Genomic DNA, 224,684 nt, shown 5'->3' on the forward strand with positions numbered 1-224,684 from the left:
AATTAGTAATTTAAAATGACCTTGGGTGTCACCTGGATGAAGTTTCAGAGTGCTAAGGCATTTGTATTCCATAAAAGAAATTTTGAGATATCACGTTCCCTGACAGGCAGCTTTTGCTGAGATCTGCTGGAATGAGGTAGCCTGACCTTTAGCAATTCTTTCTAGGCTTGGCGTGAAAATATGAGTTTAAGGTTGTAACTAAAGAATGATGCAAATGTACTGTCATTCAATGTGAACTACAGGATGTAAAAATTGATGAATCCTTAGAGGGCCAATCCCATGATGTAAAAATTAAGGTAGATGAGGCCTGGAGAAGTGAGATGACTTAGCCATGTGGCAGTCCAAGCATGAATTATCCAGTATATTCTAGGTAATCAATTTAATAGCTATAGGAAAATAATGTTTTTATTAAACTTGATTCTGAATTTTCTCTTGAAATGTCACTTCTTTTGAGCTATAACCTGGTGATGTGCTTTTTCACTTATTTTAATCCTCTTAGGTCATCGCAGATCAGTCTGTTTGGTACAGTCCATAGTTAAGCCTGCCTTCTTGCTGATAGGTGCACATGGTGTCCAGAGGGATGGACGGCTTCAATATAGAGTACAATTCCAAAAAAGTGGTTTATGGCCATTCTAACATTTTGGGACTCTTGATTCTTACTGGAGGCAAGAAAAACTATAGCCCATGTAAAAGCTAATTTCTCTACCTCAGTAACTCATCAAGAAAAGGAAGAATCAATGTGATTGATAGAAACAAGCAGGTGCTTTGGAATTATGTCTGTGTTCACCTTCTGGTTCCACTCTTATTACATGAGTGACTTTGCAGAAGTTATTTAATCTGTTTCTCATCAATACAAGGAGGTTAACAGATCTATTGTTTGAGTCTATTATGAGGTTTAAAGGTAATATGTGTAAAGCACATGTCTTTCACAGAGTAGGTGCTTAGTAAATGCTAACTAAAGTTACGAGGGATGCACTGTCAAAGCTTACTGGCTTTTAGGTATCTTTTAAGAGGTTGGTTGCTTATCCTGAAGCCCTCATAATTTGACTCTTTACTATATGACTTCCTTTGCTGTTTATCATCACTTAAATTAGTTCTGAGTGACCTTAGGTTATAAGCATTTGATAAGGGCATTTGATAAGGGCCCATCTGACTATTCAGCATTCAACAAATATTTATTCTTCCAAGTACAATTCTGATACTAGGAATATGGCAATAAACAAAACAGGCAAAAGTATATGTCATCATGGGGTTTATAATCTAGTGAGGAGATGCAGACAATAAAAAGTAGTAAGCATAATAAAATAAGTATATTATACATTCGAATGTTTTCACTTATGAACAAAAAAGGATATGGTGACTGGGAATGTGGAGTCCAGGGGAAGTGAAATTTAAATGGGATGGTCAGAAGCCTGCCTCATAGAGATGACATTAATAGACTTGGAAGAGGTGGGGGAACAAGACATGCATAAATCTGGGAGAAGACTATGTCAAGTCACAGGGAACAGCCAGTGAAAAGCCCAGAGGCAGGAGGAGCATACTTGGTATGTGAGGAAGAGTGACGCTGCTTGTATCTGGAGAAGAATAAATGTGGGCAGAATAGAAGGAGATGCCATCAGAGGTTTGACAGAGCTCACTTAAGGCTTTAAAAGCCCTTGTAATGACTTTGACTTCTTAGTGGCAGAGTAACCAGTGACAAGATCTGATTTACATTTTAACAGGAGCACTCTGGCTGCCCTGTTGAGAATAAAATAGTGGGAACAGGGAGGCTTACCCAATAGAAAATGGCTTGGACCAGGGTGATAGCAGTGAAGGTGCTAAGAAGAGGTCAGGGCCTAGGTATGTTTGAAAGACAGCCAATATGCTGATAGACTGTGAGGTGTAAGAAAAACAGAATTGTTAAAGATGACTTCAACGTTTTTGCCAGAGCAACTGGAAGGATAAATTTACCATTAACTGAGGTGGGGAACATACGACTGAAGCAGGCTTGGACACACTAAGTTCAATAAATATATTAGACATCTTAAGAGATGTCAAGGAGGCAGTTGAAGATGTTAGTCTGGAGTTTGGGAGAATAGGCTAAAGATAGTAAATTGGGAGTCACTTTCATAAAGATATTAAAGCTAGCAGACTGGATAAAATCACAAAGGAACTGCGTATAGACTAGAAAAAGAAGAGCTCTAAGCAAAGGAGAGCCCTGGGGGATTCTAATGTTAAAAGAAGGGGGACAAGCCAGGCCTGGTAGCACCAGCTACTCTGGAGGCTGAGGCGAAAGGATCACTTGAGCCCAGGAGTTCGAGGTTACAGTGAGCTATGATCGTGCCTGTGAGTAGCCACTGCACTCCAGCCTGGGCAACACAGAGATCCTATCTCTAAAATAAAAAAATTAAAAAAAGAAAAAAGAAGAAAAAAAGGTGGGGAGTGGAGATGGGGAATCAGCAAGGAGACCAAGAAGAAACTCCCAGCGAAGAAAAACGAAAACCAGGAGTATGTTGTGTCTTTGAGGCCTAGTTAAGATGGGAGGACGTGATCAGCCTGTCAAATGCTACTTGATAGAGTAAGATGACTGAGAAGGGACCTTTTGTTTGACAATGTGGAAGTCATTGGTGATCTTGACACAAGCAGTTCAGTGGTGTGGGCAAAAGCCTGGGCCCTAGTTTGATCAAGAGTGGCAAGAGAGGAACTGGAGAAGTTTCCTCTTTGAAGTTTTATGAAAGGGAAGCAGAAAACTGGGGCATAGCTAGAACCGTCAAGAGAGGATTTCTTTTGCTTTAAAGATGGGAGAAATAAGAACATGTTTGTATGCTGAAGGGTTTGTCCCAGTTGAAAAGAAAAATGTGATAATGAGGAGAAGAGAAAGAAGCACAGATGGTATCTACCAACAGTCCTTTACAGTAGATCCTATTAATATCTTCAGATAGATAGGCTTACATACATGAGACGAAATCCAACACATTCAGTTTTCTTGGTAAGAAGAGCATTTACTGCTACTAATTCAGGGAATGAGGCAAGAAGGAATAAAAATCTCTGTTTTGTAGATAAGGAACAAGTTTAGATGACATTAAAGATTATGTATATACTAAGCTCTTGGAAAACAACAGATTTTAAAGTTACTTGGTTTGGGAATAAAAGTTGTGATTATTTTGAACATCTGACAGTCTCCCACGAAGATACTTTTAGCATTGCCTAAATTCATCCCTTTATGTTCTATATTTAAAACTCAGCTGTAGTGTTACACATCAATTTCTATTTTATGCCCTTAAAATATATAGGTCTCCATCAGTTTTCTCAACCTTCTTTTAACCCATATCCCTATTTGAAAAACTGTACCTCTCCCTTCCTTTCCTCCCAACCCATCCCCACCAGCTGAGACTCACTGGCCCACAGACTATAAAAAGCAGGCTGCTCAGATGCTGATAATGCTGCCCTCATACCTCCAAATGAACCTTCAGGATAAGAGAATCCCAGCCTTACCAAAAGCATTATTTTTCTAGGCTCAGGCAGAAAGTTATCAATGGTGATGTTTCAAGAAAAAGTTTAATCTGAAAACTAGACCTAATTTTATGATACAACTTGATGCAGAAAAATCTGTCATTTTTCTAAGTGCATGCAATTGGTTATCTGGAATATACAGTCAATTTTACCAATTTATAGAGTAATGATGTGCATACGTATATTCTTAAATCAGAATCTTACTGTGTGTGATAGTAAAGGTCACAGATAATTACGACTACAAAAATACTCACTGGGCGTCAACGAACAATTTGTTTTCTGTATCTCAATGAGTTCTTTATTCTGTTTTAAAATCCAATCTATGAATAGAATCTAAGTGCTGAAACTTACATACTAGATCGTACTATTTATTGGTCTAATAGGTGGTATCTCTAAAATTTCAGTGGGAAAATGACTCGCAGGACTGCATTAAAATGCAGATTCCTCTGGGAAACTACCTATCAGGTCCTATGCTTATTACCTAGGTGACAAAAATAATCTGTAAACCAAACCCCCATGACATACAATTTACCATATAACAACCCTGCACATGTACCCCAAACCTAAAAGTTTAAAAATGCAGAATCCGGGACCCCACCTCCAGATATTCTAACACAGTGGGACTGCGGTGGTGCCCAGGAATCTGCATTTTCTGCAAGTGCCCTCATGGAGGTGATGTATTAGTTAAGACTTAAAGGCAGTGAGGAAATGAGACATGAGGTGCTATAGAAAACACTGCTCAAAGAGTTTCTCTAGTTTCAGGTCCCAGATAAACTATTTCTTATGGGATGAAACAGCCCACTGGGGAGAACCCTAGAGTATTGGTCCACAAATCCTTGGTTCTCAAAGGCTCCAATTCTGTAGTCAGAGAAGGACAGTCCTTGCTTGGGCCTATATATACTGACCTCGCAAGGCTGTAGAAAAGGCCTATTGCAGCTCCTAGCCTGTACAAAATACCTACTTCATCTTTTGGTAGAGTGCTTCTTTCTGATTATCAATCCAAATACTTCTCAAAGACATCTGTGGTCCTATGTAAAGTGCACTTCTCCAGAGGGCTGGAGGTCACAGATGTAGTCATTGTCAAGTTCTTTTCCACACTGCTCCATCCATGCATTATTTAATGTAATGCAACATAACATTACAGGCCTGGTGGCCCACACCTGTAATCCCAGCCCTTTGGGAGGCTGAAGAGGGAGGATGGCTGGAGCCCAGGAGTTTGAGACCAGCCTGGGCAACATAGTGAGACCTTGTCTCTACAAAATTTTTAAATCAGCCAGGTGTGGTGGTGCACACCCATAGTCCTAGCTACTCAGGAGGCTGAGGCAGGAGGATTGCTTGAGGAGTTTGAGGCTGCAGTGAGCTATGACCTTTCTTTTTTTAATTGGAGAGATGTTTTCTAATGCTAGATGCTGTGAAAGTGGCAGTGGTGCCTTTAACTGCTTCTGAAGGCAACTATATTTCCTTCGTGACTGATATTTTTTCTTAAAAAAAAAAAGGCAGGGAGGTAGAGTGTTAACTGAATTCTCTGTCAAATTAAGAGTAAAAATTATTTTCTGTAGCTACTTATTAAAGCACCACCATTAATGTTGGCATCGGCTACTTATTGAGCACCTACTATGTAGTCTTCTAGAGGTGGAAAGGAATTTAAAAATATATGGCATAGTTCCTGCCCTTGAGGGGACTCACATTCTTACTGGGAATATATGACAAACACATAAAAAGATAATAAACAAGTTACACCACAAGAAGTCACAAAAAGATGAAGAGACTTAAACTGGGTCTTAAGATTGGCAGAGACAAAGGAACTATAGAAAGGGCAAGAAGCAAGAGTGAGGCTGGGCAAGGTGCATGGCTGACTGGGAAACGGTAAAAACCCAGTTTACTTGAGGTAAGTCAGTTCACCTAGGACTCTGAAAAATATGAGATGGTAGCCAGAAAGAAAGAGCCTACTGAAGAGAGCAAGCCTTGGATGTCAAATCAAGAAGTTTGGAATTTCACTGTAGACAAGTTAAAACAGAAGAGTTTCACATAAAGCAATATTTGGGAATACTGTGTTAGAGACATGCAGGATAGATGGGAGCAAAGAGTACTTGGAGGCAGTTAGAAAGCTACCGGAAAACTCCAGGTATCAAGTGATGGGGACTCACCTGGAGAGTAAGTAGCAGCGTCAATTATTACTAGTTTCATAAGCTAGTTTCATAAAATATAACTCAATTATTTCGGAGTTATGCTACAGATGTAGCATCAAGATTTTTCAGAGGATGCTACCAAAATAAAATTGGTGAGGTGTGTGATAGTTTTTAAACCTGTCTAGTAACTGATCAATTTTAGTGATAAACTGAAGATGAAAGGAATTTTATTGTGTTGACGTTTTATTTAATAGGTTGTGACTTCTGTAGTATTTCACTTTCCATGTCCAGTCGATCTGGCATTGTGCTTTCAAGCACTGCCATTCTGGTAGTAAGAGAAAAATCTAATTTCAAATGTATTCATTAACTTCAGGGAAATGAAAATCTTAGCTTAAACTTAAATACTGGCAACTCAAAAAACTTGGCAGTGATCCTTTATGTGTTCCAGACAACTACTGTTCAAAATGCAGTAGGTGAGTTCCTAATTTGTCATCAGACAAGAAGAAAACTTGTTAACACTTAGAAGTGAACCTTTGCCTACTTTATCAACAAACGCTTCAATAGAGGAACAGCTTCTGAAGACACCAGTTTGAGTACCAAGACTGTGAATGAACAGAAACCAAATACCCCTAATTTACTATAGGGAACTGCCTGAGAATAAAGACAAATTGTTTAAACCCAATTTTTTTTCTATTATAAATCTGATGTTTGGGGCATATCAAGGATGCTGACCATCTTAGACATATCCATGTGGAAACACAGCACATTTGATCACCCCATAGCCAGGCAGGCCTCGTTGCAATTTGATTCCTCTATCTGAGCCGTTAAGAGCTTGGTTTCTTTACCAAATAGGAAAACAGTCAAGTAATGCAATCCTGAATTTTCACTTTGACCTGCTGTTTGTAGCAACTGCTGTGTGTGAGCCATTGAAGTTTGGTGCTGTTGCCACCTTCTTTTCAGGCTGCAGAAAGTCTTTTTAAGAGGATGTAGCTAAATCACTGCTTTTTTCCTAGTCCATCTGGTCATGAGTGTGTGTGACACTTAAGATCACTAGCAGATGTTGAATACCGAGTACTCAATAAACACAGACCGGACTGTTTCCATCCTCAGCTCAACCCACACAAGGGAAAATGTTTCTTTGCCTTCCTCTCTCCCCAGTTTCTACAGAAATCCTTGTTCCCTTTACTGATTTCCATAACCACAGAACAAGTTTGGAGATCAATGTGTTTTTAAGCTTTGAACCTTCTGAATCATGGTTTAAGCACAAATTCTCCATAACTCAGATTTGCAACATATAAAATACAGTTCTGTTAATTAATCCTTTGACTTAAGGGATGTTAGATATTGCCTTGGGGTTTTTGGAAGACACGAAGCAAGACAGAACTGGCCCCTAACAGTGTAATTAGTCTAAGAACACTGGATGAGTTAATAAGTTAAATGCCTAGGAAGCATAAAATTCACATCCATGTTAAATATGAACATGCTCAATATTATACTCGGGGAATGACTTCAAGGTGGAAGTTTTCATTCTTACAAACGTTTATTTTCCTCCAAATTTATTGTGTTTTTCTGTAATGATGTGAAAAGTCTTCTTTTCCCTTTTCCCCAGTGTTGAGGTTCAAAAAGCCAGATCTTAACCAGAAACTAATCTTCATCTCTTCAATGTCTTGTATGTTGATTTAGTTTCATATGTAAGTATTTATATTAGTTTTCCTCAGGGATTTATACATCGATATATATATATATATATATATATTCCTACACAGATATATACAAGCTTTTTATCCTCATCTTACCACTTGACAATACAACTTTAAGTATGTTTTACACAGCTGTTCCTTGGTCAAGGTCATTTGCAAGAGCAAGTCGGTTTCTGAAGAAATCTTGTTTGGTGGGTGAAGGATCCATTGAGGGATTCTCATTAGTTTTTTCCCTGTATTCTGATCCACTGGACCTAAAATCTCAGCACACAGATAAAGTACAGGTTGATTTGGTTTTAATTGTTTTCAAATATTTTATCTATCCCAATTGTTTTGCATTTGTAAAACAGTTGCTTCCTAGAACTGGAATACTTTTTACTCCCCTGAATTTCATGACTCAGGACATGTGTATCTAAGATTTGCATTGAACATAAAGAGAATATCTTTCTAATGCTTTATGGGGACAATTGTGACAACTGTATATGTCAGTGTAAGATATTGTGTAATTACATCATAATAGGGGAACAAAAGCTCAGAAAATTCAAGAAATCCTGTTTTTGATTCAATGAAGTAACAACTCCACAAATTACCAAGGACCTTAAATTAAAATGGATGGAAATCATGGTTCTCAACCAAGGTTATCAAGGACCTTCACTGAATTTGGCATTACATTACAAACTCTTGCTTTTGTTTGTTTTCATTTGTAAATGAAAGATTTATTGAAGCCAACCACACATATATGCTACATTTGGTAGAATGCAGAAATTCATACAGTAATCAGATTGCAGAGATACTATAATCTCAACCACCACAAAAGAGACCAAAGCCAATCAATAGTCAACAACTCAAATCAGTCCATTTGAGTCCCCAGTCGAGGGTGCATTCTTCCTTTATCTTGGTTAAGCCACTTGGGTAATCCATTCCAGCTCTGCACCTTCTCCAGTTTTCTCATGTCAGAAGTCCCTGGAGGGAGGAGGCTTTCTGGAAATAACCTCTGAGAAGCTAGACTGGGGTCCTTTGCCTAGCTTAAACTCTGACCTAGAATGGGTAAAACTAGTCCAGACACTAAGAACCAATATCAAAAAACCTCATGCAGGGTGTATGAAAGTGATGTTAGACATGAAGTTGCTTGTCCAAAGCTCCTATACAACTGACCAAGTTCTCCATATGCTGAGGCTGTCAGGGATGCTTCTACTATCCACCAAAGAAGGATCCATGGCCTGCGAGTCCTTGCACTATCATTGGTTTGCTACTGTTGAGTCCTCACTCTTGTTATTAGATAAGGTAATCATGACTCTCATTTACTGAATTAATGGGCAGAATTCAAACATCTCTTTACATTATTCAAGGAAAGAAGTTGGATCCACAAAGACTAAAAACCCTAACATCTGAAAACCTGATGACTGACTAGATATTTTCACTTTGTCCCCTGATATTCAATATCACAGATGAAGCCATAGCCGCCCACCATGCTTTCTACTTCTGGTTGGTAAGGAACACCTTTCCACTATATCCCAGTGCAGAGAGGAAAAACTATTCTGTCTCTCAACTCCAGTAAATCTGGGTACTCATCAAGCAAGATATCTGGGTGGGATGAGGTTCTCTTCCTTTTCAGGAACGCCCCTGAGTTCTCCCTTGAAAGAGCCTCCACATGGCCCACCCTAAAACTCCAGGCCTTCTCTCATCTTTCACAGATCCCCCTACCTCCAGTTCAAATCATCCCTGATTAGTGCAGTTGTGCCCCAAATTTAGGAAGATATATTTTTGACCATCTCATTCTTTCTCTATGTCTTCCATTATTCAGAAGGCTAGGAATGCCTATTATGTTTCAGGGGCAGGAAGTTGGGGGCAGGATTTGAATTGGGCTGCTATTTCTTCTTGTTCCCCCACAGGACAGTTACTCATCAGAAAGTCATTAGTCAAAACTTGAAATCTTTGCCTCGTATTTCCCCTCTTAGCTACATCTGGTCTATCCAAAACCCAACATGTCACACTTTGATGGTTCCAACATGCAACTGTTTAGTGTTTACCTGAAAATAGGAAAGCTTTGATGTCACCACCAGCCCCAAGGACCACAGAAATCTTCACCAGTTGCGTTCCCATTTCTGAAACAAATGCCAAAATCGCCCTGTCTAGTTTTCAAAGTCCACAAACTCAGCTTAAATTTTTTTAACTGCTCTTCTCACAAATTGTACCTTCCCTATGTCTCCAGTATCTAAATTTCTCTGCATTTCTTGATATTAATTAAACTAACAGCTAAATTGCTCATCCTTTTCGAAATCCAGCATTCTACTATAGCCATGACTAAAAGCTCATTTTCATCCTTGTAAAAATCATTTTATAACTGACCTCTTTATAATGCTTACATGTATATGGCCACCTGAACTCTTCCAAAGGTGTGGCCATTAGGCTCTTAAGTAGTGCATACCTAAATTACTAGGAAATAACCTGCAGGATCAAGGAGAAAAGGCCAGCAGATTTGCTTTTATTCCCTTTCTCTATAAAACAGAAATGGCTTTTGAGCTCCTGGAGCCCTGTGGCTGATTGCAGGGCATATCTGAGCAGACATTATAGGGACAGGCACACTCGCTGGGGAAGGGTACAATGGCTGCCAGGACACACTGACACATAACCATCCAAGTATTTGATGGAAAGAGGAAAAGACAACAGACCTGTTGCTAACTTTTCCTTTCATTCAAGTGACAAAGAAAATAGCACATTGAGTAGGTCATACTAAGTCTAGATTTGCTATAAATAAACCTTGAAAGCTTGTTTGGAGCTGGGGATGGGGGTAGTTGAATCCAGTGCTGCAAAAACCTCTGACTTAAGAAGGTTTGGTTCTCTGATTGGAAAAACTATCCTCCTTGAAAGCTTTAGGAGACATGCATCTGTCTCAAGAAATAAAGGGGCAAGGAAACACCCATCCTGTCGGCCAGTCAGTCAGCCCTGGTAATCAAAGCAACAGCCCTGTGCGACTCCACCTTTACTTCCACTCAGACAACACTTCAGATTTTAAATACAAAGGACAGCACCAGTATCGTGGAGGCAATCTGATTGATGGAGGAGGGACTGATATATGAGAAAGGACAAGAGGACTAAAGGAATCCACTGGCCCTTTACCTAAGGAGAATCCCAAACAGCTGCAAGAGGACTGACAGCAATTAACCAACATGAGTTTGGAGAGCCCAAAGCAAATGAGCATTCATTTAATAAATATTTGTTGAGTGCCTACTATGTGCTACATACTATATCTTGTATTAATAGTTAGGTTACCCTTAAATTGATCTGTAAGCTCCTAATGGGCAGGAACTATTTCTCTTAAATCTTTTGTGCTGGACAGAACCTAGTATATTGAAGACCCTTAACTGAATGGTTGATTTCGAATGGCTTATTGAGAAACATTTGTAATTAAGGTTAAGTAATCTAAAATGTTTACCCCTTCAACTATCCCCTTTAATGTTAAAGTTACATAGGAAATGAAATGGAAAAGGAGAGAGAACTCCAAAGTGGGTAAGAGTGGGAGAGGGACTTGAAATGAGCTTTTAAGGAGACAGAGAATAGGCGAGATAAAGTTATCAATGGATTCTTTAGCAGCCCTGCTTTCTATTACATGGTCTGTTCAACAGCTGAGGCTGGGCATGTACAAAAACTGCTGGGAAGACACCAAAAGAAGACGATTCACTGAGATAAAATGATTACATACGGGGCCCTGTAGAAGTACCCCCTCTGTGTGTGATTGAGAAAATAGACAGTGATGGGATTGATGGAGGGTGATGACAAGAAGGGAGACACTCTGATGCATGTAAATTTTAAAGTGCTAAAGAGGAAGAGAATGAGCGAGGAAGTAGAATTAATCATTTGGAAGCCGTATTCTTTATCTTCCACTATCCCGAAATTTGAGGATAAAAAGAGACAGAGTACCATCTACATTCCCTACACCTAAGCTATCTCACGTGATCCTCTTCCCCACTGTCACATCTGCCATCAAGAATACACGTTGACGTAAGTGTTGCAAGATGTATATATTGAGATGAAGTATCATTTGCCTCAGACTTCACAATAATCTAGGCTTAAGTCTTTGACAGCCTCTGTATAGATCCTTCTAGAATGGGACAGTTTGCCTTCCATCCTGTTCAAAGGCAGGGGAATAAGTATCAGTCTAGCTAACATCAGCCTACCACAGTTAAGTCTGTTCCCTCTAAGAATCCTCATTTAAAATGTTTAAAATCACTTAACATTTCCAAACTTTAAGATATGTAGCCTTTATTCTGATCAATTCTGGGTACCTTTCAGGGACATGTGACCTTGTATCTGCCCAGGACAAATGTGCCTGAGATGGAAACAATCAGAAGGTCATTCTTTTCCCCAAATATTGTGGGTATTTTTCAGGATTTTTTTAATGATGTCAACTTGACTCTCCCTTTTGAATCCTTGTGGGCATGAGCCTTCGGCCCTCCCAGCCTCAGAGGGAAGAGAACCCTTTCTCAGGTTTTCTGTTGCATCTGGCTCCATGCCTAGCTTCATCCCGAAGCAGCATTCTGGGTGTGTGGGGCCACCAGCCAAACAAGCCCCTATGGAACAAAAAGTGTGTCAGTGTAGACAGGAATGAGCCTCCAGAGGGCTGTGGGGGAGGAAGGCAGCGAGCCCCAGACACGACACAAGTGGCTTTGCTGGCACTGGCCCATTTGGACCTGTGAGACCAGGCTCTACAATGGCTCCCGTACTCAGGATTGGCCACTTCTTAAAGTCCCAGGGCTTGCTGCCAGCCTGACCTCCTGACATGCAGGAGGAAAATGGGCTGAATGTCTCTCCTGGTTCCTTCCTATAACTGTCCACAGGCCTGACTTCAGAGTGCAAGTTCCTGTGTAACGGCTGGGACTATGTCGCTCATGATTCCTATACAAGTGTCTTGCATAGTGCATGCATATAAGATTGAATGCTTAATTGATGAGAAGAATGGTGTGTTCTCATCTGAGTTAAAAGCCACTGCCCTTCCTGTGCTACACTGGGGCCTCCCTGACCTTCCTCTCTACCTTATAATGGAGCAAATTTTCCATGGTCCTCATATGAAAACACTCAGAAAACGCTACTTAAGCTGCCTCTTCAACCCATGCAAAGTCTCCGAAGTGCCCACTGCAGCACCCTAAGCACCTGATGGTACTGACTGCCCTAGGCCAGATCTAAAAAGCCAGGAAAGCCTGCCAGACTGACAGTCATCTGTGTGGCTCCACCTTTACTTCCACTCAGACAACACTTCGGATTTTAAATACAAAGGACAGCACCAGTATTGGTGGCGGCAACGTGATTGATGCAGGAGGGACTGATCTATGAGAAAGGACAAGAGGACTAAGGGAATCTACTGGCTCTTTATCTAAGGAGAATCCTGAACAGCCACAAGAAGACTGACAGCAATTAATCAACATGAACTTGGAGAGCCCATAGCAAGTCCTCTACATTATACCAAGGTCGGTGGGGAGCTACAGAAAGCTAAAGCCTGGTCTTCTACATGCTAGGGCTTTAAAATTATAGGTCCGAAGGCTTCATTAATTTCTTGTTTCAGGTGATAAAAAGATGTGATTACTCAGATCAAGCTACAACAAAGTCAAACTACAGATAAAGCAAATATCCACACTAGAAAGGACTCTGGTGATTTCTTCAACAATCTCCCACTAGATGCAGGGACCACTTTCATAGCATCCCTGACCAGAAGCATCTCATGAATCCATTCCCTCAGGCCGTAGCCAGCTCCAGTTCCATGTAGCTGCATTTTTAAGAAATTCTTCCCCTTAGCCACTGCTCCCAGTTCTGCCCTCTGAGTCCAGAGAGGACAAATCCACTCCCTCTGCCTCATGTCACTGGTAAAACATTTTCTTACATCTCTCTGATAAATAGGAATTTGGTGAATCTATTGCTCATTGCTTTCCAACGGACAGCACCCAGTCATTATAAATGACAGTGGGCAAAAAATGGCTGTTTTGGGAATACTGTGGTTAAAAAAAAAAAAAAAAAGGCTAGGCTCAAGCTGTGCCCTTAGGATTGTGCAGTCCTTAGAAGGATTCAGGAGTCTGGCCGGCCATGGTGGCTCACGCCTATAATCCCAACACTTTGGGAGGCCAAGGCAGGTGGATCACTTGAGGTCAGGAGTTCAAGACCATCCTGGCCAACATGGTGAAACCCCATCTCTACAAAAAAAAAAAAAAAAAAAAACAGCCGGGGGGTGGTGGCAGGCACCTGTAATCCCAGCTACTTGGGAGGCAGGGGCAGGAGAATAGCCTGAACCTGGGAGGTGGAGGCTGCAGTGAGCCGAGATTGCGCCATTGCACTCCAGCCTAGGCAGCAGAGCCAGACTCCATCTCAAGAAAGATTCAGGAGTCTAAATCCCAAGGGTGGGATGGAGAAGTGTCTGTTTCCAGGTTCTCCCACCCCTGTCAATTTGATAGATGTTGGCACTGGGTCAAGAAAGATGTAAGTCTATGATCCTAGAAAGAGGAATACAATTCTCAATTCTTTAAACCCTGAATAAGGTGGGTTGAGGATCCTGCAACAGCATGCAAGCATGCACTGGGTTCCTTAGCAAAACTGAGAGAGAATGCAGGGCTATGGCTAAGTGCAGAGCTGTTGCTCTTCCTTCCTATTCCCCCTTCTCCAGTAACAACAGGCAGAGACCAACAGTCAGAGGCCCACCAATCTCAGTACCACCCTCCCCACAGGAGGATAATTACAATGAGACAAACCAGCAAAAACAAAGTCCTCACTGCAGGGCTGCCCCCAATTCCTCCATCAGGACCATAGTCTAAATCAGCCAGTGACCTCGACCTTCAAGGAAAAGGTGATTTCCCTGTGCTTCCTCACTTATCGGCAACTCTCCAAAGGCAGCAATAATGCCTCTGTTTAACTTTTCCATCTACTAAAATATGAAGACTTGTTATTTAAAACTGACTGCAAGAACATCCTCCACCAAGAGGAACTAAGCAGCAGGAGAAATCTAAGGGAGAGAGAGGTAGGCTGAGCCAGTGGAGATTGAAACAGCAGTCTCTCAGGCAGGCAGTGGCTGGACTGGTAAATCCCTCTACGGTCAAATGCTAATGCTCACCTCTCTCTTCCTTATATTTTATGCTGGGGCGTGGCCACTGCCTCCTAGACTGTAAGACAGTGCTGACCAAAATGTCTGGTGGATGATGTTTAAACAACAACGACCTAGAAGCTCAGAAGGCCCACAGGAGGAAAATGTCTTGTTTTTGCCTCCTATGGAATACAGAAACTCCATTAAAGTGATTTCTAACTAGGGCCAAGGCAAATCCACTCATTCAGGGAAAGCACTAACAGAAGTCCCAATAAACATGAATTAGCACCCAGGATGACAACAGGCCCCCAAATGCAGACGTACTGAGATCCCTTAGACAACTTTCCACAGATGGGGAGATGTGATGGAGCACCCAGGACACCCAACCCCAATAGCGGATCCCACTCCTCCCAGTCTAAAGGGGCTTTGATTGTCACCAGCTCATTTCTCAAGGGAACCACCTCTGCCCACTCCTCTTGGGACATATGACTTTGGGAACAAGGAAGAAGGGACAGAAGACAGAAGAGGCAGGGCAGACAGCTGAGTTTGCTTCTACTCTGGGAGATCACAATGAGAAACATCTTCACCCCGCCAGAATTGTGGCTACTGGGTGCAGGCACTGTGCCTGAAGCGGTTGTGTGAGACCAGGGTACTTGATACTTATTATTGTTAAAACCTCAAGATTGAGCCCAAAGGGAAATGAGTTACAAGGCTGTCTTGTCTAAGGGCTACTCACTTCTTTTTAAAGAGCTTGCGGAAGGAGCTGCGAAAGCCCCCTTTCTGGTCTTGCCTGGGATTTTGATCGCTGAAAGACGTTTGTTCACTTTCTCTTTCTTCTTTGGGACAGAATCTGGTAGTATCTTCTAAATGCATCTCCTGGAAACAAAAAAGAGGGATTTTTTTCTTTACTCCTTTCCAACGTTATTATGGATCCTGACTATGGGACAATTTTGTGGTGTTGTGACTTTCCTCTCCCATGCCAAAAGATTACCAGTGGGCACCCAATCCCAACTAAAGCAAACCTAGGCTAATGAAGAAACCAGTAGGTGAAAAGAGGATAATTTCCTGCCGAGTGTAGTATTTTCTATGTATCAAGGCAAATAGTCTAGTGTAATATATAACAATAATTAAAGATAAGGAAATAAAATTAGCTAATGTTTAAAAAGAAGACTGCAAGAACATCCTCCACGAGTGAATAAATTCTTATTTTGACACCAACCCTGTCGTGCTAGAAAACCCTCATATCTCCAGGTGTTTCTCTTTCTACAAAATAAGGATGCTCCTCACTTGTAATGCTAGTTTTAAACTCATATTCCTCACTCTCCATTTTAAGCATAAACGAGGGAAGGCATTTTTGAGAAGTCAGACCTGTTTAGAAGAAAATGTCAACTAATACTTTCAACCTGAAAATGTGCCTGTAATACAGTTTTTACAATTCTTAACCTATGCTATTTGGAGTATAAAGTAAAATAAGTTAAAAATAAGGCTGCATCTTTTGTGACTTCTCTAGTTTTTTAAGTGTGAGATGTGCTAAATAGAAGTGCATGTATATTTATATGCATACAAGCCAGATATGCACTTATATATGTTTATATTCCATATGAACAAAGTATTCACCTTGAGGTGACTATAATTTAAAAGCAACTTTAAAAACAGCTGCTGAATTTTGAATAACCTTTAGAGAACCCCAAGTAGTCAAAGCAAAAACCATACCAATGATGCCCTAGAAGTCTCATGAATTAGATGGGTGACTGCTTGCTGACAGAGAAGCAAAGTGTGAGGATGGATTTTTTTTTTCCCCCAGAAAACATATGGGTCTGACTTTGAGAACTGGGGGTTGCAGATATAGAAATTCTCTGAGATTCTACTAAGATTCATAACTAGACCATGGAGACAGACATGCAGTGTTTCTTAAAGTGTGGTCCCGCCACTACAGGATCAGGTTGGGCCTTTATTTAAAAGGTAGCTTCTTGCGCCCCATCCGACTTTCTGAATCAGAATCTCTGCAGTGAGGCCTAGGTAATCCTTACGCACACTTAGATTTGAAAACGAATGATTTAAGAGAGGGGTCCCCAACTCCCAGTACTGGTCTGTGACCTGTGAGGAACTGGGCCGCACAGCAGAAGGTGAGCAGTGGGGGGGGTGAGCAAGCAAAGCTTCATCTCTATTTATAGCCGTTCCCCATTGCCTGCATTACTTCATGAGCTCCACCTTCTGTCAGATCGGCAGTGGCATTAGATTTTCACAGGTGCACAAACCCTACTGTGAAATGCACATAAAAGGGATTTGGGTGCCCACTCCTTGTGGGAATCTAATGCCTGATGATCTGAGGTGGAGCTGAGACAGTGATGCTAATGCTGGGGAGTGGCTGAAAATACAGATTAACATTAGCAGAGAGGTTTGACCGCACAGAGACCATAATTAATCAATTGCTTGCCGACTCATATCAAAACCCTATCAGTAAGTGGCAAGTGACAATTAAGCTGCATCTGGTGGCAGGCTTTATAGTGGCAAGTGAGTTGATGAATTTCAATGGTACAGCTGCATCTGGTGGCCTTAAAAGTAGGTTTGAGACAATTTCAAATCTCCATACGTTCTGGATTAAAGTCAAGGCAGAACATCATGAGATTGCCACAAAGCACTGAAAAGCCCGCTTCCATTTTCAGCATCCGATGTTTGTGAAGCCGGCTTTTCTGCAGCCACAGCAACCAAAATGAGATTACAGAGTCAACTGGACATAAGCGACACACTTTGGGTGTCACTCTCACCCATCACCCCCAGATAGGACCGTCTAGTTGCTGGAAAACAAGCTCAGGGCTCCCACTGATCCTAGATTATGGTGAGTCGTATAATTATTTCATTATATATTACAATGTAATAATAATAGAAATAAAGTACCCAATAAATGTAATGCACTTGAATCATCCCGAAACCACCTCCCGCTCCGCAGCCTGTGGAAAAACTGCCTTTCCCAAAACTGGTCCCTGGTACCAAAAAGGTCGGGGACCACTGACTTAAGGCATGCTTCTGCCCACCTACACTTAATGTTTATATCAATCACCTGGGAATGATCCTAAATTCTGATTCAGTAGGTCTGGGGTGTAAATTCTGCATTTATAACAAGTTCCCAGGCAATGCATTTGCTACTGCCCCCAAGGACCATATTTTGAGAAATGCGCTTTTAGAGACTATTTAGTGACTAAATCTAGTAATGGTTTAAGGAAAATCTTTCTATGGAACCATGATCTCAATAGCATTTCATACTTTATAAAGCCTACTCAAAAACTGTATCTTCTTTGGCCTGATCCTCCCAACAACCCTGTGAGACAGGTTGTCTTATTTTGAGATAACTGGAGGCACAGAGAAGCCAAGTGATTTGTCCAAAAGCACCCAGCTACTGGGCAGCAGAGCCAGGACTAGAACCTAGATCTCCTCACAGTCATGTGTTCTCACTAGAGCATACCATCTTCTTTCTTGACTCTAAAAGAGACAGAACACTAAAGACTAGGCCTCAGCTGGCTCTGCTGGGCTGGCTGAAAGATACACAAAGGGATGAAACACTAGGAGTTTTGCACATCTCAAAAGCAAAGAGTTGATACCTTTAAGGATAGAGTTTTTGAGGAATTTATCTTTTGCAACTAAAACCCCATCCCACCACCACCTCCAACACACATAAACATGCACATATATACTCAGACATGCAGACATGCACATACATGCTCATGCACATATGTATGCCCACATGGTCTCTGCCCACCTGCACTCTGCATGCAACCTCTCTCTAGGACTCCTAACAACCAGGCCATTTTAAGTTTTTAGATAGAAAAATTGTGTCCAGAAACAGAAATTAGTAACGGGAACTTTGCATGCTTGAAAATGTTAATGCTATTGCTAGAGAAAATGCCTCTCTTAACTGACTTCCATCTGACATTTCCTTGGTATCTCATTTTGAACTGACTTGACACATGCCTGACACTGTTAGGAGATGAAACTTGCTGTCCAGTATGTGCAATTAACAGTTCCTGACACAGTTTATTGTTATTTGGTATGTCTGGTAAACAGCCACAAATATATTACTCATTGTTTGCTTCTCAGATATATTGTTATTTCTGATTAATGGTTTTTGCCTTGCAATTGTTGAACCCCAAATTTTTCACAGATCAACTACAAAAGGACATTGCTATCACATATGAAATAAAAGTTCTTTACAGTACAGACTATACTAGTTAGAAGGTTTTGTATGTAAACCTCTGCTCATCCTAAGTCACACTGAATTGGCACTATAATTTCCATTTACTTCCCTTTTCAATAAACTTCTAAACTCTGACACATGCCTAAGATTGATTTCTCCAAAAAGTTCTGCCTAATCAAATTTTACGAAGCTTGGAGTTGAAAATCAGAGCTACAGGAAAATCTGAGAACCCCAGGGAACCTCAGCAGCTTTGGCTGAGCACACTACCACCTTTTTGTCCTCTGCAGGGACCAGACACAGACTTTGCTGGAGTGCAGGTGGGCAGCAAGCTCCAAGGCTCTTCATGATCCCACCCCTTCCTGTTCCTCTGGCCTAATTTCCACCACTCTGACCTGGCACAGTATGCCAGAGAAAAGGCATCACCCAGTTTTTCTCATGCTTCCCTACCTCACTCTTCCCCTAGCCAACTTCTAGGCAGCTTTTACAATCTAATTCATTCAACTTATCTAGGAGGCCTTCTCTGACCACCATGACCCCAAAGGTTTTAAATATCCCTCCCATGTGCTCCCACAGTTTATTACATAATCCTGTGTTCCTGTGTCTCCTTCCTGTACTAAGCCAGGGGCCCCGGAGGATAGAGACTGGTTTATTTCTGAATGTTCAGTAATTAGCACAGAGCCTGGTACAAGACAAGCACTCAGTGTTTGCTGAAAAATGAATGAATGAAAAAAGTCAGTGATCATCACTGTTTCCATTCGAAAATGAGAATAGTTGGACCGGAAGGGTGGTCGCACAGGTCAGAGCTATCATGTTACTTATGCTCTGCTTAATCAGATCAGAGCAATTATTTGCTCAGAAACTATTAGCACTTCCTGGATAAGTATTTAAAGACCTCTTTAAATGCCCTCCAGGCTTGCAGACACCACAATTAGATATCAAAATATCAAACACCGGCAGACCTGCAGACACAGATGTTGGCCATCAAAATACCTCAACATTCACTGAGGCCAAAGAAGGTGTTTCTATTTTGGGATGTCCCTGTCCCAAAGAAGTTTTCAAATTAATAGGACACTTTTTTTCCAGTCAAAAGCAAAGCAAGCAGAAATAAAGCTGGCTTTGCAGCAAACTGCGCAGCGAGTCTACCTTGAGCTAGGGCAACTTGCCTCCTCCCTAGCTACAAGCAAGAATGCTGCCCGGAGGAAGTGGGGTACGCTGGGGCGCCGTGTTCCATATTCTCCACATAGAAACGACACCTCACAGGGAGAAGAAACACACTGGCCGGGACCTGCGTGGCGTGCAGTGCTCCGAAAAAAGCGCAACTCTTAACATAAGCAGGAAGAGATTCCCCATAACTCCCTAAATGTGTGTGTGATAAATCAGGTCTAAAGAGTCACGGGCTTCTCTGCTACCTCTGCCGTCCCTCGTGTACCTTATGAGGAATGCTCTTTGGGTCCTGGTACTGGAGAACAGACGCTGCCACTTCCCTTCCAGGGCCCAGCAGTCTACAGCTTGTAGGGCGCGAGGGCTGCCCCTGCTCTCCCTCGGCCTCCGCCTACGCCCGCCGACGGCTCGCGCAGCCGCCCCCCGAGCGCGCTCCCGAGCCCCTAGCCTCGCCCGGCCCCGCTCCCCTCCACGCTAGGAGAACTCGGGATGCTTCCTGCAGATCTAGACTTGGGGTCGTCGACGCTGTGGGTTTCGATTCGGTTTTACTTTACCCTCCTTACTTCCAAATAGGTCTGTTTTTCGCTTTGGGACCTCTGTTGGGGGAAGAAGGTCCGGGGCGCGCCGCGAGCGGCTACAGCGGCAGCAGCCGGGCCGTGCGGCTGCGCGGCGCGCTCCGCCTTGATGGGCGCGCGGCCGCCGCTGCTGCTGCGCGTGCTGTAGAGGCGCGGGGCCACGCCGTCGGCGGGCGGTGCACGCGGAAACTCCTTGAGAGAGCGGCTCAGCGGCTTGGCCTTGCCATGCGCCTGCGCCTGCGCCGCCGCCTCCAGCTTGTAGGCGCTGCTGCTGCCCGCCGGCGACGTGGCGCTCTTGGGCAGAGGCTGCAGCGGGTGCTCCGGCCGCTCGGCCTCCATGGCGAAGCTGACGGGCCGCAGGAAGCAGATGTCCAGGCTGGACTCGGAGGAGGCGGGCGAGCAGTTCTCGAAGAGGGCCGGAGCCTGGAACGGCTCCTCGTCGTAGGGCGCGGGCAGCGCGAAGATCTCGCCGCCGTACTCGAACTCTTCGTAGGCCGCGGGCACGAAGCCGCGGGCATCGGGCAGGAGCTCGGCCGGGGCGCGCAGGGAGCGCTCTACGTTGCCCAGCGGCTCGGCCGGAGAGGGCTCGAAGTCCATCTCCGGGATGGCCTGCAGGGGCCCGGCCAGCGCCTTCACGTCCTGCTCGGCCGCGCAGAACTGCGTCGGTGCCAGAAGGCTCTCGGGACGCTCGTGCTTCCTGCCCTCCAGCTCCCAGTCACTGGGCTTCCCGGGCTGCATGCTCTCCATCAGGCTTTGCTGCTGTTGACTTTTCTTCACTGGGGGCATCAGATGGCTTTAGGGGGGAAACAGAGTACAAAAGAGGTGTGCTGACGGCGGGTTAGTGCAGGCCTCTCGCCTGCCCGCGGCCCTCCTGGCCGCCCTCCCAGGCGCCTGCGCATGCCACGTCCCAAGCTCCACAAACTTCCACTAAGGCGCTCCCACGAACCCCCGTCCCCAGGCGGAGAGTGGACAAGGCAGTCCGTCGAGCGGAGACCCGAAGGTATTGTCTGAGCTTCTGGGAAATGGCCTGCGGGCCAGGGACGGGCATCACCCCGCGTGGAAGCCCTGACCCTCCTCACCACCCGCGGTGCTCCAAGGCACACCTTCAACTCTCTTCTCTCCCTTGCTTGCCCTAGCAGAGTCATCCAAAATAATGGAAACTCAACTTTTGTTCGACTTGTGGATCTTCACACTCAGAAACAAATTACGTTCCTAGATAAAGTAAACGTGGCATGATCTTGATAACTTCTGAATGAGGGCATATGGAGTTCACTGTACTCTTCTACGTAAATTTGAAATTTTCATAATAAAATTTTTAAAATATTCGTTGTCACTGTAAAGCATGCTATATAATTCATCTCAAACTTCCACCCACAAAGAATTACCAAAATGTAAAAAAAAGCTGTCACTCGATATGCCCAATTTCATGGAGGGTTTTTGGTTTTGGAGTCATGGGTAATGGATAATTTACACAGTTTACAAACTAGGATAGGGTACCAGCAGATGGGATGTCCAGTTGTGCTGGACTTACATTGACAGATGTAAACGGACACTGACCAGAAGTGGTTATTCTGCTAGTTTATGTATTCATATTTTAATTCTACCACAAAAATGCACAAAGACTTTGGGAGGCCGAGGCAGACGGATCACCTGAGGTCAGCAGTTCGAGACCAGCCTGGCCAATATGGTAAAACCCCGTCTCTACTAAAACTACAAAAATTAGCCGGGCATGGTGGCACGTGCCTGTAATCCCAGCTAGTCGGTAGGCTGAGGCAGGAGAATCCCTTGAACCTGGAAGGTGGAGGTTGCAGTGAGCTGAGATCATGCCATTGTACTTCAGTACCAAAAAAAAAAAAAAAAAAATTCAAATATAAATGCTAAAACCAATATTTTACTCTAGTGGTCTTAAAATGAAAATTAGGTCTCACGTTAACATGTGCAAGAGTGAGACAAAATATTGACCTCATTTGAATTCTCTTTTAACTTGGAAGAAAGATTGGGGGTTTTATTTTCCATACGCAGGGTGCAGTGGCAGCCATATTGTTCAATCTGGGTATAATCTCCAGGGGTTTCATATTTTGACTCTATTTGTTACATTTCAAAGATGAAGTTTCATAACTGCCTCAAGAGTTGAAGTGATCCATGAAATAAATATCTACTTTCTGCCTCTCTTCCCACTTTCTACACCTGTCCCTTAACATTAGTGCCTTCCTCTGGGACCCAAGCATTGGCTTGTCTGCTTGGCTGGCACATATAGGCCTGATAGGGAAAGGGGACGGTGGAATCTAGGCTGCCCTGCTAACCCACACGGACTGGCTGGGTCCCAAAGGCATTGACCTTAACCTTCCCACAGCAACAGGTGCTTACGTGACAGCAGGGCCAGAACTGGGAGCAGAAGGGTAGGGTTGCAGCATCTCTTCTGAGTGGATCCCGGTGTCACGGACAACCTCAGGACCTGCAGTGGGGGAAGCATCTTGCCCGGCATTGGCACACTGGGAAGCCAGTCCTCTGTACAGCTTCGCCATGGATGACCTAACAGAATGGAAGTAACGGTTCTCAGGTTGTACAGTGGCAAACTGGCTCTCTGAACACAGATTATGCCAAAAAACATGGAGAGATGTCTCAGATAAAGTTTGCTGTGAAGGTCTCTATCTCCAGGGGCCTTTGCAAACTAAGTTGCTTTGCTTAATAGGGTGCAAGCTGGCAAGAGTAGGGAAGCTGATTCACTGGCTGAAAAGAACTCGGGGGAAGGGTTGGGGGTATGGAGAGACATCTTCCATCACAGGAGCCCTGGCTTGGGAGACAGCATCTTCTTCTGGTCTGAAGCTTCCACAGAAATGATTCTGTTTTCCTCCACAGGAGTTGGGATGAAATTGAAGGAAATCCAGGTCATTAGGAAGCTGTGCTGTGGGCTGCTTCTGTTCCCTCCGAAGCTCAGATTCTCCCTAATAAACCCTTCCTATTTCTCCCTAATATAAAACCTATTCGAAATTCCTCTCCCTTATTTGCTTTATTTTTGTCCATATCACATATCACCATCTTATTTATTTGTTCACTGTCCAACTCTAAAAAGGAAGCGCCACATGGCAAAGATTTGGTTGGGGCCGTTTTGTTCCTTTCAGTATACTCAGTGCATGGAACAGTGCCTGACACACAATAGGTGCTCAATAAATACTTGTTGAACTGATAAAGAAAACTATGTTGTGGCCTTTTAACTGCAATTTTGAACCAGGCAAGTTTAGAGTCGTTGAACTATTTTTGAGGTGGTTAGCAACATGGGATGAGAGTGGGTCTATGTAAGCAGTAGAGTGAAGTGTTACTCTGCTAAAATAATTTCCACCGGGTAGTCAGTGACTTGCTCCTGTAGCCAGTCTGACTAGCTCTTTCTCTCCCCTTCTCTCTTCCCTTCTACCTCCCACCACTGCATTTCAGCTACTTAACACACAACGTGGTTACTTGTGAAAGACACCCAGAGTAACTGGTCTTTGACCCTCTAGACCGCACCATCAGAACCTTACTTCTTGAGCTTTTTCCGTTTCTGAATAAGCAAATCTTCATTGCACTGAAACAGCAGGGTGTAGTGTGAGATAAATACTCGGAGGCGCTGGACACACACCAGTAGTAGATAATAGTCAGGGTGCTCCTGCTCTGTGAACTTCAGGACGTTCTGGATGGAGGGGAAAAGGAAGCAGCATTGCATAATTAGCAAGAAAATTTGTTTTGTCTCTTCTGCACCTTACCTTGATCTATTGTGGGAGATTGATAGCCATTTAATCAAAACAACGAACAATACACATGGCCCACCTAATTATACGCTGAAAGTATGACCATACACTGGCTGCTTTCTATCATACCAAGGGAAAATAAGTTACTATCGGACCTGTTTGAGTTGAATGTGAGCATAAAATAATTTCATCTGAAAAGTCAGAAGCATCTCCTAATTAGACCTCTGAAGTAATAGCGGCATTCTAACAATTACTGTCTATAAGCAGTGCCTTAACTCAAAAGAGCCAGACCAATGTTGACAACGTCAGGCATCAAGGCAGGCGAGGGAGGGGGATGTTTATGATCAAGCCTGGTGGCCCCTCCTGTTACATTCCCCGCTGTACATTCCCCGCTGTGCTGTAGTGGAACATGCATGTGACTGGTATTTGGGAAAGCTAAAATGTATCTAGTACTTCCTATCGCCAGGTAGTAAGCCCTTTACGTATACTATCTCATTTAATTTTTACCTCAACCTGCTTAAATAGGTACTATTATAAACTCCATTTAACAAATAAGGAAATTGAGGTATAAAGAAGGTAAATGATCTTCATCAGGTTACACATCTAGTAAATAATGGAGGCAAGGTTTGAACTCAAGTCAGAGAGTAGAACCAGGTCTTGTTTGCCATATTCTACTATTTGCAAAACCTGGGTTTCAGTCCTAGTTTTTTTTACCTACTAGGTGTGTTAACTTGGGTAAATTGTTAACTTTTTTGGCCCTGCATTTTCTCATATAAAATGTGACAACAATAATACCTAATTCATGGGATTGTTGAAAAGATTAAATAAGATCATTATTGTGAGAAAATGCTTTTAGGATCTAAAGCTATATACAATTGAAAGTCTTTTCAGGGCACGGGTGGTGGCTCACACCTGTAATCCCAGCACTTTGGGAGACCAAGGTGGGCAGATCACGAGGTCAGGAGATCGAGGCCATCCTGGCTAACACGGTGAAACCCCGTCCCCACTAAAAATATAAAATTAGCCAGGTGTGGTGGTGGGTGCCTGTAGTCCCAGCTACTTGGGAGGCTGAGGCAGGGAAATGGCGTGAACCTGGGAGGCGGAGCTTGCAGTGAGCCAAGATTGCACCACTGCACTCCAGCCTGGGCAACAGAGTGAGACTCCGTCTCAAAGAAAAAAAAAAATACAAAAGTAAGTCAGGCATAATGGCAAGTGCCTATAGTCTCAGCTACTCAGGAGGCCGAGGTGGGAGCATTGCTTGAGCCTGGGAAGTTGAGGATGCAGTGAGCCAAGATCAAGCCAAGATCACACCACTGCACTCCAACCTGGGCAACAGAGCCAGACCCTGTCTCAAAAAAAAAAAAAAAAAAAAAGTCTTTTCAATTTCGATACTTTGATACTGGACTACTGGACTACTGGACTACTTCTACCTGAGATTAGTCCCAAGCATTTCTAAGATGCTTTCATTACTTAAGAAGATCAGTCAGCAATTAAACCAGAACAGGTGGGTGGTGGGAAGAAGAGGATCTGGTGGGGGTTAGTGAGCCTCTCTTTCAATTCTTCTTCCTCCAGGATATCACAAGCCCTGCAGGAAAATGGTGTGAAGACATCAGCTCATCATCTTCATGCCTTTTCTGTGACATAAAGCTTAAACATGGCATGGTAGAACCTTGGACCCATGCCAAAAGAAAGTAGTCAGGATAGCAGTTAAGTGAGCAGATTAGATGGATATTTAGATGTCAGGTGGTGGCATTTAGATAGCTGTAAAACCAAAATGGAAAGAACTGAATGAAGTGCTTAGAATCTAGCAGGAGTGGTTATAGAAAGGTCCTGGATCAGCTGAGGTGGAAGTTGCTGGTAAGTAAAGACAGAACTTCAGAGGTAAGCATAATGAGCTGAACATTTTTAGAAATAAAGATTTTAGGCTGGGTGCAGTGGCTCACACCTGTAATCCCACCACTTTGGGAGGCTGAGGCGAGTGAATCACTTGAGGTCAGGAGTTCAAGACCAGCATGGCCAACATGGTGAAACCCCATCTCTACTAAAAATACAAAAATTAGCTGGGCATGGTGGCACATGCCTGTAGTCCCAGCTACTCAGGAGGCTGAAGCAGAAGAGTTGCTTGAGCCCAGGAGGCAGAGGTTGCAGTGAGCCAAGATCGCACCACTGTACTCCAGCCTGGGTAACACAGCAAGACTCTGTCTCAAAAGAAAAAAAAAAAAAAAGAGAGAGAGAGATTTTAGCTCATACCACAGGGTATCATGGGTTATGGGGTAATCATAGCAATCGAAGTAAACGCTTCTTAGAAATATTAATGATTCTTGAGGCTTTACAGTATTTCTCAGTTGGGAGCCAAAACCAATAATTATTTAGCATGCAAATCAGTTTGGTGGCTTTCCCACCCATGCCTACCTGCAGATGTATCAGATATTCAGGGATGCGCTGGACTATGTGAAAAAACAACGTGTAGATGTCAGATTTAATCTCTTCATCACCCTGAATGAAAAAAAGGTCAGGTCACTCTTCAGTGTTCCTCCATCTGTGGCAGCAGAACCTGAGTCGGTCCCACCAGAGTAGGAAGGGTTTCCTCCCGGAGCATTTTCTTCCCGGAGATTGTCACAGAGCATTGACCTCTCATGGGAGAGGCCACATGTTCAGGGACATGCCCTAGGAGACAGCTCTTCTCCCATAGGGAGCATATCATATATTTCTTTTGAATCCACCCAAATTTCCAAACTACCCTCTCCTTCCACTCAGCGCAGTTGCAGACAGAAGCCGGCACTCAATAACCTCTATTTGAGTTGAATTAATTCATTAAGACTCTCCAGCAAGTAATCATGACAATGGTGTAGTAATAGGCTCTAAGGGAGACTTGGTGTCTCAGAAGAGTGGAAAAGGGAGTGTCATTAGAAACTAGTCAGCTAGCTGCAGAAAACATGCTGTACTTTCTCTGTGTCCCTTCCTTTTCTCTCTCTTCTGTTTCCCAGGTATTTGCTGAAAGCTAACATGGTAGGCATTATACTGGGTTGGGAGTAGTGGGGGGTTGAAGTAGAAACTTAATAAGACAGAGCCTCTCATCTCTTGTGAAATTTGATTAACTCTTAGTGTTGGGGCTTCTGATACTGTTTGTTCCTATTGATCTGAAATAACTAAGCTGTTATACATGTATATGTGCTTACTGAGCACCTAATGCATCATTGCAGTAGCAATACTTCAAGCAACATGACTAGAGCCACCTTATGATCTTATAAACCGACAAAGGATGACTGAAGTTTAATATTCGGATTCACCTCTTCTGAGACTGAAAAAAACCCGCCACATACAGCAGGTGAGCTGCAGCCTGGAGATCTCTGCATAGAACGCCCATTATAGAACTATAGTTTGTCTATAGTTCCAACGGAATGGAACAGAGGGTCAGTAAGGCAGGGAGAGGACCAACACAATGGCACTGATCCACAAGTGAGTTCCTTTAACGCCAGGTAGCAGTATTAGTGGCTGTGTTCGGGCCATTCCCCAGCCTAGAAAGCAGAGTGCATGTGCTGTATTGACTGCATGGATGAGCAACATCATATGATACCACGTGCAGATGAAGGATAGCATATACATGGTGTTAACTCACCTCTTTCAGGACTACAACATGAACCAATGAGATGCACTCAGGCAGGTCCCTTAGGTAGGCAACATAATAATCCAAGAAATTATTCTTTAAAACAAACATAAAAAATGCATGGTAAGAACCTGAAAACAGGATCTATAATATTTTCATAGAGTCATATATGTAAAAGAAGAGTACTTTGCAGAGATTATCTTATTCATTTAATATGTTCTTTATTTTATATATTTTGAGGCTTTAAAAAATTTATCTTAGACCAGGTACAGTGGCTCACTCCTGTAATCCTAGCACTTTCGGAGGCCAAGGCAGGTGGATTGCCTGAGCTCAGGAGTTTGAGACCAGCCTGAGCAACATGGTGAAACCCCGTCTCTGCTAAAATACAAAAAATTAGCCGAGCATGATGGCGGGTGCCTGTAATCTCAGCTACTTGGGAGGCTGAGGCAGGAGAATTGCTAGAACCGGGGAGGCAGACCTTGCAGTGAGCCGAGATTGCGCCACTGCACTCCAGCCTGGGGGACAGAGCGAGACTCTGCCTTAAAAAAAAAAAAAAAAAAAAATGTATCTTAAAAAAAAATTTTGGTTTTAAGGTAAACATCCCTACTGTTTTGGAATCAAAACTCAGCATCTCCTCCCTAATGAGAGAAAGTGAAATAATAAACCAAGGGAGGAGGGAGGTTCATGTAAGTTGAAAATGTATTTTTTTAGTCATTTAACAATAAAAACATATATTTTATTTTTGTAATTAATTTCATTTCAGTCAATCATCTACATCCAGATGAGGGACTCTGCCCATCCCGCTTCATATCATCCAGATCAGTAGTTCACAACATTTTCTAGTAATTGCATATTTCCACTAATTGCATATTTATCTATGCATTATCCCCTTAGGAAAATCATTCTCAGCTTATAAAGTTATAATAATTCTCAGCAAAAGGAAGAATACTGGACACAAGTAAGTAAAAGTGATATTAGAGGATATTAGTACATTATATCCACTCTAGTCTATAGAAGAAAATAATTTGTAAACTTTGTATTGTTACCCACAGATGAGAATAACTGATACACAAAAATTGATTTCAGGCAAAGTCTGGCTTGCAGACCAATTTTAATTAGCCCACACAATCTTTTAAAAATAAGAAAATTTCCCACAAAACTCTGGATTTCCAGCTTTTCTTAAAATATCAGAAGCTCTGGCAACTCTAGTCCTTTTTTCCTGCATAATGATTGGACAAAGCTAAGTAGCTATTCCTTGTAAAACAACATAGCTGTTCCACTGCAGCTCACACTTCACACCAGTCCATACTGTGTTCACTTCACTCATTGATGCCACTGTCTGGCCCTGTAGGCATTTGAGTTTGCAGCCTCTGGCTTGGATCATGTTTCCTTTGTAGGATATTATAGAGATTGCAAAATTCAAGATAATAGCCACCCATCACATTTAAAAAAAAAATCCCCAAGGAATGAAAATTGTGTGTGAAAATACACATGTATAAACAAACTCTCATATGTATATATATGCATGTGTGTGTATATATTTCATGTGTATATATGTACGTATATGTGTATATATATATATACACATGCATATATATACATGTTTTAATGTACATATACATTTTTTCTTTTTTTAATTTAATAGAGACAGGGTCTTGCTGTATTGCTCAGGCTAGTTTTGAAGTCCTGGGTTCAAACAATTCCCCTGCCTCAGCCTCCCAAAGTGTTGGGATTACAGGCATGAGCCACTACACCCAGCCCACAAATATATATACATACATTTATATAAACACAAACACATACACAATACATACACACATCCACATGCATACTCGACGGAGGCAGTTATAGTACAGTGGAAAGTTATGAACTAGAAGTCAGAAGACCTAACCTAGGGTTCTGAAAGTCACTCATCTCCAACTACCTAGCTAGCGGGGTGATTTCAGCAAGGCTTTTATATCTCTCTGAATCATTCCATGATCTGTATGTAGAATGAGAAAGTTAGACTAGATCTCAGTGTTTCTTCTAGCTCTGAAATTCATTGCTTCTAGATTCTCTATTAAGAGAAGTAGACAAATGAGACACAAATCCATATAAGTAAAATGTATGAAGGGGTGGAAAAAACCTTACCTCATCATTTGTTAACTTAAGGAATAAATCTCCAAGAACGCCTTGGCGTGGCCACTTCAGGACCCTTTCCTGCAGTGCGTGAAGCAGATCCAGGTGCTGCTGGACGAGATACCGTAAAGAGCCAGGGAAGAGGCTTGAAACAGAATAGAGACGGAATCACACAAACCAGGTGTGGAGAAGAAAGGACCCTACAAAAATACATGCAGCAGGGCCCATTCTCCCGGCCATCCAACATACTCTGAGTCACAGGCCTGCATTTAGGATTTTTAAAAGTTTTTCATTGCACACCTAATAGCAGATATCCTGACTACAAAAAAACAAAACAAAACAAAACAAAAAAACCCTTTACTAATGGCTTCTATACAAATGTGTATTGAACTAATAAAGAGGCCTGGCATGCCACACCTGTAATCCCAGCACTTTGGGAGTTGGGCAGATCACCTGAGGTCAGGAGTTTGAGACCAGCCTGGCCAACATGGCAAAACCTGTCTCTACTAAAAATACAAAAATTAGCTGGGCATGGTGGCATGCACCTGTAATTCCAGTTACTTGGGAGGCTAAGGCAGGAGAATCACTTGAATCCGGGAGGTACAGGTTGCAGTGAGCTGAGATCACGCCACTTCACCCCAGCCTGGGTGACAAAGCGAGACTCTGTCTCAAAATAAATAAATAAATAAATAAATAAATAAATAAAATACAAATAAATAAAGAGCACATCACTTGAAAGACCTTTTTACATGCTCATTTAAATGACACTCAGTGGAAATTCTAATGGATACCTTTTTCCATGTTTTAGAGCTATTCCTATTTGATGTGCAAAATAGTCTATTCTAATTAGTGTTGTAGATGCAGCACTCAGGTGGCATCTATGTGACTATTCTCAGTTACCAGTAGGAGACTGCTATTTAGGTAAGTAGGAAAATTTGTTTAAAGTTGGCAACTAAAAAGCTCAGGGAGTTGTAGGGTACGAGAGGGTTTCTTTTTTCCTTTTCTTCAATTTCTAAGAGGAATACGGGGCCAGGACAGAGTCTTGTCTGAGTAGGCTATTAATACAGTTTCGATGTGTGTCCCCGCCCAACTCTCATACTGAAATGTAATCCCCAGTGTTGGAAGTGGGGCTTGGTGAGAGGTGATTGTATCATGAGGGAGAATTTCTCATGAATGGTTTAGCACCATCCCTTTTGGTACTGTCCTACCAAGTGATAGTGATAGTGAGTTCTCATGAAATCTGGCTGTTTAAAAGTGTTTTAGTGCCTCCCGTCTCTCTGTCTTGCTCCTGCTCTGGCCATGTGACATGCCTGCTTCCCCTTCACTTTCCACCATGATTGTAAGTTTCCTGAGGCCTCCCCAGAGGCTGAGCAGATGCCAGCATCATGCTTCCTGTACAGCCTGCAGAACCATGATCCAATTAAACCTCTTTACTTTATAAATTACCCAGTCTCAGGTATTCTTTATAGCAATGTGAAAACAGCCTAACACAGCTACTGACCAGGCCTGGCCTGCTACTCCCTGAATTTTACAAAGCACCTTTCCTATCTTTCCATCCCTCTCTCCTCCATCTTGCAATGTACCTCCTTTTTTTTTCTTTTTTTTTTTTTCAGAAGTGATGAAGGGAAGAAGGGAGATGTCAGAGAAGGGTGGGGTGGAGAGGAGAGATAGAGAATCATGGGAGGAAGAGGAAGGGGGACTAGCTGGGTAAGAGTGAGGTGATTAGAGGCCTATAGGAAAGAGGAAGAAAAAAACAAAAAGAAGCAGAGTTTTTCTGGGTTACAGCAAGGATTGGAGCTCTAACTTGGTGATTTAAGGTAGGTTCCTTTATGCTTTCAGCACCGCAAGTTTAACAAACAGGAAAGAGATGGTCTGGTTGTTCTGAACTTACTTGAATATTTCCCAATGGTCAAATGAGAGTAAACTGCTGGACAACTGGGGTGCTTTCCCAAGAAGCAAACCTTTGTTGGAACAATAGGAAGGATGCCAGATTGAAAGGTTTTTTCCAACTCATTTCCAAGCCAAGCAAAGTGACCCCTGTGACTGTAGCTCAGAGGAGACACACAAACATGAGAATAGGGTACCTAGACCCCAGTGAATGCATACGAGGAAGCCTTCCACTCCCATCTTCCACTCCCTCCACCTCCTGTGCCTGGAGCCCCCACATGTGCAAAGGAGGAGAGGCCTCCTGACCTGAGCACTTACAATGGAACAGTGGGCTTAGGAGATCAAAGAAATCCCTGTCCAGATCAGAGAGGAATTTGGAGGGGTGGCTAGGAGATATACTGACTGGGAGAAGACCATAAACCTGATGGAGAAAAGCACAACTGATTGTACTGAAAGAGTAAAATGCTGCACCAGCCAAAGATCTAGGTGCAAAAGATTTCTTCCTACCCAGTGGTTGTAAATGACTTTGTGTAATAGTCCTGGTGTGACCCTGGAAGATATTAGGGCACCATGGGAAGATCTGACTTTGTGATGAATTGTCCATATATGTAGATAATATGTCTTGGATTATTGATTTCCTTTTTCTTTCCTTCATTCACCTCCCTCCCTTTCTTCATCCCTTCTTCTCTCCTTCCCTCCCTCTCTGCTTCCCTTTCTTCCTTCCTTCTCCCTTTCTTTCTAGAGAGCTGCATTCTGCTACACTGTGGTCAGTGTACTTGGAGAATGGCAGAGCTGGTACCAATCTCCTCCTGGACTGCCCACCGGGATGATCGTTTGAGATTTCAGGGTGGGGTCGGAGAATGCTAAGGCCCCCATCAAGTACGGTGGAAGCACATAAAATTACATGAAAAACAATGACCTATAGTGGGTTCTGTATGAAATATTGAAAACGGGCTTTAAACCTTTTAAACAAATTTAAAAAGGGTATTATTTGAAATTAGGGAGGAGTGTGAAATCAGAAGACAGAGAGCAAAGGGAGAAAGATGGCAAGAAGTCCAGCCACACTTCACCTGTTTCACTCTTTTGCCTGGCGCCAGACCTGACGCCCAGAAGCAACTTTTTCATGAAGACAAAGTATTCAAGGCTCAGCTTTTTTTTTTTTTCTTTCTATTCCTTACTGGGGATGAAATTATGGCAACATGAGTAGTTTATCATTTCTAAAGTCTTTAAAGTTTTTATCTCCTAACAACATAGTACTTAATCAATGAGGGAAATACACTAAAAGCAAGAAAGAAAAATCCAGTTACAGTTTCAGGTTAATAACTTAGCTTTTGCCAGCCCAGAATGAGGCCAAAATAACTCCTGAGCTTGGCAGTAGCAGGTTCCCACCACCTTAGAGGGGCATGGTCATTAAACGTGTGCCACCTTGTGGTGATCTGTAGCACGAAGCTTGTTGTGCTCTTGGTGGACATAGCACTGGAGTTTAGTTTACAAGGCTAATCGACAATCCTGCTGAGCTGATCACTGCCCCTTCCATAAGTGTTCAGACAGAACTGTGATCCTGAGGCTGTGACTCTAACTAGGTGAGTCAGAGTCAAAAAAGCCCAGAGCTCCAACTTCTGTGATCCTTCGACAAATGACAGCCTGGGCAACAGAGTGAGACACCGTCTTTATAATAAACTGAAAAATTAGCTGGGCATGGTGGCTCATGCCTGTAATCCCAGCTGGGGATGCTGAGGCAGGAGGATCACTTGAGCCCAGAGGTTTGAGGCTGCAGTGAGCTGTGATTGGGCCGCTGCACCCTTCTCCAGCCTGGGCGACAGACAGAGACCCTGTCTCTAAACAAAACAAACAAATGAACCATAGCCCTCAAGTTCTGCCCAGGTTTTAGCCAGCAGCATGTGCCCCTGCAACTTCCAGCGCTTTCAGCCAGGGGCAGGGCTGGCTTCAAACAGGCTGAGGAAGCTCTTGAGTGACTCACTTTGTTTTAGGAAAAACCTAAGGTTTTATTTAATAGGTTGGAGAAGATGTGGCCACCTCAGGCTTGAGTGTCAAGTTGTACTTGCAGTGGGGGTTATTTGCATCCCAGGTTACTTTCCAATTGGGGTAAAATGCTGAAGGCTTGTGGCTTGTGATGGGAAAATTAGTAAATGTTAATATACTTCTTTTCATCTTTGCATGGAGAAAAATGCCAGTAGAGAAAAGGAACAATCTCATTCTGCTTTGCATTTCCTTCAGCTGGTTTATTTAAAGTACACACAGAGGCTAGGCACAGTGGCTCACACCTGTAATCCCAGCACTTTGAGAGGCTGAGGTGGACAGATCACTTGAGGTCAGGAGTTTGAGACCAGCCTGACCAAAATGGCGAAACCTCGTCTCTACTAAAAATATAAAAATGACCTGGGCATGGTGGTGTGTGCCTGTAATCTCAGCTACTCAGGAGGCTGAGGCAGGAGAATCACTTGAACCCGGAAAGAGGAGGTTACAGTGAGCCGAGTTCACACCACTGTACTCCAGCCTGGGCAACAGAGTGAGATCCTGTCTCAAAAAAATAAAGAAAGAAAGAAAGTACACACAAAGGTTTCAGAAAAGCTTTTAAAAAAGAAGAAAGATAATGAGTGGAGGAGAATAATGAAAATCTAACCCTAAAATAGAAAAACGGCAGCACCACCAAGCTCAGAACCAGAGACTTCATATTCAGTACTAACAAAGAGTGTGGGGTTGAAGCTTTTCTCTGCTTGGTCCATGCAAAGAAAAAAGAGGGTTAGCCTAGCAAATAACTACCATGAATAGCATTATTGCAGGTGTCTTGAAGTAACTACGATCTCACTTTCATAGAGGATTGTATGATAGCTTTAATTTTTTAATCTTGTAGGATTTGAGGGAGAGATCTACTCTTTCCTCCCAGTGATGGGTCATAAGAGAACATCTTAGAAAAATAGGAAGTGACAGCAAGTCAACAAGGGCCCTCTCTTTTATCTACCCATATCTTCTGCAGGGTCTGGTCTCTCCCCTACGACCTCCCGCCTGCTGGAGGCTTGCAACAAGGGCTAGACAAACATATCTAGCAGTCCTACTTAACAAATCAACTGAGATCTGAAGTGAACACTTCCAGGCTGTGCAAGAGGGAGGACTGAGTTTTGAAATAGGAAGAGACAACTGTATGCTTCTGGCTCTCTGAGAAACTTTATATACTGCTGTTAAGGCGGTGGCCTTGGGGAAGTGGTATGATGTATAAGAGCACACAATACAGGTCCGGCAGGCCTGCGTTTGAATCCCGGCACTCATTGGCTCCGCAGCTTTAAGCTTCTCTGGGCTTTAGTTCCTTCATCTGTAAGGTAGGGGTCACGGGGTTCTGCTGAACATTTCGGGAAGTTATAAATCAAGTGCCTAGCAGAGCAGCTGCTTACTACTCCCTTCCACAGTAAACAGTTCTTTCTCTTTTCCCCGCCTGACCCCGCCTCCCCAGATTTTCAGACTAAGAAAAGATGCTGCTGGCTTAGAATCTTCTATGTGGAAGCAAAGCCACACCAAAGGGTACACCGCCTTTAGATTTCATTACCGTAAACTGAGTAGGTCTTTGGCAACATCAAGACAGCTGGAGCCTATAGAGACTGCCAGAGGCCTGCAGCGCAGCTAGGAGGATCAAGGAGGGGGAATTGGAAGGGCCAGATGGGGAAGGAAGGACTGCTGAGAATCTGGGCAGCGTCTTAGAGGTGAGGCCCAGTCCAGATGGTCACAGCTTTAGCTGGGTCACCTTAGCCTTTCTGTTCTTGTTGCTCTGTATTTTGTTTACCTCGGTTTTGTAGTAAAATAATTCTTGAAAATAGTCAAGCCACTTGTGGGTTTGTCAGGGAGTAGTGGCTCACTCGGTCATTTAGGTAGGAGGGGCAGCAGTGTGTTTTGAGTGTATTGTTGGCAGCCACCAAGTCAAATAGATTTGGGAGGATGGTAAGGAGCAGGAAAATATAATTAAGGGCTTCCCTGGGTAGATTCAGAATTTATGAACCACCAGTGTATATTACCCGATGGAATATTTAAAGTAATAATGCCACATATGTCCATAGTAGTCCATAATCCAGACTTTCCATTCTTTTGGATTGGCCTTTTCCTCAATTTTTCTGGATTATTATATATTCATTACATTCATCTTTTTCACCAAGTCTTACTTTCCTCCTTCCTGCTTTCTCCCAATAGAGAGGGAAACAGAAAAAAGTCTAAAGACTATGAACAGATATAGGTGGAGTGTTGTGACACTGGGAAAGCGTGCTGTTACAACAGGTGGCAGATCCTATGAGCACACACACACACACACACACACACACCCCCATGCCTTACCCAGTACTGCAAGATCACCCACACGAATGATAAGGCCCAGGTCCAGAGTTACGTCAGCCCTGTGTCATTTCTCTAATGGCCACTGAGTGCTTCGGTTTGCCATTCACTCTCTTGTGCTTCTAAGAGACCTGTGACCCATGGGGACTCCATGCAGATGGCAACAGAGACCAATGCCTCCCTCAGTGTAGCATTTGTTCCCCCTTTAAGTTTTTAAAAGACATGTTACAGACACTGAAGGCCCAGGAGACTATAATCATTTTCTTACCTTGATGAAAATCTAAGTTTAAGACTTGCCAGGGATTCCCTGTTGCGATGACCTAAATGTGTCCCCCAAAATCCATGTGCTGGAAACAACCCCCAATGCAACAGTCCTGGGAGGTGGGGCCTGTGGTAGGTGTTTGGGTCGTGAGAGCTCTGCCCCGTGAATGGATTACGTTTAGGTCGTGAGAGCTCCGCCCCGTGAATGGATTACGTTGAGGTCGTGAGAGCTCCGCCCCGTGAATGGATTACGTTGAGGTCGTGAGAGCTCCGCCCCGTGAATGGATTACGTTGAGGTCGTGAGAGCTCCGCCCCGTGAATGGATTACGTTGAGGTCGTGAGAGCTCCGCCCCGTGAATGGATTACGTTTAGGTCGTGAAAGCTCCGCCCTGTGAATGGATTATTGCCACTACAAAAGGGGCCTGAGGGAGTGGGTTCTCCTGCTCTCTCCTGCTCTTCTGCCATGTGAGGCTGCAATGTTCCTCCTCTCTGGAGGACACAACAACAAAGTGCCATCTTGGAACCAGAGATTGAATCTGCCAGCGCCTCGATCTTAGACTTCCCAGTCTACAGAACTGTGAGAGAAGAAATTTCGGTTCATTATAACTTATCCAGTCTATGATATTCTCTCATAGCAGCACAAAGTGAACCGAGACACCTGCCATCACTGCCTCTTGTCTTTTCAAAGACTGTTTCTGGAACTCTTTATAGGCCCCAGAAATCCCAAAGTGGAAACAATAAACCACTTACCTTAAATCCTAATCAATTTGAAAAGCAAAGGCAATGAGTGCATGGATACCTTCTCTCTTTGGAATTCCTCTTTCCATCTGACCCCTGGAATGTGGCTTTTATCTTCAAGATCAGAGAGATGTTAATGACATATTTTCTTTCAGATTCAAGCAGTTCCAGGGCCACAGTCTGTCTTTTAGCTTTAGAAACAAACCAAAGAAGGACTTGATATTAACCATTTCTTCCTAAAATCCCATTAAATGCAAGCAATAAAAGCGATAAAAGGATATTGAAAACAATTAAAAAAAACCATCTGCAAGTTTTTGAAAGGTAGAAAGCAGAATGGAGGCACCATAATTCATTCAGCAGAGCAAAGGGCACAAAGTCTTGGTGTCCCCATCTGCAGCTGGAAAATCTGCTGAGAAGCATCTGGAAAGCTCAAGGATTGGAGACACCAGGGGCAATAGAGATAGTGCAAATAAGTGGCAATGCTGAAAGCAGGAGCAAACATTGAAAGTCTACATATGGGGCAATTGAACCTCCAGATCCTCACCCCCATACCAGATGGCTTCCTCACTTCCTCTCCACGGCAAACAAGAAAAAGGAAACTAGACAAGCCCTGGTTTCTGGGATCTGGGCTAAAGACTTATGACATAGTAGAGTTCAGATGCTAAAATGAAAACAAAGGGACTCAGGGAAGGCTTCATACTGAACAGCGAGACTTCCCTCAGCCTCCTTCCCCTGTAGATCCCAGAGTGCCAGCAGCAGCCAGGTTTAAACTCTTCAGGCAGGAGATTGGAGGGTCTTCCACTTGAGAAACTGAACTGCCCAAGGAAAAAAGATCCACAGACACTGATATAAAGAGGTCAGCTATCAGCCAGGCACGGTGGCTCACCCGTGTAATCCTAGCACTTTGGGAGGCCGAGGCGGGTAGATCACCTGAGGTCAGGAGTTCGAGACCAGCCTGGCTAACATGGTGAAACCCCATCTCTACTAAAAATACAAAAATTAACTGGACGTGGTGGCACATGCCTGTAATCCCAACTACTCAGGAGGTTGAGACGGGAGGACTGCTTGAACCCAGGAGGTGGAGGTTGCAGTGAGCTGAGATCGCGCCCTTGCACTCCAGCCTGGGCTACAGAGCAAGACTCTGTCTCAAAAAAGAAAAAGAGGTCAACTATCAAAAGTTAATTTGCCATCTGATTAGCCTATCCATAATGAAGCCCACTGATTGACAAGCTTGGCCAATACAAAATTTCCAGAGTTTTTCTAAGAGCTCTTTCTTACATATATTTAGCTAAGAATGCTCACACTTTTGAATAAAGCTTATACCATAAAAGAATGAGAAGAAAAAAGCATATACACACATATTTTTTTATAAGGAGGGAGGACCCTGAAGAAACAGAGACAATGCAGGATACAAAAGAATAAAAATTTTTAATCTTACAATTCATATTCTCAAAGGAATATAAGAAATATATTCCAGTCATTTAACAATTGCAGGATACTATTTTTAAAAAGAGAGGCTAATTTTTAAAAAGGAGAAACTTTTAAACATTGCTTAAAAGATAGAAAAAATTAAAAGGGTAGAAGATGAAGTAAAATAAATCTCCCTTTCTTAAAAAATAAAAATGATAAGAGGGGCCAGGAGCGGCGACTCACGCCTATAATCCCAGCACTTTGGGAGGCCGAGATGAGTGGATCACAAGGTCAAGAGATCGAGACTTGCCAACATGGTGAAACCCCGTCTTTACTAAAAACACAAAAATTAGCTGGGCGTAGTGGCGTGTGCCTGTTGTCCAGCTACTCAGGGGGCTGAGGCAGGAGAATAGTTTGAACCTGGGAGGCAGAGGTGGCAGTGAGTTGAGATCGTGCCACTACAGTCCTTCTGGGCGTGACAGAGCAAGACTCCGTCTCAAAAAAGAAAAGAAAAGAAAAAAAAAGATAAGAGAGGTGTATTGAAGAAAAAGAGAAGAGCAAAAGATGGCAGTTGAGAAATCAATCCAAGAGGTCCAACATCAAATTAGTAGAAGTTTCAGAGAAAAGAAAGAAAATGGATGAGAAGATATTATCAAATTAATAACAGGAAAAAAAAAATTCCCAGGACATGTATTTCCAGAGAAAAGGACCCTTGTGCCCAGCAAAATTAATGAAAAAGACTCACATCATTATAAGGCATATTACATCACTGTGAAACTTTAGCACACCACGAACAAAAAGAAGATCCTAAAAGTTACCAGATAGAAAAATCAGGTAACGGGCTGGGCATGGTAGCTCACGCCTGTAATCCCAGCACTTTGGGAGGCCGAGGCGGGTGGATCACGAGGTCAGGAGTTCAAGACCAGCCTGCCCAACATGGTGAAACCCCGTCTCTACTAAAACTACAAAAATTAGCCAGGTGTGGTGGTGGGCGGCTGTAGTCCCAGCTACTCAGGAGGCTGAGGCAAGCGAATCACTTGAACCTGGCAGCCAGATGTTGCAATGAGCTGAGATCACTGCACTCTAGCCTGGGTGACAGTGGGAAACTCCATCTCAGAAAAAAAAAAAAAAAAAGAAAAAGAAAAAGAAAAATTAGGTAACATACAAAAAACTGAGTATCAGAATGGTACTGGACTTCCTAATAGCAAAATTAGAAGGTAGAGGACAGTGGAACAATTGCTTCAAAATCATGAGGAAAAAAGATGTCATATTTGGCCAAATTATTAATCAACTATGTAAAAACATTTTTGCAAAATTATGACAGCAAGAGAAATCTGACATAGCTGGCTCCATCTTGCTTCTAACTTCAAGCTGCCCTTGTACATTCCTGAGCATAGGCTGAGATTTTGGGAGCAATTTAGTTCATAATTCAACTTAAAGCAAGGATGCTAATAGCCCTTCCCAAAACTAACCCCATGCCCTCCAATTTGGTACCCAAACTAGCTTTGAAAAACTAATGAAAGGTCAGAAGGTTAAGATTATGAATTATAAATTCATATTATGAATTACACTAAGATGTAAGCATAGTTAAATGATAATCAGCCATTGTTCTGGAGGTCACAAGATTTGTAACTTCCCTAGTTATTCCTATAGATAACATCACTACTGTAGAACCTAAGATTGGTCTTTTGAGACATTTTTCCAGACTTTTCCATTTCTGGAAGCTGACTGATTCCACCTGGACCCACAACCCATGACTCAACCAGTCCTGTGGCCCTCACCCAGAGGCTGACTCAGCATATGAGGACCACATCCCTGTGATTTCATCTGCAATCAATCAACAGCACCCATTCCATAACCCCCTGCCCAGCGAATTATCCTTAAAAAAACTCCAGTCTCTGAATTTTCAGGGAGATTGATTTGAATAATAAACTCCAGTCTGCTGCGTAGCTTGCTGTATGTTTATTCAACTCTTTCTCAATTGCAATACAGCAGTTGCAGTAAGTCAGCTCCACCTGCACAGCAAGCTGGTAAGAAGGACCTGCCAAGTGATTACATATGCAGAAGCTACTGGATGATGTGTTCCACCAAAACCGGAAGTAAACCAAGAAACCAAGGATACAGAAGATGAAAAAAATCAATAACAGCAACACAGAAACAGAAATCGAACAGAGGAGAAATATAAAGGGAATTCTTAAGAAGACTGGAAAGTCCCAGGATGATGGCAGTACATTGGGCCAAAGCAGAATAGGATGACGGAGGCAAATGCTCTTTAAAAAAAAAAAAAAGATGGCTGGGCATAGTGACTTGTGCCTGTAGTGCCAGCTACTTGGGAGGCTGAGGCAGGTGGATCACTTGAGCCCAGGATGTTGAGGCCAGCTTGGGCAACAAAGGGAAACCCCCACCTCTTAAAAACTAAATGGATAAAAATAAATTAAAAACTAAAAACACTGATGATGTTAAATAGTAAAGTTTCTGTTATATTGCTAAGAAAAATTCAAGATCTATATAAATGAAGAGATATACCATGTTCTTCAAATGGAAGACTCAATACTGTCAATATGTCAATTACCTGATAATTGGAATTTTTAAAAAGAGAGTCTAAAATTAGATACCCATATAAGACCACTTGACTTTCTGCATGCAACAATGGGAAACAGAAGGTATTTTCAATTAATGGTGCTGAAACAACTGGATAGCCATCTGGAAAAAAAAAATGAACCTGGAGCCCTTTCTCACACTGTACATCAAAATTTATTCATGATAAGTCATAGATCTAAATGTGAAAGCTAAAACTATAAAGATTTTAGAAGAAAGCATACCAGAGTATCTTCACAACTGTGAAATAGCAAATATTTCCTAGAAAGACAAGAAAGTCACAAGCTATTTTAAGAGTTTAAAATTGACAGCTGGGTGCAGTGGTGCACACCTGTAGTCCTGGCTACTTGGGAGGCTGAGAAGGAAGAATCACGTGAGCCCAGGAGATCAAGGCTGAAGTGACCTGTGATCGTGCCACTGCACTCCAGCCTGGGCAACAGAGCAAGACCCTGCCTCAAAAAAAGTTGGGCAATGGACTTACTTAGGCACTTTATAGAAGAAGATATATGAATAGCCAATAAGCATACAAAAACATACTTAATACCAGTAATCACCAGGGAAATGCAAATTAAAACTACAGTGTGATACCAGTACACCTCCCTGAGAATGGCTAACATGGAAAGGACTAAACATCCTTCCCGAGTATTGGAAAGTATGTGAAGCAACTGGGCTCTCATACATTGCTAGTGGGAGTATTAGCCAACTGTTTTAGAAAACTGCTTGGCATTTTCTTTTAAAGGTAAGCATAATCATAACCTACAACCCAAAGATTTCACTCCTAGTTATACACCCAAGAGAAATGAGGGCATATATCCCCCTGCTAAAAAAAAAAAAATTTGTACAAGAATATTCATAGCTAGCTAGGCATGGTGGCTTACGCCTGTAATCCCAGCACTTTGGGAGGCCGAGGCAGGCAGATCACTTGATATCAGGATTTCGAGACTAGCCTGGCCAACACAGTGAAACCCTGTCTCTACTAAAAATATAAAAATTAGCCAGATGCGCTGGTGCATGTCTGTAATCCCAGCTACTCAGGAGGCTGAAGCAGGAGAAACACTTGAGCCCAGGAGGCAGAGGTTGCAGGGAGCTGAGATCACAATATGGCACTCCAGCCTCAGTGAAAGAGCAAGACTCTGTCTCAAAAAAAACTGTCCATCAACAGGAGAATGGATTTTTTAAAATGTGATAAATTCATTCAATGTGATTAATAAAAAGGAATGAATTGTGTGTAAAAATATGCATAAATCTTTTTTTAAAAACATTATGTTGGGAGAAAGAGGCCAGACACAAAAGAGTACACACCGTATTATTCCATTTACATGAAGTTTAAGAACAGAAAAAACTAATTTGTGGTACTAGAAGTCACAATAGTGGTTCTTTGGGTGGATATTGACCAGCAAAGTGCATGAAATAACTTTTTCAGATTCTTTCATGCACAGAAATATGCATATCTTGATCTGGGTGGTGATCACAGGGGATAGACACATGTAAAATGTCTATTAGCTTAAATGTAAGCTCTGTGAATTTTACTGTATGTAAATTCACCTTCAATAAAGTATTAGTAAAAAAAAATAGTGTCAAACTGTTTTTCTTTTTTTTTGAGATAGGGTCTTGTTCTGTTGCCTAGGCTGGAGTGCAATGGTGCTATCATAGCTCAATGCAGCCTCGACCTCCTGAGCTCAAGTGATCCTCCTACCTTGGACTCCCACGTAGCGGGCACCATAGGCACATGCCAGGAGGCCCAGCTAATTTGTTTTTTTATTTTTTGTAGAGACAGGGGTCTCACTATGTTGCCCAGGCTGGCTCCAACTCCTGAGCCCAACAGATCCTCCCACCCTGTCCTCCCAAAGTGCTGGGATTACAGGTGTGAACCCCCATGCCTGGCTAAACATATTTTAAAAACATAGAAGCACAGGAGGACTGCGTACCTAGCCTGAGCCTGCCATTCTCCCTCCCCCATGTCCCCCAAAAGAAAACATGGAAGCAAGTACCAGAAAAAACTGTCAAAAGAGTTTAACATTGTTGGCGCTCTTCTTCATAACAAACCTTTTAATGCTATTTGACTTTTCATGTATTTGATTTTAAAAATTCAAAATAATTTTTAAAAATTACCTCCCCCAAAATAGCCAGGGGGAAATGCCATTGTCTGACACAGTAAGTGTTCAGCAATGATTTGTGATATGAAGGGAAGGAAGGAGGGAAAAAGGAGGGAGGACAGGTTCTCTTGCAGTGTGTGATATTTTGGTGGTAGACTGTTGATGAAAGGCTTGCTTCTAGAAGATTCTACATCACTGGCTAAATAGTTCTGCCTTCTTCTCCACCAACCTTATGCCTTTTTCCCCCCCATAGCACTCCATTACTAAGTGTCTTGAACACGCAGAATCAAAGTGGTAGTCACTGGCCCTGTGACCTCTAATGAGTCCCTTTACCTCTATAGGCTTTAGTTCATCTGAAAAGGAAACCAGGAATTAGGTGGCCTCATGTGTCCACTGAATCTGAACTGCAAGGATTCTCACCTTTGAGTTCAAAGATCTGGTACATCCCGTTCTTTAAACTATCAGCCTGCATTCCCCCTTGGAACTTACCAGCTAAGGAGGTTTCACATAAAACGGTTTCCAAGGAGCTGTGTCTACCCTGGCCAGCCTCCTTGAGTTTATCTGGGTGGTCTTTCGTGACGTATTCTTCACCCCATTCTTTACCATCCTTAGGCTGCCTCCACATGCCAGATGGGAGATGGCCCTTGGACTGGATATCAGCCGAGAGGCAAGACTTGAGGTTTTCTTCTGCTTCTGGAGTTGTTGGGTTCACTCCTGATGGGGTGGGGGTGGGGGCAGGGAAACAAACAACAGTGCTATCAAAATCTTTTTTAAAAATATGTTTGTTACCACTTTGGGAGGCCGAGGCGGGCGGATCACGAAGTCAGGAGATCGAGACCATCCTGGCTAACATGGTGAAACCCTGTCTCTACTAAAACTACAAAAAAGTAGCTGGGCATGGTAGCGGGTGCCTGTAATCCCAGCTACTCAGGCTGAGGCAGGAGAATGGCTTGAACTTGGGAGGCAGAGGATGCAGTGAGCCGAGATTGTGCCACTGCACTCCAGCCTGGGTGACAGAGTGGGACTCTGTCTCAAAAAAAAAAAAAAAAAAAAAAAAAGTTACTCTTTTTTTTTTCTTTTTTGAGATGTTGTTTCACTTTTGTTGCCCAGGCTGGAGTGCAATTGGGCCATCTCGGCTCACTGCAACATCTGCCTTCCAGGTTCAAGTGAATTTTCCTGCCTCAGCCTCACAAATAGCTGGGATTACAGGTGTGTGCCACCACACCCAGCTAATTTTTGTATTTTTAGTAGAGCCAAGGTTTCACCATGTTGGCCAGGCTGGTCTTGAACTCCTGACCTCAAGTGATCCACCTGCCTCGGCCTCTCAAAGTGCTGGGATTACAGGCATGAGCCACTGCACCCGGCCTTGTTACTAACTTTTAATGAATCTGCCTTTGTTTGGGTACAACTATCCCTTGAGGATTAAATATACCAATTAAGGATTAAAAGTGTACACAGCTGCATGGGGTCCCCTCTGTTTCTGGTCTATACATCCTCTATGCTTTATACATAGTCTTTACTAAATAAGGAGTTTTTAAAAATGAATTTATCAAATAGTATAGCTAATTTATAGTATGTATTGACTCCTTATATCTGCTTCCTTTCAGGTGAGCACACAGATGCTGGAGCACTCCTGAGAAGAGAACACAGAAAGAGGAGGAGGAAGGGTGCCAAAAACAATGTCTTCTTTGGGCATTTTCCCCTTGATCCTAATGCTAGAAAGGAAGGAGAGAGGGAAGATTAAATAATTTATAAAATTCTGATGAATTGTCAATTAAGTAAATTCTTTTTAAAATTTTGTTGTCTTTTATCTTCTTTTGTTTTCCATTATTTAGTCCTTTCTTTATTACCTGCACTACACAGATGTAAAAGTAAATAACTTTTGAATTAAACTATACAGTGTGTGATCCATGGAAAACTTACGTCATGCTACATTAACCTGCAAGTTTTTGGCAAATGTGAATTCATTAGTCATTGAAATAAGCCAGAAAGGATAAAACATACTGGTTTTGTCTTAACCTTCCCTAGCCCTTCTCTCTCCTTGGGTTCAAATGAGTCACTGACCTGCTCTAGTACACATCTTGGAATCTTTGTAACTTCGTAACTTTATCTTTTGTGAGTTCTTTCATGCCTGGTTTGAAACTGAGGAAGTGGACGCAGGGAAGATAGAAGAGGAAAAGAATGGAATTGCTGGAAGAAAAGAAAACTAAGAGAAGAGCCACTTACCAGGACCCATCATTCCCTTCACATTACTGTCTCCTACATGAACAGATCTGGACTCTTGGGCTGCAGAGAAAGGAAAGCATTCATTCAGCATTTGTTCCACTAACATGGACTAAGCACCTTCCGCGAGCCAGGCACTGGGGGCAGACTCAGAGATTCTACAGTTTCATGGGGGAGGCAGCGCAGTAAAAAAAAAGAAATTACAGTATCGTGTAGCAAGTGCTATTTTCTCAGCTGTAAAAAGATGCAATAGTGGTACTTACCTCAAGGATTACAACAAAAATAAATAAGTTAGTATTTGTAAACTGCTTGAAGTTCTACCTGGCATATTGTAAGAGTTAAATAGTTGTTTAACTATAATGGTGGTGGCAGTGGTATGATGGTAATAATAAAAAAAGGCAGAATGGTACTGTTAAAATGTAAGCCAGCCTGGGCAGCATGACAAAACTCCGTCTCTACCCGCCCCCTGCTCCCCACCCCCCAAAAAATAAAAGAGAAATTAGCTGGGCATGGTGGTATGTGCTGTGGTCCCAGCTACTTGAGAGACTAAAATAGGAGGATCGCTTGAGCCCAGGAGGTTGGGGCTGCAGTGAGCCAAGATTGTGACACTGCACTCCAGCCTGGATGACAGAACAGGACCCTGTCTCAAAAAAAAGAGTAAACCAGACCCTATCACTTCTCTGCGTAGCCCTCCAATGGCTCCCATTTCAGTGTAAAAGCCAAAGCCCTTATAATGATCATACAGCCCTGGAATATCTGCTCCCAACTCATGCCTGCTGTTTCTTTCTTTTTTTTTTTAACTGCACCTCCTGTTTTCTCCCTGGTTCACTCTGCTTTACTCCCGCTGGTCTTCTTGGTATTCCTTGAACACATCAGTCATATTCTCACAGGACCCTGGCACTGGCTGTTCCTTCTCTTCCCCTCAGTAGCCATAAGCGAACTTTCTCATTTCCTTCAGGTCTTTGCCTGGCACCCTATTTAAAATGACAATTCCTCTTTACTTATTTTTTTTTTACTTAACTTATCACTCTCTAACATACTACATATCTTACTCATCTTGTCTATTGTCTGCTTGCCTCAGAGAAATGGCTCCATGAAGGCTGGAATTTTTGTTGTTTTGTTTATTCCTATATCTTAACACCTAAAACAGTGCCTTGGATGGAGGGAGGGAGAGGAGGGGGGAGGGAGGGAGAGGAGGGGGGAGGGAGGGAGAGGAGGGGGGAGGGAGGGAGAGGAGGGGGGAGGGAGGGAGAGGAGGGGGGAGGGAGGGAGAGGAGGGGGGAGGGAGGGAGAGGAGGGGGGAGGGAGGGAGAGGAGGGGGGAGGGAGGGAGAGGAGGGGGGAGGGAGGGAGGGAAAATGTCAGGGGGGCTTGAATGCAGAGAGAGAAGTCAAGGGTAACAAAATATAAGTCTGAAGAGAAAAGCAGAGGCAAGTTAAAACATGGCCATGTACTGTGTTAAGGAACTTGGACTTTATTCTGATGGTGATGAGGAATCAAAGAGAATCTAAAAAGGAGCATCCAGAAAGTGGGTGGAAAATCAAAGAAGCAGAGTGTCAGCTAAAAGAAGAGAATGTTTCAAGAAGGTGGGTATCAAGGGTACCAAAAACTATCAGGAGAGGTAAGGAAACCATTTTAGTGAAGTGGTAAGGATGAAAGCCAATATTGAACAGGTAGAATAAATAGGAGGTAAGAAAGAAGAGATGGATAATAAAAGCATATCTTTCAACAAAATTAGTTTTCAATTTTCTCAAGCAAGAATATATCAGGAGTAGGGAGGCTAAACATCTTGAGAGTTTCTTGGGTGGGGAAAGGAACCTAAAGGAAAGGTATACTTGGGCCTGTAAAATGACGTTTTCAAACTGACAAGTTCTATAATTATCAGGCACATAAATGAAGTTGTTGCATCAGGGTTCACATAAATTGGCTGCCTTCTCAGACGGGGGCCGTCAGCCATTTGTGGTAAGCAGCTCCAGATGGCTCCAATTATCCCCACGCTTAGCATTCACGCCCTTATGTTATCCTTCCCCTAAGGTAAAGGCTGGATTTACTGATTAGCCTCTAATTAATAGAATATGGCAGAAAAGACAGAATACCACTTCTAAGATTAGGTTCTAAAAAGACTGTGGGTCGGGCATGGTGCCTCACACCTGTAATCCCAGCACTTTGGGAGGCCAAGGTGGGCAGACCACTTGAGGTCAGGAATTTGAGACCAGAGACATGGCAAAACCCCGTCTCTACTAAAAATACAAAAATTAGCAGGGCATGGTGGCAGGTGCCTGTAATCCCAGCTACTCAGGATGCTGAGGCTGGAGAATTGCTTGAACCCAGGAGGTGGAGGTTGCTGTGAGCTGAGATCGTGCCATTGCACTCCAGCCTGGGCGGCAAAAGCAAAACTCTGTTTCAAAAAAGGAAAAAAACAAACAAAAAAAAAACCCACTGTGGCTTCTGTATTGAGCATTCTTTTAGATCACTTGCCCTGGGAGAAGCTAGCTGCCAAATTGTAAGGCAGCAACTTGCAGAGGCCCATGTTACAAGAACTGGAGCCTGCCAATAACCAAGTGAGTAAGCTTGGTGTAGATCACCCGTGAGTAGAGCCTTCACGTGAGATGAGAGCCATGGCCAGCACCTTGATTACAGCCTTAATGAGACACCTTGAGCCAGAGGCACTCAGCTAAGCTGTGCACAGATTCCTGACTCAGAGAAACTGTGAACCATGAATGTTTGCTATTTTAAGCTACTGAATTTTGGGACAATAGATAACAGTTGTACCATTTTATCGTTAACAGTGGATAAGCCAAGACTTTCTGAGTTTTTGGTTCTTGACCCCTGAGTTTTAACACAATCTGCCACCAAGTATGTGCAGAATGTCTTATCATGGCACATTATTCTTAAATTTCTGCAGCAACTCAGGAGAATAAACTATGACCATGTCTATACAGGAGGAAAGGAAGGAGGAATTGCCACTAAATAGTTCACTGAAATCCATGTGGGCACTAAAATCATCTGGATCAGCTGTTTTCAGTGGATTCAACACATTCTGTGATTATTCATGTCCCTGGGGGCTGTTACACATTGTCTAAACATGCACAAATTTACTTTGTAAAGATAATTTTTAACCTTTTATCTTATGAACATGTTTAGCTGCTCCAGACTGGCATTGAACTGACTTTTACATTCTAAGCCTATCCTATACTATACTCTTTCCCAGATAGGATCATCCTTTTATGTAGAGCTGTTCATGTCCTAGAGGAAAGAAAATAGAGCCACCTGCAATGAACCCAGTCCCCAGATGGATCAAGTGAGTTTTCCTAGGCTGCGCCTATCAGTCTCTCAATGAATTACTCAAACAGGTAAAAAAATAAAAATAAAAAGACAGGCCAGGCACGGTGGCTCACGCCTGTAATCCCAGCACTTTGGGAGGCCGAGGTGGGTGGATGACTTGAAATCAGCAGTTCGAGACGAGCCTGGCCAACATGGTGAAACCCCTGTCTCTACTAAAAATACAAAAAATTAGCGAGGCGTGGTGATGCCTGTAGTCCCAGCTGCTTGGGAGGTGGAGGCAGAGGCGGGAGAATCACTTGAACCTGGGAGGCAGAGCTTGCAGTGAGCTGAGATCTCGCCACTGCACTCCAGCCTGGGCAACAGAGCGAGACTCTATCTCAAAAAAAAAAAAAAAAAAAAATTAAAAAGGCAAATCTGTACTTCGAAGTATAACAATTAAAAGCCACTTGATTTAGATTTTTAGATTCAGTTATTCAGAATACACATTGTCTATGAGTATACAAACCAAATTGTTCCATTAGTCTTAAGGATAGAAAACCACCAACCCTGCCTTTGACACACTGACAGTTGGTTGAGAAATCATTGAGTCTTTGTCTTGAGGACTTTCTACGTGAGACCATAAATAAGAGGAAATGTCATCTAAACAATGTTAATATCTACATTTATTTTTCTATCTACAGGTGCTTTGGTAGACATGGTTGAGGATACAAAGACGTGGCAAATTTTTTTGTTTGTTTGTTTTTTACTTTTCCTGAGTTGAACATAAGTTAATAACCAAAACTCAGACCTCCACTGGAAAGCCAGTTTCTTCGGTACCATTTTTTAATATCTGTTCTAACATCCCAAAGGTCAGGAATAAGAGTGGTGACTGTTTCAGCCCATAGGCAGCATCAGCTCTGGTTTTCCAGAGAAAGACAGGTGCTGAGTTAGACTGCCAATAAAATAACTTATTAGAGTAAGTGATATTTTTTCTAACATTTCTCTCTTATGGGTTAGCACAGTATTGACTGTACAATGAATTATTTTTAATTCAGTTGAAATTTAGAAGTATCCAGATTAGTATTCTACCCCCCCCAAAAAAAATATTTAAAATTGGGCAGACTCTTGTGGTCTCTTAGATCCTCTGGATTCTTCTAAATTTCAGTTACAAGCAGAAAAATTCTACGCAATACACCATTTTCTTTTAACAAAGATGGAGGGTTTAAGCCCATTCTTAAGCCCTAGGAATCAGGGAAAAAATACTTGATTAATTCAGTATGATTTGTGAACTGTACCTTTTTCATAGGCCTGAGAAGGCAAAAGGTTGGTAAAGTCTTCGCTTGGAAGAACAGGCTCAGGGATATTGATTGAACGAAAAGGACTTCCTTGTGCTTGGGCAGGCCCGGCCTGGGAGCTGTGCTCTTCTTTTTGAGTTTTCCTAGGAAAGAGAAACAAAGACAAGGCTATTCTGGTTCTTAGTATCTGATAGGTTACGAGGAGATTCAGTTCAGAACAACTCAAGAAAATGTCTAAATTATTAGGTTGAACTATATAAATTGCTATTTTTGAAAATTAAAAGTGGTCAAATACTAGTAATTCATATGGTTCAACTTAATTCATCACCTCAGCTGGAGAAAAAACTTCAAATATTTACAAATCACCCTTCTAATTATAATATCCACATTCTTATTTTTTTGTTACTGGCTTCCTTCTCATCGGGATCTTTAGAGTTTGCAGTGGTGACAATTTGCTTGAAATGATTTATATTTGCTTAGCAATGCAATTCAAAAGTACCAGGAAGCAGCAAATCCTTTCCTGAAAACAACCTATTTTCCAAGGTCACACACATATTATTCCTACATTTCTATTTTCAATTTGATAATATTAAAAACACGTAAGTTAGCCGGGCGCGGTGGCTCAAGCCTGTAATCCCAGCACTTTGGGAGGCTGAGACGGGCAGATCACAAGGTCAGGAGATCGAGACCATCCTGGCTAACACGGTGAAACCCCGTCTCTACTAAAAAATACAAAAAACTAGCCGGGCGAGGTGGCGGGCGCCTGTGGTCCCAGCTACTCCGGAGGCTGAGGCAGGAGAATGGCGTAAACCCGGGAGGCGGAGCTTGCAGTGAGCTGAGATCCGGCCACTGCACTCCAGCCTGGGCGACAGAGCCAGACTCAGTCTCAAAAAAAAAAAAAACAAAAAAACAAAAAAACAAAAAAAAAAACACGTAAGTTGAGCACTGTGGCTCATGCCTGTAATCCCAACACTTTGGGAGGCCAAGGCAGGAGGATCATTTGGGCCCAGGAGTTCAAGACCAGCCTGGGAAAACATAAGGAAACCCCATTTCTACAATTTTTTTTTTTAATTAGCTAGCATGGGGGCCACACCTATAGTCCCAGCTACTCAGGAGACTGAGGTGGGAGAATCATTTGAGCCCAGGAGTACAAGACTGAAGTGAGCTGTGATCATACCACTACTCTAGCGTGGGCAACAGGGCAAGATTCTGTCTCCAAAAAAAAAAAAGAAAGAAAAAAGGAAAAACGAAACCACAATCACATAAGTGACAATAAAGATTATATATGTTTAATGGTGAAACTTTACTTGATTCAACCTGGTCCAGACATCATTTAACATAAATTTATTTTCAACCCTAGAATTAAAATAATAATCGCATTAGAGATATTTTACAAAATTAATTAAAAAAGAAAATCACTGATGGTGCCACTATCTTAACACAACTCTCATTATTTTTAAGTGTTTCTTTCTAGTTGTTATTTTACATGTTTTTATACTTGTAATCAAAGCATTCATGCCATTTTATGTCACTTTCATTTTACATATCATATTAAATGGATTTTTCTATGTAATAGGTACCATCTGTCTTTGGTATTAACCCATTTTATAATTCTATAACCTCCGTTGCATGCCGAGCTGTGGAGCACAGTGGCCAGCAGGCTGTATACTGAGAGTGGGGAAGGTGTTCCGGGTGCCTCTGCAGAAGCCATTGCTTATGGGTTTGCCTTTGGTACATTTTTAAAAGACACTCACTTGGCTTTAACTTTTCGAGATTCTCTTCGCTTCTCCTGTTGAAGCTGTTCGATTTTCTGTTGCATTTCTTCTTGTTTGGAGGTAATGGCTTGGATCATCGACATGGCATTGCTCAGTTCTTCCTAAAAAAATAAGAATTGCTATGTTTTAATGTGGTACATGGGTTAGCACAGATATTTTTCCGTGATAACTATGAATGGCCCAGAGGAAAAACTCTTATATTTTTCTTTTTTTTTTTTTGAGACAGATTCTTGCTCTGTTGCCCAGGCTGGAGTGCAGTGGCATGATCTCAGCTCAATGCAACCTCCACTTCCTGGTTCAAGTGATTCTCCTGCCTCAGCCTCCCAAGTAGCTGGAACTACAGGCGCCCACCACCACACCCAGCTAATTTTTGTATTTTTAGTAGAGACAGCGTTTCACCATATTGGCCAGGGTGGTCTTGAACTCCTGACCTTGTGATCCGCTGGCCTTGGTCTCCCAAAGTGCTGGGATTACAGGTGTGAGCCACCATGCCCAGCCAGAAAAAGGCAAGTTTTCTACTCCTGTTACCGAGACCAAAATTCTCTTGTCAGCAGGGAAATTAAAGAGGGGCCTACCTTGAAATAGTTTAATGAATTCTTCATCTCAGTAACTTTTTCTTCCATGGAACATCTGCAGCTCTTAACCTTTTCTTCCAAAGCATATTCTCCATGTTGAATTCTTGACAGTTCTTGCATTGCTTCTGTGAAGCCAGTTTTGAGTTCGGAGGCCAGTGCCTGCAACTAAATAACGCATGAAAAGTTAATTCAATTTTCTGGAAATTATTATAAGTGGCACCATTGGCCCTTGAATTTTTCTTTTGTTTGAGAAATGAGGCTCCTGAAAATCTACAGACCTCATTTACTAGTGTACTTCAGTTTGGACAACTTAAGACAACCTTGGCCCCGTTTATCTAAGAAAAAGAGTGTCTTCTTTATATACAGCACATGCTGAAGCTTGATAAATGACAAGAAAACAAGCTGTTAATTAAGTTTACGAGTGCTTCTACAAGCTTCTATTTATTCTAACACCTTTGATTAAAATGAGATTTGCTTGAAAAGAAACATGTATGTGAATCTTGATCCAATAACTCTTTGAATTCTGTGAAAGAAGAAAATGGGTCATATTCTCTCTGGTTATTATGAGAGGCAAGGAAATTCAGTTCTTGTTTTCTTAAGAAATTAAAGAATAAACAGAAACAACTAAGCATAACTGAGAATTTATTTGAAAGGAAAGAAGGTTTTTTTTTTTTAAAAAAAATACTCTTAGATGATATCATGGGAAAGGAGGTAACAGTATTTTCAATGACAGTGGGCTTTAACTCATAAGGAAGGCACAGAAATATCTGGTAGGGTATGGTAGGAGCTCAGAATGTTGTTGATGGTGATATGAATCATCTTCAGCAGTCAGTCCTGGTCATGTAGGTCAACTTTGACATGAAGAAAGAGGTGTTTGGGATCAGGTAGGGTACAAATCCTAGTTCTACCCTAAAATACTAAGACCTTAGAAATGTTGGTTAACTTTTTTGTAGCAGTTTTCTCATCCATAAAATAGCTATAATAATATCTATTTCACAGGGCTACCTTGAGAATTAAATGAGTAAACGTAGGTAAGCGGCCTACCATAGCACATACTTGGTATACAGATGTTCAAGAAATGTTCATTCTTCTCCCCCTTTAGGTGGTAAATCAAAAAGTTAAGCACAAACAGAAATGTGGAGAAAATGGAGCACTTCTAAAGTTCAGTTTTGTTTATTGAACAAATGAAAAAAGCATTTTCAACAGACAGTAAGTTAATAATAACAATAAGATAATAACATTACTTTCTTGACATTTACGATCTTACACTGTTAAGTAGAGGAACTCTTAGCTCCACGTGTCTCTTTAAAACAGAACCATTTAGAAGATTTATTCTATAATCAAGTTTTGTTGTTGTTGTTGTTGTTGTTGTTGTTGTTGTTTTGTCTTGTTTTGAGACAGGGTCTTGCTCTGTCACCCAGGCTGGAGTGCAGTGGCATAATCTCAGCTCACTGCAACCTCTGCCTCCCGGGTTCAAGTGATTCTCCTGTCTCAGCCTCCCAAGTAGCTAGGATTACAGGCATGTGCCACCACACCTGGCTAATTTTTGTGTTTTTAGTAGAGACGGAGTTTCACCATATTGGTTGGGCTGCTCTTGAACTCCTGATCTCAGGTGATCCAACTGCCTTGGCCTCCCAAAGTGCTGGAATTACAGGCATGAGCCACTGCGCCCGGCCTCAACTATTTTTACTTTAAAGGAATGAAAACTAAAGTCCAGATACCTTAACAAATTTCTTTGAATGTGTATTTCTGAAAATTTTCAGAATCAGGCCATCCACATGATTCCCACCTGCAATGGCACCTCCCACTCACTATACAGTGACTTTGTCTCCTATATCACATTTTAAAAATATAGGATTTTGTGGTTCATTGTGCCTTACAAAGGATTGCTGGGAATAGAGAGAAATAAGAGGAACCAGAGAGATCATTTTGAGGAAAAAAGCAGGGCTTGTCAAGTATTTGGGGCTAGAAGGCTGGGAAACATCATGAGCAATCTATTTTTCATTTCAATCATTTTTAATTATAATGAATCTTTGCAATTGATTTTGGCTTACATCCTAACTCAGTCATCATGGTGGATTAAATCACCAGATCAACCACTTTCTGATCTGGTAATTTTTCACTATGTAAATGTATCTTCTGTAAGCAAAATAAACAAAAGTGATGGCTATATAACATCAAATCAAAAATGTATGCAAGTTTTAAAATTGGAAGAAGGAAAGCTGACATTCTTCTTAGTAACATTCACTTAGGTTTCCTGCTTGGGAAAAAAAAAAAAAAGGGAACCACTACCCAACAGAAATAGGTTTCATTATCCTTGCTTCCTTAGGCAGAGTTTTCTGCAGAGACCAAAAGGCAGCAGCAGACTCCTAGGAAAAGGACCTTCCTGCCTGCAGAACCCCAGCTCTCAAAAACTTATTAAAATTTCCCCTAACAGCCAGGTGACATAGGAACTCTGGGAATTCTGAAGCTATTTTTGAGTTGTGTGCCCATTTCCTACCAACATATTACTCTGAGCTCCATGGGTACCTGCCACTGAAGTGTTGCTACTGCTTTGTAAACAGCTTCACAGCCCTGACCAGCCAGGGAGGGGAAGCCGTCAGGAGGACACACACCTGATACAACACGTCACTTTTAAGATGCTGAGGGATCTTAGTATCTTTAGCCCCTACAGAGTGCTTTTCAACTATCAACCTGACCACTCCCTTATAAACAATAAATACTGTGAAGACACGGTCTTAACATCTTTTCTCTGCTCTCTCTTCAGCTTTCTTTTTTGACAGCCCACAGCCCACCCCAAGGATTAGAAACGGGTGTCTACCTTGTTCTCCAGCGAGTTGAACACGTTCCTCATCTCGTTGATTTTTTCATGAAGCTGCTCTAGAGAGGTTATGATCCCTCCATCCTGCCGCTGGAGGCGGGCTCCCACTGGAGGTAGGTTCAGGGAAGACTTGTACTTCGAAGCCTACGGTACCACAGAGGGCATCTTAGGCTCAAAGAAATAGGGGAGAGGAGTCCGAATTCTTCCTATTTCCTGCCCTTAATTTCTGATTCTCAATTTTCTTTCTTTTCTTGGCTTCTTAACTCTTCTTAAGATGAATTTTAGTCAGTGTCTTCCAATTTTTTTTTTCATGAAAGATCCCTCAGGCCTCAAACTTAATTTTCACAAATTTCAACGTGTGTTTTACGGGCATTTCTTCCTTTTTGCCACATTACCCAGGCCAGGAGGCTACCAAGAGGTAAATTAGGGGGACTGGACCTGTGGCTTGGGAACCTTGCAAAGTCATAAATGTCAAGGTTTGGGAAACCTCCCAATTCCTACAATTCTATAAAAGCAAAAGCCAGGTGTTTCGCAGTGGCACATACACGATGGCAAGGAGGCCAAGGTAATTGCTTTGGATTCCCCCCTAAACCAGGGTCACTGCAGAAGCAACATGAGTTTTCTGCCAACTTCCATCTTCCAATTGTAGGGCTCTTTATTGATCCCCAGAGGTGCAATGATTTAAAATAGAAAGTGAGGAGCAAGTAATCTGAATGTCGAGAGTAAACTTCCCATATCTACTCCTCTACATTCCCTGCAGAGGCTGACCCTTCAAGTCATTCTTGCAGGGCCTTATTGAGACTGACATGCAGCCTGGTGTGCTGGAACTTTATCTTATTGATCCCCAGATACACCACAGGCCTAGAAGAGTTAACTTCTCTAGTATCAGAAGAATATTCCTCAATGGCAAAAAGAGACTGAGTCTCAATCAGGATTTACAAATCCTAGAAAACTTTCAACGGCAGTTTTGATGATGAAACCTATTACTGTAGGACTGGTTCCCATAGTGTTTCAGTTAGAGGTCCTTTTGGAACATCACTTATTTTCTTAAATTATTTTCATTACGGAGAAAAATAAAGAAGAAAAAAGAGAATTGCCAAATAGAATCATCCCAAATTTCATTATTTCAGTACAACCATTAACACTCACATTTCCTTCTATTTTGTTCTATGCATATAAATGCAGATGTTTATATGGTTGAAATCACACTGCAGATATATTTTGATTCTACCTCTCTTTTTTCCCTCCTGATATTCTAATAAGGCATTTACGATAACCTTCAAAATTTTTCTAAATGTCTACGTTTGATGGCTACATGATATTCCATCCTATGAATTTGCCAGAGTTTACCTACCCATTCACTTTTGTTGGAAATTTATGTTGCTTGTAATTTTTCAATGTTATAACTAATGCTGTCATACTATGTTTTTGTTTTAAATTTTTGTATATATTTCAGATTATTTCCTTAGAATAAATTCCTAAATATGAAATGCCTGTGGGTCAAAGATGTCAGGTAGTGTTTGACCCAAAGGGAAAGCTACTATATCACAGGGAGGCAATATATTCAACTAATTAATAACTATGCAAATTATATTTGACCAGCGGATTTGAAAAGTTATAGCAATATGGCTGTATATTCTTGGAAACATTATATGTGATATGTAATGTCCTAAATTCATGGATTTAGAAAAACATACCTTGAATAATAAAATATATAAAACAATAGAAATAGAAGAAGCCATTGTGTTTACATTCCTAAGACTACAAGTGAGCTTAAAACACAGTTGGAGTTGAAATCATTAGTGTGAGTGTTGGGCTAGCATTAAATTGTGCAGTTACTATGTCTGTTGCCTTAATTATGGGATCCCCTCTCATGTTAATGAGATCATAATTTTAATAATCCATATGCAAAATGAAGTAATCTAGGGTGAAATGATACCATCTGACTCGGGAAAAGAGATCTGATTCAACGACTTTGAGAGGGGTATGTGCAGTGGACAAAGGATAAGAGAAAAAGGAAATACGGAATAGACTTTTCTAAAAGTTTCTAACAATTATACACACTCACCAGAACTAAATATTATTAATTATTATTTGCTAATTAGTCAAAATATAATACTCTTTATTTTAATCATTGCTTCTTTGAGCTTCAACTTTTTCTTCGCTATCTATAATTTTACTTTGGTAAATTGTCTGTGTTATTTGCTAATTTTCTATTAGGGTTTTAGAAGTTTCCATTTTTATTGACCTTCATGAACTACTTATTTATAATTAAACCTTGAAATATTTGTTGTGTCTTTCTGATTTTGTTATTTGCCTCTGAATTTGTTTAACTTTTTTTTTATGGAAATAGTTTAAATTGTAATGTGGATGAATTCTCAAATCTCTTTCTTTGTGATTTCTTCCATTGCTTTTTAACTTAGATATTTCACATTTGGAGACAAAATAAATACTCACTTATTTTAAAATTTTATGGTTTGAATTTTTTATATTTAAGCCTTTAATCCACTTTGGCATTTGTTTTGATTGGGGTATGAAGTGAGGATCTCTTCTTTTTTTCCAAAGAACCAGACAAAAATCTTTCCAACACTGTTTGGCACAAGACTGAATGACTGCATGAGACCTCTTGGCTCAAAGCAATACAGACATCTTGTAATATAGTCATCCATTCATTCATTCAACTCATATTTATTGAATATGTATTATATGCCAGGCATTGTACTTTACACTGAGAATACAACAGAGAGCAAAATGGACTAAATTCCTGCCCTTAGAGCTTACATTCTAGATGAGAAGACAGAAAATTAAAAAACAAACAAGGTGATACATACGATAATGTCAGGTAGGGATAGGATCTATCCAGAAAATAAAATGAGGTAGAGAACTACAAAAATATTATATTTTGCTTCAGGTGCCCTCCCTTCTATTATAGATTTTATTCTATTATGGTTAACTCCTCCCCAGCTCCCTCCTTTCTCCTTCTCTTCTTCTTTCTTTACTTCTCCTCTTTCTTCTTCTTCTTTTGGTTAAATGTTGCTTGGAGTAAACAGACTGGGGCTTAGGAAGTGTTCTTTTAAAACAAGGATGTGTTATAATAGCATCACAGAGGTCATATAGACCAACTTCATTTCCATTGCTTTGTGTGTTCCACTGCGAACAGATGTACTAGGATTTGTAGTGCAATAAGATAATGAGGCCACCCCCACTGCAGCTATATTTAGCCAACATTCAGGGAGTGACCTACATAAAATCTATAATAGACTTTAAATCATACCTGACTTTAAAGAGGTACTCACACTCATTCAAATGTCATACACAGGTCAGATGAGAACAGAGGGGAGGTGGACAGGGAAAGCATCTGGAGGACTTGGACCAGTGAGGCATCAAAGCAGCACTGAGTGAAGACCCATTTTTTTTGCTTCTAGGCCTTTGTTCAAGCTAGTCTCCCTGCCCAAAACAACCTTACCTATACCTACTTGTCAAATGATCAACTTGTCCTTAAGTACCTACATCAAATCCTCCAGTCAATACTAAATCATCCCTTCCCCACAGAATTTTATCAACGCCTCTATCACAATCCTTTCAACAGCCTACCTTGTAAGAACTATTATTCTATGTGTTTTTCAGGTTGTGGACACAGAAAAATCAATGAGAATGTCTGTTTCATCTGTTTAATCTGCCATGAGGCCAAGCAGTAGACTTTGCACATAGTAACTGCCCAATAAATGTGTATTCAGTTGAAATGATGCTGTTTCCCCCATTCATCCTATAGCTGGCCTGAGTCTAGGGGCAATATGGTTAAATCATGTTTCCATAATCTTGTGTTGATTTGCTCCAGTTTGGTCTACAGCAAAGATCTTTTACATGATAATTCTGGGAACTAGTTGTCATTTTCACTTCACCGTCACTTAAACTAGACAAATCTAAATAACGTTTCCCCTAAACTATCTACTCTTCTGGACTCCTGTATTTCTGCTTGAGAGAGTACTCTTTTTCCTAGTGACCAGGGCTTAAAACCTTAGATCAACTTTGAAAGCATCCTTTCTCCCAACCCCCACCAAGCTCTGTCAATGTTTTCTTCCTTTTCACGTATTCCAGGAAGCACTGCCTGAAGTCTGGAGAGGAGCATGGGTTTCCCTAGCCCAAGCTGCTTTTATATTACAAATTATGTCAGAATAAAGTTTCATGATTTTTAAGAACAGAGATGTACTTTAAATTTACAGTTGGGAGACAGAAGCCAAGTGAATACCACTTAGAGGACCAAGGCAATCTCATATGACTCTTACTGCAAAGATGTTCTGCAGAACTTTCATCTTCCTTGTAAAGCAAATTGTTCCCATTGTTTAAAAAGAGCTTGAAAGTTTTTCCTGAACAGATATTTGAACATTTGCAATGTTAACCCCCTTTTCATTCTCAATTCTCCCTGCTAAAATAGAAAAGTAAGAAAAACAGATCTTGCCCTCTCCTCTCTGATGGAAATGTTATCTTGCAGTGTAATGGCCATGGCGATGGGGGCAGCAAGCAAGAGAAGCAGAGTTGAGGTGGGGGTGATAGTGCTGCATTTCATAAACGGGATAACTTGTCTTTCAATAATGAGTTCTCAGCCAGGCACAGTGGTGCTCACATATAGTCTTAGCTACTCAGGAACCTGAGCTTGAGCCCAGGAGTTAAAGACCAGACTGGGCAACACAGCAAGACCCTGTCTCAAAAAAAAAAAAATCAGTTATCTCCAAAGTACACTGTGAGTGGCGAGACCCACTGAGGTGCCTGTCTCACAGCCCTGTTAAGAGAGTAAGTGCAACGATATATGTGGAAGCACTTGTGAGTGCTAAAAACATCTACACGTAAAGAATAGTCAGTCATCACTGTTATACATGGGAGCATTCGAAACAATCGATTTGTCTTTACCTGGTAAATCTGCGTGGAAGGATTATTCACCGGCATATGTTCATTCTCTCCTGCAGGGAGAAAAAGCTTTGTTCAATCAACAATACTCATTCTGTCCCTATCCTCTCCAGATACATGCAGGGAATAAGGAAACTTATAGGATCCTACATTTGTGCCTGCATGACAAGAAACCGATGATTCCAGAGGAACAAAGAATGAGCTGAAGTAGGTGGTGTCCATATTCACACATCCTAATCACTAAACCGTTATCTACCTGATATTCTCTTGCAATAGAAAACCACGTTTTACCACAGTAGGGAAGTTTCTCAACCAAACTGAATGATGTGTGATTACTAAATAGCCAGAAAGGAATTTGCAGGAAGTGTCTCCCTTATGTTCTTGAGGCTAACTGAAATTGACCTGCGGGAACAGTTCTACAGTCAGGAAGGCGGCTCTTCACCAGGCACTTACTGATCTCAGCAAGCCTGCATAAAATATCCTCTACTTCCCCCACCTCTGATCTTTGCCAGACTTCTGAACTCTGCCCTGCTGTCACTGCCAAGTTCAGCTAAGGGAATCTTGCTGTCCTCCTGGGCAAGAGGCTGATAGAAGGAATTGTCAACGGAAAGGTTCTGGGAAAGATGCAGGCAGAAGAAAACAGTAATGTATAATACTAGACTTCAGGAAGCACAGGGCACACACAGAGAAAGTAGTAGGTTGTAGAAAACCATTCACAGGCCAGGCGCGGTGGCTCACGCCTCTAATCCCAGCACTTTGGGAGGCCAAGGTGGGTGGATCACCTGAGGTCAGGAGCTCAAGACCAGCTTGGCCAACATGGTAAAACCCTGTCTCTACTAAAAACACAAAAATTAGCTGGGTGTGGTGGCAGGCACCTGTAATCCCAGCTAGTCGGGAGGCTGAAGCAGGAGAATCGCTTGAACCCGGGAGGCGGGATTACAGTGAGCCAAGATTGTGCCATTGCTTTCCAGCCTGGGCAACAAGAGTGAAACTCCGTCAAAAAAAAAAAAAGAAAAAGAAAAAGAAAGAAAAAAAGAAAAGAAAGAAAAGCAAAGAGAAAGGAAAAGAAAACCATTCACAACCTAGGGAGAAAAAGAGGTTGGCCTAGAATGCACTTTCAGAACCACATTGGTTGGCCATAAAGATGAGGCAATCCATGTAAAACATTCAGCTAGTTGCTTATCCATTTAGCTTCTTCTCCAGTGTGTCACGTTATATGCATCAAGCAGTTTATAGAGGAAGCCCCTGGTTGCAAACATTTGGTTGTGTGGTTGTGTATATTGTTCTCCTAAGGCATGCTGGTACAGGAAACCCCTCCAGCCTCAGTATTTAAGTCCATAAATAATATATAACCTTAGCCCAGAATTTATACACACAGCAGGCTGTCCCTATAAAATCCATATGATTTGAGGTTACCCAAACTTCCTGCATAGGCTTGAGTAAAGATTATTTAGACAATTTCATACTATGTCCCAACAGCCTGGTATAATAGCAAGAATCAGGGCTTGGGAGGAAAGATCCAGATCCCAGACCTAACTTTGATACTTTGTAGTTGTCACCTGACTTCCCTATGACTGTTTCCTCTTCCGTAAATTGGAGATGATAACAGAATCTACTTCTATATAGTTGTTTCTATATGGTAAAGATTAAAAGAGAAAGCACTTATGCTTCTAGGCTAGTCTAGAAGATGATAGATGTCTAGTAGTTGAATCTGTGTCTTGGCCTTACCCAGCAAGTTGTTCTGAGGCAGTCCTAAAGTTATTGCTAAGAACAATAAAATAACAACACAGACCAAATTCTAATAGCATTTCCTATTTTTTCAGCACCCAGTCTATATTCTTCATAGTCATTATATGATGATAGGAAAATGAAAATAGTTAACATACTGTCATGTCTCGAGACAGTGGTAAGACAAAGCAAAAACCTGCATTCCTTGAATCCTAAGTCCTAAAACAAGACATGGGAAAAATCTGACCTTGCTTTGTTTTGGTTTTTTCCATAGTGCCGGTTACTTCTCTTCTCCAGCTTATTCTTCAACATTGCATCCTCATCGTCCTGCCTCAGGCCACCTCCTCTTCCCTGCACCTGTCAATTCAAATCAAGAGTAAAGGATAACAGGTAAAATTGTCAGAGAAACTGGATTTACTTCATATGTTAACTTAAAAAAATTGAAATGAACACAGCTTGAGATACATGCAATTTCAGAAGAGGAAAAATACTGAGTTAACATTTAGCATAAAGGTACATACATTTTGTGAATACATATGAAATTCATTATTCAAATTTAGGGTAGTTTTTCAATATGCTACATTCTTTTTTGGATCAAATCAATTAATTAAGACATATTGGTTTTACTAGCAAGTTATAGTTTAAGGAAATTTTCTTTTTTTCTTTTTTTTCACACAGGGTCTTGCTCTGTCACCCAGGATAGAGTGCAGTGATGCAATCATGGCTCACTGCTGCCTTGACCTCCTGGGCTCAAGAGGTCCTCCCACCTCAGCCTCCCAAATAGTTGGGACCACAGGCATATGCTATCACACCTGGAATTTTTTTTTTTTTTTTTTTGTAGAGATGGGGTCTCCCTATGTTACCCAGGTTGGTCTCAAACTCCTAGGCTCAAGTGATCCTCCAACCTTGGCCTCCCAAAGTGCTGAATTACAGGTGTGAGCCACCACACCCAGCCCCAGGGAAATTAAGGAGAAAAAATTGAGCAGATATGAAGGCAAATACATCTGTTTCTATTCCATTAAATAGTATGTTCCTTGATAGCCTTGTCCCCACTTTCGGCACCTGGTAGACTCCTTTGCACCCAGGAAATGCTTAGCAAACAGGCCATGTCTGATGTGACCATTGGACATGAAGCTGCAAAGTCAGAATGCAGTCTAGCACACAGTCAGTGTTGTGGATACTGGCCCTCTTTTCAGCCATCCAGCATTTTAACCCTTTCCTAAGTTTGAAGAATTCCCCTGCCTTATGAGACTTGATCAAATGCCTCCCACTATAGAGGCTGAAAGCACCAGGTTCTTCTAGCCTTCTTTGCAGCTAAGGCATGACAGATATATGCCTAGGACATACCACTCAGATGCACCTACCCCAATTAACACTGGCAGTTGCAAAAAGAATTCCTAAGGCAGATACTCGATATTCTTTCTACCTTCTAAGACAGCAGTGGCAGCGAGGGTGGTGGTGGTGACCATTATCCGTTACAAACATATTAGGAAATTCCAGGTGCTAGTTTCGGTGCTTTCCTCACTAGAACAGTTGTATTATGTGATTTAGGCACTGCTGCTGGCCATAGAATCCCAAACTCGATTCTCCAGCCTCCCAGCAATTCCGTAAGCTGTCCCTCTCCTTTCAACAAATTCCTCTGCTGCTTAAATCAGCCAGAGATTGTTTTCTGTTGCTTACAACTAAGAAACCTGACTGAAACAATACAAATATATGAACACTATCCAAGATTAAGAAAACACAAGTTTAAACTTTGTTCATCACTTAGAATAGACAAATCTAATCTATAGTGACAAAATGCAGATCAACAGTTGCCTAGAGCAGGAGGTGGAGGGATAACTGGGAAGAGGCATGGGGAACTTTTTTTTTTTTTTTGAGACGAGGTCTCACTCTTGCCCAGGCTGCAGTGCAGTGGCCTTAGGATGGCTCACTGGAGCCTTGAACTCCTGGGCTCAAGTGGTCCTCCCATCTCAGCCTCCTGAGTAGGTAGGACTACAGGTGGAGGTCAGTATGCTTGGCTAATTTTTTTATTTTCATAGAGACAGGAGTCTCACTATGTTACTGAGGCTGGTCACGAACTCCTGGGCTCAAGTGACTCTCCTTCCTCGGTAGCTCAAAGTGCTGAGATTACAGTCATGAGCCACTATGCCTGGCCGCACAGGAAACTTTGTTGGATGATAGAAATGTTCTACTGCTTAATTGTGTCAGTGGTATACGGGTGCACAAATTTGCCAAAACTCATTGAATGTATGTTTTAATTGGGTGCATTTTATCTTACATAAATTATATCTGAAGAAAGCTGATTTAAGACTTCATTATGGGCTGGATGTGGTGGCTCTTGCCTGTAATCCCAGCACTTTGGGAGGCTGAGATGGGCGGATCACTTGAGGTCAGTAGTTCGAGACCAGTCTGGCCAACGTGGTGAAACCCCGTCTCTACTAAAAATACAAAAATCAGTCTGGCATGGTGGCAGGTGCCTGTAATCCCAGCTACTCCAGAGGCTGAGGCAGGAGAATCACTTGAACCTGAGAAGCAGAGGCTGCAGTGAGCCGAGATCAACCACTGCACTCCAGCCTGGGTGATGTAGCAAGACTCTGTCTCAAAAGAAAAGGCCAGGCGCGGTGGCTCACGCCTGTAATCCCAGCACTTTGGCAGGCCAAGGTGGGCGGATCACCTGAGGTCAGGAGCTCCAAACCAGCCTGACCAACATGGAGAAACCCTGTCTCTACTGAAAATACAAAATTAACCGGGCGTGGTGGCGCATGCCTGTAATCCCAGCTACTCAGGAGGCTGAGGCAGGAGAATCACTTGAACCCGGGAGGCAGAGGTTGCAGTGAGCTGAGATCGTCCCATTGTACTCCAGCCTGGGCAACAAGAGCAAAACTCTGTCTCAAAAAAAAAAAGACTTTATTATAAAATATGGAGTGTATCCAAACCAAAACAAAAATACTTTTAATCGCATACTGAGGTTTATAAAGCAAAATAATACGTTGGCAGGGTGGGAGGATACACACAGGTAAAAAGCCATTGGAAAATAGCTACATGGTTATAAATGACGAATATAAAGAAAGGCCCAAAGTCAAAGCCATATGCTGTTTAAACTCTTGCACATTTTTCACGTAAGCATGAAAGTTATGGCAAGCTGGGGCATCTTCCCTAACTATCTTTAATCTTTTTTCATAGCTGATACAAACATTTCTAAGATGAAAACTTTCTTCTCCTTAGCAATTGTTAATTTACTTGACATCTAATCCATTCTAGGATGAATATAATGAAATCACAGAATATTACCGTCAAAGAGGCTCTAAGAACATTATTCTATCCAAGTTCTTCATTTATAAAAGAAGCAAACGAGACCTAAGGAGGGGAAGAGAAGTGGCCTGCCCAAAGCCACCAGCTTTAAAAATGGTCTTTAGAAGCGATTTCCGTTACTATTTGGGGGAAGAAAATCTTTAAATATGCAAAGCCATACCTTTGTGGGATTTTTGTGGGTGATTTTTCCTGGAGATTTAGTCATTAATCTACAACTAATTGAAAACAAAAAAACAAAAAACCCATATATCATAGGTAAAATGAAAACTTACACATTTTCTGAGCTAGAATATCCTCATGCTCACATGCTCACATATGTACATGTGACCACTTATTTCAAGACATAAGACTTTCTTTTATTTTATTTTTTGTAGAGCCAGAGTCTTGCTTTCCCCAGGCTGGAGTGCAACGGCATGATCATAGCTCAATGTAACCTTGAATTCTTTGGCTTAAGGGACCCACCTGCCTCAGCCTCCCAAATAGCTTGGACTACAGGCATGTCCACCATGCATGGCTAACTTTCCACTTTTTGTAGAGACAGCGTCTCCCCATATTGCCCAGACTGTTCTTGACCTCCTGGCCTCAAGCAATTCTTCCACTTTGTCCTCCCAAAGTGTTGGGATTACAGGTATGAACCACCATGAGACATAATAAACATGTGTGATGGACAGTGAGTTAGAAATTTTATGTAGTAAATTACAAAAGCAACAAAACTACATTAGAGGTCAGGCTATGGTGGCTCACGCTTGTAATCCCAGCACTTTGGGAGGCCGAGGCAGGTGGATACCTTGAGGCCAGGAGTTCAAGACCAGCCTGGCCAACATGGTGAAACTGCACTCTACTAAAAATTTAAAAATTAGCCAGGCATGGTGGCACACACTTGTCATCCCAGCTACTCAGGAGAATCGCTTGAACCCGGGAGGCAGAGATTGCAGTGAGCCGAGATGGCATCACTGCACTCCAGCCTGAGGGACAGAGCGAAACTCTGTCTCAAAAAAAAAAAAAAAAAACCAAAAACCTACATTAGAGAAAATTTGGAAAGTATATAGGGGACTAAGCAACTATAATGTCTCTACTTAAACAGCTATCATGATCACTTGTTTGTATTGCCTGTTAATATTTTTTTCTCTAGAATATTTTACATAATTATTAATGAAGCCTACCTAAAATTTTGTAACTACCTTTCCCACCTATATTATAGCACAAACATTTTATTTTCTTTTAAAAATTGGACCATGGCTGGGTGCAGTGGCTCATGCTTGTAATCCCAACACTTTGGGTGGCCAAGGATGGAGGATTGCTTGAGTCCAGGAGTTCAAGATCAGCCTAGGCATAGCAAGATCCCATCTCTTAAAGGAAAAAATAAAATAAACATGGGATCATTATTGTTGTACAGATAAAATAAGTGAAGAAAAACTTTAAAAAAAAATTTTTTTAAACTGGACCATTATTATTTATACTGTTTTTATTGTGGCTCTTTGAGCAGAGGTAAAAGTGTTCCTCCCCAATCCCAACTGATGTTAATAATCTTTGGTATTCTTTCATTCTTTTATCCATCCTCATATAATCGCATACAGTCATATACAGAATATACGTATATGGAGTGGGGTTGTCATTGTAGGTTTACATATTGTACTTCTCTGCATCTTACTCTCACGTAATACACTGTGGCAATCTCTCCAAGTTAATTGTTACAGATCTAAGAAATTACTTTTTTTTTTTTGAGATGGAGTCTCACTGTTGCCCAGGCTGGAGTGCAGTGGTGAGATCTCGGCTCACTGCAACCTCCGCCTCCCAGTTTCAAGCTGGGATTACAGATGTGCGCCACCATGCCTGGCTAATTTTTGTATTTTTAGTAGGGACGGGTTTCACCATGTTGGTCAGGCTGGTCTTGAACTTGTGACTTCACATGATTCGCTTGGCTCAGCATCCCAAAGTGCTGGGATTACAGGTGTGAGCCACTATGCTTGGCCCTAAGAAATTACTTGTAATGACTGCATAATATTCCATGGTACAAATGAATGTGTTAACCATTTCTCCACTGATGAACATTCCCTTTATGTCCATTATTTTGCCACTGCAAACAATGCCACAACGAACATCTTGGTACATACAGCTTTACATATTGGTGCTTTTATTTATGTAGAGTTTCCATAGATGTGGCTAGGCTGCTTTCCAAAAAGGCTATAACTATCCTCATTTCCCCCAGGAATATTTATTGCCTAAATACCTTTCTCCTGCATTCCAGCCAATAGTGGATGTTAACACTTTTTAGTTCTTGTCAGTCAGATAGGTGACAAGTGATAGTTTATAGCTACTTTTGCTGATTGCTGGTGCTATTGAGCATCTCTATGTCATATACTTACTATACATTAAGATTCGCTCATCTGTCAGTTATCTAGTCCTCTGATTTGCCTAATTTTCTTTTAGGTTATCGGTCTTTTTTTTTTGTAGCAAGTAGTGAGAGTTTGTAAATAACATGTATTAACTGCTTATTTGTTATACGCAATGTTTTTTCCCATTTATCTTTTTGTCTTTTGACTTTGTGGTCACTTTTGCTATTAAAATTTTTTTTTTTTTCTGAGACAGAGTCTTACTCTGTCCCCCAGTGCAGTGGCACGATCTTGGCTCACTGTAACCTCCACCTCCTGGGTTCAAGCGATTCTCGTGCCTCGGCCTCCTGAGTAGCTGGGATTACAGGCATGAGCCACCACACCCAGCTCATTTTTTGTATTTTTAGTATAGACGGGTTTTTGCCATGTTGGCCAGGCTGGTCTCAAACTCCTGGCCTCAAGTGACCCACCCACTTTGGTCTGTCACAAAGTGGTGGGATTACAGGCATGAGCCACCTCACCCAGCTGGTAGATTGTTTTTGGTTTTTATTCTATTTTATTTTGTCATTAAGCTTATGTTAGCCATAATGAATTGGAAGTTTTTCATCTTTTTCTATAACCTATAAAAACTTCAATTACATTGGAATTATCAGTTCTTTAAAAGATAATAGAGCATAGCTATGAAACCATTTGATCTTGGTACCCTTTTTAAAAAGTAGTCAGATCTTCAAGCCCTTTTCTGTTTCTTCAAAAGAAATTTATCTAGGCAGCTTTTCAACTAGTTAGTCATTTATATTTTCCTAGGAAACTATGTATTTCCTTAAGTTTGTCAAATTTGTTGACAGAGCCTATAGTCTCAGCTACTTGGGAGGCTGTGGTGGAAGGATAATTTGAGCCCAGTAGTTCAAGGCTGCAGTGAGCTAGGCTCGCACTACTGCACTCCAGCCTGAGTGACAGAGCAAGATCCTGTCTCAAAAAAAAAAAAAAAAAGAAAATTTTGTTGACAGAGCATAAGCATTTTCCCATATGCTATGTAAGGAATGGTGGAGAGAGAAGGAACATTTGTTGAACAGCTGCTATGTGCCAAACATGATGCTTCATATTTTATTTCTATTGTCTCATTTAATTAAATCTCATATTGATTCTGTTGAGGATGTATCATTATCCCCATTTTCCAGATGAGAATACTGAGGCTTGGGAAAATGAGGTAATAATATGCCCAGGATCATGGCAAAGGGAGCCAGAATTGTAATTTAGGTACATCCATATGATTTCAGAACTGGTTCTTTCATTTATTACACCTGGCTTTCTCCAAATAGTTTCACAATCATTACATTTATTGACTAAGAAATAGTTGCTTGAGAAAATGTGTCATTGTTTTCTTTCCCTCCCCCAATTATTAGGGTATTTTTCTGTTTTTTACGATAATAAGTGGATATAAAAAGGAATAGAGTCCTTTTTCTTCATATTTAGGACATCTTTTCTTAAGCTAAGTTTCCAGAACAGAATTTCTAGGTTGACGAGAATGATTGTGATAATGAATATGTATTAAAGGGTACAGTTTAAAAGGGAGCTTAATAACAGGATTACACAGACAGGTAATATGACTTATTCTGGAAAAAGCCTTGCTATGATTATGAAAGTCCCTTTGAGATCTCACTTGCAGTCTGCTCTTCATTTTGTACTGGGAATCCCTCACTCTGAGCCTAGTAATTCTTCACTCTGTTCTTGATAGCCCTTGAATCACTGCCTGCCTTTGAATAAATAACCATCAGATGCTGCCACATGCCTCTCAACAAGTTAATGTGGCTCCTATTCCTCCCTGACCTTCCTCCTTTCTTTCCATCTCTACGGTTGCAGTGCTAACCTCTAAAAACACCCATTCAGGCCTTGGTAAACTCTCGGGAAAATAATGTTAAATTTCTGGAAAGAGCCTGTTGGTCTTTATATCATGCCTGATCATGATACAAAGCAATGGTTTTCAGTTTATATTTTTTGAAGCCCTCAAGCTTTCTTGAGTCTGTCTTGAGTGGAGAGAGGAAGCCACCAAGCTGGTGGGGTTCTGGGTTCCCCTTCTTACCCCCTTCAACCAGAGTCTCTCTGTTCTTGTCTGATTCACATACTACAGCTTTCGGGGAAGCATTTCCTTTTTTTATTTTTTATTTATTTATTTTTTTTTGAGACAGGGTCTCACTCTGTCACCCAGGCTGAAGTACAGTGGCAGGATCATGGCTCACTGCAGCCTCAACCTCCTGGGCTCAAGCAATCTTCCTGCCTCAGCCTCTCAAAGTGCTGAATTACAGGCATGAGCCATAGTGACTGGCGGGGAAGAATTTCCTTTGAAAATCAGTTTCTGCTGTTTAAAAACAAAGGTTCTAAAATCACTGATATAGAGAAATAAGAATGTTGAAACAATAAGAAGTTATAGCCATATTTTTGTAAAATTAATTCAGAAAAAAATTTTAAAATAATAAGTTAACAGAAACCTAAAGAATACTGAAAAGTCTCCTGACCCTCCCCCAGACTGACCTAGAATGTGTATCCTCCTCCTGACATACACACATAAGACCACAAAAACTGAGGATTGTCTATTATTTTCCAATTACTGCTGTGACAGAAAAGGAAAGTTTGGCACTTTGGGGAATTGAAATTAATTGAAAGCAGACTTGAGTTAATTTCCATTTCAGTGTCCTTTATTGAATGGGTCTTTAGTGCACATTTCTAATTTAGTAGAATGAGAACTTTTTTATGCTGGGGGGAGGGTGATGAGGAAATACTTTCCCCTGAAACTAAAGTAATTCATCAGGACAAATCCTGCAGCCTTTTTCAAGAAGAGGGTCTATATGATCTTTGTGGTGTAGAAAAAATGCTTTAAACATTATGAAAAGGGCTATTTCCTTTTTTTTTTTCTATAGCGCCTAAAAGCAACATTATTTTGTGACAGTAACACCCTGTTTGTTCATGCTTCGTAGTTTTCAAAGCACTCTCATGTACGTTATCTCACTTGATCACTACAGCAATGCTGTGCGCTGGGCCAGCACATGTTCCATTCATTTTATACCCACGGAAGCCATAGCTTGTACAAATTATTTGCCCAAAGTTACACTGGAAGTTGCTTCAAGTAAGACCAGTAGTCTTTCTGTGATTCTCTATCTTTAAATAAACTGCTTCATGTCACAGTATTCCAAAGTACTGTAATTTAAGGTACTACTTTAAGGTACCATTGTCATTAAAAAAAGGTATCAATTCCTGTGTGGGCTCTGATAGTCATCTGAGTAAACAGGTTGAATGGACTGATACAAGGAAAAAAGTTTTGGCGGGTTTGATGAGAGAGATTGAGAGAAAGAGAAATAATACAAAGTAGGACTACAAAAAGGGATGTAACCAGCAATTCAGAGAATATGAAATATTACTTGTAAAATTCAATATGCAATATTTGTTGCCAATTCCTTCCTTCCTTCCTTCCTTCCTTCCTTCCTTCTTTCCTTCCTCCCTCCTTCCCTTCCTCTCTCCCTTTCTTTTTTTTTCTCTCTCTCTTTCTCTCTTTCTTTCTTTCTTTCTTTGACGGAGTCTTGCTCTGTCGCCCAGGCTGGAATGCAATGGCACAATCTCTGCCCACTGCAATCTCTGCCTCCCAGGTTCAGGCAATTTTGCCTCAGCCTCCCAAGCAGCTGGGGCTACAGGCACAAGCTGCCATGCCCAGCTAATTTATTTTGTATTTGAGTAGAGACACGGTTTCACCCGTGTTGCCCAGGCTGATCTCGAACTCCTGAGCTCAGGCAATCCACCTGCCTCAGCCTCACAAAGTGCTAGGATTACAGGCATGAGTCACCACACTCGGCCGCCAATAATTTCTAAAAGCTAGATGAAATGGATAATTTTTGAGGAAAACATACATTATTGAAATTTGTTTTAAAAACAGTAGAAATGTTTTTATCCAGAACAACCATCTGCAGAAAATATTAAAAGGGAAGGTCAAATATCTACTCCCCAATAAGAAATGATTCAGCATCATATCACAGGAAGGTCCTATAAATAACAGTGTCTGTGTTATTTAATCTATGCTATAGAATAGGATGTATGTAAATAGCTAATTTATTCTATGAGGTTCTGAGACCAACTCTAGGATAGCCTAAATAAATAAATAAACATATTCTAAATAAAATGTCAGAAAACAAAAATATAACACTATGATCAGCAAAGCTTGTTCTAGAAAATAAAAATTAATTAATCAATGTAACACAAGAAAACAAAGAGTACAGTGTGACCCTTAGAAGCAAAATGGTAAGGAGATAAGACAATTCTCACAATATGTAGATACACAAGTGTTTAAAACTAGGATACCTCAATGAAAATGTAGCTTTTTATGCCCACCAAACAACAACAACAACAAATCCTTGAATACATAGCAATTTAAAGTGGCAAAGGCAATAAATTAAAGAATTAAAATTAAAATTAAGAATTAAAATTAAAATAAAATTAAATTAAAATACAGGCACAGTGACTCGTGCCTGTAATCTCAGCACTTTTGGAGGCCAAGGCAGGCAGTTAGCTTCAGCCCAGAAGTCTGAGACCATCCTGGGCAAAAGGCAAAACCCTGTCTCTACAAAAAATAAAAATAAATAAAAAAATAAAAAAGAAATTAGCCAGTCATGGTGGTGCACTCCTGTAATTCCAGCCACTTGGAAGACTGAGGTGGGAGAATCACCTGAGCCCAGGAAGTCAAAGCTGCAGTGAGTCATGATAGAGCCACTGCACTCCAGCCCGGGCAGCAGAGTGAGACCTGGTCTCAAAAAAAATTTTTTTTAATTAAAAAATGAAATAAATAAAAGAATTAAAATAGGACTCGGTCACCAGACATCTCAAACAATAAGTGGCCTTATTTTGAGAATGGTCCCTGGTGCTCAAGTCAGCCCCTTACGTGACCCTTTCTCAAATATGGGTGCTGCTAGAAACAGGGTGGCTCCTGCCACTGAACCAGGTAACAAGGCCATCACCCCTCCTTAGTTAACTGCCCGCATGGCTGTCCCCTCCCCAGACTGTGAGCAATTAAGGAGTACACAGGGAGTTTTATTCATCTTTCTGTCTCCAGCTCCTGGCACCATTCTCAACATACTCTCAACAAATATTTGTGGAAGTGACCTGAATTCTCATGCAATAGACCACCAGAGAAACATGCTTTTTACTACAACTTGTTTCACATCAACAATAAAGACTTAGTGGTAAATACAGGGAGTTTGGCTTGAAGATAATTTTTATTAGGAAAAAAGCCCTATTTTATTTTAACAAGCAAAGTTCCACTGGCAGAAATATATCCCCTTGTTCCCACTCCCTGGCTTGAAAAACCAAGAGAGAGTAGGCTCTCCTAGAGAACGGTCCCACACCAAAACTAACTGTAGTGATGTTCATCACGGCCAGCAGCCCCAAAGTGCCCAGAGCCAGTGAGAACAGGAGCAAAGCATGCAGAGTAGGTAATTCCATAGCTCAGGAGCACAGAAGGCTCAGAAATGAAATAACAAAGATCCTTCCATCCTCACTCCAACGCATGTTAATTTTTGTCATTGTTCACCTAAGATCAGTCAGGATAGAGTCAATTGGTAGAGTTAATATGTGTCTACATCAATCAGGAAAAAAAGAACATCAGCATGCTATCACACACACAAAACCAACCGCTGGCCAGAGATTATTTTAAGTTTAAAAACGCCTCATTGAAGACATGAAAACTTCTCAAAAGTTTCAGATCAGGGCTGAAAGGCACTTCCAGGGGCTCTTCTGACTCATTTTAATGCTTGGCATACTTAAATGTGTCAGAACCAGATTTTGTGAGCCTGAATGTCTCATGGTCTCTGTGTCTGGTCAGGGAAGATATGCTTCATCTCTTTTCTTATCCTGATTTGACTCTCTTTAATCTCAATCTTTCAAACAGATTCTCTCCCTGGATTCATCTGAGTGGAAGTTAAAAACCTCCTGGAGGCCAGGCACAGTGGCTCAAGCCTATAAATTTCAGCACTTTGAGAGGCTGAGGCAAGAGGGTCACTTGAGCCCAGGAGTTCAAGACCAGTCTGGGCAACACAGTGAGACCCTGTCTTTACAAAAAGTTTGGGTTTTTTTTTTTTTTTTTTAATTAGCCGGGCATGTTGGCATGCACCGGTAGTCCCAGCAACTTGGGAGGCTGAGGTGGGAGGATCGCTTGAGCCCGGTAGGTCAAGGCTGCAGTGTGTCATGATTGTGCCACTGCACTCCAGCTTGGATGACAGAGTGAGCCCCTGTCTAAAAAAAACCAAAAAGCCTCCCAGAGACACTGTGCAAGAGGCAGAGAGCCCCAGTACAATGTAAATATCTACTTCAAAAGACAATAAAGTGACCGTCGCGATACTTTCACTAAGTAAGTCCCGATTGATAGGAAGGAAAGACAAAGAAGGACAAGAGCGCTGTCCTGGGAAACGCTGGAGGGAAAGAACCCTGAGGTCCACAGACAACTCCCTCCAGTCCTAGAGATGGCCCCGATCTGCAGAGGAGTACATTAACATGGAAAAACTTCAGTCCTCAGGAAACGTTCCTTCTGCTAAAGCAGAGGCAGTTGCAGGACTCCCAAGATCTGAACCAGGTGGCTGAGTTAGTAGTACCTTGTGAAATGGATCATCAGTCACCAAAGCTTAATTTAGGTGAGAGGGGAAACCAGGTTACTGCTGCCCCTCCTGGGAGAATTTTTTCATAGTTCAGATGAAATGACATCCAATTTGGAACTGCCTTTGGCACTTTCAGAACAGCTAGAAAGGAGAAAAAGAGTACAATCCAATTTTCAGAATGACTATAATTTCCCACTACTGCCCAGTGAACAAAGACTCCCAGTGAGCAAAGCCTTCAAAAGTTGGAAATCATAGTTAAACCTTGAAAATCGATGAGTTCAGTTAGAAAAATAACCCACAGCCTGTGCATACTTGACAGGGGTCAGCGATGGTCCCTGGGTACTAAAACCACAGCACTTTCCCCTACAGAACTAGTCCACTCACAGGCCTTATGCATTCCTACCTAGGGATCTCGGTCCTACAACCCTCTGCTCTCTGTCAACCAAGTCTTGCTCAACCCTCGAAGGGCAACTCATGTCTCATACCGTCTCATACCCTTCATGAAGCCTGCTTTGGCCATTCTCCTCAACTGTCATCTGTCATCTCTCCTCAGCTAAACCAAGGATCATCTTGTTTTTGAGACAGGGGGTCTCACTCTGTCACCCAGGCAGTGGTGCAATCATGGCTCACTGCAGCCTTGACCTCCCAGGCTCAAGCGATCTTGCCACCTCAGCTGCCTGAGTAGCTGAGACTACAGGCATGCACTACCAGACTCAGCCCTTTGTGTGTGTGTGTGTGTGTGTGTGTGTGTGTGTAGATAGAGACAGGGTTTCACCATATTGCCCAGGCTGGTCTCGAGCTCCTGCACTTGAGCAATCCTCCTGCCTTGGCCTCCCAAAGTCTCGGGATTATTACAGGCATGAGCCACTGCACCCAGCCAAGTCTCATCTTATAACCAATTATTATCGCAAAGTCCAGCAGCAGAAGCCTAGATATGGGAAAGAGTCAACATTTTTGTTGATCAATGAAAAGCGTAAATTCATCATTAGTTTGATTATTTCTTTTATAATTTCAGCTTATCTCATACATGCCCTCCCTAGAGATAAGGCATACTGAACCCCACCAATTAGTACATTTTTACCACATCTGAAAAGTTTGGAACAATGAGAAAAGGGCTAGAGACTTGCCATAAGGAGGCCAGAACACGCTGGGGCTGGTTTTGCTAAGAAGGGCTGGTTTTGCTAAGAAGCTATTTTTTGATTCCTCAATCCATTATTGCATTATTTCAATGTCCTTGTTTGGAACAAGTTGGGACAGGAATAAGTTAATAAAAAATAGGGCCGGGCGCGGTGGCTCAAGCCTGTAATCCCAGCACTTTGGGAGGCCGAGACAGGCAGATCACGAGGTCAGGAGATCGAGACCATCCTGGCTAACACAGTGAAACCCCGTCTCTACTAACAATACAAAAATTAGCCGGGCACGGTGGCGGGCGCCTGTAGTCCCAGCTACATGGGAGGCTGAGGCAGGAGAATGGCGTGAACCCGAGAGGCGGAGCTTGCAATGAGTGGAGATCGCGCCACTACCCTCCAGCCTGAGTGACACGGCAAGACTCGGTCTCAAAAAAAAAAAAAAAAATAGAAGAGAAGTGTTCCATCCCCCTGCCTTCAAACTGAATTACATACTTCTCCTTTGTTCCAGGTAGTTAGATAGCAATCCTGTTCTTCAAAATTTTTTTTTTTTTTTGAGACAGAGTCTTGCTCTGTCACCCAGGCTGGAGTGCAGTGGCACAATCTTGGCTCACTGTAACCTCCACCTCCTAGGTATTTTTTTGTAGACATGGAGTTTCACCATGTTTCCCAGGTCATGTTATCCTGATTTCCAACTCCTGGGTGAAAGTGATTTGCCCACCTGGGCCTCCCAAAGTGCTGGGATTACAGGCATGAACCACCACACCTGGCTTCTTCAGCATTTTTTAAAGTATGTGAGGAAAGACACTGAACAACCTCACTTGAAGTCTATTCTGGGACTGCTTAAGCATATGCTGTAAGGCAGTCAGTCCCTGTGCAGATTATGCTCTTTTCATCTTGTTCCGATGCCACTGGAAAATGATTCCTTTACCTGAAGACAAGTTGATCTAACAGGGTACACACACGCTGCCCCACACCATTTCCTGCCTTTAATGCTCTTCAGAGGGTCTTCCATTTTGATTTTTGATAATGCAATCTATGAACATTTCCATCAGGCTTCCCGCTGTAGAACTAAATAAAAGCGTTCCTCAAAGAGTCAGGAAGGCAGGGCACCTGCTGGCCCATGCAGTCTGGGAATAGAAGAATACTAGACTGAGATCTAACCCTGACTTCTTACTGTGGGGCCTTAGGAAAGCCAGGCCCCCTCTCTGGGCTTCCATTTCCTCATCTGTAGTATGAGGAGGCTTTCAAAGTCCTGGTAGCTCTAAAATGCTGAGGCTAAAATTTAACAGGATAATTCCAAATATCACTCAGCAGTGTGGTAACACGGTGATATCACCACCAATGGCCTCCCTTCCCCAGCCCTCCAGCCCCCAAAGCCTTCTGTTACTGTTCTTTTGTTTAATCCAAAGAAATCATCACCTCACCCTAAGCTGAAATTATGCTAAACAGTTCATCATTTCTCAATTCCTAGTATTTTCACTATGTAGTTTTACCTATGTTTTAGTATTCAGGTCTTTAAGGAAAGGAAACAAAACTGAGTTTTTCTCTTTCTTTCTTTCTTTTTCTGGGTAAGTGAATGTCCCTGGTCATGCTTATATTTCTTCCCAATGAATACTGTCACTGCGCTGTTCCATGGTCACCTGAAACTCAGTCTGTTGAAATCCCATTGGTATCTTTAACCTCTCTAGACTCCCCCTTCAGGTTCCCCTAGCTCTGCCACCGGCACCACCACTGACCCACGCTCAAGACCCCGAATGATTACCTCTCATCCTAAAATCCACCAGTTGTGAAATCCTTACAAGTCTTCCTTGGTAAGGTTTCTTTCATTTTCTCCTTTGTTTTTCATTGTCGCCTCTTTGGTTCAGCCCTGACTGCTTCCCCATGCCTAAACATCTCTAGGAGCATCCTAGTTAGTTTATCCATCCTCTTCACTGCTACTACATTGTTTTCCTTTAAATGTCACTTAGATGATCTTTTGCTCCTGCTCAAAAACTGCAATAGGCGTTTCCTTTTTTCTTTTTTCTTTTTCTGATACAGAGTCTCGCTCTGTCTCCCAGGCTGGAGTGCAGTGGTGCGATCTCGGCTCACTGCCCACCTCTGCCTCTCAGGTTCAAGCAATTCTCCCTGCCTCAGCCTCCCAAGTAGCTGGGATTACAGGCACCCACCACCATGCCTGGTCAATTTTTGTATTTTTAGTAGAGATGGGATTTTGCCATACTGGCCAGGCTGATCTCAAACTCCTGACTTCAGGTGATCTGCCTGCCTCGGCCACCCAAAGTGCTGGAGTTAAAGGAGTGAGCCACTGCACCTGGCCTGTTTTTTTGTCTTCATAAAATAAAATCGAGATCTCAAGGTCCTCCATAATGTCCCTGGCCCGCCCCTCCAGCCTCATTTCTGATGTGTAGGAAGTCTGCCAGCCGCCTCAGCCTTGTTCGCCACTTGCATTCCTACTTTGTCTCTCCCTCTCCCTGCTGCCTGGTCTGCCCCGCTCACCCCACTCCAATGGACAAATCCTTACTCATTCTCCAAAGTCTAATGCAGGCCCATTCCCTCTCTAGAACTTTCCCCCTTCAATCCAATAGGAAATTATCTTTCCTTTCGTGGAATAACTATAAAACTCAATAGGAATCAAAACAAATTTTTCTACTGTTATTCATTTTATGTAAATAATCTCATTTTCGAAGTTCATTGTAAACTTCTTTGAGAAAAGAGGCTATTTTTTCCACCTCTTATTATCCCTGGTACATAGGATATATTCTAACATAGAGTAGAAGTTCAATAAAGGCTTGTTGACAAAGACACTACACTGTCCTAAACACTGGCAGTGGTAACTATCTAGCAAATAATCCCCCTCAACTAATGAATTATTGATAATTAATTGATAAGGTGTTCTCGCATCTAAAAATCATGGATGTAGAGATTAAGGGAGAAATAATTGGTAGAAGAAAATCCGGACTGGGAGAGTAGAACAAAGGGATTTAGTGTTCTATCTAGGCCCTAAAGGACATTAGCAGAGTTGCAGGGTCATAAAATAGGATGATCTGCAATAGCTTAGCCCTTGTTATATATATTAGATTCTAGTGTTTTAAATTTAGAAGCAAACTCAATCCTTTTCTTCCTTCACCCACTTGAGAATGCACCTTAGAATCCTCACTGCCTGGTGTTTGTCCACTTCTTTCCTCTTAACACCTGGAGGGCTTGCCTTTGGCCCCTAGTGTCTGCCATCCATCTGTTCCTGGATGCTCCTGTCTCCAAAACAAATTATGTGATGGGCTTTGAATAAGCCAGTAGATGCAGAATAAATCTAAAAAAAAAAAAAAAAAAAAAATCCATCCCTTGAAAATAGTATTTCCAGCCTAGTCCTTGCATCTTTAACTCTTTCCTATACATTTTTTAGCTTAGGTACTTCCTTTAGCGTGTGGTATAAATCTGGATGTAAAATTCACATGCAAAACAGATCCCTGCTTCTTAAAATCCTGTAAATTCAGTTATGATAGTTTAGTTTTAATGTACTGTTAATTGTCCATTGGTAAAAATTAAATAAATAAGTAGATGCAATACATTTGAGAAGTCATTAAAATGTTTAAAAGACTGGAGCCGGGCGCGGTGGCTCACGCCTGTAATCCCAGCACTTTGGGAGGCCGAGGCGGGTGGATCACAAGGTCAGGAGATCGAGACCACGGTGAAACCCCGTCTCTACTAAAAATACAAAAAACTAGCCGGGCGCGGTGGCGGGCGCCTGTAGTCCCAGCTACTCAGGAGGCTGAGGCAGGAGAATGGCGGGAACCCGGGAGGCGGAGCTTGCAGTGAGCCGAGATCGCGCCACTGCACTCCAGCCAGGGGGACAGAGCGAGACTCCGTCTCAAAAAAAAAAAAAAAAAAAAAAAAGACTGTTTGGAATCATAGAAGCCCAGAGAAGCTCATTTGTGGAAATCCTGGGCTATAAGGGATGTGAGGAAGAAGAGCTAGGTTGAACCTCAAGCTATGATTTATCTCCACTAAGGCCTATTTCTTTCCTATCTCTTGGCAACTTCAGAGCCTTCTCAAATTGACAATATCCTCCTACCCGACATCAAGGATAAAAAAGATCTAAGGTCTCTGCTTAAATGTCACTTTATTAGAAAGGCCTTCTTTGACCCATACATATAAGAGAGGAGTCCTGGCCTCTATGCCCTATCTCCCTTTCACTGCTTTATTTTTCTCCACAACATTTACCAATCAAATGATAATGTTATATATTTCTTTGCTCATTGACCATCTTGGCTTATCAGCGCCACCGCATGAGGGCTTGGACATTTTTGTTCGCTGTGTATTCCCCAAGACCTAAACCAGTGTCTAGCACAGAATAGGCCTTGAATAAATAGGTGCTGAATAAATGAATAAACCAATCTCACAGTTCGGAAGGATCAAACGAAACAAACTGCACCCACCACAACTACTTGCAATATGGGCTAAGGAATCAGTGTAGAGTGGTAAAGAAAATCAAACGGAAAGATTATACAGAGATCAGCCAGCCAAGCCCTGTCACTTTACAAATACAGAAAATGAGGTCCAGAGAGGAAAAGTGACTTGGCTACATCATAAGCTCCTGTTTTGACAGAAAAAATAAAATGATTCACTACAGAGTCCCAATTTCTTATATACATATGATGATTATGGAATCGGATAACACGTCTTTCATCTCAGTGAGGCAGGCCTCAGAAGTAAGTGGTATAAAATGGCCGTCAGGTCAGATGCCTTGCCCAAATATATCAACTTCACTGCCTGTCATCAACATTATGACTCTATTCCTTTGAATCCTGAGAGATTTTTAAAAACACACTTTAATCTGTTCTCAGCTAATACTTCAGCCAGTTGAGAGCAACACCGAGAGCCATGCTAGTTGTTAATAGGGAGTAGAAATGGAGAATTTGAGTCTGAAGTCTGGAAGATGTGAATTAAAATCCCAAGTCCATGGTTTAAATAGCTGGTTGACCTTGGGAAAATTACTTATCCTCTCTGAGTCTGCTAGCTCAGTCTCTGGAATGACCGTAAGTCTCTAGTGGTGATTATTGCTATGTTTTGCAGTTTGGTCCTAGTACAAAGCTGCAAGTTCAGCTCTAGCCTGAGATCAGTAGAGATAAGAGAACAAGCAAATGCAGAAGTCTCCTGAGGAGTCCAGATGTAAAGGTCTTCCAGGATAGGGATGTGTTAGCTTCCAAGGTCTGAAGCACCGAGCTCAGAAGTGAGCCCCACCCGGGAGTTGGTTACTGCTGCAGCTGTCAGAATGCAGAGCTCCCATCCACAGCGCAGCTTCAGCCCAGCAGTGGGTAGGAAGGGAGCTCACCAGCAACCAGCTGCTTGGCAACTCTGGGCCTAAAGTTGGGGTTAGAGTGGGATGAAGGAGCTGCCCTGGCACCAATTTATCAGAGGTGCTAAAACATCCCCGGAAATGTGAGAGGGAGAAAACTAGGTTTATCAGGATTTCTCTTCAGGAAAGTCTCTTGTGTGATTGAATGGTATGCTTCCTTCTGGCAGTTTTACTGATCATGAAAAAGTAAGAAAAATAAATAAATAAAAAGAAAGAAATGCTTCGATAAGCCCCTTGAGGGCAGGCGTGTGTGTGTGTGTGTGTGTGTGTGTATGTGTGTGTGTTTCGGGTGAGAGTGGGGTATCCTAAATGCAGGTTTGAATAGCAACACATGGTCACCAAAAAGCCTTTAGCCTTCAAAGAAGACTGAGTCTGGTTTTCTGGTGGGATTTTCATTTTGCTGAGTGGTGTAGCCAGTGTGAGGTCAGAGCTGAACTTTACTGATCCTGGACAGGAAGCTGAGCTGAGTACTGCTCTCAAGAGCCTCCTCTTCCACCATTCCTCCAGGAAGAGATCACCCTCTCTTCATTCAAGTGTGAGATATTGAAAGAAAATCCGTTTAAGCAAGTGTCAGACTTTTACTCTGCCTCAGGTATCTTAATTCAGCTCTGTCTGTGGGACCTTAATCTCAAATCTCAGAAACCCCATCTTACTAACTCCACCTCGTCGGCTCTGCAAATCACTACCTCCCCATATCCTGTGGAACTGCTCCTCTAATCAGAATCTGGAGAGGTTGTCTGGGTGGAGCTCCTGGTGTGTCCCTGTAGCCAGTTAGACATTGGTTGATACAATTTTGCTGCTTGTAACAGCTAGTGACTGGACTAGCTGAACTTACTTGGTTTGTTCCTCTATTTCAGAGTAATTCAAATAAAACTTTATAGTAGTTAGTATATGTGATATACATGTGTAGATGATCACAGTTCATGCCTTTCACCAAACACTTTCATGCCTCTGTGCCTTTGTTCCTCCCATCTTCTATCCCTCAAATATCTTTTTCTAATGAAATACTTCTCATCCTTCAGGGCTCAATTCAAGCGCCTCTTTCTCTATGAAGCTTGCCCCAATCCTCTAAGTCGTAATTAGTCAATCCCTCTTCTACTACATTCTCAGACTGCATTATTAGTATTTCTTCCTGCCAGGAATTATAGGCAATAGTCTCTACGTATTTACTTATTTATTTTTCGAGATGGGGTCTTGTTCTGTTGCCCAAACTGGAGCGAATGCAGTGGTATAATCCTAGCTCACTGCAGCCTCGATCTCCAGGGCTCAAGCAACCTTCCTACCTCAGCCTCCCAGGTAGCCGGGACTACAGGTGCACACCACCACACCAGACTAATTTTAAATTATTTTTTGTAGAGGCGAGGGCTCGCTTTCTTGCCCAGGCTGGTCTTGAACTCCTTGGCCTCAAGCAGTACTCCCCCATCAGCCTTCCAAAGTGCTAGGATTACAGTCATGACCCACCATGCCCAGCTGACCATTTCATATTCATATCCATTGTATCTGGCAGGTAATGATTCTTTTTTTAATTTCTTTTTTTTAAATCCACAAATTATAAATTGTATATATTTAGAAAGTATAGTGCAATGTTATGATATGTGTATTCAACATAGAATAAGTAAATCAAGCTAATTAGCCTACCTGTCACCTCATATATTTGTCATTGTTGTGGTGAGAACATTTCAAATTTATTCCCTTAGTAATTTTGAAATATACGATATATTAACTAAAGTCAGCCTGTTATGCAATAGATCTCAAAAATGTATTCCTCCTGTCTTACTGAAAAGTGTATCCTTTGACCAACATGTCTCCATTCCACCCCCTCACCCATCCACCCCCAGCCTTTGGAAACCATCATTCTACTCTTGACTTCCATGAGTTTGACTATTTAGATTCCACATGTAAGTGAGCTCATGTAGTATTTGCTGTTTGGTGCTGGCTTACTTCTCTGAGCGTAATATCTTATGATCCTAGAGTGCCGGACTTGAAGCCTCAGAATAAACATGGCATATCTCCTTATAGTAGCAATTTTACTCTTTATATTAGCAATTTTACTTTTTATACTAACAATTTTACTTAATTTTCAGCAATTAAAAAATTATCAAATATTTTTAATGTTCAGATATTTTATGGAGGGGAGTGCAAAATTAGCTGGACTTTTAAAGATAACTACATTTAAATCATTTGTTCACATTCCTCTGACATGGGAACTATTTGCAGTGGGCACTCAACACAAGTTTGAGTTGAATTTAATTTCAGGAGATGTTTATAATCAATTATTTCTTTCCCTAAAAAAAACCCACAGAACTTTATTTATTCATATTAACAGCAAGAAGACCATTCTTTTTTAAAAAAAATTAATGAGTTAGAAAAGGCAAACTGGAAAAATCAATGTTATTTCACCTAAATTGTAAATTTTGGCTTAACAAAGCTCACTATTTAAACATGTCTGAGAAACCTTTCAGAGCACTACCCTTTGGCAAAGACCAAATGATTCTTTGTATTTAAAAAAATTTTTATAAGATACATTATACACGTAAAATAGCATATGCAATACATGTACAGTTTACTTTTCCAAGTCTTTACAGTATCTGATAAGTAAAAAATTTAACTGAATAATAAATAAGTATTTATCCAGTGAAATATCCTTGAGACTTTATGAAGCCACTGCCAAGAAGTAGAGCATAAAACTAATATTTTCCTTTTTTTTTAAGTATATCAGGTTAAGTACAGCCAAATAGAAATGAATCAGCTATGATGTTATCTGCAAGCCTTGCTTTATACTACATTGCTTTCAAATCTCAATTATAAAAGCAATACATGCTTAATGTAGAGATGTTAAAAGCCTGACCCACTGGACCCTTTTTTTCTTTCCTGCTCATTGTAGGTGGAAGGGTCAATGGGAAGTCACATGGCCCATCTGGAGCGCCTGGAAGACAGCAGAGGGCATGACAATGGCTAAATCAGGAGCGAGCGATCCACCTTGAGTGACTGACACTAGCTAATCTGTGCATGGGACTTACTGCAGCCAAGGAGTCAATGTGCTGCCCAAATTTTGTGTTTGACATATACCCCTTTTATCTCATACAGTTTCAGAACTTTATTCTCCCAACTTCCTTTGTAAAAGCAATGACTTTGCAATCAATTCCATTTTATTTTAGCAATATATATATTTTCAATAATATATCATTTAGTCAATGATCCCCTCCAAAATCAGAATCAAATAGTCTTATCTACTTTTTATACCTTATTCCGTCATCCGAATTATTATTCCCATGATGATTTATTTAGCCATGCACTAATATAGACTTTCTGCCTACCGATGAAAGTCTTGATCAAAATCATTCCGTGACTCCTGAAGTTCAAATGTCCTAAACCAGCGGACAAACCCCTTTGAGTTCTGGCTTCTGCCCAGCTCTGCAGACTCACCTTTAGTCGCTCCCATACACACTGGGCTCCTATCACAAAGACAGTCATGGTTCCCCATCGATTCTAGCTTCTGGGGCTGTTCCCTCTGCGGACATCCTTCCCCTGCACCAGGCTAGTTGTCAAACTCCTAATGTCCTTCAAAATTTTGTGCAAATGTCATTCTTCCCTGTCTTCTTGATATGTCCCAGGAGAGTTAAGCCCTGTTTTTCTGTGCTGTGGTATAGCATCTTGTCTACATTTCCATTATAGTATTTCTATCCAACTATACATTTAAAAGTCTCACTTCTACAAGATCAGGGGTCCATACCCTCAAGGTTTCCACGAATCCTCTAAATTATAGGCAAAATTGTACAGGTTCATTTTCTTCTTGGGAAAGAGTTCAGAGCTCACAGCAGTCTCTCAAAGGAGTCTATAATTACTCTCTCAAAAATAAACTTAGAACCACTGCACTAGATTGTGAGTCCCTGGGAAACAGAGAGTGAGTTCTAGAGTTCTTTGTGTCTCTGCAGATAGATGCCTAATGTTAGCTGAATGAGCATTTCAGTTATTGTGTAGAGGTAGATGCTTATTCTAGTAAAGATATATAGTAAATTCAGCCTCCTCTGTTTTTTGATTTAAGTAGATAGAAAGTGTGATTCTGTGAAAAGTGTGAATATTTTTCATACATTCAAGTGTGATACTGTGAAAATCCTTCCATATCTTTCTCTTGCCAACTGTACGATGAAAAGTACACTGGGTTGAGCCAGGTGTGGTGGCTCAAGCCTGTAATCCCAGCACTTTGGGATGCTGAGGCGGACGGACCACTAGGTCAGGAGTTCGAGACCAGCCTGACCAATATGATGAAACCCCATCTCTACTGAAAATACAAAAATTAGCAGGGCGTGGTGGTGTGTGCCTGTAGTCCCAGCTACTCGGGAGGCTGAGGCAGAAGAATCACTTGAATCCGGGAGATGGAGGTTGCAGTGAGCCAAGATTGTGCCACTGCACTCCAGCCTAGGTGACAGAGTGAGAATCAGTCTCAAAAAAAGAAAAAAAAGAAAATTACGCTAGGCAAAAAGAAAGATATGGAAGTATTTATACCAAACTACTAACAGTGGTTATGCTTGGAAAGAGGAATGGGGTTAGGGGTAGGACGGGCTTTTAAATCTTACTTAAACTCTTCTGTCATGATCACGTTTGTATTTTATTTTACAATGAGCACTTTTGGGTTTTGAAATTTAAAAATAATGTTTTAAATTATGAGACTTTTTTCTTAAGTGTGTCAGACATCTAGCTTCCAATCCCAGCTCTGCTACTTACTTCGTTTTATGACTTGGGAAAGTTTTAATCTTCCTAAGCCTATGCTCCCTCAACTGTCAAGTGGGCATAATAGTTACCTAGCCCACATGGTTATTAAGTGACAAAGCCCAGCATGAAGTAGGAACTCAGAATACATCACTTCAATGGAAAGTAAATGTCATCTGTTTTTCGCAATCATCAAAGACGTCCAAAATAGAACTTAATTAAAACATAGTATGACTGAGTGCAGTGGCTCACACCTGCAATCCCAGCACTTTCGGAGGCCAAGGCAGGCGGATCACTTGAGGTCAGGAGTTCAAGACCAGCCCGGCCAACGTGGTGAAACCCTGTCTCTAATTTCAAAAATTAGCTGGGCATGGTGGCGTGAGCCTGTAATCCCAGCTACTCGGGAGGCTGAGGCAGGAGGATTGCTTAAACCTGGAAGGCAGAGGTTGCAGTGAGCTGAGATCACACCACTGCACTCCTGGGTGACAGAGCAAGACTCTGTATAAACAAAACAAAACAAACAAACAAACAAAAACAGTTCATTCTTGTCTCAATGCTATAAGCATTCATTCATATATGCAATCAAGTCTGATGCAACACAGCTGGTTTAGAAGGTGGCTATTTGCCCTTACTGCTAGCTAATTAAGTAATCTCACAATTTGTTTATTTGACGGTTATCAAACCAAGAAGGGTTATAAAATTCTACAAAGAAATTTATAATACTTCTGCTTCAAGAATGATCACTGGTTTAAGCTAAGCTCTCAGTTTGCCTGTGTTCTTATTAGAAAACAGTTCTTTGCAATTTTCACTCACCTCGTGCCCTGTCTCCACCGGGAGACATCACAGCATGTTTTTTGAAGTCTTCTTCTTGTTTTCTCTAGAAGTTCTGTAAAAAAAACAAAACGCCATTGATAATGATAGCTACCTTGCATTTTATACCATCATTTTTTTCCTATAATTTGTAATTAAAAGTTCTCATTATATATGCAATTCACTGTTGTTATAAATTTCTAATAGGTAAAAAACATATACAGTAAAAAAGTAAAAGTCTTTGTTTCTTTTAGTCTTTTAATTTTTAAGTCACTTGGTATTGAGTAAGTACAATCACGTCAGTATTCATATGTTTGGGGGACTATTAAAAATAAATTTCTATGTATTTAAAAACATAGCTGGAGAACTCCAACATGGCTGAGGGGGCATTGCTGAATCAGAAGAGTTCAAAGCAGTTGATGCGACCTTAAAATATTGAAAGCCACAAATCTAGAGTCTTTTCTAATATTCCACATTAAATCACCTACTTCAAGTGACAAGTGAAATGTGTTTGTAATAGGTTTTTCTTTAGAGGCCAATCAAAGTGATCTATACTCAAAATTAAGAACAAATCTATTTAGAAAACATTCTGTGATTTATATAATTTTTGCTGCAGTACAGGCAGTTTGGCCAATTCACCGAATCTTCCTGGACTTCGGTTTCCTGACCTGTATGATTGGCTTAGTAATAGTAATACTCGCCTCACAGCGTGGATGTGAAGAGTCAGGGACCTGAAGCCCGGAGGGAGGGAGACTGGGATGTAGAGTGCGGGGAGGGGCAAAGCCTTACTTGGTCACCTTTTGTCATTTTATCAAGAGGCCTTTATCCTGGGTGAATCTGTTTATTCCCAGCTTGGCTTGCTCTTTTTTTCCTTTAACTTAACAGATTTTTTTTTCTTAAAAGATTACTTTTGTACATAATGCTGTACTTTGTCTAAAGGAATATAAGAGGCCATGTAAGGCTGGATACTGGCTCTGACAGACACTGCTAGTTGCCACCCAGGATTCATTCTCTTTTTTTTTGGAAACCCAGTTAAAAGACTGTATTCCCCCTCTTCCTCACAGCTAGTGTAACCATGAGTCTAGATTTCTACCCATGCAATACAAGGAGAAACACTGAGTGATCACTGGGAAGTTTCCTAAAAGGGAGAACACACCTTTTTTCCCCATTCTTCATTCTTGCTGGCTGAACACCAGTGAGATAGGTGGAGACCTAGCAACCTTCTTGGACCAAGAGTTGATATACTAAGGATGGCAGAAGAGCAGATGAGAGGAACCTGGGTGCCTCACACCAAGGAACTCATCTAACAGCACTGGACTGCCTACCTTTGTGGGGTTGTTTGTTTGTATGTTTGTTTGTTTTTAATGTAAGAGAGAAATACACTTCTAGCTTGTTTAAGCCCCTATTCTTCCCCTCCCCCCCGCCCCCTAACCCCGGCATATACAGATTAACCCAAACCTTACTGATATGCTGGTCTTCTAGGAAGCTATCCAGAGCCCAAAAGCAAAAAAAAATTTTTTTGAATAAAAGGCAGGTTTTCTCTCTGAAGCCCAGGCTGGAGTGCAGTGGTGTGATCGTGGCTCACTGCGGCCTCAACCTCCCGGGCTCAAGCAATCCTCCTGCCTCAGCCTCTGAGTAGCTGGAACTACAGGTGCATGCCACCATGCCTGGCTAATTTTTTGTTTTTGTTTTTTTGTTTTTGACAGAGATGGGGTTTTGCCATGTTGCCCAGGCTGGTCTCGAATTTCTGGGCTCAAGTGATCCCAGTGTCTCGGCCTCCTAAAGTGTTGGGATCACAGATATGAATCAGCCTGGCAAGAACGACTTTTAATTCTGTAAAGTTTTCTTATATTTCCTTGGAGCCTATGTGTGCTTTCTGCTAATTAACAACAAAGTCTTCAGTCTTCAGACTTCAGAAGTCTTCACTCCAGCCCTTGTTTGTGCCCTGTCTCCCTTGAATTGCCTACATTTTAGATACTACTCACTCATTTGAGCTCCTCAGATAGAAACCTGGAAAACGAGGCAACTCGATCGGGAAAAAAAGAAGAAAGTTTGCCTAAAATTAAGTTTTTAGGGGTTTAAACAGAGTTCACATGCATTCAACAAGTATTTAATAAGCATATACCATATAAAAGGCATTGTACCAGGTGTTGGGAGAAATGCAAGGATGTCATTGTTTCTGCTTCCAGTCTAGTAGGGAAGATGAGACACACAAATAACTGTAACATGTCATGGATTGTGACAAATGAAAAAGAAAAGTGTAAAGTGCCTAAAATTTTCAGAGAAAAGATGTATTCCCTTGTGGGGATTAGATAAAGCTTCATTAAGAAGACAGGATTTGAGCCAGGCTTTGCACGATATGTAGAAATGGTCAAAAGGGGATCACCAGAGGGGCCAGGCACAGTAGCTCACACCTGTAATTCCAGCATTTTAGGAGGCTGAGGCAGGTGGATCGCTTGAGCTCAGGAGTTCGAGGCCAGCCTTGCCAACATACTGAAACTCTGTCTCTACTAAAAATACAAAAACATGGTGGCGGGTCCCCGCTCTCAGGAGGCTGAGGCAGGAGAATTGCTTGAACCCAGGAGGCAGAGGTTGCAGTGAGCCGAGACTGTGCCACTGCACTCCAGCCTGGCAACAGGGTGAGACCCTGTCTCAAAAAAAAAAAAAAAAAAAAAAAAAAAAAAAAAAAAGAGGATTACCAGAGGAACAAAGCACAAGGCCTAGGTGGACTTAGGAACCCTAGGGAGCAAGGAAGGTAGAGTAAAAGGTGTCGTTAGACAGGTAGATTGGGGGCAGATAGAGGGCCTTAAATCTCTTCTTTGGAGCTTGCTCTGCAGTGGAGAGAATAAGTCATTGAAAATGTTTAAGCAGTGGTATAACAAGATCACATATCTCTGGTAAGAAGATGACTTTGTGGCACGGTAGAGGAAAGAGCAGCTGCAGAGAGGCCAGTGAGCAGGCACCTTTAATAACCCAAGTAAAAGATGATGATGACCTGAATTAGGGAAGTGACTCTTAGAAAGGAAAGGAGGGCACAGATAGAAGTAACATTTCAAAAGTTGCTCCATGAGCCAAACGTATGCTTCACCCAAGAAAAAGAGTTGGATAGTCACTCTCAGATTCAGAAGGAGGAAATATGTCCATAAGATAATTTTTAAAATTACTCTAAACTTATTTGAACCGGAAGACTAAAAGAAGGCTGAATATGCTATAATAATGAACTTGTTGGTTCTACAATTTTAGCAGAACCTTAACTTTTGTTTTTCTCATATGTCAGTTGGGGGTGCACTGACTAACCCTGCTACGAGATGGGGAAAGCACATTAAAAAATATCTCAAAAAAGAAATACAGCCATCCTTTCTTTCCCATTGTTCATCCTTTGCCCAGGTGTTACGGTACTTAGCAGATGTCAGTTAGGTTTTTCCCCAGTTATCTATTCACCACCTTTAGGCATCATCTCTACCCACCCCCACCTACTCACACACTCCATAAAAAATCCAATGAAAATTTATGAGGAGGAGATTTTTTAGAGAGCGTAAGAATTTTCCAGTATTTGCTTCTTTATCGCTCGCTAAAACCATGCCAACATAGCCTGGGGAAAGGTGGAAAGGGCTGGCATTGCCCCATATAAGGGAATTATATCCTCAAATCATTTGAGATAAGTAGGCCCCAAAGACAAATCCACAACAGTTACTCCCTCACTCTCAGGAAATAAATTCTAGAGATTTCTTCAAATGGATACATTTGAGAATCCGATTAGCTGCCACTTTCTCTTTTTCTGATTATTTTAGGAAGACTCAAACAGATGTTAATACTTACTACCCTGTCTTTTTGTCAATAAAGGCACGAACAGACAACAAAATAATCACGAACATACCAATCAGAAGAGTGCTTCCTGTAATATTAGCATTTATGATTTGTTTTGTTCATCTTATTTGGGGCATTCAAAGTGCTTTACAAATAACATAATGAGTGTTTTTTCCGTCCGTGACTCCCAAGGTGATTCCTGGCACTCTCGAAAGGAACAAGTGATTAGTCAAGTCCTCGGGGCCCAGCAGCAATAATGCGATGCATGTTGGTTAAACTATGTTTCACACTCATGTAAATTGCGTGTTGGGGGGTGGGGAATCTTCCACACTGTCCTTGAGAAGATTAGCAAGAATTATGAACTTAAAGATTCTTACATTTATAAAAATCCAAAGAGAAATATTGAACAAATCATACTCCAGTCCTAAAATCAAAATCTAAGGATCTTAACCTGTGGTCCCAAGAACAGGATTTCAGGTCACCTGTAAATCTCCTGAAATTGTATGCAAAATTTTGTGTGATTATACCTTTTTTTTTTTTTTTTTTGCAGAAATGGTGGACTGGTTTCTGAAGATTCTAAAAGCAATTCTTGACACCAAAAAGGTTAAGAACTGCCGTCATTAAAGAAAAAGAAAGGAAGGAAGAGGGAGGGAGGAAAGGAGGAAAGGAGAGAGGAAGGGAAGGAGGAAGATCAGTTGATCTCTGTATCCACACTGCTTAGTTTATTACTGGCCTGCTATGTTGAAGTACACCCTTATACACAGAGAAAAGGGAAGGTAAATAAAGGGAATTAAGAAAAAGTTAACAATAAGGCCGGGCATGGTGGCTCACGCCTGTAATCCCAGCACTTTGGGAGGCTGAAGAGGGAGGACTGCTTGAGATCAGGAGTTCAAGACCAACCTGGGCAACATGACAAAACCCCATCTCTAGAAAAAATACAAACATTAGCCAGGTGTGGTGGTGTACACCTGTGGTCTCAACTACCTGTGGGGGCTGAGGTGGGAGGATCGCTTGAGCCCAGGTGACAAAGTGAGACCTTGTCTAAAAAAAGAGAAGAAAATAAAAAAAAACACAATAGTATGATCATCTTCTTTCAAAAGCCTCCAAGTTTTCAAATGAGTTTAGATTGCATTTTCAGAGCCCATGGTATGAAAAATGTAGACATTAATTAATTTTGTGAAAAATGTTTAGAATAAATATTAATCAAAAACTTTTTTATCTAGTATAAATTTCTGATCATTATGTTGAATCCTTCAGAAGTAGCCTTCAATGAAATAGCTATCCCGTTTACAGCAATATGATTTTGTATTAAAAGGGGCTATTAAAAATATAAAAGGGTGATATAAAGAGAGATTTCTACATATTCAGAATACTATTTCAGCATATAAAAACTCACATAATTCCAATACTAATTATAATAGAATACTATTCTCACTTAAGTAAAGACAGTGTTTAAGTGAAACTCAGTTCTTCTCATTACACGCCAAAGCCCCATGAAGTGCTTAGAATTATGTTTCTCCAATAAAGCCCCCATGTAATTAATCAGTACACATTTCCAATCAGGATGTGTTTTTTGTTCTGTACATGGAGGAGTGAATGCTGAAGATTCCTCTATTCCTTTTCTGTGTTAGAAAGGAATAAACCAATCTCCTTCTATCCCTAATCTTTTTCATTCTTTAATTATTCTTAATCCCAAAGAGGCATGTCCATGTCAGATTTATGCTGCCTAGCATCCTTTCTTTAAGACTGCTCTCAAAATTTAACTCAGCTTCAACTATATTTATTAATATGCAGAACAACTTCAGTCTCCAGTTTATTGATAACCTGCAAAGCGCAGTTAAGACAGAATATAAAAATTAAGCAAGGAAATAAATGAAGGTTTTACAAATTGTTATAACTTTTAAATAAAAGTTATTTCTTTGAATGGCTACCTTAAATAAATGTTAGCATATATCGAATTTAAATTAGTACACCATATGGTAAGGATTGATGGGTTTTCATCTCTTATAAAATTGTTTCCCCTTTCAGTGCCCCTTAAAGCATATAAAAGCGCATACTTACCCCATGTTGCTTGCGGTGGTTATATCATCCTCAGATCAAGGCTTATCTGGGTTCTGAATTAACTTAAAGGTTATAAAAAGAAGGAGTAGAGAGGTTTGACTTCCCCTGAAACGAGACCGTAGTATGCTAACCAGGCTTTTAAATGATGAAAACTAGTGTCTCTTCTAATTATATAAGCTCCAGGTCAAATTCTAGCATCAACTAATCAAATAACTGAACTGCATTTAGTTTCAATGAGTAAAAGGAAGAAACCCATTTAGGAGGAATATCTTTGTTGTATTAGAAAATTGAAAAGTTGTACATTGAAAAGTTATTAATATAGCAATACAAGTTAAATATTTTAAGAGTAAAATGTATATCTTGCTGCCTTAAGTAAATTGAAAAAAATTAGGGAAAATTTAGTTTGCAGCAAAACAGATACTTTTCTATATTTTCCAGAAGTTTTTGAATTTAAATTATATGTCCTGGTCCCTGAAAACATCTTCTCACCTTATCTTAACTTGTCCAGTATTTAACTCTTCATAAATTTCCATACAATAATAATATTTAATTCTAAAGCCATGCCAGCTAATGTTAAGCAACATATGCAAAAATGTCCAATTCTTAAAATCTATCTTTGAAAACTTACAAATAGGGTGTTTTGAAATTAACCATAAAGGTATTATTATGAGAAACTAACTAACATGCCATTTTTATTTTAACATTTTAGAAGACATTGTAACCCAAATTTGTGCCAGTACAGCAAAAAATAAAAATATACATTTTTTGGCAATGATATATTGAGAAACACAAATATTCAGAAGATTTTGAATAGAGAAATATGACAAAGAAGTTATCTATTGCATACATTATTTTTGTCAGTTTTAGAATATAGAGTTTCAGCAAAAAACATTCAGGTCTTTATTGTAATTTTTAAAATGTAGTTGACATATACTGCTCTGGAAATGTTTAAATTATTTTATGTAAAAAGTAAAGAGATTTTCTGGACATAGAATATATGACAACACACAGATCTACTTTTTCAGAAATTGAGACATAATTTACATATCATACATAAAATTTGTCCCTGTAAAGTGAACAATTCAGTGGTTTTTAGTATATTTTCAAGACTGTGCAACCATCACCACTGTCTAATTCTAGAAACCTCATGCCTCCCAATTCATTCCTCCCCTGGCAACCACTAATCTATTTTCTGTCCCTAAGGATTTGCCTATTCAGAGCATTTCACATAAATGGAATCATACAATATGTGGCCTTTTGTGACTGGCTCCTTTTACTTAGTACAATGTTTGTTTGTTTGTTTGTTTGTTTGTTGTTTTTGAGATGAGGTTTGGCTCTGTCACCCAGCCTAGAGTGCAGTGGCACGATCTTGGTTCACTGCAACCTCTGCCTCCTGGGCTTAAGCAGTCCTCCCAAGGAGCTGGGACTATAGGCATGTGCCACCACAGCTGGCTAATTTTTGTATTTTTTGTAGAGATGGGATTTTGCCATGTTGCCCAGGCTGGTCTCAAACTCCTGGACTCAAGCGATCCACACACCTTGGCATCCCAAAGTGCTGGGATTACAGGATGAGCCACTCTGTCTGGCCAGTACAATGTTTTTGAAGTTCATCCATGTTGTAGTATCAGTACTTCATTTTTTATGGTTGAATAATATTCCATTATGTGGACATTTTGTTTATACATTCATTAGTTGATGGACATTTGGATAGTTTCCAGTTGGGGCTATTATAAATGTCTTAGTCCATTTGAACTGCTGTGAGAAAATACCTTAGACAAGGTAATTTGTAAACAACAGAAATGTATTGCTCACAGTTCTGGAGGCTGTTAAGTCCAAGATCAAGGCACTAGCAGATTTAGTGTCTGGTAAGGACTTGCTCTCTTCTTCAAAGATGGCACCTTCTTGCAGCATTCTCTTGTGACAGAAGCAGCAAGCAATCTCCTTCACATCTCTTTTATAAGGGCATTAATCCCATCTATGAGGGCTCTGTCCTTATAACCTAATTACCTCCTAAAGGCCTCAACTCTCAATATTACCACAGTAGAGATTAGGTTTTTGTTGTTGTTGTTGTTGTTTTTAGACAGAGTCTCGCTCTGTTGCCCCCGCTTGGCTCACTGCAGATTCTACCTCCCAGTTTCAAGCGATTATTGTGCCTCAGCCTCCCGAGTAGCTGGGATTGCAGGCGCACACCACCATGCCTGGCTAATTTTTGTATTTTTAGTGGAGAAGAGGTTTCACCAGGTTGACCAGGCTGGTCTCAAACTCCTGACCTCAAATGATGCACCCACCTTAGCCTCCCAAAGTACTGAGATTACAGGCGTGAGGAAATTAGGTTTAAACATGAATTTTGGAGGGACACATTCAGACTATAGCAATGAATAATGTTGCTATGAACATTCGTGTACAAGTTGATTCCTTGTGTACATACCTAGGAACTGCTGAGTCATGTAGTAACTCTATGTCTAATTTTTTTTTTTTTTTTTTTTTTTGAGACGGAGTCTCGCTCTGTCGCCCAGGCTGGAGTGCAGTGGCCGGATCTCAGCTCACTGCAAGCTCCGCCTCCCGGGTTCACGCCATTCTCCTGCCTCAGCCTCCCGAGTAACTGGGACTACAGGCGCCCGCCACCTCGCCCAGCTAGTTTTTTGTATTTTTTAGTGGAGACGGGGTTTCACCATGTTAGCCCATGTTGGGATGGTCTCGATCTCCTGACCTTGTAATATTTTGAGGAACTGTATTCCACAGCAGCTGCACCATTTTATATTCCCACCGCAAATGCATGAGGGCTCCAATTTCCCCACATCATTGCCAATCTTTGTATTGTCTGTTTTTTTTTTTTTAATTTTTATTATTTTTTTAATATAGCCATCCCACCAAACAATGCATGTTCTCACTTAAAAGTGGGAGCTGAACAATGAGAACACATGGACACAGGGAGGAGAACAACACACATTGGGGCCTGTTGCCGGAGCAGGGGAAGGGAGAGTATCAGGAAAAATAGCTAATGCTTGCTGGGCTTAATACCTAGGTGATGGGTTGATAAGTGCAGCAAATCACCATGGCACACATTTAGCTATGTAATAAACCTATACATCCTGTACATGTACCCCAGAACTTAAAATAAAATAAAATAATAAAATAAAAATAGCTATCCCAGTTGATGTGAAGTGGTATCTCATGGTGGGTTTGTGGGTTTAAAGTGCATTTCCCTTAAGAGTAAGTATAGTAAGCATTTTTTTGTTTACTTATTGGCCATTTGTATATCTTCTTCAGAGAAACATCTATTCAAATTCTTTGCCCTTTTTTTTTTTTTTTTTGAGATGGGCGTCTCACTCTGTCACCCAGGCTGGAGTGCAATGGTGTGATCTCAGCTCACTGCAACCTCTGCTTCCCATGTTTAAGTGATTCTCCTGCCTCAGCCTCCCGAGCAGCTGGGATTACAGGTGCCCGCCTTCACGCCCAGCTATTTTTTGTATTTTTAGTAGAGATGGGGTTTCACCATGTTGGCCAGGCTGGTCTTGAATTCCTGATCTCAGGTGATCCACCTGCCTCAGCCTCTCTAAGTGCTGGGATTACAGGTGTGAGCCACTGCCCCCTGCTTCTTTGCCCATTTTAAAAATTGATTTTAAAAAAAAAATTTTTTTTATTGTTGGGTTGTAAAAGTTCTTTATAAATTTTGGAAATTAGACTTTTTATCAGTGTCATAATTTTTATTGCTATGGTTTCTGGAAATCTGGAGGTAGCAGTGAGCTCAACCAGTGGGGTGGGGGTGAGAGAGAGGACCACAGGACTACGCCTTTATTAAGGTCCATGGATGTTATCCCCTAGGCTTTCCCTCTGGGGTTGTGGATTGGCTAGTTTAAAGAAAACATGTGGAAAGAGGGAACTTATTTTTGCATGACTTATGTTGACCTTTAGGTTTTATCATGGTCAGCACCTGTGAGATGTGTTGGGTTTGGGTCAGCAGGGTAAGGAACAAGTGGGCTGTATTGCAAACAACTACAAGGGGAAGGAAAGTTTTAACTAGGCCAACAGTAATGGGATATGACTGGACGTCAGACAACTTATGTCAGGCCTAAAAATGGATGCTGAGGCAGCGGCTATGTTAAGCAAATTTCTGACAATCAGATATGATTTGCAAGTATTTTATCCCATTGTGAGGATGGTATTTTCATTTTCTTGATAGTCTCCTTTAATGTATACTTTTTTAAAGATAGAAGTAACAAGAGTTAGCATCCTTGCCTTGTTCCTAATCTTAGAGTAAAAGCTTTTCAATTTTTCACTGTTGAGTATGATATTAGCTGCGGGCTTTTTATATATGACCTCTGTTATGCTTAGGTAATTTCCTTCTATTCCTAATTTGTTAAGAGGTTTTTTTTAAATAATGAACAGGTGCTCAATTTTGTCAAATGCTTTTTCTGCATCTGTTGAGCTGATTATGGGATTTTAATCCTTTATTCTGTTAATGTGGAATATCACATTAGTTGATTTTCGTATGTTGAACTATCCTTGCATCCCAGGGATAAATCTCACTTGGTCATGGTATATGACCCTTTCCAAATGTTGTTGGAAACAGGGGAAACTCTTCATGACATGGGTCTTCGCAATGATTTCATGGATAATGACACCAAAAGCACAGGCAACAAAACAAAAAGTAAACAAGTGGGACTACATCAAACCAAAATCTTCTGCACAGCAAAGGAAACAATCAACAGAGTGAAAAGGTAACAACCTACAGAATGGGTGAAAATATCTGCAAATCTGGGCCGGGCGCGGTGGCTCACGCCTGTAATCCCAGCACTTTGGGAGGCCGAGGCGGGCGGATCACAAGGTCAGGAGATCGAGACCACGGTGAAACCCCGTCTCTACTAAAAATACAAAAAATTAGCCGGGCGCGGTTGTGGGCGCCTGTAGTCCCAGCTACTCGGGAGGCTGAGGCAGGAGAATGGCGTGAACCCGGGAGGTGGAGCTTGCAGTGAGCCGAGATCGCGCCACTGCACTCCAGCCTGGGCGACAGAGCGAGACTCCGTCTCAAAAAAAAAAAAAAAAAAAAAAATCTGCAAATCATATATCAGATCAGGATTTAATCTGTAAAATATATAAGGAATTCTTACAACTCAATGGTAAGAAAAAATTAATAACCTGATTTAAAAATGGGTTAGGAACTGAATAGACATTTTTCCAAAGAAGGCATATAAATGGTCAATAGGTATTTGGAAAAATGCTCAATGTCACTAATCATCAGAGAAATAGAAATCAAAACCACAATGAGATATCACCTTATACCAGACAGCATGGCTATCACCAAAAACAAAAAACAAATGCTAAGGAAGTGGATAAATTGAACCCTTGCTGTTTTGTCTCTCTAAACTCTCAAATCCTTGGCTGGAATTACCCCAAAAGCAGTGGCAGGGGGATTTCCCACAAGGGAGTCTCCAACTGTCCTGAGATAGGGCTGGCTGGAATACCAAAGAAAAAAACTCTAAGCTCTAGGGTGATCAGTCCAAAGAATGTATTAGGGAAACTTCCGTACAGAGTGCTGCAGCAATCGCTGAGACAGAAAAGGAATGTTATACCCAGGTATGTCTGCAGCAAGGGGATCAGAGTCTGAAGTTTCTATGACAGTTTGAGAAATTTGGCTCAAGGCTGGGGGCCAGTTTCAGTGTTTTGAGCAACAACCCAAATACCTTTCTCAGTGCCTGGGAATGTTCAAGGCCCAGTTTGCGTTCAAGCCTGCTGAGAAAAACCTGTAGCCAGCCGGGTCACAGAGTAGTCAAAGTACTCTGTGATTTTTAGTGAGGGCAAAGAAAGAAAGTAGGAAGAACTGGATTACCATACACTTGCCCACTGTTGCTGGGAATGTAAAATGGTGCAGCTGCTATGGTAAATGCTATGGAGGTTCCTCAAGAGATTAAAAATATAACTATTGTGCTTGCTTTGGCAGAACATATACTAAAATTGGAATGATACAGAGAAGATTAACATGGCCCCTGTGCAAAGATGACACGCAAATTTGTGAAGTGGTCCACGGTAAAATAATAATAAATAAATAACAACAAAAAAAAACTATTGTATGAGTCAGCAATCCTACTTCTGGGTGTTTATCCAAAAGAATTGAAGCCAGGTACAGTGGCTCATGTCTGTAATCCCAGCACTTTGGGAGGCCAGGCAGGCCAGGGGTTCAAGATCAGCCTGGCCAACATGGTGAAACTCCATCTCTACTGAAAATACCAAAAAATTAGCCAGGGGTGGTGGAGCACATCTGTAATCCCAGCTACTTGGGCGGCCAAGGCACAGGAATCACTTGAACCCAGGAAGCAGAGGTTGCAGTCAGCTGAGATCACGCAATAGCACTCCAGCCTGGGCAACAGTGAGACTCCTCTGTCTCAAAAAAAAAAAAAAGAAAAAAGAATTGCTATCAAGATCTCAAATAAATATTAGTACCCTAAATTCACTGCAGCACTATTCACAATAGCCAAGATATGGAAACAAAATGTCCACCACAATGAATAAAGAAAATGTGGTATATACATACAATAGAATACTATTCAGCCTTAAAAGAGAAACCCCTGATTTGTGACAACATGGATGAACCCTGAGGACATTATTCTAAGTGAAATAAGCCAGTCACAGAAAGACCAGTACTGTATGACTCCACTTTTAAGTATGCGGTATTTAAAATAGTCAAATTTGGCCATGTTGGGTGGCTCACGCCTGTAATCCCAGCACTTTGGGAGGCCGAGGCGGGTGGATCAGGAGTTCGAGACCAGCCTGGCCAACAAGGTGAAACCCCATCTCTACAAAAAATACAAAAATTAGCTGGGCATGGTGGCACATGCCTATAATCCCAACTACTCGGGAGGCTGAGGCAGGAGAATAGCTTGAACCTGGGAGGCGGAGGTTGCAATGAGCCAAGATCGTGCTGTTGCACTTCAGCCTGGGCAACAAGAGTGAAACTCCATCTCAAAAAAATAAAAAATAAGAAAAATAAAATAGTCAAATTCATAGTATCAAAGAGTAGAATAACGGTTACCAGGGGCTGGGGTAATAGGAAAACAAGAGGTAACTAATAAAAGGCCATGAAGTTTCAGTCAAGCAAGAGGAATAAGCTCTAGAGATCTGCTGTACAACATTGTACCTGTAGTCAACAATAATGTATTGTACACTTAAAATTGTGTTCATTATAGCAAACTAACACAAGAACAGAAAATTCCAAAAACTGGGGCTACCTGAGGGTGGAGGTTTGGAGGAGGGAGAGGATCAGAAAAAATAACTATTGGATACTATGCTTAGTATCTGGGGGACAAAATAATCTGTACAACAAACCCTGTGACATGAGTTTACCTGTATAACAAACCTGCACATGTATGCCTGAACCTAAAATAAAAGTTAGAAAATAATAAATAAATAAAAAAAAATGTATTATAGCCTTAAAAAAATTTTTTTTCAAAGAGGGTGAATGTCGACCAGGACACACAAGCACAAACTAAAAAAAAAAAAAAAGACGACAAAACTCAAACAGAGGATTGGAAATCAACTTTGCCGGCCGGGCGCGGTGGCTCAAGCCTGTAATCCCAGCACTTTGGGAGGCCGAGGCGGGCGGATCACGAGGTCAGGAGATCGAGACCATCCTGGCTGACACAGTGAAACCCCGTCTCTACTAAAAAATACAAAAAACTAGCCGGGCGAGGTGGCGGGCGCCTGTAGTCCCAGCTACTGGGGAGGCTGAGGCAGGAGAATTGCGTGAACCCGGGAGGCGGAGCCTGCATTGAGCTGAGATCCGGCCACTGCACTCCAGCCTGGGCGGCAGAGCGAGACTCCGTCTCAAAAAAAAAAAAAAAAAAAAAAAAACTTTGCCAAGATTTGGATGATTCTGCCGTAGTTATTATAATAAGCAGACTGAATTGAATCATGTAATTTATTTTAAACTAATTGTAAGACAATGAAAATAAAGTTCAAAAAGACGTAAGGAAGTGATGGTTTTATTGGGCAAACTTATAGGGGTAGTGTATGAAGTCATTTCAAATAACAGATTAAGTTGCTTTCCTTACAACTAAAAGCTTCAATTACTACATTTAAACTTTAATTTAACATTAAATCTACAATGTGAAGCACATCTACATGTGAAGTTTTAATTTCAGGTCTGGAGCAGCTGTAAAATGAAAGTTACCACTCCATTCTAGTCCTCGGACATCAGTATATTCCCCTTCACCTTCTACCCTGCAATAGTAGAAAATAAGTTTTTCATTAACAAAGACAAATAATTTACAGTCCAGATATAAGATTGTCTAGCATAATATATACTATGTCTGAAGCATTATATCTTTCACTTTCAAGCTTTGCTTTTAAACCCAGCATCCTGCCTTCACATACTACAAAAAAAAAAAAGAAAAAAGAAAAAGAAAAAACAAGTACTATTCCAAACACACACAATCAATTATTTGGCGTCCAAGATTTTAGGATCACATAATCTAAGTTCATACAAAACCAAAACAATGAGTTAAAAAAATGAAGAGTTTACATTGGCTCTCTAGCTTAATTACTTCATTTATTCAACAAATATTTCTTGACCATCAATGATGTTTGAGGTGCCATGCCACTGTACCGGGCCTCCAACAATTTTTAGAAACTATATTATAAAAGAATATTTAGAATTAACTAAATATAGTATTTAAGCAGCTGGGCACAGTGATTCACACCTGTATACTCAGCACTTTGGCAGGCCGAGGCACACAGATCACTTGAGGTCAGGAGTTCTAGACCAGCCTGGCCAACATGGTGAAACCCCGTTCCTACTGAAAATACAAAAATTAACTGGGGGCTGGGCGCGGTGGCTCAAGCCTGTAATCCCAGCACTTTGGGAGGCTGAGATGGGCGGATCACGAGGTCAGGAGATTGAGACCATCCTGGCTAACACAGTGAAACCCCGTCTCTACTAAAAAATACAAAAAACTAGCCGGGCGAGGTGGCGGGCGCCTGTAGTCCCAGCTACTGGGGAGGCTGAGGCAGGAGAATTGCGTGAACCCGGGAGGCGGAGCCTGCATTGAGCTGAGATCCGGCCACTGCACTCCAGCCTGGGCGGCAGAGCAAGACTCTGTCTCAAAAAAAAAAAAAAAAAAAAAAAAATTAACTGGGTATGGTGGTGTGCACCTGTGGACCCAGCTACTTGGGTGGCTGAGGCAGGAGAATCGCTTGAACCCAGGAGGCAGAGGTTGCAGTGAGCTGAGATCACTCCACTGCACTCCAGCCTGGATGACAGAGTAAGACTCTGTCTCAATAAATAAATATTTAAGCAAATGTACCAGAAAATAATCTTTCAGAACTGCAGTGATTTTTTCTTTATTTTAAGCTTACCTATTTTCATTGAAATTTCCAATATACTTTGCCCCAGTTGGGAATGTGTAAGTCCCCAGTCCATGAAACATATTATCCTTAAATTGTCCTTCATATACTGCTCCTGAAAAATGCTCAAGTCTTCCAAAACCATTCATCTGTTTATAACAAAGGAAATTACCTTAGAAACTAATCTTCAGTTTCCTAAGAACCTTTCAAAAATGTACAAATATAAGTCTATCATCTGCTAATTATTACTTAATCAACGTTGTATTGTCCTTTATTTCCATAGTATAAAGATAACATTTTTATCATTTTCATTCATCTGTGTCTATCTGTGAAGCCCACTAAATCAAATGTTCTGGATCTGGGGCATTTGAACATCAAGGGGTCCATGATGAAGATAATAGGGGTCCTCAAGATACCCTGAATGTATCAGAAATCTTAAAGGGCAACCAGTTTAGTTAGTTCAAGAAACCAGTACAAGTAGTTGTTAATAATTCAAATTTGGATTCAAGCAGACCAAGGTATACTTTCCTGTTTTATCATTTACTAGGTGGGCAAGAAACCTGAGCCTGATTTTCCTCATTTGTAAAATAGAGTATTAATGGTACCCAGCTCATGAGGGTGTTACGAGGATTAAATGAGAAAATTATGTAACAGATTCAGCTTTACTCAATGAATAGGAGATGAGAAAGATAATAACGATGATTAGCTCTCTGCAGTGAGTTTAATATTACTCATAAGTTAATATGTGTTAATATGATCATTCGTTATTTTTATTATATAGTCTACTCATTATAGGAGTTTTTGATTAATGGTGAAATGCCTGGAATCATTAAACCCACAGGGTTATTTATCCACTGCCAGTATTAAAAACAACAACAATACCTTGTCATCTTTCCAGCTTCCTGTGTAGACAATCCCATTAGGAGTGGTATGAATACCTATTCCATTTCTTTCATAGATTCCAGAAGATGTTCTTGTACAGTCGCCATCTAAACAAAGGAGAAATACTGAAGATTATAAATGAGAAAAGTTATATCTGGGCCTAATCGCAACTACACCTCATGGGTTTCTTTGGCTCCCTAGCACTGAAACCATTGAGACCCGAGATGAGTAAATCCGTGGACGTACAACATCTTGTAACAATTGAGACTCAAAGGCCAGGAAGATTGACAGATCCCATAGGTTTCCAAGGCATATCGTCTAGAGTTAACAGTGGAGTTTTGATTTTAACATCTCTTTATCTATTAGGATTTCTGTTATCTTAGTTAATAAAGTTAATATCCTAATAGTTTTACAAAATTTAAGTCTCTTTTTTTATTCTTAAGCTATTTAATTTTCTGTACAGAAAAAGTAATTGCAGTGTATGCTTACCATACTTGTCTCCATTTGGAAAGATAAAGCTGATCTTATACACTTCTGAAGCTGTTTTAAAAGATTTAAGAAGAATGACATAAGTTTACTTTTTTTTGATAGAAGCAAGGTTTCACTATGTTGCCAAGGCCAGTCTCAAACTCCTGGGCTCAAGGCATCCTCCCGCCTCAGCCTCCCAAAGTGCTGGGGTTGCAGATGTGAGCTACCACATCCAGCCAAACGTAAATATTCTTATGTCATAAGACCTATAACCAATGTGCTTTCAACACTATCCAAATGGACTTACTTCTCAAGATCACAGCATATCATGATTACTTGGCATTTCCATTGTCTAATGTAGGGTCCTGGGGAAATAAACAATTTTGCCTACATGATCTCCTTTAAAATTTATTTATTATGATAGCTTTATTAATATATAATTCACACACCACAAAATCTACCTTTAAAAGATACAATTTCACGTTTTTTAGTAGATTCAGAGTTGTGCAACTATCATCACAATCTAATTTTAGAATATTTTCATTATCCCAGAAAGAAACTCTGTACCCATGAGCAGTTACCCATTACAATTCCCCTCAAACACCCCTCACCCCACAACCCCAAACCCCTGGCAACCACTAATCTACTTTCTGCCTCAAGGATTTGCCTATTCTGGATATTTCCTATAAATGAAATCATACAATATGCGGTCCTTTATGTCTGGCTCTTTTCACTTAATGTTTCCAAGGTTCATCCATGTTGTATCATGTATCAGTACTTCATTCCTTTTTATAGCCAAGTATATTGTATAAATATGTTGTACAGAAATAGCATATTTTGTTTATTCATTCATCAGTTCATGGACATTTAGGTTGTTTCCAGTTTGGGGCCATTATGAATAATACTGCTATAAACACTGATGTAAATTTTTAAAACATACAGCTTCCTAAGAGTAAAAAAAAAAAATTGGTGTACAAATTTTTGTGTGGATATGTTTTTATTTCTCTTTGGTAGCCCATATGGTTTACTGATTGTCCCACAGAGGTAAGGCGGAGTGAGGAATCTTTAAATTGGCAGTAGGAAGAAATGGAAAATAAAGATAGCAAGTGGGGAAGGGCTGGTAGGTCCACACAGAATGAGAATGGTATGGAGACCAAGTGAAAAAGGAAGAAAGAGGACCACAAGACTGAGGGGGATTCTGGGCCTCAGATCCCTGGACACTTAGTGGACTAAAACATTAGAAACTGTATTTTCCGATACTGAAGAAAACTTATGTAGAGAGGGTATGCAGGCATATCCTCTGTGACTCATCCTTCAGAATCACCTGAGATGCTTCTAAGTTTCTTCTCTCTACCCCACATCTACTGAATCAGAGTTTTTATGGGTGGGGCAAGGGAATTTAAAAATTAATTTAGGTGCCAGTTGAGAAAGGCTAGAGGTTCATCCCCTCTGAGGAAACAGAATTAACACAATAGGTAGAGGACTTAAACTGTAATATCCTCAGAGAGAAAGGGAGAGTATTAGTATCTTTGAGATAGGAACAGGTGATTATAAAAAACAAAGAACAATTAGCAATCCAGGAAATGAATAATATAATTGGTGAAATAAAACTTCTTAGAAGGGATGAATAGCAGAATAGATACAGTTGAAAACAAATTAGTGAACTGGAACATTAGGTTGAAAAATGTGCTTAGAAAGTAGCACAAAGTGCGAGTGAGATGGCTGGAAAAATATTTTTTTTAATTAAAAAAAGCAAGTAGCACAAGGAATTTTAAAATAATGGAAAGTGGATCCAAAATGCTACTGTCAGTCTAATAAGAATTCCAGAGGGAAAGAATAGGAGATATTTGAATAAATACCCAAAAATTTCTCAGAACTGAAGAAAATGACTGTTTGGACTACAAATGGGAACTAAGCAAAATCCCACACCTAGACAGGTTACAGTAAAATTTCATGACATAAAGACCAAAGGCCAGTTAGGCTAGTTAAAAACAAGCAAACAAAAACCACATTACCTACAATAAACTACAAAGGACTGACAGTAGCAACAGTGGATTCTTAAAAAAAAAAAAAAAGGCACTTAACCCAGTGTCTAAACTCTAAATACTAGCTATTGTTTTCTTGTAGCCCCAGGTCAGGTATGGGCTCTCCCACAAAGCCTTTCTTCAACCTCAGACTCCTTCAGGAGCCCTCACAGCACTCTGGGCCTATTCCTACTGTCGTACTTAGGGTTCTAGTAAAACCATGGCTTTGTACCGGGATCCCCTATCCCACCCAGTTCCTCCAGCCCACGAATGGCGGATTAGTCAAATCTCTTCTCACCCTACTGTCCGACTCCGTGTTTAGTACTAATAGTAACAGAACGTCTAGTGAATGAAGGGCACTTCGGAAGCAATCGTTAAATGCCTATGAAGCAGAGCATTCAAACGTAATCATATCAGAAACTGGACTGTTTTCAATTGCCGCTAAAATGTTCTACATTCGAAACTTGGGAATGTCAGAGCTAGAGGGAACCTCACAGAGACCGCCCGGCACCATAGCGGAAACTGAGGCCCAGGGAGGTTGGCACGCGCCTCGGGTGTCTCAACAGCGACAGATCAGAGCTAGATTCCCAGACCAAGGGTTCCCCCGTGCTCCTCGGCTAGACGGTTAGGAAATATGTCATACCCCTACAGGAGTTACCGGAGGCCAAGCAAGTTCTGACTCCACGCTAGTTCGACTTAAAGGAGCCCTTCTCTGCCCGTGTCGTTGGGAGGATGGGCACTCACTTGGCCGAGAGGTGTTAGAGAGATCTTCCAAACTCTGCGACTCCCCCTGGGCGGCCAGCTCTGCAGCCGGGAGAGAACTAGGCGCTAGGACAGCTCCAGGTGCGACTTGGTTGCTGGGGCGACCGGGCACCTCTCACCCGGAAGCGAATAAGCGAGGGGCTGAAGCTGAGCCAATCAGAAGGCGCCAGGGCTGTGCCGCTGCAGCTGGGCCACCGCAGGGCTGCTCCAAGTGAGAACCGGGAGGGTGGCCAAGCCCTGTGGGGACCTCTGACCCTTGGGCAGCACCTCCCGACAGCTGGCTCGGAACCCAACTCTGCGAGCCAGGTACGTCTTCCACTTCTGCGGACAAGTGATGCGCGTTGTGCGCACGGTCTGCGCGTCGCCCTGTTTGTCAGTGTGTCTGCCGCCTCCTGCTCCAGGAGTGGTCGGGATCTGAGGAGCATCGCGGCCCAGTGTTTCATCCTGTCTGCCTGGGGCCGGTGAATCTGGACCAGCAGGATCCCAGGCCCCGGGACCGGACCAAGGCGGAGCTCTGCCGCTGAGGTTGTGCACGCTCAAACTGCAGTGCGGGGGCGGTGGGGCTAGGAGACGAGGCGTGAAATTCAGGCTTGGAGCAGGCTAAGGGGTTGATTGAAGGGGTCAGGCTCCGTTCCCTGTCTCTGTCTGTGTGGCTTTTTTGGGGAGAAGGGTGGGGACGATGTGAGTTCGTAAAAGGATACGAGATCTGGATATCTGGATGGAGCTGGTTATATTGTGATCAGTCAGAGATCTGCCTGGGAGGAGGGTAGTGTGTAGTCACTTTTCAGTGCCTTGGCTGTCAAACAAAGAATACTCTTACAGCCAAACTTAGGTCCCTGTATCCATGGTGAAGAAAGATAGTTGGAATCTTCCCGGGCTAGATGGAATAGATAGTGGAATCTAACCACGTGGATTATACAACCTAATTCCTATTGCCTGGAAAACTCTGGGAGAGTGGTATTGGATACCATTACAGTCAGCAAATCTTCGTTTAAAATTTTGAGCGCATATCTCAGATCTACTTGTAAAAGTAACATTTTCTGGATTGATGTGAGACAACTTGTTTTGAATCAGAGTAAGCATCCTCTTGCTTTTTCCTAATGTTTCTCAGTACACAAATTTACCTGGGCTGCCTGGTTTTTGAGAGGAAGTTCTAATCTGTCTGTTTGATTTATTTCCTTTCCGTAAATTTTAGAAATCATAGGTAATTACTGATGCACAACCTTACAGAATTCAGTTTGACCTGTTATTTTTCTTGCCTGTTAAAATTTTAATGACTCTACATTTTTGTGAGTAAAGTTGACATTTGAACAACATGGTTTTGAACTACACGGGCCCACTTATGGGTGGATTTTTTCCAAACCAACACAGATTGAAAATACAGTATTTCAACTAGGCATAGTTGGCTCATGCCGGTAATCCCAGCACCTTGGGAGGCCAAGGTGAGAGGATTGCTTGAGCTCAGGAGTACGAGACCAGCTTGGGCAACAAAGCGAAACCTCATCTCTACTAAAAAAATTTTAAAGTAGCTAGGTGTGGTGGTGCGTCTGTGGTCCCAGCTATTCAGGAGGCTGAGACAGGAGGATTGCTTGAGCCCAGGATATCGAGGCTGCAATAAGCTGTGGTCATACCACTGCACTGCATCCTGGGTGATACAGCGAGATCCAGTCTCAAAAAAAAAAAAAAGAAAGAAAGAAAAAAGAAAAGACAGTATTCCTGGAATGCAAAACACACATACAGAGGGCCGGCTTTTCCTGTATGCAAATTCTACAGGGCTGACTGGAGGACTTGAGTATCCGTGGATTTTCGTATACATGGGGTTCTGGAACCAATCCCCTGTGTATACTGAGGGATGACTATTTCATGGCTCGTTCTCTCAGTTTCTTCCGGATGTCCTTTAAAATGTGATCTCAAAGAGGCCTTACCCAACCACTCTATCTAAAATAACTGCCTCAAGGTTTTTTTTTTTTCTCGATAACACTTAAGTAATAATATATATCTATTTGTTTAATGTCTGTCTTACCCTCTAGAAGGTAAGCTTCATGAAGCAGAAATTTTGTCTTCTTTGCTGTTATATCCCCAGGATCTGGCACATAATAAGTGCTCAATAAATATTTGTGGAAAGAATAAATAGATGAATAAATCTCCATTCCCACATAAGTCATTTTTCCAACCTTCAGTCATTCATTCCACAAATAGATATTGAATTCCTACCATATGCTAGACACTGTGTTAAGGGTACAGTGGTAAAAAAAAATAGACATAGTCTTGTTTTCAAAGAGCTTTCTGGGAGTAGAAAGGAGAGACAAACTTAAGATAAACACTGAATACATATGTATAATCATCAAGAATTTTGAAGAAAGGAATACCTAGGAAGACCTAGTTTAATATCCACATATTTGTGAGTGTCCCAAATTTTTTCTAGCTTTTGATTTCTAATTCCATTTTGGTTGGAGAACATAGTTCATATTATTTCTTTCTTTTTAAATTTATTGAGGTTTATGGCTAAGCAAGGTGGCTCACACCTGTAATGCCTGCACTTTGGAATGCCAAGGTGGGCAGATCACCTGAGGTCAGGAATTCGAGACCAGCCTGACCAACATGATGAAACACCATCTCTATTAAAAATACAAAAATTAGCCAGGGAGCATGGTGGCGGGTGCCTGTAGTCCCAGCTACTCGGGAGGCTGAGGCAGGAGAATCGCTTGAACCTGAGAGGCAGAGCTTGCAGTGAGCCAAGATTGCACCATTAGCACTCCAGCCTGGGCAACAGAGCAAGACTCCATCTTAAAAAAAAAAAAAAAAAAGTATTGAGGTTTCTTTTATCACCTAGCATGGTCTATCTTGGAAGATGTTTCATGTGTACTTGAGAAGTGTGAATATTTGTCTATAGACACTTATTAGGTCTAGTTGGTTTAGAGTGTTGTTCAAGTCTTTTATTTCCTTGTTGATCCTCTGTCTAGTTGTTCTACCATTATTAAAAGTGAGGTATTGAAGTCTCCTACTATTATTATTGAATTGTCTAATTCTCCCTTCATTTCTGTCAGTTGTTGCTTTGTGTATTTTGGTGCCTTCTTATTAGGTACATATGTGTTTTTAATTGTTATCTTTTCCTGACAGATTAACCCTTTTGTCATTAAGAAATATCCCTATCTCTAGTAACATTTTTTGCTTTCAAGTCTATTTTGTCAGATATTAACATAGCCACTCCACCTTTCTTGTGGTTGCTGTTTGCAAGATCATCTTTTTCCATCCTTTTACTTTTCATTTATTGTGTCTCTGAATTTAAATGCCTATCCTGCAGACAGCATATATTTGGATCCTGTTTTTTAATCCAGTCTGACAGTCTCTGTCTTTTGATTGGACTGCTTTATTCTCTCACATTTATTTTTATTATCTGTATACTGGGAATTACATCTAATTCTAGTCTACTTTTGGACGTCTGTATGTCTCAATGTCTATTTTTACCTCTGTTCTTACTTTTTGCTTTCATTTGCATTTAGTCATTAAGTGAATATTTTCTAATGTAGTATTTTTGTGATTGCTTTGGGATTTATGAACAGCTTCAGATTTATACTAGCTTAATTCCAGCAATATTGCTATGGTTTGAATGTTTACCCCCAAAGTTCATGTGTTAGACGTTTAATTTCCAATGCAACAGTATTAGGAGATGGGGCCTAATAACACGTAATTCAATCATGAGGGCAGAGCCCTTATTAACGGATTAATGTCACTAGCATGGGAGTGGGTTAGTTATAGCAAGAATAAGTAATTATAAAATAAGTCTGGCTGCTGGTGCCTTTCTCTGTATCATGCCCACTTCTGCCTTCCATCTTCCACCATGAGATGATACTCAGCAGATGCCACTGTCATGCTCTTGGACTTCCCAGCCTCCATTACCATGAGCCAAATAAACTTCTATTGTTTATAAATTACCTAGTCTGTGGCATTCTGTTATAGCAGAAAACAGACTAAGACAGATATATAGAAGTATTACTTTTATATATCTCTATTCCCTTCCTACCTTTTATAGTATTATTATACATATTATATCTATTAATGTTATATACCCAACTATACTTATTACAAGTATTACTTTACTGTCTGTAGTCATTTTCTCAGCACAGTACAATTATGCTCCCACCAATCTTTGTGCTGTTATTGGCAAATATATTACATACATATTACCTTCCTGTAGGTTACAGGCCCAACGTTATATCATGTACATCTTATTTTATATAATTGCTTTTTAAAATCATTTCAGAGGGAAGAAGAAACAATACATTTATACTGGTTTTCAAATAAATAAATGTCCAATATAAATCTGGATTTTTAAAAAATACTTACACAATTACCTTTACTCTTTGTTTTTTCATGTAGATTTAAATTACCATCCAGGGACACTTGCTTCAACTTGAAGAATTGTTAGTATTTCTTGTGAGGCGAGTCTATGTCTCAGTTTTGTTTGTCTGAGAAAGTTTTCATTTTACCTTCATTTTTGAAAGATAGCTTTTTTTGGTTAACTATTTTTTCTTTTTCTTTTTTTTTTTTTTTTTTGAGACAGAGTCTCACTCTGTCACCCAGGCTGGAGTGCAGTGGCACGATCTCGGCTCACTGCATCTTCTGCCTCCCAGGTTCAAGCGATTCTCCTGCGTCAGCCTCCCGAGTAGCTGGGACTACAGGTGTGTGCCACCACGCCCAGCTAATTTTTTGTATTTTTAGTAGAGATGGGGTTTCACTGTGTTAGCCAGGATGGTCTCGATCTCCTGACCTCGTGATCTGCCCACCTCAGCCTCCCACAGTGCTGGGATTACAGGCGTGAGCCACTGTGCCCAGCCCTATTTTTTTCTTTGAGTACTTTAAATATATATGTCATTACCTTCTGCCCTCCATTGTTTCTGTGGAGAAATCAGTCATTAATTTTATTGGGGTTCCCCTTGTAAGTGATAAGTTGTTTTTCTCTTACTCCTTTCATGATTTTCTCCTTGTCTTTTGACCTTCAACATTTTTGTTGCAACTTATCTATTTTGTGGATCTCTGTGTTTATTTTCTAATAGTTGGAGGACATTGAGCTTCCTGCATGTAGAGGTTATTGATTTTCAGTAAATCAGAGAAGTTTTCTACCATTATTTCTTTGAATATTTTTTCTGCTCTTTTCTTTCTTTCCTTTCCTTCTGGTATTCTAATTATATGTGTATGATACCCTTGATGGTGTCCTACATTTTTCCAAGGCTCTGTTCACTTTTCTTCATTTATTGTTCTCTCTGTTTTCAGTTTGCATAATCAATGTCAGTCTGTCTTCAAGTTCATCAGTTCTTTCTCTTGCTAGTTCATGTTTATGGAGCTTCTCTAGTGAATTTTTAATTTCAATTATTATACTTTTCAACTCCAGAATTCCCATTTGGTTCTTTTTAATATGTATAATTTTTTATCTCTTTATTGATGTTCTCATTTGATATGACATTGTCATCACACCTTCCTTTACTGCATTAATTGTGCATTCCTTTATTTCTGTGAATATACTTACAATGACTATTTTGAAGTTCTTTTCTGTTAAATCTGACATCTGATCTCACTCATAGACAGTTTGTGCTTTTTCCCCCCAGTGTATGGGTCATACTTAAGCGTTTCTTTGCCTGCCTTGTGACTTTTTGTTGTTAACTGGGCATTTTAGATAACACACTGTAACAACTCTGGGTACTGATTCTCCCCTTTCAGGGGCTTCTTATTGTTATTTGCTGGTTTACTTTTTAGTGACTGGCTAGAATATTTTAGTGAAGTCTATTTCCCTCCCACGATTTTAAGCCTCAGTTGTTGCTCCTCTGGGAGGCACAGCTTTGGGTATGCCCATGGTTGATTGCTCAATTGTTTTCAACAATGCTCTGGAGAGTAAATTCCTTTACAAACTAATCCAACCAAACTATGGCTTCTGTGAAGCAATAGTTTCTGAGATCCCGGTTTAATACTTGTTCTAATCCCAAAAAGGAACTTCCTAGTGGTCTTATTCCTTGGTTTGCTTCCTGCAAACTAGTTGGCCAACAGTCTAAACTGTATCTTCATTTAATCCTGTAATCTCCCTTTCCCCACAACCTCACTATTCTTGAAAGCACCTTTAAGTTTGAACTTCTCCACACTCCATTGTAAATGGAGTCGGTCCTTTGGAAAAAGATTAGGAGCTATCTGTTTTATGGCCTACTTCCCTTTTGCCCTTGGCAGAATCTCTGAGCCCAAGCTGTGTTCCTGATAGAGCGTATATACATTTAAATTTTGTCAAAACATATATTAAATTCATGGAAACTTCTCAACTGGATTTTTTAAATCCTATACTAGGCCAGGTGTGGTGGCTCACACCTGTAATCCCAGCACTTTCGGATGCTGAGGTGCACAGATCACTTGAGGTCAGGAGTTTGAGACCAGCCTGACCAACATGGTGAAACCCCATCTCTACTAAAAATACAAATATTAGCTGGGCATGGTGGCAGGCACCTGTAGTCCCAGCTACTCCAGAGGCTGAGGCAGGAGAATTGCTTGAACCCAGGAGGCGGAGGTTGCATTGAACCGAGATCGAGCCACTGCACTCCAGCCTGGGCGACAGAGCAAGACTGCATCTCTAAATAAATAAATAAATAAAACTCTAAATTAGACCTAACCAAATGAGAATCTAGGATTACTTTCTTTAGTTAAGAAATCTGTGTCAGAGACATTCAATAATATTAGTCCTGAGGTAGAAGTGCTTATAAATCTTTTGTGAAGATTTATCCACACTACCCCTAAATTGGCTGGCTCTTTTTATTTTGTAGTTTTAAAATGTTTTCACTGGAACAGATTCAGAATCCTGCTCCAAGATCAGCTCTTTTTACATGTGCATTTTCCTTCATTTCTTTAAAGTAGCCTATATTCATAAGTTTGGCAAACAAAGGATTATCATACCTGTCTGGTTTTATGATGTCTACGTTAATTTTTTTCTCTTACAGGTGAAAATGAGTTCTTCAGTAAGAAGAAAAGGCAAGCCAGGCAAAGGAGGTGGAAAAGGGTCTTCTAGAGGAGGAAGAGGAGGCAGGAGTCACGCCAGTAAATCTCATGGGAGTGGTAGTGGTGGCGGTGGCGGTGGTGGTGGTGGAGGTGGCGGCAACAGAAAGGCCTCCAGTAGAATATGGGATGATGGAGATGACTTTTGTATCTTCAGTGAATCAAGGCGCCCTTCCAGGTCATTATAACTCTTTGAATGTTTAAATATGGAAATGGTATCAACCCCTAATGTATGGGACAACAGATGGCTGAGAAGGGAAAAAAAGTCGAGTAATTCTGGTCAAATTAATTGTCTTCCTCTTTGTAACCCATTTCTTTTTTTTTTTTTTTTTTTTTTTTTTTTTGAGACGGAGTCTGGCTCTGTCGCCCAGGCTGGAGTGCAGTGGCGCGATCTCGGCTCACTGCAAGCTCCGCCTCCCGGGTTCACGCCATTCTCCTGCCTCAGCCTCCCGAGTAGCTGGGACTACAGGCGCCCACAACCGCGCCTGGCTAATTTTTTGTATTTTTAGTAGAGACGGGGTTTCACCGTGGTCTCGATCTCCTGACCTTGTGATCCGCCCGCCTCGGCCTCCCAAAGTGCTGGGATTACAGGCGTGAGCCACCGCGCCCGGCTTTGTAACCCATTTCTGAAGGCATGATGGGAAATAACAGCTTTTGTGTGTATGTAGGTTGCATGACGCTGTGAATTGAGTGTAATACTGCTGTTATACCCAGTGTTACTCTGAAAGTAAATACAGAAATAGTGTGAGGAAAATTATTTTAAGTATTCCTTAGGCATCATAGATTGATGTTAAAATGATGATGTTAACATTGAACATGGCCAGGCACAATGGCTCACGCCTGTAATCCCAGCACTTTGGGAGGCCCAGGTGGGTAGATCTCTTGAGGTCAGGAGTTCGAGACCGGCCTGGCCAATAGGGTGGAATCCCATCTCTACTAAAATACAAAAATCAACCACGCATGGTGGTGGTCAGCTGTAATCCCAGCTACTAGGGAGGCTGAGGCAGAAGAATTGCTTGAACTTGGGAGCAGAAGTTGCAGTGAGCTGAAATCACACCACTGCCCTCCAGCCTGGGTGACAGAGTGAGACTCCATCTCAAAAAGCAAACATTGAACAGCCTAAAGTGCAACATGACTGTACTGTGTCTTTCTAGTTGATAAGCTGTGTGTTTTCCAGCCAAATCAGCCATCATCTGATGGTGTTACATGTGGTGACCAGTAACAGATGTCTTATCTAGGCTTCTCTCCTATTCAACTTTTAACTAATGAATAAATTATGGGAATTCTAGTAATTCTAATGAGTAATAAAAGTAAACATTTTGCTATTGCATGTTATACAGTATAAATACAATTAGGCATCACTTGTTGACAGAGATGTGTTCTGAAAAATGCATTGTTAGGCGATTTCATTGTTGTTCAAACATCATAGAATGTACTTACACAACCCCAGATGGTGCAACTTACAACACACCTAGGCTATATGATGTAGCCAATTGCTCCTAGACTACAAATCTATACAGCATGTTGCTGTACTAAATATGCAATTATAACACAATGGTAAGTATTTGTGTATGTAAACATGTCTAGTTATAGAAAAGATATAGTAAAAATAGAGTATAAAAGATTAAAAATGGTACCTGTATAGGGCACTTACCATGAATGGAAGTTGCAGGATTGGAATTTGCTCTGGGTAAGTCAGTGAGGGAGTGGTGAGTGAATGTGAAGGCCTAGGATATTACTGTACACTACTATAGACTTTATAAATAGCAAGCAGCATAGTCTCTCTATGTTGCCCAGGCTGGTCTCGAACTCCTGGGCTCAAGCGATTCTTCTGCCGTGGCCTGCCATAGTGTTGGAGGTGAGCCACAGTTGGCATGAGCCACTGTGCCTAGCCAAGAACCTAACTTCTGAGTTAGCTGCAGCTCTATGATTTTTCAAAACATGTGGATATTATACATTATTGGAGTCCATAGGTGTTCATTCATTCAGTAAGTATTTACTGAATGCACCAGGCACTGTTTTTTGTTTTAGGGACTTCGAATTGCAGCAGGGAGTAAAATATTGTCCTTATCTAGATAGAATGGGATTTGAGATAGAAAAGACATAAACAAATGTATAACATTACCCGTTGGCACATGCTATGGAGAGAAATAAAGGAGTGTAACAGGGATATAAAATACCAAAATAGAATTACTATGTTATGTAGAAAGCCCCCCAATAAGGTAGATAGCCCCCAATAAGATATCACGTGAAGAGAGGCAAGAAGTAAGTAAAGGAATAAGCTGTGAAGTTCTGAGTATAGAATATTCAAGGCAGAGGGAATAGCAATTTCTTAAGGCAGGAATGTGCTTGGAAGGTTTAGGAAATAGCAAAAAACACAGGGCTGGGGTGGCCTCAGGAAACTTACAATCATGCCAAAAGGGGAAGCAAACGCATCCTTCTTCACAAGGTGGCAGGAGAGAAAAGAATGAGAGCCAAGTGAAGGGGGACGCCCTTTATAAAACCATCAGATCTCATGAGAAGTTACTCACTATCACGAGAATAGTATGGGGGAGACTGCCCCCATGATTCAACTGTCTCCCACTGGTTCCCTCCCATGACATATGGGGATTATGGGAACTGCAATTGAAGATGAGATTTGACTTGCAGCCAAACCACTATCAACCCTATAAAGAATGTACAGTTATTACGTATCAATTAAAAATTTTAATTAAAAAATAAAACTAAGAGAAAGTATGAAAAACAAAAGGGATTGAGAAGGAGCTGCCAATGAAGTAGGAAACTAAGAGAGTGGTTTTTGGAAGCCAAGGGACAAAGGTGTTTTAAAGGAGAATAGTCAATAAGATTGAATTGTATGCTTAAAGAGGGTACACATTTGTGGAAAAATGCTTCTGGCAGGTCAAGGAAAATGTGCACTAAGAATTATCCACTGGATTTGGCAATGTGGATATCATAGTTAACCTTGACAAGAGCTGTATTAGCATAGGAAATACTGATTGGGTTGTGTTTCAGAGAGACAAGGAAAGAAAATGGAGACAGAGACAATGATTTTGATAACCTAAATGAGAAGCTTTACTATAAGGGAGCTAGAGGAAGGAGAGATGGGGCAGTAGCTGTAGGGAGATGTGCACTCAAGGGAGGATTTGGCATGGTTTGATTTTTTTTTAAGAGGGTAGACATTATAGTATGTCTGTATGCTGATGGGAATGATCCAAAGAAGAATGAAAAACCAGTGATGTAGAAAGGAGGATAAGTGTTGGAATGATTTCCTTGAGGAGATTAAAGAAATGGCATATAGTTTACAAATAGAAAGACTGACTTTAAGATAAAGGATGGTTCACCCTTAATAACAGGAAGGAAGGCAAGTCACAGGGGTGTACAAATAAATGGTGGTTAAGATAGGAACATGTGAAACTCGCAACTCCCCCTCATTTTTACTGATCATTTCCTCATGATCAGACAAATAATAAAAGATTATATATGCTGTGTAATTTTTTTATTTCTTTTTTTTTTTAAAGTAGGATCTTGCTATATTGCCCAGGCTGGTCTTGAACTCCTGGGGCTTAAGCAATCCTACCACTTCAGCCTCTTAAAGTGCTGGAATTACAGGTGTGAGCCACTGCCCCTGGCCTTTTTTTTTTTTTTTTTTTTTAAATAATCAGAAATAAAGATAATTGGGTATTTTAGAAATAGGACCTAATATTCACAAGGAAGAATGAAACTCAGTGGTTTTCAGATTTTAATGCAGAATGAAATGAAATGCTCTTTGTGTGTAGCTTATTTCTTTTCAGAACCCTATAGTGCAGAGGAAACCATCATTAGCATTGCTTTTTCCCAAGGATTCTTGAGTTAGTGAAGCCAGAATTAATGATTAAGAATCTGGTAAGACTTTTTTTCTTTTTTTTAGATGGAGTCTCGCTGTGTCTCTCAGGCTCTAGTGCAGTGGCGCAATCTTGGCTTACTGCAACCTCCACCTCCGAGTTCAAGTGATTCTCCTGCCTCAGCCTCCTGAGTAGCTAGGATTACAGGCACGCACCACCATGCCCAGATAATTTTTGTGTTTTTAGTAGAGACAGGGTTTCGCCATGTTGGCCAGGCTGGTCTCTAACTCCTGACCTCAGGTGATCCAGCAGCCTCGGCCTCCCAAAGTGCTAGGATTACAGGCGTGAGCCACTGCGCCTGGCCAAGAATCTGATAAGGTTTTTTTCCAGCAGTTTTGATATAATGAAGTCTGGTAAATACTATAGAAAATGGAGAATCTCCTCACATTCATTGTCATCTTTTGTAAGATACTTGACAATCCAGTTTGTATTGTGTATATTTGGGGACCCTGAGGAGAGTGTAAAAGTTCTGATCACAGATAATGTGTGTAATTTTGCTCTTTTGTCCTCTATAGACCTAGCAACAGTAACATAAGCAAAGGAGAGGCACGCCCAAAATGGAAACCCAAAGCCAAAGTACCCCTTCAGACTCTACATATGACTTCTGAGAATCAAGAGAAAGTGAAAGCTCTTCTCCGAGACCTGCAAGAACAAGATGCTGATGCTGGATCTGAGTAAATTGTTTTATTTGAATAAACTATGATAGTAAGGAAAACATACTGGCAGTGTGAAGGTCCTGTGCATCTTTGGAATGCTGTGTCAGTACTGATTCTATTGTGGCCATATAATTAGTTGAAAGTGAGTCAAGAGAAATACAAGAATAATTATTCAGCAACAATTTTAGAGTGAGTTTGTTTTGTAGCATCCATGGGATTGCCTTTGTATCTTTATTTTTTTCCAGGGCAGTGCTCATATGGATTCAGTAACTGATTTATCTGTAATCTCCCAGATAAACCCTTGTAATGAACAAGTAGAAGTAGTGTTCAAGGAGCAAATATTGACTTGGTCAGGTGCGGTCTCAGGATTTGCTTATCATGACCATCTGCCTAAGAGAAAGCTTTTATTCTTAAATCTTAGTCGCTCTTTTGTTTGGGATTTCGGTTGAAGGAGTTAATTCCTTCTTTCCATTTACCAGAATTAATTAGTGGCCAGTCATGAACAGCTCATTTTCCATCCTATCTACAAATCTCTTATCTGTTTGAGATTTAGAAAAGGAGATTATGTAGCAAAACGAACAATTAGGGATAGTTATTTTTATGAATGAGAAGACAGAGGATAGCCAAGGTTTCTGTGATTAAGAACATAGGCTCTGGAATCTGCCTGCCTTTGGTAAAATCTCTATTTGCTCCTTAATGTGTAACCTAGGCAGTTACTAATCCTCTTTGAGTTTTAGTTGATCATCTTAAAAAAAAAAAAGGACATTCCAATATTACTTGGCACAGTTATTGGGAAGATTAAAGGAGTTAGTTCATATAAAGCACTTAACACAGTACCTGGCATTTAATAAATGACTGCTAAATGTTAATTGCCAAGGTATAAATTAATAGTTCAATATAAGATTAAATCAGCAACTGAAGAGTAGTCAGGAGCCTATTAATTAAATTCTTAGACCTTTGCTAAATTTTTCTTTGAAGTAAGTAGAAAGTAATATCTGATATATGAAAATGTTGCCTTTGCTAGAAGAGGCATTTCTGGGGAGGAGGAAGACGATGAGCCTGATTGCTGTAACGATGAGCGGTACTGGCCAGCTGGACAGGAAACTTCCCTCGTTCCCGACTTGGATCCTTTGGAATATGCTGGCTTAGCCCCAGTGGAGCCTCATGTTCCAGAATTTACAGTCTCCCCATTTGCAGTGCAAAAACTTTCCAGGTGATTGCTTTAATCATTTTTAGGAGTTGGGAAAGAATTCAAGGAAACTGAAATCATAGAAACCCACTACCCCTCTTTGTGTACTTTCCTATTTTGTGGGTTCCAGCAAAGCCTGCTAGGCCTAATATTCTATCTTATCAGATGGGGTCATTCAGGACGGCTTATTGTTATCAGGGTTGCTTTTTCAAAATACAAGCCCTGCCTATGTATAGTCATAACTTCATATAAGCATATTTAAATGAATTTTACTGTAATGGTGTGATACTGCTTTTTATGTGCCATTTTTGTCATGTTTTGCCCTTGACAGGTATGGTTTCAATATTGAACGCTGTCAAGCAGTCCTGAGGATGTGTGATGGAGATGTGGGAGCATCACTAGAGCATCTCCTTACCCAGTGTTTTTCAGAGACATTTGGAGAGAGGATGAAGATCTCTGAGGCAGTCAACCAGATAAGCTTGGATGAGTGTATGGAACAGCGACAGGAAGAGGCGTTTGCTCTCAAGTCCATCTGTGGAGAAAAATTTATAGAAAGAATTCAGAACAGAGTCTGGACCATTGGATTAGAACTGGAATATTTGACAAGTAGATTCCGCAAATCCAAGCCAAAAGAAAGTACCAAAAATGTACAAGAGAATTCACTTGAAATCTGTAAATTTTACCTCAAAGGAAATTGTAAATTTGGATCGAAATGCAAATTCAAACATGAAGTGCCCCCAAATCAAATTGTTGGAAGAATAGAAAGAAGTGTAGATGATTCTCATCTTAATGCTAATGAAGATGGATCTTTTTTATATGAACTTGAAATTCGATTTTCTAAAGACCACAAATATCCCTACCAAGCTCCCCTCGTGGCATTTTATTCCACCAATGAGAACCTACCTCTGGCTTGTCGTTTACATATTTCTGAGTTTCTTTATGACAAGGCCTTGACATTTGCGGAAACTTCGGAACCTGTTGTATATTCTTTGATAACCCTTTTAGAGGAAGAATCGGAAATAATCAAGTTACTAACGAATACCCATCACAAGTATAGTGTCCCTCCCATGAACGTTCTGCCAGTACCCTCTAGGACCAGAATAAATAATCCTGCCTGTCATAAACCAATGATTCCAAATAATTCTTTTGTTTCTAATCAAATTCCAGAAGGTATGTAAGGCATTGATCTTGTGGAGGGAGGCATTCAGAATGATGGGTTTAGAAGTCAAAGCTTTTAAAGCTGATCCAGGATGGCTTAGTGATCTTGAACAAGCTGAACAAGCCATTCAGTCCCATGGGCAAAAGGGAATGAGAATTCCCTGAACTGTAATTGTGTCCAACTTTAATTGTAAGGCTCAATTGTGTTGCTTAAGGCCCAGTTGTGTTGCTGTGGATAGGCTTCCTGAGTTGAAGTTTGTTGTGATGTGTGTTTATTTTAACCATATAAAATCTGAGGCTTGGAAGGACCTTAAGGTACCTTCTCAGAAAATCTATTTTATTTAATTCATTTGGTTTTCATATGATTACTTCTTATATTATATACTGAATTACTTTCAAATGAAATTTTAGAGATATTTTGCTTTCAATACCACTATCCGTACCCTCCTGCTTTTGGTATACTAGATCCCCAGAATTCATTAGGGATAGCTCTATGAATCCCTAAATCCTCAAATACTTGTGCAGGCTTCTAGCCTAGTCTAGATCCAGGTTTACTGTGCAGATTCTTTTTATGTTTTTGAGGATTCTTTTTATGTTTTTGAGATGGAGTTTCACTCTTGTCCCCCGGGCTGGAGTGCAGTGGTGCAATCTCAGCTCACTGCAACCTCTGCCCTCCAGATTCAAGTGATTCTCCTGCCTCAGCCTCCTGAGTAGCTGGGATTACAAGTGCCCACCACCACGCCTGGCTAACTTTTCTATTTTTAGTAGATACAGAGTTTCACCATGTTGGCCAGGCTGGTCTCGAACTCCTGACCTCAGGTGATCTACCTGCCTCAGCCTCCCAGTGCTGGGATTACAGGTGTGAGCCACCACACATGGCCTACTGTGCAGATTCTTACACCACAAGTAAGCCCCTTTCAAAGAATTCTCTGCTGGGTGTAGAGGCTCACGCCTGTAATCCCAGCACTTTGGGAGGCTGAGGTGAGAGGATTGCTTGAGCCCAGGAGTTTGAGACCAGCCTGGGCAGCATAGCGAGACCCCATCTCTACAAAATATATATATTTTCTTAGCTAGTCAGCCATGGTCGTGCACTCTGTCCCAGGTACTCAAGAGGCTGATGTTGGGGGATCACTTCAGCCTGGGAGGTAGAGGCTGCAGTGAGCCATTGCACTTCAGTCTTGGAGACAGAGTGAGACTCTATCTCTTAAAAAGAAAAAAAAAAGGAGGAAAGAAGGAAGGAGAGGAAGGAGAGGGAGGGAAGGAAGGAGGGAGGGGGAGAGAGAGAGAGAGAGGAAGAAGAGAAAGAGAAAGAAAGAGAAAAGAAAGAAAAAAGAAAGTGAAAGGGAGGGAAGGAGGAAGGAAGGAAGGAAGAGAGGGAGGGAAGGAAGGAAGGGAAGGAAGGGTCCTCTTTTATTTGTTGCTATCTATCTTTCTTCCAGAGAAACAAAAGAAACGTAAGAGTCCTTGGGTAAACTTCAATGAGTAGAGAATAGTGGTGCTGTGCTGAGATGTTAGGGCTGGTCAGTTAGCCAGGTTCACTCACTAACCACCCAACCCACTCCCAGATGCCAGCTTCTAGGGCATGGGATTCAAATATGTTCCTTGGGAAATGACAATTATGTGCCATGGCCTTTTTTTGTAAAATAGTAGTTTTATTGAGACATAATTTATATACCGTAAGATTCACTCTTTTAAAGTATATAGTTCAATGTTTTTGGATTTTTACAGAGTTGTGCAACAATGACCACCTTTTAATCCCTGGACATTATCATCACTGCCAAAAGAAACCCTGTACCCATGTACCATAACAGTCTCTCCTCATTTACCCCTTCCCCCAGCCTCTGGCAACCACAAATCTGCTGTCTATCTCTATGGGTGTGCCTACTCTGGACATGTCATAGAAATGGAATTATACAATATGCAGCTTTTTGAGATGGGCTTCTTTCACTTAGCATAATGTGTTCAAGGTTCATCCATGTCCTAGCACATATCAGTACAGCATTCCTTTTTATTAGTGAGGACTATTCTGTTATGTGGACATACCACATTTTGTTCATCGATTCATCATTTGATAGACATTTGGGTTGTTTTATGTTGTAGGATTTGGGGACACTTGCAAATAGTTGAAACATTCACTGCTAATTATGTTAATGTTACTTTGTTTTTAATTTGATTTAAAAATAACCACTTATGCTTGATAAAAGTTTACTTGAGGATGCATTTTAAGTTCTTTGGCAATAGAAATACTGGAAATGAATGAACTTACTTTATTCAAGTTTTAACTTTTTCTCCATTTTGACTTTTTGTTTGACTTGATACTCTGTTAGACAGCGACTTTCCCGTTTTGTTAAAGAAAGGGCTCTGTATTGAAACGTTTTCTTTTATTTCCTTCAAGTTGAAAAAGAATCAGAATCTGAGGAGTCAGATGAGGATGAAGGTCCTGCACCTGTTATAGTAGAGAATGAAAGCTATGTGAACCTTAAGAAAAAGATTTCCAAAAGATATGACTGGCAGGCAAAGTCAGTACATGCTGAAAATGGTAAAATCTGCAAGCAGTTCCGAATGAAACAGGTAGGGTATGCGAGAGAATGAGTAGCATTGCCTCCCTAATATCTGGATGATGGGATTAGGAATTAGGACGCTTTGGCTACCCTCCCTAATATTCTTTTGTTTCATTTTCTCCCTGAGTGGTCAAAATTTCTACAGGCCACAACAAACTTAAGTGCATATGCTAGATGGTTTTGGAAAATCCTATAGCAGACACACACATATATGCCAAATGGTCTCAGAATCATGTGCCTTTGGTACTGTGACGGACAATCTGGTATGTAAAAGGAATATCAATACTGTGGTTTAATGGCTGGGCACGGTAGCTGACACCTGTAATCCCAGCAGTTTGGGAGGCCGAGGTAGGCAGATCACCTGAGGTCAGGAATTCAAGACCACCCTGGCCAACATGGCAAAACTCCGTCTCTACTAAAAATACAAAAATTAGCCGGGCGTGGTGACAGGTGCCTGTAATCCCAGCCACTTGGGAGGCTGAGGCACAAGAATCGCTTGAACCTGGGTGGTGCAGATTCCAGTGAGCTGAGATTGCGCCACTGCACTCCAGCCGGGCAACAGAGCAAGACTCCGTCTCAAAAAAAAAAAAAAACGAAACAAAAACAAATACTGTGGGGTTAGAGCCAGGTGGGCATGGTAACACATGCCTGTAGTCTCGGCTACTTGGAAGGCTGAGGCAGGAGGAGATAATGCCAGCCTGGAAAACATAATGAGACCCTGTCTCTAAAAACAAAACAATACAAATACTGCGATTTACATTAGAAAAAATTAATATATAAACGGAGAAGGATGAGGAAGGACTTTTACCCTGTTTCAAAGACTCAAAGGATAAATAATGTGCCCAAGGTCACATAGCTAGTGAGTGGTTTAGCCAATTCTGTTTCTAAAGTCTATTTTGTTTTTACCCCATTCACATGAAGGTTATTTTAATAGAATTCATAAGTGAACCCTGAGGGCAAAGTTAGAGATAGGGCAGAGGCAAGTTGCTTAACCAATATGGGAATTGGATTAAATGCTCTCTTAGGGCACTTCCAGTTCTAAAGTTCTGTCAGTCTGATTTTTGACACCATATAACACCATCACATATGTAGTGCAATACCCATAGAACATCACAATGTATATAAATTGTACTGTAGATGATAGAAACAAAAAATGAGATATTCAATTTGATCAGTGTGCTAAGTTTATGATAAAATTATATATAGGAAATGGCATGTTCCTGTAAAGTTATTACAGTATTCAAAAGTACAGCCAGAGTTTTAATAAACAAGGCAATGTTTATAGCATTGGCCATTAAATATGAAATTGATTTATATAGTTGTAGTGACTGCCCAAAAATAATGCTTTAGTGAGTGCTTTTCTATTATTGATTTAGGTAAAAATCTGATACTGTTTAGAGCTATGCTGTCTGATATGGTAACCCCTACCCATGTTTGGCTGTTTATATTAATTAATTAAAATTAAAAATTCAGTTCCTCAGTAACACTGTTCTTCGCATTTCAAGTGCTCAATAACCACGTGTGGCCAGGGGTTGCTGTATTGGACAGCACAGGTATAGAACATTTCCATCAACACAGAAAGTTCCATTGGACAGTGTTGGTATAGAGACCCTTGCTGGGAAGAACTGGATATGTGCTAAGCAAGAGGGCTTTATTTCACTCAGAAAATCTTTCAGTTTATTCAGATGTTGGAAAACTATTTAATGTATAGATTCCACAGCTCATTCTGACTGATTCTCTGAGCAGCATTCTGAATAAAGTCCTCTACATCCAATCCCAACAAATCCAACAAAGGATCACTCAAGGCCAGGAGTGCAAGACCATCCTGGGCAACATAACAAGACTTGGTCTCTGTAATTTAAAACAAAAACAAAAACAAAACTGTAATCCCAGCATTTTGGAAGACCAAGGCAAGTGGATTACTTGAGCACAGGAGTTTGAGGCCAGCCTGGGCAACATGGTGAAATCCTGTCTCTTCAAAAAAATACAAAAAGCCGGGTATGGTGGCACACACCTGTAGTCCCAGCTACTTGGGAGCCTGAGGCAGGAGGATCGCTAGAGCCTGGAGTGGAGATTGGAGTGAGCCATGATTGTACCACTGCACTCCAGCCTGGCAACACAGTGAGACTCTGTCTCAAATGAAAAAAAGAAAAAAGAGAGAAGTAACCCAATGATGTCTTATCTTTGATTTTATTAGGCTTCCAGACAGTTCCAGTCCATTCTGCAAGAGAGACAATCACTCCCTGCTTGGGAAGAAAGAGAAACCATTCTTAACTTACTGCGTAAGCACCAGGTGGTTGTCATAAGTGGTATGACTGGGTAAGAATGCAGTTTATTCATTGGCAGCTTTCATCTATAAATATTATATGCACCCTGGTTACCATAACCAGTTCAACTTGTTAAAAACTGTAACTGGATTTATAGACATTATATACCTCTGCCTTGAGAAATAAGGCAAAACATCCAGCTGAAGACTTTTAACAAGGCTCATGTTTAAATTTAAAGGATAGTTCTAGAACATTTAGCTTGAAAGCTTTTTTATCTTCTAAATTTATTCTGATTTCCTGTCACCCAGGGTGGAGTGCAGTGGCATGATCTCGGCTCACTGCAACCTCTGCCTCCCGGGTTCAAGTGATTCTCATGCCTCAGCCATCCAAATAGCTGGGATGACAGGTGCACCACTATGGTGCACCACCATACCCAGCTAATTTTTTTGTGTTTTTAGTAGAGAGGGGGGTTTTACCATGTTGGCCAGGCTGGTCTCGAACCCCTGGCCTCAAGTGATCCACCTGCCTTAGTCTCCTGAAGTGCTGGGATTACAAGTGTGAGTCACCACGCCCAGCCTTTATTTTTCTTTTAAAAACAACTTAATTGTGGTGCATTATTTTTCCTGTTTTACATTCTCCTATTTAGCAGGGACAAGTTGCAGACTTTATTTAGTTATGTATTCAAGATTATACAATTTAATAATTACATTTGTGTCCAGACTCAGTGATATGGTAACAATTCGTATCATCTAGTTTATCTTTTTAACCTCAGCCTAATCATAGCCAAATTAATACATATCAAAGGGAAAAATCTAAAATATTTTGATAATCATAAGCTAATACTCCTTTTCTTTAGGGTTCATGTGTAGAGTTTACATTCCTAGAAGCATTTACAGACCTTAATCTAATGTCTGTTCAATAGTCCCAATTTTACAAATGTTACTAAACTATTATTTGATTGTCCTTTTGATTGGAGTGCAAATTCCTAGAATTTCTCACCTCTAGGTAATAAGTCAGGAGGTTGTTTTAGAAAATACCTGAATCTGAACAATTTGTATTCTAATTAGCTTTATCACTTTCCTCATTCCGTATGATTGCTTCTTTAGTTAACTAGCCCTTGAAAACTTCATTTTAGGACTTATTTGTTTTAATATACAGATGTGGGAAAACCACACAGATTCCACAGTTTATTCTGGATGATTCTCTGAATGGACCACCTGAAAAGGTGGCCAACATCATCTGTACCCAACCCCGACGAATCTCTGCAATCTCTGTTGCTGAACGTGTTGCTAAAGAAAGAGCAGAGAGGGTGGGTCTGACCGTGGGATACCAGATTCGGTTAGAAAGTGTCAAGGTTTGTATGCTCTGCTTATTTCCTGGTAACAGAAATTTATGATTTTTAGGTATAAAGAGTTCTGGGGGTTAGGAGATTCATGGGCAATTTGGGATATATACTTTCAGGTTATTTTTAAATTAATGATCACCTTCAGTAGGGGTGAAGTCCTTTTAGAAATATCTTGGGATAAGAACTCTCATGGCTGGGCGCGGTGGCTCACGCCTGTAACCCCAGCACTTTGGGAGGCCAAGGCGGGCGGATCACCTCAGGTCAGGAGTTCGAGACCAGCCTGACCAACATGTAGAAACCCCATCTCTACTAAAAATACAAAAATTAGCCGAGTGTGGTGGCACATGCCTGTAATCCCAGCTACTCGGAAGTCTGAGGCAGGAGAATCCCTTGAACCTGGGAGACGGAAGTTGCAGTGAGCTGAGATCGTGCCATTGCACTCCAGCCTGGGCAACAAAAGCAAAACTCCATCTCAAAAACAAAAAACAACAACAAAAAAACACTCTTATTTGGTTGTACTAAATTTCCTCTGTAAAGCTTTTTATTTTTTATTGACAAAAGTCATCTAGTAAAGACTGTTATGTTCTTGAATGTGGGACTTAATCCATTTAACCAAATAAGGAGCAGACAAATTGAGAACTGATTTCATTATTCACTGTTTTTTAATGCTTTTTATGAAAATCTTAACATTTTGATATGAAGTAGAAAGGATTTTATTACTGTCCCTGGCAAGAAACTATATTTAGTATGGTTTCCTATTAAATGGAACTGCTAGTGTTTTCAATATTCTTTATCACTATCCATTCAAAATGGCTTTCCAGTAATGTTTCCTTTTTTTGAAAATTTTATTAATGGTTTATATTGCCCTTTCCTGTGTAAGTCCTCAGCCACCAGACTGTTATACTGTACCACGGGAGTGCTGCTGAGAAGGCTAGAAGGAGATACAGCTCTACAAGGAGTCTCCCATATCATTGTTGATGAAGTTCATGAGAGGACAGAAGAAAGGTAAAACAAAGACTTTCCTAGTGAACACACACTCACATGAAATGAAGGCATGGCAGAAAAAAATGTTTTCTAGTTCCAATTCAGTTTCATGCAGCTAGTAACGGTAATTTGCCACAAGGAAGACCTATGTTAGAGAAGAGCAACTGGTTTGATTTCCAGGGTCTATAACACTAAAAAGGAAGGACAGCACATGCTCATCACTTATTAGATGGAGTCATCCTATTAGATTAGAAGGTATACTTCACACCATCCTGGGCATTATGCTAAGTTGATACCTTACTCAGTAGAAGTAACAGATGTCATGCATGCTGTGGCTGAATGTATCTTCTTCCTTGTTTATTTGGTCAGTCATTCAGTCCTGACATTGATTCATGTATTTATTGAGCCTGCATTAAATGCCAAGTGATATATTAGTTGCTGGGGATACAGTGAGGAACAAGCATGTATGGCTCCCCCTCTAACAGTCTGGTAGAAAAAACAAATAATGAACAAGTAAATAAGTAAATGATTGCAAATTGGAATAAGCACTATGAAGGAATAAATGGCATGCTGTGTTTGGAGAGAGAGACCCATAGATGCTCAAAGATCATATCTCTGTAAAATGACAATTTAAATTGAAAACTGAAGTATGGCCGGGCGCATGGCTCGTACCCATAATCCCTGCACTTTGGGAGGCCGAGGTGGGAGGATCGCTTGAGCTCAGGAGTTAGAGCCCAACCTGGGCAACATAGTGAGACCATGTCTCTATGAAAAGTAAAAAAAAAAAAAAAAAGCCAGTAGTCTTTCTACTGGGGATACAGAAAAAAAAAAAATTAGCCAGGCGTGATGGCTCACACCTATGGTCCCAGCTATTCAGGAGACTGAGGCAAGAGAATCAATTGAACCCCCAGTAGGTTGAGGCTGCAGTGAGCTGTGATAGCACCACTGCACTCCACCCTGGTCAACAAAGCAAGACCCTGTCTCAAATAAAAAAAAGGAAACTGAAATATAAGATGCAATCCCAGGTGACAAACGGGGACAAGGAAAGCATGTTTGAAGATTGTGCAGTGGGAAGGGGCTTTGTGAGTCCAGAACAAGGAAAGCCAGTGCACCTGCTGTGTAGCAGCAAAGGGGAAAGTAGCACAGGGAACAAGCAGCAGGAGCCAGACCTTCCAGAGCCTTAAGCGTCGTGAATAATAAAGCATGTGGATTTTACCTCATGAAATTAGAAGTCATTAAAGGGTGAGGCATAAAATAAAAATTCTTGCCAGACACAGTGGTGCATGCTTGTAGTTCCAGCTACTGAGGAGGCTGAGGCAGGAGGATTGCTTAAGTTCGGGAGTTCAAGGCTATAGTGTGCTATGATTGCACCTGTGAAGAGCCACTTCAGCCTGGGAAATATCATGAGACCCCATCTCTTAGGGAAAAAAAAAAAAAAAAAATTAAAAGTCTCAATATTTTAAGTACTGAAGAGGGCCAGGAAGATGGATGGCATTAATCATAGTTTGTCATGTGGATCATGCCCTAGAGCAGTAAAAGAAAACTAGTAGGGGAAAAAAAAGAGAAAGTCCTGTGAAAATTATGAAGTTTTCCCAAAAAGTAGTATACTACTAGAAATACCTTGAGAAGAAGAAAAATAGTCTAAGTAAATTTGGTGGACTGATAGGAAAGCAGAAAATAGCTAAAAGCAAAACATTAAAAAAAAAAAAAAAAAAGGATTGTTGGCGGGCACCTGTAGTCCCAGCTACTTGGGAGGCTGAGGCAGGAGAATCGCTTGAACCTGGGAGGTGGAGGTTGCTGTGAGCCGAGATCACACCACTGCACTCCAGCCTGGGCGACAGAGCAAGACTGTCTCAAAAAAAAAAAAGGAATTGAACAGAGAAGATGTGTAACCAGAAGAACTATTAGAAGAAATAATACATTACTATTATTAGTAAATAAGACATATGAAGTAATTAGAAACTAAAGAAAGCGGACTTTTAGATAAAAAGAATAAACCAAAAGAAAAAGAAATAATTCCTAGAACAAGGCAATAATAAATATTAAATGACTATACAGAAAACGTTGGATCTCTAAGGGGCAAATGATCTTTTTGTAGAAACTCCAGAAAACAATGGAAAAAAGAATTAATGGTAAATAATGTCATTTTGCAGCTGTTGGAAATGAACATCTGAAAGAAGAAATTTTTTTAACAAAATCACTGAACAACTTGGAAGAGGAAACCAAATAAAACATTCTCTCAGACTAATGGTATTTAAATGATTGAGTTATAAAGATAAGTTTAAACTTTTAGGGAAAATTATATCCAGTATAATTTTGAATATGAAGAATAGCTTTAGATTCTATAACATTTGTACCTCCACAGACTTAAAGAAATGAGAACATAGCACTGGATTTGGTTCCTGGCTAAAATAGGAGAAAGATTTTTTTTTTTTTTTTTTTTTTTTGAGACGGAGTCTCGCTCTGTCGCCCGGGCTGGAGGGGAGAAAGATTTTTATAAAACCTAAGGATCTGTAGAATATGAACAGTTAAAAATTCAAACGATGTTCACATCTGAATAAAGATTAATTACACAGTGGAGAAGGGTGCTTCAAGCATTTACAAATACCAGTTTACAGGAAAGGGTATACAAATTACGAGGAAAAGTAGGGGAATATTTGCTAACTCTGATTGAAAAAAGCAAAAACGAATAAAATCTAGAAACAAAAATCAGTGAAAATATTGACAAGATTAAAAGTTGAATATAGAAAGGTGACAGTTGTGTTAGTTTGAAATTTTGATAAATTTTCTAATCACAGAGATAACATGATCATTCTAAAGCATTCAGTAAATATCAAAAAATGTAAAAGAATAATCTCTGTCCCCTATAAAATTGCTAGTTACATGTTATAATTTTGGTCTCTTTTCTTCAGGGAGTATACAGGGAGTTAGAAGAGGGGTATGGTAGTGAGATGTACTTCCACAAACACTATTGGGATCATATAGTTTTGTCATGCTACTTTTGATTTAACAGAATGACAGCATGAGTTAACAAATTATCTTTTTCTTTTTTTTTTTTTTTGAGACGAAGTCTCTGTCATCCAGGCTGGAGTGCAGTGGTGCAATCTCAACTCACTGCAGCCTCCACCTCCCAGGTTCAAGCGATCCTCCATCCTCAGCCTCCCAAGTAGCCAGAACTAGAGGTGCACGCCACGAGGCCTGGTTAATTTTTGTATTTTTTTAGTAGAGTCAGTGTTTTACCATGTTGGCCAGGCTTGTCTTGAACTCCTGAGCTCAAGTGATACGCTCGCCTTGGCCTCCTAAAGTGCTGGGATTTCAGGTGTGAGCCACCACGCCCAGCTGAATTATCTGTAAAATTAAGAATTACATAAGGAAATTCTGAAGTCTGGATATACCATAAATTACTTAGCCATTTGCCTGTTGTTGTTAGATTATTTCCCTTTTCCCTGAAAAAGAAACAAAAATAGTCATAAATGTAATTAAATTAGCTCTTTAAAAAGAGCTAAGTAGTATAAGAATATGCTTTCATTAAAAACTCAAACAGGCCAGGTACAGTGGCTCACACCTACAGGCCTCCCATTCTGGGATTGCTGATTATATGTTTAGTAATCCCAGCATTTTGGGAAGCCAAGGCAAGAGGATCACTTGAGCACAGGAGTTTGAGACCAGCCTTGGCAATATAGGGAGACACCATCTCTACTATAAAAACAAAAACAAAAAAATTAGCCCCAGTTACTCAGGAGATTGAGGCAGGAGGATCACTTGAACCCAGAAGTTCAAGGCTGCAGTGAGCAGTGATAACACCACTGCACTCCAGCCTGGGTGACAAAGCGAAACCTTGTCTCAAAAAAAAAAAAAAGAAAAGAAAAACATTATGGATAAAGTGTAAGTCCCTCTTAATACTCCCAGACCACTGTCAGTTCCTTTCTTAGAAGTAAACTGGTAATACGTCCTTCTATGCATGGATATAGACGTTTACTTTGTTAGAAATAGTGACTTTTGTTTTCTGACCTTTTTTTCTTACACAGATGATATATTCATTTAGTAAGTCAATGGATATTCACTGAGTACTTACTATGTCCCAGGCATTGTTGTAGATCCTGGAGTAGTGAATAAAATTCTTGTCCTTGTAGAACTTCTATTCTAGTGGGAGAGCTCATCAATAAGCAAGATAAATAAGTAAAATACAGAATATGGTAAGTGCTAAGAAGGAAAAATAAAGCAGAAAAAAGACAATAGAAATGTAAGGGAGGAGAGCATTTGAAATTTTAAATAAGGTAGCCAAAGAAGTCCTCACTGAAAAAAATCTTTGGAGTAAGGACTTGAAGGAAGTGAGGGAGCTACCTGTGTGAAGGTTTAGGAGAAGCCCAGTAATCCAGGCAGATTAATATCATGTACAGAAGACCCGAGGTGCATGCCTCAAAGACAGCAAGGAGAACAGTAGACCGGTGCTAAGTGAATGAGCGGGAGAGCACTAGAAAAAGATGGGGAGCATGGGGTGTAGACCATGCCGTATAGAGCCTTGTTAGTAAGGATTCTAATGAGAAGTCATTGGATTCTGAGCATAAGAGTGGCACAATCCGATTTTTCTTTTCTTTTTCTTTTTTAAGAGATGGGGTCTTGCTATATTGGCCAGGTTGGTCTTGAACTCCTGGCCTCAAGCATTCCTCCCACCTCAGCCTCCCAAACTGCTAGGATTATAGGTGTGAGCCACTGCGCCAGTCAGCACAATCAGACTGACATTCGAAGAGCATTATTGGTTGGCTATATTGAGAACAGATTGCAAGGGGGCAAGGGCCAAGAGTCCAGTTAGGGTGGTGGTATTCTGCCATGTGTATTATTCCAGGCAACTTGGGATTTTTCCTACTAAAAATATGTCTTAGAGGTTTTTTCATGTTATTATCTAGAGCTCTACCTTATTCCTTGTATCTGCTTCATGTTATTTCATAGACTGGATGATATTGTTATAATTAATCATTTCTCAGTTGATGGACATTTGGGTAGTTTCTATTGTTTTATTATTACAAACAATGCTATAATGAAAATCTTTGTATATGCGTCTTTGTGGTACATGTAGGTATCAAGTAGTAGAATGATCAAATTTGTACCCTATACCAGCTAAGAGTAAAAATAAATAATAATTATAAAATTTGATGATAAATCCTGTTGGGATTTTGATTAGTACTACCTGGACTTGGTTTATTTGAGAAATAATTTATATCTTTATACAGGTTGAGCATCCCTAATCCAAAAATCTGAAATCTGAAATGGTCCAAAATCTGAAACTTTTTGAGTGCTGACATGACACTACAAGTGGCAAATTCCCCACCTGACACCTTTGCTCTCTGATGGTTCAATGTACACCAACTTTATTTCACGGACAAAATTATTCAAAATATTATATACAGTTACCTTTAGGCTATGTGTATAATGTATATATGAAACATAAATGGATTTCATGTTTAGATTTAGGCCCCATCCCCAAAATATCTCTATGTATATGCAACTATTCCAAAATCTGAGAAAATTTGAAATCTGAAACACTTCCGGTTCCAAGCATTTCACATAAACGATATTCAACCTATAATAGTAAGGCTTCACATCCAAGAACATGACACACTGTTCTATGAATGTTACGGGGTTTTTTCCCACAGAGATTTACACATTTCTTGCTCAAAATATACTAAAAGTTACTAATTTTCATGTGTTGAATTTGTTTGATCCTCAGGTGTTTCTTTTATTTTCTCTAGTGACTTCTTGCTGCTAGTTTTGAAGGACATTGTATCGCAGAGGCCAGGTCTTCAAGTTATTTTAATGAGTGCAACTCTAAACGCTGAGCTTTTTTCAGAATATTTTAATTCCTGCCCGGTTATTACTATACCAGGTGAATAAAGTGCATCATTAAATATGTATCATTCTAACAAGCAAATATAATTATTTTAAAGTTTGAGACATAAGTAGATATGTATACCTCTTTCTAGAGAAGTGATTTATTTATAACATAAAATCATAACCATATAATGCAGCTGATAAGGAGGTAACATATCTTGCTGGGAGATTTTTTTTTTCCTTTCTTTTCTTTCTTTTTGAGACGAAGTCTCGTTCTGGAGTGCAATGGCGCGATCTCAGCTCATGGCAAGCTCCGCCTCCTGGGTTCACACCATTCTCCTGCCTCAGCCTCCCAGGTAGCTGGGTTTACAGGCACCCGCCACTACGCCCAGCTAATTTTTTGTATTTTTAGTAGAGATGGGGTTTCACTGTGTTTGCCAGGATGGTCTTGATCTGACCTCGTGATCTGTCCGCCTCGGCCTCCCAAAGTGCTGGGGTTACAGGCGTGAGCCACCATGCCCGGCCATTGCTGGGAGATTTTAATTTTTTTTAGGGGACTTTTTAAAAAAGTCATAGTTACTTATTTCTAGCATTCCATTGTGTTTAACATCAAAGTTTATAGTGGCAGTCTGTCATAAAGAGGGAACTTGTGTCTGTGACAGTGTATCTGTTCATTTCTGGATTCTGCTAAATTTCTGGATGTTGGTCCACTCTGGCAGAAAGTGAGGCTGGATAGTCTGTGTTTTCTTTTGGCACTTCCACAGTCTCATTGTGGAATTAATTTATCACCCTGAGCTTTGATTTATCCTTCTTCAATTAAATACTAAAAAGACACTTTGCAAACACTGACTGATAAACAATAGTGCAGTTTATTTTAGTTATAGAGAATGCTGGCAATAAATCTAGGGAAGAAATGTTGTGTTTGATCTAGAATACAGTCGTTGAATGTTTAGAGGTCCTCTGTAGTGGAAGTGCGGGGGGGAGGGTATAAAAGGTATAACAGGTAAAAGAAAAAAAGTCTTAGCAAAGGATCATTTCTCTACCTATACACTGTCTTCCGTTTACTGACTGAAATCTACCCTTTCCAATTTCTGTTACCAAGAACTTTTCTTCTTGATACTTTTAAGACCACAGAACAGATAGAACATTAGCATGACAAGCTTTAAGAGAATTTTATATATATAAACTATTTCAAGATGGTTGAATGGGTGTTCTCAGGCTTTTCTATTTTATCTCCTTGTTTTTCTAGGTCGTACATTTCCTGTTGATCAATTTTTTTTGGAAGACGCAATTGCTGTGACAAGGTAAGGAAGATACTAATTAAGATTCAGTGAAAGGACCTGGCACAGTGGCTCATGCCTGTAATTCCAGCACTTTGGGAGGCCAAGGTGGGAGGATCTTTTGAGGCCAGTTCAAGACCAGCTTGGGCAACATATTGAGACCCCCATCTCTTGAGAGAAAAAAAAAAAGATTCATTGAAACTTTGAAAACAGAATAATATTTGACCTTCAATGTACCAGAATACTAATACATGTGTTAGTCTGTTTTTCTAATTTTTCTACACTTGATCTTAGCCAAAAAGCCAAGAAGTGATTTTCTTCTATTTTTTCTGTTTGAACATTTTGTTCTCCCCTCTCTTTCAGTAAACAGGTGGCCAATATTTAAATCCCTCTACTTACTTTTTCTTTTCTTTTTTTTTTTTTTTCTCTTGAAATAGAGTCTTACTCTGTTGCCCAGGCTGCTGTGCAGTGGTACAATCATAGCTCACTGCAGCCTCAAACACCTGGCTCAAGCAGTCCTCCTACTTCAGCCTCCTGAGTAGCTGGACTACAGACACACACCACCATGCCTAATTTTTTTTAGTGGTTTTGTAGAGACAGAGGTCTCATTACGTTTCCCAGGCTGGTCTCAAACTCCTGACCTCCAGCAGTCCTCCTGCCTTGCCTCCCAAAGTGCTGGGATTACGGTCATGAGCCACCATGCCTGGCCCCCTCTACATACCATAACTTTAGCAAGTAGCTTAATCTCTCTGTACTTTAAGTTTAATGAATTAACACTTGCTGATTCTGCTGAGAGCATAAAAAAATTAATGAATTAATACTTGCAAAGTGCTTAGAACTGTGCTTGGCACATAGTGGATGCTCTCAAATGTTAGCAGTTATTGGCCGGGCACGGTAGCTCACACCTGTGAACCCAGTACTTTGGGAGGCCGAGGCAAGTGGATCACCTGAGGGCAGGAGTTCAAGACCAGCCTGGCCAACATGGTAAAACCCCATCTCTACTAAGAATACAAAAATTTGCTGGGCGTGATGGTGCATGCCTGGAATGCCAGCTACTTGGGAGACTGAGGCAGGAGAATTGCTTGAACCTGAAGGCAGAGGTTGCAGTGAGCTGAGACCGTGCCATTGCACCCAACCTGGGTGGCAGAGTAAAACTCTGTTTCAAAAAAAAAAAAAAAAGTTAGCTATTATTATTATCATCATCATTCTTCTCGCATAGAGTTTGCAGTATAGCCTGAGTGTTAAGATATCTGTATAAACAATTGTAAGTACTAGGTAGAAAATGTTAACTTCCATTGTATATAAACAGATCTCTCTTCTTTGAAAGCCCTACTTTCTCTTCTTAGTCTTTGATCTTGAGGATTCCCCAAGATTTTCCTTGCACTCTTTCTTCTCACTATTAACTCTCCCTTGGCTTCCTTAGACTCGTGTGATTTCAGCTGTCATCCCTGTGCCGAGAACTCCCAGATCAGTATCTTCATTCCTGACCTCTGAGCTCTAGAATGAAACACCCTTAATATCTGGCAGCTTAAATACAAGTCAGGATTTTTCTCCTTCTCTGTTCCTTCCCTCTCTAATAAGCCCCCCTCCTAATTCCATATTCATTTAATGGTACTGTATTCTCAAGCTAAAAACCCAAAACCAGTGGCTCTCAAATTTTAATGTGCAATAAGAATACTTGGGGAGCTTATTAGAATTATTATTTTCTGGGCCCTATCCCACTGCCATTGAACATGAGTTTCTGAGGAAATCATCTTTCAACTAGTTTACCTGTCTTTACTTTTTCAAATTCACTGCTTCCAGAGTACATATATATATTTTTAGACAGCCTCACTCTGTCACCCAGGCTGAGTGCAGTGGTGCGATCATAGCCCACTGCAGCCTTGGTCTCCTGGGCCCAAGTGATCCTGTTACCTCAGAATACTAAGTAGCTGGGACTACAGGTGTGTGCCACCATGCCTGGCTAATTTTTTTATTTTTAGGGAGACAAGGTCTCACTATGTTGCCCAGGCTCAGAATTATCTTTAAACATAGAATTGGTCACATTCCTCCTATTCTTAAGAACTTTCATTGGTTCCCTATCAGTCACACTTTGTGGACACTCAAGGCCCATATCATCTGACCCCAGCCAATATTTAACTTCCTTTCCTTCTTTATTTTCCTACCTACACAAACTTTAGCACTGTCAGACTACTTGTTATTTCTCAAAGATGCCATACTATTACTGTCTGTATTTCTTTTTCCCACTTCCTTCTCTAGTTATTCTTTAACACCCAACTTGAATGCACCTCCATGAAATTTCCTATTTCTGCTATTAAAAATTAATCACTTCTTTATTGGAAGTCACAGAGTACTTTTCTTGTGCCTCTAATGACATTTATTTCTGTCTGTCTTACAGTACAGTGAGTTGTTTTGTTCTGTTCTCACTAGTTTGTAAGCTCCTTGAAAGTATATTTATTTTTCTATACCATACCACCACCATTGCCAGAGTCCCTTGTCCAAAAAAGACATTCAGTAAATGTTCAATAAACAAACAAATGGTGAATGTGAAAAGAGTATATGGCATTTAATGGAGAGAAGGGGTTGGAGGAAGTCAGCGTTATAGAATCATAGGTTTTTAAATCTTTTTTTTAAAAAAGCTACAATACACTTTATGCAAATGAAATCTTATAGGAAATCATCAAGAAATGAAACATAAAACAGGAATGATCGAGCTGAAAGAATAGCCCACAGTTATTTTGCTCCCATTCCCTTACCTTTCCTTGGGGCTTTAAGCAACATTTAAGGCTCCAGGAAAAAAAATTCGAGGCAGTTATCTATGCCAATTTCCCAAAAGATGAGAAAGTAAAGCCCTTTGAAATTGACTTGCTGGAAGTCTCATAGCAGGTTGGTTTAGTGGCAGACCTAGAACTCAAATCCAGAGCTTTTGTTTTCAAATCTATTCATTTTTCTGCTTTGCCATGATGTCTAATAGTGTTGTCACTAACAAATATTAAACTATCCAGTTGTAAGAGTTTTGAAATGTTTTAAGGACCGTCTTAGGTTGATATTCAGCCAACAGCTAGAAACTTGAGTCCAAATTTGATTGCAACAAAAGGGAATCAGCTGCCTGGGAATTATCATAGAAACAAGAGGATCAATAAGATTGCCAAAGAAGAATTAAAAATGAAGAGGGGTGTTACTGAGGCTGTAACTCAGATGTGTTTTCTGAATGTCTATGGCATTATTCCTGGATAGAGCTTTTCTCCAAAGTCTTAGCTGGTTTCCAAGACAGACGTAAAAGCGTTGCAGTGTGTTCCCAACCAGAAATAGGGTACAGCCAGAATCCTGGACTGGTGGAAGAATGGCACATGAACTGGGCAGAAACAGTGACATTTTGCTGAATGAGCACGTGAAATAGGTGAATTCTTTCCCTCCTCACCAACAGAACCACATACACACAACCACATTCCTTTGTCTTTCTCAGGTATATATTACAGGATGGGAGCCCATATATGCGGTCCATGAAACAGATTTCAAAAGAAAAGCTTAAAGCAAGGCGGAACAGAACTGCATTTGAAGAAGTGGAAGAAGACCTGAGGCTCTCCCTTCACCTCCAGGATCAGGATTCTGTCAAAGATGCAGTGCCAGATCAACAGTTAGATTTTAAGCAGCTCCTGGCCCGTTATAAAGGTAACATGCCTCCTGGGGGAATATTATAACTATGCCAAAGATTTCTAGTATTCTTTCTTACCAAGATGTGGAAGAATAAAAATATGATTCTTGTTTCATAGTTACATTGCCTTTAATTCATCGGAGAAACCTTAAACCTAGAAAAATAGCTCAGATACATATTTAGAATATAATTGTTACTCTATTTGCCAATGGGTTTTTTTTCTAATTATAAAAGAAATATGTACTCATTAGAGAAAAATTGTGAGGTAGTAAAATGTAAGTTATATTCTTGTATATTTTGTAGCTTTTTATTTTGATGTGATTTCAAATTTACAGAAAAGTTTGCAAGACTAAACAATGAACTCTTATATATCCTTTACCCCAATTCATTAGTTGTTAATGTTTTGCTTCATTTTTTGCTTTATCATTTGCTCTGGATGCATGTATTTTTTTTTTTTTTCCTGAATCTCCTGAGAGTAAGTCGCAGATATGACGCTCCTTTACCCTGAATACTTTAGTATGATTTTTCTAAGAACAAGGACATTCTCTTACATAACCACAGTACAGTGATCAAAATGAGGACGTTTAACACTGATACAATTATATAATTCACAGTCCATACTCAGATTTGAACAATCATCTCAATAATGTTTATTTTTGCTATATTTTCCTGATTCCGGATCCTATCATGGATCATATATTACATTCAGTCATGTGTTCTTAGTCTCCTTTGATCTAGAACAGCTCCTCATCCTTTGTCTTTTAGTGACCTTGATATTTTTAAAGATTATTTTGTAGAATGTCTATTCATTTGGGTTTAGTATTTCCCCATGATTAAATTTAGGTTATACATTTTTGGCTGGAGCATCACAAAAACGATCTTGATTTCTCAATGCATCATATCAAAAGGCACATGGGCCCTGTGGTGTTGGTTTGTCCCATTATTGGCAATGTTAACTTGTTCACTTGGTAAAGTGATGTTTGCTAGGTTTCTCCCCTGGATAATTACTATTTCTTTTGTAGTTAATAAGTCACTTATAAAGCAATATTTGACATGATTTTAAAATCCTTTAATATCCCACTAGTTTTAGCATTATTCATGGGCTTTTAAAATAACATCTTTTGAGGCCTACCCTGTGCTGAGCTTTTTATGTATGTTGGTAGGTACTTCCTCCTCCCATGCCAGACTCTACTCTTTGTTCCTGTGTGGTCTTATATCCATATAAGCTAAACTGAGCCCATAGAAACCCCAGGATTACTACTTTTGCTTTCTTCCTTGAAGCCTAGACTAGAAGCAGATCTCAGCTGCCCTTCTTTCTCCTTTTTCCCTAGACTGTCACCCCTGTTCCTCTTAGTTCTTCCCAAAAAGGGGTGTTTATCATTCATGAGTAAGAGCTTCCAACCCATTACTGCTTCTATAGGATAAGAGGCAAATGAATTTTCCTTTTTCTCCATCTACCAAAGACAGTTCCCAATCCTGAATGTGGAATGGTAATCACCAAGGAATTAAGATATTAGCCATTGTTCTGTTGTTTAGGAAGATAAGCATAGCTCCCTAACATTTTATTTCATCTTCCCAGTATTGAGAGATGTAAAGCTAAGAGAATGGACTTGTATTTTATAGACCTGGGTTCAACTCCAAGGCTCTCATAAAACCAGCTAATGATCTTGAGCAAGTTCTTTATCATCTCTGTGCCTCAGTTTCCTTATCTATAAAGTGGAGTCATTTAGAGGAGTATAATACAAACCCACAAGGATAGTGCCCAGCTAGTAAGTACAGATCTGTGATTCTAATTAAAATATGTCTAACTCAAAAATTTGTGTTCTTTTTATACATCATACCAACTGATAATTCCCATTCCCTTATTCCATTAAATTATGGAACAAGAAAATTCCTTTGAGGTTGGGCACGGTGGCTCACGCCTGTAATCCCAACACTTTGGGAGGCTGAGGCAGGAGGATCACATGAGCCCAGCAGTTCAAGACCAGCCTGGGCAATATATTGAGACCTTGTCTCTACTACAAATGTTTTTTAAAATTAGCTGAGCATGGTGGTTGGCACCTGTAGTCCAGCTACTCAGGAGGCTGAGGGGGAGGATTGCTTGAGCAACGGGATTCAAGGTTGCAGTGAGCTATGATCGCACCAGTGCACTCCAGTCCCAACAGAGTGAGACCCTGTCTCAAAAAAAAGAAAATCCCTTTGGCATCTCTTTCAAAATTTTGGAGTTTTCTTTTAAAATTATCACTGAATCTAATCCATGACTTTCTAATTTTAAGCACAAAGGTTACGAAAGTTCAGAAAGTACCTTTGGGACCTCCTTTTTAAGGAAGGAGAATGGAGGACTTGAGGTCAGGAAACATGACTCTGCCACCAGCTTCTGTATGGTACAGGGCTGATTGCTTAGCTTTTCTGAGCTTCTGGTTCTGTTTTTGTTTTTGTTTTTGTTTTAAAGTCCTTACAAAAATTAGCCAGGCGTGGTGGCGCACGCCTGTTTGGGAGGTTGAGGAATGAGAATCTCTTGAACCCAGGAGGCGGGGACTACAGTGAGCCAAGATTACACCACTGCACTCCAGCCTGGGCAACAGAGCAAGACTCCATCTCAAAAAGAAAAAAAAAAAGCCTTGAACTGGTTGATCTCAATGTTCTCTTTCACCTTTCAGCAAATTAAATAATGTTTCCTAGCTCAATTTTTAAGGCATGTTCTAGTTTTTCTTTGAAAAAATTAATAATTGGTCATTTAAAATATATTATTGATTTGGCTGGGCACAGTGGCTCATGCCTATAATCCCAACACTTTGAGAGGCTGAGGCCAGAAGATTGCTTGAGCCCAGGAGTTCAAGACCAGCCTAGGCAACATGGTGCTGCCTTGTCTCTTAAAAATTTTTTTAAATTAGCTGGTGTGGTGGTATGCACCTATAGTCCCTGCTACTCAGGAGGCTGAGGTGAGAGATCATTTGAACCCCAAGGGCCAAGGCTGCAGTAAGCCATGATCATGCCACTGTATTCCATCCTGAGCAAAAGAGTGAGACCCTGTGTCAATAATAATAATTTAAGAAAACAAAACTATGTTCAATTTTCTTTTTTCAATTAGCTGATCCTTTCTTCTTTTTGAAAAGTCTGGCTTTTTGGAATCTTGGCAAAGAAAAGTGATTCCTGCTCCACCTTGCTCACCCAACCACACCCTTTTTTGTGCAGCCTGTTTCTTCCTTTTTTTCATTTTTGACCAACATGGCATTCACTCCACTAGAACAACATTGTTTCAAAACTGCTTTTTTCTTTCTTTTTTTTTTTTTTTTTTTGAGATGGAGTCTTGCTCTGTTGCCTGGCTAGAGTGCAGTGGCGTGATCTCGGCTCACTGCAACCTCCACCTCCTGGGTTCAAGCAAGTCTCCTGCCTCAGCCTCCCAAGTAGCTGGGATTACAGGTGCCCACCACCACCACCATGCCCGGCTAATTTTTTTTTTTTTTTTTTTTTTGTATTTTTAGTAGAGACAGGGATTCCCCATATTGGTCAGGCTCGTCTCGAACTCCTGACCTCAGGTGATCCGCCCATCTCAGCCTCCCAAGTAGCTGGGATTATAGGCGCCCACCACCACCACCATGCCCGGCTAATTTTGTGTGTGTGTGTGTGTGTGTATTTTTAGTAGAGACAGGGATTCCCCCTATTGGTCAGGCTTGTCTCGAACTCCTGACCTCAGGTGATCCACCCATCTCAGCCTCCCAAAGTGCTGGGATTACAGGCATGAGCTACCACACCCAGCCGAAACTGCTTTTGTCCCTCTTCAAACTTCTCATATAGAAAGTTTCCCGGCCGGGCGCGGTGGCTCACGCCTGTAATCCCAGCACTTTGGGAGGCCGAGGCGGGCGGATCACAAGGTCAGGAGATCGAGACCACGGTGAAACCCCGTCTCTACTAAAAATACAAAAAATTAGCCGGGCGCGGTTGTGGGCGCCTGTAGTTCCAGCTACTCGGGAGGCTGAGGCAGGAGAATGGCGTGAACCCGGGAGGCGGAGCTTGCAGTGAGCCAGGATAGCGCCACTGCACTCCAGCTTGGGCGACAGAGCGAGACTCCGTCTCAAAAAAAAAAAAAAAAAAGAAAGTTTCCCTTCCTTGGTACCAACTATAGTTATTTTGTTCCAATTAAACTGTAGTTAGGGCGATAGGTCATTAGGAGGGCCTAAGAAAGGACAGCAGTCTTTGAAGAGTTAGTCACCCCAACAATATACTATTGCTTTTAAAAGAGCTGAGGCGGCCAGGCGCGGTGGTTCACGCCTGTGTCCCAGCAGTTTGGGAGGCTGAGGCTGGTGGATCACAAGGTTAGGAGTTCGAGACCAACCTGACCAACATGGTGAAACCCCATCTCTACTAAAAACACAAAAATTAGCTGGCCGTGGTGGTACGCGCCTGTAATCCCAGCTACTGAGGAGGCTGAGGCAGGAGAATCGCTTGAAACCAGGAGGCGGAGGTTGCAGTGAGCCAGGATCACGCCACTGCACTCCAGCCTGGGTGACAGAGCAAGACTCTGTCTCAAAAATAAAATAAAATAATAAAATAAAAGAACTGAGGCTTGTAGTACATCCTACAGAACTATATCATTTACCAGGTCACGGATAGATTAGGAGATTGTGACTGGGGAGATTGTGAGGGTCTATGAATAGACTCCACAGGTGTTATTGAAGACATTACAATCACATTTATTTTTCAGGGAAAATCCATCACTTATCATTTTCTCAAAGGAACCTAAAGGTTCAGCGAGTCACTGTTATAAAAATGCTGGTGAAAGTTGTGGTCTCTGTCCATTGATTGCCATAGGTTAGTGTTACCTGGACTAACAGCATATCTCGTTCATGATTTGATTGAATCTAGAAGTTTCTAAAATGTATTTGACTTTGAATTTTGTTTCCAGAACGCAAGCTTTCAATAAATATTTGAAGGGTAAAAGAGGGGAAGGAACAAGGAGAGTAAAAACTGGCCTGTCTGGGTCTTTCTAACAGGGGCAGGAACCTGCTCTTTAGGTCATTGTTCAAGCAAAACTTATTTCTGATGAGGCTAGATTTTCTGGGAAACTAAATGAAAAAAGTGGGCTGGGTGTGGTGGCTGTAATCCCAGAACTTCGGGAGGCTGAGGCAGGAGGATTGCCTTACCCCAGGAGTTCAAGACCAGCCTGGGCAACACAGTAAGACCCCGTGTCTACAAAAAATAAAATAAAATTAACCAGGCATGGTGGTGCATGCCTGCAGTCCCAGCTACTCAGGAGGCTGAGATGGGAGGATCACTTGAACCTGGGAGGTTGAGGCTGCTGTGAACTGTGATCACACCACTGCATTCCAGCCTGGGTGACAGAGCAAGACCCTGTCTCTAAATAAATAAAGAAAAAAGTTCATTTCAGTACATTAAATGTTAACATCTATGCTATTAAATCAAACCAACACTCACCTAATTCACAGGCAAATTGTATGTGGTATAAATATACAATAAAATACATCAACAAGGTATAAATATCCTTCTCATTTTTACCTTTCTTTCAGGGGTTAGCAAGTCAGTCATCAAAACAATGTCCATCATGGATTTTGAAAAGGTGAATCTTGAATTAATAGAGGCCTTATTAGAGTGGATTGTGGACGGAAAGCACTCCTACCCTCCAGGTAACTGCTTCTTTATTCAGGCCTGAATGATCCACAAATGAAACACTCAGTCCTTGGCTAAATGGGAGTCTACTTATGATTGTTTGAATTACATGCAAACTCTTTGCACACAGGCTACAAGGCAGTGGGGTTAAGAGCACAGGCTTTGCAGTCTGGTAAACTTCCCAGCTCTGCTATTCAGGAATCTTATAACCTTGAATAAAGTCCTTATCTTTTTGTTTGTTTGGTTGGTTGGTTTTTTTGTTTTTTTGAGATGGAGTTTCGCTCTCTTTGCCCAGGCTGGGGTGCAATGGCATGATCTCAGCTCACCGCAATCTCCGCCTCCCAGGTTCAAGCGATTCTCCTGCCTCAGCCTCCTGAGTACCTGGGATTACAGGCATGTGCCACCACACCTGGCTAATTTTGTATTTTTTAGTAGAGACAGGGTTTCTCCATGTTGGCCAGGCTGGTCTCAAACTCCCGATCTCAGGTGATCTGCCTACCTCGGCCTCCCAAAGTGCTGGGATTACAGGCGTGAGCCACCATGCCCAGCCTAGTCCTTATCTTTTCTATGCTTCAATTTCCTTGTTGTGAAATGAAGACAGTAATAAATCCTGTTATGTAGAACTATTCTGGGGATTAAAAGAAACCATAGGTAAGGCACTTAGCACAGTATAGTTAAGGCCCAGTAGATACTACCCCTAATACTGGTGAGATTATAATTATAATAATACAGGCCAGGTGTGATGGCTCACACTTGTAATCCCAGCACTTTGAGAGGCCAAGGCAGGTGAATCATTTGAGCCCAGGAGTTTGAGATCAGCCTGGAAAACCCCATCTCTACAAAAAAATGCAAAAATTAATCAGGCATGGTGGCACATGCCTGTAGTCCCAGCAAGGGGTTGGAGTGGGAGGATTGCCTGAGCCTGAGAGGTGGAGGCTGCCGTGAGCCATGGTTGCACCACTGCACTCCAGCTTAGGCAACAGAGAAAGACCCTGTCTCAAAAAAAAACCAGAAAAAAACCACACACCACGTTTTGTATGTTATACGTATTACATACTGCATTCTCTTTTGGTTTTTGTTTGTTTGTTTTTGTTTTTTCTTGAGACAGGGTCTCACTCTGTTGCCCAGGCTGGAGCGCAGTGGCATGATGGTGGCCCACTGTAACCTCTTCCTCCCGGGTTCAAGCAGTCCTCCGGCCTTAGCTTCCCGAGTAGCTGGGACTGCAGGTGTGCACCTCCACACCTGGCTAATTTTTGTGTTTTAGTAGAGACAGGGTTTTGCCATGTTGGCCAGTCTGGTCTTGAACTGCTGACCTCAGGTGATCCACCCACCTTGGCCTCCCAAAGTGCTGGGATTACAGGCGTGAGCCACTGCACCTGGCGTACATACTGTATTCTTATAATAAAGTAAGCTAAAGAGAAGAAAATGTAACTTAAAAAGTTATAAGGAAGAGAAAATATATTTACTATTCATTAAGTGGAAGCAGATTATCATAAAGGTCTTCATCTTTGTTGCCTTTACATTGAGCAGGCTGAGGAGGAGGAAGAGGAGGGGTTCCTCTTGCTGTCTCAGGGGTGGCAGAGGTGGAAGAAGTGGAAGGGGAGGCAAAAGAGGGATGCATGCTCATTGCAACATTAAGGAAACATATTGTAATTTCTGTCTGACTTTGCTCTTTCATTTCTTTAAAAATGTTCCTATGTAGTACCAATCCTTCCCCTGTTTGCTTTGGTTTCAGTGCTGTATCATAGAATGGTCCATGTCATAATAGAAGTTAAAAGTAGTCTTGAACCTTTCTGCCAGATTGTCTAATGTCAGTTTGTTTGCTGGCACTGCTGCTGCTTCTATGTCTTCCTCATTGTCTGGCACTGGTTCGGAAGCATTCATCTCCATCAAGTCGTCTTCTGTTAATTCCCCTGCTGTGGTGTTTGCTGGCTCTTGAATTTCTCCAAGATCCATATCTTGAAATCCTTCACCACTGCCACCATCTCCCCACCTTTATTCTATATCCATAATCTCTTTTATGATTTTCTCAATTGTCTTATAAATCCTGTGAAGTCATGTACATCTGGACACAGCTTTGTCCAGCATCAGTTTATTGTTTTACGCTTGATGGCTTTTGCACTTTTTTTTGTAACTACCGTGGCATCTTCAAGGGAATAATCCTTCCAGACATTCATGATGTTCTCTCTATCAGAATTCTCTTTTGTAGCATTGACAGTCCTTTCCATAAAGTACCCTGTATAATGAGCCTTAAAGGTCCTCATGAACTCCTAATATAGAGGCAAAATTAGAGACGTGTTTAGGGGCAAGTAGACCACTTCAGTGTCTTCGATGTTGAACTCATGGGGTTCTGGGTGGCCAGTGGCACTGTCCAATATGAAAAGAACTTTGGCAAGGTGCTTCCTGATTCCAGGGACAAAGCATTGATGGAACCAGTCCAGAAAAGGGGTTCCCACTGGCCAGCCTTTCTTTTACAACCAGAACACTGACAGCTGGTGTTTCTTCTTTCCCTTCAAGACCAGGGGTTAACTTTATAGACAGGGCAGTGCTGATCATGAACCCGACTACATTTGCACAAAAGAGTAGAGTTAGCTTATCCCTTCCTGCCTTAAATCCTGGTACTCATTTCTCTTCCTTACTAATAAATGTCCTTTGTGGCATTTTTTTTCCAGAAGAGGGCACTTTCATCAGTTATTTGAAACCTTTTCAGGCAGATATCGTTTCTCCTCAATGATTTTCTTAATGGCATCTGGGAACTCATCATCTGATGCCTCTTGGTCAGCAGAAACTGCTGCTTCTGTTATCTTGATATTTTAAAAGCCAAACCTCTTTCTAAAATTATCAAACTATCCTTTGCTGGCATTAAATTTCCCAGATTTAGATCCTCCCTTCCATTTGCTTTAAGTTGTCGTATAATACTTTGTTTTTTCTTGAATCATATAGGTATGCCTTATAGCAATCTTGCACCCACATAAAAACTACATTTTCAATGAGATAAAAAGGTATTTCTCAAAAAGCACAGGGTTTTCACACTTGCTGGCGTAGCTGCAGTGACAGCTTCACAAATTTCTTTTTCTTCTTTCACAATGGCCCTTACTCTGGATTCATTTATCTGGAAATGGCAGGCAACCATAGTTACAGACCTCCATCTGCAGTACATATTCAGCAGTTCACCTTTTGCTTGTAATATCATGACTTTTCTCTGCTTCTCGGGAGTACTTACAGCATCACTAGTGGCACTTTGTATAGGTCCATGATGTTATTCAAGGTTTACAGTATTCCACTAAACACAATGAAAAATACACAAGAACCACAAAGATCACTTTTTACTGTAATATACAATTTTCTGACAAAGCAAATGACTTACTTGGAGATGATTAGTGTCACAATACATTTTTTAAGTGGATTCTCACAACACTTGAGCTCACTGCAGTAGCAACAGGAGGTGGCTACAAAATCATTTTTTTAATAAAGTTATTACCCCAGTATACTGCATTATAGTTCATTGTATTCAGTTGTGATTTAATACTGCTTTTTTTTTTTGAGAAGGAGTTTCGCTGTTGTTGACCAGGCTGGAGTGCAGTGGCGCGATCTCGGCTCACCGCAACCTCTGCCTTCCAGGTTTAAGCGATTCTCCTGCCTCAGCTGGGATTACAGGCATGCGCCACCATACCCGGCTAATTTTTATTTTTTTAGTAGAGACGGGGTTTCACCGTGTTGATCAGGCTGGTCTCGAACTCCCAACCTCAGGTGATCTGCCTACCTCAGCCTCCCAAAGTGCTGGGATTACAGGGATGAGCCACCGCGCCTGGCCTGATTTAATATTGCATTTTTACATTTGTTCACCTTTCTCTAGATGCATATGGCACCAGGTATGCTCCATAAGTGTGTGTGTGTGTGTGTGTGAGTTTTGATAAATTTAACTCTTTATAATAGGTTTGTGTGTATTTTATGATATACTATTTCATGATATAAATAATAAAATAGGCTAGTATCTATAGGTGTCTTATGCATTCATGACATGTCTCTTTCTTAATTTTTTTCATATTTCTAGGCTATGCAGTTTGTGTGCTAGTTTTTTTTCAAATTGTCACAAATCTCCAAAAATTTTCCAATATATTCATTGAAAAAAAATTGCCAATGAGTAGACCTGTGCCATGCAAACCGATGTTGTTCGAGGATCAACTGAACGCTTATTATGGTTAAACACTATTACTACTACTGTACACAGAGCAATCACTACTTTTCTCCACTCACTGTCTTCCCATCCCGAGAGCCTTCTTAACTTCGCTGGCAGTCCCTTGTCCCTAGAATTAATACTCCAAATCTTCTCTTAACTAAATCCTTTATTTTCTTCAGGTTTCTTCTCAATTTACCTCTACAGACCACCCTATCTGTTGTCTTGCCCTACTCCCCTTACTCTATCATAATATCTAAAAATAGGCCGGGTGCTATGGCTCACGCCTGTAATCCCAGCACTTTGGGAGGCCGAGGCAGCCGGATCACTTGAGGTCAGGAGTTTGAGACCAGCCTGGCCAACATGGGGAAACCTCATCTCTACTAAAAATACAAAACCTAGCTGGGCATGGTGGCGGGCGCCTGTAATCCCAGCTACTCAGGAGACTGAGGCAGGAGAATCGCTTGAACTCAGGAGGTGGAGGTTACAGTGAGCCAAGATCGTGCCACTGCTCTCCAGCCTGGGCTACAAGAGCATGACTCCATCTCAAAAAATAAAATAAAATAATTCATTTTAATTGTAGCACTTAACAATGTCTGAAATTAGAATTTTGCATACTGACTACCTCCTTCAATAGGATGTAAGCTCCTTAAGAGTAGAGATTTCAGCCAGGCGCCCTGGCTCACCACCAAGCAACAAGAGCAAAACTCCGTCTTAAAAAAAAAAGAAAGAAAAAGAATAGACCGTTCTTGTTCACCACTATATTTCTCAGACCCTAGAACAGTGCCTAGAATATTTAGGTACAGAGTAAATATTTGTTGCATGAATAAATGAATGTAATCATTAAATGGAATAATAGATCAAAAAATTACTTTATGTGGGCTGGGCATGGTAGATCATGCTTGTAATGCCCACCTTGGGCACTTTGGGAGGGCGAGGTGGGCGGATCACCTAAAGTCAGGAGTTCAAGACCAGCCTAGCCAACATGGCAAAACCCCATCTCTACTAAAAATACAAAAATTAGCCAGACATGGTGATGGGCACCTGTAAGCCCAGCTACTTGGGAGGCTGAGGCAGGAGAGTCATTGAACCCAGGATGTGGAGGTTGCAGTGAGCCAAGATTGCGCCATTTCACTCCAACCTGGGTAACAGAGCAAGACTCTGTCTCTTAAAAAAAAAAAAATATATATATATATATATATATGTGGTCATAAAGAAGAGAAATGGGAATGGCTGCTTTTTTCTGCTTACACTTTAATCATTACATGGTTTTCTTTTCCTTTTTTTTTTTTGAGACAGAGTCTCTGTCACCCAGGCAATGGAGGTGCAGTGGCGCAATCTCAGCTCTGCAACCTCCACCTCCTGGGTTCAAGCAATTCTCCTGCCTCAGCCTCCCGAGTAGCTGGGACTATAGGCATGTGCCATCACACCCGGCTAATTTTTGTATTTTTAGTAGAGATGGGGTTTCACAGTGTTGGCCAGGCTGGTATCGAATTCCTGACTCAGATAATCTGCCTGAGTCAGCCTCCCAAAGTGCTGGGACTACAGGCGTGAGCCACCACACCCAGCCCATTGTGTGGTCGTCTAAAGAGACTTGTGAGCCTTAAAAAATTATTTAAATGCCTTATTTTTACTTGGCAAGTAGTGAGTGTTGGCTAATGCAGTATCACTTCACTGGACTGAATATCTTGTTTCTTTTTTTTTTTTTTTTTGAGACAGTCTTGCTCTGTCGCCCAGGCTGGAGTGCAGTGGCAGGATCTCGACTCACTGCAACCTCTGCCTCCCAGGATGAAGCAATTCTCCTGTCTCAGCCTTCCAAGTAACTGGGACTACAGGTGTGCGCCACCATGTCCCCCAGCTAATTTTTGTAATTTTTTTTTTGTGTGTGTGTGTGACAAAGTCTCGCTGTGGAGTGCAACGGTGCGATCTCGGCTCACTGCCTCTGCCTCCTGGGTTCAAGTGATTCTCCTGCCTCAGCCTTCCGAGTAGCTGGGATTACAGGTGCCCACCACCATGCCTGGCTAATGTTTTTGTTTTTTTAGTAGAGACGGGGTTTCACTATGTTGGCCAAGCTGGTCTGGAACTCCTGACCTCAGATGATCCACCTGCCTTGGCCTCCCAAAGTGCTGGGATTACAGGCGTGAGCCACCGCGCCCAACCTATGTTGTTTCATTCCAAAGGAGAAGACTATTGTTGAAAAAAATCAGCCGGGTGTGGTGGCTCATGCCTGTAATCCCAGCATTTTGGGAGGCCGAGGTGGGCGGATCACCTGAGGTTGGGAGTTCAAGACCAGCCTGACAAACATGGAGAAACCTTATCTCTACTAAAAATACAAAATTAGCCGGGTGTGGTGGTGCATGCCTGTAATCCCAGCTACTCGGGAGGCTGAGGCAGGAGAATTGCTTGAACCCGGAGGTGGAGTTTGCAGTGAGCCAAGATCATGCCATTGCACTCCAGCCTGGGCAATAAGAACGAAACTCTGTCTCAAAAAAAAAAAGAAAAGAAAAAGAAAAAAATCAAGCATAGCAAAAAAATCATAAATGAAGAAGAAATGTTAGAAAAGTACCTAAATTTTATAATCCCAGCTCCTCGGAGGCTGAGGCAGGAGAATTGCTTGAACCCAGGAGGCAGAGGTTGCAGCCAGCCAAAATTGCACCGTTGCACTCCAGCCTGGCAGCCTGGGGGACAAGTCAAAAAAAAAAAAAAAGAAAGAAAGCAAGCAAGGAAGGAAGGAAGGAGGGAGGGAGGGAGGGAGGGAGGGAGGGAGGGAGGGAAGGAAGGAAGGAAGGAAGGAAGGAAGGAAGGAAGGAAGGAAGGAAGGAAGGAAGGAAATTACCTAAATTTAAAGCAGAGTAGATATAGTGACGAGGAAGTCAGTGACATATGTGACATATTTGTGAACATTAAAGATATCCCGGACAGATGAGGCACATAAAAATATAGACAAAATTTTCAATTCACAAATAATAGTGTGTTTTATCATCTTTAATTTTGTGGCTTTTTTTTCTTTGTATTTTTCTTTTTGCTTATCTTCTCTTTTAATAAATAATTTTTTTTTTTTTTTTTTTTTTTGAGACGGAGTCTTGCTCTGTCGCCCAGGCTGGAGTGCAGTGGCCGGATCTCGGCTCACTGCAAGCTCCGCCTTCCGGGTTCGCGCCATTCTCCTGCCTCAGCCTCCCGAGTAGCTGGGACTACAGGCACCCGCCACCTCGCCTGGCTAGTTTTTTGTATTTTTTAGTAGAGACGGGGTTTCACCGTGTTAGCCAGGATGGTCTCGATCTCCCGACCTCATGATCCGCCCGTCTCGGCCTCCCAAAGTGCTGGGATTACAGGCTTGAGCCACCGCGCCCAAATTTTTCTTTTTGAGACAGAGTTTCACTTTGTCTCTCAGGCTAGAGTTCAGTGGCCTGATCACAGGTCACTGCAGCCCCAACTTCCTGGCTTAAGCAATCCTACAATTTCCATCAGCGTCTCCAGTAGCTGGGACCACAGGCATGTGCCACCATGCCCTACTAAATTTTTAATTTTTTGTAGAGACGGTGTCTCCCTATGTTGCCCAGACTGGTCTCAAACTCCTAGGCTCAAGCAGTCTTCCCATTTTAGCCTCTCAAAGTGCTGGGATTACAGGCATGAACCACCACACCTGACCTCAATAAAATTTTGTGGCATTTTAGCAGAGAGGATCATGGGGTATGTAATGGAAAGAACATGGATCTGATGCCAGAAACCCTAGGTTTGTGTCCAAGTTCCATGCCTACTAACTCTGTGACCTGAGTCTGAAGTTACTGACTCACTAGTAGGAGTACTAGTAGCCTTCTTTTTTTTTTTTTTTTTTTAATTGAGACGGAGTCTCACTCTGTGGCCCAGGGTGAAGTACAATGGCACAGTCTCAGCTCACTGCAACCTCCACTTCCTGTGTTCAAGTGATTCTCATGCCTCAGTCTCCCGAGTGGCTGGGATTACAGGCATGTACCACCATACCAGGCTAATTTTTGTATTTTTAGTAGAGATGGGGTTTCACCATGTTGGTCAGGCTAGTCTCGAACTCTTGACCTCAAGTGATCCACCCACCTCAGCCTCTTAAAGTGCTGGGATTACAGGCCTGAGCCACCATGCCTGGCCACTAATAACCTTCTCAGTGGATGACTATGAGGATTAAATGAGATAATATACGTGAGCATTCTTTGTTACTATGAAGTTTTTTTTTTAAATGCTGTAAGATCTCTTTCAGCCTTCATCAGAGTTCCAGTTTTGTGATAATTCAGATTCCTCATTTATTTAGTGGGAAGGATAACTATGACTGAATAATAGGTTATGAGTTCTCTGCTGACAGATGCTTGTTTTATATCCCATTGCACTTCACATGGAGCTGACGTAGGTACCCAATAAATATTTGTGGGAATAAAGGAGAGGCTGGTGAAAACAGTACCATTTTTCTCCCTGAATAAAGCACAAAAGAAGGTGACTATTGTTGAGTGAGTGACTGCTCTTCACACAGAAATATACTATAATCAGTTTTCATGCTTATTTTCTTTAATGTAAAATTTAAAAGCCCATAAACTGTTAATATGATAGGGTTAGTTAATGGGCTGTCTCTAAAATATATCTGAATTTAGATTACCAGATTGGCCAGCCAGTTATAGTTTCCTTTTCTCATTTCCAGTAAAATGTTTATGGATTTTATTTATTAATAGAGAGAATAGTCTTCCTGTCTTAGAAGGTTAGGAGAATACCTCTTCCTATAGAAATTTAGGCCGGGCGTGGTGGCTCACGCCTGTAATCCCAGCACTTTGGGAGGCCAAGGTGGGCGGATCACAAGGTCAGGAGATCGAGACCATGGTGAAACCCCGTCTCTACTAAAAAAAAAATAGAAAAAATTAGCCGGGCGCAGGGGCGGGCGCCTGTAGTCCCAGCTACTCGGGAGGCTGAGGCAGGAGAAAGGCGTGAACCCGGGAGGCGGAGCTTGCAGTGAGCCGAGATTGCGGCACTGCACTCCAGCCTGGGCGACAGAGCGAGACTCCGTCTCAAAAAAAAAAAAAAAAAAAAAGAAATTTAATGTCAAGGCCAGGTGCAGTGGTGCATGCCTGTAGTCCCAACTACTCGGAAGGCTAAAGCAGAAAGATTGCTTGGGCTCAAGAGTTCAAGACCAGCCTGGGCAGTACAGTGAGACCTCGTCTCTAAAAAAATAAAAAAAGAAATAGAAAGTAGCCAGTGGGGCCAAGTGCGGTGGCTCACGCCTGTAATTCCAGCACTGTGGGAGGCCAAGGCAGGCAGATCATGAGGTCAGGAGTTCGAGACCAGCCTGACCAACATGGTGAAACCCGTCTCTACTAAATATACAAAAATTAGCCGGGTGTGGGGCGCGCGCCTGTAATCCCAGCTACTCAGGAGGCTGAGGCAGAAGAACCGCTTGAACCCAGGAGGCGGAGGTTGCAGTGAGCCAAGATCACATCATTGCACTTCAGCCTAGGCAACAGAGCAAGACGCTGTCTCAAAAACAAACAAAAAAAATAACCAGTGTACTGAAAAAGTGTATTTAAAGAGCTTAGCTAGGCCAGGCACAGTGGCTCATGCCTATAAACCCAGCATTTTAGGAGGCTGAGGTATGTGGATCACTTGAGTCCAGGAGGTTGAGACCAGACTGGGTAACATGGCGAAACCCTGTCTCTATTAAAAACATAAAAAATTGATGGCGTATACCTGTAGTCCCAACTACACGGGAGGCTAAGGTAGGAAAATCACCTGAGCCTGGGGAGGTTGAGGCTGCAGTGAGCCGTGATCATGCAACTGCACTTCAGCCTGGGTGACAGAGCAAGGCCTTGTCTCAAAAACTAAAAATTAAAATAAAAAAAAGAGCTTAGCTAATAATTCTTGGCATTATACTGATAGACATTATACTTTTCCACACCTCAGTTTTTCTGGTTATAGAAGGATAAATCTCCATTTTGTCCTTATTAAGTCAGAGAATATATAAAACATGTAATTTTTTATTTCTTTAAATCCTCTGGGACTTTACAAAGAAAATAAAAATGATAGTGAAAATTTCTTTTTTCTTTTTGAAAAGGGTCTCGCTCTGTCACCCAGGCTAGAGTGCAGTGGCGCAATCTTGGCTTACTGCAACCTCCGCCTCCCTGGCTCAAGCGACCCTCCTACCTCAGCCTGCCGAATAGCTGAGACCACAGGCGAAATTCTCAGATTATTGCATATTTTGGTTAAAAACAGCTTTATAATCTATATTAGTGTTTCATTTACTTCATTTATCATATCGATTGTTTTTTAAAAAAAAATTTCATTGTTTCTTTTCTGTGCCTATGCTTACCCACATATTGATTCTTTTTATATACCCAGGTGCTATACTTGTATTTTTACCAGGACTAGCAGAAATCAAAATGCTTTATGAACAGCTACAGTGTAATTCTCTTTTCAACAACAGACGTAGTAATCGGTAAGCTAATAGCTTTCTATATTCTTAATCATCCATTGCAGTTACCTGTAAAGATATCACCCTCTTTGGACCCTGGAAGAGTACGACTCTTCGAGCATACATTTGTTTATGCCAGCTGGAAATGAACAAACCTATTTGCTGCAGGAAATCAGTTATTCCCCTTTTATTAAAGAAAAATATTCACCAGGTGTGGTGGCTCATGCCTGTAATCCCAGCACTTTGGGAGGCCGAGGCGGGCGGATCACCTGAGTTCAGGAGTTCGAGACCAGCTTAACCAATGCAGAAAAACTCCATCTCTATTAAAAATGCAAAATTAGCCAGGTGTGGTGGCGGGCGCCTGTAAACCCAGCTACTCGAGAGGCTGAGGCAGGAGAACAGCTTGAACCTGGGAGGCGGAGGTTCCAGTGAGCCGACATCACACCATTGCACTCCAGCCTGGGCAACAAGAGTGAAACTCCGTTTCAAAAAAAAATTCTCTTCACATAGCATAGTGACTCAGCAAATTTGCATGTAATTTTAGATGTCAGAGCCCCAGAGAGTGGGGGAGGGTGGGGGAAAGGCAGCGTTAGTAACAACAAAGAAGTCCTACCATTATGAGAGAAAATCATCTTCAATAGTTCTGATTCCAGGTGCAAGACACACTAGGTGTGTTTTCATATTTAAGAAGAGAACTATTTGACAAATGAACACTCCCTAAAAATGTAAGAATGAAGTTTCTGAGGTTACATCATTGTTATCGCCTCTCTTCTCTCTCTCTCTCTCTCTCTCTCTCTCTCTGTGTTTTTTTTTTTGGTTTTTTTTTTTGAGACGGAGTCTCGCTGTGTCACCCAGGCTGGAGTGCAGTGGCATGATCTCGGCTCACTGCAACCTCCGCCTCCCAGATTCAAGTGATTCTCCTGCCTCAGCCTCCCAAGTAGCTGGGATTACAGGCTCTTCTCTGTATTTAAAGGAAGAATGATTCTTTGCTGGTTAGTTTGCACTAGGCTTGTTGCTTGTAGAATATCAATTATTTATTCCTCCTCATTATTTATTACTGAATTACACTCCAGCATTTTTCCCAAGTTGGTATGAGGTTTTTGGTTCCTAGAACTAAGTAAATTTTTTGTCAAAATCAGAAAGGACTTTACCATTTATATATTTATATTTATTTTATTTTTTGAGACAGAGTCTCACTATTGTAACCCAGGCTAGAGTACAATGGTGGGATCTCAGCTCACTGCAACCTCTGCCTACTGGGCTCAAGTGATTCACCTGCCTCAGCCTCCCAAGTAGCTGGGATTACAGGTGCCCACCAACACACTTGGCTAATTTTTGCATTTTTAGTACAGACGAGGTTTCACCATGTTGGCTAGGCTGGTCTCGAACTCCTGACATCAGGTGATCTGCCCGCCTCAGCCTTCTAAAGTGCTGGGATTACAGGTGTGAGCCACTGCGCCTGGCCAAGACTTTACTATGTAGAAAAGCTGGGCTCTGAGTACAGATTGTGGAGAAGTTGCTAATACCTGAAGTCATAGTAGAAATTCATCCACTGAAATCCAGTTTCAGTGCTATGTGCTAGAATACTTCATGTGCTTTTATTTCCTTCCAGATGTGTTATTCACCCACTTCATTCATCTTTATCCAGTGAAGAGCAGCAGGCTGTGTTTGTAAAACCTCCTGTAGGAGTAACTAAGATTATAATTTCCACCAACATTGCTGAGACATCCATAACCATCGATGATGTTGTCTATGTCATCGATTCTGGGAAAATGAAAGAAAAGAGGTATTCCATCTTGTGGTGATCTAAGAGAGGGGCTAAAAATGCTTCATTTAGGGAGACACAGTTGTTAATGGCTAATGCTATTAAGCTATATGGGTTACTGTATGAAAAAATACTTTATGAAAACTGCACGTGGATGCGTGAGTGATTCTGTAGCCAAAAGCATGGAGCTTAACATCAAACGGGGATGAAAAGTAATGAATTGCTTTTTCTCTCTTTTTGTCATGTGATTTTATATGTGCTTGTATGAAAAAGGGTTGAATAAAGAAACTGTGTAGTTTGGGAAACTCTGCACTTGATGCCACTTAAATCAGCACTAGCTGCTCCTACCAGGGACTCAACTATCCCAGAATATACAGGGCACTGTGTCCTTCTACAGGAGGAAGCTGGTTCATCTATTCTGCCCATGCCAAGCAGTCTTGGCCACATTTTTATAAAATGACTCAATTTTGTATTTTCTTTTTCTTTATAGATATGATGCCAGCAAAGGGATGGAAAGTCTAGAGGACACTTTTGTGTCTCAAGCCAATGCTCTACAAAGGAAAGGCCGAGCAGGCCGTGTTGCATCTGGGGTCTGCTTCCATTTATTCACTAGCCATCACTACAATCACCAGCTTTTAAAGCAACAGCTACCAGAAATACAAAGAGTGCCACTGGAACAGCTGTGTCTAAGGTGACATCTGGTTTTTTGTGTTTTGCTTCCAAAAGGTCTAAATGTTTCTCACTCTATTAAGTTCCATGTTTTCCTTTTATTTCTAGAAGATATTTGGCTAAGAATGACCGCCAATAATCTCATTTATTTGCAAAGAAAAAGATCCTTAGTGTTACCTTTACCATTCCTTTTAAATTTCTGCACATAAAGATCTCTTACATTGCAGAGCATGGCCCTAAAATAGAGCTTAAGAATATATATGTAGGGCTGCGCATGGAGGCTCACGCTTATAATCCCAACACTTTGGGAGGCTGAGGAGGGTGGATCACCTGAGGGCAGGAGTTGGAGACCAGCCTGGCCAACATGGTGAATGAAACTCCATCTCTACTAAAAATACAAAAATTAGCTGGGTGTGGTAGCGCACGCCTGTAGTCCCAACTACTTGGGAGGCCGAGGAAGGAGAATCTCTTGAACCCGGGAGGCAGAGATTGCAGTGAGCCGAGATCGTGCCACTGCACTCCAGCCTGGGCAACAGAGCGAGAATCGTCTCTAAATAAAATAATAAATAAATAAAATAAAAATGAAATTTAAGTAAGTGAATTACTGTCAATTCATGTCTTAAAGTGAACTACATTAAGTGAGAAAAGGCAAGGTACCAAAAATATACATGTTAATAAAAATGTGAAATTGTATGTTTATAAGTTGGCAACTTAAAAAGGAGCTGTATGTGAAGTAAATAAAATTTTATGTATGTTACACTTTTCTTTAAGTTGCTGATACTCATAATTTGTTTTTTTAAAATGAGAACTCTTTTTCTGGATGAAGTTCATAATTTAAAACACTAGTTTTTGAAGAGCTATCACAAGGCAGGACACAATGCAGATTAATTTTATAAACAATGACTGCAACTTTGGGCCAGGCGTGGTGCCTGATGCCTGTAATCCCAGCACTTTGGGAGGCTGGGGCAGGCAGGTCACCAGAGGTCAAGAGTTCGAGACCAGCCTGGCCAACATGGTGAAACCCCATCTCTACTAAAAAAATACAAAATTAGCCAGGTGTAGCAGCACAGATCTGTAATCCCAGCTTCTCAAGAGGCTGAAGAAAGAGAATCACTTGAACTTGGGAGGTAGAGTTTGCGGTGAGCCAAGATCATACCATTGCACTCCAGCCTGGGCAGTAAGAGTGAAACTCCATCCCCCAAAAATAAATAAATAAATAAATAAACAATGACTGCACCTTCAGATGTGCGAAGGAATAAGTGGATCATTTAAAATTTTTTAATAAATGCCTTTAATTGTATAGCAGTCAGAACTATCTAAGCTATTCATGTCCAGTTTTTTATTATGGTAAGAATACTTAATATGAGATCTACCCTCTTAACAAATGTTTAATTTTACAACACAGTACTGTTAACTATAGGCATAATGTCATACAGCAGAGCTCTCAAACTTACTCATTTTGCGAAACTGAAACTTTATACCTATTGGACAGCAACTCTCCGTTTTCCCCTCATGTCCAGCCCCTGGCAACCATTCTACTCTCTGCTTCTGTGAGTTTGACTATTTTAGATACCTCATACAAGTAGAACCATCCAGCATTTGTCTTTTTGTGACTGACTTATTTCACTTAACATAATGTCCTCAAGGTTTCATCCATGCTGTTGCATATTGCAGAATTTCTTTCTTTTTTAAGCCTGAATAGTATTCCACTGTATGTATATATACTGCACTTTCTTTATCCACTCATCTGTCAGTGGACATTTAGGTTGTTTCCATATCCTGGGTATTGTGAATAATATTACAGTGAACACAGGAGTGGCAAGTATCTCTGCTCTGCAAGATTCTTTTTTTTTTTTTTTTTTTTTTTGAAACAGAGTCTTGCTCGGTCGCCCAGGCTAGGGTACAGTGGCGTGATCTTGGCTCACTGCAACCTCCACCTCTGGGTTCAAGTGATTCTCTGCCTCAGCCCCCCGTGTAGCTAGGATTTCATGTGTGCATCACCAGCCTGGCTAATTTTTGTATTTTTAGTAGAGACTGGGTTTCACCACGTTGGCCAGGCTGGGCTCGAACCCCTGACCTCCACCTACCTCAGCCTCCCAAAGTGCTGGGATTACAGACGTGAGCCACTGTGCCTGGCCCTTCTGCAAGATTCTGACTTCAGTTCTTCTGGGTGTATACTTAGAAGTGGGGTTGCTGGATCATATGGTAGTTCTATTTTTAATTTTTTGAGGAATCTCTATCCTGTTTTTCATAGTGGCTGCATCATTTTACATTCCCACCAACAATGTGCAGGGTTCCAAGTTTTCCACATCCTTGCCAGCACTTATTATCTTTTGTCATGAACTCTGTTTCATAATTCGATCCCACCATTAAGGAAAGAAGCATTTTGAAAGTTTATAGAGAGAATTTTATTCTGAATATGAGTAAGTTTCAGCATCTGAAAGTGCTTCTGTGGTTTATTGGTAGAAGTAGAAAACACGAGATTTTAAAAATTTGTATTTAAACTTGTCAATTATTCTCACTCACAAGAAATTATTCCTCTGTGTCATCCCACCAGAAATAAAATTGACAAATTGTTATTTTGTTTCCTTTTCAGAATTAAAATTTTAGAGATGTTTAGTGCTCATAATCTCCAGTCTGTGTTCTCTCGGCTTATTGAACCTCCACACGCCGATTCTCTTCGTGCCTCAAAAATACGATTACGAGACTTAGGAGCATTAACTCCAGATGAAAAATTGACCCCTCTTGGGTATCACTTGGCCTCTCTGCCTGTGGATGTGAGAATTGGCAAACTAATGTTGTTTGGGTCCATCTTCCGCTGTTTGGATCCTGCTCTCACCATTGCTGCCAGTTTGGCTTTTAAGTCTCCATTTGTAAGTAAACAACATTCATCTAAACTGGAGTCTCTAAGAGGACGACCATAGGTCTCTAAGGGGACCATGGGGGAATCAAGGGCATGTGAACCCCCTAAAAATTTGCTTGTATGTTAGATGTGAATTTTTTAGGGCACATCTGCATGGGGAGAAGGTCAAAAATAAATTTCTGAAAAGACAAAAACAAATAAAACAAACAAAAAGATTTTTTAGGGAACAATGTCATCCAATTTGTTCTTTATTTCATTACTGTCTGCTCTTTATTCTTTCCTTCTTTCTGTTTAGTTTGCTCTTCTTTTTCTAGTGTCTTAAAGTAGAAGGTTAGGTTATTGTTCTGAGATCTTTCTTTTTTATGTAAGCATGTACAGCTCTCAGTTTTTCTCTAAGGACTATTTTAGCTGTGTCCCATATGTTTTGGTTTTCCTTTTCATTCATCTCAAAGTATTTTCTGATTTTCCTTTTTATTCTCCTGTGACCCTTTATTATTTAGGCATGAGTTGTTTAATTTCTATATATTTGTGAGTTCGCAAGATTTTTTTCATTATTGATTTCTAATTTCAGTCTATTGTGGACAGAGAACATATTTGTACTATTTCAATCCTCTTTAAAATGTATTGAGCTTTGTTTTATGGTCAAGCATATGGTCTATCCTGAAGGGTGTTCCACGTATACTTGAGAAGAAAGGATTTTCTGCTGTTAGGTGGAGTGTCAGTCTGCCTTTTTTTTTTTTTTTCTTCATTTAAAAAAAATCTTTTTTACCGGTCCTTTCATGATAAGCAATCTGCCTTTATTTTTATCGTGGCTTATTTTATCTAGTTAGGGGAATCAATGGATGTATTCATTTTCTTCAGTTTTAATGTTATATGTCATCGAATTATAAACTCACAGATCTGCAAAAAGATCTTAGTCCAGCTCCCTGACTTAACAACAAATTATAAACCAGCTGGTCCAGTGGTAGTGAGTTATCTCAATTGATTGTTGAGACTTGACTAGTCTTTAAAAAAAGAAAGAAATGATAAAACCAAGAACCCGAAGAGGTGACATAACTTGCTGGGGGTACACAGTATCAACCTTGTGAACAAGACTTCCATTGCCTTTTCCCAAATAATCTAAACCAACCTCTCACTGACCATTTTCTTTTATTGGAATCAAGAAAGACTCATGGCCAGGCGCAGTGGCTCAAGCCTGTAATCCCAGCACTTTGGGAGGCCGAGACGGGTGGATCACGAGGTCAGGAGTTCGAGACCATCCTGGCTAACACGGTGAAACCCCGTCTCTACTAAAAATACAAAAAACTAGCCGGGCGAGGTGGCGGGCGCCTGTAGTCCCGGCTACTCGGGAGGCTGAGGCAGGAGAATGGCGTGAAAACCCGGGAGGCAGAGCTTGCAGTGAGCTGAGATCCGGCCACTGCACTCCAGCCTGGGCGACACAGCGAGACTCCATCTCAAAAAAAAAAAAAAAAAAAGAAAGACTCATTAGAAATGTTGATGTCTGGTGTGAGGTTCCGTGGTATAATGGTGAGCATTCTGGACTCTGAATCCAGAAATGTTGATGTCTCCCTTCGTTTAGTGATCTGAAGAAAAAACACAAAAAAAGAGAGAGAGAGAAGAAATGTTGATGTCATCCTTAGCCAAAACTGAGCACCTGTCCTTTGCTGGACTCTGTAAACATAATATTCATCTCCCACGTGCAATCCTTTTCCCACTGGCCTGTCTAAAAAGGAAGGAATTTTACTTTCAAGTAGAAACTAAAATTTTACTGCTGTTATATTAGTTATAAGATATTTAAATATACAAAAATTAGAAGCACTATGGTTGGTTTAGAATGATTTTCAGTGGTGTTACAGCTAGGGCATTGGTTTAGATTGCCATGAGAAACTACTGAAGCTCATGCTGGTATCTTTAGAGCCTGAGAAGGCAGAGAAATATCATTGGATTAATGAATTAGTATGTGTAAAGCGGTGAAAATTTACTTCCCTGCTGATTTTACACATTTGTAGGGAAAAGGAAGACCTGTAAACATTTGTAATAAAATAAGAGGATTCTTCCCAGTGTAGATTTTTAAGTAAAACAATAAATAAGAGTAAAACACTAGTGTGGGTATAGTAGCAAGGGAGATTCAAACGTAGAAGATGAATAAGAATCTGTAAAATAAAGAACACAGATAACAGAATGTTAGGTTTTAAATGTAGCTTTAGAATGAGTGGCTCTTTGATGACTCTTGCCACTTGGAACTAAAAGACCCAGAAGAGCTTCTTTTGGGTGGGCAGGCAGACTCACAGAGCAAAGACTGTGAGCTTGCCATTTACCATCATAACTGCCTTTCATTAGCTGACCCACTGATTACACTTTTCCATGCAAAATCCTTTCCCAAGGCATCTGGCTTTAGCAATAGGAAAATGCCATTTGAAACCTCAGATTAAAAGTGTCCTGTAGGACCTGGGGTGTGGTGGCTCATGCCTATAATGCCAGCACTTTGGTAGGCCGAGGTGGGCCAATTGCCTGAGCCCAGGAGTTCAAGACCAGCCTGCACAACATGAGACTCCATCTCTACCGAAAATTTTTAAAAATTCGCTGGCATGATGGGGCACACCTGTAGTCCCAGCTACCAGGGAGGCTGAGGCAGGAGGATTGCTTAAGCCTGGGAGATCAAGGTTGCAGTGAGCTATGATCGCACCACTGCACTCCAGCCTGGGCAACAGAACAAGACCCTGTCTTTAAAAAAAAAAAGTGTTCTTTAAATCTGATTTTCCTCCGTCCTTTAGGTATCTCCCTGGGATAAAAAAGAAGAAGCTAACCAGAAAAAGCTGGAATTTGCATTCGCAAACAGTGATTATCTGGCCCTTCTACAAGCGTATAAGGTAAGCATATGACCTAATAGCTTCGTTTTATTCCATGTTGGCGCTAAAGACTGAGTAAGTTCAGTTTGATTTTCTCCAAAATTTAGGGATGGCAGCTAAGTACAAGAGAAGGTGTGCGTGCAGGTTATAATTACTGCAGACAAAACTTCTTGTCCGGAAGAGTTCTGCAGGTGAGTTGTGTCTGTGGCTTTTTCTTCATTTTGTATTAGAGTAGCTCACCAGAGGGTGCTGCGACTTTATCTTATGTGTCCTGTCTTAACATTGCAAATGTTATTTCTGGAGTATATTTGGCTTTACCAGCCGGGTAAAATGGACTCCTGCACTGTGATATCAGGCTTTCTGTGCTGGACCTTTCCACTGACCTCCTTTTCCTCTTTGTGGTGAATTTTTGTTTACTTATGTGGAGGATAGGGTAGAACATAGGCACTCCGAAGATTGCTGCTTACTGGAAGTCAGTTTTTTCAGTAATTACACCAGGGATGCTTTTTCATTTGTTTGTTTGTTTGAGGCAGAGTCTCCTTCTGTCACCCAGGCTGGAGTGCAGTGGCGTGATCTCGGCTCACTGCAACCTCCACCTCCCAGGGTCAAGCGATTCTCCTGCCTCAGGCACCTGAATAGCTGGGATTACAGGTGCATACCCCCATGCCCAGCTAATTTTTTTGTGTTTTTAGTAGAGATAGGGTTTCACCATGCTGGCCAGGCTGATCTTGAACTCCTGACCTCATGATCCACCCACCTTGGCCACCCAAAGTGCTGGGATTACAGGCGTGAGCCACCACGCCAGGCTACACCAGGCATTCTTAACCGGAATCTCTGAGCCCCTGAAATTGTATACAAAATTGTATGCTTATGCATGTGTGCGTTATTCTGGAGAGATGGACCATAGCTTTCATCAGCTTTTCAGAGGGGTCCATGGCCATCTCTAATCCCCTTACCCTCTCCCCAAAACCAAAGAACTAATACTGAACCAGATTTTGTTATTTTTCTTACATCTATCAGAACCTACTAAGTATACAAGAAAATGTTTAGCCGGGCTTGGTGGCTCATACCTATAATCCCAGCACTTTGGGAGCCTGAGGATTGCTTGAGCCAAGAGTTTGAGACCATCCTGGGAAACATGGCAAAACCCCATCTCTATAAAAAATACAAAAATCAGCCAGACCTAGTGATTTGGGCCTATAATCCCATCTACTCCAGAGGCTGAGGTGGGAGGATCACTTGAGCCTGGGAGGTCAAGACTGCAGTGAGCCATGAACGCCCTACTGTACTCCAGCCTAGGCCAACAGAGGGAGATCCTGTCTCAAAAAAATAAAAATTAAAAATGTCGTATCTTCTGTATAATGTAGAGACAGGGCTTCTGTCCCCTGTTGCAACAGTGTTTTAGGTCCCCTTCCAAAGTGGGATGAGGCCAGGGACTATGGCTCACGCCTATAATCCCAGCACTTTGGGAGACCGAGGCAGGCAGATCACTTGAGGCCTGGAGTTCAAGACCAGCCTGGCCAACATAGCAAAACCCCATCTCTACTGAAAATACAAAAAATTAGCTGGGCGTGGTGGCTCATACCTGCAATCTCAGCTACTCAGGAGGCTGAGGCATGACAATCACTTGAAACCAGGAGATGAAGGTTTCAGTGAGTTGAGATTGTGCCATTGCACTCCAGCCTGGGCAACAGAGGGAGACTTTGTCTCAAAAAATAAATAAATAAATAAATTCCAGAGTGGTATGAGAAGTCAAAATAATGATGGCACACATCTTTGCAAAGCATATTTTACTCAAAGATTTTGGGTCCCTGCACAGTGGCTCATGCTTATAATCCCAGCACTTTGGAAAGCCAAGGCAGGCAGAACCTTTGAGCCCAGGAGTTCAAGACTAGCCTGGGCAGCATGGCGAAACCCCGTCTCTACAAAAAATATAAAAATTAGCCACACGTGATGGTGTATGCCTGTGGTCCCAGCTACTTGGAGGCTGAGAATCAATAATCAAAGGGGGGGTATTTATATGTACAGGGTAGTAAGAAATATTTTCTCAAGTCATTAAGATGCTTAAATATAAGATGAGGATATTTCTTTTAAATTATATTTCCTACTAAATTTATTTATTTATTTTTTGTTAGGCTATGTATAGATTTTGCTGTGACTTATGAGGTCCATCAAACAAGAGTTGCGTCTTTTCACTAAACTCCAGCTTAGATTGTAGGATTTTTTTTTTAAGATTTCAATTAAAACCTTGTCATGAAATAGAAACTGTGGTATATTTAACTCCTAGTTATATTATAGCTATCCATGTACACTTGAGACATTCCAAGAAAATACTTAAACCATCATTGAGAGACAGGGTAGTGTCGCTTAGCTTTCAGTTCCTTAAATGATTATTATCTCCTTCTCTTTGTCTGATATGCAGCCCATGTGAGAACAGTAGCCACAAAAGAAAGAAGTTTATACTTTCTTTCTCACATTTGTGCTCAACCACTAAAAGGAGTATCTGAATCTTAAACCACAGCCAGGCGTGGTGGCCCACGCCTGTAATCCCACCACTTTGGGAGGCCAAGGTGGGTGGATCACCTGAGATCAGGAGTTCGAGAGCAGCCCGGCCAACATGGTGAAACCCCCATCTCTATTAAAAATACAAAAATTAGCTGGGCATGGTGGCACGTGCCTGTAGTCCTAGCTACTCAGGAGGTTAAGGCAGGAGAATCGCTTGAACCCACGAGGCAGAGATCGCAGTGAGCCGAGATCGTGCCACTGCACTCCAGCCTGGGCGACAGAGCAAGACTGTCTCAAAAAAAAAAAAAAAATCTTAAACCACTTAATGATGTCCCTATTCCTAGGAAAAGATATGAGCCAGCAAGACCATAAGGAAAGAGAAAGAGGAAACATTCTGCTGAGTTCCACCGAGAGCACGAACCACTCTAGGCCTGAGTAAGGAACTGAGAGGACAGGAGCAGCAATGCAAGTAGGAAAAGCTAGACAGTAGACAGTGCCGCAGCACTTGGAGTTGGAATTCCAGTCAAAACCAGCCGCATGTTTTGCTGTCCTAAGAATTTCGTGGAAAATCAGGCCTACCCAAAATCCAATGAAAGTGTTTAAAATTGTAATCTAGAGTGAAATAAATGATCCTTGGATTTACTGAATTTTTGCATTTCTGCATAACTGTTTCACTCTGCCTGCCAGTTTGTGTAAGTGAAAGCTGCTTCTTGGAAATGACCAGACAAGATCCTCTTCCTCTCTGAGTGATGAATCCGCTTGAGCCTCATTGCTATCCCCTGAAATAATGCATTTTCGTAGTCACTCATTTTTGTAAGACTTAACACTGTTATGCTGATGCCCTTGCTTAAAGGTTTTTCCACTTCTTTTAGGAAATGGCCAGCCTCAAACGACAATTCACGGAGCTGTTATCGGATATAGGGTTTGCACGGGAAGGGCTCAGAGCAAGGGAAATTGAGAAAAGGGCCCAAGGAGGAGATGGTGTCTTAGATGCCACAGGAGAAGAGGTAAAGAATGTGGAGTTGGTTCTTGTTTCTCTTTGATTAGCACCTAAATACGATCTTAACCTGAGAACACTTGTAGACATTCTTCCCTTAAGCCTTATGAGCAGTGGGTTAATGGCATTCTTGATTTTCTACTTTGCGCAAATAAATATCAGCTGACCTGGCACAGTGGCTCATGCCTATAATCCCAACACTTTGGGAGGCTGAGGCAGGTGGATTGCTTGAGCTCAGGAGTTCGAGACCAGCCAGAGCAACATGGTGAAACCCCACCCCCACCCCCATCTCTGCAAAAAAATTAACCAGGCATGGTGGTGTACCACCTGTCATCCCAGCTACATGGGAGGGTGAAGTGGGAGAATGATCTGAGCCCAGGAAGCAGAGGTTGCAGTGGGCTAAGATTGAGACACTGAACTCTAGCCTGGGTAACAGAGCTAGACCCTGCCTCAAAAAAAAAAAAGAAAAAAGTATAAAAAAATTTTTTTAAGTGTCAGCTAACACTCATAAGAATAGAGGGGGCTGGGCACAGTGGCTCATGCCCACAGTGGCTCATGCCTATAATCCCAGCACTTTGGGAGGCCAAGATGGGCAGATCACCTGAGGTCGGAAGCTCGAGACCAGCCTGACCAACATGGAGAAACCCTGTCTCTACCAAAAATACAGGCATGGTGGCACATGCCTGTAATCCCAGCTACTCGGGAGGCTGAGGCAGGAGAATCGCTTGAACCCGGGAGGCAGAGGGTGTGGGGAGCTGCCATTGCACTCCAGCCTGGGCAACAAGAGCGAAACTCCGCCTCAAAAAAAAAAAAAAAAAAAAAAGAATAGAAGGTTTTCTGCTCATCATTGCTGTTGTTTTTGGTTTTAAAATTTCATGCTGCTTCTTGATAAATTCATAAAAGGTAGAATAGACTTCCGGTAGAATTTTCTTAAATCAGGCCAGCATTTTTTCTAACACAGGACAGTTTTTTTCTATAACTGTAGGAAGAGCACTTCTGTAAGATGAACCTGAAGCCCCTGTGTTCCAAGTGCAGTTAGCACTTCCCGGAGATTCTGAACATCTCATGAACCAGAATTTCTTTCTCCATTTATACTTCGGAACACTGGCTTTGTAACTGCTTTGCAAAAGTCTAGAAAGTCATTGTAGGCTCCTTGGAATGGGTCCAATGTGACTGTGGTCCAGTAGATTTGTTTTTTACTTAGAAATAGTTTTTCTAGCAAAGAGATAGAAATTAGATGCTCTTTTTTTGCTTTAAGGTAGAGACCAAATATAATAAAATGGTAAATTCTACGGCACAGACATAACCATATTAGAGCCAGACACAGTGGCTCACGCCTGTAATCTCAGTACTTTGAGAGGCTGACACAGGCAGATCACTTGATGTCCAGAGTTAGAGACCATCCTGGCCAACACGGTGAAACTCCGTCTCTACCAAAAATACAAAAATTAACTGGGCATAGTGGTGCACGCCTGTAATCCCAGCTACTCGGGAGGCTAAGGCAGGTGAATCGCTTGAACCTGGGAGTCAGAAGTTGCAGTGAGCTGAGATGGCGCCACTGCACTCTGGCCTGGGTGACAGAGCAAAACTCCGTCTCAAAAAGAAAAAAAAGAGGCCGGGCACGGTGGCTCACGCCTGTAATCCCAGCACTTTGGGAGGCCGAGGCAGGCGTCTCACCTGAGGTCAGGAGTTCGAGACCAGCCTGATCAACGTGGAGAAACCCTGTCTCTACTAAAACTACAAAATTAACTGGGCATGGTGGCACATGCCTGTAATCCCAGCTATTTGGGAGGCTGAGGCAGGAGAATCACTCGAGCCCAGGAGGCAAAGGTTGCAGTGAGCCGAGATCACGCTACTGCATGCCAGCATGCCAGCCTGGGTGACAGAGTGGGACTCCGTCTCAAAACAAAAGAAGAAATAGCCATATTACTTGTTAATTAATGCTGTACTTTTCTCATAGGCAAACTCAAATGCTGAGAACCCCAAGCTGATATCAGCAATGCTGTGTGCTGCTTTGTATCCAAATGTAGTGCAGGTAACAAAACATTTTTCCTAGATCCTTCCATTTTTTGTTTGATTTGTAGCCAAGTGATATAAGTTAAGATGTGCATATTAATCATCTTAAAGAGATATATACACATGTGTACGCACACACACACCCTTTTAAACTTAGCATACGTTTTCACTCCTTCAGTTCCCCAAATCTGTTGGGATACATTATTCAATAACACATTTATTGTATAAAATTTTTAATCCTTCTGACATATGATATTCCAAAAATTAAAATAGACATAAATGTCAGTCGGCCAACCTATATGTAACTAACTTTCTATGTTAGTTGGAAACTTGATTCAACTACAGTTTATCTTACGCCCTCTACTCTGGACTAAAAGTAAATAGCCAGGCATGGTGGCTCACGCCTGTCATCCCAACACTATGGGAGGCCGAGGTGGGCAGATCATGAGATCAGGAGTTTGAGACCAGCCTGGCTAACATGGTGAAACCCCGTACCTACTAAAAATACAAAAATTAGCTGGGCGTGGTGGTGCGTACCTGTAATCCCAGCAACTCAGGAGGCTGAGGCAGGAGAATTGCTTGAACTCAGGAGGCAGAGGTTGCAATAAGCCAAGACCATGCCACTGTACCCCAGCCTGGGCCACAGACCGAGACTGTCTCAAAGACAAACAAACAAGTAAATAATAAGGGCCAGGTGCGATGGCTCACGCCTGTAATCCAAGCACTTTGGGAGGCCGAGGCGGGCGGATCACCTGAAGCCGGGAGTTCGAGGCCAGCCTGACCAATATGGAGAAACCCCATCTCTACTAAAAATACAAAATTAGCCAGGCGTGGTGATGCACGCCTGTAATCCCAGCTACTCAGGAGGCTGAGGCAGGAGAATCGCTTGAACCCAGGAGGCGGAGGTTTCGGTGAGCCGAGATCACGCCATTGCACTCCAGCCTGGGCAACAAGAGCGAAACTCTGTCTCAAATAAAAATAAAAAATCAGTGCTTTGCCATAAGACTACCTGTGGCCAGACTACTGGAAACGCTACCTGAGTGTGCTCTTGGACTTTTACCTGAGTTTTGATTATTCATCCCTAACAAGGCACCATTTTCCCCAAAGAGTTTGGATTTGGCAGAATACTGGATCATTTTTCAAAGCCTTCACTTTTTTTATTAAATCCTCAGTTAACGTCTGACTGATTTATGGCTCATTTTCTGCTTAGCACTTGTATGCTTTTTAAACCATTTGAAATGTACTTTTAAAAAATTGTTTGTGCTTTGTAGTGTGGTTATGAAAGGGAAAAAAAGTCATTTGGATATAGATTTACTGGTTTTGCTATCATACTCTAGTAATGTAAGGTCTTACCGTTGATGGAAGCTGGGTGAAGGGTACAAGGAACTCAGTACTATTTTGCCACTTCCTGAGAGTCTATAATTACTTCAAAATAAAAAGATTATTTAAAAAAGAATGTGGGGGCCAGGAGCATTGGCTCATGCCTGTAATCCCAGCACTTTGGGAGGCTGAGGTGGGCGGATTGCTTGAGCTCAGGAGTTTGAGACCAGCCTGGGCAACATGGCAAAACCCTGTCTCTAAAAAAAGAAAAAAGAAAAAAGAAAAAGAATGTGGGGAAAAAATCATGTGGAGACTTAAAATGTAGAAACAAAGAACATAAATGTGGGATAAGAAGTTTTAGGTAACAATATAGTTTTGAGGCTAAGCCAAAAAGGAAAAGGTGATGTATCTGACTGTATATCTAAGAACTCATCAATAAGAAAGACTTGGGCCCTGCTCTGTCGCCTGCCATTGCTCCCCAGGCCCCGAGTGGTTCACGGAGCAATAAAGACAGATTTCAGGTGCCAGGAACTTGCACCTCCAATCCCAGATGCTATGTTCAGCAAAAGCTCCGTGGTTCTGGCCTACAGTGGCGGCCTGGACACCTTCTGTATGTGGCTCAAGGAACAAGGCTATGACATCATTGCCTACCTTGCCAACATCGGCAAGAAGGAAGACTTCAAGGAAGCCAGGAAGAAGGCACTGAACCTTGGGCCCAAAAAGGTTTTCATTGAGGACATCAGCAAGGAGTTTGTGGAGGAGTTCATCTGGCCAGCCGTCCAGTCCAGTGCACTGTATAAGGACCGCTACCTCCTGGGCCCCTCTCTCCCCAGCGTCTGCATCACCCGCAAACAAGTGGAAATTGCTCAGCGGGATGGGGCCAAGTGTATGTCCCACAGTGCCATGGGAAAGGGGAATGATCAGGTCCAGTTTGAGCTCACCTGCTACTCACTGGCCCCCCAGATTAAGGTCATTGCTCCCGGGAGGATCCCCAACTTCTACAACCAGTTCAAGGGCCACAGTGATCTGATGGAATATACAAAGAAACATAGGATTCCCATCCCAGTCACTCCGAAGCACCCATGGAACATGGATGAGAACCTCATGCACATCAGCTATGAGGCTGGAATCTTGGAGAACCCCAAGAACCCAGCACCTTCAAGTCTCTACATGAAGATCCAGGACCCAACCAAAGCCCCCAACACCACCAACATTCTCAAGATTGAGTGAAAAAGGGGTCCCCGTGAAAGTGACAAGCATTAAGGATGGCACCACCCACCAGACCTCCTTGGAGCTCTTCGTGTACCTGAATGAAGTCGCAGGCAAGCACAGTGTGGGCCATATTGACATCGTGGAGACCCGCTTCATTGAAATGAAGTCCTGAGGTATCTACAAGACCCCAGCAGGCACCATCCTTTACTACCCTCATTTAGACACTGAGGCCTTTGCCATGGACCAGGAAGTGCGCAGAATCAAACAAGGCCTGGGCTTGAAATTTGCTGAGTTGGTGTACACCGATTTCTGGCACAGCCCTGAGTGTGACTTTGCCCGCCACTGCATCGCCAAGTCCCAGGAGCAAGTGGAAGGGAAAGTGCAGGTGTCCATCTTCAAGGGCCAGGTGTACATCCTCTGCCAGGAGCCCCACTGTCTCTCTACAGTGGGGAGCAGTGAGCGTGAACATGCAGGGCAATGGTGAGCCAGCCAGTCGATGCCACCAGTCTCATCAACATCAATTCCCTCAGGCTGAAGGAATATCATCATCTCAGAGCAAGGTCACTGCCAAATAGACCCCTGTACAATGGGGAGCTAGAGCCGCCTCACTTTGCAGATCTCCCAAGTACAGGCACTAATTGTTGTGATAATTTGTAACTGTGACTTGTTCTCTCTGGCTAACAGTGTCGTGGGGCTACCGGGCCCCAGCTTTGTTCCCTGGTCCCCCTGAAGCCTGTAAAAGTGGTCATCAAAGGGAAGGGTGGGGGGCAGCTACAGTGGGGAGCTATAAAATGACAATTTAAAAAAAGAAAAAGAAAAAAAGACTAAGGCCGGGCGTGGTGGCTCACATCTGTAATCCCAGCATTTTGGGAGGCCGAGGTGGGCAGACCACCTGAGGTCAGGGGTTTGAGACCAGCCTGGCCAACATGGTGAAACCCCATCTCTACTAAAAAATACAAAAATTAGCTGGGCATGGTGGTGAGTGCCTGTAATCCCAGCCGCTTGGGAGGCTGAGGCAGAAAAATAGCTTGAACCTGGGAGGCGGAGGTTGCAGTGAGCAGAGATCGCACCATCGTACTCCATCCTGGGCTACAGAACATGACTCTGTCTCAAAAAAAAAAAAAAAAAAAAAAAAAAAAGACTAAATAAAAGATCTAATAGAACCTAATAGAAACGTGGGCAAAGGACATGACTGAACAGATAATACATACACAAAAATTATATTCAGTGTTACTAGTAAGAAGAAATGCAAATTAAAACAGCAAAGAAGGCCGGGTGCGGTGGCTCACACCTGTAATCCCAGCACTTTGGGAGGCTGAGGCGGGCAGATCACAAGGTCACAAGGTTCAAGAGCAGCCTGGCCAATATGGTGAAACACTGTCTCTACTAAAAATACAAAAAAAAATTAGGGAGGCGTGGTGGCGGGTGCCTATTGTCCCAGCTACTCGGGAGGCTGAGGTAGGAGAATCGCTTGAACTCGAGAGGCGGAGGTTGCAGTGAGCTGCAATTGCACCACTGCCTCCAGCCTGGGCGACAGAGCGAGAGTCCGTCTAAAAAAAAAAAAAAAACAGCAAAGAAATAGCCTCTTTTTACTTTTTAAATTGGCAACACTGGGCTGGGCAGAGTGGCTCGTGGCACTTTGTAAGCCTGAGGTGAGAAGATCACATGGGGCCAAGAGTTTGAGATCAGCTTGGGCAACATAGTGAGACCTTGTCTCTACAAAAAAATTTTTTTTTAATTAGCCAGGCGTGGTGGTGCATGCCTGTAGTCCCAGCTACTCGGGATGCTGAGGTGGGAGGATAACTGGAGCCTGGGAGGTTGAGGCTGCAGTGAGCCATGATTGTGCCACTGCACTACAGCCGGGGTGACAGAGTGAGACCCTGTCTCAAAAAATAATAAATAGGCAAAACTTTTTAAAAATTATAATACTGCCAGATGTGGTACCATGCACTGGTAATCTCAGTTACTTGGGAGGCTAAGACAGGAGGATCACTTTAGCCCAGGAGTTCAAGGCTACAGTTAGCTATGACTGTGCCTGTAAATAGCCACTGCACTCCAGCCTGGGCAACATAGAGAGACCCTATCCCTAAAATAAAAAATAGGCCAGGTAAGGTGGCTCATACCTACAATCCCAACATTTTGGGAGGCCCAGGTGGGAGGATTGCATAAGGCCAGGAATTGAAGACCAGCCTGGGCAACATAGCAAGATCCCATCTCTACCAAAAATAGATTAAAATAAATAAATAATTGTTTGATAATAATGCAAATAAATAAATATAATGCTGGTGCTGTCATGAACCCCCCAAAATGAGTACTCTTACTCAGAGTAGGAATATAAGTTTATACCCCCTTTCTAGATAGCAGCTTTATTCCTAGGGATTTGTTATTAGGAAATAATTAATTGCAGATATGTACAAAGATACAGCTGGGAGAATATTCATTTCAGCACTGTTTATAATTGCAGACAATCTAAATTTGAAATAACAGGGAATTTATTGGTTAAATTATTATAAATTCTTACGACAAGGTCTTATATATCCATCGAAAATTATGTTTTAGGAAAATACGTCACAACATAGAAAAATGTTCTTAATATATTAAGTTTTAAAAAGTAGGTTATAAAAAAAGATTCTATTTTAGTTTCAAGATATGTTTATTTTCAAGATATCATTGAAAATACATCATTTTCAAGCTATTTTATTTATATTATGTGTTTATGGTTTTTTCTTTTTATATATAAAAATATAAATTTGGAAGAGAAGATTAAAATGATATTTACTGGCTGGGCACAGTGGCTCATGCCTATAATCCCAGCACTTTGGGAGGCCAAGGTGGGTGAATCATGAGGTAAAGAGATCGAGACCATCCTGACCAACATGGTGAAACCCCATCTCTACTAAAAATACAAAAATAAGCTGGGTGTGGTGGCGTGCGCCTGTAGTCCCAGCTACTCGGGAGGCTGGGGCAGGAGAATCACTTGAACCTGGGAGGCGGAGGTTGCAGTGAGCCAAAATTGTGCCACTGCACTCCAGCCTGATGACACAACGAGACTCCATCTCCAAAAAAAAAAAAAAAAGGCCAAACACAGTGGCTCATGCCTGTAATCCCAGCACTTTGGGAGACCGAGACAAGTGGATCATCTGAGGTCAGGAGTTCAAGACCAGCCTGACCAACATGAAGAAACCCCATCTACACTAAAAGTACAAAATTAGCTGGGCATGGTGGTGCATGCCTGTAATCCCAGCTACTTGGGATGCGGAGGCAGGAGAATCACTTGAACCCAGGAGGTAGAGGTTGCAGTGAGCCAAGATTGCGCCATTGCACTACAGCCGGGGCAACAAGAGTGAAACTCCATCTCAAAAAAAAAAAAAAGGCCGGGCTCAGTGGCTCACGCCTGTAATCCCAGCACTTTGGGAGGCTGAGGTGGCTGGATCACAAGGTCAGGAGATCGAGACCATCCTGGCTAACACAGTGAAACCCCGTCTCTACTAAAAATACAAAAAATTAGCCTGGTGTGGTGGCAGGCGCCTGTAGTCCCAGCTATTCTGGAGGCTGAGGCAGGAGAATGGTGTGAACCCAGGAGGCGGAGCTTTTAGTGAGCCCAGATGGCTCCACTGCACTCCAATCTGGGCAGTAGAGGGAGACTCTATCTCAAAAAAAAAAAAAAAAAAAGATATTTACCAGTCTGGGTGCGGTGGCTCACGCCTGTAATCCCAGCACTTTGGGAGGCCAAGGCAGGCAGATTGCTTGAGGTCAGGAGTTCAAGACCAGCCTTGCCAACATGGTGAAACCATGTGTCTACTAAAAATACAAAAATTAGCTGGGTGTGGTGGCACACACCTGTAATCCCAGCTACTTGGGAACCTAAGGCAGGAGAATTGCCTGAACCTGGGAGGCGGAGGTTGCAGTGAGCTGAGATCACACCACTGTACTCTGGCCTGAGAGACAGAGTGCAGAGTGAGACTCGGTCTCAAAAAAAAAAAAAAAAAAAAAAACAAGAAAGGTGTTGGGATTGGGATACTCAGATCTCTGGTCCAGTGTCATCAGCTGGGTCACTGCACCTGATCATCAGTACAGAACCAAAATATCAACATAGTTTTCTCCCACATGGCCACAATGTGGTATAGTCACCCAGAGCCACTGCACCTATATTCACACTTCTTGGTGGAAAAAAAAAAAGCATGTGCTTGTTCTGCTTTCAGAAGGAAACAAAATAAGAAAGAAAGGGAAGAAACAGGAAAGCTATTCAGGCAAGACTGAGCAAGACTGGTTTTGTGCTTTTGTGCCAAGAGATACTTTCTATGAGAATATATATATTCTATGTCTTTTTTTTTCTTTTTGAGACGGAGTCTTGCTCTGTCGCCCAGTATTATACGTCTATTTTTACAAATACTTGTTGTTTAGGTGAAAAGCCCAGAAGGAAAATTTCAGAAGACCAGTACTGGAGCTGTCAGAATGCAACCAAAATCAGCTGAGTTGAAGTTTGTCACCAAGAACGATGGATATGTACACATTCACCCTTCATCAGTGAACTATCAGGTCAGAACGGTGGTATACACTTAATGTTTACAGGTCGTCCTGGGGTAGGAAACAGTCCCTTAAATTCAGCCACACCATGTTCTATCACTTGCTGTGCCCAGCAGCACCACTGTCTTAGGGAAGATTGAATAAGAATAAACAGACTAGAAATTGGACTATTTCTGGAAAGACTATTTCCATTTGAAGAAAATTCTACTGAATACCAAAAAGTACTCAAGCCTGCTTTCAGATATAAAATTGTTTCTTTGCAATGGTAATTGAAGTCATGAGCTAATTACATCACTGAATCTATGCCTTAAAAGGAAATGAATGACCTATTCTTGCTGATCCCACTTCCTCAGCTCTCAGCCTGCCACTGTGAGGCTTCTGCCCCCACCACTTTACTAAACCCATCAGAAGTTACAAATAACTTCTTAGTTGTCAAAGCCAGTGTCATCCCTTGGTCCTCATCATGCCACCTCTCACATGGTATTTGACATTGCTAATCTCTCTTCCTCTTGAAATTCTCCTGGATGTTATTTTTGCTTCTGAAATATCACTTTCTTCTCTCTCTCTGGTCATCCTCTCTATCTCCTTTATTTGCTTCTCTTCCTTTGCTCTGAAACAGTGGTTCTATCCTTTGTCCTTATTCTCTCACCATCATGCACTCTTCCTGAACCACCAAACGCACAACAGCACTTACACATCCCAACTGCCGCTTACACGCAGACACAGACCCCAGATCTGTCTCTCCAGACCTGCATTTTTTTTTCTGAGCTCTCCCGCTGGAAAGCATCAGCAAATTCTTTTCTTACGCCAACTCAGTTGGTCACCAGGTCCCATCAATGTCTCTTTTTTGACATCTCTAAGATTTGCCTTTTATCCCCACTATCCCCACTACCACTTCCTTAGCTCGAACTCCAAATATCATTTGCCTGAAATTCTATAATAATCTTACTTCTGGTGCTTTCTCTCTCCAACCTTCTACTACTCTACTGCTGCCAGAATTACCTTTACAAAACATCTATTTGACTATGTTAATTCCCTGCTTGAATCTTCATATCCAGAGTGTACCACACATTCTCACATGACTCTTCACATGGTCCTTCCTATACCTTGTCCCCAGGTTTGAAACATTCAGGCTGCTCTATCCTCTGGAACTACTGAGGACCATGTTCACAAAGCCTGGAAAGGATTTCCTTAAGCTTAGAGGACTTTGAGGATCAGGAGGTCATCTGCCCTTTCAGCCTGTTAGGAACCACAGGCCTGAGTTAGCTCCAGGCCCCCTCCTTTTTTTTTTTTTTTAATACTTTTGTTTGTTTGTTTTGCATGTTTCTCCAAGAAAGAACTACTCCTCTTTTGAGAATCCAAATCGTTCATGCATCCATGTAATATCTACTAGCGCCTACTCTGTGCCAGGCACTGTTGTAGGCTATTGAGGACAGTGGAAGAACCTAGATGCACACAGTCTCTGCCCTCAAGGAGCTTATGTTCTAGTGAGGGAGACAGGCAATACATAAGTAAACAGAATCTCAGGTAATGCTATAAAGCAAAAATAGAGCAGGATAGAGAGACAGAGAGTGACAGGAGAGGGGCCCTGCACATGGGGTGGTCAGGGAAGAACTCCAGGAGGAGAAAACAACTGAGCAAATCCTAAATGAAAAGCGAGTCATGCAGATATAGAGAAAGGAGAAACATTCCAGCAGAGGACATAAGTGCAAACACCACAAGGTGGGAGTGTATTTGGTGTGTTCCAGGAAGCGCACGAAGAGGCCAGTGGAGAGGGATGATCATGGGTGAGAGTGGTAGGAGCTGCATGGGGACGAGGGGCAGGGTGGGGTAGGGCGGACCAGGTAGCCCTGGCAACGACTTAAGATTTTAATCTTTGGACACCATTGGAGGGTTTTGAGCCATAATTGAACTTAATGTTTTTATTTTTATTTTATTTATTTATTAAGACAGAGTGTCTCTCTGTCCCCCAGGCTAGAGTGCAGTGGCACAGTCTCAGCTCACTGCAACCTCCGCTTCCCAGGTTCAAGCGATTCTCCTGCCTCAGCCCCTTGAGTAGCTGGGATTACAGGCATGCGTCACCGCTCCCAGCTGATGTTTGCAGTTTTGTAGAAATGGGGTCTCACCATGTTAGCCAGGCCAGTTTCAAACTCCTGGCCTCAGGTGATCCACCTGCCTTAGTCTCCCAAATTGCTGGAATTACAGGCATGAGCCACCACGCCCTGCCAGACTTACGTTTTTAAAAGATCACCTTGATTGCTGGGTAGAAAAGACACTGTAAAATGCAAAAATAGAAGTGGGGAGAGCACTCGAGAAGCCATCACAGTGGTTTCTGTGAGATGACAATGGTTTGTACTAAGTTAGTAGCTGGGTGCAGTGGCTCATACCTGTAATCTCAGCACTTTGAAGGGCCGAGGCGGACGGATGACTTGAGGTCAGGAGTTTGAGACCAGCCTAGCCAACATGGTGAAACCCCATCTCTACTAAAAATACAAAAATTAGCCGGGCATGGTGGTGCAAGCCTGTAGTCCCAGCTACTTGGGAGGCTGAGGCAGGAGAATCACTTGAACCTGGGAGGCAGAGATTGCAGTGAGCCGAGATCACACCACTGCACTCCAACCTGGGCGACTGAGCAAGACTGCATCTCAAAAAAAAAAGGCTGGGTGCAGTGGCTCACATCTGTAATCCCAGGACTTTGGGAGGCGGAGGCAGGCAGATCACCTGAGGTCAGGAGTTCAAGACCAGCCTGGCCAGCATGATGAAATCCCTGTCTCTACTAAAAACACAAAAATTAGCCAGGCATGGTGGCAGGGGCCTATAATCCCAGCTACTTGAGAGGCTGAGGCAGGAGAATCTCTTGAACCCAGAGGGCGGAGGTTGCGGTGAGCTGAGATTGCACCAGTACACTCCAGCCTGGACAACAAGAGCAAAACTCCATCTCAAAAAAAAATAAAGAAAGAAAATTTGGTAGCTGTAGAAGTGGTGAGAATATATCAAGGCATTTTGTATTTTGAAAAGAGAGCTGACTGGACTTAGTGACGATGTAGACGGTGTGAGGGGGAAAAGAATAGTCAGTGATGACTCCTCAGTTAGGGCCCTGAGCCCCTGGGTGAATGGGAGCGTCATTTCCCGAGATAGGGAACACTGCAAGGAAGAAGAATCAAGAATTCCATCTGGGCCAGGCACAGTGGCTCACACCTGTATTCCCAGCAATTTGGGAGGCCAAGGCAGAAGGATTGCTGGAGCCCAGGGTTTCAAGACCAGCATGGGCAACATGGTGAGACCCTATCTCTAGGAAAAAATATAAAAAACCAAAGCTTTTTTTTTTTTTTTTAACACAAAAGTGTGAGATACTTATTAAATGTCCAAGAAGAGATGGCAAGTCAATAGTTACACACGCAAATCTGGAGCTCAGGAAAGTCACGGGCTGTAGATAAATTTGGGGAGTCATTAATGGACAGGCAGTATTTAAATCCATGGGACTGGTGGGGGTGTTCCCTTTTTGTTGCCAGTGACATCACTGTCATCATCTGAGGTTTTTTGTTACAGGTGAGACACTTTGACAGCCCCTACCTGTTGTACCACGAGAAGATAAAAACGAGTCGGGTATTCATCCGAGACTGCAGCATGGTGTCTGTGTACCCGCTGGTCTTGTTTGGAGGAGGCCAAGTGAATGTGCAGCTTCAAAGAGGAGAGTTCGTTGTCTCCCTGGATGATGGCTGGATCCGTTTTGTAGCTGCTTCCCATCAGGTAAACAGAGAACTGGTCTGTTCTATGAGGCTCAGGTCATGAGGGACTTTGATAATATGAAGTTATGAAGTCAAGGGCATTCCTCTAGGAACCAAGGTAACAGACCTAATTAAAAATGAATGATGGCGGCCGAGCCCAGTGGCTCACACCTATAATTCCGGCACTTTGGGAGGCTGAGGCGAGCAGATCATTTGGGGCCAGGAGTTTGAGACCAGCCTGGCCAACATGGTCAAACCCCGTCTCTACTAAAAATACAAAAATTAGCTGGGCATGTTGGTGGGTGCCTGTAATCCCAGCTACTCAGGAGGCTGAGACATGAGAATCGCTTGAACTTAAGGGGCAGAGGCTGCAGTGAGCCAAGATCATGCCATTGTACTCCAGCCTGGGCAACAGAGCGAGACTCTGTCTCAAAAAATAAAATAAAATAAAATAAATGAATGATGGTCTACACTGGGACACTAAGAAAGAGTGAGGCTGAAGTGAGGCCAGGAGTGGAGCCCTGATAAGAGTTCCAGCAAGCATACTGGGAAGGGAAGTCTCGTTATGGGCTGGGGTTGGTATAAAAGGCTAGGACAGAAACTGTAAAGTGAGGGTGCTGGACCTTCCTTATTGTTATATAAATAATAGATGTTCACCAAAGAAAAGTCAGAAAATACAGATAAGCAAAAATAAATAAATAAAAACCACCCTGATTCCACCACTGCTATTTTGAGAAAAAGATAATGGGTCTGAATTCTTCATTTATTGTCAGGTCTCAATTATTCACTATACGGAGTCTCTGTGAAAAACATTTCATGGAGAGTACATATTTAAGAAACAAAACTTCAGCCAGGTGCGGTGGCTCACGCCTGTAATCCCAGCATTTTGAGAGGCCGAGGTGAGCAGATCACCTGAGGTCAGGAGTTCGAGACCAGCCTGGCCAACATGGTGAAACCCCATCTCTACTAAAAATACAAAAAAATTAACCAGATGTGGTAGCGGGCACCTGTAATCCCAGCTACTCAGGATGCTGAGGCAGGAGAATCTCTTGAGCCCAGGAGGCAGAGGTTGTAGTGAGCCAAGATCACGCCATTACACTCCAGCCTGAGTGACAAGAGGGAAACTCCATCTCAAAAAAATGAATACATAAAAATACACACACAAAAAAATTAGCTGGGCGTGGTGGTGGGCGCCTGTAATCCCAGCTACTCAGGAGGCTGAGACAGGAGAATCGCTCGAACCTAGGAGGCAGAGGTTGCAGTGAGCCAAGATCACACCACTGCACTTCAGCCTGGGTGACAGAACGAGACTCCGTATCAAATAAATAAATACATAGATAGATAAAACTTCACGTAGACACCTGTAATCCCAGCTGCCAGAGGCTGAGGTGAGAGGATTGCTCAAGCCCAAGAGGTCAAGGCTTCAGTGAGCCATGATTGCACCACTGCACTTCAGCCTGGGTGACAGAGTGAGACTGTGTCTCAAAAAAATAAATAAATAAAATTTCATTTTAACGTCTGCATCTGTTAGAATTCTTATGTTACAAGAAGCGGATATGCCAACTCAAACATTAAAAGAAATTGATTGGCATATTTAACTTTTAACATAGTCTAGAGCAGCAGTGTCCAACAGAAATACAATGTGACCCACATATGTAATTTTAATTGTTCTAGTAGCCACATTTTTAAAAGTAAAAAGAAATAGATGAAATTAATCTTAGTATATTTTATTTAACCTAAATGTTTTAATTTTAACATGTAATCAATATAAAAATTATTGAGATTGTTTACATTACCTTTTCATATTAAGTCTTCAAAATCAGGTATATATTTTATATTCACAGCACATCTCAGTTTGGGCTGGCCACATTTCATGTAGACATTAGATAAGCCACTTGTGACTAGTGGCTACCTTACTGGACAGTCCAGGTCAAGGCCAGGCAAGGTTGGTTTGATTTAGCAGTTTAGTGGTGACAAAAATGTGGTTAACCTAGTGGTATTGAAGGGCTTGCAATAGCTCCTGGCGTCACATGTATGCAACATACCGTCCAGAAGAGCCAGAAACTTTCTTGCCTACAAGCTCAATCAAAGCTCCCCTCCTAAACCAATTCCTGTGACCAAAGGGATGTCCTGAACTTGAAGACGTGGAGTACCTGAGCCATTCACCCTGGCAAGGCTCACAGTGTGAACCTGAGTTAGAGCAGGGTCCAAACTGCATGGTTCCCATACAGTGGGGAAGGGGCAAAACAGATGTTGGGAAGACATCTACAGTGCCACAGCATCAGCATAAACAAAATGCCATAAAAGCATACAGTGTATCCCAAAGCTACAGAGATTTTTGATTCATCTAATATCTTCCACTTTTTTTTTTTTTTTTTTTTTTTGAGATGGAGTCTTGCTCTGTCGCCTACGCTAGAGTACAGTGGCACCATCTTGGTTCACTGCAACCTCCGCCTCCCGGGTTCAAGCAATTCTCCTGCCTCAGCATCCTGAGTAACTGGGACTATAGGCACACGCCACCATGCCCATGCCTGGCTTTTTTTTTTTTTTTTTTTTGAGACGGAGTTTTGCTCTTGTTGCCCAGGTGGGAGTGCGATGGTGCAATCTCGGCTCACCACAACCTCCATCTCCCATGTTCAAGCAATTCTCCTGCCTCAGCCTCCCGAGTAGCTGGGATTACAGGCATGCACCACCACCCTGGCTAATTTTGTATTTTTAGTAGAGACAGGGTTTCTCCATGTTGGTCAGGCTGGTCTTGAACTCCTGACCTCAGGTGATCTGCCCGCCTCGGCCTCCCAAAGTGCTGAGATTACAGGCGTGAGCCACCGCGCCCAGCTAATTTTTGTATTTTTATTAGAGATGGAGTTTCACCATATTGGACAGGCTGGTCTCAAACTCTTGACCTCGTGGTCTGCCCTCCTTGGCCTCCCAAAGTGCTGGGATTACAGGCGTGAGCCACTGAGCCCAGCCCACTTTTTTTTTTTTTTTTTTTTTTTGAGATGGAGTTTTGCTCTTGCTACCCAGGCTGAAGTGCAATGGCGCGATCTCGGCTCACCACAACCTCCGCTTCCCGGGTTCAAGCAATTCTCCTGCCTCAGCCTCCTGAGTAGCTGGGATTACAGGCATGTGCCCCCATGCCCAGCTAATTTTGTGTTTTCAGTAGAGATGGGGTTTCTCCATGTTGATCAAGCTGGTCTCGAATTCCGACCTCAGGTGATCCACCTGCCTCAGTCTCCCAAAGTACTGGGATTACAGGAGTGAGCCACCACGCCCAACCTATCTACCACTTTTTTTTTTTTTTTTTTTGAAACAAGGTATTCTGTGAAGTGATCAGTAAATTTTATTTTCCTTTTTTTGATTTTTTTATTTTTGAGACGGAGTTTCGCTCTTGTTGCCCAGACTAGAGTGCAATGGCATGATCTTGGCTCACCACAACCTCCGCCTCCTGGGTTCAAGCGATTCTCCTGCCTCTGCCTCCCGTGTAGCTGGAATTACAGGCATGCTCCACCATGCCCAGCTAATTTTGTATTTTTAGTAGAGACGGGGTTTCTCACATTGGTCAGGCTGGTCTTGAACTCCTGACCTCATGATCCACCTGCCTCGGCCTCCCGAAGTGCTGGGATTACAGGTGTGAGCCACTGCACCTGGCCCAAATCTTTTCTTTAGATGAGATGTGATAGAGGCACTTTTTTATAATGGACCTCCTTTAGTCTACTACAAAATGAAAATGTGTTTACGGTTTTTGTTCCTAATGGAGTTAAAATTATATCAGAAATATAAATAATGGTAATCATAACTGGAGTATTTCCCTCCAATAACCTATCCTGCCTGTTCCTCCAAGCACTGCTCAAATTGTAGTTTTCATTTTAGGTGGCTGAATTGGTAAAGGAGCTTCGTTGCGAACTTGATCAGCTTCTCCAGGATAAAATTAAAAACCCAAGCATTGATCTGTGTACGTGTCCTCGAGGATCCCGGATCATCAGCACAATTGTGAAACTTGTTACTACACAATAAAGAGCAGTCTTAGAGAGTGCTTGCTACTCACCTGCTTCTAGCTCACCTGGGAAATAACAGCAGAACCTCTACCTCCAACTAAAGACCTGTTGGGGCTGGCCCTGGTGGAGGAGCCCAGGGCAGGCAGCCCAAGGCAGCTGAGGCAGTGCATATACCCTTAGGGCCATTTCTAACAAAGCCTTGGCCACTCCCAGCACAATTTGGAGTGTCAAGGGTGAGAGCCTAAAACCCAGCTTGCCTGTCTTTGTCTCTGTGACTATTCCGGAGTGAATTAAGTTCACCTGATAACACAAAAGTGAATGTATAATATAATTCTGTTTTAATCTGTGTATTCTTTTTCTCCTACTTTTTACTGGGGTGAGACAGGGGCATGAGGAGAAATTACGCCTTTTTTTTTTTCTTTCCCTGTCGTCAAGGCTCAGCTGAGAGAATTCAGAACAGAGAAGGGGAAAAAAACAAAATTATGTGAACAAGAAAAAATAAAATTTCATTTTAGGCTATTGGCTACTGAGTAACCTTGACTTGTGAGGGATTTTTATTTTTACTCATTAAAGGGCAACTTAAAAAAATTTGAAGGAGTTCTCTTTTGGTATTAAAATGCAAGCTGGCCTTATTGATAACACTCCTATTCTTAAAAGCAGAACAATCTGGATGTCTTCATAGTTCTACATTTAGGAATCTTTACTCTCTCTTGTGAACTCAGCCAGACGCAATGGTCACGTTTCTCATCACCGAAGGAGAATTTTAATAGCATTCCTGGGGCAGAGTTGGCATGGATGAGGTCAAAAAGGTTGCCATCGGATTTACAGCCATCACAATGCTTTCTATGAAATTGCTTCTTTTCAACCACCACCACTTAGGCTAATGGGGCACTAGCATTTTGGAAAACATCAGGGGATTTACATTCTCCCTGGACATCTATCAGTGTGGCCAGGAAGGATCCCAAATTGCTGAGTAGAAAAAATATTTGTATGTTTGTTTAGACCTCAGGGCTGGACGCAGTGGCTCATGCCTGTAATCCCAGCAATTTAGGAGGCCGAGGCAGGCCAATCACATGAGATCAGGAGTTCAAGACCAGCTTGGGCAACTTGGTGAAACCCCATCTCTATTAAAAATACAAAAATTAGCCAGGCATGGTGACGGGCGCCTATAGTCCCAGCTACTTGGGAGGCGGAGGTGGGAGAATCACTTGAACCTGGGAGGTGGGGGTTGGAGTGAGCCGAGATTGTACCATTGCACTCCAGCCTAGGTGACACTGTCTCAAAAAAAAAAAAATGGACCTCAGGACAGGGTCACTACAGGTTCCATACTATGGATAGAATTCAAACTAAATCAAAACCATCTCAGTGAAATCAATGAAAGGTGTTCACTTTTTCAAGGTATTACCTTAGTTAAGTTTTCAGGAAGTCTCCTTGGCTGTCCAAAATGATTATTATTAAGTATATATATATATATATATATATATATATTTTTTTTTTTTTTTTGAGACAGAGTCTCGCTCTGTCACCCAGGCTGGAGTGCAGTGGCCGGATCTCAGCTCACTGAAAGCTCCGCCTCCTGGGTTTATGCCATTCTCCTGCCTCAGCCTACCTAGTAGCAGGGACTACAGGCGCCCACCACCGCACCCAGCTAGTTTTTTGTATTTTTTAGTAGAGACAGGGTTTCACCATGTTAGCCAGGATGGTCTCGATCTCCTGACCTCGTGATCCACCCGTCTCGGCCTCCCAAAGTGCCGGGATTACAGGCTTGAGCCACTGCGCCCGGCCTATTATCAAGTATATTTAAGCTTCGGTGCATTGAAGAGCTTAGACTCTAAGCAGTATTTTTAAAAGACATCGATTCATGTCATTGCTTTAAATAAAAAACATACATATGCAAGCACCCACAGAATCCAAATTCTGACTTGCTGTTGAAACAAGGCTCCTATTACAGAACTGATTAGGCTGAGACCTTTAGAAGAAATGAAGAAAACTGCATTAAGCCTCTACAAAAGTTTTCCTTTCCTTTCTTTTTTTTTTTTTTTTTTTAACGGAGTTTCACTCTTATTGCCTAGGCTGGAGTGCAATGGTGGGTTCTTGGCTCACTGCAACTCTGCCTCCCAGGTTCAAGCGATTCTCCTGCCTCAGCCTCCTGAGTAGCCAGGACTACAGGCATGCACCACCACACCCAGCTAATTTTTATTTTTTTTAGTGGAGATGGGGTTTCACCATGTTGGCCAGGCTGGTCTTGAACTACTGACCTCAGGTGATCCACCCACCTCGGTCTCCCAAAGTGCTGGGATTACAGGCGTGAGCCACCTTGCTCAGCCTAAAAAAGTTTTTAAAAATCAGTTTTCACAGCCGGGAGCAGTGGCTCACACCTGTAATCCCAACACTTTGGGAGACCGAGGCGAGTGGATCACCAGAGGTTGGGTTGGGAGTTCGAGACCAGCCTGACCAACGTGGAGAAACCCCATGTATACTAAAAGTACAAAATTAGCCGGGTATGGTGGCGCATGCCTGTAATCCCAGCTACTCAGGAGGCTGAGGCAAGAGAATTGCTTGAACCCGGGAGGCGGAGGTTGTGGTGAGCCAAGATTGCACCATTACAGCCTGGGCAACAAGAGCGAAACTCCATCTCAAAAAACAAAAACGAAAAAAACCATCAGTTTTCACTCTTGGTGCTACAGTGGTGCTCATGCCGCCCTAGTTAGAGCCATCTGCCCAAGTGGACCTGCAGCGTTTAACACAAGTTTGCCCCAGAGCACTCAGCTGGGAGATAATTAACAGCAAAACTTTCCACCCAGTGAAACTGATTTTCTCAGGAAAGCCAGCTCTTGGATGGTCACTTCCAACCACATGTAGATGCATGAATACTGTCATGGTATAGATGTGCCAGAATGTGAAAAAGGTTGGGAAGCTTTGACATAACGCATTGAGTAAGAATATCCTCGCCCCAAAGACCAAACTTCTTAAGCTCATCATTAAAATAATGACATAAGAAATTAAATAAAATTACTTCTTTATGATGAAAGATCAGAATGCAGGCCAGGCACGGTGGCTCACGCCTGTAATCCCAGCATGTTGGGAGGCCAAGGTGGGTAGACCACTTGAGGTCAGGAGTTCGAGACCAGCCTAACCAACATGGTAAAACCCCGTCTCTACTAAAACTACAAAATTAGTCGGGCATGGTAGCGCATGCTGTGATCCCAGCTATTTGGAAGGCTGAGGCAGGAGAATTGCTTGAACCCAGGAAGTGGAGGTTGCAATGAGCCAAGATCGCACCATTGCACTCCATCCTGGGCAATAAGAGTGAAACTCCATCTTAAAAAAAAGAAAGAAAGAAAGATCAGAATGCAGTATAGTGTTTCAAGGATTTTTTTTTTTTTCCTGAGATGGAGTCTCGCTGTGTTACCCATGCTGGAGTGCAGTGGCGCAATCTCGGCTCACTGCAACCCCCGCCCCCAGGTTCAAGTGATTCTTCTGTCTCAGCCTCCTGAGTAGCTGGGATTACAGGCACCTGCCACGGCGCCTGGTTAATTTTTTTGTATTTTTAGTAGAGAAAGGGTTTCACCATCTTGGCCAGGCTGGTCTTGAACTCCTGACCTTGTGATCCACCTGCCTCGGCCTCCCAAAGTGCTGAGATTACAGGTGTGAGCCACTGCACCCGGCCGTGTTTCAAGGATTTCTAACCCTCAACAAGATGGTCAGCATTGAATGTAATTTATGGAGAGCCTGGTAAATAGTTTTTTAAATATTTGTTTTACTGGCTGGGCATGATGGCTCATGCCTGTAATCCCAACACTTTGGGAGGCCAAGGTAGGTGGATTGCCTGAGGTCAGGAGTTCAAGACCAGTCTGGCCAACATGGTGAAACCCCGTCTCTACTAAAGATACAAAAATTTGCCAGGCGTGGTGGCGTGCACCTGTAGTCCCAGCTACTTGGGAGGCTGAGGCAGGAGAATCACTTGAATCTGGGATGTGGGGGTTGTAATGAGCTGAGATGGCGCCATTGCACTCCAGCCTGGGCAACAGGGCGAGACTCCATCTCAAAAAAAATCAAAATCAAATATTTGTTTTACTTCTATTGGAATCTAGCAAGGTAACAACATTAATAAAATACTTGCTGTGAAACGAATCTGCTCTTCTATTTTGTACTATGACTAATTGGGAAGATCTTAGAAAATGAGATGAGCTAAGCATTCTGATCGAAGGGGTCATAGACTGACAAAGCATGAGCTTTGTCTTCTTCCTCCTCGAATTCCATATCAGATTATTAACAACTCAAACTCCCTGGCAAGTAATGAACTTTGATCTTTATTCTCCTATTTAATATTATCTGAGCAGCTTAATTTAGATAAAACTCTAAGCCTAGCATGTGGATCTGTAGGCATATGGTAATATATGGGCAATGGTTTGAACATGTTCCTAAGAGGTTAACATAAAATAAGATCTTATGGGCCGGACACAGTGCCTCACGCCTGTAATCCCAGCACTTTGGGAGGTCGAGGAGGGCAGATCACCTGAGGTCAGGAGTTCAAGACCAGCCTGGCCAACATTGTGAAAGCCCGTCTCTACTAAAAATACAAAAATTAGCTGGGCGTGGTGGCGCGTGCTTGTAGTCCCAGCTACTCCAGAGGCTGAGGCGGGAGAATCACTTGAACCCAGGAGGTGGAGGTTGCAGTGAGCCAAGATTGCGCCACTGCACTCCAGCCTAGGTGACACAGCAAGACTTCATCTCAGGAAAAAAAGAAAAAAAGATCTTGTGAAAGCACTTTGTAAAATTAAAATACAGCAAATGTAAGGCATTAAGACTGAGGATGTGGTTTTTCAGGTGCAGCCCAGGCTGGCTCTTTGGGGACTCCAGTCTGTGTTGTGTTTTCTCGATTGCAAGGCCCACAGCGGGTGAACTCGGGGTGTCACACTATTGAGGTTGTCTCGTGGATGTCACTCAGTTGCCACATAAATAATGGATTCCTGGAGGCAACAGAATATGCTCACACTGCATTATGCTTCAACAAGCCTAGGCAGAGGCTGGCTTTTTCCTCCTAAGTCACACGGGAATTAAGCATAATTCCTCCAGCTTATTTTCCCCCACATACAGGGGTAAAGTTTGCTTAAAATACTCAACTAGTTAATAAATACAAGGCTAGTTGTTGTTTTCAGAAGTTAGATCTTGGTCACGAATCTGTGTCAGTCAATACTTGCGTGATCACAGTACAGAGGTGCCCTAAATGGAAACAACATAGAAACAACTCATTCAGTTTGTCGTCAGAGCAATAGTTTCAGACTGTTCCAGAGTGATAGGCTTCTTCTGTGTCTTTTGGTCCCATAAATGTAAAGCGATGGAATGACTGGGTGAACAGCTAACCGCAATGAATCGTTAACATGGAGAGACTTTCTGCTGTTTCTAAGTTCTCACCTCTAAAATTATTTATCAAAGAGATTGGTCTTAGATGGAATTTGTAGCCAATCACTTATACTTAAGGGGCTTTCTTTTTTTTTTTTTTTTTTTTTTTTTTGAGGTGGAGTCTCGCTCTGTCGCCCAGGCTGGAGTGCAGTGGGCGATCTCGGCTCACTGCAAGCTCCGCCTCCCGGGTTCCCGCCATTCTCCTGCCTCAGCCTCCCGAGTAGCTGGGACTACAGGCGCCGCCACCACGCCCGGCTAATTTTTTTGTATTTTTAGTGGAGACGGGGTTTCATTGTGTTAGCCAGGATGGTCTCGATCTCCTGACCTCGTGATCCGCCCGTCTCGGCCTCCCAAAGTGCTGGGATTACAGGCTTGAGCCACCGCGCCCGGCACTTAAGGGGCTTTCAAGTCTTACAAGTTTTAATCATTTGTTTTATCAAAGAGCAGAAAAAGGGAGTTCTTTTGGAGAATCACACATGCCCTGTCATTCATGAACCCTCAGGAATTAGAGGAATCAATGTTTCATAAAAAATACAAGACAGCCAGGCACAGTGGCTCACGCCTGTAATCCCAGCACTTGGGGAGGCTGAGGCGGGAGGATTGCTTGAGCCCAAAAGTTTGAGACCAGCCTGGACAACATAGGAAGCCCCATCTCTACAAAAAATACCAAAAAAAAAAAAATTAGCCAGGCATGGTGGTGTGTGCCTATGATCCCAGCACTTTGGGAGGCTGAGGCAGGAGGATCACCTGGAGCCTAGGAGGTTGAGGCTGCAGTGAGCTGGGATTGTGCCACAGCACTCTAGCCTGGGTGACAGAGCAAGATCCCATCTCAAAAAACCAAACAAACAAAAAAGATACAGGGCAGCAACCCAGACATGAACAACCTGTTCCCCCAGATAGTTCAGCCTCTTTGCCCCATCTAGGCTAGCCCTGGAGCTGCTCCTGAGTCAGTTCATGCCTGGCTAATTGACTAAATAAACCAGGACACAGGGCCCCAACTGAGAGAGCTATGATAAGAGATAGCTTAGAATCTAGTCACCTAGATTTTTTCACCTCTTTGAATTTTTTAGGAGAAAAATGGCAACAAAAACCATTTTGAGGCACTTGTTTGGAAAGCCAACTTCTAAGGGGTGGTCTTAGAAATTCAGCCCAATCTCATAACTACCAGCAATGAAAATCAGCGTTTAGAATGATCCCTGATATGCTACAAACACAATATTGAGAAATCAGGTATAATAATATATAATTGGGCTGGGCACGGTGGCTCATGCTTGTAATCCCAACATTTTGGAAGGCTGAGGTAGGCGGATCACGCGGTCAGGAGTTCGAGACCAGCCTAGCCAATATGGTGAAACCCCGTCTCTACCAAAAATATTTTAGGCCGGGCATGGTGGCTCAAGCCTGTAATCCCAGCACTTTGGGAGGCCGAGACGGGTGGATCACAAGGTCAGGAGATCGAGACCATCCTGGCTAACATGGTGAAACCCCGTCTCTACTAAAAAATACAAAAAACTAGCCGGACGAGGTGGTGGGTGCCTGTAGTCCCAGCTGCTCGGGAGGCTGAGGCAGGAGAATGGCGTAAACCTGGGAGGCGGAGCTTGCAGTGAGCTGAGATCCGGCCACTGCACTCCAGCCTGGGCGACAGAGCGAGACTCCGTCTCAAAAAAAAAAAAAAAATATATATATATATATATATTTTTTTTTAAATTAGCCAGGCGTGGTGGTGCACACCTGTTGTCCCAGTTACTCGGGAGGCTGAGGCAGGAGAATCACTTGAACCCAGGAGGCAGGGGTTGCAGTGAGCCGAGATCGCACCACTGCAGTCCAGCCTGGACAACAGAGCAAGACTCTGTCTCAAATAATAATAATGATATATTATTATTTAATAAACATTCTCAGAAAGAGCACATCAGTGAGGTGTTTTAAATTATTCCTTCATACAGAAAATGCAGTTACTGCTACCTCCCCATCCTAGGTTTTACTGAAAATGGCCTGAAGGAATTATTTTTCTTCTATGTTGAATGAATTTATACTATAGAGATTATCCATGTCTGATTTTCTTCTATAGTAATAAAAGACATGAACCTCCTGGTGGACAAAAAGAAAACAATAATAAAAGACAGGATAGCAGCCAAGAAGTTTCCTTTATGTCCTGAGATTCCACTTTGAGCAAGCGTTGCTTCATTCCATCCTTTGGTTTCTCTTTTTTTTTTTTTTTTTTGAGACAGGGTCTCACTCCGATGCCACTGGAGTGCAGTGGTGTGATCACCGCTCACTGCAGCCTCAACCTCCCTGGGCCCAGGGGATCCTCCTGCCTCAGCCTCCGGAATAGCTGGAACCCAGCTAATTTTTTGTACTTTCTATAGAGTTGGGGTTTCACCATGTTGCCGAGGCTGGTCCATCCTTGAGTTTGAAATGTATTTTAACAACAATGCCTGTTAACCTTTCAAATAAGACTTTATTTGTCCATAGAGATTAACAAATACGGGGCCCTATCCTATACAAAAAGTATAAAGAAGTTTCCTCACCCAGGAGACAATGTAGGCGTTCTTTTATTTTTCTGTTTTTTGAGACAGGGTCTTGCTCTGTAGGCCAGGCTGGAGTGCAGTAGTGCGATCTCTGCCTCTCAGGCTCAAGTGATCCTCCCACTTCAGTCTCCCAAGTAGGTGGGATTACAGGCATGTGCCACCATGCCGGGCTAATTTTTTTTTTTTTTACTTTTAGTAGAGATGGGGTTTTGCTATTGCCTAGACTGGTCTCCAACTCCTGGGCTCAAGCAATCCACCCACCTCTGCCTCCCAAAGTACTGGGATTACAGGCTTGAGCCTCTGTACCCGGCTCAATGTAGTTTTTATTTGTTTTAAACAAATGGTTCTCAAATGGCGGCAGTTTTGAGGGGGCAGGAAACATTTGGCAATGTCCAAAGACATTGTTGGTTTTCACACTTGTGGGGTGGGAGGTGCTACTGGCATCTAGTGCTTAGAGGCCAGGGATGCTGCTAAATATCCCACAAGGCACAGGATACCCAAAGAAAAAATTACTCAGTCCAAAATGTCAATATAACCAAGGTGAAGAAAACCCTGCTTTAAACAAAATGAGGTAAGTAATCACTAACAAAGTCTAATAGCTATTAGGTGTAAATTATGTCCACAGACATCTCTGAAAATGAAAATATATTTTGGACTACAGAAAGTGAAAATCTCAGCTGGGTTCAGTGGCTCACACCTGTAATTACCCAGCAGTTTAGGAGGCTGAGGCAGGTGCATCACCTGAGGTCAGGAGCTCGAGACCAGCCTGGCCAACATGGTGAAACTCCGTCTCCACTAAAAATACAAAAAAAAAATTAGCCAGGTGTGGTGGCACATACCTGTAATCCCAGCTACTCAGGAGGCTGGGGCAGGAGAATCGCTTGAACCCCCAGGAGGCAGAGGTTGCAGTGAGCAGAGATCATGCCACTGTACTTCAGCCTGGGCAATAGAGCAAGATTCTGTCTCAAAAAAACTAAAATAAAAATACAGTGAAAATCTCTGCCAAATCAACTCTAATAAACATGTACTGTGTGAATAAGAGCTTGTGTGTACATTGTGTTGTTATGAAGAATTCTGAGTACTTAAGTATTTGAAGAAATTGTATGTACAAATGAGAAAAGCCTGGCGCAGATGAATAGGGATACATTTACTTTAAAAACATGTTCTATCATTAAATTTTGTTTTGGCTTTTTACAAAAAAAATCACTTTTGTTTTGTTTTTGTTTTTGAGATGGAGTCTCGCCCTTGTCACCCAGGTTGGAGTGCAATGGAGTGACCTCAGCTCACTGCAACCTCTGCCTCTCGGATTTAAACAATTCTTTTGCCTCAGCCTCCCGAGTAGCTGGGACTACAGGCACCTGCCAGCATGACTAATTTTTATATTTTTAGTAGAGAGAGGGTTTTACCATGTTGGCCAGGCTGGTCTCAAACTCCTGACCTCAGGTGATCTGCCTACCTCGGCCTCCCAAAGTGCTGGGATTACAGGTGTAAGCCACTGCGCCTGGCCAGAATCACTTATGTTGAAAATGTGAAGACATGACTTGTATGTGAATGCTACTACTGCTAAACCTCTGCACTACAAAATTCAAGTTGTCACACTTAGGCCCACATTAAAATGTTTAAAACACACGCATGCACACACACACACACACACTGTTACCTTATCTTTGAACAAAGTCCAACCTAGTCGACTTTGGCCAATATGCCTTTTCTTTTTTTTTTTTGAGACGGAGTCTCACTCTGTTGCCCAGGCTGGAGTGCAGTGGAGCTATCTTGGCTCACTGCAACCTCCGCCTCCCAGATTAAAGTGATTACCCTGCCTCGGCCTCCTGAGTAGCTGGGACTACAGGTGCCCACCACCACCCCCGGCTAATTTTTTTTGTATTTTTAGGAGAGGCGGGGTTTCACCATGTTGGCCAGGATGGTCTCGATCTCCTGATCTCGTGATCCGCCTGCCTGGCCTCCCAAAGTGCTGAGATTACAGGCGTGAGCCACCGCGCCTGGCCTGTTTTGTTTTAAAGTATATGACTCTAGAGGGCTATGACTATAGAATGGGTTTTTTGTTTGTTAGTTTTCTTTGAGAAAGAGTCTCACTGTGTTGCCCAGGCTGGAGTGCAATGGCATAATCTTAGCTCACTGCAACCTCTGCCTCCTGGGTTCAATCAATTTTCCTGCCTCAGCCTCCTGAGTAGCTGGGATTACAGGCACTCACCACCACACTAATCACCACCTGGCTAATTTTTGTATTTTTAGTAGAGACGGGGTTTCACCATGTTGATCAGGATGGTCTCAAATTCCTGACCTCAGGTGATCCACCCGTCTCGGCCTCCCAAAGTGCTGGGATTACAGGCATGAGCCACCACGCCCGGCTGACTGTACAATGTTTAAAGTGAAGCCTGATTAGAAAATTTAGTTTCTAGGCCCAGTAACCCTTCTCCTATAGTGTGAACTGGAAAAATCCATTTGTTTTAGGACTTGATTATTAGTAAGATTACCAGACAGAAGAACAGCAAAGACATGCGATGCTCCTTAGAAGAGAGATGTCTTTACAAATCAGGAGCCATGCTATAGGATGGGCACCAAGGGACTATCCCATATGGTAAAGAAACTAATCCGCTGATTATAGACCAAGAGCAAAACAATTAGTAATTAGGAACATTTCCTTTAATGCTGCCCTTCTGTCTCTGAAATTCACCTGTGCACCTTCCCATTCAAACTCTAGCTGTAGCTATTACTTCTAGCTCATAAATATTTATACCATCCTTTTTTACAGTAAGCATGACTAAGACTGAATTAACGGAAGCATGCAATCTGATTCGTTAACAAGAAAGCCACCAGGCATGGTGGTTCACGCCTATAATCCCAGCACTTTTGGAGGCCAAGGCAGGCTGATCACCTGAGGTGAGACCAGCCTGACCAACATGGAGAAACCCCATGTATACTAAAAATACAAAATTAGCTGGGCGTGGTGGTGCATGCCTGTAATCCCAGCTATTCAGGAGGCTGAGGCAGGAGAATCGCTTGAACCCAGGAGGCGGAGGTTGCGGTGAGCTGAGATCACGCCATTGCACTCCAGCCTGGGCAACAAGAGTGAAACTCCATCTAAAAAACAAAACAAAAAAAAGCCAATTGTACAGTTTATAACTAACGTTTGCTACTTGGCTAGTTTGAGACCCATATTGGGGTTGCAAAAATGCCCTCCACGTTTATGCTTATAATTTCTTTCCCTCCCTCCTTCCCTCTCTCTTTCTCTTTCTTTCTACAGAGTCTTGCTCTGTCGCCCAGACTGGAGTGCTGCGGCACAATCTTGGCTCATTGCAACCTCTGCCCCCCGGGTTCAAGTGATTCTCATGCCTCAGCCTCCTGAGTAGCTGGGATTACACGTGTGCGCCACCATGCCCGGCTAATTTTGTATTTTTTAGTAGAGATGGGGTTTCACCATGTTGGCCCGAACTGCTAACCTCAAGTGACCCACCCGCCTTGGCCTCCCAAAGTGCTGGGATTACAGGTGTGAGTCACTGCACCTGGCCTTAAAATTGCAATTTAACATATTTTAAAGAAGTGTTATGTGTCAGTCACCGTATTAGGAACTCAGAATACAAAGATAAATAGGGATACATGAGAACAGAGAAATAAAGTTTATTTGAATTTTTTTTTTTTTTGAGACGGAGTTTCATTCTGTCGTCCAAGTTAGAGTGCAGGCCGGGCGCGGTGGCTCAAGCCTGTAATCCCAGCACTTTGGGAGGCCGAGACGGGCGGATCACGAGGTCAGGAGATCGAGACCATCCTGGCTAACACGGTGAAACCCCGTCTCTACTAAAAAATACAAAAAAAACTAGCCGGGCGAGGTGGCGGGCGCCTGTAGTCCCAGCTACTCGGGAGGCTGAGGCAGGAGAATGGCGTGAACCCGGGAGGCGGAGCTTGCAGTGAGCTGAGATCCGGCCACTGCACTCCAGCCTGGGCGACAGAGCAAGACTCCGTGTCAAAAAAAAAAAAAAAAAAAAAAAAACAAGTTAGAGTGCAGTGGCGTAATCCTGGCTCACTGCAACCTCCGCCTCCCAGGTTCAAGTTATCTGAATAATTCAATCTGGACCATAATTTAGACTCCAGAAGGGTCTGAAGAGAAGGGTCTATTGAAATTAAAAGGGAGCTAAGAGATTCAACCAAGTCTCTTAATTGTGGTTTTTAAGACTTTCTCAGGTGGGGCTCTGTGGCTCACACCTGTAATCCCAGCACTTTGAGAGGCTGAGCTCAGAAGTTCCAGACCAGCCTGGGAAACATAGTAAGACCCTTCCTCTACATAAAAAAAAAAACAAAAAACTTTTTAAATTAACTGGATGTGGTGGGTGTGGTGGGTGTGCCTGTGGTCCCAGCTACTAGAGAGACTATAGTGGGAGGACTGCTTGAGCCCAGGTGTTCCGTACTAGCCCTGGCAACATAGGGAGACCCTGTCTCTAAAGAAAGAAAAATGTAAAAATTAGCCAGGCTTGGTGGCGCCCGTAGTCCCAGCTACTCTGGAGGCGGAGGTGGGAGCCCGGGAGGTAGAGGTTGCAGTGAGCTGGGATCGCGCCACTCCACTCTAGCCTAGGTGATGGAGTGAGACCCTGTCTCCAAAAAAAGAAAACAAAAACAAGAAGCACTGTTAAGAACATACAAATAAATGAGAGAGACTGGGAGACGATATTTGCAAATCACTTATCTTCTTTTTGGAGAGGCATGATGATCTTGGCTCACTGCAACCTCCACCTCCTGGGTTCAGGCAATTCTCCTGCCTCAGCCTCCCGAGTAGCTGGGACTACAGGCACACACCACCATGCCCAGCTAATTTTTGTATTTTTAGTAGAGACGTGGTTTCACCATGTTGGCCAGGATGATCTCGATCTCTTGACCTTGTGATGTGCCCACCTCGGCCTCCCAAAGTGCTGGGATTACAGGCATGAGCCGCTGCGCCTGGCCAATAAATACCCAATTTTAAAAATGAGTGCCTTCCTGGAAGAAGTTGCAAAAAAATTTTTTAAAGGGCAAAATATCTCAATAAACGTTTCACCAAAGAAGATAAACAAATAGTTTAACATGCGCATGAAAAGATGCTCAATATCCTTAGTCACTAGGGAAATGCAAAACAAAACCACAAGGAGATACTGCTTCACAACCTAACTAGAATGGCTGTCACCAAAAACACAGGCTGGGTGCGGTTAGTGCCTCAAGCCTATAATCCCAGCACTTTGGGAGGTTGAGGAGGGAGGGTCATTTGAGCCCAGGTTGGGCAGCACAACCAGACCTCCTCTTTACTACAAAAAAAAAAAAAAAAAAATTAGCCCCACGTGGTGGACTGCACCTGGAGGCGGGATTGCTTGAACCTAGGCGGTCAAGGCGGCAGTGACCTATGATTTTGCCATTAAACTCCAACACCTGTGACAGAGCCAGACCCTGTATCAAAAATTAATTAATTAAAAATAAAAAAGTCAGTAAAGTCTAAGTAATCACAATTTTATTTAAAAATATATGGGCTGGGTGCAGTGGCTCGCGCCTGTAATCCCAGTACTTTGGGAGGTCGAGGCAGTCGGATCACCAGAAGTGAAGAGTTTAAGACCAGTCTGACCTACATAGAGAAACCCCATCTGTACTAAAAAAAAATACAAAACTTAGCCGGGCGTGGTGGCGCATGCCTGTAATCCCAACTACTCGGGAGGCTGAGGCAGGAGAATCGCTTGAGAATCGCTTGAACCCGGGAGGTGGAGGTTGTGGTAAGCCGAGATCGCGCCATTGCACTCCAGCCTGGGCAACAAGAGCAAAACTCCATCTCAAAAAAATAAAGACTACAGAAACAAAGAAAAAAGTATATACATTGATTACAATTACCTAAAAGTCTTTAAAGGATTATAAAGTAATGTGCTAAAGCGAAAAACATGTATGGGTATTGGAATAATTTTATTTTTGCTTGAAAAAACACTTAATGGGGGCCGGGTGTGGTGGCTCACGCCTGTAACCCCAGAACTTTGGGAGGCCGAGATGGGTGGATCCGGAGTTTTAGACCACCCTAGCCAACTTGGTGAAACCCCGTCTCTACTAAAAACACAAAAAATTAGCTGGGCATGGTGGTCCAGGCCTGTACTCCCAGGTACTCAGGAGGCTGAGGCAGGAGGATCACTTGAACCTGGAAGGCAGAGATCGCAGTGAGCCAAGATCGTGCCACTGCACTCCAGCCTGGGTGACAGAGCAAGACATTGACTCTTAAAAAAAAAAAAAAGTGAAATTTTTATCAATTCTCAGCAAATTAAAACAATTGATTGAATGTTTTAAATGCCACTTAAAAAAAAGTGCATGGAAAAATCAACTTCAGTATCTTTAGAAGAAAAAAGTGGATTTAGGAAATCAGATGAAAAGGGGATGGAGAGAAATCAGTGCAAAGATTGGAAACTTTGCTTCCAAGGAGAAAAAAATACACTGTGGAAGTTGAAACAGCCTTTTATTTTAAAAAGTATTCTTGATAATGTGTTCAAAGACTGCCCTGGCTACCACCCAGAACTGGCAGTAAATGGAGCCAGCTTTGGGGAGGAATCTCCCTCTAGGGAATCTGGAATCACAGGTGCTGACAGCCCAAAGGAGGAACTGGAAACAGGTGAGTGAAACTCCTGGGGAGACTCTTAGCTGAGGAACTAGCTAGGGAAACTCCCTAAGCATGAAGGTTTCTATGGCAGATCAGGATCACTTACCCTTTCAAGCACTCAGGTTTTGTTTGCAGGCAAATTGTTTACACAATCAGGGGACTCAGTTGCCAGGAAACAGTCAATGTCCCCAGCTCATTAGTTTGATGGCAAATAAATCTACTAATATCAAGGCACCAGGCCTGGTCCCTGAGCCAAGATCAAGTCCAATTGATGCTGTGGATTATTTCCTACATGGTTTTTTGTTTCTTTTTTTTGAGACAGAGTCTCGTTCTGTTGCCCAGGCTGGAGTACGTACAATCTCGGCTCACTACAACCTCTGCCTCCCAGATTCAAGCGAGTGCCTCAGCCTCATGAGTAGCTGGGATTATAGACGCATACGACCACACCCAGCCAATTTTTTTAGTAGATACAGGGTTTCACCATATTGCCCAGGCTGGTCGCGAATCCTAGCCTCAAGTGATCGGCCCGCCTTGGCCTCCCAAAGTGCTGGGATTACAGGTGTGAGCCACTATGCCTGGCTGGCTTCTTCCTTTTCAAAGGCCTCCCTCATCTTATCAGAATCATTTCCATGCTGACTTCAGTCTGTTCATATTCCCCTTCTATTTGCTTTCTGAAGACATCCCAGGGTTTGAACAGGAGAGTCTTAGTGACTAGGAGAAAGGCTATGTGTGCTAAATTTTGCTTTCAGGATCATGGAACTTTGAAGTTGCCAGGGAGGAACTTTCTGTTCCCCTAAAGTTTCTGAACTGCTTCTGCAAGTGTGGTCTGGGAATGGTAACATCATTATCTGGGAGTTTGCTGGAAATGCAAATTCCTGGGTCCCAACTAGAACTACTGAATCAGAATCTATTGGGAGGAGGGTCCAGCAATCTGTTTTGAAAAGCCCTACAGCTGATTCTGATGCTTACCAAAGTGCAGGAAGCACTGCGCTATACCAACTTGTTATTAGACAACTATGCAGGAAAATAGCTGTGTTATCAGACTGTATTCAAAGGCCCTGAAGCCTAAATATTTGCTGATTCTGATATTTGCTAAAGTGCAAGAAGCACTGGGCTATACCATCTTGTTATTAGACAACTATGCAGGCAAATAGCTATGTTATCAGGGCCTGTATTCAAAGGCCCTGAAGCCTAAATATTTTAAAATATTTCTTACAGCTGGATGTGGTAGCTCACACCTATAATCCCAGCACTTTGGGAGGCCAAGGTGGATCACTTGAGCCCAGGAGTTGAAGACAAGCCTGGGCAACATATCAAGACCCTCTTTGAAAAAAAAAAAGCTGGGCACGGAGGCTCTCAGGCCTGTAATCCCAGCACTTTGGGAGGCCACGGCAGGCAGATCACGAGGTCAGGAGTTCGAGACCAGCCTGGTCAACATGGTGAAACCCGTCTCTACAGAAAATACAAACATTAGCTGGGCATGGTGATAAGTGCCTGATAATCCCAGCTACTGGGGAGGCTGAGGCAGGAGAATGGCTTGAACTCAGGAGGCAGAGGTTGCAGTGAGCCGAGATCATGCCACTGCACTCCAGCCTGAATGACAGAGCAAGACTGTCTCAAAAAAAAAAAAAAGAAACACAAAAAACAGCGGGGCATGGTGGCTCATACCTGTAATCCCAGCACTTTGGGAGGCTGAGGCAGATGGATCACCTGAGGTCAGGAGTTTGAGACCAGCCTGACCACCATGGAGAAACCCCGTCTCTACTAAAAAAATACAAAATTAGTGGGGCGCGGTGACACATGCCTGTAATCCCAGCTACTCGGGAGGCTGAGGAAGTTGAATCACTTGAACCCGGAGGCAGAGGTTGTGGCGAGCCAAGACTGTACTATTGCACTCCAGCCTGGGGAACAAGAGTGAAACGCTGTCTCAAAAACCAAAACAAAAACTCCACAGAAAAACAGAAAACTGTAATTCAATAGGTAATGCTGTGTTCCAATAATTTTTTTTTGAGATGGAGTCTCGCTCTGTCGCCCAGGCTGAAATGCAGTGGCATGATCTTGGCCCACCGCAACCTCCACCTCCCGGGTTCAAGTGATTTTCCTGCCTCAGCCTCCTGAGTAGCTGGGACTACAGGTGCGTGCCACCACACCTGGCTAATTTTTTATATTTTTAGTAGAGATGGGGTTTCACCATATTGGCTAGGCTGGTCTTGAACTTCTGACCTCGTGATCCACCCGCCTCAGCCTCCCAAAGTGCTGGGATTACAGGTGTGAGCCACTGTGCCTGGCCATAAATTTTTATTAACAAATATTGGCAGCAGGCAGAATTTGGCCAGAGCCCACCACAGTTTGCAGACTCCTGTCCTAGGGAGTCAGGAGCTCAAAGTTCTTATCTGATGTGGAAACGTTGGGGCCATTCTAGACATGCACCTGAAAAGACTCCCAAAGTAACGGGTACTTTTCTTTCGTTTTTTCTTTTTTTTTTTTTCTTTTGAGATGGACTCTCACTGTGTTGCCCAGGCTGGAGTGCAGTGCTGCGAGCTCGGCTCACTGCAACCTCTGTCTCCTGGGTTCAGGTGATTCTCCTGCCTCAGCCTCCTGAGTAGCTGGGCTTAACAGGTGCGCAACACCACAAACAGCTAATTTTTGTGTTTTTAGTAGAGACAGGGTTTCACCATGTTGGTCAGGGTTTCACCATGTTGGTCAGGATGGTCTCTATCTCTTGACCTCAAGATCCACACCCTCGGCCTCCCAAAGTGCTAGGATTACGGGCATGAGCCACAGCACCCAGCCTATATAACAGGTACCTTTTTTTTTTTTTTTCCTTTTTTGAGACGGAGTCTCGCTCTGTCGCCCAGGCTGGAGTGCAGTGGCGCGATCTCGGCTCACTGCAAGCTCCGCCTCCCGGGTTCACGCCATTCTCCTGCCTCAGCCTCCGAGTAGCTGGGACTACAGGCACCCACAACCGCGCCCGGCTAATTTTTTGTATTTTTAGTAGAGACGGGGTTTCACCGTGGTCTCGATCTCCTGACCTTGTGATCCGCCCGCCTCGGCCTCCCAAAGTGCTGGGATTACAGGCGTGAGCCACCGCGCCCGGCCTTTTTTTCCTTTGAGACGAAGTTTCACTCTTGTTGCCCAGGCTGGAGTGCAATGAGGTGATCTCAGCTTACCACAACCTCTGCCTCCTGGGTTCAAGCAATTCTCCTACCTCAGCCTCCCGAATAGCTAGGATTACAGGCATGTGTCACCACACCCGGCTAATTTTGTATTTTTAGTAGAGACAGAGTTTCTCCATGCTGGTCAGGCTGGTCTCAAACTCCCGACTTCAGGTGATCCACCTGCCTCAGCCTCCCAAAGTGCTGGGATTACAGGCGTGAGCCACCGCACCTGGCCTGTAACAGGTACCTTTCTAATCCAGAACCTCCGTACAGAGTCCTGGCCTCTCACTGGCTTTCAAGGGGGTAGGGTTAAGTGTAGGTAAAGTATGCTTCCTGCATTCTCTTTCCTCAGTAAAGCTTGAACCAGAGAATGGAGACTATAGGCAGAAAGCATTGTAAGTCTGAAGACTGAGTTGAATCTAGTAGGCAAAATAACTGGATTGAGTTCAGCAGCAAAATATCTTGTCACTTTAACCTTTTTTCTCAGAACTATTATCAGGTAATGGTCACTTTAAAGGCTTTGAAAGTCAGCTGGGCGGGGTGGCTCAGGCCTGTAATCCTAGCACTTTGGGAGGCCAAGGCGGGTGGATCACTTGAGGCCAGGAGTTCAAAACCAGCCTGACCAACATTGTGAAACCCTGTCTCTACTAAAAACACAAAAAAGTTAGCCAGGCATGGTGGCATGCGCCTGTAATCCCAGCTAATCAGGAGGCCGAGGCAAGAGAATCACGTGAACCCGGGAGATGGAGGTTGCAGTGAGTAGAGATCACGCCACTGCACTTCAGCCTGGGTGACAGAGCAAGACTCCACCTCAAAATAAATAAATAAATAAATAAGGCTTTGAAAGTTAAGGCTTACATTTTATTAGTAGTCAAAACTTTCAAGTTTCAACCAAAAAAGGGCAGTCTTGATTCAAAAACTATTTCATCATGACACCAAAATAAAAGACAAATTCTAAAAAAAATAAAAAATTAAAAAATTAAAGACAAATCTTTTAAAAACAGACACATATAGTGAGGAGACTTAACAAGACCGTGATCTTACCATAATATTTTATATTGAATCTAACATGTTACATTTTTTTCCAAATGCTTTCCTTGCCTAACAAAAATGGGGTGTAACCCCATCACAAGAAAAGACCCATACAGGTGAAACCCCATCTCTACTAACATACAAAAAATTAGCCGGGTGTGGTGGTGGGCGCCTGTAATCCCAGCTACTCAGAGGCTGAGGCAGGGGAATCGCTTGAACCTGGGAGGCAGAGGTTGCAGTAAGCCGAGATCACACCACTGCACTCCAGCCTGGCGACAGAGCGAAACTCCATCTCAAAAAAAAGAAAAAAGAAAAGACCCATACAATTCTGAAGTCCCTGTGCTAATTTTATTGCATGGGATGCTATCCTTGCCCTAGTTCATTAATTTCCCAAGGAAATTAGCACTTATAACCCGCTCCTTTGATTTTACCAAAACAAAGAATTACACACACACACACACACACACACACACACACACACACACAGAGTCATGTACCTTTAAAGTCCTACAATCGGATGATGAACTTAACATTCAAAATATTTTATGAGGGATAAAAAATAGTCTTTTTCTATCAGTGTGTTCACACTTCCTGGCCTCTCATTAGGAAGCTGTAAGATGTCCTTCAATAAGATCCTGAACACGAGACAGAATAATCTCATTAGAGCTGCTGCAATTTTCTGGACCATATGGTGGGTCTATAGTCAGGACCCCAGCCACACAGAGAGTCCTTGGAGAATCTCCCTGTTCAGTGATGGGGATGTGGTTCTTCTCAAGCCATTTCTTTAGGCTGTTCTTTCTCTCTTCCAGATCCTCTGGGCTGTACGCTTTGCAGTCTCCAGACGTGAACAAATGCATCAGCTTCTCCCTCACTCTATGGTCCCCTTCATTCACAGTTTCAACAGTCTGCACTGCATGTCCCATAATTCCGGTCACAGACATGCTGCCATCTTCAAGGAAGTTCACAAGGACGATACTTTGGAGGAAAAGTAAGTTCAGAGGCATCATCAACCCAAGTAGGTCACTAAAATAATAGATGACACTCTACTCTGTTTGAAATTAATCCTGTCACCAACGAATGCTTCCATTTATTCAACAAACATTCACTAAGGATTCTAAATATGTAAACTTTTTGCCCAGCCTACAGCCAATCATTGTGGGATACAATTAAAGGACTAAACAAGAGTTATGAATGCCTTAAATGTGTATTAGAAAAGAAGGCAGGATAGCCAGGTGTGGTGGCTCACACCTGTAATCCCAGCACTTTGGGAGGCCGAAGCAGGTGGATCATGAGGTCAGGAGTTCAAGACCAGTCTCTGGCCAAGATGGTGAAACCCAATCTCTACTAAAAATATGAATATTAGCCGGGCGTGATGGCAGGCACCTGTAATCCCAGCTACTTGGGAGGCTGAGGCAGAGAATTGCTTGAACCTGGGAGGCGGAGGTTATAATGAGCCGAGGTCACGACACTGCACTTCAGCCTGGGCAACAGAGCAGGACTCCATCTCGGGGAAAAAAAAAAAAAAAAAAAGAAGGCAGGGTAGACTTAACTTTTAGAGTTAAAAAAACAATAACTAGGCTGGGCACAGTGGCTCGCACCTGTAATCCCAGCACTTTGGGAGGACAAGACGGGCAAATCACTTGAGGTCAGGAGTTCAAGACCAGCTTGGCCAACATGGTGAAACCCCATCTCTACCAAAAATACAAAAATTAGTTGGGTGTGGTGGCACATGTCTGTAATCACAGCTACTCGGGAGGCTGAGGCAGGAGAATCACTTGAATCCGGGAAGCAGAGACTGCAGTGAGCCGAGATGGAGCCATTAAACTCCAGCCTGGGTGACAGAAAAAGGCTCTGTCTCCAAAAAAAAAAAAAAAAAAAAAAAAAAGGCCAGGTGAGGTGGCTCACGCCTATAATCCCAACACTTTGGTTGGGAGGTCAGGCGGGCGGATCACAGGATCACAAGGATCGCAAGGTCAGGAGATGGAGACCACCCTGGCTACCATGGTGAAACCCCATCTGTACTAAAAATATGTGCCTGTAATCCCGCCACTTAGGAGGCTGAGGCGGGAGAATCACTTGAACCGGGGAGGTGGAGGTTGAGCTGAGATCATGCCACTGCACTACAGCCTGGGCAACACAGCGAGACTCCATCTCAAAAAAAAAAAAGTTTTTGTGGTTACATTTATTTAAAGTCCTTATCTTTTAGGAGATATAGTGAAGTATATATAAACAAAATTATAGGCTGGGGACAGTGGCTCAAGCCTATAATCCTAGCACTTTGGGAGGCCAAGGTGGGCAGATCACCTGGGGTCAGGAGTTCAAGACCAGCCTGGCCAACATAGCAAAACCCCATTTCTACTAAAAATACAAAAAATTAGTGGGGCATGTTGGCGCATGCGTGTAACCCCAGCTACTCGGGAGGCTGAGGCACAAGAATCGCTTGAACCTGGGAGGTGGAAGTTGCAGTGAGCCAAGATCACACCACTGCACCACTCCAGCCTGGGCAACAGAATGAGACTTCATCCCCCCCTGCAAAAGAAAAAAAAATATATATATATATATATATATGTGTATATATGTGTGTGTGTGTGTGTATATATATATATGGTAAGAATAATTTCTATGCCCCATTTCTATGAAGTTGCCTGGTCTGAAAATGTAATCTATAGTCGGAACAGCATTTAGATTCAAAGGCAGTTAAATTCTCATATGTAGGCTGGGTACAGTGACTCAGTCTGTAATGCCAGCACTCTAGGAGGCTAAGGCGGGCAGATCCTTGGAGCTCAGGAGTTTGAGACCAACCTGGGCAACACGGCAAAACCCCGTCTCTACAAAAAATACAAAAATTAGACGTGGTGGCGAATGCCTGTAGTCCCAGCTACTCGGGAGGCTGAGACAGGAGAATCGATCGCTTGAACCTGCGAGACAGAGATTACAGAAAGCCGAGATCTCGCCACTGCATTCCAGCCTGGGTGACAGTGAGACCCTGTCTCAAACAAACAAAAAATTCTTAGATGAAAGTATTAATAATTAGCCTTTCATTTATCTGCTTTGTTTGTCTATAACATACAGGTAGCACAAAGGGGTGTCAAGATTTCAGGCAAGTAGGATGCATACTCACTTGGCAGAGACTGGGTCTGTAGTTAAAACCCATCCTTTATACTCATTCTTCTCACTGGCTGTCACTCGGACCTCTTTGTAAATGTAATCTTGCCATTCTAAGGGGCCTTTCTTCATCCATTCACTCATGATTGCCACCTGTCTAGGTCTGAAACAACCACCAGTGCTGGTTAATATATGTTCCACCTGAGCAAATGTCTTATCCCTAATCTCCATCCTATCCTAGAGACAGAGAACATCTGTGATTTGCCTCAAGTTCGTAATAAGTTACTTAACACAATTAATTATTAATGCATGTACTGATAGGAACTCATACTATAGTTGGGGAAAAGAACACGTGTAAAGGCTGCTTGAGAATTTTTGTTTCCCAGGAAAATAGTTAATATGTACAATTCGGCCTAAAGCAGAGGGGACACCAATTTGCCGCGGGTGCAGTCTGAGGAAATTCACCCAGCACATATCTATTCCGGTGTACAACCACATTCCAAATCGCTTTAACTCTGGCCTGCAGATGATGCTCAAACCCTTCAACTCTGCTTTTCCTTCCATCGACCAAAGGACTTCGTCCCACTCAACTGAAGCAGAGAACTCTCCTGATATCCACCCACGCGTTCTCTGGCTCTGTGTCTCCGCTGGATCCCGCCATCGAGAGGCACCCCCGATTTATGACAACTGTCCTTAAAATTTGTTTGAAGGATGCACAAACGAGGGGGCAGCGGCCAGAGCTCTAGAGCTTAGATTTCTGGTCCTGTCCTGCAGCCACACGGCACCTAAGGCTGTACTCAAAACCAAGTGGTACTTAACGTTTAAGTACCTGACAAACGAGAAAAATACCGGTTAAAAAACTCCTTGCAACACTGGGTACTCAGCAACCACGCTTTGAGGAAGGACCGTTGAGAGGAGCCTGCCTGAGACCAGCATGCTTTGCGCCGATCGTCACTTCCTTCCCCCAGAATCCTCTGTTTTGTAGTCCTACTTGGAGGTCTGGGAGTCGCGGGACCTCCAGTGTAGGAGGCGGACAGGGGCTAACGTTCTTCTCTAATAATAATAATAAGCCCGCATGTCCTCTAGGGCTATCCCTCTCCATTGCCACGACGGACATTTCAAATAATCTCTTTTTTTTCTTTAAAGAGGAAAAAGTGGCCGGGCGCGGTGGCTCACGCCTGTAATCCCAGCACGTTGGGACACCAAGGCGGGCGGATCAGGAGTTTGAGACTGGTCAGGAGTTCGAGACAGGTAAGGAATTCGAGACCAGCCTGGCCAACATGGTGAAACCCCGTCTCTACTAAAAATACAAAAAATTAGCCGGGCCTAGTGGCGGGCGCCTGTAATCCCAGCTACTCAGGAGGCTGAGACAGGAGAATCGCTTGAACCCGTGAGGCGGAGGTTGCAGTGAGCCGAAACCGCACCATTGCACTCCAGCCTAGGCAACAAGAGCGAAACTTCGTCTCAAAAAAATTAAAAATAAAAATAAAGAGGAAAAAGCTCGTACTAGGTCCTCAATGATGGTAGACTTGGAAATGCACTTTTGCCTTAGAGTCAAAGCACATGAACCCTCAGGGTAAATCCTAAAGCTCTAGGAATGTGAGGTGAACGTGCCGTGGAGAAGAGCGATAGGGCTACTACATACAGGAAAGGGGTCCTGATCCAGACCCCGAGAGAGTTGTTGGATCTCGCGCAAGAAAGAATTCAGAGCGAGTCCGCAGTGCAAAGCAAAAGCAAGTTTATTAAGAAAGTAAAGTGGTGAAAGAACAGCTGCTCCGTAGACAGAGTAGGATGTTCCCAAAAGTAAGAGGAACATGTCCACCCTAGATACAATAGTCCTATATATGAGGAGATGCGCTCTACTTCAAGGGTTTATGATAAAGGATTAATTTTCTTAATTACTGTATTTTGCAAGCATCAATATTATTATCTTTAAAGCAAAATTAGGAATGCCTTTGTTCTCCAGATATTGGGATATCTGGACCCTCCCAAGTCTGGGTCTGTTTAGTAAACTTTTTTTTTTTTTTTTGAGACAGAGTCTCACACTGTCACCCAGGTGGAGTGCAATGGTGTGATCGGGGCTCACTGAGAACCTCCACCTCCCGGGTTCAAGCGATTCTCGTGCCTTAGCCTCCCCAGTGGCTAGGATTACAGGCATGCGCCACCACATCTGGCTAATTTTTGTATTTTTAGTAGAGACGGGGTTTTGCAGTGTTGGCCAGACTGGTCTCAAACTCCCAACCTCAAGTGATCCGCCCGCTTCAGCTTCCCAAAGTGCTGGGGTTACAGGTGTGAGCCACCGCGCCCGGCGGCAAACGTTATTAATATGTTCCCTTAACCATAAACATCAAGAGGCTGGGAATGCCTAACTTTCTGAGAATGCAGCCCAGCAAGTCTCAGCCTCATTTCCCTAGCCCTCACTCAAAATGGAGTCACTCTGGTTCCAACGTCTCTGACACGGCCAAGGTATTTCTTGTTTGCTTGGCTTGTATAGGGCAATTAAAATGCCTGCTCCTTTGGGATGTGCACTCAGTACAATCTTGTTAAAGGTGCAGAAGCTGGAAAGAAATGAACCAAACCGGGTTGAATTTCATCTAGCAGATCACTCTCTATAAACCCCTCCAGTGGAAAAGTGCAAAAGACTTGCTTCTGCTACAGATTTCTGGTCACGCACTTAACTGGCTTCTGGTATGATCCAGAATCTTTTTTAGGACTAAAAAATGGTACAAGGTGCTAAACGCTGAATTCCTGGAAATGTAAAAACCAAGGGAGATTTACAAAAACCGAATGAAAAGACTATTAAAGGTGTAGAAAACATCAAAAATTAATCAGCTTTTCCCTTACTCCTTGAAATTTAAATTCCATGTAATCTTCAAAGTATATTTTGTTATTGTCATCATTTCAATAATCTTTCCCATAGCCTTTATTCATTACATGATTGGCTGATTATATTAATTGTAGTTTTAGTGGATTGTTAGATTTTGCTGGTTAACGCCCTCTGTAAATCTACAAAGAGCTCATATAAGTGCCAATTGTTATCATAGTGTGAAGGAAAACACTTGAACTCGTAAAAATTCAGTCCAAAAGAGTTACAACCAACATGTGACAAACTTCATTTTCTTTTTTTTTTTTCTTTTTTTCAGACGGAGGCTCGCTCTATCGCCAGGCTGGAGTGCATTGGCATGATCTCAGCTCACTGCAACCTCCACCTCCCAGGTTCAAGCAATTCTCCTGCCTCAGTCTCCTGAGTAGCTGGGACTACAGGTGCCCGCCACCACGCCCAGCTAATTTTTGTATTTTTTAGTAGACACGGGATTTCACCATGTTGGCCAGGATTGTCGCGATCTCTTGAGCTTGTTATCCGCCTGCCTCGGCGTCCCAAAGTGCTGGGATTACAGGCGTGAGCCACTGTGCCCCGCCAACAAACTGTTCATTTTCTTTTTTTTTTTTTTTTTTTTTTTTGAGACGGAGTCTAGCTCTGTCGCCCAGGCTGGAGTACAGTGGCCGGATCTCAGCTCACTGCAAGCTCCGCCTCCCAGGTTCACGCCATTCTCCTGCCTCAGCCTCCCGAGTAGCTGGGACTACAGGCGCCCGCCACCTCGCCCAGCTAATTTTTTTGTATTTTTTAGTAGAGACGGAGTTTCACTGTGCTAGCCAGGATGGTCTCGATCTCCTGACCTCGTGATCCGCCCGTCTCGGCCTCCCAAAGTGCTGGGATTACAGGCGTGAGCCACCGCGCCTAGCCTCATTTTCATTTTAAGCTGTACTCTATACTCCAGAATGAAAGACTTTGGCCTGTGTGTGTGTGTGTGTGTGTGTGTGTGTGTATTCTACAAATAGAAACGAGTGTCAAGGTAAACTTCAGTTACTCCCCATCCTTTTTTTTTGTTTTGTTTTTGGTTTTGAGACAGGGTCTCATTCTTTCTCCCAGGGTGAAGTGCAGTGCAAGGGCCATGATTCACTGCAGACTGGACTTCCTGGGCTCAAGCGATCCTCCTGTCTCAGCTTCCAGAGTAACAGGGACTACAAGCGTGTGCCACCATTCCCTCCCTGCTGATGTTTGTTTGTTTGTTTGTTTGTTTTAATTTTTGGTAGAGACAAGGTCTTGCCATGTTGCCCAGGATGGTTTCTAACTCCTGAGCTCAAGCGATCCTCTTGCTTCAGCCTCACAAAGTGCTGGGATTACAGGCATGAGTCACCCTGCCTGGCCAGTTACTCTTTTTAAGGTGATGAGACTGGGGCAATTTCCCTACCTTTTTGCTCCTTTAGCCTTGTAAGTAAAATTCTCAGGAACTGCTGATGCAAATCACTGACTTCTAAGAGACTGGTGCCCAGCCCACTTCCTAACACAAGTTCTCAGAATGGCCCTCTCCTGTAGCTGGTTGTCACTGAGTTCAAATGGGGCTACCTCCTTTCCTAGGTCAGCCCTTACCGTTGGTCCCCCTAGAGCCTTTCACTCCATTTGGTGTCCCTCCCTTCACATTCTCTGCTTTTCTACTTCTCCTCCATCTCCTTCCAAAGATTTGCCAGCCTCACCCTCAAACCCACAAACACACACATACCTTTCTCTGCCAAATCCAAAATGACTTATTTTATTTATTTATTATTATTATTATTTTATACAGTCTTACTCTGTCACACAGGCTGGAGTGTAGTGGTACCACTTGACTCATTGCAGCCTTGATCTCCCAGGATCAAGTAATCCTCCTGCCTTGACCTCCCAAGTAGTTGGGACTATAGGAACGCTCCACCATGCCTGGGTAATTTTTTCTAGAGATGGGTTCTCACTGTGTTGCTACACTGGTCTTGAACTGCTGGGCTCAAGCTATCTGCCCGCCTTGGCCTCCCAAAGTACTAGGATTACAGGGGTGAGACACAGCACCCGGTCACTTCTTTAACTAACTTCTGTTTGTTAGAACTTGTGCCAGGCACTATTCTAATTACTTTCAAACATTCACTCATTTGGTGAATGAGTACACAGGCTATAGACAATGGGGAAATTTTGATATATGGAGTGGCATGATTCAATTAGTATATTAGAAAGGATTAGAATCAGTAAATAAGCTACAGAGAATCAGGAAATGTTGATTTATGGGATGATGATATGATTAAATTAGTATATTAGAAAGGATGCTGAGAAATTGGATATGGGGAAAATAGTGAAGTATAGAGCAGCTACACCATGAGACATTATATAAAATATACTTTCCTGCTTAGAATAATAGTATTATGAAAAAGACTCCAGAACAACCATCTTTCTAATAGAAAATCTGGGCCGGGCACAGTGGCTCACGCCTGTAATCCCAGCACTTTGGGAGGCTGAGGTGGGAGGATCACGAGATCAGGAGTTCAAGACCAGCCTGACCAATATGATGAAACCCCATCTCTGCTAAAAATACAAAAATTAGCCAGGCATAGTGACATGCACCTGTAATCCCAGCTACTCAGGAGGCTGAGGCAGGAGAATCAATTGAACCCAGGAGGTGGAGGTTGTAGTGAGCTGAGATCGCACTACTGCACTCCAGTCCGGGTGACACAGCGAGACTCCATCTCAAAAAAAAAAAAAAAAAAAAAGGAAAAAGAAAAAGAAAATCCAATTTTAGGCTGGGAGAGATGGCTTATGACTGCAATCCCAGCACTTTGGGAGGCCGAGGCCGGTGGATTGCTTGAGGTCAGGAGTTGGAGACCAGCCTGGCCAACATGGTGGAACCCCATCTCTACTAAAAATACAAAAAATTAGCTGGGTGTGGTGGTGCGTGCCTGTAGTCCCAGCTGCTCAGGAGGCCAAGGAACGAAGAATCGCTTGAACCTGGGAGGCAGAGGTTGCAGTAAGCTGAGATTACACCACTGCACTCCAGCCTGGGCGACAGGGCAAGACATTGAAAAGAGAGAAAGAGAGACAGAGAGAGGGAGAGAGGGAAGAAGGAAGGAAGGGAGGAAGGGAGAGAGGGAGGGAGGGAGGGAGGAAGGGAGGGTCCAACTTAGAGAGATGTGTCTCCAAATTGATTAGTGTTATCTACCCTGCCCAGAGGGAAGATTTTACAACCTCAGAGAGGGAAGATTGGTTTCCCTGGCAGTAAAGTGAAGATAAGATTGTTTTCCAAGGATGAAAATGCTTTGGTTGGGTGTAGTGACTCACTCCTTAATCCCAGTACTTTGGGATACTGAGGCGGGAGGATTGCTTGAGGTCAGGAGTTCGAGACCAGTCTGGCCAACATGGTGCAACCCCATTTCTACTAAAAATACAAAAATGAGTTGGGTGTGGTGGTGCTCATCTGTGGTCCCAGCTACTTGGGTGACTGAGGCAGGAGAATCACTTGAACCCCGGATGGGGAGGCTGCAAGGAGCCAAGATCACGCCACTGTACTCTAGCCTGGGTGACAGAGCGAGACTCCATCTCAAAAAAAAGAAAGAAAAATCATCTGTTCAATGGAAATGTTAAGAAAAAAACAGAACGAAGGAAAAAGTGCTTCAATAGCACTATATCTATGTTTATGTACAGGAAAGCGACAGTGAGGTACCTTCTTCAAGCTCTAATAAACTGGCACTAAAAATTAAACTAAATGGATGTGAGCACTTTGCTGGGTGCAGTGGCTCACACCTGTGATCCCAACATTTTGTCAAGACCCTGTCTTAAAAAAAAAACACAGCATACACCAAATTTTGTTAGAAAAGAGATTAAGGGCCAGGTGCAGTGGCCCAGACTGTAATCTCAGCACTTTGAGAGGCCGAGGTGGGTGGATCATCTAAGGTCAGCAGTTGGGGCATGGTGGTAGGCGCCTATAATTCCAGGTACCCGGGAGACTGAGACAGGAGAATTGCTTGAACCTGGGAGGCGGAGGTTGCGGTGAGCCGAGATCGTGCCACTGCACCCCAGCCTGGCAACAGAGTGAGACTCCATCTCAAAAAAAAAAAAAAAAAAAAAAAGGAAAAGAAAAAGAAAACAGCTCTCTCTCTAGTGACAGAGAGAGGACTTCCAAGAGGAAAAGGCCCTCAAGAGCCCTTTGGAATTCTGAAACTTTGAGTTTTGAGAAGTTTCCTACATTGCAGGAAGTGGAAACTTAAATTCATCTTTGCAGAAGATCTTTGCTTTGTGATGAGAAAGCCACCATAAAAACTTTTAGTTGTAGAACTAAAGCAAGTCCTCATCTAACTCCAACATTGAAACCGCCCCTATAAACTTTATAAGATTAATTGGGGAAGAAACAAAAGTAAACCAAGTTTGCAGCACATGCAGCATTAATCTTGAGGTCAGCTTAATCCTGAGGCCAGCTTGATCCTGAGGTCAGCTTAACCCTGAGGTCAGCTTAATCCTGAGGTCAGCTTAACCCTGAGGTCAGCTTAACCCTGAGGTCAGCTTAATCCTGAGGTCAGCTTAATCCTGACCTGCTTCCTCGTAGTTGTTTGGCACCTATTATCCTAGGATCATGTAGACCCCGTTAGAAGATTTTAGTCCCCCATAACTGCTCTAGAGATAACCTGAACATTATTAAAGGGTTTCCCTTTGAGACATGCCTTCAGATCCCACATACTGGTAACACTCCTATGCCAGCTGATCTGCAGGACCTCGCTGATGCCAGCTGGTCTGAGGGACCTCACAAAAAGCTGATTCACCAGAGAATGCAGTTTCCACATTCTGATGATTTCATCCCTTTTGCCCTGACCAATTGATAACCCCAAATCTCTGGCCCCTTGCCCTTCATGATAGCCTTTAAAACCAATTGATAACCCTAAATCTCTGGCCCCTTGCCCTTCATGATAGCCTTTAAAACCCAAGCCCAGGGCCGGGCATGGTGGGTCACGCCTATAATCCCAGCACTCTGGGAGGCTGAGACAGGTGGATCACCTGAGGTCAGGAGTTTGAGACCAGCCTGGCCAACATGGTGAAACCCCGTCTCTACTAAAAATACAAAAAATTAGCCAGGCGTGGTGTTGGATGCCTGTAATTCCAGCTACTCAGGAGGCTGAGGCAGGAGAATCTCTTGAACCCGGGAGGCAGAGGTTGCAGTGAGCCTAGATCATGCCATTGCATTCCAGCCTGGGCAACAAGAGCGAAACTCAGTTTCAAAAAACAAAACAAAACACAATAAAAAACCCAGGCTCAGAACTCCTTGGAGAGATGGGTTTGAAAGTCTTCTCCCATCTCCTCATCTCCTCACTCGGTGCTCTGCCGTCATTAAACTCTCTGCCACATCCCTGCTGTCTCAGTGTAATGGATCTGTTACTGTGCAGTGGGCATACAAACCTGTTCGTCCTATAACAGTGTATTCGGAGAAAACAGTGACATTGCAATTAAACTGAAAGCATCTGCTCTAAAGTTAGACTGAAAAGCCGAATGAGCTGGTGCATTCACAGTTGTATATAGTTGAATCATGTTATAATTTGGTTTTAAAGTACCTATCTAAATGCTGTAGCTCAGTGTTACCTAGATTCCAAATGGATATTTATTAAAATGAAATTACATTCCCCACCACCACCACCACAAAAAACTACATTATAGTGGTTTAAAATCAGAAAACTTTTCTGAGAGACTGGGTCTTACACTGTCACCCAGGCTGGAGTGCAATGGTATAATCATAGCTCACTTGCAGCCTCAAACTCCCGGGCTCAACTGTTCTTCCCACCTCAGCCACTCAAGTAGCTGGGACCACAGGCGTGCGCCACCACGTCCAGTAGAAAACTTTAAAATCAGACTAAGAACTAGAAATCAAGATAACTATAATTGATTAATTCCAGCTCCCAAAGGCAGCCTCCCAAAGTGCTGGGATTACAGGCATGAGCCACCCTGTCCAACCTAAAATAAACCTTTTTAAGACTCACAGTAAGCACTTAAATATCTGTTGATTGATGTGAGATTTCATTTGCTAGGAGAGAGTTCAGTTCAAGTTTTTCTAAGAAGTCCCTGAGAAAAGAATGCACTATTTAGGGTGAACTCCCTAGAGTCTTTCTGCAGCGGAAGATGGGGTAGGCGCACTTCCGCTGCAGGGACGAGAGTCATGATGGCTTTGATCTGTGACACTAGAAAACCTAGTTTGACCAAAAAGTTGATAAATCTGTGGATATACATCTGTCCACTGCTCCAGTTGCTCCCATCACCAGAGCACTTAACAGTTGCTCATCCATCCACAACAGGAAGGTCAACTATTGCTGGCGATTCTGATCAACACATTGCCTGAAGTCTGAGATCTGTGTCACTGAATTTCAGCCTTTACAAAGTGGGGCTTTTGGCCGGCCACACTGACTCACACCTGTAATCCCAGCAGTTTGAGGGCCAAGGAAGGCAGATCACTTGAGCTCAGGAGTTTCAGACCAGCCTGGGCAACATGGTGAAACCCCGTCCCCTCAAAAAATACAACATTTTGTCTAGGTGTGGAGGCACATGCCTGTAGTCCCAGCTACTCTTGAGTCTGAGGTGGGTGGATTGCTTGAGCCCAGGAGGCAGAGGTTGCAGTGAGCCATGATAGTGCCACTGCACTCCAGCTTGGGCGAGAGCCAGACTCTGTCTCCAAAAAAAAAAAGAAGAGAAAAAAAAGTAAGTGGGGCTCTCACGCTGAATCTCATCAAACAGCTTCTCAGCAAAAATCTTTACCCCTGTCAGGGCAGGAATGTGATAGTAATAAAATGGCAATGCAAGGGTAGCAGCAGCTGCCTCCATTAGAAAATTAATTAGAGCATCTTTGTTTCATGGTTTGAAAAGAAAAGTGCAGTGACATCAATGCCATTGGCTTCTATTTCTTCTGCATGTTGGGCCAGTTCTTATGATTCTTTCAAGCTCAGTACTCCTATATGAATTACTGATCCAACATTTACCAGTTTATTATAAACAATATTATAAAGGATACATATGAAAAAATGTATATGGGGGGCCAGGCCCAGTGACTCACACTTGTATCCCCAGCACTTTGGGAGGCCGAGGTGGGTGGATCACCTGCAGTCAGGGGTTCAAGACCAGCCTGGCCAACATGGTGAAACCCCATCTCTACAGAAAATACAAAAATGAGCCAGGCGTGGTGGTGTGCACCTGTAGTCCCAACTACTCGAGAGACTGAGGCGGGAGAATGACTTGAACCTGAGAGGTAGAGGTTGCAGTGAACCAAGATCATGCCATTGTACTCCAGCCTAGGCGACCAGAGTGAAACTCTGTCTCAAAAGAAAGAAAGAAAGAAAGAAAGAAAGAAAGAAAGAAAGAAAGAAAGAAAGAAAGAAAGAAAGAAAGAAAGAAAGAAAGAAAGAAAGAAAGAAAGAAAGAAAGATGAATGCATATGGGGGACGGGACGTGGAGCATCTGTGTCCTCCCTGGGTGCACCACCCTCCAGGAATCTCTATGTGTTCAGCTATCTGGAAATTCCACCTAGTACCCTTTTTATTGTATTGTATTTTTCGTTTTTTGAGATGGAGTCTTGCTCTGTTGCCCACGCTGGAATGCAGTGGCGCCATCTCAGCTTACTGCAACCTCTGCCTCCCAGGTTCAAGAGATTCTCCTGCCTCAGCCTCCCAAGTAGCTGGGATTACAGGTGCCCGGCACCACAGCCGGCTAATTTTTTGTATTTTTAGTAGAGACGGAGTTTTGCCATGTTGGCTAAGTTCTTCTCGAACTCATGACCTCAAGTGATCTGCCCGCCTCGGCCTCCCAAAGAGTTGGGATTATAGACATGAGCCACCGCACCCAGCCTACTACCCTTTTTAACTATGTCCCTTGATACCACTTGGTAGCTTATTGTTATTGACATATGTGTTTTGGCAGCTGCTGTATGTAGCTTGGTTCACTTAACCATTTCACACAACCTTCTTATGAGGCTTCAAAGCTAAAAATCTTCAGTTTCCCTTGCAGGTAGGACTGGCCATATGAATACATCTAGCCAATGAGATACACATGGAAGTCTCTAAGAAGGCCATCCCTTCTGGAATAAAAAAGGCGAAACCTCCTAGGAAGGAGAAAGATCTTTTTGTCCCTTTACCATTCTTCCTCCAGCCTGCCTGACTTGGACATAAGGCCTAGAGGTGAGGCAGCCTCTTTCCATCACGAGGAGACATGCATGAGAAGGCTTACATGCTAAGTAGAAAGATAAAAGAAAAATCAAAAGAGCCATGAACTATCAGACCTGCACTACCTACCTTCAGATTTCTTTTGTTTGGGACAAATTAATGCCCGTCTAATCCCTGTGTTTTGAAGTGCAGTGGTGCAATCTTGGCTCACTGCAACCTCCGCTTCACTGGTTCAAGTGATTCTCGTGCCTCAGGGTCCCCAGTAACTGGGATTACAGGCGAGTGCCACCATGCCCGGCTAATTTTTATATTTTTAGTAGAGATGGAGTTTCGCCATGTTGGCCAGGCTGGTCTCGAACTCCTGACCTCAAGTGATTCACCCATCTCGGCCTCCCAAAGTGCTGGGATTACAGGTGTGAGCCACCGTGCCTGGCCAAACAAAATCCTTTTCTAAATTATCTCCCTAATAAGGCCCTCAGAAGAGAAACCGACTTTATATCCTCAGGACTGTTCAGTAACTGCATACAGTAGACATTCAATACATATTTGTTTAAGCAATTAATAAATGTGCTCTTCACTGGAAGAAGTTGAAATACTTTACAAAACCCAAAAACATTTAGGCAGAGAGTTTCTTGTTTCATAAGTGACCAAAATAAACAGAACAGAAAAAGTAAATTAACAGGTCAAATTTCAGATTGACAAAGCAAGTAATGACAGGACCTTTGCTCTTTCAAAGAAAGTTCCCTCCACTGCAGAACAATGTAGTAGTAGTAGTAGTAGTAGTAGTAGTAGTAGTAGTAGTAGTAATTATAGTAATAAACGTTTATTAGCTCGATCTTAACATAGCAAAACCACGAGACAGATACTATTATTATCCCTATTTTGTAGCCAAGGAATCTGAGATACAGAGGCCCAAGTCCACACACAGCTAGTTAGTGGCAGAACTGGGATACAAATTCAGGTAATCAGTCCAGAACCTGCCCTCTTAACCACTATAACCATACTAATTAAATAATAAAGAATATCTCAAGCATAATTATTCACTTCAAAGTCTATTTTTAATTGATGAAGAAAATGTTTTAAAAAGCAAACTGCTAAATCTTGAAATACCAACTCCTCATCTTGTCTGAGTTGGTTGTTTGGATACCCAAAGTATTAAGGTAGCATGTTTCGTTGATGTGTTTTTAGCAAGCTACGCTTTTCTAGCAACTTCTGTTTTTTTTATTTTTTTGGTTTTTTTTTTTTTTTTCTGAGACAGAGTCTCCTCTGTCGCCCAGCATGGAGTGCGGTGGCGTGATCTCCGCTCACTGCAAGCACTGCCTCCTGGGTTAACACCATTCTCCTGCCTCAGCCTCCCAAGTAGCTGGGACTACAGGCGCCCACCACCACACCTAGCTCATTTTTTGTACTTTTTAGTAAAGACGGGGTTTCACCATGTTTGCCAGGATGGTCTCGATCTCCTGACCTCGTGATCCACCTGCCTTGGCCTCCCAAAGTGCTGGGATTGCAGGCGTGAGCCACCGCGCCTGGCGCAAGTTCTGTTTCAAAGGGTGACTACCAGGCAGACACACTTAGCCAGACTTAATGACTTGGAAATTAGGTCATTTTTTTTAACCCTAAGGCAAGTAAAACAATACCAAGCCCCATCCCTACAGCTGCTATTTACTCTCAGATTAACCCACTCACAATGGATAGATGCCATCAGTTTAATTATGTTGAAGAGCTGGTCTTATTAAGAATTACACCTTAAGGAGGACAAGTAAAGGGAGGATTACGTGGTAACAAAACTTTTCCTCTGACTGCCACTGCATCTATCTTCTTGGCCTCTCCCAGTTATCTTCAAAGAGTTTATGTGTGTGTAGAAGAAGGAGAGGGCTTTCTTCTCTATTCTGTGGCAAATTATAAACTCACATTCTGCTTCTTACTAAAAAAGGGTAAGAAATACTACTGATCACCCAGGGCGGACAAGCCCCTCTGGTATAAAAAGCCAATAAAAATGATTGTGTATAATGGAAAATCATTCAGAGTCTGTGCCATTCGGTGCATCATTGTTTGGAAATTTGTCTTTTTAAAAATTTTTTAATTCTTCAGCTAAGGCAGCAGAAGAGGTGATTTATTGTATGCTTGTTATACTCAGCCACAAGGGAACAGAGAAATAGTACAGAATGTCACAGTTCCAGGGCAAAGAACCAACATGGGCTGTTTTGGTTACAAGCAAGATGGGTATCAGAGGTAGTATCCGTGATCAGATGGTGATGGAAGCTCTAGATCCACTTAGACAGCAGCATGCAGTCCAACAACTTGTACCAGCATCTCCAGCCTCTGGCATTCCATGTTTCTGGGTACACAAGCTACTGGTTGACTTGGCCTTCTGCCTCATCTTTCTTCTTTTACACTTCAGCCTGTGCATTCGCGTCTTCCTCCACTTGGCTCTCACGGCACAGAGGTTTCCAAGAAGATGGCACTAAGGCCGAGAGAAAAACAATTAAATAAAAATATGTATAGGGCACTGGGATTCCTAGCATAGTGAGTTGTATAAATTATCTAGTGAGATGTTAAAAATGTTTTTGAGGTTTTGAAAATGTTCTCTAACATAATTGATGAATTTATAACATAGAATTCTTTTTAATGTACATCATTTGCCTTTTCGTTTTCAAGAATGTGCTTCACCTCATTTGCCTCTAAGACATCGCATTTTATAGGTATGAGAAAGAAAGAGGGAAAGTCATGGCCCATTCCTTTCTCATTACTGATCAGATTCTTGGCAGCTGCCTCTTGAATTTTTTTCTGCAAAGATATGATTTTTCTACCTGTTAATTACTTGCTCACTGTAGATATTTCACTTCTACTATACAAAACCACACTTTGTGTTTAAGTCATTTTTCTTTGGCTATTTGTTCAAGTGCTATGTGAGTCCTAAACTGTAATCGGCTTTCCATGGAATAGTCTTTGTAATTTCTTACGTTGTCTAGGTTTTTTGTTGCACTGTCATAGTCTCCTTTGAGATAGTGTAAGATTCCCAGTTCATAGTAAGTATATGGCACCAAATAGTGGTCATATTTTAATAATTTCTTCTTTTGAATGACACAATTAAAGTAATACTCAGCCTTTGAATATTTGCCTAAGTGTTTCAGGCATAGGCCTTTCAGTAAATTTAATAAACTTATGTCATCTGTGCCATACACTTTATGTGGATTTTCTTGTAAAAGGTCTTCTCCTTTGTCGATTATTGACAGCCAGCTTGAAATAAGCTCATTCTTTTTGCTCATGACTAGGAAACCACTCCAGGCATATATGAACTCCAGAAGGGGCTGGGCTGTAAACCAGCCTGTTGTAGTACCATAGCGCTGACCCTTCTCTGCAACAAACTTCTCTATTGGCACAGCACTGCCTAAAAATTTGATTTTCAGGCTTTCCACTTTTAAGAAGAGAGAGTTCATATCCTCACTTACTGATTTCACAAAATCAGAAGGAAGCAAAGCCAGGGTGATAGCTTTACTGTACACGTATATTGCCTTGGACCATCTGCTGTGTTGAGACAGTAGATTGGCGTAGTGGTAAGCCTGCCTCCAATCCTGCAGTAAAATGTGGCACCACATGAATTCCCAGTAACAGAGGTGATGAACCTGCTTCCATTCATTCTGAGTAAAAATGCACTCCTGTAATTTTAACTGTGCATTTTCAAAATCTCCTTTCAGCATACTAGAACGTGCATGGAAAAATTTAAATATGACACAGTTTGGAAATTTCTGGAGGTAGACTAGGAAGAGATCCTCTGTAGCAGAATTGTAAACCTTTTCAACACCAAAAGCTACATAGACATAATTGTAATAAAAGAGTAGAGTCAAAAGACTTAAGATATTATTTATATGGGTTTCAGATGCACTCTCATGAAGCAAAGCCAAGCCCACTTCTCTATCACCAGAATATCCAATAATATTGAGTAGTTTAAGTGTCTTTGGTGGCATAAGTGATAACATCAAATTGAATGCTCCAAGTCCAAATTTTATACCTCCAACCAGGTGTTTGTGAGCTTTGCTGTGGTTGTCAGGGATCTGTGTTAATACTTGTTCACAGTCTTTGTATATGTGGTAACTTGACCCAACACTGATCCCGCTTTTAAGAAAAGCAAGCATGCTCTCCTCCTGTATAAGTGACATAAAGGATTTCAACATCAAACACTCAGCATAACAGACTTCTGCATGCAATTCCTCTTCTGTGATAGCTGTTATTCCCTGTCTACTTACTAGATGAGACAATGTCATTTTAGTTTTTTTTCGGAAATTGTCACAGGTTTTCAAAGCATCCTTTGCAGCCATCATTCCAATCTGTAAATCATGTGGCTCAAAAGTCAGTATGGCCTTGACAACCATAAGGATACCATACATTAGGGAATGGTACATGCTGTTTTTAGACCATGGATGAATGAGATTTATTGCATCTGAGAATCTATTATTTAGAAATAAATACAATCCAGTGGTGCATTCTTCCAAGGAAGATGGTAGATTCATCGTCGTTGCCACAGGGATACTTTCACAGGCATCTTCAAACTTGTCCTCCTGATTACTTTTTATTTTACTTAGAGCAAGTGACATCATTTGTTTCCCCACTTACAGATGAGAAATATCTGAAGTGGAAGTGGAGTGACGTGGTTGTAATGAGGGTAGCTCCTGATCTCCTGATTGAGGTCACTTCTTCCACACAAAGCTCAGTCTGAGGTGTTGCTGTTAAAATAGAGACAAACAAACAACTATCTGTAAGGTGCGGCATTAGGATATTATCATCTATGTCAGACAAGGGGGGAACAAAAAATAATTTTAGTTACCCAGAAGATGCATTTCTGAAAAGTTCAAATCATTTGGAAGGTACTAAACAAAACATGCTTTTTAAAAAATTTCTAAATTCAACTATAGATGAGGAAAAAATGGTTTTTTAAAAACACTGCAGGCTGGGCGCGGTGGCTCACGCCTGTAATCCCAGCACTTTGGGAGGCCGAAGTGGGCAGATCACCTGAGGTCAGGAGTTTGAGACCAGCCTGGCCAACATGGTGAAACCCCATCTCTACTAAAAATACAAAAAAAATGAGCTGGGCGTGGTGGCGCGCACCTGTAATCCCAGCTACTCAGGAGACTGAGGCAGGAGAATCGCTTGAACCCGGGAGGCGGAGATTGCAGGGAGCCGAGATCGTGCCATTGCACTTCAGCCTGGGGGACAAGAGCAAGACTTCGTCTCAAAAAAACAAAACAAAACAAAACAAAACTGCAAAGTAAATCCTTTGTAAGCAAAAGAATTCTTTTGTAACCATTCCTCCAACATATCAATTTCATAAGATCATGTTGTAGAACTGTACTGTGATAGCTGTAAAATTTCTCTATGGAGGCCGGGCGCGGTGGCTCAAGCCTGTAATCCCAGCACTTTGGGAGGCCGAGACGGGTGGATCACGAGGTCACGAGATCGAGACCATCCTGGCTAACACGGTGAAACCCCGTCTCTACTAAAAAATACAAAAAACTAGCCGGGCGTGGTGGCGGGCGCCTGTAGTCCCAGCTACTTGTGAGGCTGAGGCAGGAGAATGGCGTGAACCCGAGAGGCGGAGCTTGCAGTGAGCTGAGATCCGGCCACTGCACTCCAGCCTGGGCGACAGAGCGAGACCCGTCTCAAAAAAAAAATTTTTTTTCTCTATGGGAAGGCCTTGGGGGACAAGAATCTGGCCAGAAAAGGGAATGTATGTAGCTCTCTATTTTCTTTCCTTTTTTTTTTTTTGAGACAGAGTCTTGCCCTGTTGCCTAGGATGGAGTACAGTGGCGCGATCTCAGCTCAGTACAACCTCTGCCTCCCAAATTCAGGAGATCCTCCCACCTCATCCTCTCAAATAGCTGGGGCTATAGGCATGTACCACTATGCCCAGTTACCTTTTTTTTTTGTTGTTTTTTTGATTTTTTTGTAGGGATGAAGTTTTGACATGTTGCCCAGGCTAGTCTCGAATTCTTGGGATCAAGTGATCCGCATGCATCTGCCTCCCAAAGTGTTGGGATTACAGTTGTGAGTCACTGCACCTGGCCTAAAACTAACTTTTAATGAAATGAAACATTATGGTCAGTTATATAGAACTTTGGACGTGGAGAGAGTTGTATAAACCTAGAAAGATTTCCTAGCATTGTTTCTGTTAGAAAAAAGAAATTCAGACTGGGTGCGGTGGCTCACGCCTCTAAACCCAGCACTTTGGGGAAGCTGAGACGGGCAGATCACAAGGTCAGGAGTTTGAGACCAGTCTGGCCAACATTGCAAAACCCTGTCTCTACTAAAAATACAAAAATTAACCGGGCATGGTGGAGGGTGCCTGTAATCCCAGCTACTCGGGAGGCTGAGGCAGGAGAATCTCTTGAACCCGGGAGGCAGAGGTTGCAGTGAGCCAAGATTATGCTATTGCACTCTAGCCTGGGCAACAAGAGGAAGACTCCATTTCAAAAAAAGAAAAAAAGAAAAAGAAATTCAAATATTAATAGTTGTTATCACAGCATTAATAAAGTATTTGGTAGGAAATCTTTTTTTTCTACTGGGAGTCATTTAATACCTGGATACTGGGGTGGGAGTGGGTACAATGGAAGGCCAATTACAAATAGCAAGTTGGGATTACAGCCAAGAGCCACCACACTGGGCCTTAACCTAGCTTTTAAAAGGTTAGTGATTACTGTTGCTAACAACCTGAAACATAACTGAATCTTAAGTGTAAAAGCATGCATTTATCAGGCCAGGCACAGCCAATTAGCTTGCTACAAAAGCAAAACTCCATCTCAAAAAAAATAAAAATAAAATAAATAAATAAAAGCTAGGTTAATTATACATTTATCTCACAGGCTCAGTTCTGAGTGGAAAAGCCATGTAGCCCATTAGAAGGGACATTCTTCTTTTTCTCCTTTTATTTATTTATTTTTTTGAAATGGAGTCTCGCTCTATCACTCAGACTGGAGTGCAGTGGCATGATCTCAGCTCACTGCGACCTCCACCTCCCAAGTTCAAACAATTCTCCTGCTTCAGCTTCCCGAGTAGCTGGGATTACAAGTGCGTGCCACCATACCTGGCTAGTTTTTGTATTGTTAGTAGAGACGAGGTTTCACCATGTTGGCTAGGCTGGTCCCGAACTCCTGACCTCAAGTGATCCACCCTCCTTGGCCTCCCAAAGTGCTGGGATTACAGGAGAGAGCCACCACGCCTTGCCAAATTTTTGTGTTTTTAGTAGAGACAGGGTTTCACCATATTGGCCACGTTGGTCTCAAACTCCTGACCTCAGGTGATCCACCTGCCTCCACTTCCCAAAGTGCTGGCATTATAGGTATGAGACACTGCGCCCGGTCCTATTTTATTTTTTTTAATTTGACATTTTTATTTTTCTTTTATTTTATATATAGAGATGAAGTCTTGCTATGTTGCCTGGGCTGGTCTCAAACTCAAATGAGTTCAAGCTTGAGTTCAAGTCTGGGCTCAAGCAATCCTCTGACCTAGGCCTCCCAAAGTGCTGGGATTACAGGCATGACGTGCTGCACCAGCCTGTATTTTTAAATGTTTGTCTTCTGACTATGTTTCTTATATCTGTCTTCACCACTGATTATGACTGGCACTTAGTCATTAAACTAAATTATGCTGGGAGCAGTGGGTCACGCCTGTAATCCCAGCATTTTGAGAGGCAGAGGTAGAGGTGTGCTGAGGTAGGAGGATCATTTGATCCCAGGAGTTCAAGACCAGCTTGGGCAACATGGTGAAACCCTGTCTCTACCAAAAAAAAAAAAAAAAAATACAAAAATTAGCCAGATGTGGTGGGGCATGCCTGTAGTCCCAGTTACTCTAGAGGCTGAGGTGGGAGGATCACCTGAGCCTGGGGAGGTCAAGGCCACAGTGAGCTATGTGGGTGGATGAGACTCTCTCAAAAATGAAGAGAAGAGAAGAGAATAAAAGAAAAGAAAAGAGAAAAGAAAAGAAAAAAGAAAAGAAAAGAACCGGCCGGGCGCGGTGGCTCAAGCCTGTAATCCCAGCACTTTGGGAGGCCGAGACGGGTGGATCACGAGGTCAGGAGATCGAGACCATCCTGGCTAACACGGTGAAACCCCGTCTCTACTAAAAAATACAAAAAACTAGCCGGGCGAGGTGGCGGGCGCCTGTAGTCCCAGCTACTTGGGAAGCTGAGGCACAAGAATCGCTTGAACCCAGGGAGCAGAGGTTGTAGTGAGCTGAGATCGCGCCATTTGCACTCCAGTCTGAGCAACAGAGTGAGACTCCGTCTCAAAAAAAAAGAAACAACCTAAATTAACATTTACCAGATAGTTATGATTATTTTCAATATACATATACTATAACAAATTTAAGATAATCATTTAACTGTTAATACTACAAAAGTCAGGAAAATGTACCAGTGAATACAAAGGACTGATGTCCTTAAAGTAGAAAGAGTTCCTATGAATCAGTAAGCTAGAACACACACCCCAACAGAAAAAAAAACCAGCAAAGGACAGAAACAAATTGCCAATAAGCATAGCATTCAACCTCATTGTAAATCAACAAAATACAAATTTAAAAATATAAGATTCTTTTTTTTTTTTTTTTTTTGAGATGGAGTCTCTCTCTGTCACCCAGGCTGGAGTGCAGTGGCACGATATTTGCTCGCTGCAACCTCTGCCTTCCGGGTTCAAGCAATTCTCCTGTCTCAGCCTCCTGAGTAGCTGGGATTACAGGCGCATGCCAGCATGCCTGGCTAATATTTGTGTTTTTAGTGGAGACAGGATTTCACCGTGTTTGCCAGGCTGGTCTCGAACTCCTGACCTCGTGATCTGCCCACCTTGGCCTCCCAAAGTGCTGGGATTACAGGCGTGAGCCACCATGCTCGGCCAAAAATGTCCTTTTTTTTAATTTTTATTTTTAGATGGAGTCTCACTCTGTCGCCCAGGCTGGAGTGCAGTGGCACAATCTCGGCTCACTACAAGTTCTGCCTCCTGGATTCACGCCATTCTCCTGCCTCAGCCTCCCAAGTAGCTGGGACTACAGGCGCCCGCCACCACGCCCAGCTAATTTTTGTATTTTTAGTAGAGACGGGGTTTCACTGCCTTAGCCAGGATGGTCTCCATCTCCTAACCTCATGATCCGCCTGTCTCGGCCTCCCAAAGTGCTGGGACTACAGGCGTGAGCCACCACGCCCAGCCCAAAAATCCATTTTTAAAATCAAATTTGGCAGATTAAAAAATTAACATCCAGTATTAAGGAAGGTAGTGAGAATCAAATACTATTGCAGACTTGTTTTTCACTTCAGCATTACCTGTAACATAAAACATGAAAGCAATCTAAACTTCTTACAAGAGAGGATTCCTATATAATGGATACTATGCAAACAAAATGCTGTAGAAGAATATTTAACGACTTAGAAAATTGTTTATGGCATAATGCACTGTATTAGTTGGGGTTCTCCAGGGAAACAAAACCAGGAGGATATCTATATCTATATCTGTGTTTGTATCTGTATCTATCAATATCATCTATCTATCGAGATTTAGTGTAAGGAACTGGCTCATGTAATTACAGAAGTGAAATAGTTTGAATTTGCAAATCTATCAAAAAATGAAATGTCAATAAACTACAGGATTTTTAAAGAAAACAGTCACAAATAGTGACTGGGAAGGTATAAACTGAATGTGATTTTTAATTTCTTTTTTTGAGATAGGGTCTTGCTGTCTCGCCCAGACTGGAGTACAATGTCATGATAGCTCACTGTAATCTCTGCCTCCCAGGCTCATGCCATTCTCCTGCCTCAGCCATCCAAGTAGCTGGGGTTACAGCTGCATGCCACCATGCCTGGCTAATTTTCGTATTTTTAGTAGAGATGGGGTTTCACCCTGACCTCAGATGATCCTCCTGCCTCTGCTTCCCAAAGTGCTGGGATTACAGGCGTGAGCCACCGCACCCAGTCTTGAATGTGATTTTTTTTTTTTTTTTTTGAGACGGAGTCTCGCTGTGTTGCCCAGGCTGGAGTGCAGTGGCCGGATCTCAGCTCACTGCAAGCTTCGCCTCCCGGGTTCACG

The 224,684-nt window shown here is 42.1% G+C and overlaps 4 protein-coding genes, 1 long non-coding RNA gene, 1 other non-coding gene and 2 pseudogenes across 16 annotated transcripts; 4 read left to right on the forward strand and 4 right to left on the reverse strand.

Moving 5' to 3' along the window:
- Positions 1-7,132: 7,132 nt before the first annotated feature.
- On the reverse strand, positions 7,133-91,980 carry ARHGEF33 (Rho guanine nucleotide exchange factor 33). 8 transcript variants are annotated; one of them, XM_077959699.1, is made up of 19 exons: positions 91,815-91,980; positions 85,950-86,022; positions 61,920-62,029; positions 59,948-59,997; positions 52,219-52,383; positions 51,623-51,744; positions 49,869-50,011; positions 45,314-45,373; positions 43,577-43,801; positions 37,045-37,174; positions 29,775-29,907; positions 27,657-27,740; positions 26,450-26,533; positions 23,831-23,979; positions 22,680-22,844; positions 20,301-21,105; positions 15,121-15,260; positions 9,352-9,426; positions 8,007-8,284 (listed from the first exon to the last, which is right to left on the reverse strand). In XM_077959699.1, the coding sequence occupies exons 3-18, from the start codon at positions 61,942-61,944 to the stop codon at positions 9,375-9,377; spliced, it is 2,532 nt and encodes an 843-aa protein (XP_077815825.1). In that variant the 5' UTR covers positions 61,945-62,029; positions 85,950-86,022; positions 91,815-91,980; the 3' UTR covers positions 8,007-8,284; positions 9,352-9,374. The 8 variants fall into 8 exon arrangements, with proteins under 8 accessions (XP_077815822.1, XP_014967660.1, XP_077815821.1 ...); XM_028831749.2 differs by having other exon boundaries at positions 20,292-21,105; XM_077959696.1 differs by lacking the exons at positions 8,007-8,284; positions 9,352-9,426 and adding an exon at positions 7,133-7,575.
- A 5,759-nt stretch (positions 91,981-97,739) lies between these two features.
- LOC114672091 (U6 spliceosomal RNA) lies at positions 97,740-97,846 on the forward strand. The gene has a single exon (XR_003722281.1). It is a non-coding gene; the product is annotated as a U6 spliceosomal RNA (small nuclear RNA).
- Positions 97,847-99,715: 1,869 nt separating this feature from the next.
- On the reverse strand, positions 99,716-105,406 carry MORN2 (MORN repeat containing 2). The gene is made up of 5 exons (NM_001435617.1): positions 105,272-105,406; positions 102,525-102,575; positions 102,036-102,142; positions 101,166-101,302; positions 99,716-100,031 (listed from the first exon to the last, which is right to left on the reverse strand). The coding sequence occupies exons 1-5, from the start codon at positions 105,327-105,329 to the stop codon at positions 99,929-99,931; spliced, it is 456 nt and encodes a 151-aa protein (NP_001422546.1). The 5' UTR covers positions 105,330-105,406; the 3' UTR covers positions 99,716-99,928.
- A 41-nt stretch (positions 105,407-105,447) lies between these two features.
- On the forward strand, positions 105,448-182,329 carry DHX57 (DExH-box helicase 57). Of its 2 annotated transcripts, none has more exons than XM_015112156.3 (24): positions 105,448-105,814; positions 112,264-112,496; positions 116,715-116,873; positions 117,880-118,068; positions 118,376-119,214; positions 121,598-121,773; positions 123,961-124,082; positions 125,189-125,384; positions 126,256-126,380; positions 132,110-132,243; positions 133,438-133,492; positions 136,935-137,140; positions 142,652-142,768; positions 153,277-153,373; positions 154,962-155,135; positions 155,605-155,805; positions 158,380-158,656; positions 161,421-161,516; positions 161,603-161,686; positions 164,873-165,007; positions 166,958-167,032; positions 173,950-174,084; positions 177,622-177,822; positions 181,671-182,329. In XM_015112156.3, the coding sequence occupies exons 2-24, from the start codon at positions 112,270-112,272 to the stop codon at positions 181,812-181,814; spliced, it is 4,164 nt and encodes a 1,387-aa protein (XP_014967642.1). In that variant the 5' UTR covers positions 105,448-105,814; positions 112,264-112,269; the 3' UTR covers positions 181,815-182,329. The 2 variants fall into 2 exon arrangements, with proteins under 2 accessions (XP_014967642.1, XP_014967641.1); XM_015112155.3 differs by having other exon boundaries at positions 105,448-105,595.
- LOC106992908 (argininosuccinate synthase pseudogene) lies at positions 168,685-170,338 on the forward strand (annotated as a pseudogene).
- Positions 182,330-200,336: 18,007 nt separating the features above from the next.
- On the reverse strand, positions 200,337-204,570 carry GEMIN6 (gem nuclear organelle associated protein 6). Of its 2 annotated transcripts, none has more exons than XM_015112154.3 (3): positions 204,484-204,570; positions 203,651-203,797; positions 200,337-201,504 (listed from the first exon to the last, which is right to left on the reverse strand). In XM_015112154.3, exons 2-3 carry the CDS (start codon positions 203,776-203,778, stop codon positions 201,132-201,134), a joined length of 501 nt encoding a protein of 166 aa, XP_014967640.1. In that variant the 5' UTR covers positions 203,779-203,797; positions 204,484-204,570; the 3' UTR covers positions 200,337-201,131. The 2 variants fall into 2 exon arrangements, with proteins under 2 accessions (XP_014967640.1, XP_014967639.1); XM_015112153.3 differs by having other exon boundaries at positions 204,464-204,570.
- Positions 204,571-204,748: 178 nt separating this feature from the next.
- Positions 204,749-207,682, forward strand: LOC144333790 (uncharacterized). Its single transcript, XR_013402845.1, has 3 exons — positions 204,749-204,885; positions 206,778-206,850; positions 207,566-207,682. It is a non-coding gene; the product is annotated as an uncharacterized LOC144333790 (long non-coding RNA).
- An 8,630-nt stretch (positions 207,683-216,312) lies between these two features.
- Positions 216,313-219,322, reverse strand: TTC39D (tetratricopeptide repeat domain 39D; annotated as a pseudogene). Its single transcript, XR_013402844.1, has one exon. The product of XR_013402844.1 is annotated as a tetratricopeptide repeat domain 39D (transcript).
- Between the last annotated feature and the right edge of the window lie 5,362 nt (positions 219,323-224,684).

Source organism: Macaca mulatta, chromosome 13, assembly GCF_049350105.2.
Source record: "Macaca mulatta isolate MMU2019108-1 chromosome 13, T2T-MMU8v2.0, whole genome shotgun sequence".
NCBI classification, from domain to species: Eukaryota; Metazoa; Chordata; class Mammalia; order Primates; family Cercopithecidae; genus Macaca; species Macaca mulatta.

Coding starts and splice junctions, on each gene's coding strand:
- DHX57 (XM_015112156.3), top strand. CDS start 112,270: ATGAGTTCTTCAGTAAGAAGAAAAGGCAAGCCAGGCAAAGGAGGTGGA. Junction 124,083..125,188: donor GTCATAAGTGGTATGACTGG/GTAAGAATGCAG, acceptor TTTAATATACAG/ATGTGGGAAAACCACACAGA. Junction 126,381..132,109: donor CATGAGAGGACAGAAGAAAG/GTAAAACAAAGA, acceptor TATTTTCTCTAG/TGACTTCTTGCTGCTAGTTT.
- GEMIN6 (XM_015112154.3), bottom strand. CDS start 203,778: ATGAGTGAATGGATGAAGAAAGGCCCCTTAGAATGGCAAGATTACATT. Junction 201,505..203,650: donor ACAGACCCAGTCTCTGCCAA/GTGAGTATGCAT, acceptor TTTCCTCCAAAG/TATCGTCCTTGTGAACTTCC.
- ARHGEF33 (XM_015112174.3), bottom strand. CDS start 61,944: ATGGAAAAAACCAAAACAAAGCAAG. Junction 22,845..23,830: donor AAACGGAAAAAGCTCAAGAA/GTAAGGTTCTGA, acceptor CCATTCTGTTAG/GTCATCCATGGCGAAGCTGT. Junction 15,261..20,291: donor CCTATTTGGAAGTAAGGAGG/GTAAAGTAAAAC, acceptor TTTTGTTTCCAG/GAGATGCATTTAGAAGATAC.